This window comes from Canis lupus, chromosome 25 (genome assembly GCF_048164855.1).
Source record: "Canis lupus baileyi chromosome 25, mCanLup2.hap1, whole genome shotgun sequence".
NCBI classification, from domain to species: domain Eukaryota; kingdom Metazoa; phylum Chordata; class Mammalia; order Carnivora; family Canidae; genus Canis; species Canis lupus.
The window spans coordinates 42,342,040-42,628,513 of record NC_132862.1 but is presented as its reverse complement, the minus strand read 5'-3'; the positions used below and the strand labels follow the sequence as shown (position 1 = coordinate 42,628,513).

Here is a 286,474-nt window from a genome sequence, read left to right as displayed (position 1 = left end):
CCTCAAGTCTCCTTTATTTAAGACAGGGCTTTCTAACCATGTCCCACGGTAGCACAGAGGTACCTCATCCTGGCGTCAGGAGTGACAACTCTATGGCCACGAGAGAGCAACCAGGCTGTCCAGCTGCCCCTCAAAGACTTCGGGGCTGAGGGCCTCACAACATCCTCTGGCTGCAGACTCTGGCCTCACAGACACTCTGATTCAAAGCAGGATCTCCCTCAGGGAGAATGAAAGAAATGGAACCGACACAATTTGCTCAAGTGACATATTTCAATATAATCTCTAAAACTCTATGAATTGAACAGATAAAATACCTCTGGGCTATTTTGTTACAAAATATTTGCCATTTGGATTAGTTGCTGGGTGTAGCCACCCTGCCTTTCCCTAGAGAGGTTTCTCTCCAATGGGGTGAAGGGGCATATACGGGGGGTGGGGACGGCACAGCAAGAAAGTCCGTACAGCAGAACACAGGGACAGATGGACAGATGGTTATCGGGGAAGCCTATTGGACACAAAGAGACATTCTGGCAGGCTATGGGGGAACAGTGCGGTGCGACGTCAAGGATTTCAGGGGTCGAGGGCCCAGGGCTGATCAATACATGTGCCTTGGGAGGCAGGCTTCCAGCTCAAGCTGTCAGGCCAGGGTCTTGCTCCAGGTCTGGTGTGGGACTTGCCCAAAACTGGGTGGGAAAGCTAGTTATAGTTCCCACTCCTGGTTCTGGGGTTGGGACCAGAGGGATAAAATTGAGATAGGGACCTAGGTCCCCTAAATAAGGCCTAGAGAGTTGATCCAGTGGGGCCACTCCGGGTGGTGTAACTGGGCACGTACCCAGGATGCTGTGCCTGGGGGCCCAGTTGGCACTCCGCTGGCCCCACTGCCTTGGCGAGGAGAGCCCAAGTGTGTCTCTAGCCAGGCCCCCTGGGAGGGCTGGGCCTTGGTGTGGCTGCTGGAGTGGGAGGCTCATCCTAAGCCTTTGGGGATGAGGCTCTGGGGACAGGGACAGTGGTGGGTCCCAACCTTAGTCTGTTGGCTGATCAGGGAAGGGCAGTTATAGATAGTGGGAACTCTTGCATCCCCAACAGTGAGGGGAGCCATCAGGGATTAGAAGCCCCTCACAGCTCAGACCAGGCCTCCCAGTGCTGCCAGTGGGGCTCAGGGAAGCCACCACAATGACGGGGTGAGCTCCTCCCTGGAGTAGGGACCCTGAGATGCCTGAGCATCTGGGTCCTCAGCCTCTGCTGATCCTGACCTGGAAAGCCAAGGCTACAGCAGATGTGGGAGGGAGGGGCCAGCTTGGCCTGCCTGTCAACAGGGGGAGGGCACTTTTCAATGAGAAGCGCTGTGGAGCAGGTGACAGGGACCAGATGGTTGCGACTGTCCCCCTTCTCGGTGGCCCCTGGCACTCATGGTCCCCACCCTGTGGGGGTGGCCACACGTGGCCATCTCATAGCTCCTGTTCCTTCCTAAGGCAGCCTCTCTGACGCCCAGCATAACGACTGCCCTCTTCCAGCATCGCCCTTCGTTTGAGGATTGGCCCCTCCCTCCTGGGTCCCTGACTCCTGCTGCCCAGGCCTGCACTTTTTAAGGGTGATCCCTGCCTTAGCCAAGGGCATCAGAGGTGACTGAATCTGTGCGTCCCATCTGTCAGCCACTCTGTCCCAAAAGGCTGTGACTGGAGCCACCTGTTACAGGGAAGACATGAGAAAGGTGCCAGGCCCACGAGGATGGGGCGGTCAGCTGGGCAGCCACCATGGGAGGAGGTGGCAAATTGGCCACAAGTTATGGAAACCAGACTGACAAAGACAGAGCCAGAAATAAACTCACTGGGTGACATCATATGACGTCTGGGTGACTGCACACACACATACGAAACTAGGTCATCTGGAACCTCTGAGACTGGGGGAGGACTCTGTGCCTCCTAGCTGGCTCAGGGCGCTCCCTTTGGGGCATGGAGTAGGCGTCAGGGAGAAGCAGATTCACTTTAGACCCGGGCAGCACTCACCTCCATCTCCTGGCATGCTTTATTAACGGGCTCCAAGGGAGGGGATTTTAGCGCAGGACAGCAATGAGCTCTTGGCACAGGACTGGAGAGACCAGCCTGGTCTGGGGCAGGCGCTTCCTGAAACGGCTGGGGTTGGGTTTGGGGCAGGCCACCGTCCTGCCTGAGGGCTTCGAGGCTTGGCTGCCTGGGCTCTATGAGGAGCCTCTTAAAAGCTTGACTCTCTGATTCTGGTTGGCCCTGGGAAGGTCAGTGAGCCCTGCTTGGCTCTCCTTTGCAATTTTGAGGGTGTAGGGGCTCTTTCAGCCACTCCTACTGAAAGCAGGCCTGGCGCCTTCCTGGAGGAGGCATGGGGAGGAGGATTTAAAGGCTGATGGGCTAGTTTGGGACAGCAGCAAGAGGAATCCAAGTGCCTCTGGAGCACCTGCTTCTCTTGCCTGCTTCTGCCTCCAAATCTTTCATGGAGGCTGTGGAAGTCATTCAAAAAGGAGCCCTGACTTGGATCCAAATCCTACCTGTCCTGGGCAGATCACCGCTTCTCCCTGTTTCTGCTTCCACATTGGAAGAACCTGGTTTTTCTGAGTGTGTTTCCATCTAGACTCTGCACACTCTGCATTGGCTGGGGCTAGAAAACTAAGAAACCCTTTTGAAAGTTGCGTACGTGACCTCACAATTCCACAGCTCTGCTGACTTAATCTCGAGAGAGCTGAGAGTGGTCCCCCTTACCCTCTTAACTTCCTCAGAACTTTCCTGAAGTCTGAGAAGCCCTGGATAGGCAGGGCCCAGCTCCTGAGAAGGCGGGAGAAGGCCCTGGGAGGAGGGTAAGGATGTGGTCAGGACAGCTGATATCCCTGGGGGGTGGAGGATCAGTTGCCTGAGACTCCTGGCCCTGAGGGTGCAGCAGAGAAAACCTCCCACCCCTCGTGCCTCCCCACCTGGTCTGAGGCCCAGGGCCTGACAGTCTCAGGGCCAGGAAGCTGGTTAGGCTCTTGGCTCCTGCCTTCTGCAGTACATGGTCTAGGTGGCCAGAGTGGTAGTAGGGAAGAGGAGGCCTGGATGCACCTTGCTGTGGAGGGCCCCAGGAGAGTGAGGTGGTGTCTCCAGATTAGGGGCAAGGGGTGCTTGGCAGACTAAGGGAAGCATGGTTGGGTGAGGCAAACCCAGGTGCCAGGGATTGAGATTCTCTTTCCAAAACGATCACCAGTGACCAGAAGTGCATCGTGCCAGGGCGTGGGAAGCAGCGAGCAAAGGGGCAGTTGGGGCTGCTGGGTGCAGCTGAGGGTGCTCCCAGGCTCCGGCAGCCGGCCTTCCCGGGACAGCAGCATGGGGAGGACAGAGTCTACACCAGGCTCCTGGAGCCGCTGGAGTAGCGGCGTCGGTGCAGCAGGGACCCGGGTGGGCAGTACTGGTGGGGGTGGTTGTAGGGGGGAGGGGGCGGGGGCAGTGGAGGCTGGTGGATGACCTTGACCGGGGAGCCTGGGCCACCCAAGGGCGTGGAGCCACAGGAGTCAGAGGAGGACGAGGCGTAGCAGGAGAGGGCCTGGCTCAGCAGGGGCTCCATGCGGGCCAAGCAGGGCTTGTCCAGGACAATGACCTTGACAATCTGCTGGCACTGCACCAGGGTCCCGGGGGGTGTGGGTGGCGGTGGCAGCGGCGGGGGCTGCTCCCTCAAGGGGCTAGGCTGCGGGTCTTGTGGTGGCGCCGGCGCTCCCCTCTCGGCCCCCAGCGCAGGGTTGTGCTGAGATGATTGAAGCCTGTTGTGAATTGACACCTAGTTTAGAAACAGCCAGAGAAGCGTGAAATGTTACAAGACTAATTCCCAGCTGCTGGGACTGGCTACCCTGAGCCTCCCGTCCCCCCTTACTCGCCTCCTGGGCCCTTCGGCTGCTCCCAGCGCTCACTTCGACCCGCCAGCCCTCTCCACCCGCCTAGAGGAAACCTGGCTGCCAAACGGGAGGGCCGCCCCTGGGTGTGATGGGGGGGCCGTGGCTCTCCAGGCCCGACTCCTCTCCCGTGAGATGGGAACCCAAGCCACGGGAGCCCAGGGTTTTTAGGGCACGGCTGTCACCTCTCCCGAGTGAACCTCTCTCCACCTCCCTATCAACCTCTAAGCTTGGAAAACGGGGTAATGGTCTCTGCCCTCTCTCCCTGCCTCCCTCTGGTTCCTGAGACCAGACACAGGGACAGTCCATCATCTTTGAGCCTTTTTTTTTTTTTTAAGATTTTATTCATTTATTCATGAGAGACACAGAGAGAGGCAGAGACACAGGCAGACAGAGAAGCAGGCTCCCCGCAGGGAAACTGATGTGGGACTCGATCCCAGGACCCCGGAATCATGACCTGAGCCAATGGCAGATGCTCAATCACTGAGCCACCCAGGTGTCCCCATCCTTGAGCCTTTCAAGCCCTATCCTCTCTTTGTTAAAGGAGAGGCTTCACTGGCTCTGTGGAATCACAAAGGTGCCCAAACCCAGAATGCCAGGGACCCCTGAAAGGGTGATCTGACCCTACCCTGTCCTCCTAGATTCCCCAAGGCAAAAGCCATGAATCTGAAAGCAGCCCAGATGGCCAAGGCCAGAACTCAGTCCCCAGCAGCCTTGCTGGGACAGCCTGTGTCCTGGTTGAATCTGCCCCACCGTAGGAGGGGGTACCCAGAAAGGACTGTAATCTTAAGGACCCCCCTCAGCCTGTGGAGGTCACTGTGAGCCAGCCTGGCCTCCTCTCCCTAGCAGAGGGAGGTTGAGGAGAACTAGAACCTTCCAGGAGTGGTGCTTAGTTTCTCACCCTCCAGCTCCCCAGCCTATAGGTATGACATGCCCCAATCCCCTTCTAACGCCTGGCTCGGTGGTCGGTGGTCGCTGAGACCCTTCACTCGGAGGGTACTTCCTATTGTCCTTGGGCACTACCACCCAGGACAAGCTGTTCAGAGCACAGAGGCGGTAATTGAGGCCACAGAGAGGGGCCCTGATTGCCAGGCCTAGACCAACATGCCCCGCTCAAAACCATCTTGGAGCCCTATATTAGTGGATCCTAACCCTATTCACTGGCAGGAGATGCAATTTCTACGACCCACCCCCCCTTCTGGCCCTGTGCACTCCCCATGGGCTGCTTCCATCTCCACAGTCCCCCAAGCCCCGGCTCCATCTGGTACTTCAATGTCCACAGGCCCTGCTCTGCTCAGCACATTGGAGGCTTTCCTTCACTCTCAACCTCCAGCCTTGACAGCTTTTTCTAGGCTGAGATCCAAACCCCCCTCCCCAATCAAATGAAGGAGCACTTGAGTCCCTCCGTGCCCTGTGGAGACACAGGGCAGGCAGAGGGCATAGCCGGGGCCCACATTCCCCTGGGGGCCCTCTGGGGTCCTCACTCTGACAGAAGGCCTCTGCCCACCGCTGCTGGAGGGGACAGGCTCCTTTCCCCACCTGCCTGTGTTCAGAGTTATTCCCCAGGAGAAACGTGGCCTAGATAGTGGGGGCAGGTCTTGTGCTCTCTTACCCCCACCCCAGATTTTACAGCTAACATCTAGCAGCCCTAGTCCAGACCCACTGAGCCTTCCTTGTACTCTGCACCGGCACACCTCCCCCATGTAGCCCACAGCTCTTGGCTCCTCCTCACCTCCTCCTCACCTCTGGCTCTCTGATCCCCCTCCATTGTCTGCACCTCCCTTCTCCCCCCTGGATCCCTTATCTTTAATGGTCAGTAAGTGAGAAGCAGGAAGTGACAGCAAAACATTCATTTTGACCCCGTTCTTACCTCCCTGCTAATGAAAGAACGGAGAGAGGGAAAGAGGAGCATCACAGAGAGAGAGAGAGAGAGACAGAGACAGAGACAGAGACAGAGAGAGAGAGAGACAGAGGATGGATCATGAGTAGCAGGTCAGAATAGCTCAGAGAAGATGGAGAAGCGCCTGCCAGAGGGGCTCGGCCAGGCAGTGACAGAGAGAGGGCAGAGGACGAGAGAGCTTGGGTCCAGCTGAGAGGCTGGAGGCAGCGAGGCTGTCCTCTGTGCAAGGGAGCAGAGGCTGGCAGGGCCCTGGGGGCTAGCTGGGGGTGGCAGCCTTGCAGATAGCCACATGGCCCTCTGGCAGGGTGGGAGGGGAGGACGGGCCTCAGATCGCTTGGCCTCCCCAGGTAGGTCAGCCTAAGGCAGGGCAGAGCAGGAGAACCAACCGGAGGGCTGGGAGCTTTGTGTGTTTATCTGCAAGGCTAGAAAATGGGCAGCTGCAGGAAGATGGGGAGAAGAGGGGGCGGGGGATGGAATACCCACCCTGGGGGCTTGTCAGCTGCTGGGGCAGGAAGCTCCTCCGTGTAAAGGTGCCTCCTCCAGACACAGGTGTGTGGGGGATGGGGGGCCAACAAGGGAAGACGGTGGGGGGGGTGTCCCCTGGGGTATCCTGGTGGGGGTAGACTCCTCCCTCAGACCTCTAAGTGGGGGCTCCTCCGGCTGGGAGTGGGGCTGGGAAGGGAGGTGTCTGTGTGAGAAGCTAGTTGTCCCTTGGAGGCCTGGCAGAGGAGTGAGGGGGTTCACTGGGGTGCGAGGGGAGCAGTGAGGGAGGACTGGAGCCCAGTGAAGCTTATGGGGGCCACTGAATGCCCCCCCTTCCAGGTGACACTTGGGGGGCCTGGCAAGAACTAGCTGTTGTGGCTACCTCCCTAGTCTCTCCCCATGTGGCTTTGGAGGGCGGGATCCCCCTCCCACAAGGACGGTCTTTGGCTATACCTGTTCTCCCCCCAGGGAAATCCCTAAGGTGACCCAACCCTGCTCTGCCTCCTGGGGTCCGGCACACACCCCTAGCAAATGGACCAGCTGGTCCAGGGAGGGGCTCTACCCTCCCAGCTGCCCTTTCTCTGAGTTCTCCAACCATCCCAAGGGCCAACTGGGAGGGCAGGGTCCACTGGAAGCGGCCACTGGGGCTGAATTGGAGGGGTGAGTCTCTGGAGGGGCCCAGGCTCCCTCCTGAGGAGGACAGAGGCACCAGGGGACGGGAACGGTGGCTTCCCCGATAGAGCAAGTGTTAGGGGGTCAGTGAGCAGTCGGCCGGGAAAGTGGGCTGGGCGGGACGGGCGGGCGGCTATGGAGGCATCATGGGCATCATCTGCAGGTGTCAGTTGGGAGCTTGGCCTCGGAGGGCACTCGGCTGGGGAATGGGCAGAAAGTGCGGTGGCTTAATTAGACGCTGGAACAGTGGCGTTACCCATGCTAGCAGTAACTTTTAATTGTATCTCTTGAAATTGGTAAAATGGTGAGTCGGGCTGGGGAGGCATTGATTAATACCTGAGAAGAGAAACAACAGAGACAGTGAGAAGGAGGACAAGCGGGGGCTCGGAACCACTCACCTGGGCAACCAGGCCTCCACTTACCTCCACCGTGCTCTCCACCGGCTTCTCCCCCAGCGCGGCTTCCCTTTTGGCTTTGAATGCAAAGAGCACAGGGCTCACTCTCTACCCAGCCCAATATACAGATTCCTGCCTCTCGCCTCCACCCCTCACCCTGCTCCGCCCCCAATACCAGGCGTCCTTGCAGTCAGACGGTGTGGACAGAAGATTCTAGGTACCAGGCCACTCCTGAATGAGATGCGGCCCTGGGGTGGGAGACCAGAAGTCGGAGCCCAGTTCTGCCACTAGGTAGCTGTGTGAGCTTGGGCATACAGGCTAGAAGACTCTGACGGTTTTTAAGTGAGCACTGCTGAGTCTTGTTTACCCCTAGTCGAAGCCTCCCTGATAGGGACAGTGAAAGTTGGTTTCGAGATGGCATTGGTTCTTGGTTCTCAAGAAACACAAGGAGGGTCTGCTGTGTGTTTGTGGGCACCACGTTAATCTGGCCCTTTCAACCACAGGCCCCGTGAGGGAGGGGCCCGGTTCCTTTTGTGTCCTATCCCTGCCACTTAGCTGAGTGGTGAGGATTCAATGCACTGAGGCCCATACAGGACTCAGCACGGGACCTGGCATGGCAAGCTTGGCTGATGATGGCTGTGTGATCGCTATGGAACATTCTGACTGGCTCCGCACAGCACCTGGGACGCTGCGGACCTCCAGGGACAGCGTGGTGGCTTTTCTCAGCTCAGTCACTCCTAGCTCCCACCCCTACCCTCACCAGGCCTCCCAGAGCCCCTCTGCTGGAGCCCTCTGACTGTTCACACGTTGTGTGCCTATGTGCACATGTGCATGTTAGCAGATCCCCTCGTTGTGCTCATCCCTCTGCTCTCTGTAGCACAAGAGGGAGCTATGCCATTGTTTGGGATCGAGAAGAATCCCACTGGGGAGGTGATGGATGGACCAGGCCCTGGACACATGCATCTTGGCCTGACCAGGGGGTGCAGCTTCCAAAAGAGGCAGCCTGGGATGCAGAGTGGGGTGGGAAGTCGAGTAATTAATCACAGCTGAGGTTTGGCTTCGGGGTTTACACAGCTGTGCAAACAAGCAGTGACCCACGTACTGTGACCTTAGAGAAACAGAGGGGCCAGCTGAAAAATCAGGCAGGGTGGAGAATTATGAATGCATGATGGCAAGTCAAAACCACATGCAGAAGATGACATCACAGTAAGGATCTCCCTGCAGCTAAAAGGGCCCCAAGTCTTGCCTGGAAAAGGAATTGCATCTTCTAGCTGAGTGACCAAGTGCTGTGATGCCGTCTGTCCCAGCATCATGGTGTCATGGCTGTAAGGGAGGGCGGGGGCGGGGGTGGGGAGGCTAGCATGAAACCCACTGCAGCCTCTTGGCTCCAGATGGTGTCTTGCTGGAACCCTGGTCTTCTAGTGCTTAGCAGGGAGCACACAGCAGGCACTCAATAAGTGCTTGTTAAATATAAGAATAAGTGGCTAAATTAATTAATTAGTGGACAATTCTGGATGGTTTACTGTGTGTGGGGGGGGCGTTGTTGGGATGGGAGTGAATTCTCACACCATCTCTCCCTCTGATTTTTATTTGGGTTTGTAGAGCAGGGGTGGAGGTAACTCTTCCCAGGCTCCCTGCAGGTGGTGCAGGGGAAGGGGAAGAGTACGATGAGGGCCAAGAGATAGAAAGTAGGAAGGTGTCGGTGGGAGAAAGGAAGCAGGTCTAGAGAACATGGCCAAAGGTGATAGAAAATTTGAAGCTGGCTTGATTTGTTTGGAGTAAGTCAATTTGAAGAAACCATTTGAAAAATTGGGTTTGAAGGCTTGTCTGGATTTTGGGGTGGACTGACTCTGGCCTGGAGCACTTGTGGCTCATTAGGGAAAAGACTTGATGGACAGATCAAGATTTCCAGACCCCTCTGGCCACCCTCCTTACCGGGCTCCCATCTGTAGGCAGATTTTTCTCATGCTGCTTCTCTTTACTACACCTCTCACACCCCAGTGAACCCATAGTCCCCGAGGAGCCTGCATGCGGGGAGGGTGGGTAGGAGGCTCCCCCCCTGGGGCCAGGGTGTCTGGGCTCTTGGCCTGACTCCTCCAGGGAGGACAGTGACATTCCACAGGGACCCGTGGCCTTAGGGCAACGTGTAAATGGACACGTCCCTCTCTCCCCGTCCTCTTCACTCCCACTACTAAGGCCCGTGAGACGAGCCTGGAGCTCAGAGCAGAAAGAAGGGTCCATGAGCACTTCCCTCACCCCAATTCCCCAGGAACCCAAGGCCGGGGGGCGGAGCGTGGCCTCTGTGTGGGCCCAGGGCCGGCCAGGGCCTGGGGTCTGGGACTCCGGAGCAGAACCAGGGCTCACCTGTAGGCGATCCTTGCTTCAACTGCGGGTCCACCTGCGCCCCGCTGGACTTGAAGGAGAGTGTCTTTGCTCCCTGCTGCTTCTCCAGCTCCCCTAGAGAATGGAGAGGAACCCAGCCTCAACTGTGGTGAGGTAGAGATGGAAGGAAGGGGAGGGGGCTCCCTGACACGTGACCTGCGTCTGACACCCCACTTCACAGCAAATTAGAGACCCTCTAGAACCTCTGTTTCTTTCTCTGTCTGTGGGGTTGCTAACAGCTGCTTGAATGTCAGAGACACAGCAAAAGAGACAAAGGACAGGGCGGCGGGCTGCCTGGGTTTGAATCCTGCTTCTGGGACTTCTTAGCTGTGTGACTTTGGGCAAGTTACTTAACCTCTCTGTGCCTCACATGAAGGGACTGCAGTGCCCACTTCTGAGTGTTGTTAAGAGGATTACATGAGGAAATGCATCAAAGCCCTTTGGAACAAGGTCTGGCTTGCGGCAAGTGCTCAGTAAATATTAGCTTTTATTACAACTTGGACGAATCACACACACACACACGCACGCTGAGGCACAGCAGACCTCTGTGATGGCTGGTGAAAGCAGGTGACAGCCAGTGACGGCCAGCCTGTCCACCCTGCACCCAGCTGGCCGAGCCCCCCCAGGGAGGAGATGCGCTGCCTGAGGACGGCAGTGCTGACAGCCAGGGCATCCGTCTTGTCCTCCACTTTGATTCCTCTCGCTAGACTTTACACCTGTTCCAATCATTATTAAATCACTCCTTCAGCGTCTGTTTTTCAAGAGACATAACTTAAAAGTTCCCTTTATTAAAGCTGCTCTCCTGGGTCCCATCTTCTGTCTCTAGTTATCTACAATCCAGGGACACTGGGCTGCAAGCCTCCAAACCAGAACAGCTTGTCCTGACTGCCTGAATCACACCATCAGTCAATACTTCACACTTTTCCGGAACGGAGGGTCGTCCCTCCCTGGGGAGGGGCTGTCTTGGCTCTGGAAAAACGAGCTTCGTAATTATGTGCAAGGAGTCCGAGGACCTTGGCGCAAACCTCGCTTTGTCACTGACAGTGTGATCCCAGATAACTTCCTTCAGCTCTGTGAGACTCACTTCCCTTATTTGTAAACTGAGGACAATCCTATCTGCCTGATGGAGAGTCACAGCAAGGGTTAGATGATAAAAGAGGCTCGGCATGCAGCCCGGTGCCGGGCATGGGAAAAATGTAGCTCTGCTGTTACCATTTTCCTTTTTCTACTTCCTTCCCACCTTGCTTTCCTGCCCAGTGCTTCAGCTTTTCTTAGCTGAACAGGAAGAGCCAGACGTGAGCCTCTCTCCCTGCTCCCCCGCCCTCTAGACAGCAGGAGAGGACATGTACTCTTGACAGGCTGATTCTGGCAATGCCTGCTCTTTTGTACTTGGGGCGGGATGGGCATGCTGCTCCAGGGCTGATGGGGGCGGGGGACGAAGGGGGGCCTCTTCCTGCAACGCTGGTGCCCATTGGCCCGCGGTGCCTCCCCAGGGCGAGGCAGAGCCACTGGTAGCACTTTAACATCCACAGAAGTGACATATCAGGGTGCGTCCTTGAGAACAGTCAAGATCAACAGCCAAGGCGGCATCTCTGAGCACCCAGGCCCACCGCTGAAGTGTCTGTGATCCCGCTGACACCAACAGAGCTCTGCAGGGGAACGCATGCCCCCTGCGCCCCAGCAGGTACCGAGTCGTACAGTTGGGTCTGGTGCGCTTTTGTTTCCTTATGCTACCAGAAACTTCTTCTGTCATCCTCAAGAGTAGAAAGTACACGAACCTCAAAATCAGACTTAAACGCAACTGCCAAGCGCCAACTCGTCCGCTTCTAAGATGCACAGCCTTAAACACGCCCCTTAACTTCCCTGAGGCTCGTCTGTGCACCCAGGACAAGCACCATGTCGCAGCATCACTGTGAACGCTGAGGACAAACTGCCTGGCACGGAGTAGGTGCTCCAAAAATGCTGATTAAAAAGCATCACCCCGTCATACTGGTCCCCTGACCCTCAGATCCCCCTGCCTTCCCTGTCGCCTAATGGGTTTAAATCAATTTAGAGGCACTTGTCAACTAAGTGACCATCTAAGGCAGACCTGAAATCTATTTGCTCTTTTACTTTCTGAATCCATTGTGATTTAATTTCCCATTAAAGGCAATCCAAAGCCACTGCGATGCTAAAGCATCATGCTTGCGAGTGGGCATATCACGGCTCTTTTCCTAAACCACAAAGTAATTGGCAAACTACCTGCACCTACAGAGAGGCCCACAGAATTTTTAAAATGACTGAGTTGGAATAATCAAGAATCCAGGTATTCCTCAGTGGAACAAAAAGACAACTCTTAGATGAGGGATGGTCAGAAAAGCGGACTGGACTCCTCAGAAAGACCATATTATGAAAAAAATAAAAGAGGGGGATCATTCTGGGGGAAACAAGATGAAAGAAATGAAGCCACCAGATGTAATGTGTGACTCTGATTGGATCTAGCGGGAGGGGCTGAACGGAGGCTGTCTGGTGGGATGAGAAGCACCCGGGCCCACAGACTTTTAGGTGTGTACGCCTGCCTTGGTCGGCTGGGCTTGGCTGTGTCAGTCAGACACAGCGGAGTCCTGGGTTCCAGGGGGCTTGGCTGGGTGTGCACACAAGGTGTGCATGTTCTAGCACACCCGCCTGGGCTGTGACAGTGCAGCAGGGCTGGGGAAGGGCTCGGGATGGCAGGAGGGTCCTTGGCTCTCCCACACTCACTCCAGACCGGAGCAAGCAGCCGCCCCTCCTTGCTGGACTGGGAGTCCCCCTGCCCACCCTGCCACGAGGCGCACAGCAGCCTTACACTCTATCCGGATTTGCTCTAGCTCTGTCACCTCCGCGACGGACTCCTTCAGATCCTCCACAAACTTCTGCATCTCATCCGAGCCCAGCGCACAGAAATGCAGCACTTGCTTCTTCTCGGAGCCCGAAAGTGGGGTCACCAGGGTGATGCCATGAGAGTAATCTGGAAAGCATACCCCAGGCCCCCATGGCCGTGAATGGCAGCAGGTGAGGCTGGAGGTGGAGTGGTGCACGGAGCGGCGATAGGACCTTTGGGTGTTTGCCCCCCCGCCCCCACCACACACACCGTCCCTACCACTTCCACCATGTCTCTGGATCCCAGGAAGACTCACATTCATTCTCAAAGAGGTGGAACTGCATGCCCAGCAGGCCAACTGACTTGCAGAATGTGTACGTGGAGGAGCTCTTCTTCTTAGGGCAAAGTTTGAGAATCTGTTCAAGAGAGGGAGAGAGACAAGCACTGACGGTGTACACGTGTGTGCGTGCATTCAGATGCATGGACACACAGGGACACCAGTGAACACGCAAATAAATACGAACATGAACACACTTGCACACTTCTACACAGGATACATTCACACACATACACGTTGATATATGTGGATGCACACGTATACACACACACACATATAAATACGCACTATAACAAACCATGGGGGGGTTTTACTGTATAAACCCCTCAGTGGCTATTCCCACTGCACTTTGCAGAAGAGAGTCCACACTTCCTGTCTCTCCCCATCTGATCCGTGCCTCACTCTGGCTTTATGCTCCAGCCCTGCTGTCCTCCTTTCTGTGGTCTGAATAGGGGGAGTGCAGACCCCTATTTGCACATGCTACCCCTGTTCCACAATTCTCCCTGCAGCTTTCTACGGGGCTGGATTAGTCTTATGACTTAGATCTCAACTCAGATGCTGCCTCCTCAGAGACCCCCTCCCTGAGCAGCCCACGTGACAAAAAACAAACAAACAAACCAAATCCACCCTAACCCCAGCCCCTCCCTATCTTGTCACTCGCTTTCCTGGTCTTCATGCCACCTTTCCCCTAATTTGGTATTAACTTATTTGTTTTCTTAATTATTTTCTATATCCTTCCCCATGTAGAATGGAAACTTAGCACCTTTCCTAAGCTGGGCCCTAGGGGCACAGGATCTGCCAGCCCAGAGAGAGCCCTGCCCTCAGGGAAATGCTGTTCCAGAGGAAGACCTTGGGGTATAAAGCAATGGATCAATCTATAAAGCATAATAAGCAGAAAAAAAAACCAAAGTGAAGGAACAGATAAATAATGTAATTTCAGAAACTGGAAAGTGTTGCAAAGAAAATGAAATAGGGTAAAGAAGAGAAGGTGACTGGGCAGGCTATCTTCTGAGGCGCACGGGAAGGGCCTCTGGGAGGAGGTGATATTTGAACTGAGACCCGAGTGAAGAGAGGGAGGTGGCTGGGTAAAGTCTTGGGGGAGCGGCAAGAACAGAGGACTGAGATGGAAGGAGCCTGGCCCATGGCAGGCAGCTTGTGGGGCCAGGGGGCCAGCGCAGCCAAGCAGTGGAGCAGAGGAAAGGGAGATGGGGTCAGAGATCTGGGAGGCCCTAGGTCTGGGAACGTGGACTTCCTTTGCCTGGCATGGGAAGTGTGGCAGTCATGCGGCCTGATTTGTACTCTAGAAGGATCACTCTGCTGCTCTGTGGAAAGTGGACTTAAGAGGTGGATTGTTAGATGTGGGGTAATTTTAGAGGTAGTGCCAGTGTGACTATGGATAGAGAGGATGGGGGGAGGTACGAGGAAAAGACACAAGCCCAATCTTGTTCTCCACTGTTTCCCAGCACTTACAAATCTTGTTCCCAGCCTGGTACATAGGTGACACTCATTAAATATTGTGGAATGGATACATATTTCAAAGAACAAGTGCCCCCCACCCCCTGTCACCCCCCTATCCCCATCCCCACATACACATGCACACTCATGCGCACACACACACATACACGTACACACATCCCCCAAGCTCACTGTCCTCTCGGGCTATGTGATGTGAAGCACACCCTGTACCGTTCCTGCCTTAGGTTTTCCATAATGTAGGAGAGGCACATGCTCTGGAATCTGGTTCATTTCCATCATGACCGCGGACAAATTATTTGGTCCCTCTGAGTCTCAGCTTCATAACTTAGGAAGTAGGAATGATCATATCTGCTTGAGCGACCTCACCGCCCCCCCCGCCCCATGATGTGAAAGTGCCACGGGAAAAGGTAAATGAGTATGGCATTGGCATTCGGAATGAGGTTGCTGGCCCTCCCCAGCCCTCTCCGGGCTCGGGGCGAAGGTCCACTCACCACCAGCAGGTCATTGAAGAGGAACACCTCCCTCTGATGCGCAGCCTGCTTCTGCAGCTTGTTCACATCTGTCACCTCGAAGAGCCGGCTGCAGCAGACCAGGCGGCGGTGAGGCATGGACAGCACCTGGGGAGGAGGCACACATTGATGGGGGAGGCTTCGGGGCTCTGCCCTCCGCACCCCACAGCACCCACCTTCCAGAAGAGCAGATGGAGGCCGGGGTTCCGCCTGCAAACCCTGAACTTGACCCTAAATGTCCCCTCTCCTCACCCTAAACGTCTTCCTTCCTTGTGTGGCTTGGGGAGAAAGGCTTGGGGAGAAGTGTTCATCGTGCTGGAGTAGATGAGGAGATACAGACATGGGGAGAGGAAGTTGAAAAGAGCTTCCAGATTGTTCAAATATGGCCACTGCCAACTCTTTTTCCCCCAAGATCTTCTTGAGGGCCCCCCACGACCCAGGCTGCAGCCTGCAGGGTGGCACTCTGGCACTTTCTCGCCTGCACAACCAAATGCAAGTGTGCAAGAGGGAGGGGATGGTGGGGATGCCTCAAATCTGCTGTCTGCAGAACAATCTACTGCAGTGGCAACGATGAGATCTCCAGCTGTTTCTTGGGTCAGCACTTTAGGGAGGAGAAAACAGACACGAATAGCAGAACCCACTCTACGTCCTTTATACTTATGGCCTAAAGAGCCTCTGCTGATGTCTGAGTAGTAAACCATAGAGCATCACTGCCAACTTGGACCATATTGCCTGAGACACAGATCATGACCAAGGGGCACCCCAATGGTTGGGACACCACAGTCTAGAGCTTCCTTCAGCCTCTTTCTTGCTTTCTGTTCAATAGGACCATCCAGGAAAGCCCAGTATCTAGCCCATCTTTCGTCTCCCCATCTGGTCATCCAGATGCTTCAACCCTAGACGACTGGACAGTCCTTCCTGATACCTCACCACAGGCTCTCCTGATGTGGTGGCTGGTAGCCATGAGGAAATGTCATTAAGGGGAGACAGAGGGTATGGTGGATGGCACATAGTGGGGACTCAATCATTATGAAGTGAGCAAAGAATGGGAAGGGGTTTCTGAAAGGGAAGGAGGAGAATGAGAGGAGATGTCACACAGGAGACAAAAGGAGGTATGAGGTAGGGGGCTTGGCATCCATGGGAGAGGAAGCTACCCCTGTGGGGTGAGAGCTGTTCTGTGGTGGGCACTTACTGTCTTCATGCCCATGATGGACTTCTCCACTTTGGTGACATACGTGACATGGTCCTCATTGGACTTGAGCTCCTTCTGCTGTATCCTTTCGTAGATCCCTACCACCAGCTCCCTTGGGATGTCTGCACCGTCATCTACGCCTACCAGGGTGGAGTAGAAAGGGAAGGTGAAGGAGGGAAGAAGGGAAGGAGTGTCAGAGGTGAGGAGCCAGAGAGTGGAAGACCTCACCAGACTGAGGCTCCTGAAGGCTGGCTTTGACGTTGCCCTGTCCCTGTTCCAAAGCCTTCAATGACTGGCTCCCCATACCTATTGAATTAAGGACAAACTCCTTAGCCAGACACTAGCACTATTATAATATGGCCCCAGCACACATTTGCAGCCTCATCTCCTGCTGTTCCAGAACCAGAACCTCCACTCCCCCTTCCCACCTCTTTCTCATCCCCAGGACAGCTTCCATGTTCCTGTTCAGCGCCTTTAGTAGTTCTCTTGTCCTCCGTGTATTTATCTACCCCCCACACAGCTCCCTGCCTCCCATGAGAGTCTCTTGAAAGCTGATGTTCTGTCTTGTTCTCTCTCGATCTCCTCCCTCTTGGATCATCCCTCTTTCTCCCCCAGGGAGCACGGTGCTCAATGATTAGTTGCTGAATATATGACAAGATTCTTCCTTCACTGGGAGCCTGGGAGGTGGTGGTGATTAGATATTAGGTGAAGAGGAGTTGGACATCCCCCTGTGGCAATGCAGGTAAGAAGACCTTACTCCCATCTCCTACTTCATAGTCACAACACTCTGGTAACAAAAAATACTGGCAGGAAATTTACCAATATTGAAATAAATTTCTTTGTGAGCTAGAAAGAGAGGCAATAAAATTTTTCTTCTTTCTACTTTTCCTAAATCTTTTAAAACTATATGCTTCTCTTGTAAGAAAGAAAAACAGAAAATAAAACAACTTTGGCAAGTGTCCTCAAAGGAGATTTCCTGACTAGTGAGAGGACATTACACCTTCTATGAGCAACTCTTTGTGTCAACCCTGTTTCATCCACATTCTTTTCTTGGTTCTTCAAGTCAGGCACATTAGCTGTGTGGCGCCCCTGGGGACCTAAAAGACATGAGGCTGGGGACAAGAAAGAGCAGGGAGCAAGACTCCATACAAGACTCCATCCGAACCAACACAGAGGCATCCATCCCACTGAAGAAGCACCTCTGCTCCTTCTGAATATTCTGGTCAAAGGGAGTTTTTTATTTTTATTTTTTAATTTTTAAAAAAGACTTTATTCATTTATGTAAGAGAGTGTGTGTGTGTGAGAGAGAGAGCACGAGCAGGGGGAATGAGAGAGAGAGAAGCAGGCTCCTCATGAGCAGGGAGCCTGATGCAGGGCTCAATCCCAAGACCCTGAAATCATGACTTGAGCCAAAATCAGATGCTTAACTGACTGAACCATCCAGGTGCCCTGAACCATCCAGGTGCCTTATTTTTTAAAAAGAGAGATATGTCTACAAAGAGTAAGAGAGTAGGGAAGAAAAAATGGCACCACGTGACCTGGGAAGTGGACAAATGAGCAGATGGATTGGCAAGCCTGAGAGAGTGGAACCTGAAGCCAGCAGAGAGGTTACAAGCCACTTAACACACCAAAGAATCACCAAAGGGCTCTGGGATGGGTGGCAATGGGAATCCTTGAACGTGGAGGTAAAGTTGGGCTGGAAACAGGAAAATAGATTGATCATCAGCCTAAAAAGCATTTAGATCTCCCTGTCCCTTCCTCCACTCCAACAGCAGACTGAGGGTTAGTCCTCTGGAAGAGGTAAACTGGGAACTCTGGGATGGGAGGACCCCAAGGCCAGCCAAAGATGAGAGTCTATGCTGAAAACTGAGGCATGGAGTAGATGTCTATGTATTAAGAGACCCTCTCAGTCCTATTGACCCAGAAGATCTTAGATCGCTGGCATCCAGATTCATACCCTCTGGACAACAGACTGGACATTTCTGGGGAATCAACAGGCACAAGAGAAAAATGTAAAGATACTACAGTAAGGATTCCTCAGTGAAACAGTTCAACTCAATCACCCTATGAGAAAGCCCATTGGTCAGCACCCTTCCCCTGCCCATACTCACAGAGTCTTAAAAATTCTGCTTTAAAACATAGTTAAAACTGTTTAAAATCAGCCTTTTAACTCACTCTTAGATATGAGAGAACAACTACGTTTCATCATGTATATATGGAAAGCCTATAACACAAAAGAAAAAGAAGTATGGGGAAACAGAGAAAGGAAGCCAGAAGAATTAGAGGCAAGCAGGGAGCAACTGAAATAAACCAAATGTCATCAGAGATATGTAAGAAGATACCACATATACAAAACAAGACTAAAATGCTATAAAAAAGGAACATTTCGGGATCCCTGGGTGGCACAGCGGTTTGGCGCCTGCCTTTGGCCCAGGGCGCGATCCTGGAGACCCGGGATCGAATCCCACGTCGGGCTCCCGGTGCATGGAGCCTGCTTCTCCCTCTGCCTATGTCTCTGCCTCTCTCTCTCTCTCTCTCTCTCTGTGACTATCATGAATAAATAAATAAAATCTTTAAAAAAAAAAAAGGAACATTTCAAGAATGGGTTCTTGAAAATGAAACACGTGACAGCAGAAATGAAGACCTTAAGAGGTGACTTGTAAGACATCTTCACGAAAGTCCAACAAGAAGACAAGGATGGCAGGCAGAAAGCTGTAAAAACTAAAAGGTCCAACTAGGAGATCTAATATCTGAATAATAGAAGTTCCAGAAAGTACAGAGAAAACAAAGGAGGGAGATGATTAAATACAGTATTTAAGAAAACTTCCCACAATCGGAGAACATGTTTCTAGACTGAAGGATCAACCCAGCACTAGCACAATAGATGAGGAAAAGCCCATAAAGAAACCCACCAGTTTGAAGAGATATCTGCACCCCCATGTTCACTGAACATTGCCTAACAACAGCAAGATGTGGAAGAAACCTATGTGTCAACTGAAAGATGAATGGATAAAAAAGATGTGGTATATATATATATACATATATATATATATATCGGCCATAACCAAGAATGCAATCTTGCCATTTACAGCCACATGGATGGGCCTAGAGCTTACTATGCTAAGTGAAACAAGTCAGAAAGATAAGGAAAAACACCATATGATTTCATGTACATGTGGAATCTAAATATGAAACACATAAACAGACAAAACAAAAATATAAACAGACTCATATATACAAAGAACAAATTATTGGTTGCCAGAAGGGGAGGGGGGTTGAGGGTAGGCAAAATGAGTGAAGGGGATTAAGAGGTACAAACTTCCAGTTACAAAATAAATTAAGTCATGGGGAGGTAATGTACAGCATAGGAAACAGAGTCCATAATATTGCCGTAACTTTGTATGGTGACAGACGGTGACTAGACTTATAATGGGGATCATTTCCCAGTGTATAAAAGTCACTATGTTGTACACCTGAAACTAACAAGATGTCAATTATACTTCAATTAAAAAAAAAGAACCTGAACGAGGTGGAGTATCAGGAAAGTTTAGAACGCAAAGGACAAAGAGAAGAGCCTGTAAACTTTTAGAGACAGAAAGAGAGAAAATACTATGCAAAAGGTGAGGAATTGGAATGTCAGAGCAGCACCGTCCATTAAAAGACAATGGAGCAATGCTTTCAAAATTCTGAGCTCAGTGTTGCCAGTCCAGAATTCTCTTCCCAGCCAAACTCTCAATCAAGAGTGAAGGTAGAAAATGATATTTTCAGACACACAGGTTGTCAGAAAGTTTGCCACCAGGGTACCTTTTCTGTGGAAGTGAACCATAAACGAGCAAGCTACGAAATCTAGGACACAGGAACGGATCACAAGAACAAGGCAAAGGACGCCTGTCAATGATGTGAAGGGTGTCCCATGCTGACAGCCGGGTGCTGGTGCAAGCAATCTCTGTCCAGATTGGAGCAGAGCTAGAGGCTCGGGGAGAGAGGCTCCAAGAAAAAAACCTCCCAGGCTGCATGTGTGGAGAAGAACTTGACAGGGTGGGGAGTTTGGAAATTAGTGGGTGGCAGGTGCCTAGAGAGCTAAGCAAATGGAAAAAGAATACAAGTATTCACTCCAAGGAAAGCAGAAACAGGAAGGGTCTGTAATCATGATATACTTCAAGACTCAGCTTTGGACTATGTTTACATCTTAGTAACATAAACACCGATGTCACCAAAATAATGCTGCAGCTAGACAAAGAGTGTGGGGCTGCAGTGTAATTTTAGTGGGGGCGGGCTAGGGTAGGTGGATGAAAGAGAGCTAATCCTCATTTTCCACGATGGGAAATTGCAGTGGTCTGAATGCTTGTGTCTCCCTCCCCCATTTGTATGTTGAAACCCTAGTCCCCAAAATGGATGGTATGAGGAGGCGGGGCCTTCAGAAAGTGCCCAAGTCATTAAGATAGAGTTCTCATGAGTGTGAGGATTAGTATCATATACCAAAAAGACCCCACAGAGCTCCCCACCCCTTCCACCATGTGAGCACACAGCCAGAAGGCTCTCAAGCCAGAACCAGGAAGTGGGCTCTCACCAGACACACCCCTCTGCCAGTACCTTGACCTTGGGCTGCCTGGCTGGCAGAACTGTGCCAAATAAATGTCTCTTGTTTATAAGCTACCCAGTCTGTGGTATTTTGTTAAGGCAGCCTGAACGGATTAAGACAGAAATTAATGATACTTAAAATTTTTAAAAATGAATAAGTAGTAGTGTATGAAAGAAACCAAAGTCCACATACTATTTAAACCCATCTATATGAAGTTCAAGAACTGGCACAATTGGTCAGCATGGATGGAAGGTCAGACGGTTGGCACTGAGGCAGGGGTACTGAATGGGACAGGATGTCCTGGGGTCAGGGGATCGATCTCCATTGAGAGCTGGCTGTGATCACACGTGTATGTGGACATAAACATACACCAAGTGCTCGGATCTATAAACCTTACAATGGGCTTTAATCTAATATAAAAAAAGGAATAAGAAAAGAAGCAGAAGCACATTGTTCAGCGCTATAAAAGAAACACAAGAAATGGCAAAAAAACCCCAAAAAGTTGAGAGCGGTTTGCCTCTGTGGAAGGAGAGTGGTAACAGGAGCAGGGACGAATATTTTTTTTTGTAGCAGGCCTTGTAGAACGATTTGACTTTATTAAATCATGTGCACATATAGCTTAAATTTCTTAAATGCTAAAAAAGAAAAGAAAAAACCAACTGAGCACTTATCCCATCCTGCCAGTTTTGTCCTGGTCCCTGCCAGCGGGTGCATTATCTCACTGGGGAAAGGATGTGGCCAGTGGGTGCCATGAAGTTATCTGCAAGGCTGACATAAATGGACCCAAGACTTAAAGGCCCTCATATGTTGTGCAGTGGGGAGGTCTGGTACACTTTGGTGCCAGCGGTGCCGCCGGTGCCTACAGGTCACCCACTGGAGGACGTTCTGTGGAGGGCAAGGTCCGGAGCTGTGGCAGTGACTCTTGGAAACTCTCCAAAGTTGCCTGGCATGCAAGCAACTTTCCCAGATGGCTGTGTGTGCCCGGGACTGGACACAGCAGTGTCCAGTCTCTTGGCTGCGGGGGTGACAATCTACAATCGGCTCAGCCTCACAGAATGAATGCTGAACGGAATGGGGCCTGGGCAGTGGCCTTGCCCTCTGCCCCTTCCTCCCTCTCTTCCTCCCCCTCCTCCCCCTTGTTGTCCCCCTCAATCCCCTTCATCTCCCTCTTCCCCCTCCTCCCCCCCCCTCACCTCGCAGGTTTCGGATAAAGTCCTCCAGCATCATCTTCCGGTCAGGCTTGATGTTGGGGCTGTACATGTCGGTGTTGAGGAGGATGATGGCAAAGGCGAGGATGAAGATGGTGTCGGGGTTGTGGAACTGCTGCACCACCTCAGGGTTGCACATGCAGTAGCGCTGGCTATGGTGGGGACATGGAGTGGGGTGCCAAGTGAGGCCCTCTCCAGCCCTCTCCTCCCCTCCCCAAGCCCCAGAAATGAGAGGGTGCATGGCTATCGGGGCACATACACCGATTCTCAGAGGGCCTCAGGTCCCTAAAGATCACTGTCTGCCCCGTAGCCTGGTCTTCTTCCCCGCTGAGGCGATAGGGCAGGTGTCCCACACCCAGGGGGCCCATCACCTTGCACAGAGGCTCGCCAAGAATTGCTGGTCACTGGGGATGAGTGAGATGCACGCAGACCCCTTGGAGGGCCTGGGGCTGCTCTGGCCTCACCAGCTCCAGGGCTCATGTACCTTTACTCACCTTCCCTCCTTTCCACCCAGCCCACCACCCCTGGGCCCTGCCAGGAGGGCTTCTCCCCAGTCCTGGACTGACCCCTGGGCCCCCAGCATCTGGTGCCCCAGGCATGTGTTCCAGGGCTGCAGGAGGCAAGGGGGGCTCGGGAAGGGGGTCTTACCTGAAGGCCTCTATGAGCCGCTCCACCTTCTGGGCCTCCCCCTGCACGCGGATGTGTGCCTGGAACTTGCGCAGGGCCTCGTCCAGCTCCATGTTGGAGAAGTCCATCTCGTCCACCACGCAGCTGAGGGCAGGCGGGGCAGGGGCTCTTGAGGAGAGGTCGGCCCCCTAGACCTCCCTGGACCCCAGGCAACTCGAGGATAAGGGTGCCTGGCACAGCGCCCCCTCCCCCATCGGCCTACCCACCCTGGGGCCTGGGGGAGGGACTGGGGTCCCTGTGACCAGCAAGGAGGGGACTGACTTGGGCCCTCCTGAGTCAAATCACGCCCAGGGCTCTCCCTTCAATAACCCCAAGGACCCTCCCTCACAGGGCCCTTCCTCTAACGCCGTAGCCCCTGAGGCAGATGGCTGACTGCTGCCCCCACCACGCAGCTAAGGATTGGAGGCCCAGAGAGGCCAGGGTGCTGCCCAGGGCTGCACAGCCAGAAGGCAGCTGATCTTCCTCCTTCTGATCCCAGGTCCTTTCCTGTCTCAACCTCAGAGGATCTGAGTCAGACCAAGGTTTGAAACAGGACTAGAACAATCTACTCTTTTGGTCTTGCTAGGAGCCTGTGCACCTCCCTAGTTGCTCGTTCCCACATGGGCTTCCCCATGACGGAGCCCTGGTCCAGCACCAGCCCTTGGATCTGCCTTTGGGCAGGATTTGCAAGGAGCGAGTTCATCCCAGCCTCCCCCGCATCCAAGGAGCCCTGAGCTCTCAGGGAAGTGGTGGCCTCTGAAGAGTAAATGACAAATCAGCTTCATGTAGGAGGGGACGGTGTGACAAAGTCACAAAAAATGCGGTGACTCAGAATTTGACTTCTGGTCAAAACTCATCTTTCAGAGCCTCAGTTTCTTGCTCTGAGAAGGAAGGAGGCCAGAATCCTGGCACCTCCCCCCCCCCGCACCCCACCCCGGGGCTCTTCTATATCTGAAATGTCCCCTCTAGCCCTGGAGAGTTGGCCTCTGAATGTCCCCTTTCAGTGCATGGGGGGAGGGAGAGGGGGGACACAGCCCAGTCACCCCCAGGAGGCAGTGTCATTCCTCAGGCCTGGCCTGCTCCTGGGGCCCCTCCTTTCCATGGGATCACACTGCCTTACCCTCTCCTGGGGTGCCCTGTTCCTCGGGCTGTGAGCAGTGGGCAGGAACCCAGGCCTGGTGGAGCAGCAGACCTCATATGCCTGAGAACTGCAGGAGCTCACACGTGCCAACTCAGGGTTGATTTCTCCCCTTTCTGCTGTAGTCCAGTCCTCTCTCTCCTGGTTGCTTTTTTTTTTTTTTTTTAACTTTTATTTATTCATGAGAGATGCAGAGAGAGAGAGGCAGAGACACAGGCAGAGGGAGAAGCAGGCTCCCCTCAGGGAGCCCGATGTGGGACTTGGTCCCGGGACCCCAGGATCAGGCCCTGAGCTGAAGGCAGACGCTCAACCACTGAGCCACCCAGATGTCCCTCTCCTGGTTGTTTTATACCCAGCCTCACAGCGCCCGCTGGGGTGAGCAGCTCCTCCGCTTTACAGCCCCGGCTGAGGCCACCGCAGGGGCACCACCCCAGGCAGCAGAGGCCTGGTCACTGCCTGCTTCCCTGCCCACAAAGGTGAGGCGAACTCCAGGCCTAAGCCCAGCATATGGCTCAGTCCCCAGCCCACTGGGGGACTCAGGGAACATTCACCCAGGGACCACGTAAGCAGAGGGACAAGCCCTGAACAGGACCCACTTCCTACACGATGCTGGCTCCATGCAGAGCTCACCATCTAGGAGACTCAGAGGTCCAGACCCAACCCTGGCTCTGGTGTCAATTTTTAGGAGAAGGCAAGAGGAGACACCCATACAGCAGTGGTCAGGGGCCTGGTGGCCCATGGGCTCTCCCTCCCCCACTCCTTTCACGGGGAACAGGGAGGAGAGGGCAAAATTGAAACTTCTAAGAAGGGGAGACTGGGAGCCCCCTCAGCTCCCAAGGACAGAGAGATGGCCATCTTTGGGCTGGGAGCCCATCCTCGGCTTCGTCAAATGCAGCCTTCTCTCAGGCTTCTCTGCCTGGATAGTGAGTAAGAGAGTGGTGCTGGGGGGTCGAGGCGAGAATGTGGCCCAACTGTGACAACTGGCGATGTCAGTGTCTGGCGTTTGAGAAGGCAATTGGTGGTAGCAGCCTCCGGATCTGATTTCTCAGCAGCTCTTGTCACCTCTTCCCTAAGCCCTCCCCAGCTGGCAGGTGAGCCCTGAGAGCAGCATCAGGCTCACATCCACGTGTCCCCTGGTTCATCCCCATCCGGAGTTATGAATCCTGCATGATTGACCCAGACAGCGAGGCCAGTTGGAGGAAGTGAACCTGTGCGGTCTTGCAGCAAAGGGACAGGGAGCTAGAGCCAGGGAGGCAAGGACAAGGAGGGGACAGACACGGAAACAGCAAGAGACACAGAGGATATGGAGTCAGGTGAGAAAGAGAGAAGGAGAAGGCAAGAGAGGCAAGGAGACGAAGAGGGGAAGAAAGACCAACAAAACAGGAGAGATGGAGACTGAGAACAAGAGACAAACAGAGATGAGGGAGAGTCCGAAAGAAAGACACAGGGAGACAGACAGAGAGGAGGAGAGAGAGGTGGAAAAGCATAGGACATGGAGGTGGAGGAAAACACCACAGACCGGACCGGGGCAGCCTGGGCGTGGAGCAGAGGGGCTGCACCTGCTCATCCCAGCCCCCACCTGACGTGCCAAGGCCGCGGGGGACGGCAGTGGGCCCAGGGCTGGCCCGACCTGGAGGACCTCAGCTGGCCCCTGGTGCCCCCGCCTGGCGTCCACCTGCTGTCCAGGACTCGCTCCATCTGTTTGTCCTCCCCACCCCTACCTGGCCTGTCAATGTCGCTCCCAGAGCCTCTGTACTGTGCCCTCTGCCCCGAGGCCCCAGGGTGCCATGGGGGGGGGGGGAGGGCCGCTGAAGGAGGCAGTGGAGCAGCTGGAAGAAAGTGGGATCTGCTCCGCCAAGCACGATGGCCTAGTTTCCAGGCCTTCACTCAGGTGACCCACAGCCTGCTCACTGGCCCGCTCGGGGCTGCGGTGGAAAGCTCCAGTAATGAGCCCAGAGCCTGAGACTCAGCCATGTGGAAATGCCAGCCCGCAGACTGGGGAGTGCTGAGTAAGTCGGCCACGGGCCATGGGGGCGGGGGGGGGGGGGGACAACTTTGTGGGAGGTCGCTGTGGGGTGGGGATTCTACACCCCACATCCTCAAGAGCCCCTTGTTAGAGCTGTGAGGTGGCTTGGTAAAACACAGATCCCTGAGCGCCAACCCAGATCTACTGACTGAACTATGTGGAGGCGGACCCTGGCAATCAGCATCCTTCGCTGGCTTTCCAGGCCCGATTCTTAAAAGCTGAAAACCGATCACTGAACTGATGCAAGGAGCATCAGCTGGAGAGGGATCCAGCCCATGTGGAGGCTTTCAAAAACAAGTGAGTCCAGCAAGTCACGAGCCACCAGGCCAGCAGCTCCGGGGAGCAAACATGTCCCCTTCAGGCTCTCAGGGGCTGCTTTGGCAGTGCGAGTGGTGAGGGAGGGATGGGAGGTAGAGACGGATGTGTGCCCCCTCTGCACACATGCCTGCACGTGTGAGCTGACTTCCCGCCTCACTCCTTGTTGAGGCCACCACAGGGCTTCAATGTTCAACGGGCTGATGGTGTCCTCGGGCTCTCAGATCCCAGGGAGACAAAAATCTCAATGTGTTCTGCAAAACCCCCAGATGGAAGGGAGGAAGCTGTGTTGAATGGTGGTGGGGCACGACTGACCCTAAGGAGACAAATGCCTTCCTCTCTGGATATTTGGGGTTCGGACCAGGTGACGTCTCAGGACTGCCCCCACTCTGAGAAGGACCAGAAGTGGAGGGCGCACAGTCAGCAGAGGCTCCCAGACAGCAGGAGATCACACAACATCCTTCCTGGCTGGCTTTGGAATACAGCTGGCCGCTTCTCTCCCTCCTCCGGTGAAGCACAGTGTGCCCCCTGGGGCAGCTGGCCAGGTTGAGGCTGTGCCCTCTCTGCCAACAAGCCTGCCCCAGCGACCCTCACCTCAGGGGCCTTGGCCATCCTGCAATCACCCAAATCCTTGCCCCTCCACTCAGCATGATGCTTTTTTCTCTCCCGAAGTACCAGCTCAGCCTACCCTCTCACCTCCTCCCCCCTCCACTTCAACAGGGGTCCAGCACCAGAGCGGGAGGCACCTTCTACCCTCGCATTTACTAAGCACTGTTCTTAGAGCTTCCCTAAGTGCACCTTGACTTCATTTTCTTTCTCTATCCTGTGCAATAGTAACCATCATCCTGTTATTTTTTTAATTACATAGGAAGAAATAAGCTCATAAAAGAGCTGGTCCTGGGGGGACACTGCACACATCACATTCCCTGCTGACATCTCCTGGGCCAGGCCAGCCTGTCTCCTTCCCTTCTCTGTGGACTGTGCTAATGTGTCTCTCCCTGGGGGCTGCTGTCTTACCCAGATGTCCTTGGGGGGCTGTGGTGGGGAAACAACTGGGCACAGTCAGTCACATGCCAGGAGCCACTCCACCATCGGCAGTCAACACAGAAACTGTGTGGCCATCCCTCAGTTCCAGAGTTGGCCTGGGCACACAGACCCCACAGTGGGGACCAATGCCCCACCTGCCTTCCCCCTTCTCTCCTCTGGTGCTTTCTCTGACCTCTGACCTCTGGTAGTGACATTTCTTTTGTTTTTTTTTTTTTTTTTTTTTTTTTTAAATTTTTATTTATTTATGATAGTCACACGGAGAGGGAGAGAGAGAGGCAGAGACATAGGCAGAGGGAGAAGCAGGCTCCATGCACCGGGAGCCCGACGTGGGATTCGATCCTGGGTCTCCAGGATCGCGCCCTGGGCCAAAGACAGGCGCCAAACCGCTGCGCCACCCAGGGATCCCGACATTTCTTTTGTTTGTTCGTTCCTTCCTTCCTTCCACCCTTCCTTCCCACCTTCTTTCCTTCTTTCCCTCCTTCTTTCCTTCCTTTCTTCCTTCCTTCCTTTCTTCAACAAACATGCATTGACTGCCTCCTATGTGCAAAACGTTGTGCTTGGGACCTGGTATCAGTGGCAAACAACACATACACAGACTCTGTCTCGGTGAGAGACAAACATTATACTCCAAGTCAAAAAAATAATGATTTCATTGTAATTGTTTCGAATCCTTTTAGGCAAAGGACAGGCTTCCATGAGAGGACAAAGGATATATTTCATCTTGGGATGTTTGGAAAGGCCCCTTTGGGGACACGACAGTGAACTGAGACCTGAAAGATGAGTGGGAGCTGACCAAGGCAAGGGGAGGGATGGGGGAGAGCTTTCAGGCAGTGGAGAGAAAGCATATGCCAAGGCTCTGTGGTAGGAAAGAACACCCAAGGATCTAGAAAGGGTCAATGAGGTTGTAATGTAGAGAGGAAGGGGGAGAATGGTGAATGGCAGGTTGTGGGGTTGGGAAGAGGACAGGGGCTTGACCAGCCCGAGCTCTGTGAGTCACCAGAGGTTTTCAAAGTTTCTCCTTCATGTAGCAAGAGAATACAGAAGGACATGATCAGAGGAGCAATATGAGCCAGCTGGTTTTACGAAGATTTCTCTGTTTTTTGGGGTAGAGTGAGTGGAACAGGGAGGGCGGGGAACAAGAACGAAGTGGGGCCCTATGAGAATGCTGCTGCTGAGGACCAAGTTAGGGCTGATGGAGCCTGGGCCAAGGAGGAGACCAAGTGAATGGACAATCTGAGATGCATCCTAGAGGAGAACTGATGGCAGCGTGTGATGGAGGGAAGGTGGGAAGTGAGCAAAAAAGGAGTCAACGGTGAGTCTCAGAGCTCTGGCTTGAGCACCTGAGGCCCAATGGTGCTGATTTTTTAGTAGACGCCATGATGGGGTAGACACATATGCTGCAGGAGAGATTGAGACCACAGGTTGGGACACACTCTGAGATGTTCCTTCCTGTTCTACCAGGAATTTAGCATCTTAGTAGAGTGGAGTAAATCATCCTCCTTAGCACCCAGCGTCTTGTCTCCTATTTCACAAATCATGACCCTGCCTTGACCTTTTCTGCCTCTAGTCACTATCCCTTTTCTATACTCTTCTTTAGAGCCAAAATTCTAGAAGGTGTCCCTATCCATGCTGTCTCCACCTCCTCAATCTCACCCACCTTTCAACCCGCTCCAGCCAAGCATCTACTCCCAGCATTCCACTAAAACTTCTCTTGCCAAGGTCACTCTGGCTGCTCCATTGCCAAGTCCAATGGCACCAACTTATTATCCCACCAGCCTCTTGGCAGCACTGACATGGCTAATCATTCCCTTCTCAAAACTCTTCTCTTTCCTGCTTTCCTCACACCACCCTCTTCTGGGTTGGCTCTTTGAACCTCTGAGGGTGCCCCTCCTTCCCAGAACGCCCACTTCCCCTGAGCCTCCAACTTAGGGCTGGCCACTAGGCTACATTCCCTCCTCCTAACAACCTCTCTCTAGGTGGCCTTACCCATTGCCATGCTCTGAATGCCCCTCCGTGACTGCTCTGAAGTGTTTATCTCTTGTGATGAATTCACAATTTTAATTTTATTATTCATCACTAATGAGTTGAATTTCTTCTTGGTTAATCTATATTGCTTATAAAAGACAATGTGCTCAGTCCAGAGGGTGCAGGTAAACCATCAACTCTGCATTTGACTGGAAGCTGACCAACACACCTTTGGCTGTTGAATTCCTCCAGGTGCTCTGGTCTGAATGGCAGGCAGAGCTGACCAGGGCACACTCACAAGACCACGGGTTGTGCTAGCATCTCTTGCAGGGAAGTCAGCCTGCACACATTTGTTTCAGCTGGTATTTAATATTTCAACTGTTCTCAGTAAATATTTGGCAATATCTGGTTTGAGGGATTCTTCAGAAGAAATGTCCTCGACCCTGGCACTCCCCTCCCAAACTGAAAATATACGCATGTTTATTTGGTATAATTTCACAAATTACTCTAGAGAGCTTGAAGCACAAACATATTCATATGCAAAGACTGAGTGTTCTGAATTCTCAGCAGCTCTGGAGGATGTTTCCTGGGATCTGCAACCCCCCCCCCCCCGCCCCCGCCTCACTTCAGTGGTCTGGCTAGCCATGCCTCTGGGCCCTGCCTACCTCTCCACTCCTTGGTCACTGGCCAGACTCAGGGTCTTACCATTTCTCACATTTCTTGCCAGGACTGTGACTGCAATGGCCTTCTACCCGACTGCCTGCCTCCAAGTCATGTTCCAGAACAATCCTTCTAGGATACCTATTTGGTCCTGTCATTCACTCCTCTGCTTATATTTTTTCCAGGGCTTCCCACATCCCTAGCCCAAAGCCCAAGTTTCTGGGCCAAGCAAGCAAGGCCCTGCGAGTGGCTCAGCTTCTCCTGCCTCTTCCCCATACTGGCTCCCCTCCTGCAGCCTGGCTCTCAAGCCTGATGCTTTTGCACATGCTGTTGTTTCTTCCCACTGCCCAACCCCAACCTCAAGGTCCCTGGTGAGCTATCCATCTCTCCTGGACCGCCGCAGTCTCCTGGACACACCTCTGCCTACCACTGCCGTTGTCCCTTGTATCATAGCATTTACCTGCCTGTCCTCCACCCAGCTCTGCGATCCTTCTGGCAGAGGCAGTTCTGTTACTCTCTGCATGCCTGGCGTGTGAATCCAATAACTGTTTCTGGGATGAATGAATGTGTGAGTGAGAGACCAGTTGGGTGAGTGAATGGGACCCTGAGCACAGGCTCAGCTAGGGAGGGAGCCCATGGGTTGCTGGGCCTGCTCTGCCAAGATCATCTGGAGCTGCCCCCGAGACTGGACAGAGCTGCCCAGGAAACAGCTCCCTGGAAGCCAAACCAGAGGCAGCGAGGCAGTGTGGCGTATACACGCTTCCCACTTCCTTCAGTGGCGCATGCAAGCGAGTGATGAGAACCCGGGCAAGCTGGTGCCCATTAAACTGCTTCCAGCCGAGCATGTCTGCACCTGCCCAGGGAGGTGTCGCTGATGCTGATCAGGGAGCGGGTGAATTGCAAGCGCTGTAGCTTCTGCTAGGGCGTCCCCCCCTCTTTCCTGTGGCAAGTACTTCACAGGGGCTGGGGAAGCATAAGCACAGATGTTCCCTGTATCTGTATAAACAGGTACAACCTTGCATGAAATTGTTTCTTAATACCGATCTGTGCGTGGAATCAGTTTGTGTTGCAGGGAAATGAAGCGTCACATGACTGTAATCAAAATGAATTTCGTCATCTCAACTTTTTTTTTTTTTTTTTTTTTACATGATAGCAAGACAGTGTCTGTCAGACAAAGGAACTGGCTTGGAACTGAAAATAGGTAATGATAGCAGCAGTGATTTTTAATTGGCCAGAAGAGACAGCAAAGATCTGGAAGGTGAGGCATAGGCTGAGGCTCAGAGGAGGTGTGAGGGAGCACTGCAGACAGCAGAGGGGGCACTGGCGCTCCAGGCAGGGACGAAGCCCAGGCTCCAGGATTAGGCTGGAAAATGAAACCGCCCACTGCCACGGGATGTAGGAACCTTGGTTTTATTTCTGCAATTCTTGGCTCATACAATTCAATTAAAAATATCCCCATCCGCCAGAGAGTTATTTTTGTTAGGCAGAACTCATAACATGCCCAACAAAGGTCAAGGCTTTTTGGAAAAGTGCAGTGTGGCTCAGAAAATAGAGCAGAGGGAAACTGACGCAAGAGGACCTGCCAGTGTTCCTGGTGACGACATGAGGACAAAGATAATCTCGCCTGGGAGGGCCTCAGAAGGGATGGCTGCCGGTCACACCTTGAGGACCCAGGAACCAAAATAACTAAGTTTAAGCTACCCAAAGAATGAATCTGAAGTTATTGCGGATGCCTGGGGTGATTCTCCCTCTGCTGGGTCTGGCAGCATCGCTGCTTGCCAGGGGTCCTTGAGCTTGAGAACCGAACCAACCGGCAGGCTTGTCAACCCACCAATGCCCCCAGAGTTCGGAATCAGTGGGTCTGAGGTGGAGCCTGAGAATTGGTATCGCTAACAGCTTTCCAGGTGACGCTGCTGCTACCATCCTGGGGACCACACTTTGAGAACCACTGAATTAAGAGTCAGCAGAATGAGAAGTCAGGCCTTCGGTGTCAGACACCCTCAGGGTTGAATCTTGTTTCCATCACTGAGCTTTTCAGTTCAGGTCACCTAGACTCTCCATGCCTCAGTTTTTCTACCTGTAGTATAGACCTGACACCTGTACCATCTAGTGGGCAGGTGGCTCTGAGTTTTAAAAGAGACAATGTATGGAAAATGCCAGCCATATAACAGAGCTTCATAGGTGATAGTTTTCATTGTGTACCTGGAGACCAAATCTAAGTTGACATACCAAGTGAGTAAGTGAATTTGAAGTTCCTCCTAGTATAGGTATTAAGAGCCCTTCCTTCATCGACAGTGAACTCTGCCTGAAATTACAGCTCTAGACCTTCATCCACTGACTCTTTAAAATATCTGTCTATCAGGAAGAAAGGAAACTGGATCCAGCTCAGACCTCTTGAGATTTGTGATTCCATTTCTCAGTTCTGCTTTCTTCTCAGATAAGCAGAGCAAACAAAGGGGAATCAAAGGGTGGAATAGTACCTGATTTCATTCAATTTGCCACAGGCCAGGGGACTCGTCATTTCTTCTCTCTGGTCCTCACATTCTGCCTGGGTGAAATGAGAGGGGTGGACAAGCAGACCATGTAAGGGGTCTTCCAGCACCACATTTCACAACTGGGCTCTGACTACAGCTACAAGACATCTGGACCACACTTGCCTTGAGATGAGGTACAGAGGTGGGATGGCATCGGGTTATGGGCTCAGGTTGTAGAACCATTCTGCCTGCCTTCAGATCTCAGCCATTGGTTAGCTCTGTGACTGTGTGTAAGCTACCTAAACTCTCTGTTCCTCAGTTCCTTCATGTGGCACAGATTGATAGCACTCACCTCATAGAGCTGTTGTGAAGATGGAATGAGATTATGCATGTATGGGTCTTGGCACAGTGCCTGCTGGCACACAGCGAATGCTTGATATATGTGAGCTGTCACTGTTATGTCTCACAGCCTGCTCACTCACAGCTGGCCCTCCTACAAACCCCAGGGGAGTGTAATTCCCAGGAAGCCCCTTCCCTAGAATCCTACTCCTTAGAAATCCCACTTCAAAGAGTGGCCAGTTGAAGCCACACTTGAGTATCACATAGGGATTGAGAGAGCCCCCCAGACCTAGGGCCTGAGTTATCAGAAAGGCAGGGTAGTAGGTCTTTGTGTGAAAGCTCAATTTATATGCTAATATGACCAAGCCAAAGGGAGACTCAACTCTGGACTTGTTCACCCCACACTTAGGGTCCAAGGATTTCCACACATAGGAGTAAGTGGGTCTGAAACATTCATGACTCTTTATTGTTAAGGAAAATCTCTTGTCTGTTGGTGTGTGTGTACATGTGTGATGGTGAGGGGGTGGTCAGGGGAAAGGGCACTGGAGAGGCAAGGGGTCAAGGCCATAAACTGAAAAATTTCAGGTTTAGAAGAGACCCCCCCTTTCCAGAGCTGGAACAAATAATCTTAAATTTTGTATGGAGCCAGAGAAGACTCTGAATAGCCAAAGGGACCTTGAAAAAGAAAACCAAAGATGAAGGTATCACAATGACAGATTTCAAGCTCTATCACAAAGCTGTGATCATCAAGACAGTACTGTACTGGCACAAATACAGACACATAGATCACTGGAACAGAAAAGAGAACCCAGAAATGGACCCTCAACTCTATGGCCAACTAATCTTTGACAAAGCAGAAAAGAATATCCAATTCAACAAACGCTGTTGGGAAAATTGGACAGCCACATGCAGAATAATGAAACTGGACCATTTTCTTGCACCATACACAAAAATAGACTCAAAATGGATGAAAGACCTAAAGGTGAGACAGGAATCCATCAAAATCCTAGAGGAGAACACAAGCAGCAACCTCTGTGACCTGGGCTGCAGCAACTTCTTGCTAGACACATCTCCAAAGGCAAGGGAAACAAAGGCAAAAATGAACTATTGGGACTTCATCAAGATAAAAAGCTTTTGCACAGTAAAGGAAACAGTTGATAAAACCAAAAGACAACCTACAGAATGGGAGAGGATATTTGCAAATGACATATCAGATAAAGGGCTAGTATCCAAAATCTATAAAGCACTTCCCAGTCAAGGAATGGGAAGAAGACATGAGTAGACATTTCTCCAAAGAAGACATACAAATGGCCAACAGACACATGAAAAAATGCTCAACATCACTGGGCACCAGGGAAATACAAATAAAAACCACAATGAGATACCACCTCATACCAGTCAGAATGGCTAAAATTAACAAGTCAGGAAACGACAGATATTGACAAGGATGCAGAGAAAGGGGCACGATTGTACTACTAGGTATTTACTCCAAAGATACACTTCGGATCACTACACTTGATCCGAAGGGGCATCTACACCCTAATATTTATAGCAGCAATGTCCACAATAGCCAAACTATGGAAAGAGCCCTGATGCCGTCAACAGAAGAATGGATAAAGGAGATGTAGTGTGTGTGTGTGTGTATATATATATATGGTGTGTGTATGTATATATATATATATATAAAATAATGGAATATGACTCAACCATCAAAAATATGAAATCTTTTATATATATATATATAAAATAATGGAATATGACTCAACCATCAAAAATATGAAATCTTGCCATTTGCAATGACAAAGATGGAACTAGACAGTATTATGCTAAGCAAAATAAGTCAATCAGAGAAAGACAATTATCATATGATCTCACTCATATGTAAAATTTAAGAAACAAAACAGAGGAGCAGGGACACCTGGGTGGCTCAGAGGTTGAGCACCCGCCTTGGGCCCAGGGTGTGACCCCGGGGACCCAGGATCGAGTCCCTCATTGGGCTCCCTGCCTGGAGCCTGCTTCTCCCTCTGCCTGTGTCTCTGCCTCTCTCTCTCTCTCTGTGTCTCTCATGAATAAATAAATAAAATCTTTTTAAAAATTCTTAAAAGAAAAAAAAAAAACAAAACAAAACAGAGGAGCATAGGGGAAGGGAAGGAAAAATCAAACAAGATGAAATTAGAAGGGAGACAAACCATAAGAGACTCTTAATCATAGGAAACAAACAGGGTTGAGGGGGGCAGGGGGTGTGTGGGGGGGATGGGATAACTGGGTGATGGGCATTAAGGAGGGCACGTGATGTGATGAGCACTGGGTGTTAAAAAGGCAACTGATGAATCACTGACTCTACCTCTGAAACTAATAATATACTATATGTTAATTGATTGAAATAAAATAAACTTTAATTAAAAAAAAAAAAAGACCCCCTCCTTCTATCCTGTAGGGTGGTGGCAGTGTCAAATTTTCAAAGCAGTGGAAATAAGCCTATTTAAGTGGGAAATAAGCAGTCTATTACTGCCTGCCCAGGCCTCTTTCCATCCTCCTCCAGACCTATAAGGGTCTGCGTGGGCCCCAGACTGCTCTCTCCCTCCTGGTGGAATTCCCCAGAAATATAGTAACATTTCTAAGGTTACACATGGCACAAAGGGCAGGATATTCTCAAATAATTTCTTCCAAGCCATGAAAGACTAGCGCCTCCCAGCCTGTTGAGTTGGACAGGCAATCTGTCTTCATTTCTGAATGTCCCCTAAGAAGAACAAATCTGTTACACTCTGGCCAACATATTTCTAAGGAAATGAAATAATGCAATCTGACTAAAATGTCAAACTCTTAATATTGAACAAAAAACGGAGTTGACACAGTGAGAGAAGGAACACCCAGGAAACTCTTCTGGCAACTCAACCCAAAAGCTGCCCTTCGCGCCCTTCCACGGAAATGACAGACACCAATGGCCTCCCCGTCTATGTGATTCACATCAGAAAAGATCACCCAGGCCAGAAATGAGCCTGCCCACAGCCCACATGGAATGTTCCCCCATCCTCTGGCCTTCCAGGCTGCTGAAGCCAACATTTCAGAAGGGAAATAGAGCAAAGCCAAATTTCCCGGCTATGTGAAAGAGGGAGAAGCTTCCAGCGCCGGAGCCTCCTAACCGCAGCTGGTGGCTGGCTCCTCCTGCCAGGCCACCAGGGCCCTTCTCTCCTCAGCGCCACAGAGGACCTCCTCAGGGTGTAGGATGGTCCCCAAATGAGCTCCCCTCCCCTCCCCAGCAAGTTCTAGCATGTTCTTATTGTCTGGGGAGTGAACCTGATCTCAGACCAGAGCTGAGGCGCCTGAGGGATCCCCCGCCAGGGCTGGGGCCGAGGCGGGGAGGCATCTACTGTCCTGTGCTTTCAAATGTGAAAGATAATAGCAGAAATAGCTAACATTTGTAAAGAACTTACTAAAGTATCAGTCACTGATGCACTTGACGTGCATTTTAAAATTGTAATTTGTATGAGGTGGGTACTACTGTCCCCACTGGACAAGTAAGGAAGCAGGCTGGTTTCTCCTTTAAAAAACCAAACCTTTCCCAAGAAAACAGTGGAACGGACAGGGCCCTTTGAGTTCAGGATGCCGTCTATTAGTATTTGATACACCCTAGTTAAATACATTCCTTCTTGGAATGCACCTTCTATGGAAACAGGGCACTAAGCGGACGAAGAGGTCAGCGTCTGAGAGCACCAGGGTCCAGATTTCAGGAGGCAGGGCCGCAGCATTTGTGATGCTCAGATGCAGGCCAGCAGCTGAGGTGGATTCTGCTCAGCCCCTCTCTCTTCCATTTCTCCACAGGCCCCCAGGCTGGGCGGTAGTGGTGGGGGTCCCGCCCTGTCCCCTCCTAGAGGCTTCCACCCTCTCCCCCTCCTGCCTGGCTGCATCTTGGAGAGTACTGTGGCTGGGGCTGTCTCAGTCTCCAAGGGGATGGGTGATTTATATCCTTTTATTCAGCAAGCAGCTTTGTACAGAACGGACGCGACATGCTGAATGTCACCAGGCGGGGGCAGGGAAGCTGTGCAGAATCCCAGTGAAGCCTTTCGGCCTGGCAACATGGCACCAGTGACTTTGTTATTGTGTGTTTTCTCTCATGGGTGTAGGGAAGAGGCAGCAGATCCTGAGAGGTTGCAGGATAGCTGGCTTGTGTGGCAGGGAACCCCCCTCGCAAAAACCCCAGCATCTAGCTCCCGGGTGAGTGCCTGCCCCATCTCCTGCCGGCACCCAGCAGGAGACAAGCCAGGCAAGCAGGAAAACAGACTTGGGTGCAGAGGGCTCCTTTCTGTGGAGCTGTTCCATGTAGAGGCTGGGTGTGTCAGGGCCTCCGGGGCCCGGGGACTCACGGCTGCAGAATAAACCCGGAGGGACAGAGGCACCTGCTGGGGCAAACAGGCTCGGCTCGGCTCTCAACTCTCCTGACACCACAAGGCCTGCTGGAGGTTCCTTGGTCCCTTGTCTCCCTTTCCATGCTCCTTCTCTCATCTGTCCCATTGACACCTGGGTCTGTAAGCTCCCTCAGGCCACAGCGACACCTGCCCCTCACTGCCCCCATCTCCCCTTCACACGGATGCCCGAATGCCCGGCTCAGCTCCATCACCGGAGCAGGTACACAGCCCCACCCTCTCTCCTGGCAGGTGAGAAAACCGAGGCCCAGGCCCAGGGGAGGCCTCCCAGCACGCGAGTTGCAGAGCCAGGGGTCAGAGCAGGCCCTCCTAGGCACAGCTCTTTGTTGCCGCCACGCTGCCACCTCATCCCTAGCCTGATCCCTGCCTCAGCTGCCAGCCCAGTCCCCAGTCGGCACCCTCCCTGCGAGGGCAGCAGCGCTGGCCTGTCTCCAGCCTACACACTCCCTCTCACTGGGAGGATGCAATTAGTGTGTGTTATGCTGCTTGGAAAACCACGCGTTCCCATCACTCCAGGTCACCATGGGCCTGGAGGGTTGGAATTTCAGGGCCAAGCCACGAGGGGACCAGGCACGGCAGAAGAGACGTCAGTTGGGGCCTATGAGCGAAGCAGGCACCTCTGCCCCCAGAGCAGAGAGACAGGGCTCGGTCCCCCAGGGGCGCAGGGAGCCAGGGAGAACCCAGGGGTGCGGCACAGCACACCTGCTCACCCCCCTCTGCAACGGAGGAGGGGAACAGGGACAAGAGCAAATGGAAAGGCCAGAGCCATGAGCCAGATGGAGGGAAATCAGGTGAGGAGAAGACAGAGAAGACTTGATCTCTCTCCTTCTATGTGTCTCCTCAGGGCATCCCCTCAGGGCACCCTACACACGGCAGGGGTAGGGGTGAGCTGAGGAGAAAGGGGAGCCTGGGGGAGGGAGAAAAAAAGACAGGGGAAGGAGGCCCATTTATCAGTTCACTTTCCTCTGCCAGCGAAGGCAGGCCCCTCATCCCACTCAGCATCTTCCACAGTCGTGGGGTGGAGGGTGGGGTCTGATTGGCCAAAGCTGCCAAGAGTCCAAGGGGGGCACTGGGTTCTGTCAACTAATAGGCCTCTGGGCATTTCAAGGTCCCTCAGGGGCTCCCAAGCTCCTGCTTTTCAGACTGTCCTCAGACAGCTGCCAGTGAATTTAGGATGTGGCAAGGATTCCAGAGGGCCACTGGTCTACCCCTCATAATCCAGGGCATGGAAAGGCAGGCTCCCGGGAGCAGGGGCTCGTCCAGAGACAAGGCAGCTGATGGCTGTATCAAAGAAGCCAGGTGTCCGAGGTCCCACCCCAGGCACCCTGACAACCCTGCCAGTCAGGCTGCGCCACTCCATGCTGCCCAGCCATTGGCCCACCGCCCCCATCCCTCAACCTCGCTCCGTCCCGGCACAGCAGGCCCTGGCTGCTCCAAGAGCTTCTCCCAGAACCTCTGAGAGACACTTCTGTTTCCTTCCCAAGGAGAACATTGGGAGAATGGCAGGGTGACTCTTCAAGAAGGAGGCCTGAGCCCACCTCATGGGGCCTCACCCTCTTTTTGCCAGGGGAGAGGTGGCTCCAAGCCCCAAGGATGCCACCCTGGGCCTGACAGCTCAAAGGAGGGTGGTGAGTGTGAACAGATTCTCACCTGCTCCACCTCAAGGGCGAACAAGAGCTGAGTGCCAGCGAAGGCGGGCCCCTCATCCCGCCCCCCATCTGTTGATCTTGGTGGTAAACTTATCTTGATGGAGTCACAGTATTTTATTGCTCTAAAGACTCAATCTAACTCCTTTTTTTCTGATTCACGTTTGCTTCCACCAATATGAAACTGAGCCCATGTGGGGACAAGCCAGCCCATGGGGATGGTGCGGGGGTCCTGGGCAGGTGGCAGCTAGAGGGTGGGCTGAGGGCCTGTTTGCCCCACCAAGTTGGCCTCAGTGCACACCACAGTCCTCTCCTTTTCCAGGCCCATTCTTTTGCCCCAGAGGGGAGCCAGGAGGGAGGGCTTTTTTGTTTCCTTTGACCATTTCTGTACACCCCTCACCACCGCCTAGTGCCTTCCAAGGTATCCCGCCCAGAGCACGCGTGGTAAATGTCTGCAGGGCTTTGGAGGGGGAAACAGAGGCTGGTCAAGACACAATGATAGGCCAAGGCTTCAGGGCCCTCCCCTGTGTCCCATGGGGCCTGTGGAGCACGGGGGTGGGGGGGGGAGGAGAGGGGCACTCACTCCAGCACATCACGGTTGAATTGCTTCTTGCTGTTGCCCAGGAACTCCCCGATCATCTGACGGCTGAGGCCCTTGCGTTGGAGAAGGAAGTGGGCCACTCCAATGGGGGTGTCAGGGATGAAGCCTCGAGAAATCAGGAACTGGATGCCCTTGTCTGGGTTGCTAAGGGTGGGAGTGGAGGTGGGGAGAAGGAGTAGAGAGTGAGCCGAGGCTATCCATGACTCCTTCCAGCCCATGAAACCCATAAGAGTGCGCCTGGAGTATTTCTGGGAAGAATGCCTCTGAAATGCCAGGATTCCTTCCACCGCAGAGGGGCTCCTGATCCCAAGTGCTTCTTCCTGGAGCCTCATCCTCTTGGACACCCGACAACCCCAACACACACACAGGAGTGAAGATAGCATGGAGAAGGAAGAAGGGGATTGTGGCCAAACCAAGCGAATTCTAGAGCAGGTGGAGAGGTTTCCTTCTGTCTTCCCTGAGGGGCCTGCCAGGAAGGCCCTTCCTCCCTGTCTGTATTCCGTTGTCTGTACACAGTGCCCACCCTGGAATCAGGAGGCAGGGTGAGGCTGGGGGACAGAGGTGAGCTCTCCTACTACACTGTCCATAGTGTGGGTGTGGGTGCTGTGTCTTTAGGCAAATGTGTTCACAAGTGTGGTCTGTAAATCCATGCTGTTCCCTGAACGGTGTCTTCCTGGTTCAGGAGAAGGTACGTACAAAAATAGAGGGTAATAAGCATTTAGAACATTCATAGCATTTTGACATTTTCAGGATAACCAAGCATGTGATTGTTTTTCTAGCAATTCATTTTTATTACATTTTACAAAACTATCAGCTCACAACTTACCAGGGTAAAAATTCTAACTGGTCCTTCGCTACAGATAGTTTGAGAACCACTGCCTTGAGGGATCCTGGTATCTGTGTGAGTGTGAGTGAGCATGCAGAGGGGGTGCTGCAGGTGTGTGGAGATGGTTGCTGGGCTCACCAGGGTGGCAGTCTGGCGCAGAAGAAAGAGCAGTGGACTAGGAGAGAGACAGACCTGCAACTCACCACCTATGTCACCGTGTGCAACTCACCTTACTTGTGGGAGCCTGCTTCTTTTCTGAAAATGGCATAATAAGGCCATCTCTAGATATTATTAGGAAGTTTGCAGATGTTTTATGTACGGTGAGCCATGAATAGTAGCTATTCTCCACCCCACTGCACCCCTGCCCCGGAATATAAGCTTCTTGAGACCAGGGTCATCTTGTGGTCAATGCACCTGGCACTCAATAAATAACAGTTGAGTGAGTAAATGAACATACATGTGGGTGGGAGAGATGTTAGATCTCCTGGCTTAGAGCTCTGAAAGAAGAGGCGAACGGAGGGTGGAGATGAGTGCCTCCCACACTTGCGATTTCCACGGGGCATGTGTATACTGCTTTCCCCCAGATCTCTACTTTCGAGCGAGCGCAAGGACCGCAAGGACTGTTGTGGCTGGGGCTCTGGCTGCAGACTCTGATCTACAGCACTTGTTTGTTTCTCTGCTTCCGCTTCCTGCTCCACCTCTGCTTCTTTGTCTCCCCTTTTATCCCTGCCCCTCTCCTGCCTTTTACCTGTATTCCTCATGCTAGGTCTCTTCTCTCTCCCCTACCCAGGCCCTCTCTTGCCTTTCCTTATTTTCTCCTTGCTCTCATTCCTTGACATCATCCCCTGGAGATAATGGTGTTTTCCTAACTTCACACCCTACCTGAATGATTTCTGCTCAGTACTCATACAACCTGTACTGTTACTTACTTAATATTGTATTTTCTTTTAAACTCTCCCTTTTTCAAGCCCTAGCTTCATCTTAAGCAGTAATAGTGGTGAAAGCATGGGCTTGATGTGTTGTTTTGTCCCCGATCCTGAAAATAAATTTGTAACAATTAAAAATAAAACGTGCAGCCCTACACAGTATCTCAAGGAGCAGGCGTGGCACAAATGCCATCTGGAAGGGCGCTGGGATGATGTGGGCAATTATCTGGCACCCTGCTCACCTGTAAACGCAGCACACGCACCCCCCCCCCTTCCCCCGCCTCCCGAGATCTTCCCAGGACTCTCTGGTGCTCCAGAACCAGTGCTCACTTACATGTTGAAAAGGTTGAGGCCGATGCGATAGAGCCGTTTGCGCAGGGTGTCGGTGGAGAGCGTGGGCGACTTGCAACTGGCGGGGTTCTCGCAGTGGTAGCGGGGCAGGCTCAGGATCATGGCCTGCAGAGCCTCCTTGGAGGCCGAGGCCGACACTTCCGAGCCCGACTTGGCCGACTTGGTGGACGTGCTGCTGCTGCTCAGCCGCTCCGAGTTGTCGCCGGCCTCGGCCTCAGTCCCCTTCCCCACGTCCCGGGTCTCCTCCTCCTCGGCCTCGGCGGCCTCGGCCTCCGTCAGGGCAGCCTCCTGCACCGCAGCCTCCGCGGGTGGGTGCGCGCGCGGGCTCCCGCGGGCTCCGGCCTCTGCGCACGTGTTCTCGGCGCGCGCGGCTCCCGGGTCGGCGCTGGCGGCCGCGGCAGAGGCCTCCCGCCCCGGGGCTTCGCCTTGCTCGGCTCTGCCCGCCGCAGGCTCCGCCGGGGCCGGGGCGGCCTGCGCGCCCAGACAGTTGGCCACCGACAGAGCCGTGGCGGAGGAGACAGAGATGTTCTGGTTGGCGATCTGCACGGTGACGTCCCGGAAGGCCATCATGAGGGTGCTGCTGTGGCCCGGCGGCAGGCCTGCGGGCTCGGCGGCCTCCTCCCCGGGCGCGGGGCGAGCACCGTCCAGCTCCCGCATCTCGGTCTCCAGGCCGGCCGGCGCCGCACCCGCGTGCAGGGCCTGGTGCAGCTGGTAAGCGCCGCTCTCCTGCAGGGAGCACATGGTCTTGAGGCTCCAGGTGCTGAGGGCATCGTCGATGGACTTGGCCAGGGACTGCACCTGCTCGGTGAAGGAGTCCTCCAGCTCGGTGAGCGTGCCCGCGAGGGTGGGCGGCAGCGAGGGCGAGCGCACGAGCGGCAGCCCCACGAGCCCGTAGCCCTCCACGAGCGCCTTCTCGGCCGCCAGGCCCTCGACCGCGGGCGCGCGGACTTTGCGCAGGGAGATCCGCCGCGGCAGGCGGCTCTCCAGGAGCGAGTTGCGGATCTTCTCGAAGTTCTTACTGAGCTGGTACTGGCGGAAGGCGGTTTGGATGGTGCAAGCGGCGCGGCGGGACACGAGGTGGCCCCCGTACTTGTGTTCTAGCATTTCAATCTGCGACAAGAACAGAGGGGAGGAGAAACAGTAAGGACCCGGGGTCGCCGGCTACGCTTTGGCTGGGGCGCAGGGATGCACACCCAGAAGGGTGGGGAGGGTTGGGGGGGTACGAGAGACCAAATCTGAAACTCCAGCATGTCACAGCCTGAGATACCAGATCCTTGCCGAGACTCCCAGAGGTGTCGGGACTGGTGTAGGGTGCAGGGACTCGCTTCCAGGGGGCGGCGGTGTCCGGGGGGCAGGGGACATAGTATTGCTCTGGTAGTCAACTGCTGCTGCTGAGGTGGTAATTTTAAAACGTTCATATTGGAGGTCCGTATGGAAGTACTTATGGGTGAAATACACAGTATCTTGAATGTATATTAAAATACTCCACCAAAAAAAGCGGAACTGTTAGATGAAACAATATTAACAAAAATTGTTGGAACTGGGTGGTGGTTATATGAAAGTTTACTACACTATTCTTTCTACTTGTGTGTACATTTAAAATAACACATTAAAAAATAAAATAAAATAACACATTAAAAATGAAACAGAAATGCTAAAAAAAAATTGTTGCTACTCCTGTTCACCTGCTTTCTTCCTCTGCACGCACATCACTGCGTTGTGGAAATTCCTGACCCTGATCATCATAAGGGTTGAGATTGAGGTTTGATCAACTCGGTGTTCCCAGTACTCAGCCCAAGGGCTGGCACGTTGTAGATGCTCAGTCACCATGAATTTAATAAAAAGATGGATGGAGGACAGATGAACGAGTGGACAGATGTTTCAAGAGTGGGAGTCCTAGGGTGCTGGGGGCTCAGTCCTTTGAGTGTCTGCCTTTGGCTGGGGTCATAATCCTGGGGGTCCTGGGATCAAGCGCTATGTCAGGCTCCCTGTTCTGTTGGGAGGCTGCTTCTCCCTCTCCCTCTGCTGCTCCTCCTGCTTGATCTCTCACTCTCTTTGTCAAATAAATAAATAAAACCTTAAAAAAAAAAAAGAGTGAGAGTCCCTTCTGTCTCACTCTCAATCTGCTCTCTCTTTCTCAAATAAACAAAATCTTTTTTTAAAAAAATGGGCTTGTGGGTGTTTCAGTAGGCTAAGTATCTGCCTTTGGCTTGGGTCATGATCTCAGGGTCCTGGGATGGAGCCCCATGTCAGGCTCCCTGCTTGGCAGGGATTTAACTTCTTCTGCCTTTGCCCCTCACCCCTGCTTGTTCTCTCTCTCTCTCTTTCTCTTAAATAAATAAACAAACAAACAAACAAACAAATAAATAAATAAATAAAATCTTTAAAAATTTTTTTTAATTTAAATAAGAGTAGGAGTCCCTCCACGCTACCATGCTCCATAAGTTGGACCACCTCTGTTCTGAACAATGGGAGTTGTTGGGATCCCTAGGTGGCTCAGCGGTTTAGGGCCAGCCTTCAGCCTAGGGTGTGATCCTGGAGTCCTGGGATCGGGTCCCACATCGGGTTCCCTACATGGAGCCTGCTTCTCCCTCTGCCTGTGTCTCTGCCTCTCTTTGTGTGTGTGTCTCTCATGAATAAATAAATAAAATCTTAAAACAACAACAACAACAACAACAATGGGAATTGTACAACAGGCAGGGCTTGGTTGGGCTGGTGGGGGCATGCTACCTCATGTAGACCGTGCTAACTCAGGAAAATCTCTGATGAGGGGCTGGTGGTGTGTCTCCAAAGCCCTTACTCACCTCCTCCCACCTCCTGCTATAGTCTTTTCTCCCTCTCAGATGGCTATGTTCTCTCTCTTTCTCCCTTACCAAAACCTCTTAGGAAAAGACCAGAGAGACTTTCCCTTTGAAATGGCATTTGCCCAAGGTAGGCTCACCAGGGCTGCAGCTGGACTGCCTCTCACGACCCCAGTGATCCCTTCACTTCCCTCCCTGTGGGTTCCCCCCCCACCCTGCCCCACCAGACCAGAAGAGATATCTTTCTAGCCCAGGATATCTCACAGACACAGTTGGGACACTCCTGGGTAAAATGGGATGATCTCAGTGTTGCCTTCAGCCCTTCCATCTCACCATTCAGGGCCCTTCCCATCCCCAAACCTAGTGGCATTATTCTGTCTTCCCACAAGCTCTCTGAAGATAGTTGGGAAACTCAATCCTATTAAGGTTTAAGTGGCCAATAAGGCCTCCTGCCTGGCACCCCTCAGAAGTGTGTTCATGTCACGAAGTACAAGGCCTCAAGCAGAAGGGCCTTCTGGTCCTCATATCATAGGACCTTCAAGATGCTCTTACAAACCATACCAAGTGGGTAGGTGGGTGGGGGGATGGGGTAACTGGGTGATGGGCATTAAGGAGAGCAGCGATGTGATGAGCACTGAGTGTTTTATGCAACTGATGATTCACTAAATTCTACCCCTGAAACTAATAATGCACTATACATTGGCTAATTGAAATTAAGTTAAAAAACCAAAAAAACCCATACCAACTGTATCAGTTATCTACTGCTGCATAACAAATTGCCCCAAACTTAGTAGCTTAAAACAACACCCTCTTATCTTCTCTATAGCTCTGTCAGTCAGTGGTCTGGGCACTGCTCAACTGGCATCTCTAGGTGGGACCTCACCTAGAAGAAGTCAAGGCATCAGCTGGGACTGCAATCTCACACAAAGCTCAGGGTCTTCCTTCACACTTATTGTCAGCAGAGTTCGGTGAGATTCTAAGGCCAAGGCCCTCAGTTATAGATACCTGCTATTCTCTGCTATGGGGTAGTTCAGCCCTTAGAGGCCAACAGAAGAGTGACTCTGATGATTCAACTTCTTATAAAGGGTTCACCTGATTAGATCAAGCCACCCAGGGTGATTTTCTTTTGGATTCACGCAAGGGCAACTGAGTGGTAACGTAATCACAGGAGTGATAGCCTATTATGCCTTCTAGTCCCCTGGCACTCAAGGGAAAGGGATTATATAGGATGTGCACATTCGGGGTCAGGAATCTCAGGCTGTCAGATTTCTGCCTACCATACCTATTAGACAATTGCCAATGGGGTTTTATCGTGTACCCAAGATCTCCAGAGAAACGTAGAAATTTCTGATATCTCAGAGGCATTTTGTTGCTGCTTTTGCAGAAATCACATCAGAGGGGAGAGACCACTGTAGCTTGGCTCACTGTCCCTGCAGAACTCTGGCAGGCTCCCTGAGGTCTGGAATGAAGATTGGCCTTGAAGAGACTGGAGCACCCTCCAAGGGGAAGTGTACAGAGTGAGGGGAGCTGACTTAATTACCTCCTTCTGGCAATTTCTGTCTCCCTCTTACCTTCCTTGAGTACCAGGAGAAACTGTCACCAGGCAGAAATTCATATTTCTTTCCTACCTGGCCTACTCACACTTCAAGGGAAATACTAGGCCCATGAGCATTCTTTTCAGGTTATGAGATGCTATTGGCAAAAGAGTGAAGCTATAAAATCCATTGCCTGAAATGTTTCCAGAATAGGAAAGATGTTCATCCCCCTGGCACCGTATTGTCCTACCTAGAGGCAGAAGGCTGACTGAGCTAAGCCTAGGAGACTTCTGTGAGCCAATGTCCCCAGGTCACCCAAGCAGAGAAGAAAACCTGACTTTATTTTTTTTTTAAAGATTTTATGTATTTATTCATGAGAGACACACACACACACACAGAGGCAGAGACATAAGCAGAGAGAGAAGCAGGCTCCATGTAGGGAGCTCAACATGGGACTCAATCCTGGGACTCCAGGATTACATCCTGGTCCGAAAGCATGCACTCACTCTTTAGCCACCCAGGTGTCCCAAAACTTGACTTTAAAGATCTTGAATCTGTTCCATCCAGTTCTCCACTAGACTATAGGCCCCATGAAGGCAGACTTTGCATGTTCACTGCTTTATCCCCAATGCTTAGAGTGCCCAGCACACAGTAGGCCTTCACTGAATATTTACTGAATACATTAAAGAATTAATCACAAAGTTATTTTTGTGACTCTCAAAAACCAAAAACCTCCCTAATCTTTTTTTTAAAAGATTTTATTTATTTATTCATGAGAGACACACAGAGAGAGGCAGAGACATAGGAAGAGGGAGAAGCAGGCTCCATGCAGGGAGACCGACATGGGACCCCATCCCAGGTCTCTAGGATCAGGCCCTGGGCTGAAGGTGGCACTAAACCTCTGAGCCACCCGGGCTGCCCAGAGACCTTTAATCATGAAATCTGATGGTCCATCCTCAACCTACCTTCCTCCTCCCTGTTTTCTGCAGCTCCTGGTATTTTTATCACTCTGAAACCCTGTCCTCAGCTCTTGTGACCCAGTCTACCTTGGTCATCTGTTTCCATACAACTTTTTAATCCAATACTCTGACCACAAAACCCCTAAGCATGCCAGTTACAAGTCATATGTGAGCCACCATCCACTCTGCAGACACATTGGAATTATTTTCCTATGCACTTCTGTGTTGGAAATCATCAGAGCAGTCTCTTGTAGCTGATAATTAACAACTGATTAAGAGGGAAGCTATCTCAGGCAGAGCCCTTGTGGCAACTCTACGGTTGTCCTGAAGGCTAGTGTCTTCTTACTTCTTGTGTGAGAACCTTGTCCACTATCATAACTTCATCCTACTTTAATGGACTGATGAACAAGCCTTAGGGGAGATCCTCAGTCCCAGCCTTGCTTCTTCCCTGCTGGTTGACCTTGGACAAGTTTCCTAACATCTCTGACTCTCTGCTTTCTTATCTGTTAAATGAAGCTAATCCTGCTGACTCTGTAGCTTGTTATAATTGAATTGTTTCATATAGCACTGGCCACATACTCGGTGTACAGTAAGCGGTAGCTATATGAAGACAATGATGATTATGTGAATGTCTCTCAAATTTCCATTCTTAGGCTTGATCCTAGAATCGCATTTCCAACAGTCCATAGATCCCTCTGTTCATTATGCAAAGCCACTGCCTTTCCCCCACTCCTTGAACCAGCTCTCAATGATTTCTTTATTTGCCTACAGCACCTTGGCTGCTCTGCTCTCGACAGCCTGGGAAACTTGCATTTGTCCGTGGGTTCTCCTAGCCCCAGCCTCTGCATCTGTCAGCCTCAAAGCCTTTATTCCACACGCCTCTACCCTCAATACCTTTTGCATCATCCTGACCTTTCCACCAGACTGTTGCCACATGGGGCTATCTTTGGCTCCCAACCTGGACCACTCTGGCTGGCAGCCTCCCCACTGCCTCCCTGCTCCTTTCTTAAATCTACCATCCACCCTAGTCTGCATAACCCTAATCCAAGCTCTCGGAGAGCAGATTTGAACACAGGCCTTCAGTGGCTTGAGAGCATTGCCCAAAATAAATATAAACGCTTCCTGCTGGCTTTCTGACCCTGAACAATCTGACCTTAGCCTACGTCCCATCCTCTACTACTACACCAAGCCTATGTCTACACTGGATGGACTCCTGCTCCTCCCCCAGCCCACACTAGGCTTTCCTGCTCTGAGTGTTTGCTCAGCCTTGTTCCTCAGCCTGCACTATCCTCCCCTTTCTTCAAGATCTGCCTCAATTGTGTTTTCTCCAGGAAGCCTTCTAGGTCTCCCAACCAGACAGGGAGCTCCCCGCTTCAGATGCCCATGGAGAATGTTGTTTCTTACATCTCTCTGACACCCAGTTTTCTCTATTCATCTTTGTGATATTCATCTAACCCATCCTTCCCTCTCTCCACCCCACCAATCCCGACTCCAGCAGAGCATAAGTGATTCGAGGCCTCCGATCCATGCACAGCACCTAGCACAGAGCCTGCAAGGAGCATCTGCTTACTAGGGCATTTGAATTCAGTTGTTGGATATTCTCCATTTGTTCCAATGCATTTAACACAACCATCTCCCATTTATTTCAGCCTCATGCCTGCCGCAACTCCAGCCTGCATTGTCCCCCAATGTTTCTTTCCCATGCTTTGCAGCCCACCCTTAATGCTCTCTGGATTCCCACGGACTGTACCTCACAGGCAGGATGGTGTTATCTGTCTCTACATTCCTGGTGCCCAGCCTCGAGACAGAGTTGTCTGGGGCTTAATAAATGTTTGCAGACATGAACTAAACTGAGCTCTGCCCTGTACCCCAGGGGAAATAAAAATCTAGGCTCTCTTCTGGATCTGGGCTTGGAGTCAAAAGCTGCATCTTCCTCTTGCCCCCCTCTGCCCCCACCCCCCCACCCCAGGGCTCAGGAACTTGGCAGTGTCCCAGGTCAGCTCTGTACACCCAGCCAGGCCCTCCTGATCACCCTAACTCTTTTCTCTTCTTAACCAGGGCCAGGTCAGAGAGCTAAGAGAGATGGATATGGGAGTGGGGGTGGGGGGTGGCCCCAGGGAGGGAAGGGTCTCTGGGCCCATGGGCCTAAGGACAACTCAGCTCACTTCTCTCTAAACCCCATGAATCATGGGTAATGGTAGCCTTGCCTCCTCCCAAGAGAGCAATCTCTCAGCTTCTGCCAGAAGAAGCAGTAGAGGGGAGCTGGAGCGGGGGGGGGGGGGGGGGGGGGCTTTGTCTATCTAATGAGCCTCTCAGTGTTAATTAGAACGTACTCCCTTTTTTCAGGTTGCTGTGGCAGCTGAACTGGAGGAGGGCCTCAGAGAGGTGGCCGCCAAGTCCAAGTCCGGGGGAGGGGAAGAGAGCAACTAGCTGGGGGACTGCAGGGTTGAGGAAGGAGGGAGCTGAGGGGGCGGTGGCTTTCACATGTGAGCAAGGATTTCCTCTGATCCAAGATTTCCCAGCTGAGAATGTTGAAGCATTACGTGGAATGAGCCTGTAGAACTTGGCAAGGGAAGGTTTACGTGAGGCTTAGGAGCAGACAGTCTAGGGCAGGAAGGAGGGGGGGGGTGCTCAAGCTCAGAGATGCTAAGCATCCCTGGAGGAGGCTGGCCTGCATGGGGCAGGCTGTGACCTCTGCGTCTTCTCCGTGTGCCCACCTCCCTGTCCACTGTCCAAAGTACAGAAAGTGCTGGACACAGCTGGACACGGAGTCCTGCCTTGGGAGCAGGGCTGCACTTGGGAACCTCTCTTGACTCTAGCCAGCTGGAGGTGAGAGGGGTGCTATGAATCAGCTGCTCCTAGGTCACAGAGACTGTCTCAGGTAGAGCTGCTGCTGTGGGGAGCCTTCTCTGAACCCTGGATCAGGCTCCATGCTGTCACCAGCACTCCCGCAGTGCCCTGTGCATCACTTCCTCGGAACCTCTCGCTCCTCTGTGATGAACAGACTGTGGAAGACTCTGGGTAAAACCAAGGACTGTGGAGTCCCAGTATTGGCTGCACCAGGGATGTACATCTAGGGATGTGTCCTTGGCTGAGTGACTCGATGATATCACTAAGCCTCAGTCTCCTCCTTCCTAGAACGGGAATAGCTCACCGAGATATGGTGCAGATCTGGTGAGATAATGCATGGGAAATGCTTAGCACCTTGTCCCGCACATAGTTGGAGCTGTTCATGCCAACTAGTGCTGATGACATGTCAGCACCCACCACTGGAGTGAGCTCCTTGAGGTCCGGGACTGCATCTTCTGTATTGTGGTGGCCCAGGCCTTGCACAGGGCAGCTGTGCAGTATCGTTCCCTGAACTGGATGCAAGTGGACAGAAGGACTCTCCCTGATGAGTGTCCCTTTCACCATCATCCTCTGTGGGCTGGCCCTCTGGTGCGCTCCATATCCTTGGTAGGACTCTCAGCTTCAGAGGAGCCTTAGATCCTCTGGGACAACCCCTCGTTTCACAAATGAGGACACTGAGACCCAGAGAGTGGGAAACATAACCACCACTTCTCCCCTTGACAGGTACCCCCTGGTGAGGCGAACCCTGAGGCTGGCGTCTGGGAGATCTGCTGTAGAAGGGGCTGCTGTCCAAATAGAGAACGTGACTGAGGCGGATGCTACTGACCACAGCTGCATGGCCCCCTGGCTTGGACAGCACAGAGCGCAATGCCATTTGGACACCCCATGTGAGCTCCAATCAGTGGGGGCACAGAACAGGATACAAACCCCCTCGAGGGCCTGAATGAATCTGGAAATCACTCGGGTGCCCTGTGTATCCTTGTCACACAACTTTCTTGGAGGACCCCCTCCCTCCCAAAGGGACCTGCATGCTCCCTCTTGGTCCACCTAGGTTGTAGCCCCAAGGGCTGCTGTGAGATGAAGTGACAGAACTGAGGGCAGAGGGAGCAGAGGACCTCCCCACTGTGTGAAGCTGGGAAGAGGCCCTGGTGGCTAGGGTAACTGGAAGTCCAGGGGCCAGCTCCTGTATTCACTTGTTCGTTCGTTCATTCGTTCATGTGTCTGTTCTTTCATTCATGTGTTGCTCCAACATGGAGCATGTCCCCAGTGCCAGGGACTGTTCTGGGTGCAGGGAAACAAAAGTGCAGCGAGAACAGCGTAACATCTAATACATAGGGAGCGCTTACACCTACACAGACTATGGCAGTAACCCCCGGCCCTGGAGATGTCCTGTGCACAGCCTGCTCACCTCCATGACAGCCCTGATAATGACATAGTTCTTGCCCTTAGGAGTGGGACGGTTTTCGGGTGGCACAGGGTCAGCGGTGGGGCACTCAGGGAGAGCACACACCCAAGCTTAGGGATGCTGAGCTGAGATGCTGAAGTATGAGTAGAGACCTCCCAGGTGAAGTGTGATGGAGGGACAGGTGGGGAGTGTTCCCAGCAGAGAAAATAAGATACATCAAGGCCCAGAGGCAAATGACAGCACTGAAATCTGGAGAAAGGCAAATGGGACCAGCTGGAATCCCGTGTGGGGGCGGGGCAGGATGTGGGGTTGCATCTGGTGGTGGAAGAACCTGGAGAAGTCTTTGTCCTATACACGGTGGTGGTTTCCCCAGGGGCTCAGGCAAGAGTTGATTGTGGCCTACCCTGGGGGGGTGCAGTGGGCTGGGCAGGAGAGGGAGGAATTCGGGAAATAGTTAAGTACAGTAGCATCAGTGGGGTTTGGGGTGGAGCAGATGCCAGGGAAGAGAGAGAAGAGTCAGAAAATGCCTGGGATTCTGGAATGGCTGGAAGGTTGGTGGACTAGGAAGATAATGATTGTCCAAGGATTCATGCAACTGGGGACACTGACAGAATCAGAATATTAAATCTTAGATCTCGAAGACTCCTAACTCTGGGAAACAAAGGGTTGCTGATAGGGAGGTAGATGGGGGATAGGGTAACTGGGTGACGGGCATTAAGAGGGTATGTGATGAGATGAGCACTGAGTGTTATACTATGTATTGGCAAATTGAATTTAAACAACAACAACAAAAAGAATAAAGAAACCTAAAGCAAGGTCAGGTCCTGGTCCCAGGCTTCATGCACCTCTCCCTCTTCAACTCACTTAGTATTTTCCCCTTTTCATCCTCAAGCATCTTCTTTATGCCAGGCACTGTGTCAGGCACTGAGGATATAATGATGATTAATAAGTCATGTATCCTGCCTTCAAAGAGGAGTTAAGTGAATGGAGAATGAGGATATAGAACTGAAGGGCTACGACAGGGAACAGCTGGATGCTAGGGGATCATCAAGAAGGGACATTCATTGCAGCCTTGCAAGGGCAAGGAAAGCTGCCAGAAGGAGGAAGGAGGATTCTGTCCACAATTCTGTCCCAAAATAAAAGAAAGAGTAACTGAGGCCAAGTGCTAGATGAGGAGCAGCAATGTTAGCAGTAAAGGCAGAAGGAACAGCATTTACAAAGCCCCAAAGAGATAGGAGGCAACAGAGGCCCAGAGAAGTTAATCTTGGGCAGCTTGCCCAAGATCACACAGTTCATTTGCAGAAGATATAGGAGCTGAACTCAGTCTCTTATAAACGTGTGCTGTATTTTTAATCACTTTTCTCTAGCCCCTCACCAGCCTGTCTTCCTCCCACCCCTAGCCTAAGCTTGGCTTAGAGAGATACCCCAGCCAGGGGAGGTGGGCTGTTCCCTGAGGCTGGTGCACTCAGCATGAACGCCCCTGGCACGTCCTCTACCAACTCTCACCTTTCCCATCCCACTCCTGCTGGCCCGACATGCAGACCTGTCTATCAGAATGATGTCCACCACAAAAAGGTCCATGACACCAATGAAAAAACCCTGTACAACTCTCCATATGCCACCTAGTCACTCAGAATTAAACTAATTCTCCTGTCCAAGTTGAAGCACAGCTTTCCCTTGGTTTTATTGACTAGATGCTCCTTAAGTTGACCTGCACTCTCTTTGCAGGAGCAAGTAGAGACCATTTTTTTTTCTTTTTAAAAGATTTTATTTATTTATTTATTTATTTATTTATTTATTTATTTATTTAAGAGAACAAGTGGGGGGAGGGGCAGAGAGGGAGGGAGAGAAAGAAGCAGACTCCCCCGCTGAGTGGGCTCGATCCCAGGATGCCGGGATCATGACCTGAGTCAAAGGCAGATTCTTAACCAACTGAGCCACCCAGGTGCCCCCGGACTATTTTTTTCTCCCTGTTACTTCACTCTCTTGTTCTTTTGCGCATCATAGTTATTCAAAAATTAATCATTCAGTGAGCTCTTAGTATGTCCAAGACACTCTGCTAGATGCTGGGGAAAGGGTACACGGATGGTTAAGAGATGGTCTCTGTCCTCAAGAAGCACAGTCATGCAGAATTGAGAAGACTTCTTATCTGGGCCAACTGACCACCCACATCATACTGTTGTGTTCCAGATGGACTGTCTGCCAGCCCCTGCCTGGGCATTCCCGGTAACACAAACTCCCTACCTCCCAAGCAGGGCACTCTATATTTTTAACAGCTCTAATTGTTAATTGAGCTAAAAGCTTCCTTTCTTGTAGACTTCATACATTAGTACCACTATTTTTGCCTAGAATGATAGAAAATATATCTAATCCCTTTTTTACATGCCAGCTCTTCCATATTTAAAACTTGTTTTTATGTCTACAATTTCTCCATATGACTCTAGCCAATCCTATTTTCCTTCTTAGGAGCACCTTGGAATCCTTGGGATTCTTACATCCCTCTTAAATGAAGCCCCAAGAATCAAGTACAGGCTCCAAATGAGCCCTGACCGGAACTAGTGTAGGGCTCCAGCCAGCTGCTCCCTTATCGGTGGGGGGACTTTATCCACCCCTCGGTGAAAGCAGCTGTACTCACTTCTTTGGCAGCTGTTTTACTGGTTATTGACTCCTCTTGAGCTTACAATCAACTAAAGCCCTACGGTCTTTCTCCCAGGACCAAGCCTGCCCATCTTATGCTAATGCTATGAGCTTTTCAAAGCTAAGAGAACTTTAGATGTTTTTCTCTATTTCATTTAGACTTTTTCATTTAAATCTTTAGGTCTCAATGAGATTTTTACAAAATCTTGGATTCTATCACCACGATATTAGCTGTCCTCTTTCAGCTTGGTGTCAGCAGAAATTAGTGCCTTGTCAAAAATGATTGAACTGAACAGGACCAACGACAGCACACCACTTAACTCCCCAGGAATTGGCATTGATGGAAAAATCAACATTTTATTTTTGTTTTGAGAATTCTATTTGAAAACAACCCACTTGACTATATTGTCATCTAGTCTACTTCCTATCTTGTCCACATACATATCATGGGAGATTTTGTTAAATACTCTACTGACAGCCAGATGTTCCACCAATAGCTGGCCTTGATGCTGAAGGGAAGAAATGAGGTTGGTATGGCCTGACTCAGTCTTAGTGACCTTTCCAAGAGCTTTCCTTCCAAAGATTCACTTTGGCCATTGAGTTAAACGATGGTTCTTTAGAACCTATACATTATAGGGCTAGAAGGGACCTTGGAGATGATTCAGGGTCTAATTCTCAATTTTGCTGATGAAGAAACCAGTGTCCAGAATGCTTAATTGGCATTCTCAAAGTCACAGAGTTAACTAGAGCAAGACTAAGGACTGTATCTTATGTCTGTGGATCCAAGTTCAGTCTTCTTTTTTAAAAAAAATTATTTATTTATTTAAGAGAAACACAAAGAGAGAGGTAGAGACATAGGCAGAGGGAGAAGCAGGCTTCCTGTGGAGAGCCTAATGCAGGACTCGATCCCAGGACCCCTGATCACGACCTGAGCTGAAGGCAGATGCTCAACCACTGAGCCACCCAGGTGTCCCTCAGTCCTCCTTCTTAACAGTATCTAGTCATGATATCTTTCTCTAAGCATATGCACATGAGTATACACACACACACACACACACACACACATACACGAATGGAATTTGTTCTACAATAGGGGAGCTCTGGTTAATATTGGGAATCCTCAATCTCCCTGGAGGAGACCACTGTCTTTGCATCTCATTTGAACCTATGTGTGCCTATACCTGGGGCATGAAAATGAGGCTATATCTTCTAAGCAGCAGGTGGAGGTAGGGGCTTCCCCAGGGAACAGTGGGCCACCTGCGGTGAGGTTTGGGGGGTGGCTATTTAGGCCTCCTGAACATGGCAAGAGGAACAGAGCCCTGAATACACTGCCTAAGGGCCTGGCATTGCAAAGGTGTGCCCCCTGCCATGTAAAGGCTGGTTCCTGACAAACTGGGCTACAGGGCACCGCAGAATACTTAGCTCAATTTAGTGGGAAAGGAGTGCACCTGCAGCAGAAGTGTGCCCAAGTGGGGAGATCCCTGGTACCCTGGATAGCCCCCGGAGGCAGGGCCCCTTCACCACCCTCCCCGCCCCCCTTGGAGGCCCTGGGTACCTGTTTATTCTTTAGGTCAAGGGAGAGCTCGTAATCGGAGGCGTTAGGGGCGTGGGAGCAGAGCGCCGTCGCCAGGGCAGGCTGCTGCCGGCCGGGGGAGGCCGTGCGGTGGGGGCCAGCCCTCGGGGAGGCACCCCCCGCCCCCGGCCGCTCCTCCTCCTCCTGCAGCTCCTGGGCTTGAGCCTTCGGGGCATGGGCACTGGGTCTGCCGGCTGCCACCGCCGCCGCTGCCACCACGGAGTCCTCCATGCCCCCACCGGCCTGGGCGCAGGAGCCATCACTGTGAACAAAAGGCAACGGTGCTCGGTTGGGGGAGAGCGGGACTGGGTGCATGTGGGTGCGGGGGGTGAGGAGAGCACTCTGGCCTGGCCTTTGGGGCAACAGCGAGCCTTTCTAGTGTGGGGGCTGGTGGAGGGGCCCCCTGCCATCACCTCTAGGGAGGGGCTACCTTGGCAGGGGGAGAGCTTCAGGCAAAGAGCAGAACCTGAGTTGGCAAGGGTATCCCAAGCAGAGGGAAGAGGCAGCTATACTTAGAAGCAGTATGGCCCATAAGGGAAGAGTAGACCACCTGGGTTGGAATCTGGACTCTGACTTACTAGCTGTGCGAACCTGAACAGGCTATGTAAGAAAGTTCATTGTACCTCTGTTTCCTCATCTAGAAAATGGGCACAATACTAGTACCTACCCCAGTACCAACCTCCAGTTGGAAGGTCTGAGTTAGCTAAAGCTCTTAAAACAGTGCCTGGCTCATGGTCGTGGCTATATTTAAGTGTTAACTGTCATCATTATCAGTGATCTAGTTCCCTGGCCAGTGGCTTAGGCAGCTGGAAAGAAGCTGACCTACACTGGACCTGCTCCATTTTTACACCACCCCAATGACTGTTGGAGGGGAGAGGGGTGATACAGGCTTAGCCGGGACACAAAGCCCCTCCAGGCTGGGTAGATGTCCGCTCTTTGGGGCTGGGGCTGTGAAAAGGACGGTGCTTGCCCTTCCCTGCTGGGTCTAGGGAAGCATCAGTTTTTGGCTTCTGGCTGCTCCTCCCCTTCCATGGAGCCAGCAGCACCTGACCATAGGTGCTGCCCACCTCTCTACTCTAAGAGGACACCCGCCAGCTGAAGCCACACACCCAGCCTGTGCTGGAGAATTAGTACTCTCAGGTTGTTCCCCTCCCTGGCCAGTCACCAAGTTCTGCCCCTGCTCAAGGCCAAGGGCTAAGCCATCTGTCCATGAAGCCTTTCTAAGTGACTCCAGCTTTAACTGCTTCTTCTGCTTCTAAGCCCACTAAGAGCTGTGCTTAGAGAGTCCCTTTTTCTTTCATAGGAGGAGAAGTATTGTGGCTAAACTCCCAGCTCTACCACCGTGTGGCTTCCGTTAAGTCGCTTTTTCTCTGAGCCCCCTTCTGGTTTCCTCATCCAGGTAGTGGGTGTACTAGTACCTATTTTATGAGGCTGTGGTGAGAGGGAAAGGAGTCAGCATGTGTAAGGTGTCTGGCACACTGTCTGGCACAGAGCAAGTGCTCAATAAGTGTTAACTCTGATTTCCCCCATCTATCCCACCCTAAAGGCCAGGGTCTATATTCTATTTTATCCCTGCCCCTCACTTAATGCTGGACATATGATGAGAGCTCAGTTAATACTTGTTGACGGATAAATTACAAGGAGTGCAGAGGCTGTAGGGATGGCCCCTACAGTGGACAGAGATAGAAGATCAAGACTAGAAGGGACCCTAAGATCATCTAGTCCAGCCCTCTAGTTCCCCCTCCCCTTTTTTTACAGGTAAGGAGCAGGGGCTCAAGAGTTAGGGTGGCCCTGGTTGGAGAGCCAGGCAATCTTCAGGCTTTCTTCTTCTAAGGCTTTGCCTTCATGTAAGGTGCCCCAAATCACACCAGAGATTGTTTCCTGTTGCTTCTACCCAACCTTGGAGCCTCCTGGTACTGGAATAACCAAGGATGGTGAAGAATCCTTTCACTCAATCTCCATCTATCCTCCCAGCACTCCTTGGCCTCATCGCCTCCAGAAGGGAGAGCTCTTTAGCTGGCCCTACCAATAAGGAGACTCAAATTCCTGAAGGAAACCCTCCTTGGGCATGTTTCTTTGCTCCATCATTACTTGTATGGCCATTAATCAAGTCGTATAGTTGAATGAGCTCTAGATATCTGATAAGTTTTTTTTTCCACTGATATCATCAAGAAGTTCTTTTCAAGACCTGACTTCAACTCCTATTCTTTCCACAGGGCACACAGAAATAGCTCTTCCCTCTCCTATCACAATCTGCCTCCAGGGGGCACCATTCAGTCTCACCCATCTTTTCCACAGACTGTCTTTGGTATTAATAATGCCCAAGCCTCTTCACCCCAAAAGGTTTTCCAGATTCTTTAAAAACCTGGCCACCACTCAGGGCTACAGACACCTTTAAAAACAGCCCTTTGCTTTCTTTTATTGCTGGAGTGTGCTTGATGAGAGGTTCTGGGGAGTTGATGTCCTCGAATAGTAGTACTCAGCTGATGGTGAGGAAGGTAGATGGATAAATACCCTAGCTTCCTTGTCCCTTGAGTGGAATAATCCAAAGCACATTCTGCATCATCTCCCAAAGACACCCAACAGCCAAAGCAGTGACTTGATCATTAGTGAACATGTACTGGCTTCCTTCTCTTCTGTGTCTCATCTCCCACTCCTACATTGGCACTTCTTGGAGTTGCCTTGTCCCAGATAAACTACTTGTATTAAGCTAAAACAAATTTTAAAAATAGCCTTCTTTGTGGTCCAACCCCTCTGGATATAGACAGACTCCAAGGCCTTCTCCTGAGCTCATTTACAGGACCTGGGAGTTAGGAGATTCCTTATTGTCATCTCCAACATATATACATATGCACACACACATACACACACTCTCACACCAACACACGCTAATGCTTCTAACTAGCTCTGTGGTCTTGGGTAATTCTTTTCTTCCTTCTGGGTCAGTTTCCTTACTTCTTCCCAGAGCTTGGATTCCGGTGCCAAGGCCAATCCAGCAAGGCCCACCAGCTCCAAGGTTTTAGGCTCTCCAGCTGGTATAACCAACCCTGCCTTTGCCTACCTCTATGCAAAGTGACCTGAGAGACTGTGGCCCTCCCAAGCATATGATGAAAAGTATTAGAAAGGAGACCTTGTCCTAGCCTTCCCTCCTACAATTTCTTCACAGATTTGTGTGGTACAAGGTGGCTATTGGAGAACTGCTGTCATCAATAAGGCAAAGTTTAAGGTTATACAGCGGCTGGCAAAGACCATGGGCTTTGGTTTCAGGAAGACCTGGATTAGAATCCTGGTTCTGCTACTTACTATGTGACCTTGGACAGGTTACCTAACCTCTTTGTGGTTCTATTTCCACAAAACGGACATCCTAATAACTCCTTTGCATATCTGCCGTGAGGAATAAATATAGCTTGCAGAGAACTTAGTATAAGTGCCTGGAGCAGAGTAGTCCTTGGTAAATAGTGACAGCAGTGGTGGCTGTATTCTGAGCTGGAAACCTACAGCATGGCTCCCAAATGAATCCCCAGAAAAACAGCGTGGAGAATTCCTATGCGGAAGAGGTTCTCAACATTTAGCCTACCTCAACCTTCACAAAGCCCAAACAGTACGGTTTTTCCATCATACCTCATGATCTTTCCCAGACCTCCAGACTAACTCCCCTACTCTTTAGGGAGACAAGTGAAGGTGAGCTGGCTTCCTGAGTCTTCCTCCCACCCTTGTTCTCCACCCACTGGAGAAACAACACAGGGAAGGGCCTTGGTCTTGGGGGTCACCAAGTCATGGAATCCGTGACCTCTGAGGAATGTACATGTATTTACCACCTACAGGCAGGCCCCTTGACTGTACCAGCCACAAGATGGAGCATGCCCTAGGCAGACATTTGTCCAGTGCTCCTTGTGTGGTTTGTGTTTTAGTCACTTTGTCAGGGAGCAATGCAGGCCTGAGTACTTAAAAGTTCTATGTGATGGCTGAGCATCAAAAGAATGTTCCCAGCCTCTGTTTCCCTCTTTGTACCCCATCTATAAAAATGGTCCAAGGAAAGAGGTTAGAATGTTCATCCTAGCTGTCATAGCTTGGGAGGACCATCTACTTCAACCGAGACCATTTACTTCAATCCTGGTCTCATATGGAACCGAAAGTCTATTGCTCCAGTGTCCAGAATATCACTCTTCTCAAAACACTGGCTGTGACCCTTAAATGTCTAGAGTTTGCTGGGCTGACCTTACATCATGGAGCTCCTGTCCCTAGTGGGTCAGATTTCCAGCAGCCTGGCACTTGGACAGGAATCACATGAATGGGATTCACTCTGTGACCTGCATACCTTCTTGTAAGAAGGGAGGAGGAGAAAGAAGAGGGATCCTGGTTATCTTAGCTACCTTGGGCTCATTATCCAGCTGTGGAAACAGGTTCCTTGAATGGCAGCCCACTAGCGTGGAGAAAGTTAGGGTCACTGACGACATAAATGAGATGCTAGTCACAAAAATCTTTCCAAGGTTGGGATGCCCACTTGAGAAGGTAAAAAGAATGTGGGTGGCACCAAAACAAGAGAGTTCTGAGAAGGCTTTGGTTGTGCCCACGTGACATAAGGCCAATATCCATATAGGGACCCATGGCATCCACAGAGGTTATTCCACACATGAGACCACAGGATGTGAGCATGGCAAATGAAAGTCTTTAGGAAATTGGGGGAATAAGTAGTTGCCCAGAGAAATATTACATGTGCCCCAGACTAGAATGTCCTATGTGTTGGAACTCAATGTCACATCAGAGAGGGTCGCTTATGTCAGAAGCTGATTTGTGCTTTGGGGGATGATAGGGGCCTGTGGAACAAGGCGTATATATGACTCCCTTGGGGCTCCAGTGACCACTCCATCCTATCACCCCTGCTATCAGAATTGACTTCCTAAAATGCAGATACTTTAATATCAATCCTTTGCTCAAAATGCATCAGTGATTTTCCAAAACTTGTGAGATAAAGTCTACAGGCATGGACTCAGGAGCACTCATGATCCCCAACCTTCCCTTCCAGCCACATTTCTACCAAGTGACCACCCACTCCATGCACACTGAAACTCTCCCCAAATCTACCATGCGCTCTCAAGCCACCATGCTTTTCATGTGATCTCCTTCTGCCTTGAAATGCCTTCTCCTCTCCATGCTCCTACTCTCTCACCCCTCCTTTCTCTGCCTTGTCAACTCTTTCATTGCCCCTGGGAAAAGTCAATCCCACCCTCCAATATGCTCTAATAATTCCTGGCACTTGCCTCTATTTCAGTAATGACCATTTTGTGGTCTTATTAGTCTTATTTTCATTGATGTGTCTCTCTCCACTAGACTATGCCATGTACACCTTTTTATCACCGGTGCTTATCACAGTGGGCTGGCTCATAAGACGTGTTTAATAAATGTTAAATGAAAAGATAGATGGCTGGACAGGTGGGTGGATGGATGGATAGATGGACATCATTTAATCTCTCCTACTTTCCCAAAGGCAGAAGTACTGAGGGGAGCTCCCAGACCCTCCTTCAAGGAATGACTTTTTGCCCAGCTCTGGCCATGCTTTTGGAGACTGCCCTTGCCATCAGCCCCATCAGCTCCATCAGGGACAGGCTCAACTGCAGAGAGCTCGTTGGCCCAAAGTCAACATCATTCCCAGGGCTGTCCAAATCCAGTTATTGATTGAGGTAGGGATATAAAGATTCAGCCACTTTTACCCTATGTGGGGCAAGTTTGATAGGTCATTCTGACTCCAGAGCTTGCCTGGGATTGGCTGAGACTTCTGTTGGGCCTCCATCACTTGGACTTCTCCCTTTGCCCCTTACTGTGTTCCTGCCTTTCCTCCCATGGGTGTTGATCCCAAGCACATCCTCTAATAAACTTTCAGCACCCTCAACTCAGACTCTGCTTCCCAGAGAACCCAATCAGTGACAGATGCCTCGCCTTTCTTTTTTTCTTCCTTTTTCTCTCAACAGCCTGAGTTACCTGGGTCTGCCTGCCTGCAGTCCTGTAGAATCTTTCCCAGTTCCCAACGCCTTTGAAGAACTCTCTTCCCAGGAAAATGCACGTGATTTCATACAGGCCAAAATTTACCTCCACATTCAGAAACTTTATAGGCCCATAGACACTTTCTGGAGAGATTATCATGGCTTATCTCCCATATTCTGGGGACCGTGCCAAGGGGTATAGACAGCTCCCGTCATACGGAGAAAGTGTTGGGGTATCAGCCACCACAGAGCTTTCCGACATTGGTTACTGTTATCCTAACACGGATGGCATCCTCGTTCACAAGTGAGAGAGCTGGAGCGGAATGAGGCCCCTGGTTCTGCAATTTACTAGTTGGCTGACTTGGGCAAGACACCTAATGTTTCTGTACCTCAGTTTGCTCATTTGCAAAATGGGAAGGTGAGTACCTCCTTTCAGAGGGAGTGAGAAAGGTAAAATGAGCTCATAGACGGGTATGCTGGCCACAGAAGGAAATACAGCCTTTCTATTAGGACAGAGTAAAAAGAAGGGCACCCGGCAGGATACCGGCATCTGTATTCACACAGCCCCTGTCAAGGGAGCTGACTCCAATTGGCGAGTGACCTCCCGGGGTGCTCAGGCGAGGCCACGTTGCCCACCGCCAGGAGCTGGACAGGACAGGGGTAACTGAAGAGCTGCGTGAGGACTGGGAGAGGGCACCTAGGTGCATGCTGCCCTACCAGAGGCTGGCTTGGGCGGTGGCCCTTGGCAAGAAGGTGGAGAAAGGAACGAGGAGGAGGTGCAGGGAGAGGAGCATGGGTGGGGGCGGGGGGAGGCTGTTTTCCTTTCTTGCACAGGCTAGAGCACAGAAAGGAATTAGAGCAGTGACTGCTAGAGGCCCTGCTAGGAGGTTTGGAAGGCTGAAGGGCTCCTCAGGCGGGAAGCAACCCCGGGAAGGCCTGACCAACTGCATTACATTAGCCCGAACTCTGCCAGCCTTTCTTAAAGTGCTTCTGAGACAAAGAAGCAAGGCATTTTACAGACAAAAGCTAACAACATGCCTCACATCTGAAGATTTTTCAGCCCTTATTAAAACAGTTCTTTTTCTCCCGTGTTTGAATCAATAAGGTGGCGGTAGATGGTCAGAATAAAGGCACTGAGCCAGGGGAGCCAAGTGTCCTCCCTCCCAGGTGGCACCCGCGAAAGCTGAGTGTGCAGAGGGCCAGTCCTGGAAACACAGTTGCTCTGTGCTGATTCTCCAGGCAGGCTAGAAAATGCTACTCAAGGCGGTGGGAAGAGCACTAGTCTGGGAGTCAAGGTCCCATCTCGCCTCGGCCTGCACCGTTTGGTATAAGCTTAGGCACGCTTCTCTCCAGACCTCTGTGTCCTCTCATGACATGGACAGTTTGAGCAAGATGCTTTGGCAGCTAGAAGAAAGGAGAGGCTCAGCTTTCTCCACTTTCCCTTCCCTCTCCGTGGGCCTCGGGCGCAGTATGGACTGCACCATCCCTGCTCGGTGGCTGGACTCTGGTTTCCCTGCCCTCAACACTCAAGGACACAGCAGAAGCCTCACCTTGCTTCCCTTACATCATCGAATCCATGCCAGCACCTGTCCCAGCCCACGGCTCCTTGACCTCCATTGTCCAAGCTGGAAGCCATGTCTCAGAATAGAAACCCCTGGAGGAAGGCAGCTGTGACTTTCCAGGCTCATCCCCTTGCAGAAGCAGCCCTGACTTCATTGGCTGTGACAGATGCTTCTCCCTCCCCTCTCCCAAGGGCCCAGAGAGAGTAAGTTATTCTGTCTCCTGTTGGCTCCTCAGAGATTTCAGGTTTTGGTCTCAGAGCTGTTCCAAAAAGGTGTTGGCTGGTTTGACTTGCCAGGGGAGGTTTCCTGTCAAAGGAACCACAGTGCCCCTCTGGATGCGCGCCTGCCCCATCTCCAGGCCCACAATAGCATGGCGCTCACTCAAGGTTGGTCACAGAACAGCTTCAGCAGACTGTCCCCAGACGGCCCATGTGGAAACCTCCCCTTCCCAGCCCACCCCACAATAGAACTTCAGCACCTGGGCACATCAGAGCCTGCAGTCCTCCAGGGAAGCCTTATCTAGAAGTTTCCTTAGGACACCTCCCTCACAGCCTCCCAAGCTGGCCACACTGACTAATGACATCTTCTTGCCACTGGAATCCTAACATTCTTGAGCATTGTGTTTTCTCACAAATAGAGGTAGACCTCATAGCAAAATCAAAGGTCAAGGATATTCTCCCTGCTCCCTGTCACTTCCCCAACATGCAGCACACAATTTCACAAATGCATATTTTTTCTAGCCCAGGCACAGAGAACTCACTGTGTACTTAAATGCTCCTTGGATTTCCTCACCTTTTATGTGTGCTTGTGTAATCATGCCTAAGAGAAGATGTTTCCCACACCTGATGCCCTCATGGCACCCAACCCTGCGATGAAGCTCCAGAAATACTGCCCAAAGTCATCACAAGCCTAGTACAGACAACACTTGGTATTTACAGCCTAGTAAAATCTGGTTTTATTTACTTTTTTCTTTTATAGAGCCATTTTATATATGCAACTATGAGTGACATATGTAAGGTATAAAGAAAAATATTCACTTGTACTTGTACCCAGCTCAAGAAATGGCCCATTAGAAGCCTTCATGCCCTGCATATTCCTCTTTATCTCCTCAAAGGAATCTTTGTCCCGAATTTGTGTTTAGCATTCCCTAGCTTTTCCTTAGGGGGAAATTTCTTCCTCATCTTTACGTAAGTAGCGATGGCTGCTTGGCAGGAGCCCTGCGTTTGCAGAGCGCTCTCACAGGGGAGGCTCAAGAACATTCAAGACCTTGCAGACTCCGAACAGGTCAGGAAGGCCCTGCAAGGGCAATAGCCCAAAGCTCCACACTGGCAGGACAGAAACAGTGGCAGGGATCTGGCCACCGCTGGGGTGTACCCATTATCCCGGCAGGGGAGACTTTCAGGAAAGAAAATGGATTTGTTCTTTAAGGAACCATGCTGCCCCCGTCTTTTTGTGGTCTGGATATGTAACCATCCCCAAATGTACAGTGGTGACTGTCAGGAGCCACACAGCCACACATGCTGGAGAGGTGTACTCAAGAAAGACATCAGCCCATGAGCCAGGTGGGAGCCAGGTCTGGGGTATGAGTGCCTTTGGGGTCTCTGAGAGGACAGAGCATAGGAGGCTGCAGGCATTGTTGGCCAACACATAATTTGGGGCCGCACCGCAGCAGGTATAGGTGTAGACTCAGCGCCAGACTGCCTGGGTTTGAACTTGGGTTCTGCCATTGACTTGCTGTATGGCCTTGGGCAAGTTGCTTTCCTCTGTATGAGAGAATTAAGGTAGGAATGTGTGTACAATGCTCAGCAAGCTCTATATAAGAAGCAACTGTCTTTTTCTTTTTTTAGGATTTCCAATGTGCTATTTTGTTCAAATAAGAAAATAAAAAAAAGCAAAAGTATCATTTGGCTTCCTTACAATGTTACAAAAAAAATACAAAAAAGTAGCAAGGATATGACTTCAGAATAAAGAACCATCCTTGAACTTGACCTATCATTCCTTTATGTTCTTGTGCTAGAGTTCTTAAAATGCAGAAGTATTGTTCTTTTCTGTATGGCATAGTTTCTGAAGCTCTGAGTTCAAGATGATGCTGAGAGAAGCATACCAGAGGTATAAGGGCTGGGAGGCAGCAGAATGTAACAAGTATGAGATTAAGAACCAGACAGAATGACCACCGTTTAAAACCCACCAAGTCACTTGCGGTGTGGCATTGGCTAGTTCTCTGACTTCTCCACGCCTGTTTCTTCATGTGCAAGGTGGGGATACCTACCACATGATTCTGCCGGGGAGGTTAATAGAGCAATGTCCAGAAAGCCTCTGGCACCGACTGATGTTCAGTCAGTGTAGGTTTCCTTCTGTAATCTGGGCATGTCGTGCTTCTTTAGCTCCTAGCTCAAGAGCAATTGCTCCCTGGAGAGCAAAGACCTCATCTAGTTCCTCTTGGGTCCCTCAGAGAGCCACAGGATGGTGACCTACACAAACTGGGTGTGCACACCGTGCATCCCCGAAGCTGGACAAGAGACCGTGTCTGGCTATTTTGTATCCTAGTGACTAGAAAGTCCCTTTATTCTATCCTCCTCCTGTCCCAGCCAGATCAGCCCTGCCTCATCCCAGTCGAGCAGGTGTTTCTTTGGTTGGAGCTATCTCCAGGGAAAGATATTCTCCCAGCGACTCACAGGCTCAGTTTCACCACATACCAGGGGAAAGGTCTCTGATGGCCAACCGGTGCCTGTGGCAGTCAGGCCTATGCTTGCCAAAAACAGGACACAATTGTCCTATTTTGTCCTTACAACACAAGTGATGGAAATGGCAAAATGGCCAGTAGTGTAGGACGCTGCTCTGGACATCTATCAAGTTGCTATGGAACAAGATTATTTACCTGTGTCCCTACAGTCACCTTATCTTTTGCTTTCCTACTTGAAGTTCTGCCTAATGTCTAGCTTCAATCTTTCTTGCTGCAGTAGAAACCATTCACAAACATACGGGATTAGAGTGGCCGTGCCATTTTCCACATTTCTGTGGGTTTCGCACATCATTTCCAAAACTGTTTAGGATGAAGGGACAACGAAGGGCACACTGGCTTTGGGAGAAGCCTCGGAGGTCCCAGCTTGGGGGACCACCCACCCTTCCAGGCAGGGCAGGGCTTAGTGCCAGGCCATAATCCTTTCTCTGTAAGGGTTCAACTGTTTCCTCCTCTTAGGAGAACACGCAGTCAAACTGTCAGCTGGCAAGAATTTTCTGATAAAATGCCTTTGCTTTTAATCTCATCTTAGCCTGCACTGTGACAGCCTGGTGCCAGGTTAAATCATCTCCTCTCCTACCCTGATATCTAGAAAATCTCCTCCCTGGGCCTGGTGGCCCTGCTGGATTGGCATTCATCTGGACCTCTAGCTTCTTTGATCTTTTCCCCAAATCGGTCCCTTGGTTTTCAGAGTCTTTCTCTCTCTCAGATATTGGGCTCTTCCTAGCCAACACTCCATATGTCCCAGGCTAGGCTTGAATAGAAACATCTGAAAGACTGCCTCCTTCTCCATGCACATCACCTGCCATCCAAAGGAGGGACTAGACCCTCTCTCTGACAAGCATGGCTCAATGACCTTGAACAACATGCAGGGTAGTGTGTCTCCTCCTACTTGCCATCCCAAGAGCTCTGCCATTAGACCCTCATCCCCTGAAGTAGTCAGCACACTCTTTCTACACATTTCCTAGTCATACCTGAGTTTCTAGGCCCCTTCTCTGGGACTCCTGGATCTTGATTGATTTCTCCCTCCCTGCTCTTGAAAAATCCAGCTTTAAAAGAGTTACCATTTAGGGACGCCTGGGTGGCTCAGCAGTTGAGCACCTGCCCCTGGCTCAGGGCGTGATCCTCAGTCTCAGGATGGAGTCCCACATCGGGCCCTCTGCCTGGAGCCTGCTTCTCCTTCTGCCTATGTCTCTGCCTTTCTCTCTGTGTGTCTTTCATGAATAAATAAATAAAATCCTTAAAAAAAAAAAAAAGAGTTAGCATTTACCAAGGGCTTCCTCTATGCGGAGCACCCTTGCATGCAGCATCTCATTTAATCCCCTCAGCCTCATAAGAGGTAAGTACTATTCCTATCCTCATTTTACAGATAAGCAATAATAATTGAGGATTAGAAAGTATAAGTCATTTAACCAAGGCCACAGAGTTTGTAAGTAGCCAAGCCAGGATCTGAACCTGGATTTGAGCTGCTCTATGCATGCTCTAAACTGCTCCACATTCTAGAACTTCCTTGAAGTCTTCCTGCATTCATCTTAGAGCCCAGGATACTAGTTTACTACCTCCCCAATTCTTTCTTCCTTTCCAGACTAGAAGAGAATCCACAAAAATCATCTGCTGCTCATCTCTCTGTCCTTGGAAAAGAAAAGAGACACTCATATTTTTAAGTTCCTTATTAATCGATAATTATGAGTAGTATCCTGTTCACCATTATCATTTCTCATTATGAATTAATAAATTTATACTGATATATCAGTCTCATAAATTTGTTTCTGGTGAGTTGGTTCCCCTGAAATCCGAGGACCTCAGGGTAACCTAATTGCTCCTCCAAACCTGCCAACCTGCAGCCTAAATTAGAAGGTAGGAACCACACTGAGATGCTGCCAGCCCATGTATGTGGTGGCACCTGGGGCATGGCCCAGCCATCAGGTTCAAACAGTGACAGGCTCCTGCCAGGCTTAACGTCACTGCTGGCTGCATCCCCTCTCTTCATACGGGCTTGTCTTCATCCCTGCCAGCTTCTACCTTTGGAACCTGAACAAGTCCTTTCTTTTCCCTGAGTATTTCCTCAGCCATAACATCGACACAACAAGTCTTGCCCCTATGACCTGTAACAGGTTTGTGGTGAGGACCAGATTCATGAAAGGACCAGAACGTGGGTTATGACTGATTTACCACTTAGCCTTTCTTCATTTTCTATCATTTCTGTCCTTGGAGTGAAGGCAAGTGCATCTATGGTGGAAGAGAAGTGGGCAACAGGCTCTTTCCTGGAGCATGCAGGGGTGCAGGGGTGGAGGCACAGCCCAGCATCCACGCCACCCTGTCCCCAACGCCAGGAGGTGCTGTGAGAATGCTAGAGGATTATGAGTGAGGCCAGGCTTTGCTTCTTTCGAAAATTTCCTTTTGTGCTTTAACAATGAGTAGAACGGGGGGGGGGGGGGGGGGGGCCGCCTGGGTGGCTCAGTGGTTGAGCATCTGCCTTCGGCTCAGGGCGTGATCCCCATCCCAGCATCAAGTCCTGCCTCGGGCTCCCAGCATGGAGCCTGCTTCTCCCTCCTCTGCCTGTGTCTCTGCTTCTCTGTCTCTCTGTTTCTCATTAATAAATAAATAAAATCTTAAAAAAAAATGATAAGTAGAACGGAGAAAGACAGAACCCAGGCGCCGGCCCACCCAACGCTTCTCATGTGTTACATATGCTCGCGCTAGTCCGGATGTTGCTGTTCCCATTTGCTTCTTGGTCTGCTGTCCCCACTGTGCCACTTGTCCTTTGTTTGGATTTGTCAAAACCCTCCCCCCCCACCACCACCTGCCAGGTGCTCCGCAGGTATGCCGGCCCTCCAACCACCGCACTGTCTTCTTATGGGATCACTGTTGCCTGGGCCTTATTGGGGATAACATTCACCCTCTCATGAGGTAGCTAAGGAAATTGAGGCATAGAGAAGTCTGGGGGTGGAAAGCACCAGCTCTTCAGGAAGACTGAGCCCTGTAGACCCTGTAGTGTAGACCCTGTTCTACACTTCACCAGCTGGGAGACCTTGGGCAAAGCACCCTCCCGCATCTCCTATCTGTGTGATAATGGGTGATGCATCCCCGAGGCCTCCCCCAGCCGGACATCCTGTGGTTCAAAAGCAACACTGCCTTTCATTTTGATCCTTCTGGCACTTCTCTGTGTTGAAGACAGCAACATATGCCAGTCTTCCTTCACAGACAGCTGTCCTTCCTGTTTTTTGTTTTTTGTTTTTTTTTCATCATCACAAAAGAAATCTCTAAATTCTCCTTTCTCAAGCCATTCCAAGGCCTCTGTCAAAGGCATTAATGTCGTCAAGAATGTCAGATCTGATCAAATAACTCTTGCTGCAGAGTAAGATGATTGCCTGTCTTTTGGTTTGATGAAACAGACTTAAAACCCTTCTTGTCATAGAAGCAGAAACACTTATTGAAATTATAAATTATTTTTATGGTCATGTTATTGGTTGAAAGATAAATGAATGGGTAAATATTACTTTCAGAGGAGAAAACCAAACCAAACCAAAAGCATCCATGTAACCACCATCTCTTAGATGGTGACGTTAGAAAAATCGCTTAGGGCTGCAAGGAGAGGGCATTCTTTCTGGGAATGAAAAAAGAATATCCAAAAGACTCAAACAAGAAGTTTCTGGTAAATGAAAAAAGAATCTGTTTCCCCAAGTTGGACAAAATTCTGCATTAATGAATACCCACTAAACAGAGATAGTTAAGCATTTCTTAATGGTAGCTTTCATTTTGTTGTTCTGGGAGTATTATCTTTAGTTATGTTTATTTCTTTAGATAATAAAGCCTAAAGCTCTTCTGCACCCCCCCCCAAATACTCTTTGGGTCCTTTCCTTTTTCAGTTTGGTGGCTCTGATGTGTTTACCTGCTGCTGCCTGGAATGCTCAAACAGCCTCATCTGTAGGGTGGAGGGGCACGAGATCAAGGTCCTTGATCTGCAAACCAGGCTACACCCTCCATCCCATGGAGAGACTGGCCTTACAGAGTGACTGAGAGGGGAAGGTACATAAGGAAATTGGCCCCGAGAAATACTTGACGCCAAACCCAAGCTTCACGCGGCTGCTGAGGCAAACCCTCTGAACAGAAAGCTGAAAATTATGACAAGACCAAGCTTTTCTAATAGTCTCTGGATGCTTGGGAATTAGGGGTGGGGGAGGACATTCCTGACCCAGCTGTCAAAGGATTCTGACATCTGTTTTATCTTTTGTGCCTCTGGTGGGGAAGATGGGGCAAAAGCATGGACAGGAGAGGAGACCGGCCGTAGGGTTCATCAGAGGACACATTTCCCTAGCTCCAGGACTGAATTATCCTTCTGCCATTTTCCCTGTGGTTATCCTCAGGTACAGAGCCCAGCCAAGGTGGATCCTGCTGGAACTACACAGAAATCCTCAGGGCGCTGGGGAGCGAAGCCCAGGTAAGAAGGGGCAGCCCCTCGGCTCCGGCCCCTCCGCCTCCCCTCGGCACTTCCGCGGGGCGGGCTGTGTGGCCCCCAGGCCGAGGGCCACCACCGCCGGGAATCCCACCGGGCCCGCAGCCGGCAGATGCATCGGGGAACCTGTCACACCGCATCTGGTCGCATGATCCCGATCCTCGCCAAGGTCTTTGGGAACTAACCAGGGGCCGCGGGAGAGACCAGACAACTTTCCCTCGGCCTCGCCTGCCTCCGGCTGCCGTCCCGGGGCGCGCAGGGGAGGCCGAGACCGCGGCGACCCCGCCGCCCCACCCCCGGGCCTTGGAGGGGGTCTTCCCGGCGCTGCCCGGCGGGGGCGGCCCAGGACCAGCCCCGCCCCTCCCTGGCACGTGACGCCCAGGCTCCCCAGCCCAGCTGTTCCAAGACTGAACAGCATCGACTGAGAATTTAATTGCTCCGTAATCGCTGAGTAAACACTGGCTGGTCCATTGATCTCGCCCCGGGCCCGACCGCGGCGCCGGCGGTGCTGACGCAGGGCGCTCCCGCCCGCAGCCTCCGAAGGAAGTCCCTTCCTCCAGGGCAGCTCCCAGGGCCGGGGGCCGGGGGGCGGGGGGCGGGGGGCCTGCTGCAGGTGCAGGTGCAGGCGCAGGTGCAGGCGCAGGTGCAGGCGCAGGCGCAGGCGCAGGTGCAGGCGGCGCCCAGAGGGGTGGGGGCACGGGAGGGGCTGCTGTGGGCCGGAGGCTCTCCTAGACCGCGCAGCTTACTGAGTGCGAAGTGCAGGCTACAAAATCTTTTCTCTTTTTGTTTTTAATGGGGGAAAATGCAAAATCCAGGGCCTGGAAAAATAACACCCTGGAAGGTTGCACCCTAATATATTGACAGTGGTTAATTGTATATAACTGGATTGAATTATTTTCTGCTTTATATTTCTGCATTTTCCGTATTTCCAACAACTAGCAAGTATAACTTACAATCACAGAAAATAGATGTTATTTAAGATCAAAAGAAATGCCTACAAGGATTTCTCCTGTGCTCTTTAAGAAAGAAAAGGAAAGAAAAAAAAATCCTAGCAGCAGCTCAGTGGAAAGAGGTTGCATTTTGGAATTAGAACTGAGCTCACCTTCCACCTCCAGAACTGATTAGCGCCATCTCTCTATCAAGAAACAGGACTTCTGGGCAGCCCAGGTGGCTCAGCGGTTTAGCGCCGCCTTCAGCCCAGGACCTGATCCTGGAGACTCGGGATCGAGTCCCATGTTGGGCTCCCTTCATGGAGCCTGCTTCTCCCTCTGCCTGTGTCTGTGCCTCTCTCTCTCTCTCTCTCTCATAAATAAATAAAATCTTAAAAAAAAAAAAAAGAGAGACTTCTCTCCATCCCAGATTCCTTACTATCTCGCAGAATTGAGATAAAATATTGAGAGTGCTTAGTGCAACATCGCTGGCATGTTCAATAAATATTATGTTCAAGAAATATTAGTGTATCTTCCATCCTGGAGTAAGGGTGGGGTAGGTGAGGAGGAAGGACCAAATACGAGCCTCCTCTCATTACTCTAATAGAAGCCAATCTTCCTCAACTTGGCCCCATTGCCACCCACAGAGACAAATGGGCTGCCATTCTGCTGGATGCTGGGAGGTGGCTGGCCAGCTCCAGGGTCATTGTTCCGAGTGTCACTGAGAGCCTGAGAGGGAGGGAGAGCCACGGAATTGAAAGTAGGACTGCAATTACTAGCCTATTCAGTTCCCTAGAATAAAGCCCTGTCATTATCTAGCAGCAGGAGGAGGTAGGGAAGGGGGAAGAAAGAGCCTGGCACGCACTTGCTGCCCCTGGCTGGCTGCTCTGGGCTCCACCCGCCCCCCCCCCCCCCCCCCCCGCCCAGCTCTCACCTGAGGGCTTAATTACCCTGGTAAGCCTAGGCACTTTGCCTAGGGGCTTGAAAGCCTAGGCACCATTCTTGGGTGGTCCAGCCCTTGGCCTCCTTTCTTACAGATACCCAGCTTGCTTCACTTGGGTCTTCCCACTTTCAGGACCATCACTCCCTGGCAGGCTCCAGGTCCCAAGATAGAGTTTCTCCCAACCCCATTCCCCAAACGCTGCTCTATTGGTGGCTGGGCAGGTTGTCCCAGCAACCCCCACCCCCTCCTCCAGGGCTGGAGCTTGGCTGCCTCTTCCGGAGGGTTAAGGATTTCTCCTGCCCCGTCCCCAATCTCTCTCCTGGGCTGAAGGTTTGCCCCAGGCTGTGGCAGCTCCTCTCCACATCACTGACTGATGGGGCTGTGGTTGATCCACTCACAGAGACCAGTTACCATGCCGCCCCTAGGGGAAGAGTCCAGCAGCTCAAGGAAGGGATTCTTACTCAGCCCCACAGCCTGAGGTCGGACACCTCAAACTCAGGCTGACCTTGGTCACCCCTGGCTTCAGCCTGGGTGCACAGGAAGGATGTAAGACAGCCAGCTCTGAGTTCACACACCAAAGTTCCCAGGGACCCTGAGACCTCATTGAGTGGGTTAGACCTTCTTGTTAGGGGCTCTCATAGAGACCAATGGGCTTATCCTCAGAGAACTCCAAGGCGGCCGAGTGGGAAGTGGACTGACCGGAGCCTGGCTTGTCTCAGAGCCCTGCAGCCCAGCCCCAGATCTTGCACCGTGGCCCACTCACCCTGCACTAGCCCGCAGCCCAGTCTCTGACCTTGGCACATTCTCACAGAGCAATTTACAGGGAGGTCTGGGCTACACTCGGGAGGCAGGAGATCTGGTTAAAGAAGAGGGATAAGGGGCTATGAAGGGGTCAGGAAAGGCCTGGTAGTGGGGATGTTGGGGTCTAATGGAAGAAAACTTTCTCAGGATGGAATGTCCCCCACGAAGCCGAGAACAGATAGACTGACAGACACACACAGTTAGACTCTCAGAAGACATCCAGAAGGCTTCCTCCCAGAGAAGCCGAGAAACTGACATCAGAGACACAGACAGACACATGAACAGATAGAAATATGCTCTAGGAAACTACAAACCAAACAGGACAATTTGGAATAACTGGGAGCAGAGGCGGACAGCAGCTGAAGGTCTGGACCAACTGGGGACAAGTCCCCCTGCCCTGCGCAGAGGGGAGGGCGGCGGTTGGTAGTGCTCACGGGCCCTCCACCACCGAATGGTCTCCCACCCTCCCTTCCAGAGTGCCTCCACCCCGTCCTCGGCCTCCCCTCTCCCACAGGGCACACCAGCTCCTCCCACCCCTTCCCACCAGAATCCAGGGCTGCAGGGTGGACCCAGCAGGCAGAGGAGTGTGGGCAGGTGGAGGAATGGGAAGGATGAGAGCAAGAGACAGGATGGCCATGGGAAACGCTAGGGAGGACTCCTGTTGCTGGCACTCTGCCAGGACTGAGCTTGAGGACACCCTGGTATCTGTCCTCACCTATGCCTGGTGCTTGGGTGGTAGTAATTAAACATTCACTGAATTGAGCTGGATGGATGGGTGGGAGGTCACCTAGGCAGGCAGCTTTTTTCTCTTTTTCCTGCCTCACCAGGGAGGACATTTTTAAGAAGACTCCACTGTGTGTCTGAACAGTGACAGTTCATGGGAAGGAGTCAAGGCCCTTGGTCCCTTTCCTCAGAGATCACCTGGATGTCACTCCACTCTCTGTCCTCTTTCTTTTCCTCTCCTCCTATCTCATTCTCCCATTTCTTTCTCCTTCCAGTTTTCCAGGCGAGCCATTTTCAATTCGGGGGCATTACAGTGCCCCACTAGATGGGGATTTCCCCCAGAATCCAAGTGGCCTTACCCAAGCTTCTGTCCCCAAACACAGAACATGGTCCCCAGACCACCTGGGGGATCAGCACAGTGCTTGATCCTTCCCTTTGCCTTCCATCCTCCATCCTGGTCAGCCCCCCTCAGCCCTGGACTGAAGAATCCCTATGGCATGTCACTGGTTTTAGCCTCTGGCCTAGTTCCCTTCTGAGTCCTGCCTGCCTCCCCGCTGACCCTGACTTCCCTTTAAGGGAAAAAGAGTACTAACGACTTTAGGGGTGGTTTTATATCAAAAGCCACCATCTCCAATTACCACCTAGTTACTTTCCAAGGAACAAAGGAAAAAAGATAATGGAATCATTGAGTCCTGATGACTGAGCAGTAGCAGTCTACCTGCCCTCAGGGCAAGTCTGGGCACCAGTACTTACTTTCTGGCTGTGTGATTGCGGGCAAGGTCGTTGAGCTCTGAATCTCCGTCTGCTCTCATGTGAGACAGGGATAAGAAAACCTCCCTGGTCCAACCTCACTGAACAACTGAAAGACTCAATGAGATTATATGTCAACGTTACTTTCCAGATAGACTCCCCACCCTTGATCCTACAGATGGGGAAACAGGCCCAGAGGGAGCTAAGCAACTTGCCCAAATTTGTCCCAACAACCAGAGACAAACTGGGGCAAATTTCTGGCCAGAATCTGAGTATCTTGACTCCCAGTCAAGTCAGAAACAAGTAAAGAAAAGAAGAGACACGCAGAAGTGAGACAGAAAAAGTGGTAAAAAGAGAAGAAAGTGTAATAAAGGACCGGGGCTGACAGTGCAGGGATCTGGGATCAAAACTAGCGAGAGGAGTGGAATTGGGTGTGGGAGAGGAAGAGAAGAGCTGGAAGGACAGAAGAAAGAGGAGAGCCTGAGAAGAAGAATGATTAAAATAGGTGGGCGGACAGAGGGACAGTGACTTCAGCTGTTCAGACTGGCTCTCTTTTCTCCTGCTCTCACTGAGGAAGTGACTGGCCCTGAACAGAAGTATTAAACACTCACATCCCAGGAAAGTCTTGAGTTTAAGGAATATAAAGAAAGAGTAAAGGGGCAAGGCACCCTCTGAGCACCTGCTCAGGTTGCTGTCAGGTGTCAGTCCCAAGATGTAACCCATCCAGAGCAAATAGCTGGGAGCTGACAAGGGGAGAAGAAAGGTCAGAGCATAGGAAGCTGGCCGCGCAGAGCTGCCCTGCTATGCTCATGCGTCTGTCCGCACAGCGCTTGATGACTCACTGCCCTTTCCGCGCAGGCTTTGCAAATGTGATGACAATGATGCACATAAACTTAGATGAATGTGGATGTACTCCACGGTAAAATGAAAAATTTATAGTACATTTAGAGGCTAAGCAAATAGATTTTTTGATGACTATGACTATTTCCCACTGAAGGCTGCTATATTATTGACAATATTGGAAAGACCCCAAATATATACTGTAAAACTCATATTTTCTGTCTCATTACATTGCCATGCTATGCCTGTTCAATCACAAAAATATATATATGTACATAATACATATACATATATATATTTAATTTTATTACTTAAGATGTCATCAATGACTATTAGATGATCTGATATTTCCCTAGTAAAAAATTAATTAATTAATTTTTTTAATTAATTAAAGAGGGACCATGACTAACACAAACAAGATGAAGAAAACCCGGGACAGTGACACTGACTCTTGACCCAACACTCCCCCTTACTTCCCAGGTTGACAGCTATCTCAGTCAAGTTTCGAAATCCTGAAAACTAAACCCAGTCATCTTGGCTCCTTTATGGAAGGAGAAAGAAAGAAAACTGTAAATCTTTGCTATAATAGAAAGAATAGGCACTACCATTGGTTGAGCACCTCTTGAGTTCCAGACTATATATATATATATAACCTAGGACTGTATATATATACACATATATATAATTTATAAATATATAAATATTTATGTAAAATACAAATTAATAATTATTTTCTCTTGATGATGTTTAAAAAGACGACATTTGGGGATCCCTGGGTGGCTCAGCGGTTTGGCGCCTGCCTTCGGCCCAGGGTGTAATCCTGAGTCCTGGGATCGAGTCCCATGTCAGGCTCCTTGCCTGGAGCCTGCTTCTCCCTCTGCCTGTGTCTCTGCCTCTCTCTCTCTCTCTATCTCTCTCATGAATAAATAAAATCTTTAAAAAATAAATAAATAAAAATAAAAAGACGACATTTTATGTAGGTCGTTTAGGGGGAAGGAGCCTAGTTTGAAATTTAAACAAAAGGGTATAATGACCTCAAGAGTTGGGAATGGTTCATCTGGGGTCCAGAGGAAGGAAAGAGAAATGGAAGCAGGAGGAAGGAGGTAAAAACAGAGAAACAGGAGCACAGAACTCAGAGGAAGAGGTGCTGTGTAATGTGCTTTGCTCTGGGGGAAGGACAGTGGGGGTAGGGAAGGGAGGACAGCCACCAGTTCATCCCCACCTTTGTGAGACCGAGTCAGAGCAGGCGGGCTTCTGTTCAGCGTCGGCGGCTGGGCAGCAGAACTGGTGCAGCACGGTCTCATTCCTGAGGGCAGAGCAGAGGGAGAAGGTCAGAGGTGGCCTCGACAGACTGGACCCAGCTGGTACCAAGGCTTTCCTCCTCCAGACCCCTTGACCCTGTGTTACCACAGAGTAAGCACGCACTGCTCTTGGGAAGGCAATGCAGCACCGAGTTTCTGTCATCAAGGGTTTTCTCAACCAGACAGTAGACAGTGCCTATTCAAACGGCGCCTCCTGCTTGCAGCCCCTGGACCTCCCACCAGCAGCTCTTCCTCCTTCTCAGCCTCCAGCCCTGCAGCAGGTTCCTCTGCATAGGATGTCCCATTAATTCGGCTCTATCTTTCATCATTATAGTTGTTTTCAACCCTGTTCCCCACTATGGTCCAGCAAGGCTAAACTAGGTCTATTCATCTATGATGCACAGAACTGTATGCAGTGAATGTGTTTAAGCTGATCATATGCAAAGATACAAAGCACTCATACAGAGATTTTAGTGTTGCCAGGTGAAGATCCAAGGCACGTGCTTGATGAGGGATTTGTTTGATGCAAATGAAAAAGCCACCCCAGAGGTGGAGATATAGGTTCTAGTGCCAACTCTAGAGCTACCCAGCTGTGTGATACCTCAGTTCATCTTTCCTGGGTCTCAATTTATTTGCTAATGAAATAAGGGAGTTGAACTAGAGAAGTGGTCTTCAACCCTAGTTGCTCATTAGAATCACCAGGAGACTTTTTAAACCATCAGTGCCTCGGCCCTACCTCCACCCAGGGACTGATTCACTTGGTCTGGCCCCAGTCAGGGACACCAGGAATTTTATAAGCTCCCAGGTGATTTGAATGGTAGCAATAATTGAGAGTCATTAGACTAGATGATTTCCAAGGTGCCTTCTATCTCCAAAACTCTGCAATTCTAATATCTACTTTGAGCCATCTTGCGATTTAATATTAAAATTACTTTTATATAAAGTTATGCTGACATGTTGTCTTCTCTCTCTTAGCAAGCACTCACCATCATGGAGTCAGAAGATGTTAGACCTGGAAGGGCTCCCAAAGATTGCATGAAAGAGGTTTTTTAGACCTCCTTTGGCCTCAGAACTGTGTCCAAACCCAGTCTTTACTGGGAGCTCATTGTATAAAACAACCAAAGTGGGATAGCTCTATGGTCAGGAAGTGGGAAGTCTCTGCCACCTCCCTGACCTGCCAGCCTCAATTTTGGTAGCCACCTCCTGGCGTCTCTTGAGCGCCCCAGGATTATAAGAACATAGATTAGAAGCTGCTGAGTTTGGTTCTTCTCATGGAAGAAAATAACGATGGAGCCTACCTTAATTTGACAAAAATAATTCCAGAAAAATTTCATGTTTCAGTAGGAAAAAGTAAAAGAAGGGAAAACTTACAAGGAAACCTAGGAAGACAGCTTAGGTGTTGGGGAGACTTTGAAGACAAAACAGAAAATTGTAAGGCCATTAGGAAAAAGAAATATATCTGACTACATAAAATGAAAACATCTTGTATGGAAAAAGATACTCTAATAAGTCAAACGACAAATGATTGAGTGGGAAAATATATTTGCAATGCATATGACAGAAGGCAAGTTCATATCCTACATTGAGATCCCACAAATGTATAACGTGAAGACAGACCCAGTAGAAAAAAATGAGCAAAGGAAATGAAATCCGATTGACCGAAGAGGAAATCCAAAGGGCTAACAAATAAATGGAAAGATGCTCTACCTTCCTAGTAAATAGGGAAGTGCAAATTGAAGCAACACAAAGATGCCTTTTCTCATCCATTAGAAAGACAATTAACTACAAGTGCTGGTGAGAATGTGGGCAAAGAAGTGCCTTGATCTACTACCTGTGTGGCTGTGAATTTTTACAGCTGTTTTAGGAGATTAAAAAGAACACATGTCTTCTGACCTGGCAGTCCCACCTCTGGAATTCTATACCTTAGGGATGCAAGTAACCTATTCATAAAGGTATTTGTACAAAATGTCATGGCAACATCGTTTTTAGTGAGGGAAACAAAACAGCTGGAAATAACCATGGTCTCCATCAATCAGGGACTGATTGAATACATTGGGATAGCTTCATCCACACCATAGAGTTATGCGCTATATCTCCAAGTGGAATTATGTGTGATATCTCTTGGCTAAACGAGAAAAGCAAGCAGCAGAGAAATGTATATAGATTTGTAAAATAATGACTCCTCTCCCCTAAATACACATTCTGTACAATGTACTGTATTTTTACATGAGTGCATATATAAGTAAGTGGTTCATATTAGCTACCTCAGCAAGAAAAGAGTAGAGACAAAGGAGGAAAAAAAAAAAGAAAAGGAAAAAATATGCTCGGTATAATGTTAGCTGAAGTTGTTCAATATAAATTCCTACTTATGATATTATTGTAAATATATTAAAATTGAATATGTACCTGAACAAGGACTAAGAAGTATCAGGAACCAACACAAATATTAATATGATTTCAGGGTAGATTACAGACAATTTTTATCTTGGGTTTTTGTTAATTTAGTAAGTTATGATTATGGATTATATATAGATTATAGACTGACAATGCAACTAATATAGTTTTGCAAAAGGGCAGTAAGGAAAATAATTGAATCTAATCCCTCATTTCACACATTAGAAAACTGGGCTCAGAGTGGGGAAGTAATTTGTCTACAGTAGTTCCCTGACCAAAGTCCGAAGTTCACTTTTCCAGCTCCCCTCACCTCCCTTATTCCAGCCCTGGGGTTCCTGGGGCAAATCAGAGCCTTTAGAGAATTGCCTGGATCCCAAATGTCTCGTTATAGGACTGCCCAGCCTAAGGAGAAGGGGAAGGAGGAAGACAGGACAGGAACCAGATTGGCTCAGAGCCCGAACAGTGGAGGGACAGGTAGACCCAGGTATGCAGGAGACAGAAAATCTACCCCCCCCCCCAGTTCCTGCCACCAGAAGTACCTATGTCCCAGAATAGGCTCAGAATTCAAACAAAAGCTCCCCAAGATCCTAGGCAAAGAGGCAGAGCTTGTTCACTACCCATGGCTCTAGCATTTCAGGAAGGAGAGCTCACTGGGATACAGCCACAAGCCAGGTGCCTGGGGGCTCTGTTCTGATTCTGCCTCCATTTCTCAGAGGCCTCCTCTCAGAACTGGGAGCTGCTTCTCTGGTCAGGCACTCGGGTGGCTCCAGACGGTCCTCCCAATCCCCCAGATTCAGCTTCGTTGGCATGTGCACTGGGTGATATAATCCTGGATGTCCCCAGGTCCTTCCCTACCTTGGGCTTGGGATGGCAGTGCTTTTGGGGCTTGCTGTCTCTTTTAGGGTTCCTGCTGAGGAGGTCCCTCAGAACAGTCCAGCTGAGAGGGGAAGTTTGCCTTTAGCCCTTCTCCTATTTCTCCTCTATCCACCTCCTATCCCATGGGCCTCCTAAACCTGGGCCAGGGGCTCCCCATTAGAAACTCCCTTCCTGCCTTCTCTTGGGATTTAGTTCATGCTGAATTATAAGTTCTGCTCTATCCACCTCTGACCAGCCTGGCCACCCTCCCTGCCTAAGGTCATGGTCCAAGACCCCACGGTCTTAGCTTAAGTTGGCTGAACATTGCTTTGACCCTCCTAGACTTCCTTCCCTTCAATCCAAAGGAGAACCCAAACAAAGGGATCCAAAGAATTCATTTCCATTAAAAATAAAATTGGGGGTGTGACAAGAAGAGCACTTCACCTCTGTGGTATTCTTCCCCCAAAGCTATAACCCCAGGCTAACCATAAGAAAAACAACAGACACACGCAAATTGAGGACATTCTACAAACTATCTGACCAGTACTCCTCAAAACTGTCAAGGTCCTGAGAACCAAAAAGAGACAGAAACTGTCACGACCAGAGAAAACTAAGAAGACACAACAAATTGTCATGTGGTACCCTGGATGGAATCCTAGAGCAGAAAGAAGATAGTTGTGGAAAAACTAGTAATACACAAATAAGGACTAGCGTTTAGTAGATGGTAGATAGATAGATAGATAGATAGATAGATAGATAGATAGATAATAAAATTGGGGCAGCAAAATACTAATCATTGATTTTAGTACTTTATAATGTTTACTATGTGGCAAGACTATGCTAACACTTCCCATGTGTTATTAATTCTCACAAAACACCATTGAACAAAACTTCCTCATCAATTCTACAGATGAGGAAACTGAGGCATAGTCAGTTTATGGAACACTGATGAAGTGTCATGCATTTGACATATGCCTCATACCTTCCAACAACTCTTTATGGGATGTGTCATCACCTTCTCTTTTACAATTGAGAAAACCAAGACTCAGAGCAGATAAATGACTTGCCCATGGTCATACAGCTGGTTAGTAGGAGAGCCTAAACCCCAGGCAGGCTAGTTTCAAGGATCATGCCCATTACTCTACTTCATAAGATTTTTGGCCAGTGGGCATTCATGTGTCCAGCCACCAAGCCCTGGACTGGGAGTACCCAGCACATAACCCAGTGTCTGGTACACTGCTGGTGCTCAATGCATGAGTGTGCAAAGAAGCATCACATGTAGTCCCTGCCTCAGGGAGCCCACCAGCTAAGAGAACATCCAAATTGGCAAAGGAGAGGTTCCTGTTTGATTGAAGCTGAAAAAGGAAGCTGTAATGAGAATGTGGGCAGAGGGATCATCGCCAAGTTCATTCTTCCCTGTCCAAGTCCAAGGCTTGTACTGACACTGCCTTGAACTGCTTCCTGAATCCCTAGCCCACAGGTCATAGTCCTTTCTCTCTCTCTCTGCTTTCTTCTCTTCCCTCTTTCTCTTGGAGCTCTGCCACCACAGCAGATGGGCCAGTGGGCACCGGAGGCTGCAAAGGGGAGTGGGAGCCTGGGAGGGACAAGACAGGGTCCCTGGGATAGCACCAACCCAAGGCTGTTGCCAGCATGTCCCATCATAGCTTGTCCAGGTGTGAGGCGGAGGCGTAGGCACCACTGGCTTCTGTCCACGGAACCCAGAATAAGGCTTTCTCCCCTCAGGATGCCTGATTGAGGCCTTGCCCCCACACCACTCCACATAAGGTTTTGGGGTCTATGCCAGTGTTGTCAGCTCTCCACAAATGGGCTGTGGCCCTCATGTGAGTTCATTCCAGTCCAAAACCTCTTGAAGCCTGTTTTCTCACCAGTAGAACTAGGACAGTAGCAATGCCTGCATCTGCTTTTAGGGAATCAAATACAACATCGAATACCTGTAAAGGCTTACAACTGAACATTCATTCATTCACTCATCTGACCTAGCCCTTTCATTTCATCAGCTCAAATGACAGAAGAAAAGGAAGAATTTTCTTCTGCTGCCACCATTTCCTGTTCCCTGAAGTCAACCAGTGCTACATTTTATGAGAATCAGAAGGCAGAGAATGTCCTCTTGATACAGCAAGAATCAGCTATCATATCCATGCCAAAAGCTTATTTCTTATATTTTTAATTCCATGGCCCATCACTTTAGGCAGAATTCAGCCCTTCCTGGCTTTAGTGATACCAAGCACCCCAAGCTGATAAATATCAGGGAGTAGCTGAATTGTGTGAGGATGTGGCAATATGGGGTGGTCCAGACCCAGAATGAGAATTTTGGTGTGTGTCTCATCCCTGGTCATGCCATGAGACTGGGCTGGGAAGGAGCTTGGAAGTCTCAGGAATGAGAGTTGTAGAGTGAGGAGCAGCTGGCTTAAGGAACTTCAGGCCATCATCCAAGCAAGACAAGGGGTTCAGGGTCTTCAAAGAAGGCATCATGGATCTGAAGGAAGAGGAGAGCCTCAGGAAGAGCCAGAAAAGGACCCTGTTCCTGGAAGAACTAGGAAGGAAGCTGGGAGAGAGTGGTGGTGCTATCAGGGGAGAACAGGGACCAAGGGGCCAGGGGGCTGGGAGGGGAAGGAAATGGCAAGTGCTGGCAGGAGCTAACTAAAGCTTTAGCCAGGGCCAGGCTCTCAAAATTCTGGGAGGCTATGCACCTATAACTCCCCACATCTGTATTTGGTTTGAGACTCAGGATTTCACTGTATGGCCATAAAAATAGTCAAGTAGTTTGGAGGAACTGATGGTGTATACAGCAAATGAAACTGGCAGAAGGAAGAAGGGGGACTCCCAACAGGAGAATCAAAGAGGCAAAACCAGGATCCCAAGGGGCAGCTTTGAATGAGGAACCCCCTTCTCTCCTTTCAAGTTGAAGACAGAAGATTTAACCACCAGTCCTTGGAAGAAAACAGCCAGGGGACCTCCATAAAGGAGCTTCTTTGAGCTCCAAAAAAAGGGAGAAATCATAGAATCGTTTCCTGTTACCTCCCTGATCCCCACCCCTCCTAGGACCACCATCACTAGGGCTGGTAGAGTCTGAAGACCAGGCTCCATTATTATTAGTTTTTTCATATTTCTCTTAATTTTCTTACCTCTTCCAGGAAGACTTCTCTATCTAAAATAAACATGATGAATAGGAGGAAAATGTCACTCCTTTTCTCAGAGGTCACTCCTATTCCTGGGAGAGTGGGAGAGGCTGAATAGCCAAAACAACTTTGAAAAACTAGAACAAGAGGCACCTGAGTGGCTCAGTGGTTGAGCGTCTGCCTTTGGCTCAGGTTGTGATCCTGGGGTCCTGGGATTGAGTCCCACACTGGGCTCTCTGTGGGAAGCCTGCTTCTCCCTCTGCCTATGTTTCTGCTTCCCTCTGTGTGTCTCTCATGAATAAATAAATAAAATCTTGGGAAAAAAAAAAAAAGAAACAAGAACTAGTTGTGCTTTCAAGACTTAAAATAAAGCTACCAAAATTAAGACAATTTGGTATTGGCAGAAGCACAGACATATGGATGGATTGAACGAAATAAAGAGGCTAGAAATAGACTCAAACATGTATTAATTCATATTAATTGATTCATGGTAAAAATACCAAGGTAATTCAATGGGGAATGATAATTTTTTTAACAAATGGTGCTGAAACACTGGAATATCCATATGCAAAAATAAAATAGACTTCATACCCTGGGCCATATTTATATATAAATTAATACAAAATGGAATATAGACTTAAAATAGCAGGTACAATTAAAAACTTCTCAAAGAAAACATAGGAGAAAATGTGTGACTTAGAGGATGCAGAGATTTTCTAGGTAGGACACAAAAAGCATGGATAATCGAAAAAAATTAATAAATTAGACTTCATCAAAATAAATATTCTCTTTGAAAGATACTATTTAAAAATGAATAATCCTTACAACTTAATAATAAAAAGACAAACAACTTCATGGAAAAATATACAAAAGATTTGAAACAGATATTTCACCAGAGAAAATCTACTAATGATGTGATAAGTTATTAGGGAAAAACACATTAAAACCACAATGAGATACCATTAGACACCCACTAGAATTAGTAAAATTTAAAAGTCTGACAATACTAAGGGTTGAAAAGGGTGTGGAGCACCTTGAACTCTTACATACTTCTGGAAGAAATGTAAAATTGTACAACACTTCAGAAAGCAATCTGGCAGTTTCTTATAAAGTTAAACAGACACTCATTGTCATTGCATTCCTAGGTATTTACCCAACATGAATAAAAACATAAATTGACAAAAAACTATTCAGAGCAGCAAATGTTCACAGCAGTAAAAAACAGGGAATTCTACACATATACATTCAATTAATCTTTGACAAAGGTGCCCAGAATGCACAGTGGGGAAATGATAGTCTCAACAAATGGTATTGTGAAGTGGATATCCACGTGCAAAATTATGAATTTGGATTTATATCTAACTGTATACAGAAGCAGCTCAAAATGGATGATAGACTAAACACAGACCCGAGACTATAAAACTAGAAGAGAAAAACACAGGGAGAAAGCTTCATGACATTGGTCTCAGCAATGATTTCATGGATATGACATGGAAACTACAGGAAACAGGGATGCCTGAGTGGCTCAGCGGTTGAGCGTCTGGTTGGTTCAGGGTGTGATCCCAGGATCCTGGGATTGAGTCCCACATCAGGCTCCCTGCATGGAGCCTGCTTCTCCCTCTGCCTGTGTCTCTGCCTCTCTCTCTCTCTGTGTGTCTCTCATGAATAAATAAAATCTAAAAAAAGAAAAGAAAGAAAAGAAAAGAAAAGAAAGAAAGAAAGAAAGAAAGAAAGAAAGAAAGAAAGAAAGAAAGAAAGAAAGAAAGATGGATCCCTGGGTGGCGCAGCGGTTTAGCGCCTGCCTTTGGCCCAGGGCATGATCCTGGAGACCCGGGATCGAATCCCACGTCAGGCTCCCGGTGCATGGAGCCTGCTTCTCCCTCTGCTTGTGTCTCTGCCTCTCTCTCTCTCTCTCTCTCTCTCTCTCTGTGACTATCATAAATAAAAATTTAAAAAAAAAAAAGAAAGAAAGAAATAACAGGCAACAAAAACAAAAATAGACAAGTGGGACTACATTAAACCAGAAAGTTCCTACAGAGCAAAGAAAACCACAGAGTGAAAATGCAACATATAGAATGGGAGAAATTATCTGCAAACCATATATCAAATAAGCAATTAATTTCCAAAATGTATAAGAAACTCCTACAACTCAAGAGCAAAAAAGCTAATAACTCCATTAAAAATGAGCTAGAGACTTAAATAAAATATTCCTCCAAAGAAGACAAATGAAGGGCCAATAGGTATATGAAGAAATATTCAATGTCACTCATCATCAGGGAAATACAAATCAAAACCACAACGAGATATCACCTCACACCCGTTATGATGGCTGTTATCAAAACATATGTATATATGTATGTGACAAGTGATGAAGAGGATGTGGAGAAGTTGGAATCTTTGTACACCGTTGGTGGGAATGCAAAATGTTGCTATGGAAAACTGTATGGAGATTTCTCAAAAAATTAAAAATAGAACTACCATATGATCCCAAAATCCCACTTCTGGTTATTTATCCACAAGAACTGAAATTAGGATCTTGAAGAGATATTAGCACCCCAACATTCAGTGCAATGCTATTCACAATAGTCAAAATTCATAAACAATCTGAATGTCCATCAATGGATAAGTGGATAAAGAAAATGTGGTATATACATACAATGAAATACTATTCAGGCTTTTAAAAGAAGGAAATCGGGCAGCCCAGGTGGCTCAGCGGTTTAGCGCTGCCTTCAGCCCAGGGCGTGATCCTGGAGACCTGGGATCGAGTCCCACATCGGGCTCCCTGCATGGAGCCTGCTTCTCCCTCTGCCTGTGTCTTTGCCTCTCTCTCTCTGTGTGTCTGTCATGAATAAATAAATAAAATCTTTTAAAAAATAAAAGAAAATAAAAAATAAAAGAAGGAAATCCTGTGATAGGTGACCACACTGATGAACCTTGAAGACATTACCTTCAGTAAAATAAGCTAGTCATGGAAGGACACATACTACATGATCCGACTTACATGAAGTATCTTAAAATAGTCAAACTCATAAAATCAAAGAGGAAAATGGTGGTTACCAGAGGCTGAGGGAGGAAGGGGAAATGGCAGATTTCTAAATAATGGGCACAAAGTTTCAATTATCATTATGAATAAATTCTAGAGAACTGCTGTACAACACTGTGCCTGCCTGTAGTTAACAAGCCTATATTATACACTTAAAAATTGAAGAGAGTAGATATCATCTTAAGTGTTCTTACCACAATAAAACACAATAAATAAAGTTAAATACAACATTTTGCTTTGAATATCATTTCATGAGTTTATATGACTAAACTTTGTGAGCATCTGCACCCTGGACAGAGGAGTAGCAATGAGGTGGAGCTGGCCCACAGTTAAAACAAGGAGGGGCACAAGTACATATGCTCACCAAGCATAGTCTGTAAATTAAGTAAATGATATATCCTGCACATATATCACATATGATCCACGTGTTCTAAATGTATGTAGAGACAGTTACTATCAATAAAACAAAGATCCATATAAAAAAAAAACCAGCAACAACCTAAATGTCCATGAACTGGTAAATGGATAAACAAATGTGGTATGTCTATGTAATGGAGTACTATTCAGCAATGAAAAGGAACAGGCTTTCCTTCAAAACTTGTTTCAAAAGAGCACCACACTAAACGAAGGAGGCTAGACACAAAAGTCTACACACTAGTATGATTCCATTTGTATGACTTTCTAGAAAAGGTAAAACAATAGTGACACCAGATCAGTCTCAGTGATACGGGAGGGGAGATATTGAACTGCAAAAAGGAACAAGGGGTCCTCTGGGGTGATGGAAATGTTCTATAACTTGATTGAGATAATGGTTTCAGAACTGTAGACATTTCTTTAAACTCCCATTTAAAATGGGTGAACTTCATTGATGCAATTGTACCTTATTACGGCTGATTTTTTAAATACCAAAGTATTTTTCTCTCCCTTCTCATTTCTCATCAAGAGGCTTTAGAATAATTTCTTTTCTAACTTCCCTGCTCCCATTGGTTCCAGATCACCTAATTATTAACCCCCCTCCAAGCAGTGGATAAAAATACCAGATTCTTCCTTCCCTTCAACGGCTAGATTGGATTTTCAGAGACCAGATGGCTCATGACTGAGCCAAAGGAGTCCAGGGGCCAGAAATTAGGACAATGAGAAAATTGGGGGTGGGGATGGCTGAATGGGGGAAATTTTGGAGCTGGGCCTAGGGCTGAGAGCCCCTGGAAAGTGCAGTGGGAATGGCGCTGAGCTGGAGATGGAGACCCAACTCCTCCTCCACTATCACTGGCCCTCAGGAAGGTCAAGTCATGGTAAATGAGGTTCTTATTCCTCCCCTGTTTACATCACTGAATTGTAGGGGTTCAATAAGACTTTGAATGTGAAACTGCCTTGGGAGAAACATAATAAACCCTGCACAGATGCAAAATCTTATAATGACTATTATTGGTATTATTAGTCCTTGACTGGGGCACTCAGCAACTGCAGCGCTATTGCAAGCAGGGACCAGCTAGATTGCCATTGTGACTTCCTCTTGCCCAAGCCCCCACCCCCTCCTCCAGGCATGGGGGCAGTGGAGGAAGGGGGTAGATATTCTTTGCTCATTGATGCAATCTGCCACTGCAGTCTTCCATGGGAAGCTTTGGAAAGATCTTAATAAAGCAAGTGCTTGCAGATGTTCCAGCAGCCAGGGGCAGAGAAAGGAAGCGGCTTGTACTTAGTTATATGCAGATTTTGCAAGTTTCCCCCTCAATTCAGACTAGAAACAGTGGATCCCATCTCCTTTCTCATGTTTCCTCAAAAAGGCATCAAAGCATACTCTTCCTCACAGAAAGGGTCATCTCTCCTCCTCACCACCCTCCACAGAACTCAGAAGTCAGTAACATTCCCTAACTGCTTGCTTGTTCATTTACTTTTTGAGCACTTATTGCCTACTAGGAACTTGATGTACAATAACCATAAAACGATAGATTGGAGAGGGGGCGCCGGGTGGCTCAGTCAGTTAAGCGTCTGTCTTCAGCTCAGGTCATAATCCCAGGGTCCTGGCATCAAGCCCCGCATCAGGCTCCCTGCTCAGCCAGGAGCCTGCTTCTCCCTCTCCCTCTGCCTGCTGTTCCCCTGCTGTGCTCTCTCTCTGTCAAAGGAATAAATAAAATCCTTAAAAAAAGAAATAAGAAGGGTTAGATTTTCTTTAAAACACACACACACACACACACAACAGACTGAAGCAGTAGATATTACTATTTCATTTTACAGATGAGTAGAGAAATTTAGTAACATGGTCAAAGTCACGCTACTAGGAAGAGGCTGAGGTAGAACGTGAATCCAGGCCCGATCCCAGCCTCCTAGTGATTTTACTGCCATGGAGAGCCTGAGGTGTACAGTTGACCAAACAGGAGGCCTGGGTGCAAAGTCTAGAGAGGCATCTGGTTGTGTGGTTGGGGCAAGTCACTCGAGAGCTCTCTAAGCCCGTTCCCTCATCTGTGAAATCCACTATGTCATGGCGCTGCTTTGAGTGTTGTAAGAGGTAACTGGTAATGAAGGTTCTCAGGAGACAAAGCAGAGCACAGGCAGCCCTGGGGTGCTAGTTGTTACTGTAGTGGCCTCCCGACTGCAGCTCCACCTCCAGCCCATACCCCTGACCACCACTGTGCCCTTCCGACCACCACTGTGCCCTTCTGAAAACGTGATTTCATTTCACGGAAGTGGCAGGCCCAGGGGAAAGACCTTGACTTAGAATCAGGATGACTTGGATGTACATGACGCCTTTTCCATTCACTAGCTTTGTGACTTTGGGGAAGTTTCTTAACCACTCTGAACATCTTCCTTTATCACTCAAATGGGCATGATAATAGCAGTACCTCATTGCATAGTGGAAAGAATTCAACGAGAAAAAGTACTTTAGGAATTTAGCCCAGAGCCCACGGCAGTATATAATAAGTGGTAGGCACTCCATTCTTGAATCAGTTGTTATATATCCCAATCAAATGGCAAACTCCAGGTCCTGTGTGTGTCTGTCTCCCTAGGCACATGCACAGGGCCTTACCTTGGGCTGGCCTGTCGTCGTTCCCTAAACTGAGGGCAGAGTCCGCCTGGGTCTGGCACATGCCTTTTTGGCTGTTATTCAATTATACAATTCAGCATTATCAACTAGAGTCATCATGTTTTACATTAGGTCCCCAGGCTTTCTTTCATCTTGCAGCTGAAAGCATGTGCCCTTTTGCCAAACTCTCCCTGTTTCCCCCAGCCCCTAGTCCTTGGCAACCACTTTGCTACTCTGAATTTGACTTTGTGTGTGTATGTGTTTTTAAGATCCCATGTGTAAGTGAGATCATGCAAGATTTGTCTTTCTCTCTCTGGCTTACTACACTCAGCATAATGCCCTCAAGATCCATCATAAATAGCAAGATTCCCTTCTTTCTCACGGCTGAAGAATATTCCCGTGGATGCATATAGCACACTTCCTTTACTCATTCACTTGTTGGTGGACACTTAAACGTTGTTTCCATGTCTTGGTCACTATAAATAATGCTGCAGTGAACATGGGGGTGTGGATACTTCTTTCAGATTCTGTTTTCATTTCCTTCCAATAAATACCCAGAAGTGAGATTGCTGGATCATATGGTAGTTGTATCTCTACTGTTTTGAGGAAATGCTGTTTTCCAGAGTGGCTGCACCATTTTACATCCCCACCATGAGTACACATAAGTTTCCTTTCTGTCCTCATCCTTACTAACACTTGTTATTTCTTGTCTCTTTGATGATAGCTGTCCTAAAAGGTGTGAGGTGACAACCCACTGGAAGTTTGATAGCCATTTCTCTGATGATTAGTGATGTCAAGCACCTTTTTAATGTACCTGTTGGCTATTCATATCTTGTTTGGAAAATGTTCATTCAAATCCTTTGCTCATTTAAAAAAAATTTTTTTAAGATATATTTATTCATTTGGGAGAGAGAATGAGTACATACACACAGGGAAGGGGCAGAGGGAGAGAGAGAACCTCAAGCAGACTCCCTGCTAAGCATGGAGCCAGACACGGGGCTCGATCTCACAACCCTGAAATCCTAACCTGAGCTGAAATCAAGAGTCAGACACTTAACCGACTGAGCCCCCAGGCACCCCTGCTCATTTTTAAACCAGATGTTTGGGGGTTTTTTTGCTATTGAGTTCTACGAATTCCTTATAAATTTTGGATATTAAACCCTCATCAGACATGATTGGCAAGTGTTTTCCTCCATTCCTTAGGCTGCCTTTTCACTCTGTTGGTGTTTCCTTTGCTCTGCAGAAGCTTTTCAGTCTGATGTGATTCCACTTGTTTATTTTTGCTTGTGTTGCTTAGTGCATTCCTTATCACATTTGCCACAGTGGTTGGCACACAGTGCTGCTTTCTCTTCCTTTCACTACAGCACTTCATATTTATACAGCATTTTCTTACACATCTTTTAACCTTTGTACCACCTTGTGAGTTAGATCTAGTTATCATCCCCCTTTGCAGATGAGGAACAGAGACATGACCCAGTTTCTCCGAGGCCACATAGCTGGTAAGGAGTGGAAGCAACATTGACCCGAGGTCCTCCGGTCCTTGGAGTATACCTGCATGGGGCAGTGAAGAAGCCACATACTCTAGGGAGGAATTTATCAAGGCCGCTTAAACCACAGGAGTGATTCCATGGACAGCAAGCAGATCTGGGGATTGGGGAGATGTGCACTCAGCCCTACCTTCCCACCAGGATGGCTGGGGGATCTCGGGCAGATTATCTGAACTTCTTCAGCCCCAGATTTCTCAGCTGTGAGCGGGGAGGGTCATAAAGGAAACTACGTCATAGGGTTAGCATGGAGATCAAACAAAATAACCCACGTCACGCTAGTGCGATGCTTAGCACACAGCAGGGGCAGAATCAATATCTGTACCAGGCGCCGACACAGGGAACGGGAAGTCCAGAATCCAAAGTCTGGTTTTGCCACCTTCCAGTTAACAGTCTGGCCTGCCTGAGCCTCAGTTTCCTTACCTGTAAATTAGGATACTAATGGGATCTACCTTAAGGGTTATGGTGAAGGCTCCATGAGCCGATATATCTAAAGTGCTGGGAATTGTGCCTGGCCTGGGTGGTATGCCCCTGCTGCTCCCAGAGCCCAGCCCTGGGGTGGCATGCCCCAGAGCCTTGGAGTCACACTGTGGGAATGGCACAGGCCCTATGCATCTCTGAATTATACCATTAGGAAATAGAGTGAAGTGGAGGGAACCTCAGCCTCAGACCCCAGGCTGCTTCCGTCTCCAGTCTCCAGTTTCTTCCCATCCTCCAGAGCCCAGCACCAAGGCGTGTCCCCTGCAAAGCTTTCCCCCGTTGCTCTTGTGCCTCCCCGCCAGCCCTGCTGGCCTCAGCCCCTGCCCCTGCCTGGGCAGGATCCGCTGTCCTCTGGATTCCCACACCAGCCTCCCGTCAATTTTTTCACACCGGATCACCAATGTTTACATACGTGCCATGTCTCCCTAAACTAGAGCGAACTCTTCACGGCAGAGCAGCGTCTACGAAAATTTGCCTCTACATCCAGGACAGAATGCAGCCTGGCTCATGGCATATAGTAGATTCCATTTGTTGACTTGATGCATGAATTAAGTCTCTATTACTGAGGGTACTGGAGAAAAGTGGGGAATGAAGCATGCACATTTGTGAAACTCGTATGTGAATGGGAACAAAAGCCCAAGTACCTGCCACAGAGACCTGTCCACCTGCTATTGATGTATGCGCAGGTGGACAGAGCCCTTTCCAGACACTGCCTCATTTTATTTTTATTTTTTTTAAAGATTGTACTTATTTGAGAGACAAAGAGTGGGCAAGAGTTGGGGGGCAGAGGGAGAGGAAGAGGGAGAAGCAGACTCCTGGATAAGCAGTAAGCCTGACGTGAGGCTCCATCCTAGGACCTCAAAATCATGACTTGGCCTAAGGCAGACACTTAACCAACTGAGCCACCCTGGCTCCCTCCATTTTAATCCTCATTTTACAGATAAGGAGGCTCAGAGAGACAAGGTATTTGCTTAATAAAACAAACGCTTGGCATCAAACTGGCAGCTTTTGGGAAGCCTAACTCAGGCTCGGAAACTCGGTCTATAACTTGAGTGTGCCAGGAGGCCCCAACCTCCTCCTCCCCCCACACTCACTGCCCCAGCCCAGCCCTACGGCTGTCAGGGCTTCCTCTCAGTCCCCGGCCTTCCTGTTGCCCTCTCTCCTTCGTGCCCAGCAGGGTGGCACTGCCCACAACCCCAGAGTCATTCAGTTGCCTATCTTGAAGCCTACTTGTTTGAAGTCCAGCTACCTTTGTGGAAAGCCAGGAGAGATCCAAGTGCCAGGCTGGGTGGCTCAGCGGGAATTACAGAGCCGGGCGCTCAGTTGCATCTTGCCAGCTTCCCTCATAGAGATCTCTTTATTACCTGGCAGACCAGTACCTGGCTACTAGGCAAAGCCAGCCTCAGAGGACTAATCAGGGCCATCCAGTCCATGCCAGCCTCAGAGGCTGCCTCACGCTACATCCTGCCTCACACCAGAGAAGCACGCCTACACAGCGTTAGTCACCTACCCTTAGTCTATTGTGGGCATGCACCAGTTTTTGCAGGAATGATGAAGGCAGATCCTGGTCGATAATAATGACTGCATTTATCAGTGTTTCTGATTTGCAAACATTTTTGAATGCCCTGTGAATAAGCCGAGTGGATAAGAGTAGTAATAGTAATAATATTATATATCATAATTATAATAATAACTAATGTTAATTAGTGCCATGTACCTGACAAGGTTAAGGATAAGGGAGGTTTGATGACCTCCTGAGAACCCACAGCTAAGATGCTCGCCCCATGACCTTCCATAGCAGCTCACTGCTTTTGGCACCCACCCCTGCTGTACCCCATGACCCCATGGCAGCATCTGCAGGGAAGATGGCCTCTGGGCTGTGAATGGAAGAACCTCGATCTTGCCCTCCATAGCACAGACTCAGAGCTAGACAGAAACACAAACCTCAGGCAGTCTCCCATCTCATACCTCAACTACCTTCTAGCCACACCCTCTGCTCATGTGCACCAACCCAATTCACATACCCCCAGAAACACCCACTGCTTCTGGTGAACCAGATACATGCTAACACTCAATGTGCTTATAGACATTTGTTTGGGAGTGCAAAGATTCATACACAGAAATACACATGCCTGCGCCTTGTCACACACACACACACACACACACACACACACACACACGTGCACACACTCCTTAAAGGCACATCTCATTTCGAGAACAAATCCAGAGCTCTCATAAAAATGCACATTGGTCCTAAATATACCCCAACTCTCACACTCAGTAGAAATCCCCCAAACCTTTGCACACGTGAACTCATGAATGCACACACACTCACCCGTGGATATGCAGACATACATATACACATATACACATAATACATATTTTCACGCACAACCCTCCATGTGCATACACACACATGCAACTGGGACCAAGGATTTGTCTCCCCTACATAAACCCCCCTGACCATTGGGCCCTGGAAGGATATGATGTTCCATAGGGACCTACAAATCATCCATCTGTGGTTCCATGTGGGTGGCATTCTGCCAGTCCTCTAGCCTAGTCCTGTGTGGCGTGACAGAGACGAGCGGGCCAAAGGCCAAGTTTAGAGCTGCAGCAACATGAGCAACTGTCATACGGGCATGGCGCCACCAACCTTTTTGTCCCTGAGCACCGAGCCAGGTTCCTGAGCTGGCCTGGCCCAGGGCAGCTCTTCCCACCCTGCAGAGGACTCCTCTAGAGTGGGGATAGCTGCGTCAGGGTATAAGAGGCTGAAGCTCACACTGGATCACACTTTACCGTGTGACCTTGGGTGGGACACCTCAACCTCTCGGAGCCTGTTACCACATCTGTGAAAGAGGGATAATCATACCCCCCCCCCATCAGGAGTGTGGCAATAAAATGAGATGTACATAAATGCCTAGCACACAGCAGAAATTAGTACATGCTGTTGAAAGAAAGAGTAAACAAGCGAATAGCAGATGATCGTGAATGACACTCTGGGGTTCTCTGCTGAACTACTCTCGCTCTTCTGCCCTTTGAGCCCTCGACTCAGTTTTCCATAGGAGAGCATCATCACATCGCTGCCCTGCTCAAAGTTCCACCCGCATGACTTCCCATTAGCTTCCCACCCCACACAGTCCTCTGGAAGGCCCATTTACCCTCCAACCCCATCTCCCCACTTCTCTGCCTTCTGGCCACCCTTCCCTTCTATTCTTTGAGCCCATCCATTTCTTCCAGCCCCAGGGCCTTTGCACAGAATATTTCCCCTTCAGGTTTTCACATGGCTCTGTCCCTAGCTCTATTTAATCTTTCTGTTTAAATGTCACCTCCTAGGTGAAGTCTTTCCTATCAAAACTACCTCCCCCCTTCATCCTATTTTCCATTTGAGCCCTTATTAATTTATATGCACATATGCTCATTTTCTTGTTTAATATCTATCTTCTCTTGAATGTGAACTCCATGATGGCAGAGTCTTTGTCTGGTTGTGAATCCCCAGCACCTACAGCAGAGCCTGACATGCAGTAGGTGCTCAATAACTACTTGCTAAATGAACATACAGATAGAACTCCAGCCCTTGGGGAACCTAAATAAAAATTTCCATCCCTAAATAACAGTAATGTGCTTAGCTCCCCTCTCTCCACATTCCTTTTTCCTGTATAGCATAGCTCATTAATTTTAATTTTTTCCCAGCCCCAGCTAGCCTAATTATTCACAGCACTCATGTGAATATTTGTGTATGCGTGTTGATAAATGAGTGAGCTTGGGCTGATCTATTCTAATGGTTCTTAAGCAGGGAAATGCGTTGAAATCCTGAGCCCGCCATTTAAAATACCCTTGGCCGCCCTCCTTCCACTAGCCTCCTACTGAACAACAGTCTCCAGGGCAAGTGTCTCCTGAGAAACTTCTCTTGGCCACCTGGATGTGTGTTACTGCATCATCTGCAGGAAGGCAGTGGAGAGCAGAGGTGAAGACACTGAGGCCAGAATCACCCTGCCAGGGTTTGAATGTGGCACTACCTCATCATGGTTGCTTGAGCTAGTGCAGGTCACCTAACCTCTTCGTGACTCACCCCCCAACTGTAGCAGCTATCAGGAGGTATATTGAGATGAGTTTGTTAAGCCCTTAATGCAGTGCCTCACCCATAGTACACTCATGGTAAAATATTTGCTTTCATTAAGTTAATAGGATTTTCCTCTAGGTTGTGATGCAGGCTTCCTCAGTTTTCCTACAGAGCTTAGTTCAGGGCCATTCTGTGGCAGACGGTCAGCAAGTGGAGTCACCTGTCGTGCTGATGGAAATAAACATGCTATTTCTCCCACCTTCCAGAGCTACCCTCTGTCTTGAACCCACATCCCCATCCAGTTATCAACGCATTTCTTTACGCTTCTTTATAGGAAAATTCATCAAAGGGCTTTCTGCACTCACAGTCTGCAGTTCCTCTCCTCTGCCATCCTTTAAACTTATTAGGGAAATTTCAAACATGTATTTTACCAATCTTCCACCCCAATATTTTGTGCTGGAGTATTTTAAAGCATACCCCAGAAATAATAGCATTTTAGCCAGGCTGTATTCTAACAGGGAAAATTTTAAAAAGATATAATAACAGGACCATTATTATGCCTGGCTAAATTAACAATAATTCTCCAATATCGGTGCTCAAATTTCCCTGATTGCCTTAAAAATGTCTTTTTATAGTTGATTGGTCTGTATTAGGACCTACTCAAGGTCCACACATCATATTTGGTTGATTTGTCTCTTTTCCCTTCTCTCTCACACCCACACTAATCAAGCTTCTGCCCCAATGGCTTTAGCAAAGCTCTGCCTTTCAAGGTCACTGACTAGCTCAATGTTGCTAAGGCTGCTGGGCAGTTCTTGATCCCCGCCCTACTGCAGGGCTCCTCTCTACGTTCCTGCCCTCCTGGTTGAAACTCCTCTCTGCAAGGACACCACAGGCTTCTCCAGCTTTTCTCTTGACACTGGTGGGTACCAAGACTCCACTCCTGGTCCTCTTCAGTCTTACTTTCTTGCTCCTTAGTGATGTCATCCAGGCTTACAGCTTTCAAAGCCACCCCTAATTTATATCTCCAGTCCAATCCAAATGCCGACCGTCTCCACCAGAGTGTCTAACAGGCATCCCAAACTTAACACATCTGAAACTCCACCTGAAATCTCCCCCAACCTGGACCTCCTCATCACCCCCTTCCAATAACTTTGGCCCAAACTCTTACACTCATCTCCAATTCCTCTTTCTCTCGCATTAATCCTTCTGGAAGTACTGTGGTTTGCCCGCTCATTGCCACCTTCACTGCTACTACCCCACGTTCACACTACTTCCATGTCTCGCCTGGACTTTGCAACAATGTCCTTCCTTATCTCCTTGCTTCTAGCTTTCTTCCTCTTCAGGCCGTTCTCAACAGAAACTCAACCAGCAGCCGAGGTTCCTTTTAACCCATTTTTTTCTTTTTCCTACTTTCTTTTTTTGTGTTTGTTTAAAGATTCTATTTATTTATTTGAGAGAGGGAGGGAGAGGGAGAGCGCGTGAGTGGGGGGAGGGGCAGGGGGAGAGGGAGATGCAGGTTCCCCACTGGGCAGGGAGCTTAATGTGGGACTTTATCCCAGGACCCCAGGATCGTGACCTGAGCCAAAGGCAGCCTCTTAACCACTTAACCAACTGAGCCATCCAGGCACCCCTTAACCCAGTTTTTCTTAAAGTAAAAGCCAAACTCATCATAATGGATGTCAAGACCCTATCACTGTTTCTCAACAAGAAACACTGGTATTGGGCACCTGGGTGGCTCAGTGGTTGAGCATCTGCCATTGGCTCAGGTCGTGATCCTGGGGTCCTGGGATCGAGTCCCCGCAGGGAGACTGCTTTTCCCTCTGCCTATGTCTCTGCCTCTCTCGGGTGTCTCTCATGATTGAATGAATAAAATCTTAAAAAAAAAAAAAAGAAGAAAGAAAGAAAGAAAGAAAGAAAGAAAGAAAGAAAGAAAGAAGAAAGGAAGAAAGAAAGAAAGAAAGAAAGAAAGAAAGAAAGAAAGAAAGAAAGAAAGAAAGAAAGAAAGAAAGAAAGAAAGAAAGAAAGAAAGAAACAAACAAACAAACAAACAAACACTGGTATTTTGGGCAGGAACATTCTTCACTGTGGGAGCTGTCCTGTGCATTACAGGATGTTTGGCATAGCCCTTGCCCCTAAATGCTGGACGAGCAACACCTCCCCCTCAACCCTGCCACCCATTATGACAACTAGAATATCCCCACACATTTCCAAACACAGCCTGGTGGATCCCATTTCAGCATCTCTTACCAGATTTGCTGCACCCCTGCACTCTCTCACTTTTGCTACACCCCAATACTTCTGATTGGCCTCAGACTATTCTCCCTGTATTCCCTCTGCTCCTGGTGGGGAGTTCCCTCACCTGAGTGGGGGGAGGGTTGCCTCTGCCAGCAGTGCTTCTGCCCCAGACTGCACCAAGCCCCTTCCTCCACGTCTTTGCCTGGGTGTTACCTTCTCAGTAAGGCCTTCCCTGGGCCCCCTGTTTGAAACTGTGAACCCCTTTACTCCCAGGTCCCCTTTCTCTGTTTTATTTTTCTCTAGAACACCCGACCCATCAGATGTACTATATGTTTTCTTTTCTCTCTCTCTCTCTCTCTTTTTTTTTTTTTTTTTTTTGTCTATCAGCTTCATGAAGGGAGTTGAGGATTTTTTGTTCACTACTGTACCCCAGTGCCTGGAATAGTAGTAGTAATGGGCACACAGTAGACAATCAAATATTTGTTAAGTGAAAGAATACACATGCCATGAATATGTACTTGTGTAGAGAAGAAAACAAGCACTTTTAAACCAAGGAATAAAGAATTGGTTTCATCCTTAGCCGGGACTGGAGTATGCTGAGCCTGGGGTGGGAAATAGGGGGAGAGGTGATGAGAAGGTTAGTTTCTTCCTCAGATCAGTTCAGGAAGACTTCCTGAAAGGTGAGATTTTCAGACTCATCTGCAGCTCATGGGAAGGAGACTATAACACCCTGGCAGCTCCCTCAACCTTGATGACTATAGGCAACAAAGGGAGCCAAGCTAAAAGAGTGGCGAAGACATTTCAGGTAAGGAAGCACACTTCCCGAGTCTTATTTCTACCGCAATTTACCAATGTCTGGAGGAGACTATAGCAGGACACCTCAGCAGCTGGAGGGCCAAGTTCAAATGGAGCTCCTAGGTAATGTCGGCCTACCCATCCACCCCTCAGAAAAACACACCCCAAATGATCACACAGAGGCAGGCTACCCAGAGCTTGCCTTCCAAACTCTCAGCAGACAAGAAGGAACCCAGATTCACAGTCAATGGCATACTTTTGATTGAATGATGCAATTCTATTTATACTACATATGGAAGGACAGATATCACCATATCACCAAGATTGATTATTAGGGGTGAAAAAGCAAGGTGCAGAACAGTATATAGCTTGCTGCCATTTGTGTAAAAAGAAACACACACACATAAACACAAATATGCACATATGTTTATGTGTGCACAAATATATATGTATGCGTGTGTGTATTTGCTTGAATGGACATGGTACATCCCTGGAAGGGTGCATGAGAAGTTGCTAACAGTAGTTTCTCGGAGGTGGCAATGGTGATGAGTGGGTTGGAAACAAGGGTGGGGAGACACTTTTCACTATCAACTCCCGTATCTTTTAATTTTGTGCTATGGCAATGTGTTCCTTGAAAAAGACAATTTAAATTTGAAAAAGAACACAAATAGATTAACAAACTGAAAACCAACAGGGCCAGGTGAAATGTTCAGCATTTTAAGTGTTAAAATGGAAGCCACTTGCATAAGAGGACGTGGCCAGAAGTCTGGGGACAGTCCTTCAGGAGCCTTCAGTGACCTTGTTTGATAGGTCTCATTTGTGGCTGCAGGTTGAGAAAGCCAGTGGGTTCCTAGGTGCCATCTAAGGATGGGCAGAGTTCAGAACCGTGTGGCTGTGCCAGGGTGAGGGTGGGACTCCCGTACCAAGGCTGGTCTGGCCAAAGGAAGTGTTCCTGGCTCCTGTTTTTTAGAGAGCAGTGAGGAGGTGACCACACAGAGCACCCCACAAAGCCATGAGGAGAGGAAGTGGTAGGCTTAGGTGCGTTCTTCCGAGAGAGAGAGAGAGAGAGAGAGAGAGAGAGAGAGAGAGAGACGGGCAGGGTGTGTGGGTCAGGGACAGGAAGGCCAGGGATGGGAGAGATGACAGTCTTCAAATATTTGAGGGGTTATCAAAGAGAAGTTGTCCTGTTCTGAGCCCTCTGGAAGACACAGGGGGATAACGAAGAGTGCTCTACCTTCGAAAAAACACTTTCTGGCCCCAAGGGTCCCAAAAGAACACCAACTACCATACTTTTTTGAGTCATCACTGCGAGTAGGCACTTGCCTTGCTCGGCGCTTTAGTGGAATTGCCTTTCATTGCACAGCAATCCTGCGACGCAGGGACTATGCCTATCCCTATTTTACAGAAAAGAAAACCAAGACTGTCACTGCTGAGTATCACAGCGAGCACTGGACAGAGTCAGGATGCAAACCTAGTGCCACATTCTGAACTATTATCCTTCATCACAGGTTGGGCCCCATGTGAAGACTCTGGATGAAACACAAATATAAACCGCGGGAAGGCTGACACGCAGCTGGGATTCTCCTGCCCACGCGTCTTGGGTACCAGGGAGGCTGGGGGCGGGGTGGTGGGGGTGCGGGTGGCTGCTGTGTAGAGGTCGGACCTAGGTGACAGCATCCTGATCCCTCAAGTCGCCCACGCCTATCTCCCCCCTTCTCCCCGGCGGACGGCGCGCACCGGCGCAGGCCGCGGCCGACAGAGGCCCGGGAGGGGTGCGCAGCCTCGGGGAGCGGCCGCGGCGCAGGGCGGGGGAGGCCGCGGGGCCAGGGGCGGCGGCCGCCGGGGGTGACGCGGCTCCGAGGCCCCCGCCCTCCGGCTCAGCTCCGGGAAGGCGCGCGCGGCGGCGGCGCGGGGGCGGCTCCCAGACGCCGGGGGGGGGGGGGGGGGGCGCCCGGCTGAGTCCGAGGGGGCCGCGGGAACCGCCACGCGCAGGACTCCCGGCCCGCGCGGGGCGAAGGGCAGAGGGAGGGGGTGGGGGGCCCGGCGGGGTCCCGGAAGGCGGGCGGGGGAGGAGGTGGGGGCGCGGCGGCGCGGCCGAGCCCGAGCGCACAGGTGCCGGGGCTGCGCCTCGGGAGCCGGTGACTCAGCAGCGCGGCGCCGGGCGGGGGCGGGGGCGGGGCGGGGCGCGTGCGCGCGGGGGCGGGGGCGGGGGCCGAGGCCGCGCGGGGGGCGGGGGGCGCGGGGGCCGGAGGCTCGGTCCCGCCGTCAGCCGCTCGCCGGGCCGCCCACGCAGCCGAGAGCCCCGCGGCGCGCGCCCGCCGGCGGAGAAGCCCCCGGGGAAGCGGCCAGAGGAGGGAGGGCTTTCCCCAGGCTTGCCGAGCGAGTTCGGGGCCAGGGGTTCCCGGTCCCTGAGCTCCCCTCTCCAGCTAGCTCCCGGTTTTCACGCAAAGTCCGGGGGGAGCCCGGGGTGAATTCCTGGGGTGCTTAGAGCTGGAAGCCCCTGCAGAATTCACCGCGCCCCTCCTGGACCTGCAGGGGGCCACCCTACACTGCAGAGGTCTCCCGGTTTTTTCCTGCAAGGGACAGGGAATTCAGCGTCTCCCTCTGTCCGCCCTCCTGAGCTCCCTTCTTAAGGCTCTTACCATTTGGAAGTCACTTTTCAGGTCTAAGCTGGGTCCTCCTGCTGCCGCAACCTCTTAACAGCCTTGCTTTTCATGAACTTGGTGAGTCCAGGAGAGAGAGAGAGAGAGAGAGTCGGAGAGTGGGGCAGAGTGATTGTCCCCATTGACCAGAGGGGACGTCAAGGCCCAGAAGGAGGGTTTGCACCAAGCTTCCAGATCAGGTCTGTGAGGGTGGCACGGTCATCAGGACTGAGGAGCCTGAGTTCTGGGTCAGGGGCCTGCCTACTTCTGGAATTCACTCCGGCCTTCCACGACTGGCCCTTAGGAATTAAGTCAGATGCCAAATGAACCAGTTTGGAAGCATCCAGGGCATCTCTGTAAAGACCGGACTGTGCACAGGAAATACTGAAGCTAGACACAAGCAAGAGATTGCCAACTGCTTTGTGGAGTTTTTGTTGCTGTTGCTGTTTTAAAATAATCATTGTGTTCAACTCATGTGTTGAATGAAAATTGTGGTGCATTGGAATCACTTATCAAGGAAGAAATTGTGGAATTCCCTTGCCTCTCTGCTCGGGATGGGGAGTGCATTCCTGATTGGAGGCAGGGAGACAGCAGGTTTGACCTGACAGCTCCGAAGCCCTGAGAGGTCACAAAGCCCTGAGAGGTCATGTGGTGCCCTCCCTGGCCAAAGCCAGGCCAAGTCAGGATGGGATCAGGGAAAATCACAGCTCAGCTTTCCATGCATCACACGGCTGCTAGGTACCTGAGCTTCCAAACAATACCTCAAGAGAGAATCTCTGGTCCCTGACCCCTGCACTTGCCCATGGGGCAGGCTTCCTCTCCGGAGCTGGCAGCCTCCAGAGGCCTGGTCTCCTTCACGCTGCAATAGGGTGAGGGATCAGAAGCCAGGATGGAGGCATTATAGACTTGCCCCATTTTACAGAGGGGGGACCCAGAAGGACCTGGCTAGCCAAGAGAGTGAAACAAGTCATGCAGAGAAAGGAGATAGAACCCAGAGTCCAGACTGTGTAACCAGACCAGGGGGCCATGGGGAAGCAGGAAGAAGGCTGAGTTTCACCATGAGGCCCACACATCTTTTTATGGTGTGCATTGTGATCCATCTCCCCCAGCCCTAGTAACACACTCATCCTTGCACAGCATACCCACTCAATCCCACAAACACATCCACAATGTATACACACCCACTCACCCCCCTTCAGTGTCCTGACATCTCCCTGCACAGAGCTGACACTGCCTGGTCAAGAGATAAGAGTAAAGAGGCCTGGAGCCTGAGACTGGTTCCGGTTTCATCCCCCAGGCTAGAATCCAACTCTCTCTTCTCTCTTTGCACCTGGCAACATGGCCACAGTTGGGCTTCCTCTCCGTCCCATCATCATAGACCTTTTGCCTATTCCTAGTTCAACCTTCTGGCGAGGCTATGGGCCTTTAGAGGGCTTTCTCAAGCTTAATTCTTAACACTGCTTCCCCACACTGAGAACTGGACTGGTCTGGGATCAGAAGGTGGTGGCAGAGGGAGGGGAGGCCCTTCCATACTCATAGATAGGATTGGGGGGATCTATTAGCTGGGAGGAGCATTCATGTGCCCCTCACTCCCCAACTGACCTTATGAGCTGAGCCTCTGATTCAGCTTCTCACACATGCTCAGCTACAGAGCCTGGGCTATTAGGCCTAACTAAGCACAACCTACTTCCCCAGTGGGGCCTCCCTCCAGCTGAGGTCTTCTTCAGCCTTGACATCATACCCTTACCTCCCTCCGCTCAGTGATTACTGAGCCTGCCAGGGACCTACATATTAGGAATTTTTTTATTCAAGCAGTATTTATCAAGCACCTACTAGATGTTGAGTTAGCTCCTCATCCCCTGTTCTCTCCAGGCCCATGTAACACCAACCTCTACTGCCTCTTTTTTTTTTTTAATTTTTATTTATTTATGATAGTCAGAGGGGGGGGGCAGAGACACAGGCAGAGGGAGAAGCAGGCTCCATGCATCCGATGTGGGATTCGAGCCCGATGTGGGATTCGATCCCGGGTCTCCAGGATCGCGCCCTGGGCCAAAGGCAGGTGCTAAACCACTGCGCCACCCAGGGATCCCCCTCTACTGCCTCTTAACCCTCTTGCCCACATCCTGCCACCTCACAGCAAACCCCAATAGAGTTGTATGAAATTTTTGCCATCTAGAAAATTATTTTAAGATCCTAGAAAGGATCAAGAGAGATTACCAAGTGTCAGGATGCTCCTTAAATTCCTGCCTACTGATTTTTACACATGAAGCTCATTGGGCAAGTATCCCTTCTACAGCCAAGATAATTACTTTTCCAAAGCAAGCCAGTGTGGGAGTGCCCAGGGTGCCCCCACCACATTGCTTGCCAGGTCCACGCAAGGCAATTCCAATTCCATGCAAAATATGGCAGAGATAAAAATCACTTGGGCTTTCAACAGCCTTCCTCATGAGCCCTTCAGCTTCTTCTGAGCCTCCTGCTCTGTCCCTTAGTCAACCAGTACCACCATGGCCGCCTCCTCCCTTATCCAATCTGCTCTTGGGCACTGCTGAAATAAGAATTCTTTCATACTGAAGTGTCAAGTCTGATATAGCTAAATGTGTTGTTTTTCTCCTGTCCTAGGAGATTTTGCATTTTAACAAGGGGGATAACCTTGAAGTATTGAAAGGAATCTCTAATTGTGGAATAGCTGGCACAGGCAAGCTATTCTGCAAGGCAGAGACCCCCGTGGGTCCCTTGAATTCCTGTAACTAGCTATAGGTCTGGCCCCAGACACCCAGGCAACAGTCCGGCTGCTTCTTATGGCCCATCACTGGGTTATGTCAGCAGCGCCAGATGAAGAATGCTAAGTCTAGTTCTGCTCCAGTCACTTCTCTCTCCAGCCATAGTTTTCTCATTTGCCAGATGAGAAGTTTGGACCAAAGGACCTTTCCGTACCTTTCCAGCTCTGATGTTTGCTTGACTCCCCAACGGAGCTGGAGGACCCTGGTCCAGTACCTAAAGCCCTCCGGTCCCTACTGCAGTGGCCTAGAGGGAATGGCCGGATGCCAGCACAGAACGTGGGCAGGGACTTGGACTGGCCTGCATGGCCTCTGTCCCCAGTAGCCTGCCTGCCTGCTGAGGACAAAAGATACCACTCAGCACACACACTGGTCCTGCAGAGTTACATAACCCTCCCAGATGGGCTATTCCAAACAAAGAGCAATAGCAGAACAGCCCATTCCCCCACCGTGCCCAATGCCACAAGTAGCAGCCTTTGCCTGTGGTGGCCTCACAGCTACAGCCACCCTGGGAAGGAATTTCAGATGCCCACTATCTTTTCTTTCCTGGTTTTTCTCCCCCTAAGTGGTATTTCATCTAAGAAAGTCTTAGAAGAAGAAATTCTTATCTCTAGGCTTGACCAGAGAAAATGGAGCCTTCTCCTAATCTCCCTGCTTTTCCCCTCAACCCACCACCCCAAATCCCGCAACACATCAGGCTCTCCTTTTCTCTGGCAATCCTTGCTAGTTGTTTGTTTGTTTGTTTGTTTTGTTTTGTTTTGTTTTGTTTTTTTACAACCCCAGAAGCCTGCAAAGAGCAGGGCTACCCTTCCATTCCCAGGGTGGAAGAATTGGGTTAAATGGATATAGCTTTCATTCCAGACAAGTGGGAAGCATGCCCCTGGCTCAGACTCAATTCCCCTCACCCTTTCTTTTTATCTTTAACAAGTTCATTTACTAGATGAGACTGTGGTTTCCCCACTTAGAAAATGGGTAAGGTCATTCTTACCACCATGGGGCATCAGGTGATAACTCGGATCCCTTGGATGTCTTTAGGAGAACTGCACATTGTCTTAAAATGCAACAGAAGACATTTAAGTTGAGCTTAAGGAAGCATTTCCCAACTATAAAGTTGTGAGACCCCATCACAGATTGCTCAGGGATGGTGAATTTGTCCTGCCTGGCTACATTTCATGGTGAGCTACACGGTCATGTATCTGGGATAGCCTGCATGCATATTGTCCAAAGGTAGAGGAATAGATGAGAAAAGGGCACAGGTTAGAAAGCAGGTTTGGAAGCACGGAAGGAATTCTGAACTTGGATTCTAGTCTTTCACTGTGGTCTGACTGTGGATGAACCCTGGGCCCTGGTTTCTTTATCTGTAGAAATACTGCAACTTACTGAGCACTTACTGTGTCCAGAATAGACAAAAAAATGATACCTTTTAAGTTTTAAACTTTACAACAATCCTTCAAAGTTTATATTACTATGAACTATATTACTTTTCGTTTTATAAATGAAAAAAAGGGACACCTGGGTGGCTCAGCAGTTGAGTGTCTGCCTTTGACTCAGGTTGTGATCCCGGGGTCCTGGGATTGAGTCCCTCATTGGGCTCCCTGCAAGGAGCCTTCTTCTCCCTCTGCCTGTGTCTCTGCTTCTCTCTGTGTGTCTCTCATGAATAAATAAATAAAATCTTAAAACAAAACAAAACAAAGCAAAACCTCAGAGACTTAAGGAAGGTAAATAATGAACATAAGATCTCTGTAGCTGGTCATGAGCAGGGTTTGTACCTAGATATGCCTGACCTCAAAGCCCATGTTCTTAAGCACTTCAATCTTGAAAATTCTGTGATTCTATGGTTTCCTTAAGTTCCCCTCAGCCTGAAAAATCTAATTTCTCCCTCACTCTACTCCTCATCCTCTTTGTTTGTTAATGCCCCCACTCCTTGAAATGGAGATGACCACCAGTTTCCTGGCTGGAAACCAGAAATTCTTTGCAGCCTGTGTGAGAACCTGTACTTTGTGCTTTTCCAGAAGCAGAGAAGGAAGGTGCTGCAGTGGCCCAAGCCTTGGAAACCCTGCCAGATGGCCTTCCCTTTGGGGATTTGCCAGGTACAATGATTGTCCCTGGGACCTACTAAGAAACCCCATACTAAGCTGCTACGTAGTTAGTGTCCAGGGCCACTGAGAATATTTTCGGGCCCCAGTGAAAAATGTTGAGGCTTCCCCAGCAAAGCTGCCTAAAAACCTTAAAGGGGGATTTAAATTCAGGATCCAAGTCCCTTTCTAGACCACAGATCCGGTGGTTGGTCCCAGCTCTCCCCTCTTTTTCCCTATCCCTATTTTTCCCTAAGCTGTTTTCTTTGGCTCTCCACCCAGATCTGACCCCATCTGCCTTTTCTCATAAGTGACCTTTGAAATGCAGGTGGTACAGCTATTTGCTGAATCAGCAGAACCAACTGCTGCTCCTCTTGTTTGGTTTCAGGCCAGCAGGAAAATGTTCCAGGATGCCATCATGGGGCCCTTATAGCTTTGATGTGTGGGCCTGGGAAGGACTTGGGAGGAAGGAAGGAGAGAGTGATTGGAGCAAGGCAGAGGGAGCCGGAGAGGAGGATGGAGGCCATTGGGTTTTCCCAGAGGCAGGGGTAACTTGTTTCTCTTGAACTGTGTCTTTTTTGGATGAAAAGGAGGAAGGAGCAATGCTCTGGGCTCTTGGACAAGCAGAGGAACAAAATATCTTTATAAGTGCCCACTTTGTGCCCGCTTCTAGGTGAGCAAAAAGAGGCACACTGCCTCCTCTCAGTGAGCCTTCTCTGGCCCCATTTTCCAGCTTACCAGCTAGAAGTCCTCTCTCTTGCTAGAAGCTGGAGGCAGAGGAAGAAAAGGAGCATAGGCAGTTTGGTGAGCACTGGCCTTCCTGTTGCATCATCACAATCAGGCCTTCCAGCCACAGGTAGACAAGGGCCCCAAGTGCCAAGGCTCTTACTCTATTGATAGTTTAGCCTCATGGGAGGTCATTAGAGTTGGGGGGACTGTACTGTCAGGGAATGGGAAGATACGCACCTGCCATTCGGATATCTCCATGAATTGAATCTTCAGGGCTCCATCCTCCTTTCAGCTATCCTTGGCTCTTACTGTTCCTGACATATACCCTTGACTTCAACAGGGAAAACCTTCTCTCTGGTCTCTCAATATGCTCCCCGTTTTCACCCTGTTCTCTTCTGATGGAGGGTAGCTCGAGGCAGCAGTAATTTGCTTACTCTTGTTTAGATGTTTTTAGATATATGCCTCGAGTATGTTGAACAAGGACTGCTTGCTTCTTTCCTGGTTTTCTACAGCACAGGGTATATGGTTTCGAATGGACTGGACACTAGATAGAATAGAGTTGATTGACTGACAGACCTTCACACTCTCTCAGTAGCTCTCAGAATGGGCCATACAGGACCTGCCATCTCCAGGCAGACAACCTTGACTCAGTAGGTGCGGAAACACCTGCTCCAATCAGCATTCTAGACAGCAGGCTAAAAAGCACATCTAATGATTGTCTAGCTATCCTTCAGCCTCTAGTCAGTGTGATACCATGGAGCTCAAAGAATGGCCCAAGATTTATTTTATGCTCAAAGGATGGGAGAAGAGAATGGGAGACTTCCCTGAGCAACTTAGTTGGAGCCAAAAGATAGATAGAAAGAAGAAAATACAGGAGAGAGAAAGAGTTTGAGGGGAGGGAAGAAAAGGGAAAGAGAGAAGGAAGGACAAAGAGGAAGGAAAAAGTAGTGAGGAAGAGAAAGTAGAAAAGGAAGACAAGGGATGAAGGAAGAGAAGAGAAGACAGGAGCTACTGAGCCATTCAGACTTCATGGCTACTTGGAGTTGGGGGGTTTGGGGTAGAAGCTGAATTTGGATTATAATTCAAGAATCTCATGCAGCCTCCAGTAATCCTCTGCCTAGAGGCTGCAGAACACAGGCAAGCCCCAGGCTCTAAAGGCATGGCTGGCTGCATGGGAAAAAGTGTTCAGACAGAGAAGCTGTGGTCACATGGAAGCCAGTAGCCTCTGGGAGGGTCATGTGCTTCCATGGCAAGAAGTAGACTTTGCCAGATCAGGCTGAGGCTCTGACTCCAGCCAGGAAAGGGATAATCAATTCTGTAGATGCTGTGAGCCTTGATTGAAAAAATAAAGAGGAGGAAGCTAGATCTCTGCTTTCATTAAGAGTCAAAAGCAGTGGGGGCTGGAGCTTAGCAAGAGCCAGGAAGCATGCAGAGAAGAATGTTAACCCCTCCAGCGTCTTTCTTCCATGATATCTCTGCACTAACCCACCCCTTCATCGTAGCTTCCTTGTCCTGACTTCCAAGGCCACCACCTTCCTATCTTTGTCAGCTGAAGAGCAAGAGAGCCTATGTCAGGCTGCATATTAATGCAGATCTGATGACAATTAAATGATCCATTATTTCCTGGTCCCAGGTTCCCTGGGGCTCTTGCCTCTCCTGGATTTGAGCAAGGAAGAAGAGTTCTGGTGATAAGAGACAAACTGTGTGGGGGAGATAATGCATCTGACACAGTGCCTGGCCCCATGTAACCTTCACCCAACCCTTAGCAACCAACCTCACCAGGACCACGATTTTACTATAATGAGGCCAGAGAAGGGCAAGTGAAAAATGAGAAAAGATTTCAGTAAAATTATAATCCAGAGCCCTCATCTGCCGTATCTTCTTCCTACTTCAGCATGCCCAGGAGAGAACTCATTCAGCAGGGAGCTCCTCAGGAGAAACACCAGGGAGAGGGTTGCTGGCTCTGCTCTTCTCCTCACCTCCCCCTATCCATAAAGATCTGTCTGCCTGCTGGCTGCATCTAGCCCTGCACCACTGAGAGGTATGGGCAGAGGAGGATAGCCATACAAAATGGGGGTCAAGGTAGAGAGCAGGGTGGGGCCAAATGTAATCAGCAACAGTGATTTCATTACTGAGGTTCTGTAGGGAAAACTCAGGCTGAAGTTAGGCAAAACAGTGGGGAGAAATGAGCGGCACAAAAGGCACAGAGAATACATCCACACAGCCAAGATATCCATGATTTCACATCCAAGGAGAGAGAGAGTTGCGGGGAGGAGGTAGAGTGCTCTCTCTGGTCTCTTGGTGTCTAGGCTGGGGAGCAAGGGCAAAAACTGGAGGATCTGGAGGAAGGAAGGAGCTACTTGGGGCATTAACTCATTAGTGTCTGGCACAACTTCCTAAGCGAAAGATTTTTAACAACTTCCACTCTCCTGCACCATTCTAATTATTTCTTATTTTTGTTCTTCTTCTATGAAGCAAAAGCAGGACAAAGGAGAAGGAAAGATGGAGATGCTATGGTTTGTCTCTGGTTTTGACTTGGGATACTGGATAGGAATCCAGGTAATTCCTAAATCCCTGGCTTCCCAGCAAAGGCACCTGGGCAGGAGAGTTTGGTCTCTTTAAGCTACATTGGGGGCCACCACAAAGTCTTTCTCCAAGAAAAATTATCTTTCCTCAACCATTCTTGCTCACAGTTCCCTAAAGAGATGCAAAAAAAAAAAAAAATGAGAAGAGAGAGGGAGATACCAAAGGGCATGAGGAGAGGAATCAGGTGAAGAACCATAATTACCTGCCCCCAGGGAAATAAATGGAATAGTTCTCTCCACCCTCACCCCATTTAGGGAAAAAGCCACATAATACCTTGTAAGAACGTTGTCTTTTGTTGAACCATGGGCACTAAGGGAAAACTGACTTTCTGCTTATAAGCCAGATAAGGAAAGAAAACTGTGAAACTGAAGGAAGGACAAATGGGGAAGAAATGCACATCTTCTTGGGGCTTGAATCAATTGCTATAGGTCTGCCAAGTCAGATCATCCTGGACCTTCACCCCTAAGAGCCTGTGGTTCTGGACAAATCTATGCTGTGAGCTCTCATATCCTGACCCAACTTCTCGAACTACATAGATATGAGGAGAAAATGAGTTTTTAAGGAACGCATCAAATCTTCACAAGTATCTGCAGACCTGAAACATGCTGAAGGTGAGGTTCTTGGCTCTCCTCCCTCCTCCCCCCACCCAGCTCCTCCTTTAGCATCATCACCATTGTCAGGGTAAGGTGCTGATTAGGTGCTGATTTCCCCTGAGCTGCTCTTCCATGCAGTTCTCCCATCACCTGTATACTCAGAGGAAGGAAGCTAATATGTCACAGCCTGCCCAATACAGAGGAGAGAATATTCCAGTCCTCTTTCCTCTCTTCTTCCCACGTCCTTAGTTAATAGACATTGAAAGTAAAAAAAGATTTTGAGGTCCTAAAGACCCTCCCTGAAGTTAATGAGTATATTTCTCTCAGGACCCAACACGAGATTCTCCATATCATCAAATAACCAAGTGGAAGCAAGATTTGCAGTCACCAGCCATAACAGAGAGATTTAAACATCCAAATACCAACACCTCTGTTTGCCAACTCTCTCATCATTGTTCCACAATTGTCAACCATCCCGCACAGAAATCCTCCTGAGTCAGAGGGAAAGGCGATAGCCAGATTGAGTCCTCATGCTATAAATGAGTCCTCCATTGGCTTGGTGGGTTGTGTCTTTGTGCCCCTTTGGTTCTGTGGAGATTCGGAAGAAAGATGCCCACTCAGGTCAGAGCAGAGTAGGCTTCCCCAAAGAGCCACTCCTGGCTTTGATCCCACTGCATCAGTTAAAGAGCCAGACTCATTCCTCTGGGAAATGCTTTCTCCCACCATTTATCTTCCTCTACCTCTAGCACTTATGCCTTCTCACATCTTTCTTGCTTCTCAGCCTTATCCCCTGCCTCCTAAATTTTCTCAGACCCCAATTCTACTCTCCAACTAGGGTCCTTTAAAAGGACCCTAGCCCTTTTAAAGCTCTTAACATGCCTCTTTGCCAAGCCTCTGCGTTTTTCATATCTCGCTCTCCATTCAAATAATTGTACTACCCAAACTCCCTTCCAAATTTTTCCTAACTTAAAAAAAATTCAACTGTTCTTTTTTCTTCAGTGTAATCTTCACCACAACTTCCTCCCCAATCTTGTCCCTTTTAAAATCTCCCAGGTTCTGATATCCCCAACCACTTACCACCTATTTCTTTCTTCCTTTGCCCCCCAAGAATGGTCTGGATTTTCTCTTTTGCTCCAACATATCCCCTAAGTCCCCTAAAACACTGATGCCAATCCCTCTATTCCCCCAAATCTCCTTGACACACTTCTACCTCCAAGCACCTCCTCATCTCTTCACTTCAGGTTGCCCTAGTCCCTCAGACTCTTAGGGGAACCCGATTTGCCCCTTATCTCTTCCTTCTACACATTTACTTCCCTTTCTGTTACCACAGTGCCCCTCCCTTCGTCCCCACTCACTCGGGTCTTCTGGTCAGGACGCCCTTGCCGAGGGCGGCGGGGGATTTGTGCTGAAGGAGGGTTCCGGCGGCAGCGCAACAACTCGGGGGACGCTCCTTCTCCTTGTCGGCGACGGCCCCGGGCGCCACGGGGTGCTGGTGGGGCGACTGGGGCGCGTGAGCCCTGCTGCTGGGGCCCGGCTGGGGCTGCACCAGGAGCTGCCCGTGGTGCTGAAGCGGGGGCTGCTCCGGCGCGGGCTGCGGCGCGGCGGGCGGGAGCTGTCCGTGGTTCTGGAGCGGCTCCTGGGCCGCGGCGGCGGCGGCGGCGGCGGCGGTGGCCGGGGCGGCCGGGGCGGCAGGCAGCGGGGCCGGCGACGGAGGGACCAGCCCAGGCGGAGGCTGGGCTTGCAGCAGCTGCTGATGCTCCCACAGGCTGCGGTTCTCGGCGCTTAGCTCGTCCAGACGCCGCTCCAGCTCGTCGATGCGCTGGCGCTGGGTGTGGATGAGGCTCTGCTGGTTCTGCACGATGGCCGTGAGCTCCTTGAGGTAGAGCACGGCACGCACCGGGTTCTCCAGCAGGCTCTCCATGCCGCCCGCCGCCGCCTGCGCCCTGGCTGCGCCTCGGCGGGCGGCGGGGAGCGCGAGGGCGCGCAGGAGCCGAGCAGCCCCGGCGATCCGCTCGCCTCCCTCTCCGGCGGGCCCAGCCTCCCTCCCAGCCGCCGGTGCCGCGTCACCGCCACCCGGACCTTCACACACGCAGCGAGGGGCGGGACCGCGGCGCCAGGGCCCTCCCACCCACCCTCCCACCTCCGGGCTTCGTGAGGAGTCTCGGCTTCCTGCAGGGCTGACCGGAGAAAAGGGAGACAAACGAGGGAGTGGGTAGGGGAGCAGGAGACAGATAAATCTGGCGAGAAAAGGAAAGCGGTGGGGTGGACACTGCTGCACTGGGGGAGTGCGATGGGACGGGTAGGAGAAGAGAAGCAGGTACGGGAAGAGGGAGAGAAGAGAAAGGGGCTGGGACAAGGAGGGAGGGCGCGCGGGGTGGGCGGGGGTGAGAGACAGAAGGTGGCAAAAGGAGAGAGAAATGGAACTCTGAAAGGTCACAGAACCTTTTTCCTATGTCCAGCTATCCCAGAGGTTATGGGTCATCCTAAAGACCTTCTGAGGAGGGGCCCCCCTTGCCTCTTTCGTACTCAACCATCTATTCTGCTGGGGAATTCCCTGGGACACAAGGATCGTAGAACTATGAGGGACCCTAGAGAGCATCAGTCCTTTATTCAGCCAAGAGGAAACTTAGGGTGAGAAGTCTGTTTATGCAGGGTTTTCTCTGGGAAAGAGACCTCAGGACAGTTTTGGCCACTCTAATATGATTATGAACTAAATAAACCAGGCCCTGTGTGTCATGGGTTCACGCTTCCAGAAACTTCTGAAGAGATCGTTCTGTTTGAAAAACATTTATGCACCGCATTCTCCTACCAAACTCTGGGCTAGGTGGTGGTAAGATCAAGATGACTAGGATGGAATCTTTAGCTTCTTGAACCTTACAGTTAAATAGGTGAAACAAGTAGTAAATATTTAATTTTGATATATGGTGGTGGTTGTACATTGTAAGATAGAAATACGCTCAGAGTGCTAAAGGAAACCAACATCTTGGGGATCTGGGAGGGCTTCTTGGAGAAAGTAACACTTGATGTGGAAAGGATTTTCCAGAAAGGAAAAAGCATGAGCAAAAGATCAGAGACATGAATCAACATGGACTGAATCGTTAATTAATTACTACAAAATGTACATTAAACACCCACTGATTGTTAAATACTGTACTAGGAACTGTGCAGGCTATATCCAGCATAGATAATAAATTACGATTTCCATAATCAAGGAGATTATAATTTAGTACAATAGATATGGTGTGCACCTAAATAACTAAAATACAAATAAAAATTTCTGTCAGAGCTCTTCAAGTCAAGTTTCATAGGAGTTCAGGGGAAGGAGAGGTTGTGCTTGACACGGTGACCTGATCAGGAGGAGATGTTATTCAAGCTAGGCTATGAAGGATGAGAAATTTCAACAGGTAGACACAACAGGGGAGCAGAAGATGAAGAAGATATGTGAGACAGCAGGAAAAGACTAAGGAATGGAAATAGAGCACTTTAGTTTAATCTAATTTGACAGAACGACCCTTTCCTCTGGACTGTGAGTGCTCTTAGCATATCTGTTATTGTGCTATGCTATCCTCCACACAGATTTTTGTTCCCCTCAGGGTAGGCAGATCCGTGGATACCACGTGTCCAGTGAGCCGGGCCAGCAAAGCCCGTCTGGTGCCAAACTTGAATGACCTTATGGGAAAGGATATGTGCTCTGCAAATATATTGGCTTCTCTGCACCTGCAGTGTGTTTTTATTTTGTTTTTCTCTCATTTATTTCCTTAGGAAACTTCTTTCTATAAAAGAATGAGTGAAAGAACTTTTTAAAAATATGTATTTTTTTATTGGAGTTCAATTTGGCAACATATAGTATAACACCCAGTGCTCATCCCTTCAAGTGTCCCCCTCAGTACCCAGTCACCCCATTCCCCCGCCCACCTCCCCTTCCAGTACCCCTTGTTCATTTCCCAGAATTAGGAGTCTTTCATGTTTTGTCACCCTCTCTGATTTTTCCCTGAGTGAAAGAACTTATCCGTAACTGAGCCAACAGTTGGGAGAACAAAGCACCAGGGAGGACCCTTTGGTAGTGATCAGTATTCCAACTAAAGAGTAGAAGTTGGGGGATAGAATGAGGGCACACAAAAACTCAAACACTTCTGAATTTTCTTTGCTCGCCTAGTCAGTTTGTTTTCCATGAGTTGGGTGCCCATAGAGACAATAGTATTTCTATAAGTAAAATAGCTTACAGCATAATTATCCATAGGGCTTGTTTGAAAAGCAGATTTCTGGGCCCCAAGTTGTCCTGCTGTGTTGGAATCACTAGGAATGGTGCCCAAGTATATTAATCTTTTTGGCTTTTTTTTCTTTTATTAAAAAATCAACTTTATTGAGTTATAACTTACATATATTAATATGTACCCACTTTGAGTGCATGGTTTAATGAGGTTTTTATTTTTAAGATTTTATTTATTTATTCACGAAAGACACAGAGAGAGAAGCAGAGACATAGGCAGAGGGAGAAGCAGGCTTCTCATGGGGAGCCCGATGCAGGATTCAATCCCAGGACCCCGGGGATCACAACCTGAGCCAAAGGCAGCCGCTCAACCTCTGAGCCACCCAGGTGCCCCAGGTTTAATGAGTTTTGACAAACACATACACCCATATAATCAAAAATTTCCATCACTATAAAAACTAACCTCATGTCCCTTTGCAATCAACTGCTCTTATCCTCAGCTCCAGTCCACCACTGATCTATTTTTTGTCAAGATAGTTTCATCTTGTAAATGGCAATCATAAAATATATGTTCTTTTGTGTATTTTTTTTTGCTCAGCATAATGCTTTTGAGGTTCAACTGTTCTGTTATGATATCAATAATATGTTCCTTTTTTTTTTACTTCTGATTAGTTTTATATGGTATGGATAAAAAACATGATTTATTTATTCACCTGAAAATGGACATTTTTGTTGTTTCCAGGTATTGGTTATTTTGAATAAAGCTGCTATGGACAAGCTTAATGGGCAAGTCTTTGTGTGGGCATATGTTTTCATATATTTTATTGGGAGGAAAAATCTGAAATTGGAATTGCTGAGTCGTATACTAAATACATATTTAACTTATAAGAAACTCTCAAATTGTTTTCCAAAATGGTTGTACTATTTTTTATTCTCATCAGCAGTGCATGAGAGGTTCAGTTGTTTTACATCCTCACTAATACTTGATATTTTTAGCCTTTTTACATTTTATCACTTTGAGTGAGTAGTAGCATATTAATATGGCTTTAATAAATATTTTTGTGTAGACATGCTGTTGAGCATCTTCTCATGTGCTATTGGACATCTTTCTGTCTTCTCTGCCCACTATTTCTATTGAATTGTTTCTCTTATATATTGAGCTTTAAGAATTCTTTATATATTCTGGAAAGCAGTCTTTGTCAGATATATATTACAAATATTTTCTCTAGTCAGTGGCTTGCTTTTTTATTTTCTTAACATTGTCCTTTGAACAGCAATGTCTTTTTATTTTGATGAAGAAAAACTTACGATTTTTTTCTTTTTATAGTTCATGCTTTTTTTGTCCTGTCTAAAAATTCTTTGCCTGAGTATCTCAAAGCCAAAAACATGTTCTCCTGTGTTTTTTTCTAGAAGTTTTCTAATTTTTGCTTTTATGTTTAGGCTTGTGATCTATTTCAGGTTAATTTTTGTATTTGGTATGAAGAGTCAAAGTTCATTTCTTCCTTAAATGTTTGACGGAATTCATCACTGAAGCCATTCCAACCTGGAGGTTTCTTTGTGAGAAGATTTTTAACTACAAAGTCAAGTTCTTTAGTAGATATGAGGCTTTTCAACCATTCTATTTCTTTGTGCATCCATTTTGGTAATTTGTGTCTCTGGTAGGCAGAATGACCAGCCAAAGATGTTCATGTCCTAGTCCCCAAAACTTGTGAATGTGTTTCTTTACATAGCAAAAGCAACTTTAAATATGTGATTAAATTAAGGATCTTAAAATAGAAAGATTATCCTGGATTATCTGTATGGGCCCAATGTAATCACAGGAGTCTTTGTAATGGGGATGTGAGAGTGTCAGAAAGGAGATACGGCAACAGAAGCAGAGATCAGAATGAGGCGATTGTTATCTGGGAAGCAGAATTCAGAAAATGTAGATGTCATATAGAAACTAGAAAAGAGAGGGAAACACTTCTCCTCCAGAGCCTCCAGAAGGAATGCAGTCCCACCGATATCTTGATTTCAGCCAGATGAGATGCATTTTGGACTTCAGGCTTCTGGAACTGTAAGATAATAAACTGTATTGCTTCAAGTCACTATGTTTGTTGTACTCTAACAGCAGCAATAGGAAATGAACACAAGTGTCTTTCAAGAATGTATCATTTTCATCTGAGTTGCCAAACTTGTGGCATGAAGTTGTTTATAATATGTGCCTTTTAATGTCTGTAGGCTGTGTAGTGATGTCTCCTCTTTCATGCCTGATATTGGTAATTTGAGTATTTTTAAAAGTCAGTCTTCCATTTTTTTATTTTCATATACCTAGTTTTTGGTGTCATTGATTTTTCTCTGTTGCTTGTCCATTTGCTATTTCATTGATTTGCTCTCTTTCTTTTTTTTTTTTCTTAAGATTTTGTTTGTTTATTTGAGAGAGAGCAAGCAAGCATGTATACAAGCAGGGGGTGAGGGGCAGAGAAGTAGAGTCCCCACTAAAGGGAGCCTGATGTGGGACTCAATCTCAGGACCTTGGGATCATGACCGGAGCCAAAAGCAGACATTTAACTTAAGCCACCCATGCGCCCTCGTTGGTTTGCTCTCTTATCTTTCTTTTTTCTTTTTTCTACCTACTTTTGTTTCCATTTGCTTTTTTAAAACTAGCTTCTTAAGATAGAAGCTTAGATTATTTTTTAAGATTAATTATTTATGTATTCATGAGAGACACAGAGAGAGAGGCAGAGACATAGGCAGAGGGAGACACAGGCTCTCTGTAGGGAGCCCGATGCGGAACTCAATCCCAGGAACCCAGGATTAAGATAATAAATTTGAATGGTTTACGCCATTACATTTGTGACAGCCACAGAAAACCAATACAGCATGTGACATTTCCTCTCATTCTTTAACTTTTAACCTATGTAAGTCCTCCACCCTTCCCCACTCCTGCAAAAATCCAGCCTGACATCGTCTTTTAATTGGAGTGCTTTTTTTTTTTTAAAAGATTCTATTTATTTATTCATGAGAGACACAGAGAGAGAGAGAGGCAGAGATACAGGCAGAGGGAGAAGCAGGCTCCATGCAGGGAGCCTGATGTGGGACTTGATGCCAGGACTCCAGGATCATGCCCTGGGCCAAAGGCAGGTGCTAAACCGCTGAGCCACCCAGGGATTCCCTTAATTGGAGTGCTTAAATCATTTACACTTAATTTAATTTATTTATCAATATGTTTGGGTTTCAATCTACCATCTTGCTATTTTATTGTTTCTTTGTTCTTTGTTCTTTTTCACTTGTTCCTGCCTTCTTTTAGCTTGAATATTTTCTAGTACTCCATTACCTCCACTAGTGGCTTATTAACACCACCTGTTCATTTATTTATTTAGTGATTGTTCTAGGTTTTACAATATTTGTTGTTAAGTTCTCATTGTCTATGTCCAAATATTGTATTTCACATATAATGTAAAAACATTACGGCAGCTTATTTCCCTTCCTCCCATCCTCTGTGCTATTATTGTCATAGATTTACTTCTGTATTTATTATTTTCACAATACATTGTTATCATTTTTGCCTTTAAGAGTTAATTCTTTTTTAATTTTTAAAAAATGTTAATATCTTTTTATTTACATATATGTGTAAATTTTATTATATATATGTACATTTTATTACACACACATACATATATATATACATACACCATTTTGGCCACTTTAATTTCTATATGGATCCAGATTTCCATTTGGTATCATTATCCTTCCACCTGAAGAATTTTCTTTAACATCTCTATAGTCAGGTCTCTTGGTAACACATTCTGTCAGATTCTTTTCCTTTTGTCTGACAAAGTATTTATGTCTCATCAATTTTTTTCAAGATTTTATTCATATAAGAGAGAGCACAAGCAGGGGGAGAAGCAGAGGGAGAAACAGGCTCCCCACTGAGCAGAGACCAATGTGAGGCTCAATCCCAGGACCCTGGAATCCTAACTTGAGCTAAAGGCAGACGCTTAACTAACTGAGTCACCCAAGCACTCCCATGTCTCAATTGTTAAAATTTCTTTGTCATGGTATAGAATTTTTTACTTTGTTGTTTGTTTGTTTTTCCCAGCACTTAAAGATATTGTTCCAGTGTCTTCTGGCTTGCATTTTCTGGCGAGAACTCTGTGATCAATCTTATCATTGTTGTAATCCAAAATGAGGAGAAAAAAATCAATAGAAACAAGATGTGAAATGAAAGGTGAAATTAGCAAAGATTTTAAAACAGCTGTCATAAAATATGTGTAAGTATTTAAAGAAATATAAGAACACAATGAAGAGTGAAATGGGAAATTTAAAAAAATGAAATGGAACTTCTAGAGGTAAAAATATAATATCTGAAATGAAAGTTTTACTGGGTGGGATTAACAGCATATATACATTGTAGAATTAAAAATCAGTAAACTTAAAGATATAGCAACAGACGGATGTCTGAGTGGCTCAGTGGTTGAGCAGACCTGCCTTTGGCTCAAGTCGTGATCCCAGGGTCCTGGGATCAAGTCCCACATCGGGTTCCCCAAGGGGAGCCTGCTTCTCCCTCTGCCTGTATCTCGGCCTCTCTCTCTCTCTCTGTGTGTGTCTCTCATGAATAAATAAATAAATAATTTTTTAAAAAAGATATAGCATCAGAAACTATCTAACCTGATTGATACTGATCCACAGGTCACTGAGCCTCAATTTTTTTCAGTCTTTTTTCTTCCTGTGCTTCAGTTTAGATAGCTTTATTTCTAGAAGTTCCATTTAGCTCCTTTTTATATATCTTATTTCTCACCTCATTACTCTTATGTTTTCTTCTAGTTTGGGGTCTTTCCTGCTTCTTCACATGTCTAGTAATTTTTTTCTTTCTATGCTGGATAGTTTGAATGTGACTGTTGAGTGCTGAATTTTTTTATTTTCCTTTAAACAGTGTTGGACTGTGTTTTTGCAGGTAGTTAAGTTACTTGCGGATCTACTTGATACCTTCAAGATTTGTTTTAAGCTTTTTATAGGACAAGCCTAGAGTAATTAATACTCTTGTCTAATTTATCCTTACTCCCATGGTCTGATCATTCTGTTATCTCATGAATGTCATCAAGATCTTTGTGCTCGGGCTGGTCAGAACTCTGATCTTTTCCAGCCCATGTGAGCATTGAAATTTTTCATCTTAAACCACCATAGTCATTATTTACTCAGGCACGTAGAATTTCACATATATGTATGGCTTAGTGTTCAGCAACAGACTCAAGGAAGGCTATCTGCAGATTCCTGGAGCTCTTTCTTTACATAATTCTCTTTTCTCTGGTACTCTGTCCTGTAAATTCCAGCCACCTTGGCCTCCTCCAATCTCTGTGTCCTGAACTCAGAGAGGCAATCATGTTCTGCCTTGGCTTCCTCTCCCTGCCCTGCAATCGTGAAAGTTTCTTTAGGCGGTGAGCCAAGGTGATTATAGGGCTCACCATGTTTTCCTTGTCTCAAGAGTCATAATCCTGTGCTGATAGTTTTCCAATGTGTAAAAATTGTTTTTTTTTAAAGATTGTATTTATTTATTTATTTATTTATTTATTTATTTATTTATTTAGCAGAGAGAGAGAAAGAGAGAGAGAATACACAAGCAGGGGAAGCAACAGGCAGAGGAAGAGAGAGAAGTAGATAACCCGCCAAGCAGGGACTCTGATGCAGGGCTTAATCCCAGGACCCTGGGATCATGACCCAAACTGAAGGCAGACACTTAATTGACTGAGCCACCTAGGCACCCCTGGAAATTGTTTTTTAAATATATATTTATATTGGAATATAATAATTTTCTAGTTGTTGATAGTCGGAGGGCAAGTACAGTCCCAATTTTTGGCTTCTGGCCTTAAAATATTGGCCAGAAGACAAAAAACCCCCTACATTTTTAATAAGTACCCAGGTGATTCTTTTTTTTTTTTTTTTTAGATTTTATCCATTCATTCATGAGAGACAGAGAGAGAGGCAGAGACATAGGCAGAAGGAGAAACAGGCCAATGCAGGACTCAATCCCAGGACCCCGGGATCACGCCCTGAGCCAAAGGCAGATTCTCCACCATTGAACCACCCAGGCCCCCCAGCACCCAAGTGATTCTGATGACCCTAAATGTGGAGACCTCCTGGGCTAGAGGGAAATAAAAGTAATGCCTTACTTTTGTGTGGCACTTTCCAGTTTACAAGACTCCTTCATATGCATTATCATTTAATCCTCATATCCACTCTCTGAAGAAAGCAGGGACAGGATTATGGTTCCCCTCTTAGGACACAAAATTTGAGGCCCTGGGACATTGTGACTTTCCTGAAGCCAGAATGTTGATGGATGAGACAGCTGGAGCTGGACCTCTAGTCTTCAGACCTTAATGCACAGACTCATCTCCCATACACTGTAAGAAGTGAGGAGCCCTGAAAGAGACAAGCTTGGGATTACCCTTCCCTGAGCCATGCCATGTGTTTGCTCCCCAGTGTTCAGGCTGCCTTTCTCTGCCACCACATTCTAGCCTGTCTTCTCCTAATAAAGTAAATTAGGTTCCAGCCAAATTGGACCATTAACTCCTCCTCAAATCCAACAACACTCTTCTGTCTTCCTTGTACTTAATAATATGTGTTTAATGAAAGAAGAAGTGTGGTGGTGGGGAGAGAGGATAATGAGCGATTATGTTTAGTTGTAGGGGAGAATTCAGCCATGGAAAATGACAGTTTACTCCTTTGAGCCTCAGATATCTCTCTTTTAAACTGACATGGTTTACCTAGGTTAAAGTGTGTGTGTGTGTGTGTACTTTTCTACATGTATATATAATCAACATTAAAATGTTTAAAAACAGATTGTAAAACAAAGTCGTTTCTAGATTTCCTCTTAACTATGGCATATACATATGTAAAGTCATAATTCTAGGGCAGTTTTATGGAAGCAGAAAGGATATTACTGAGGCCTTTCATGACCAATGACTAGCTGTAGGAATAACAAGACATTTGGCTTTTCTGGTCCAGGGTATGGATTCAGTACCGCTGCCCATGAGCTACACCACCCTGGTGAGAAATTCTCCCCTGTCAGCACAGAAGCCCACAGATTCCACACCTCACTGAGTGGACAGTTCCCCAGAAGGCAGGTGGGGGTAGGGGGGGAAAGTAGCAGTATTTCTCTTGTCCAGAAGATTTGATGGATTCTAAACAACTGGACAGGGCATTCAGGATCATTTCATCCAGCTCTCTGCCTCTGGGCCGAACAGCAGCTAAGCCCCACAGACAACGAGAAGTTCTCACACATACTTCTTATGTATTCTGTTGCCAGAACTGGAAATATACGAGGCTATCAGCCTATATGTAAAGCAAATATGGCCTCTCCTTTGCTTAATTATTGTATGATAATAGTGGTGATAATCCTAGCCAGCATTTGTATTTCTCTTCATGCTTTTAAATATCTCTGGGTCTAGATTTCCTCAACTATAAAGTGGAGATAATAACCGAATCCATATCATAGGTTATTTTAAGGGTGAATAAATAATACATGTGATGTGCAATCACATGTATTCATTTTATTTGATTCTCAGTGAGTGGTAAGCAAGAAATGTATGTTTTTCAGATGTGGCAAATGAGGCTCAGAGAGGATGAGTAGCCTTCTTGATGTTACACAGCCAATCAAGGCAGAACCAGGCCTGGAACCCAAGTCTCCTATTCAACCCTCACCCTTTTTCCTTAGTACCACATATTAGGACATCTAGCATGGAGAGAATACTAGGGGCGAGTGTTGATCAGCAATGACCTTGTACTTGTGTTTGTGATTAAATGAGATAAAGGATGTAAAGCACTTAGAACAATGTCTGGCACAGAGCCTGTGTCCAGGAAAAATCATCTTTATTATTATGTATAAAGTATTTCACAGATACACAATCTCATTTAGTCATCACAAAATGCCTATGGAGTATTTTCATTAGCTTCATTTTATAGGAAAGGGAACAGGGGCACAAAGAAATAATGACTTGCAGTGTGCCTGGGTGGCTCAGTCGGTTAAGCGTCTGATTCTTGAATTGGGCTCAGATCATGATCTCATGACATGTGAGACTTGTGAGATCGAGTCCCACATCAGTCTCTTCTCTGGGCATGGGATCCGCTTAAGATTCTCTCTCTCCCTCTGCTCCTCCCACTCCCCCCTAAAAAGTAGTGACTTGCCCAAGGCTAGCAGATATCCCCCAGCAGCCTGTGGGTCTGACCTTGGCTGAGCTCTTCTCCTCCCCACCCGCTCCAGGATGGGTCCCTGGATGGGTGCTAATGAAGTAGCACCTTTTGCTCTCTCTTGAAGCCGGGGTGGAGGCTGAAAGGCAGGGAGGAGGTGGATGAAGGCAGTGAGCTGTGAAGCTTAATTCACACTTCGGCCATGTCTTAAGAGTGCAGGCTACAAGATATTACATGCTGTATGTGCAAAGTGCAGTGATTAATTGACAGGCAAGACTAGTCAGGCTTTCTCTGCCCCCTCACTCCCTTCTCTCTTATTCCACTTGAAATATTAGAGGATGTGTCTCTCCCGAAAACGGGGAATTCCAGGCAGTAGTGCCCATCTGAAGTTTATGTTGCATCTCTAAGGTGATAGAAGAGGGAGGTTTTTAGCTTTTATCAAAACCAGATGAGCTATGTCTGATATCAAGTGACAACCTTCCATTCACTCATGTAATGCGTATTTATTGAGCACTATTAATGTTTGGACGGATCACCTTCATGAGTGTGTGACCTGCGCAGCCACACAGGGTCCTGTGCATAGAAGAGCCTTGCACTTGGTTTAATGCTTTGCTATCACCATCTTGAAATCATTAATAGTTTTTTAAAAGATTTTATTTATTTATTATTCATGAGACAGAGAGAGAGAGAGAGAGAGAGAGAGAGAGAGAGAGGCAGAGACAGCCAGAGGGAGAAACAGGCTCCATGCAGGGAGCCTGATGTGGGACTCGATCCCGGGTCTCCAAGATCACACCCTGGGCTGAAGTCAGCGCTAAACCGCTGAGCCATCCGGGCTGCCCAAAAAATCCTTAATAGTTTTAACTTGAAATGTGTATTTTCTAACTAAAGTCTAGTGGGACAAGGGAGCATACACCCAGACAGAGGAGATATATGGCATATGAGTACCTGCCATTCCTTGGCACCTATTCCCATGCAGCCTTTCCAATGACTTAGGAGCACAGAATTCTGGTGGACCCATGCTATGGAGGGAGCACAAGGAAAGGGTGTTAGGTCATGACTGATGAGTAGGGACACCCAAAGACCTGAGACTTTCCATTCAAACCAGAACATACACTGTACATAAAAAAAAGGCAATGACATTTGAGGACACACAAATGACCAACGGAGCCTATCCTATCCTTTTCATCTATTGTTACATCTCTATATTAACCAATACTAGAGGCACCTGGGTGGCTTAGTCGATTAAACATCTGCCTTCAGCTCAGGGTCCTGGAATTGAGCCCCGCATTGGGATCCCTAAGCAGGGAGCCTGCTTCTCCCGCTGCCGCTCCCCCTGCTCATGCTTGCATGCTCTCTCACTCTCCTTCTCTCTCTGAAATAAACAAATAAATAAATAATTAAAATCTTCAAAAATATTCAATTCTTTAAGAAAACAAAACAAAACCAAAAACTAATACTTAGGCTGAAAACTGACACAGAAGGAGAGTAAGAAACAGAATGACCTACAGTTCTTTTTCCTTTCAGTGCTGCCTTATTCATCAGTAACCCAAAGGTACAGTGTGTGGGTAGAATGTGTGTGTGTCAAGAAGTGGAATAAAAACATTTGAGTTTGTTTTGTGCAGTATTTCCACTGTACTGTAAGAACAAAATACATAAACATGTACAAGGTATGAAATGTTAATTGTGTAATTTTGGTGATTTCACCTATAAGTTAAATGTTCATATTTCCGTTTAAAATTTGCATCATATAAAGATAAATGGTAATATTCTGATAATGACTTAAATAATTTTTAAACTTAAAATAACATTAAGTAGCAAATAAAAATACCATGTATAAGTATAAGGTGATAAGTGCTAAGTAAGAAAATTATAGAGTTCCCAGAGAGCATATTGTAGTACGATCTAATCTAGCCTCAGAATCAGGGGGGACTTCTCTGAGGCAATGATGTTTGAACTGAGTTGTGAAGAATAAGCATGTGTTAGTGAGGTGAAGAAAAGGTAAAGAGTGTTCCAGACAGAGGGAAGAGCATGTGCAAAGGCCCCGAGACAGGAGAAAACCTGGCATAGTAGCTAAAAGAAAACTTAAAAATTATATTAAAAATTTATCTTTATCCTTAAAATTATGGGAAGCCTTAGCAATCTAAACATGAAAGTAATGTGATGTGATCAAATCTGTATTTTAAAAAGGTCTGACACTCGTTGTTACATGTTAGAACATCCTGAAAGGAGGAAGAGTCCTTAGAAAGGAGGCTATTGCAGTAACCCAGGTGAGAGATGGTGGTGTAGGCTGTGGTGGGGTTGGAGAGATAGAATGGGTTAAGGGATAGGCAGGAAAAAAAGAGATGGAGCTGATGGGGTGGGGAGAATAAAGGAGAAAAGATATCAGGAATGACCCATAAGCTTCTAGTCTGTCCATTATGTGGATAGCAAGGCCATTTCTAAAACATGTTCCAGGGGTGGAGGCCAAGTTTGGAGAGTGGAGGAAGAGTGAGGGAGAAGGTTATGAGTTGACCTTTCTTCAGTAGAGGTCCCTTTGATATATCTAAGCAAAAGCATCAAAAATGCCATTGGCATATTTATCCAGAGCCCAGAAGTGAGTTTGCATAGAAGCAAACTGGCTAATAAAATTTGTAGCCATGTAAAAGTCTAGAACAGGCACTTCACAAAACAGGTTATCCAGACAGCCAAGAAGTACATAAAACGTGCTCAATATCATCTGCCATTAAAGAAATGCAAATTGAACACCACAGTGAGATATCATTTCACTGGAAGGGCTAAAATTTTAAGAGACCAACAAAACAAAATGTAGGCCAGGATGTAGAATGACCAGAACTCTGGTATATTATCGGCAGACATGTAAAATTGTACAACTATTCTGAAAAACAGCAAGGCTGTTTCTTTAAAAGTTAAACATATACTTACCGTACAACCCAGCAATTGCACTCCTTGCTATTTACCCAAGAGAAATAAAACATTTGTCCTCACAAAGACTTGAAAAATAATGTTCATGGCAGTTTTATTCATAAGAACCCAAAATGAAATAACTCAAATATACATCAGTTGTGAGTGGATGAACAAGTGGTGCTATATCCATACAATGAAATACTGCTTTTTAACAAAAAGAAACTATAGGTCCATGTAACAAATATGGATGAATCTCAAAATTATTATGCTTCATCAAGGAAGTCAGATATAACAAAATACATATATATAAATCAGCCTATGTGACATTCTAGAACAGACAAAACTAATCTTCAGTGATGGACATTAGATCAGTGATGTGGGGAGCAGAGAGGGGGTGGATTGACTTCAAAGGGGTGGGAAGGCACAGATTTCAGAGCAGTTGAAACTATTCTATATCTTAATTGTGGTAGTGGTTATTGATCACATACATGTTTCAAAACTCAGAACTGTACCCCCCAAATGGGAGAGTTTTATATGAATTTTACCTTAATAAACATTTTTAAATTTTGTTATTTATTTATTAGAGGCACACAGAGAGAGAGACAGAGAGAGAGAGGCAGAGACACAGGCAGAGGGAGAAGCAGGCTCCATGCAGGGAGCCCGACGTGGGACTCGATCCCGGGTCTCCAGGATCATGCCCTGGGCCGAAGGTGGTGCTAAACCGCTAAGCCACCAGGACTGCCCTTTGGTAAACATTTTTTTACATTGAAGCCATGAAATATTGATAAGATTCACTAAGTGAAGAGGATAGAGAGAGAAGAGAGGAGAACCAGAGGCTGCTAATCTTATCAATGGGTAAGAGGTGCAGTTATCCCCATCTGACATGTGAGGAAAACAGGGCTCAGGGGCAGCCCGGGTGGCTCAGCGGTTCAGCGCCGCCTTCAGCCCAGGGCCTGATCCTGGAGACCTGGGATCGAGTCCCACGTCGGGCTCCCTGCATGGAGCCTGCTTCTACTCTCTGCCACCCTCTCCCTCTCTCTCTGTGTTTCTCGTGAATAAATAAATAAAATCTTAAAAAAAAAAAAAAAAAAAAGGAAAGGAAAACAGGGCTCAGAGAAGTGAAGTGACTTTCCCAAGATTACACAGCTACTAAGTAGTAAAACTGAGGCTGGAAGCCAGAACCATCTGGTATTAAGGTATACCTTCTTTTCAGTCTGCCCCATCCAGGGGCCAGGGCCTGGGGCTAAGCATAATGACAGCACAGAGAGTTAAGACCCAAACTCCTATTCTTTGAGGAAGACAGGCAGCAGCCTGAGGGCTGAGCCTGAGCCTGAAAACCATGTGCTTTGCAGAGAAGAGTGTATACTTAGAATGGAGGGTATGGGCATCACTGTGAAGATGGCCTTTTGCCATGTTCTCTCCACCAATCCTCACTGTACCCAATGGAAGCCCTAGCAAGATGACAGGCCAGGGTAGAGGGTTCTATCTTGGGCCCACCAGACACCCAGGGAGCCACCATGAGATCTTCCCCAGGGGAGAAACCATCCCCTGCCCTGATCCTCCAGAGATCTCAACATTGCCACAGACAGCACTTTCCACTTTTCCACCTCCAGAAGCATTTGCTGAGGACAACTACCTTCAAAGCTCTTCCTGGGGCTCATTGACCAATCTTAGCTCTGGTGATGAATGAGCTCTCTCCTGGACAGTGACCATAGCTGAGTGATGGCTCACTCTTTCTCTCATTCCACCCCTTCCCACTACTCCCCACACTTCCACAAAAGAAAGCCCTGCCATTACCTTCTTCAAAAGATCTTCAATGGTTTCCCATTGCCTAGGCAGCACTTTGCAAAATGCAAGCAGTAGTAGACCATGAAATCAATGTAATGGGTCATTTAAAAATATGAAATCAAGTAGAAAAGGAAGTAGAGTGTATCACATGTGCTAAGGTTAAATTCTATCTCTTAAAGTGTCTGATTCAGTCAGGTCCATCTATACATATGTGTGTGTATACTGACCAGAGTATACATACAACAAAGAGTTCTTGCAGTGGATCACAATCAAAAAGGTTTAAAAGCCTCAAAAGAATAAATAAATAAATAAATAAATAAATAAATAAATAAATAATAAATAAATAAATAAATAAAAGCCTCAAAAGTCTTGCTACAATTGCCTTTCTTGTCTCTCACTATATGTATGTGTCCCCACATTCTACATCCCATCCAAACCAAGACATTCCTCCAAACACCATCCCTCTTCATGCTTACAAAGCTTGACTCAACTTCCTTCCTCCATATTTGTCTTTCCCTCGCCCTCTTGTCTGTTGCGATTCTGTTTGACAACACAACCCCCAAAAATCTCAACCTTGTCCCCAATCAAAGCTCAACACATATCCCTCTTTGTTCCTATTGCACTTTTTCCTACACCTCTCTTTAGCATTCTTCATTCTGCTAGAATAAAGGTTAAGACAAATGTCAGTTTCTCCCAGTTGCCTTGAGTTTTGAGCACATATATAATCCATCCTCCTTTCCTCTCCAACTAACACAGTGCCTGGGACATCAAAATTGCTAGGGAAATGCTTATTCGTTCGAGCTGAATCCTCAAAAACCCAATGAAGTGGGTATTATTATTTCCATTTTGCACATAACAAAAGTGGGGCTCAGAGAAGTTAGGTGACTTTCCTGAAGTCATACAGCTTGGTTAGGAGAGGAGCAGCAGAACAGAACAGGTGGGTCGGCGTTTCCTCACTGCAATCCTCACTTCTGGCTGTACCTAGTCTCTGGAGTGTGGGCCTCAGGGCAGATGCCTCAGTCACTGACCTTGCTGCCGGAGAGAAGTCTGAGCCAAGCATTCCCTGGTACACCACAACCAGCTCTGGGGTGTGGGGAGGGAGGGGAGTGCTGCCCCCAAGAGATTGGGCTTAGAGGAGGCTGAGAAAGTCAGGAAGACAGGCCAGGGTGGGCCGGAAGGGGCAGGAGGGAGGCAGAGACAAGCCAGGCAGATGGAGATAAAGAGAAGAGGAAACAAGAGGGAAGGAGGGACAGAGAACAGAGGAGGAAGGAAGGGGAGAGAAGGAAGTGCACAGGAAGTGTACAAGAGGCCCCTGTGGTTTCCCCCTGTGGTTGCCCCCTGTGGTTGCCTAGCTGGCTCTGGGGCCAGCTCCCACAACACCCTGCTCCTCCGTGCGTCAGGGCTTCTTGTCCTTCTGTGTGTCCACCAGGGGCCTCTAGCATCTGGCAGATGGCAGCTCCCTCATCTTCTCCATCTGGTCAGAAAGTGACCCGTCTTCAGCTCAGTGGGTAACACCAGCTTCTCCTCCAGGTGGACATAGCTTGCTTAGGATATGTGGTACTTTGGTGGCAGAGCTGGATTTGAACCCATGGCTGCTGCCTCCCACTCTGAGGAGCTTTCCTGCTCCCCAGACTGCTCCTAGAGAAGCTTTCCTGGTAGTCACTTCTCCAACTGTGGACTATGAGTCAGGAGACCTCCTTTCTGATTCCTAGATCCAGAATGAAATAAATGAGTGACCTTGGTCAACTTTACTGACTTCTCTGGATGTGGATATTCTCAGGTGTCCAATGGATCAAATGAGAAGGAGATCCAGCACTGCTGACCACATAGTGATTAACACTAGGTGTCATCCCTTTACATGCTTCCTTTAATTCAATGTATATAGTCATTGCTATTTTATAGAACATAGGGATAGACCCACTACTGATTCCAAATTGTAGGATCAGATTTTCTATAATAAGGAGTATGTCCAGGAAAAGTATCTTTGAAGTTAGACTCAACAGAAATCTACCAGCCAGAAAATGTCCTCCAGCATTACAGGCTCTTCATTATCCTAATCAACCCCAACATTCATGAATCCCCATGGTTCATTTATTTTCTCTGCTGGTATTTAATGAACACATCCCATGATCTGGGAGTGCAACAGTAAAAACTAAAACAAGCAAGAATGATGATATAAACATTGGAGAAAAATAAAGAAGAGGGGCTTCTGGGTGGCTCAACGGTTGAGCATCTGCCTTTGGTTCAGGGCATGGTCCTGCAGTCCCGGGATTGAGTCCCACATTGGACTCCCCTCAAGGAGCCTGCTTCTCCCTCTGCCTGTGTCTCTGTGTCTCTCTCTGTGTCTCTCATGAATAAATAAATAAAATCTGGGGGATCCCTGGATGGTTCAGTGGGTAAGCGCCTGCCTTTGGCCCAGGGCATGATCCTGGAGTCCCGGGATCAAGTCCCATGTCGGGCTCCCTGCATGGAACCTGCTTCTGTCTCTGCCCACCCCTCCCCCATGTCTCTCATGAGTAAATAAATAAAATCTTTAAATATAAATAAATAAATAAATAAATAAATAAATAAATAAATAAATAAAATCTTGAAAAAGAAAAATAAGGAAGAAAGAGAGGTAGGGAGTGTTGGAGATGCATTGCAATTTAAAGAGATGACAAAGGAAGACCTCACTGCAACGGCAAGATTTAGGCAATAATCCAAAGGAAGCAAAGAGTGAGTCATGCACTTATGTGCAGGAAGAGCACTGAAGGAAAAAGGAACAGCAAGTGCCATGACCAGGATACAGATGCTTCCTTGGTGGTTTCGAAGACCAACAAGGGGCCGTATGGCTATAGTACGAAGAACCAGGGGCAGGGTGGCAGGAGACAAGCAGGTGTGGGAGTTGGGAAAGGCCTATCAGCTGTATCTGATCTCTTGTTGGGTCGCGAATTACTACAAACTTAGCAGCCTCAGGTAGCACGTAGTTATCTCACAGGCTGGAAGTCTGGGCATAGCTTCACTGGATTCCGTGTGAGGCCACAGTCAAAGTTTAGCTAGCGCTGTGTTCTTATCTAAAGTTCGGGGTGGGGCGGGGCGGGGGGAGGATCTGCTTCTAAGCTCATGTGGCAGCAGCATTCAGTTGCTTGCAGGCTGCTGGATAGAAGCCCTCAGTCAACTGGATGTCAACTGGAGGCATCTCTTAGCTCCTTACTGCATGGTCCTCTCCATATGGCAGCTCACAACATTCTGCTTCTTCAAAGCCAGCGGGCAAGACAGTGCCCTGGCAAGACAGGTGTTGGAATCTTACATAATATAATCATGGATGCATAGTCACAAATAAACTGTCACCTTTACTGAACTTTATTGATTAGAAGCAAGGCATTGGACCTGCCCATACTCAAGGGGAGGGGATTATGCATTGGTGTGAATACAAAGAAGTGGGGGATCCTCAGGTTCACCTCAGAGTCTGTCTGCTTTGCCCTCTCTCCCCTAGTGACTCATGTCCATTGCACTTGTAAAATAAATTTGCCACCAGCCTCCGAAGATCAAAGTCCCGAGAGTCATCTAAATCAGGTTTAGATATAGAGGAGGTTCCTTTAGGTGTTCCTCTTACTTGATTTATAAAAATAAAGATACAAGTAATCTGTCTCCATAGACATAACATACAACAGTAGGATAACAACAATGGACATTCCTGTAAAAAAGGGTAACATGGGAGGTACAGAGGAATCACTGGTCCACAGCAATTCTGAAATGCAGCTGGGTGAGTGTTGGGTGCTCCCTGATTAGGTTTTAAGACTTGAGGATTCTTCCATGTCTCTTGGCTCTGCTTTCTGGGCTTCTGCCCTCTGAGTCATCCTTCCTTATCCATGAAAGATAGCATGTGTTTTTTTGTTTGTTTTTTGTTTTAAAGATTTTATTTATTTATTCATGAGAGAGAGAGAGAAAGGCAGAGAGCCAGAGACACAGGCAGAGGGAGAAGCAAGCTCCATGCATGGAGCCCGATGTGGGACTCGATCCTGGATCTCCAGGATCACGCCCTGGGCCTTAATCTCTTGAAACAGTCCTTTGTGTGACTCAATACATACCCTGATCCTTTGATCTTCATGATGTTTTAACAAAAGATTATATTGTCACACTTTCTGCTTTTTTTCTAAACCGGGGTTTACCTCTCTTCCATGTGCTTGGAGGCCATTTCTTAATTTTAGCATCTTTTGCTCGGCAGTGAGGCTGAGAATTTTCAAAATTATCAAGTCTTCATTCCTGTTGGACAGTTTTTAAACCATTTCCCCCCCTTAGCTTCTCTCTCTCCTCTCACATTTGGCTGGAAGCAGCAAGAAGCAACCCACCAGCACCTCGGTGCTTTGCTTGTTAATCTCAACTATATTAGCCAACATATCACTTACATGTTCTACTTTCCACATCACTGTAAGACCCAATGTGGCTAAATTTTCTACCGCTTACTTGACAAGGACCCCTTCCTCCAGTGCTATTAATAAAACACTCACTTTCTTTCAATCTTTGCTTGCAAGCCCTCCCCAAGTCCATCCCGCTGCTAACAGTCCAGTCCAGGCCATCCAGGCTTTCCCTGTTACCTCCTCAAAACTCCCCCAGCTCTACCCACCACATCATTCCAAAGCATCCCTTGAGTATTTCTTAACAGAAAAGCCCCATTTCCAGCACCAAAATCCATATTAGGTATTTATTGCTGTGCAATAGCTTTACCCCAAACTCAGAGGCTTAAAACACCACACATTTATTATTTCACAGTTTCTGGAGGGCAGGAGTCCAGGCATGAGGGAACTGGAGCCTTGGTAAGGCTGCGGTAAAGATTTCTCCAGAGACAGGAAGGAAATTAGTGGTCTCCAGTGGCTGGGGGAGGGGAGGTCATGACCTCTAATCGGTATGGAATTTCTTTCTAGTGTGATGAGAATATTTTGGAATTAGATAGAGTCCCGGGATCAAGTCCCATGTCGGGCTCCCTGCAGGGAGCCTGCTTCTCCCTCTGCCTGTGTCTCTGCCTCTCTCTCTCTCTGTGTCTCTCACGAATAAATAAATAAAAACTTTTTTTTTTAAAAGATCATGATGAAGGTAGCTCAACTTCATGAATATACTAAAAACCACTGGGTAATATTTTTAAAAATGGCAAAAGTTGGGGCAACTGGGCGGCTCAATGGTTGAGCATCTGCCTTCGGCTCAGGGCATGATCCCAGGGTCATGGGATGGAGTCCTGCATTGGAGTCCCCGCAGGGAGCCTGCTTCTCCCTCTGCCTGTGTCTCTGCCTCTCTCTTTCTTTCTCTGTGTCTCCCATGAACAAATAAATAAAATCTTTATATATATATATATATATATATATATATATATATATGTAAAAAGGGCAAACATTTTAAAGGGGGGGCAAATCTTATGGTATGTGAATTATATATTAATTAAAAACAAAAACTGTTGTCCAGGGCTGGGTTCTCATCTGGGGCCTGACTGGGGAAGAATCTGCTTCTAAGCTCACGTGGAAGCTTTCAGTTCCTTGCAGGCTACTGGGTGGATGGCCTCAGCTCTTTGCTTCATGGCCCTGTCCACATGGTAGCTTGCAACACAGCAGTCTGCTTCTTCAAAGGCAGTAAGGGCTTGCCCTTGGCAACATGTTATTACAATTTTTAAAAAGATTTTATTTATTTGAGAGAGAGAGAGAGAGAGCATGAGGGAGGTAAGGACAGAGGGAGAGGGAGAAGCAGACTCCCTGCTGAGCAAGGAGCCTGACTCAGGGCTCGATCCCAGGACCCCAGGATCATGATCTGAGCCAAAGGCAGACACTCAACTGCCTGAACGTCCCAGGCGCCCACAACTTTGCATTTTTATATAATATAATCATATGTAGTGATTACATGTAGTCACATCTGTCCTGTCACCTTTGCTGTATTTTCTTGGTTAGAAGTGAGTCACAGGTTCTGTCCGTGCTCAAGGAGCAGGAGTTAAGCAGGATATGAACACAAGGCATTGGGGATCATGGGGGTCACCTTAGAGTCTGTTGTCACGTAGGCAATTTAAGGGACTAGGGCTTTACTCTGACATGAGGGTTTTAAGCTGAGGAATCACATGATCTGACATGTTTTCAAAGGACACCTCTGGTTGCCATGTTGAGAATAGACTGAGGTGTCTAGAGTGGAAACAGGAGACCAGTTAGGAAGCTACTGAAAAAAAAATCCAGATGAAAGATGGGGGGGGGGTTCTGCTATTAGATTGACACCAACACAGTCCCCTTCTACTTCCTAGGGGTCCCTGGAACTTCCCCAGGGGACGAGGACAGTCCTCCCCCAGTGCCAGCCCCTCTCCCTCCTTCTCTCAGGGCCTGTAAGACCCAATGTGGCTAAATTTTCTACCGCTTACTTGACAAGGACCCCTTCCTTAAGGTCTCTTAAGCCCAGCACACACTGGTTAGTCCACTGAAGTGAAGAGCAATCGGACTGCCATTCCATCTGTCAACAGAATGTTTGCTAAGTGTCTTTTGTCACTATGGCATGATGTTAATACTGTGAATACAAGGAGGAAGAAGACATGATGCGTGTGCTGGAGAAGCTTATGGCCTGGTGACAGTTATGCCACCACAGGTGAGATACACTCTGCCAGCACATGAACAAGGATGGGGGCGGGGGAGGAGGCCATGGGGGCACTGAGGGGTGCAGATCTAGGGGATACCTAAGTCTCAGGATATAAACTAACAGACATGGCCTGCCCCTGAAACACATTTTTGACACTGCCAGGTCAAGTTGTCTCTATTCTCCCATCCCCTAACCCCACTCCTACTGCCAGGCTACTTTTGGCCCTGTCCTAGAGAACCTTCCGCCTGCCTTGCTAATTCTTCCACCTAAAGCCAGAGTTAGGTTCCTCCTTAGCAGCTTTATTTACAGCTGGAGAGGGGCTGTTCAAGAGAAATATAATGTGAGCAACATACATGATTTTTAAGTTTCTAATGGCCATATTTTTTAAAGTTTTTTAAAAGTGAAATTAATTTTCGGGTACCTGGCTGGCTCAGTTGGTACAGCATGTAACTCTTGATCCTGGGATTAGAGTTCAACCACATTGGGCTTAAAGATTACTTTTAAAAGACGGGGGGTGGAAGGACGCCTGGGTGGCTCAGTGATTAAGTGTGTCTGTCTTTTTTTTTTTTTTTTATTGGAGTTCAATTTGCCAACATATAGCATAACACCCAGTGCTCATCCTGCCAAGTGCCCCCCTCAGTGCCCGTCACCCAGTCACCCCAACCCCCCACCCACTTCCCCTTCCATTACCCCTTGTTCATTTTCCAGAGTTAGGAGTCTCTCATGTTCTGTCACCCTCACTGATGTTTTCGCTCATTTTCTCTCCTTTGCCTTTACTCCCTTTCACTAATTTTTATATTCCCCAAATGAATGAGACCATATAATGTTCGTCCTTTTCCGATAAGTGTGTCTGTCTTTGGCCCGAGGTGTGATCCTGGAGACCCGGGATCCAGTCCCTCATCGGGCTCCCTGCGTGGAGCCTGCTTCTCCCTCTGCCTGTGTCTCTGCCTCTCTCTCTCTGTGTCTATGAATACATAAATAAAATCTTAAAAAAAAAAAAAAAAACAGGGGGTGGGGCACCTGGGTGGTTCAGTCAGTTAAACATCTGCCTTCAGCTCAGAACATGATCCTGGGGCCCTGGGCTGGAGCCCCGAGTCAGGCTCCCTGCTCAGTGAGGAGTTTGCTTCTCCCTGTGTCCCTCTCTGTGCTCATGCATTCTCTTTCTCTGTCTCTGTCTCTGTCTCTAGAAAATAAAATCGTAAAAAAAAAAAAAACTTTAATTGGGGAAGAAAAAGGAAAATTAATTGAAATAATATATTTATTTAACCCGTATATCCAAAGTGTTATGACTTCAACATGGAATCATATAAGAAATTATAAGTGATACTTGAAAAAATTCTTTTTTCATTTTAAGTCCCAAAAGTTTATTGTGTATTCTACACTTACAGCACATCTCAGTGTGGATGCTAAATTTTTATTGGAAATACATGGTCTGCGTTTAGATTTCACAAAATTTATGTTGAAAAAGCAAATTCACACACCCAAGTTGTCTCCCACATACTTAAAGCTTTCCAATAACTGAATCAATTCTAAAACTGTATTTTGATATGTGTTAAAATTAAGTAACAGTTCAGTTCCTCAGTGGCACACGCAAGTCACAGTTGGAGCGCCCAGTGCCCGCCAATGACTAGTGGCTCCCAGGACATAGGAGGGGGGCCCGCATCCGCCACTCAGCTTCTGCCTTCTCCAGACACCCAGCCCCTACCGTCCCCAGATGTCCGCCCAGCCTTTAAACAACAGCCTCCCTTGCTCCCTGCACCCCCATCTCCAACCGCCAGGAGCCGCCCCTGACGCACACCCTTCCCCGGCTCCCCTGGCCCACTTTTCACCTGGTCCTTCTATTTGGATTCTCATTTCTATGCATACACATTAGCATAGCGGAAGACCAATTTGCGTACTGATTAGGCAGATTCACAGGCTTTCAGGTTCAGGAGGTGGTCTCCCCTCATTGAATGGGGCCCCAGAAAAGCCAGATCTTGCTTTCTTGTCACCCACTGGAGGAAACAGGATTTCAGTGTTTGCTTGGTCTCTGAGATGGGAAGGAGGACAGAGAGGGGGCCTGGGCATGGACCATAGTGCTTTGGGGGGATGGTGTGTGCCTGGGGTTTGTCGGGGCGGGGTGGGGTTGGGCACAGAGAGGACGTTTCACATATGGTTCATTGTGTCAGCAGGGATTAGTTCACATTTGATACTTTAACATTTTTGTAATTTAAATTCTTTTCCCCAGGCTGAATTTTTTTCAAGCTCCAGATCTCTACCTGCAATTGTCTTGATTTGCATAATCCCACCTCTGAGATTTAGTCTCGCCCCCCAGGACCCCCTCCTTGCCAGGCCCTGCTCCAGACCTCTGCTGGATATTCACCTCACCTTCTCCTAATCTTCCCACTTTGGGCAGCCGTCCTGCCCTGGCCTCCTCCTCCCCGGGAATGAGCCCCGCTGTGCTCCCGCTGAGAAGCTGGGATAATCCTCCCTGAGCTATTTCAAGGATTAGTCCTGTTGCTCTGTGCCCAGCTCCCATACATGTGGGATTTCAGAGCTGTGGACACTGGACCACGAGGGGAGGGGTACCGCGCCTGTAATGCAGATCCATGCAGGGCAGGGGCACCCGGGGCCAGGTTCCAGGTTTCTTAGGTACATGGAGTTTGGTGAGACGGACACTGGCAGCCTGCAACCCTAAGTATGGCCATAAGTCTCAGAGCTGGAGACATGAGAGCCCAGAGTCCTGGAGCCTCAATCTGTGCCTTGAAACAGACATGTGTGCCCCTCCTCTCCTCCCCATCACTTCACTTTCACGTACCAGCCTCATGATTACTTTCTTTTTTTTTTTTTTCATGATTACTTTCATAGACTGAGCACTTTTGCCTTCCTGAGGACCTTATGCCATAAAAAAATATTAAAAATTAGATTTTATGACTATGATGGCATACAGATGAATATATTAATATGTATTAAAATATCTTCCTGGATCTATGGTTCATTTTTCTCTTTTTATTTTAATTAAAATATTTTTTGTGGTCCTTTGAAAGTATTGTGATACTGTGCCTAATGGCTAAGTTGGCCTTGCCTGTGGCTCTGCTTCCCCTCCCCCTCTTTCTTTTCACAGGTAAGGAAGGCCTCCATTTTTAGAGGGAGGGAATGGAGAACTTCAGTGCTCCTCTCTGAGCCCAAAATGACTCGCTTGAGGACCTTATAGCTCTCCTACCACCCCTAGTCCTGGCCTCCTCTACAGTCTTGGTTGGTAGGAGAGCTGCTTCTCTGGGCTTCCTCACCTGGGAGAGCCTGGTGCTGAAAAAAAAAAAAAAAAAAAAAAGAATGCATTTGTGGTTTCATGAAGTCCTTCCTTGTCCTGCTGCCACTGATTCCAGGTAAGTCTGAGCAAATCTGAGGGAGCCCAATTTTGGCATCAGAAAGGGATGGCTTCTTCCAAACCCACTGGCTATAATCCCAAGGTTTCAACACATGCTGGCTCAAGTCCAGACTCCTTACTAGGATACATGAGACCCTCTTTGAGAGCTAATATTATATAGTGGATGAGGGTGCTTATTAAGAGGCGCACCTGCTGACCTTGGACAAGTTCTTAAACCTGTCAAAACTTCATTTTTCTCCAACTCTACATGAGAATGATGGGAATATTTTCCTCACCAGATTCTTGTAAGTACCCAGTCTTGTACGTGTACTTTTGTTTTTGCATACAATAAGGCTCTATACCCTTGCCAGGAAACGGGATTGTTATACGAGACACATAAACATAGGCGATCCCCCACCCCTTCTCCATGACTTAGATACCCAACATAATTGAGATCATAGATATAAAGTGCCACGTGCATTGCCCAGCACAGAGTAGGAGCTCCAAAAATAGTACCTAGTATTGTGGTCTGGCTCCCACCTATTTCTCAGTCTCCTACACCTCTCCTTTCTGTCTTGAACTTTGGCAACATCAAACTGCTTTTGGTCTCATCTCCTCTTTCCCATTCCACTCCCAAGTGTGCATTTTGGCACCTCCTGATCATTGCTGCACAAAACAACTAGCTCTTTCTTCTGGGAGTAGACTCTTTCCTAGCCTCCCCTGCAGTTACATGTGGCCACTCCAACAAGCTCTAGCCAATGGAGTATGAACAAGTGAGGTATGCCACTTCTGGACCTGTTCCTTCAAACCTCTTTCCCCTTCCATGGAGAACGGCTAACCTGAAAGCACCATGGCAAAGACGGTAGAACCACAGGTAGAAAACACCAATATCCCTGAGTTAAAACATGGAGGAGCACCACCCAACGGATTTGAATGTTCTATTCATTAGTGAGACATAAACTTCCAGCATGCTTAAGCTACTATATAAGTTTTGATTTGATGCGGCAGCTCGTATTACCTAAATGAGTACCCTCCTGCAGCCTCATGTCCCTGGATTGCCTGTAACTCCACCCTGCTTCACTGGGGGTAATTCCTGCTTATCCTTTGAACTTCGTCTTTGGCATCACATCCTCCAGAAAGCCTTCCCGGAGCAACCTTCCAACTCCTAGACCCATGGTGAGGTATCTCTAGCAGACACAGCACAGTGGACCACCCTTTGTTCATTCTCTCTTTCTTCCTAGTAGAATCTCAATGTTGTTCAGGGCAGTAACATACCCAGTTAAAAATACCCATTTGTTAAAACTCCCTGGAAACTAACAGAGTCATGTGATCCAGTCCTGGCCAATAAAATGTAAGAGGAAGTTGCTGGCTAGAGATTCTTGAGGAAGTTTTTTTTTTTTTTTTTTTTTTTTTTCTTAAGTAGGCATGGAGCCTCATGTGGGAGATGAGTCCCCCGGAGAGTGCGATCCAAGCTGAAATAAAGAGTCACTTAACTGAGCCACCCAAGCGCCCCCTTAGGGAAGCTTTCTTCTTTTCTTTTTTCTTTTTTTAAGAATAGGTTGGGTTCATATCTGCCTTTTCCTTTGTGCTTCCTGCCTTTCCACCTAGAGCTCAGCTGCAATGCCCAGGGAACAGAGCACACACTTTACAACCATAAAAATGACAGCCATGTGCTAAGGCAGAGTAGAAAGAAGATTCCAGGTTCCTCAAGGAACCCTGAAGCCATCATACCAACCCTGTGCTGCCTCCATCTGGTTCTCCTATAATGTGGAAATAGAAACTCCTAACGCTTAAACCTTGGAGCGAGGTTTCTATTTGGCACTACTGAAAGCGCCCCTGAATGCTCCGAGCTCCTGAGTGCCCTGTGCTCCCCTCCACTGCGTAGATGGAAACACAATCACACTCGCAATCATGCATTCCCTGTGTGCTGAGAGGATGGGGACCAGGGATGCGGTCATGTCCTCCTCAGCCACACAGAAAAGGTCAGCAGCCTGTGGCCTTATTGCCCCTCTTCTCATCCATCAGCGGAGCATTGGCTCTATGATCTCTGAGGTATTTTCAAGCTCTCGAGTTTTCTGACTCCATCCCACATCCAGTACACACTCCACACGGAGGAGGCTACAAAAGCAAAAGACCACAGGCTGGGCCCTCCATCAGAGAAGTCAGGAAATGCATTAGGAAAATAATTGGAGCTTACACAGCACTTCCCAGACCCTACCATCATTTATTTTTAAACGAGGAGAAAGTCGTATAAAATGGGCCATTTTCAAGGGAAAAATTCAGTAGTGTTTAGTACCTTCACAGTGCTGCGCAATCACCACTTCTATGTAACTCCCAAACGTTTCCATCACCCCCAAAATAAAACTTTGCACCTGTCAGCAGCCACTTTCAATCCTCCCCCCGCCCCAGCTCCTGCCAACCACCAACCTGCATTCTGTCCCTCTGGTTTCCCTATCCTGGATATCTCCTATAAATGGAGTCACACAACAGGCCAGCAAGGGCAGGGAGGGCCTCAGTGTTCACACAATAGGATGACACTTAGCTTTTCTTTGCCCTGATGACTGAGGTCAAGGATTCCCACCACAGCTTCAGTGGCTGAGGTTAAATGTCTTTGCAATCCAGCTCCTAGGAAATCTTTAAAATCAGGTGTGGGATGAGCCTCTCCGTAGATTAGGTAAAGAACTTTAATGAACTGGATGGTCTGGGTTGGGGGTGCCATCTAGCAGCACTTTTGTGAGAAAACACAGCCAGTTTTGATATAGGGCAGTGGCGGTGTATGTGTGTGTGTGTGTGTGTGTATGTATGTATAGACAAACATTCTGGAGCACATACAAATTTCCTTTTGCATATGAATAATCTTTACAGATCACAAATCTTTACATATTCTTCCTCTGCAGCTTTCAGAAGGGGGCAGGGCAAGCAGTCTTAAGCCCGATTTATAAATGACTTGCCCGAAGTTGCACAAAGAATGAGTGGCAGAGCCCCAAGCCTGTATGCTCTCCTTCCCTAATGGCACACTTCCCCTGCTTTGATGTGGTTTGAATACCTTAAAAAAAAAACTTTAAAAACCTGTTCAGTCATTGCTCAGGTGGAGTGAGGAGAAAATGTGTTTGCAGGTTGTATTCGTCAAAAACAAAATACCATAGGCTGAGTGGCGGAAACAGCATACATTTATTTCTTACCCTCCTGGAGGCTGGAAATCCAAAATCAAGGTGTCAAGCAGATTTGGTTCCTGGCGAGAACTCTCTCCCTGGCTTGCAGATGGCCATCTTCTTGCTGTGTCCTTATGTGGTGGAGAGAGCAAGTTCTCTGGTGTCTTGTCTTTTCAGGGCTCTAATCTCACCATGATGGTCCCACCCTCATGACCTCATCTAACCTTAATTACCTCCCAAAGGCCTCATCTCCAAACACCATCAAACTGGGGGTTAGTGCTTCAATATATTAGTTTGGGGGGGGGACACAAATATTCAGTCTACAATACAGGTGGAAACCCATCTCTTCCTCACCGATAGGGATCATATGCTGCAGCCAGCAAGAATTGGAATGTTCTTGTCAAAAAAGACTATTTAACCTAACTCTGCAAAGGGGGTGGGCAGCAGGGAAAGAGGACAACATTCAGAGAGTTCTAAGAAGAGAGTAATTTTGTAAGATTTAGCCAACAAAAATATCACGTACTTAATTTTGAATTTCAAATAAACAATAATTTTTTAAGCGTAACTATGTCTCATGCTTAGTTTGGGTCATATCTATCTATATATTCATTTTTGTTGTTATCTGAAATTCAAGTTAATTTGGTGTTCTGCATTTTTATCAGCAACCCTAAAAGACAGAGGCCAAGAACTTTGAGAGGAGGAAATGGATTTCAGGAGGGAGGGCTGCAGGATCTGTGAACGGATGGTTCCTTTCGCACCTTTAACTTTTTTTTTTTTCTTTTAAGATTTCATTTATTTATTCATGAGAGACACAGAGAGAGAGAGGCAGAGACACAGGAGGAGGGAGAAGCAGGCTCCACGCAGGGAGCCCGACGTGGGACTCGATCCCGGGGCTCCAGGATCGCGCCCTGGGCTGAAGGCGGACGCTACACCGCTGAGCCACGCAGGGATTCCCCCCCCCCCTTTTTTTTTCATCTTTAACTTTTTGTTTAGTCTTGTCAAAATACTGCTGGCTTTTATTTATTTTTTTATTGTTGTGACACGTGCATAACAGAAACGTACCATCTCGGTTATCTTTAAGTGGCACCAAGTACCTTCACGCTGTTGCACAACCCATCACAACTTGCTCCAGGACTTTCCTGCCATCCCAAACTGACGCGTCAAAGAACACCGGGGCTGCGCAGCGCTCGGGGCAGCGGCAGGGCACAGGCATTTTGCTGAGGCCGTGCGAGGGGAGCCAAGCGGCGCGGGCACAGGAGCGGCCGAGGGGCGGGCGGCGGCGGGGCGCTGGGGGCGCGCCCCACGAGGTAGGCGTCCGCGCGAGGCAGCCGGGGCGCGGGGCGAGCGGCGGGCCCGGGACCGAGGCCGGTGGCCGGCCGCGCCAGCAGCCCCGCGGGGCCGACCAGACCCGGAGGCCGCGGGATCCCGCCACGGCGGCGGCGGCGGCGGCGGCTGCCCCGGGCGAGGCTGCGGCGGGCGGAGCGTGCACGCGCCCCGCTCGGCTTCCGTCCGCGCGTCCGTCCGCCCCGGAGGCAAAGCCCAGGCCGCGGGGAGCGCGGTTCCGGGGCCGCGAGCGGAAGGCGGCGAGCGGGCGGGGCCTCGGGCGGCCGGGCGGCCCCGGGAGGCGGGGAGGCGAGAGGCCGAGGGGCGGCGGCGCCAGGACCCCGCGGAGCGGGCGCGGCGGAAGCGCGGAGGCCGGGGCGGCGGGCGGCGCGCAGGTGAGGAGCGGGCGGGCGGCGGGCGGGCGGCGCAGGAGGGGCGGGCTCCGGGCCAGGCGCGCCCCGGCTCGGGGCCCAGGCTCCAGCCCTCTTCCCGTCGGGGCCGCGGGGTCCCGTGACCCTCGGTGCCCCCGCGCCCCCCGGGCCGCTCGGACCCCTCTGTCGCAGGCCTCCCCGCTCCGCGGCCTCCGCGGGGACCTCGCCCCGCCCGCGCCGCGCTCGCCTCCTGCCGGCCCGGGGCGCTGCGGTCAGCCCGGGGTGCAGGCCCTGGGAGCCGCGCGTCCGGGGCTGGTTCGCGGAGGGCCCTGCACTTCCCGCTTTGTACGCAGCACCGAGACGCGGGCGTGGTGTGTGCTCCTGGTCTGCGAGCCTCCCCGGTTTTCCCCAGATTCTGTAAGGCAGTGCCACCCAGTAGACGTGTGATGTGAGCCACACACTGCGATCTGGCAAGTAAAAAGAAACGGGTGAAATCAGTTTAGTAATAGGTTTTCTTTAACCCAGAGTATCTGAAATCTGGGGAGAGGGAGGAGCAGGCTCCGCGCCGGGAGCCCGACGCAGGGCTCGACCTTGGCATCCTGGGATCATGCCCCTAGCTGAAGGCAGACGCTCAGCTGCGGAGCCACCCAGGCGTCCCTAATATAAAAATTTTAATGGGATATTTTACATTTTTTCTCCCTAGTCAGTCTTTGAAATTCGGTGTGTGTTTTACACTTAAACTCTTGCTGTGGTATGCAGCGTTTATCACCGTCTGGCCTCGATTTCTCCCTGCTGACGGCCCAAGGATAGTTATACCCCGATCACTCGAGACCACCTGCCGTTCTTTATACACCTTGGTTCGAGTTGTTCTGCCTGGCGTGCTGTCCCTGCACTGGGATGCCATTTCTGCCAAGAGGCTTTTTCTGACTCCCCTAACCTCTGGAGGGACGGGCAGCTCCGTCCTCAGAGCTTCTTCCCTAGCAGTGTGTTGTGCCTGACTTAGAGCACTCATCACATGGTGTTTGTTTTTGAGGCTGTCTCTATGGCTAGCACAGCGTCCTATTCATCTTTGTTTTCATCATGGCTGGCATCTAATAGTTGATTAGTAGATGTTTGGAGACGGAATGAGTAAACCACTAAGCAGCTGTTCTCAGTCTCTTAATTCTCGAAGGGACCTGCTACTTCCTTGTTGAGATTTGTCCCTGTATTCCCCCCTCACAGGCACGTACACATGCACACAGTTGGGGTAACTCACAAAGAATGCATCTCAAGATGAGCACAGAAAGTATCTTCTACCTTTTACCCTCTCCCGATGTTACAGATGGGAAAACTAAGGTACAGAATTAAGTTAGAGTGCCAGCAAATTTGCATCAATATGAATATAAGTGGGGAGTCTTCTTGACTGCGGTGGGTGGTCTCAGAGGGTTGGGTTTCTGGGTTAGGCATCAGCTGGCCCCACTTTGGTCATTTGCTAGGAGGAAAGAGAAGTGGGGACGTGGGGAATAACTCCCTCGCCCCGAGGAGGACCTGGCCTGAAGGCAGCTTTGGGAATGGGAAGCCTGAGGATGTCACTGCTGAAGAAAAATAGTGGAGGAGCAGACGGGTCTTTTCAGACAGTGAAGGGTCCTGGTGTGGGCAGGCAGGAGAGAACCAGCAGGGGTAGAAGGAAGGGCTGGGGAGGCCAGCAGAGGGAGCAAGGGAGTAAGCTCCAGCTTGGAGAAGATTGTGCGCTGCTTTGGGAATAACCACTTCTCTGCAGAGCGAGAAACGGCAAGAATCAGAGATTCAGAGAAGGCAGCTTGCCCACGGTCACGTCACACAGTGCTTTAGGCCCAAATGAAGCCTCCCAGGCCCTCCCTGTCGCACTTTACCCTGCTCTACCTCCACCTCTGTTGCAGTCGGGGCCCCAACATGGTGCCTCAGAGAACAGGCCTGTAGCTCAGTGCCAGGCCTGATTAATATCTTCCTTGCCCTCTTCTATGGAGGGGCTCTGATTAGGCCTATTTATAGGGGCCCGGTGCCTTAATATTCTGTCTGCGATGTGTCTTGCCAATCAAATCAGTGCCGTCTGCAGTGTGATTGCTGCTTTAGTGGCACCAGGGAGCAGAGTTAATTAAACCCAGTATAAATAGACTCTGCCCTCATCTTGCAATTGGAAGGAGTGTTTTTCCTTCTTGTCCCTCACCCCCACGTGCCCCTCCTTCCTCCTGGCCCCCCCTTAGTTGGAGCCTGGGGGAGCAGAGCCCAAACACTCAAGTATGCAGAGTCACCAGCCGTTACCTCTCCTGTCTCAGGAGATCTTGAGTTCCTCGGGGTCAAAGTGAAAAAAACCCACGAGTCCACATTTCCTGTGCTTTTCCAGACCTGGGTATCATTTGGCACTTGACGCAGCCATTCCCTCCACATCCCACCACCACCCCCAATCTATCCCTCTTTTTAACTCTGGAGCCAGGGTTTCTTTTTTGTTCCTCCAGGCTTGGAAGGTTGAACTGAGAGAATGTATGGAAAGGGTGCCTAGCAGAGCAGCAAGCACCACCTTCTCTGACTGCTTCTCTTCAGTCTCTGGTGTCGCTACCATTTTCCTGCCCTCATTTACTCAACAAGCATCAGCAGAGTACCAGCTCCTCAGAGCTCCTGGCCTCCCAGCTGGTTTTCTGCCTTCCACTCCCTGCCTGCACCGGCAGGACCTGTGGCAGACAGTTGGGGTGGGGGGCTGGGCTCTCTTCTCCCAGCACTTTACCCTGTGATGGATGCGTATGGGCAGTCCTCATGCTCTGGTTTCCACCCATAGGCACCATGACTCCCATGAGGACCCAGCACTCGTTGGCAGGGCAGACCTATGCAGTGCCCCTCATCCAGCCGGACCTGCGGCGGGAGGAGGCCATCCAGCAGATGGCGGATGCCCTGCAGTACCTACAGAAGGTCTCTGGAGACATCTTTAGCAGGTGGGTGCTCCGCCCCTGCCCCACACCTGACTGGGGGCTGGGCTGTCAGAGTGCACCCTCTGGGAGCAGCCTTTTTGCTGATTCTTGGTGATTTCAGTGGCTTCCCTGTGTCCCAGGGGCCCAACTTGGAAGTTCTTTCTTTCTTTTTTTAAATTTTATCTATTTATGAGAGAGAGAGAGGCAGAGACACAGGCAGAGGGAGAAGCAGGTTCCATGCAGAGAGCCTGATGTGGGACTTAATCCCAGGTCTCCAGGATATGGCCCTGGCCTGAAGGCGGCGCTAAACCACTGAGCCACCGGGCTGCCCTAGAAGTTCTAAGTGTTCATAGCAGCTCACTGCCTAGTGTCCCACTTACCCCCCCAGTTCCCTGTGGATCCACGGGCTCCAAGGGTGGTATTCCTTTCCCAACTTCTGCTCCTTCTCCCACGGGGGCGGGGGGTGGGTGCCTGTGCCCTCACTCCTTCCTGCGTATCACTTATACCCTCAACACTTCCAGGCACCATGCTGCTCTCCTTAGTTGCTTACAGCAGCAGTGAATAGGGCAGCGTCCCTGCTCCAGCTAGAGTATACAGGATTCCCCAACTATCCAAGTTTGCCTTCTGCCACTTTGCTTTTATGAAAACTCGTACCTGGGTTTAGTAACCAAAAGATATCTGAAGTGGACTCTCATTTTGATGAGATGATGATTGCTTTTTCGCTTCATGCCATTTCCGCTTATAAGAGGTTTCATGGGAACGCTGTGCTGTGGAGAGTGGGGAAGCCTGCACTCCATTGGGACAGACGGACTCTAACCAATGGCAGGATTGGGTCTTTGCTGTTGTGGTTGAGACCTGTTTATGAAGTAGTTTTGTGAAAACTGATGTTCATATAGCAGGAACCATATGCTACTGCCGATCTGAGTATATTAACTCATTTACCCCTCAGAACAACTTTGTGAGGAGGTGCTGGTTTGTCCATTCTATAGAGGAGGAAACAGAAATGGCTAAGAGACTTGCCCACGTGGCAGAGCCAGGGCTCACACCCGGGTACTGTGGCTCTAGACTCTGGAATTATGACTGTGTGTCTGTGAAGGAAGAGAAGGTACTATAGGAACTGGTAACAGGAGGCTTGATGTGGTCCAGGGGAAAGGCGTATATGAGGAAAACACATATGGGAAACTCTGAAGGGTGAATAGGAGTTATTTTAAGGTGGTAGATTGAGAAGAACATTCCAGAAAGAAAGAAAGGCATGAGCTGAAGCCCTGAGGTGAATAGGACCTGAATGGAAGCCTGAATGTGACTGGAGCAAGGAGAGTTGAGGGCTGAGGGGGACCAGAAACCAGTGAGTTATGCAGAGCCTTAGGGGTGATTGATGATTTTGAGTGGGAGTATGGTTATCTGGCACAATCCTTGTTGGGCTAGAATGATTTTCACTCAGTGTTATTTAACATGAATTAATGATGTTTGCTGTTCCTTGCAAAGGTCCCAGGTTTTGGCCTGCATATGGGTCCCTGTCTTTCTCTGGCTGGAAGAAGCTGAGATAGGGCTTACTTAGATTTTCTTCCTGGTGCCAATGCCTTCACATTGGGACCTTTTACCTACCCAGTGTGAAGTATTTGTCTGATTAAGGTCCCTCCCATAGTCTGAGTCCCCCTCACACATCCCTGTGTGTACCCCAGACCAGGAAACCCCTGCTGCTTCACCATGCAACCTCCCCTTCACCACCGGAAGCTGGCCTCCTCTGGGAAGCCTTCCCCAGCGGGGGCAGAAAATGGGTTCACTGTGTCTAGTTGGACTTGGTATAAACACCAGACCCTCTTATTCTCCAGCCTTTGACCTGCCCACCAACTCACCTACCTGCCCCGAGCCAATCCAGAATATAAATGTATCCAGGGGGCAGTGCCCTAAAGTGCTTAAGGGAGTTGGCTCTGGAGCAGCCCAAGCAGGGCTCCAGTCTGGCTTCCTCATTTGCTTGTCCTGTAAACTTGAGCAAGTTACTTAATCTCTCTAAGCTTCAGTGTTCCCATCTACAAAATGGCAGTAATGATGCTACCTTCCTCATAGAATTGCACTGAAGATTAAATAAACTAAAACTTACAAAAGAATTAAAGCACTTGGCTTCTAGTAAGCATTCGGTAAACATCCCTCCCCCCTTTTAAAGATTTTATTTATTTATTCATGAGAGAGGCAGAGACACAGGCAGAGGAAGAAGCAGGCTCCCTGTGGGGAGCACAATGCAGGACTCGATCCGAGGACCCGTGATCTCGACCTGAGCCGAAGGCAGACGCTCAACCGCTAGGCCACCCAGGTGCCCCAACATTCCCTCTTTTTATCTGCTGTCAGCTCTGCTCCTCTGCTGCCTGTGCTGGCCCTCCATTAACTTGCTACCAATAGTAATGGAAAGTGTTACCTGCCCTTTTTGTGCTTATATTTGTGCTTTCTAGGCCCAAGGATCACATCAGCGAGAGAACACAGGCCTTTAAGAGCCATTAGTCCCAGATTATAGACAGCCCGTGCCCAGTGACTGAAATGGAGGCAAAAAGCAATCTGTCAGAAACGTGTTTTCTCACCAGGATTGTAGTTATTGCTTGCCTTTCTCTAAGGGGAGCCCTGGACTTTTAGTGTACATTCTTTTCCCTTCCTGGTATTCGGCACCTGTAGACACTTTCGTGTCCCTGTGCCCGTCCATGGAATGAGGAGGGGGCAGGGGATCTATCTCCTGGGAGAAGACAATGTGTTATGGGCCCTCCGAGCGGGTAGGCATGGTCCAGGGAGGTTAGGGCGCCTCTCAGGAGCCCCGTAGCTGAGCCCAGTTTCCCCAGTCACTCCGCTGACCTTCCACCGTGTGCCAAACCTGCTGGACCCACCGGGTCCTGACGACGCGTACAACCTGGTTCCTGCCCTCCAGGATCTTGTGGTCTGGAATGGGAAAACAGTAAGTCTAGATGGATTCTTAATTGTGTAACGTGAACTGTGTAAGCTTCTAGGGATCTAGAGAAGAGAACAAATTAAGTAAGAATTGGTGGCACATTCATCAATCACAACTCCCCGAACCAGTTTAAGCAAGTAGTAACCAATCAGTGGAGCGGGATTTGGAGTTGCAGGGCTTCATTGATGTCATCAGTACCTGACTTTTCTTTCATTCTGTCCCAGCTTGCTGCTTCTGGTTGGCCCCATTCCCAGAAGGGCCTTGCTCTCCAGCAGGGCCAGAGCTCATGCACTTACATTTGGGCCCAGGAGGAAAGAGGGACACCCTCTGTGTGAGCGTCCCTTCTGAAGGCCTGCTGGCCTGGCCGAGTTCTTTTTTTTTTTTTTTTTTTTCCTGGCCGAGTTCTTATGTCTTATCCCAGAGTCCATTGCAGGGCAGAGGGCATGACACACTGATTGGCTTAGACCCTGTTACATGCAGTACTCATGAGGCCTGGATTGAGCCCCACCCCTCAGTCCAGGGACTGAGACTATGGGAGCAGTGGGTTCCCCGAGGTGAAATGAGGGCCCTTAGTTGAGGAAGGAAGGAGTGGATGGTAGAGAGGAAACCTGCTTGCCTACCACATGGGTCAGGGAAGGCCTCCAGAAGGAGGGGGGCATGGACTGGGCCCTAGGAGGGGCAGGTGGTAGGTAGGCAGGGGTAAGAATGTTGAGTGTACAGGTCATCTGGTGGGGTCTAGAAATGGAAGCCAAAGGCTCAGAGGCTTGAATGGGGTACATGGTGTTACCCATGCTCCACAGGGGAGGCTGGCCTGAACGGGGATGTTTTGTCCTAGGAGTATAGACATTGCAGCTTACCCCCATATATTAAGCTCCTTCGCTGCAGAACAGGGTGTGAAGTCAGCTTTCTGCACGTCTGCAGGCCTTGCTTCCCCTCTGACTGTGCACCTTTGGGAGCTGGCCTCTTCCCTCCTTTCTGTGCTCTGTGGGGATGCACCATGGCAGAGGGAGTGGGGTGGAGGATGGTGGTGTGTGAACAGTTGGGATAAGGAAGGAAGGGCCCCTGGGGCTTCCCCAATGGGCCAGGGCTTTGCACTTGATTCAGGCCTTGTAGGGAGCCACGAGAGGTTCTGGAGCATGGAAAGGTGCAGCAGAAGAGCTTAGGGAAAGCTGAGCGGGCAGCTGGCACAGAGTGGCCAGTCGGGAGAGGGCGGCTCCCAGGGACGCACTGGGGGCTCTTGCTGCACTCCAGGCCTGGAGGGGTGATGCTGTAGTCCCAGGGAGCTGCAGGCAGGGAGGGCTGTATAAGAGACATTCCAAAGGAAATAATGAGGACAGATTGGGAACAAGATGAATAAAGGGAGGGGCCAGGGATAGTGGGAGTGGGGCGTGCCCAGGCCCAGCCTCATTCACCTGCCGGGCCGCCCCCCCTCCCCTGTCCTGCAGCAGTCAACACACTCCTCACAGGGTATTCATCTTCCGTGGACTTTTGCAATGGGGAAGTGACCCTGGCTTGGAATCTTCCCCCTCAAACTTACTCCACCTGCTTGGATACCTCGTGCAAAAGAAGAGGCAGCTGGCTTTCAGTCTGTCCCCCCCTCCCCCGCCCCACCCCCGCCTGCCCGTTCCCCCATTTTGGTCCAGCCGCTCAGCCCCAGGTGGCTGTGCCCAGTTCCGCAGGTAGGTGAGCTCTTGGAAAATCAGCATTCCCAGCTGGCCTCCTTCCTCCTCCTCTGCCACAGCAGGAGCCACGGGGAGCCTGAAGAGAATGACAAGTGCCTCTCTGGTGCTCCTGGACCCACGGCTCTCCCTGCCTGGATCAGATCGTTCCCTCACCTGCCCCCATCTTCACCTGGGAGAAGCCAGGCCCCAAAATAGCTGCCCGGAGATGTCACCTGCTTCACATGACTGAGATGACGAGGCAGAGGAGGGCTAGGGTGGCAAAGAGGAGCTGGACAGCTTCCATGTGTTGTGGAAGTTGGGGTGCTGTCCCAGTTGCCACTTCACCTGGGGAGCCACTGCCTGGGGAAGGATTCCCTTTCTCTGCAGAGCTTTTCCTCCTCCTCTCCTTTGTCTTTCCAACCCCTCCCTCCCTTCTTTGGCTCTTTCCCACCCCCTCCTTCCCTGCCTTCTCTCCCCTCCTCCCTCTGTCCTGATTGGCACCTGGTGGCTCCCAAGGTTAGGAAGGCTCAGTCAGCTGCCTGCATAATTAGCAGATTATTCCTAATCTCAGCGGTGAGAGTGGTGAGTGGGGGAGGTAACACTAGGGCAGGTCCTGGGTCACAAGGCCAAGGGACAGGACAGGCCAGGGGAAGAGAAGCAGCAGCTCTGGGCAGGAATGGTGCTTCCCTCCCCAGCAGCCGCTATGGGAAGGTTGGAAGGCAGGAGGGCCTGCTGATCACCCAGGGGCCGTGACAGGAAATCGGCTGTGAGGGAATGGGGGTCCTCGTTGGAGGTGGGGACTGGGAGTCCAGGCAAGGTCCTGGCCACCCTGTCCCCTCCCTCCTCCCATGCTAGGAGGGCATCGGTCCCTATGGTGCTTGGGTGAGTGCCGCCCACCCCAGCCAAAGGGGCTGCACTGTTGCCGTGCACACTGCCTCCATGGGGGTCACTGCCTCCATTGGGGTCCTGTGTGAAGGGCTTGTTTCCTGGGCCTGGAACATCCCCCTCCTCCTCTGCTCAGCACTGCCTCTTCTTGCTTTCTTCCAAGTTCCTGGAGCCCCTCATCCTTCCTAATCTTGTGGGTAGGAATAGCAGATGTTACTGGAGTACCCCTAGTATGGGACAATAGGCACACAGTTGCTCATTTTAACCTTTATAGTAATTCTGTGGATAGATGTCACCGACCCTGTTTTGCAGCCGAAGAAGCCTGAGGCACAGGCCAGTTACATGACTTGCTCCAGGTCATGCTGCTGCTAAGCAGATGTTAAACCCTTAGGTTTGTGGGGCCTAGTAGTCTCTTGTCCCTGGGAGACTGCAACCTTCCCGAGGGCAGATGTGTGTTCCTGAGTCCTCTCTGTCCTAGGCTCTGAGCAGACTGACTGAACCAGTTCTGTCCCTGACAATGACAGGGGCAGCCCCAAGGCAGACGTGTTTTGGGGACATGGCTTCAGTGATAAGGTTGGAAACTGAGCTGCCTTGAAGCAGACCACCAAGCCAGGGGGCGTAGGTTAGGAATGGCAAGCAAACCCCCTTCTTGCCACTATTCTTCCACCCTGGTGGGGGGCACTGCTAATGGGTCATGGCACTCCGTCCTGGCCTCATGTGGCCTCTGGTCCTTCGTAATGCCGCCTTCTGCACTGCCCCTGCCTGCCAGTGAGAGCCTTGGACCTGTGGTCTGCATTCTTGGCACCATGGCTCTGACCGTTAGAGATTAGACTCTGGGGGCTTTGAGCAGGCAGGCTGTAACTTAGACTTGTTGGCTCTTGCATAGGAAAAGAACCCTGGAAATCCTGTCTTCTTTCCTTTGCCCCACACAGCAGTCTCCCCTGGAGCATTCTTGACAGGTGGTCATCCCACTGGAATGTGGTTTGCAGAGCTGTGTAGCTATTTAATAGAAAGTTTTCTGTGTGCAGAACCGAGATCTTCCTTATGACTCCACCCACTGGTCCTCATGCCACCTTCCTGGGCAACAGAATAAGTCCAGTCATTTTTCCACCTGACAGCACTTGTGAGGGTTTTGATATCTGGAAGGAATTACCATACTCTCCACTTCACCGCACCTGTAGCCAGAATAGCCTTCAGTCGTCTTCGTAGGACATGAGTGTCTCACCCCCCCCACCGTCCTCATCACCCTCCTTTGAATGTTCTTTCACCTGTCACTTTTCATCCAGCCAGTATTTGTTACATGTCAGGCACAGTCCCAGGTGTTTGAGGCACAGCAGTGAGTAAGACAGACCCTACAGTCTAGTAGGAATTCAGCAGCATCTTAAAATGTGGACTGGATTGAAGGGAACACTGCTGTGGAGAGGCTGGGACCCAGCATTAGGTTAGTTTATTAATCTGGGGTCTGTTTTCTCTCTACTGCCTCCAGAGTGTTGAGGTCCCTTGTTTACTGAAGGAAGGGAGGAGGGACATGGAGCTATGTGCCCCAAGATCACACTTCCTTCTTAAGCTGCTGAACACACTTTTTAGCTCATACCAAGCTCTAGCTATCCAAAACCTCAAGCTAACCCTCCATCTTCTGTGTTTGCGCCCTGGACTTTTTACACCTGATTGCTGGACTTCATCCCTTGTCAACTTCATCTTGTTGACTGCAGTCCATCCTTCCGGCCTCTCAAGATTATCTGAGTCTAGATTTTTCCATGCAGACTGTTTGACCCTCCTCCTGTTTACTGACCTGGTGTTGCACCAGCTGGATGGGGCTCTGGCAGAGACCTTTGTGCGAGGCTTAAATCAGGCCATTCTTCAGCAGTGCCCTTTGAGTGCTGCTGCTCATCTGGCTCTGATTTTTTCCTAAATGTGCTCTCCTCCAACCCCCACAGCTCCATCTTGTCCACAGGATTGTGTGAGAAGCCGTCAGAAACCTTGCTGACTCAAGATGTGGTGTGCTTAAGGTTTTCCCCTGCTACACCAGTCTAATAACCCTGTCAAAAAAAGAAATGCTGTGAGTTTAGAACAATGCTGACCCCTGGGATCTGCCTCTTTCTCCTCGAAGACCCTTGATTTAATAATCCATTCTGGAACTTTGCCAGGGTTTGTTAGGCTTTCTGTTTGCAACTTAGATCAGCCCTTCTCTCCTTGATGGAAGAGCCGGAACGGAGTAGCCTGTGTCCCTCTCCAGACCTGCTGTCCCTCCCACGCTCCATGTTGATGTCAAGCCCAGCAGGCGTAGAACCAGTGAGGTGGCTTTGGCACCCAGGGGCAGAGAGTGGCTGGGCTGGGAGCTGGGGAAGTAGCTTGTGAGTGTGCATGCCTTTTCCTCAGTGGATGCAAACCTTTCTTCCTGCCAGAAAAGATGGAGCTCATGCAAGTCTGGAAGTTCTGCATTCTCTCACTGGGAGGAAACTCTGCCCTGTGTTTTTGATCTCCTTTGCCGCCTACTCAGACCAGTCTGTCAAGGATGACTGACCTGCTTGGAGTACCTATTTGTACCCCAGGCCCCCACCTCAGAGCCCCCTGCACTGCAAGGAGCCAGGATAATCAGGGAGACCGCAGGAACCAAGACCCCTGGGTTGTGAAACAGGCTGATCTCATGGGTTCTCAGGGAGGAGGGGTACAATCTTTTAGAATTGGTGGGGGTTGATATAGGAAGATTGGTCCAGAGCCTTGACTGTTCAACCTTTAAAGAAATCCTGGACTTCCCTGGCTGCATAGTTTCTGACCCCAGAGACAGGGGGCCCCTCTGCCATCTGCTGTGGCCTCCACCCTTTCCCTGTAGACTTGCGATGGCGGTTCTGCCTTTGTTTCTCATTTGTGGCTCACTCCTGCCAGGTGAGTGCCGACATGTGATCTCTCTGAATGTGAAGCATGATGGTCGTGGGCAGGGGCTGGTGTTCTTAGAGGTGGGGAAGCAATGGGGAGGAGGATACCCTGGCCCCTGTTTAGCCAGTCACCACTGCAGTGAGAACCTTGCCATTGCTCAGTAATGTGCAACAGCGTGGGGCTCATGTGCATTTACGTTTAGAGCATGTGGTTGTTAATCATTCAGGGAGCCTCTCCAGGTGCCAGCCCTGGGAAAATAGGGAACCAAGCCAAGCCCTTACCCCATTGGAGCACACCTAGGCAGTAGATGCACGTCAGGTGGCTCTGTGTAAAAAAGTTGGCAAGCGACAGGTGCATTTTTAGAGTCAGTGTTCAGGAAGGCTGCATTGAGGACGGAATGAAGCTCAGTGAAGCGAAGAAGCCAGCCACATGGGTGTCTGCAGGGAGGGCACTCCATTTGATGCAGAGGCCACGCACTAATACATCTGGCACATTCAGGGAATAGCAGGGCACTGGTGTCACAGGAGCCTGCTCATCCGAGAAGGGCGAGTGGAAACCTATGAGTACCCTGACCACAACCACAAGGACCATGGTGACCAGACTTTGGATTTGCCCACGTGAGCCATATATTGTGTGTCAGGGCAGTTCGCTGTGAATGGGTCTGGGACTTGAATCTAGGCCTGGCCTTGCCCATCACTCATCCTTGTGAGCTCTCTTCTCCTCTGGAAATAGGCGATTGTACAGGAGTCATGGCGATTTTTTCTCTGCTTGCCCTGCTTGAGGCTGTAAACTCCTAGAGGCAGGAGCCCTGTCCCTGACAGATGGCATGTCCCAACACCACCCTGGGGCCAGGGTGATTGCCCATTCCTATGCAGAACTGCAAGAACTCAAGAGTTCATGTCTAAATCCTTCAGGTTAGGGATTCGTGCAGAGGTCACCTGGGCAGTTCAAAGTCAGCCATGACAAGGAGGTAACACTGTATTCTAGGGCCCTTGCCTAAGCCCTCAGCTCTGCAAGTTTGCAGGTAGAAGCAGGGGTGCAGGAGGCTGCAGGGACTTGGGGAGCAGCCCTCAGCTCCTGTGATTTTTTTTTTCCCATGGCAGGATCTCCCAACGAGTAGAGCTCAGCCGGAAGCAGCTGCAGGCCATTGGGGAGAGGGTCTCCTTGGCCCAGGCCAAGATCGAGAAGATTAAGGGCAGCAAGAAGGCGATCAAGGTAGACCGTGTGGCCCCGGTCCCCACAGCCAGCAGGCACCCCCAGAAACCCCATCCCTACCACCTCCCCCTGCTTCTCACACTGCCACCTTGTCCAGCCATACCTCGAGCTTTCCTTCTGCTCAGGATCCACCCTCCCCAGACCCACCCTGGACTCTGGAGCATCTCGGGCGCCCCTAAAGAACTGATCTCTGTGTCCCTAGGTGTTCTCCAGTGCCAAATACCCAGCTCCAGAACGCCTACAGGAGTACGATTCCATCTTCACGGGTGCCCAGGACCCAGGACTGCAGAGACGCCCTCGCTATAGGATCCAGAGCAAGCACCGCCCCCTGGATGAGTGGGCCCTGCAGGTCTGAAGGATTCATATATTGAAGGGGGATGGGGGTGACCAGAGGTGGCCGGCCCTGGCTGTTGGGGAGGAACTGAGGGTTCTGTCCCCTAAAAGGATTTGGACTGGGATGGGTGGTTACTTTGTCATGGCACTGCAACCCACTATCCTTATTACCACCCCTGCCCCCACCAGGAGAAGCTGAAATACTTCCCTGTGTGTGTGAACACCAAGCCAGAGCCTGAGGATGAGGCCGAGGAGGGGCTTGGGGGTCTTCCCAGCAACATCAGCTCCGTCAGCTCGTTGCTGCTATTCAACACCACTGAGAACCTGTACGGCACATGGCGGGGCTCTGGAAGGGTGGCTGGGTGGCCTGGCATCGTGGGGGAGCCTGGGGGCATGACACTTCAGTACAGAAGACTATAGAGCCGAACAGTTTGATTTACCTTTTAAGGCCTCAGAGTCTACAGTACAAACTAACTGGCCCTGATGAAGTAAGAGATGGGGCAGGGCCATGGGCCTAGAGCAGACATGGCGACTGCTCGACATCCACCCCAACTCCGTAGGTACAAAAAGTATGTCTTCCTGGACCCCCTGGCTGGTGCTGTAACAAAGACCCATGTGATGCTGGGGGCAGAGACAGAGGAGAAGCTGTTCGATGCCCCTTTGTCCATCAGCAAGAGGGAGCAGCTGGAGCAACAGGTAGAGCTGGATGATACCTGTGGGCAGGGGGTATAGTGGACTAGAATGTGGCCCCGCCAGCACCCTCTTAGTGAGGGGCCTGTCGAGCCCCCTACTCACCCCCTGCCTTGTGTGGGGATGCACGAGACCCTGCTGACTGCCCCCTCAGGCCCCCACCTAATCCTGCAGGTTCCAGAAAACTACTTCTATGTGCCTGACCTGGGCCAAGTGCCTGAGATTGATGTGCCGTCCTACCTGCCCGACCTGCCGGGCATCGCCGATGACCTCATGTACAGTGCTGACCTGGGCCCCGGCATCGCCCCCTCCGCCCCTGGCACCATTCCAGAGCTGCCCACCTTCCACACAGAGGTGGCTGAGACTTTCAAGCCAGGTGAGCGGAGAACAGGAGTTGGGCAGGAACTCCCTTACTTAGCCACTTGCATCCCTCGGCACCTCACTTTCTCATAATTCTGTTTCAGACCTGGAAGATGGGGTACTAACAGCACCCCCGCCGCCGCCACCACCACCCCCACCTCCCCCAGCCCCAGCTGTGCTGGTCAGCGCTCCCCCACCCCCACCCCAGGCCATAGCCTCCCCTGGCCAAGGTGCCAGGGAGGACAGCAGTGGCAGTGTGTCTCCTTCAGGTAGGAGCAGCACCAGGGTGCATAGGGGGGGTCAGGGGCGAGGGGGCATGTGCTCTTTGAGGGGTCCTCCAATTTCTGGATCCCTGAAGGGTTTTCTGTAGGTTTAAGTGGCCATAGGCTTTCAGAATAGATCTGATGTCAAAATCTTGTCCCACTGGGTTCATGAAATAGTGGTTTTCAAACTGTGTCTGGAGCTCCCTGGAGATGGGGCTCATCTCCAGGGCAGAAGGAGTCTGGATGTGGATAGGTGGAGCTGTGGTACCCCCCCCCCCCACCCCGTTCTCACTTAAACCAATGGGAAAAGGGTGGCTACCAAAAAAAAAAAAAAAAAAAAATGGAAAGCTGCAGCAACAAAATATCCATATCTTTAAATTGCAGGATTTCAGTTTTAGCATGACATCTCTAGTTTCTCTCCAGCACCCAGAGGTGGCACAAAAAGCCCATGTTGGCTCATGTGTCAAGTTCAGACACTGTCCACACATCGAGGCTCCCACGGGGTACATCTGCAGTGGCCCTTAAACCAGGTGGCATCAGAGAGGGACGGGGGGGGGGGGGGCAAGGAGGGGGGTGCCTGGCCATAGGTCTGACTAAGCTCAGGCAGATGCAGGCAGCATTCAGGCTGCTTATGGTCTCCCAGGGCTCAGCTTCACCCACTGGCTTCCTTTTTCAAGAGGAAGAGCCCATTCTCACAGCCAGGCTTGAGCAGCCTTCTTTCTCACCATGCCTTTCCCAGCTACCATTCAAGGAGCTCCAAAGGAAGTGGTAGACCCCTCCAGTGGCCGGGCCACCCTGCTGGAGTCCATCCGCCAGGCTGGGGGCATAGGCAAGGCCAAGCTCCGTAGCGTAAAGGAGCGCAAGCTGGAGAAGAAGAAACAGAAGGAGCAGGAACAAGGTGAGGGGATCCTTGGCCCGCTTCAGTAGGAAGGCTCTAGGGAAAGGGCCACCTTCTCTTGGAGCTAACACCAGACTCCCTGACCACCCCAAATGTCAGAGGAGCAGCCCCTAGCCCACCTGCCCCATGCTTTCCCCAGGGTGTCTGCAGGAAGCCCTGGGTGGCCATCCCTAATATACCTACCTTTCCTGCCTGGGCTGTGGGTTCCTTCCTGGGTTTGTAGCCTGCTTAGAGCTTTCTGCTCTAAGTTAACAGGAGACAGAGCCTCCAGCTATGACAACAGAGAATCTTGAGATTCTGCTGGGAGCTGTCCTGGGACATGGCTGAGGCCCTAAGCTGCTATAGAGACTACGGACCTGGAGGGTCAGCTCAGTCCTGCTTCTCCAGGCCCCCTCAAGGCTGCAGGTTGCACGTGCCATGCACCCTAAATGCAGCCTGAACAGAGCACCTGGGCACAAAGCCACAATGATCTGGCCTCCTGAGGTTGAGTCCCAGCTCAATTTCTGAGCTTTGCACTCAACCTCAGGCAGATTGCCCAGCCTCTCTGGGCCAGGTTGCTCATTTGTACAGTGGGGCCATTCACACTTCCTGCTGTCACAGAGTAGCTAGGAGGGGCTGGCGTATGCTGACAGTGAGCAGAAAGAGGAGATAGGTCCAACCCTGAATGGGTCACCCCAGGGGCAGATTTTGTCCTTGGTCCCCTCATCCTTCCTCACCATGGCTTTTCTGTTACAGTGAGAGCCACAAGCCAAGGTGGGGACCTGATGTCGGATCTCTTTAACAAGCTGGTCATGAGGCGTAAAGGTAGGAAGCAGAGCCTGGCTGCCTTCCCTGGGCTGGGAGTCTCAGGATGTTTTCTATCTTGCAGATTCTGCCGTTCTTATCCTGTTCTTAAGTTTCTAGGGGCTGGGTGAACTGGTATCCCAAACCAATCACCCCCTCACTCTCCATCCACCTCTGCCCTCCCAGGGATCTCTGGGAAAGGACCTGTGACAGGAGCCAGTGAGGGGCCAGGAGGAGCCTTTGCCCGAATGTCAGACTCCATCCCACCTCTGCCTCCCCCACAGCAGCCACCTGGAGAGGAGGATGAGGATGACTGGGAATCCTAGGGGCTCGGCCACCCTTTCCCACCAAACTCAGGTTTAGTTACTGCCCTCACATGGACACAGCGGGGTGAGCTGCCTGCCCTGCAGGTCTCTCGGCCCCTGCTGCCTGTGGAGGACTGTCCCAGGCCTGTGCCTTAAGGAGCTAGGTGGCCAGCTTCTGAGGCTAGGTGGCCGAGAGCAGGGAGCCCTTGCTCTCTGCCTGTGGTCTCCTCCAGCTACAGACTGAAATAAATACATGAATCAATAAAGAAGTATCATGCAAGAACCGAGTGTAAACCAGCAGTGCACCTTTAATTAAAGAGCTATGGTTGTGCAGAATGAAAGCATCTCCTTCAAGCCAGCACCTGTCCTCCTGCTCCCACTGGGCTCAAGCAATGGGGGCAGAGCACAGAGTGGACCAAGGCCCCTTCTGGGTCAGGGAGAGCAGAGAGGTGGTCAACTGGACGGGCGGGGGTGGTGGGGGTGGTGGCTGCAGATGGGAGGATATCTTCACACAGGGAAAAACATCTCTGTGATAGACACGGGATCTCTAAAAATAGTCCTGCTGGGAGCCTAATGGCCCTTGGCATAATTGCTGAAGTCAGGGAGGAGGTGTCTGAAGTTTGCTCAAGTGGCTTAGTGGGAAGGAGGTGCCACCAACTTGGAGGAGGACCTGGAACCAGGCCAGCTATGGAACAGGTGCGGGACCAGCACTGTGGTTGGGGGAAAGAAAGACCAGGACACAGAGAGCCTAGCAGGTGGGGGAGCTGACACATGGCTCTCTTACCAGTTCCTAACACAGAGAAAGAAGATCGGGTTGAGGTAATCAGAGGCCCCTGGGCAGAAGGAGCCCTCTGGGCAGCTGGGGGCTGGAAACAGGGAACATTCTTAGGTTTGAAGAGAGGGTGAACATCTAGAACAGCAAACTGTAGCCAGAAAGGGAAAAGGCAGGAGGGCATGTTCCACCTCACCTCTGGGAGAGTGGACACTGAGAGACGGAAGGACAGAAATGTTGCAATGGGAGGCTGGCCAGGAAGTGGGGCAGGGAGCTGGACTCTGGGCCACACTGAATGGGCACACAGATTCAATCCAGGGAGGGAGAACTGCCCTGGGGTGGGCCCCAGGATGGCCAGGACCCGATTTCTTCAGAATCAACCTGATTTTCTCCTAGTGGCTTTTCCACCTATGCCTGGTCCTGGCAGCCCACTCACCCCAGAAAGGGGCTGGGCTGCTCCAGCTTCATGTTCTTAGGCTGAATCCCCTCAGAGCAAGCCCAAGACAAACATTTCAAGTGGGCAGGGAGAAGGAAAAGCCTGGCAGCAGGCAGCGGTGGGCCATCCCTCAGGAAGGGACTGACTTCTCACGATGAAACTGGGGAGATAAGGAAAAGCAGTGAGGCACAAGATCTTGGGGAGGGGCGGGGGGGAGTGCCTCCGAGGGCAGGGAAAGGCAGGACTGACCTTCCTCATAGTAGCAAAGGCAGGACCAAAGGTGGCTCTGACTTCCACACGGTCTCGGATCCAGGCTGGCAGCTTTTCCAGGATAGGTGGGCGCGCATACCGCTGATCCAGGAGCACTATGCTGGCAAAATCCTTCTGGTGCCTGATGGCCCTGCCTGGATGGGAACAGAGGTTGGGGCTCTTACTTACACTTGCCTCCCCCACAGTACATTTCTATCGTGTTCCCTCCTTCCTGTCACCTCATTCTCCCACCATGCATTCCAAGAGCCAGGAACCCACACCCACCTATAGATTGGTTGACAGCCTTCATACACAGATTCTCCACCAAAGCCTTCCCTGGGGGTGGTTGACCTGGAACTCTGGGCTGGGAAGGGCAGAGGAGAGCACCTGTCAGTATTTTCTTGCCTCTTGCTCAGTGTTCTGAGAAAATGATACCACTAGGCATGGGACCAAGAAGAACAGCAGGCTTCATGGGCACCATGTCAACACATGCTACAAGAGATCACAGAGCAGCTCCAGAGGGCAAGGGGGTGCGTCCCCTCCCCTGGAGCAGACAGGAAATGCTGGCATGTCAGGGGGCAGTGGGGAAGTCACAGTGATACAGCCCTTCGTGGCCCTAGAGGAGAGAGCACAGTCTCCCCAGCCATCTCCTCCCATCCTCTGGACACGAGATACTCACTAGGGTCTGATCCAGGTAAGCCATCTTCTCTTGTAGCTCCGGAGACTTGATGTTGGGGTAGGGCATGCCTACCATGACCACACACCTAGGGCGGAGGGAGCCCACACCATGTAAAGCAGTCAGGCCCCCAGCGCATCTTTAAGGCCAGGATGAAGGACCCAGGCCTCACCCACACGTCATCAACGTCATCAACAACTACATCCAGCACTCTTTCAGCCCCCTCAAGTTGTGCCTGCTGGCTCTACCTCTCCCTCCCCACCCTGTACCTGCACCTGGAACAGGTTTTCTCAGCTGAGACTGGGTGCAGGCTACATGAACTGAGTCCTGACAAAATCATGCTCTGCCTAATTTCCACCTGGAATCAAAGGCCAAAGCACCTCCCCACACAGCTGAATGACCAAAGCAGTCAGTCAGGGATAGCATCAGCTTGCAGGCAGGAACCCAGCTGTTTGGAGTGAGGTGTGGTCAGTGTCAGAGCCCAGGAGATGAGAGGACCCACGACTTACCGGCCAAGGTCATCAGAGAAGTTAATACCTTCACTCATCTTTCCTCCAACCACAGAGAGGAGCAGAGCACCTGTCACCGTGCCTCCCGCCTGGCCACAACACTGCAGGAAATACCAGCCCAAAACTCGGATGCCACCCAGAACATCTACAGCTGCCAGCTCCACATTTTCTCTGGACCCAAGGCCTCTGAGTTCCACTTCTCACCTTAATGCACCTGGAATACTCCATCAGCACCTGCTCCACCTGGTTTGCTCTCTTGGGTTCCTGAAATATCTGAAGGAAAACAGACATCTCCCAGGAAAGGGTTTCAGAATGCCTGAGTCCCTGTCTACTCTTGGCTTCATGTTTTTGAGACTGGGAACTGAAGACCCCCAGACAGTAAGGGGCTCTAGGGAAATCCTACAGAGGTGGTCAGGGGTTAGAAGTGGTGGAGGCAAGGCACTAGCAGAAGCCCATACATGAGGCCTCACCTGGTTTGACATGCAGAAGTCCTAGCAGGAACTCTGGGTCCTATCCTCACAAGTGGGAGTTCCAGCTGAGCGCTCACTCACCTTTTTCCTGACAGCCAGGCGGGCCAGCAGACCACTCTTATCCCAGTGGGCATAGACCTGGCGCTGGTACTCGTAGGAGGGGAAAAAACAGACCACCCCTCCAGGGACCACAGTGCACAGGTTACAGAGAATGCGACCGGTCTCATCCATCTAAGGAAGGAAGACAGCCCTCCCTGTAGCCATATCCAAAAAACATTTCCTAACTTTGGGACTCAAGACCACGTATAGAGACCCAAGGGTGGCTATAGCCATGGGGTAAGGGGCATGTCCCATTCCCCCACCAAATCCCATGCCTACCTGGAATAGGAATCAGAGGAGAAGGTACCACCCTCCCCACCACACACATCACAATCCTAGTGCTCCAGAGCTAAAACCTGCCGCTGGTATGCCACCGAAGCCTCCTTGCTCCAATTCCCAATGCACAGCGGGCCACTGGGGATTAAGCACCATCTACGACAAACTGGACACTGAAATCCCCAGGTGCCCCTCTAGCAGTGGGCCCTCAAGCCCAGGGCAGGGACCGATAAAACCAAATGGCCAGAGAACCAAAGGAAATGAGCAGCTTTCTCACCAGGTTCTCTCATCCCTCAAGGGATGCCTCGAGGTTCTAAAAAAAACTATTTAAGAGTCTAAGGGGTGAGTGGAAGAGGAAGCTCAGGCCTCCCCTGATAAGAATCCAGATGGACACTAACCATCCTGTGCCAGCTCCACAGTGAAAGACCCCAGGACTAATCTCCTCAACACCTGAACATTAAGCATTGGCCAGAGTGCCTGGCACCCCAGAAACTGCTCTCCTGCCCTGGTAAAGGCTGTGGTAAAGTGAGTAGGCTGGTACTAACCATCTGTGGTAGCTCTCGTTTCTGATACGTGAACTCCAGCTGCTGGCTGGAGGGCCCACTGCAGATGATGAGCGGTAAAATATTGTCCGGAGGGATCACGTGACCTGCAGAGACCCGGTGAGGGGCTGAAAATGAGGTGCTGACTATTCTGTAAGGCAGGGGTCCAGGAAGAGCATTTGCCAACCCTGTCTTCCACAATAGGAAAGGGAATTCCAACACTCAGCCTGCCTACCCTGCTTCCACAGCACAAAGGGGGAGGGAGCACGGAGATTAAGTGAGCTCACGTGAGAGCTGGCGAGTGCTGGAGCCTCATGGCCTCCTCAACCCCTTGGGCCTGATAAGAGCACAGAGTCAAACTGTGACAACAGGGGCTGGAGTATGACACATGGCCTACCCTGGACACGGATTCTCACCACAGGAAAACTCCACCACTCGCTCAGCTTCCACCCCGGCACAGGCCAGCAGCTGCTCCCGGAAGTCAGACACCTGGAGACAACAGCATGGCTCTGTGTTAGCCCAGGGGCCAGGGACAGCAGGCCTGAGCAGGCAGGGGGCCTTGGCAAGGAGAGGGGGAACGGAGGGAGAAGACCAAAGTCTGGACTAGGAGGCAGTAAGTCCATAGGAATAGAAAACAAATAGGCAAAAAGAGAAAAAAATTAACAATACTGGGTGTTGACAGTCTCAGTGAGATTGTGGGAAAAGCAAAGGAAATCTGGTAAATGAGGTAGAGAGGTTCTCACCCCCGTCGCCATGCAACGAAATCACCCATGAGAATTCTAAACAAAACCCACAAAAAATAAAAATATAAAAAATAAACAAAACCCACGTGCCCAGGCCCCAGCCTAGACCATTAAGGATAAAAGGGGGGTGGGGTGGGCAGGGAGACCCATGCGCTGTTTTAAAGCACTCCAGGATTTTCACCTATTAAATTGACAAAAATCTATACAAATGTGACCACTCTGTGGAAAAACAGGCACTCAAACTGCTGGGGGGCAGAGGGGACAGACCAGTCACCTCCAGCAGGAGGGGAATCTGACCATATTTAAGAAATTCGACAGATTTTTATTTTCTACCCTGGCAGTCTCCCTACACAGGAGGGCCTCCAGACCCAACACAGACACAGGGACGTTTCCTGCACAGTGACCTGTGAGTGCCCCACTGCCCTTCAGGAGGGGCCGGGTGAATGTGCTATGCTGAGGGCTCCGTGGCCAGCAGGAGGGACACATATCACCTCGGTCGCTGAGAAGCCTGAGGGCCACAACACACTGGTGACTAAACGCTGGCCACACTGCCTTTGACATAGGAGCAAGGAAAGGAAGAAAGTAAGTAGAAGTATTTGCTTAGTTCTGCAGAAAGATACAGTGGAACCGTGGAAGGAGAGACCAGTAATAATAAAAATGATTGCCTTCGGGTACAGGGAGCAGCTTGAAGCTGGACAGAAGTGGGACCTTCTGAATGCATCTTTTTTTTTTTTTTTAAGACTTTATTTATTCATTCATGAGAGACACAGAGAGAGAGGCAAAGACAGGCAGAGGGAGAAGCAGGCTCCCTGCAGCGAACCTGATGCAAGACTGGATCCCCAGACCTGGGATCATGACCTGAGCTGAAGGCAGACGCTCAACTGCCATCTAGACGCTCCAACACTTTATTTACTTGAGAGAGAGTATGCACGCACAAGCAGGGGGAGCAGCAGGCAGAGGGAGAGCGAGAAGCAGGCTCCCCACTGAGAGGGGCTCAAACCCACTGAGCTGAAGGCAGACGCTTAACCAACTGAGCCACCCAGGCACCCAGACTATAAAGGATTTTAATACATGAACAAAAATCTAAGTCTAGACAAGAAAAAAGCAAAGTGGAAAACTAATAAAGCTACAGGGATGACTAACAGCTGGGGTGAGGAGCCCCTGAGTGTGGGAGCACCAAGGAGCCTTTTCTACCAGCTAAGTCCACTGTGAAGAGGCATGCTTCTATGTGCCACTGTGTTGCTTAAAACAGACAAAAACTGGGCATCTAACAAAAGAAGAGTGGTTGTACAACGTACAATATATTCACATGATAGAGTTAAGTACAGCCAGAGCACGGTGGGATAAACGCATACTCCTGACAAGGCAGAATGTTTACGACATTTTGTTGCTGCATGAAAAAAAACAAATCATAGCACCAGCATGTAGAGATAGAGATCTTTGTTTTTAAAATATGTATGTATATTTTTAAGAATACATACAAAAACTAGTTAAATGATACACACTAAAATAAAAAAATCTCCTGGTGGAATTATCTATTTTTTTTCCTGCTTTTGCTTGTCCCCTGCTGCCTACAATGAAAACATAGTGAGTGTGTGTATATATGAATTTATAAGAGGTTGTAACTAGGGTGGGTATAAGAAAGGAATGGCACCAAGGCACCCAACGGGGTCCTCAAATTCCAGAACAGCTGCCTTTGGGAGAAGTGTGATCCTGTGTCTACACAGAAGCATCAGCAGCAATGCCCCTGGGGCTGAGGGCTCAGGCAGCAGACAGCACAGCAATGCCCTCTGGTGGACGCTGCTTGGCCTGCTCAGGCTGACCCCTCTGGCATGGGGACCCACTGGACAGAAGAGAAGAGGCCTGACAGTCCATCCTTCCCTTGTCCCAGTCCCATCCCAACATCCAGGGCACAAGAGGCTGGATCTGTTTCCCTTACCGGCTGCATGGTACCCCCTGCAATGACCACAGCCCGGCATTCCTTCACCACCTGGGCAAAGTGCACGGCTGGATTCAGGAGCAAGAATTTGAGGCTACTCTGACTAAGGCTTCCTGGAAAAAAAAAAAAAAAAAAAAAAAGATAGCTCTGGGGGGCAGGGGGTGGGTGGCAGGCCCAACAAAGACTTGCTTGAGTGTGAGGTAAAGGGGAGGTCAGTTATGTCTACATAGGAGCCACAGGAGATACCATTTTCCTTTTTGATTAGATCCCATTTAATCTCCAGGACAACCCCGAGGTAGTCATCTCCCTTGGCACATTCATCTTCAGGGAGATAAACACAGCTTGGAGATGATAGAATCAAGACTCAAACCAAGATCCATCTCACCGTCAATCGCTAGGCTACACAACTTCTCTCCTAGTCTGGCTCAACACATCCCGTCCTCCCAGCACCTCACACCCTTCCTCACCACACTTCCACCACCCTGCCCAGGCCACAGGACACCAGTCATCACCACCCTGCTTCCTGATCCTAACCCAGGGAGGTGCCAGGGTGAAATCTTTTCCTGCTCTGGCTTCCTGGGCTCCATGTGGGTTCCTCCTTGGGATTACCTTGGCGGCTCAGGATAACCCTGCCATCCTGGTTGGCAGTGGTGAGGGCTGCAAGGAAGGATTCAATGTGCATCAGTGGGGAAGCCGGCCGTGGCACTCTGGCCTCACCGTCCTCCACAGGGGTCACAGGAGCTGCACAGAGCAGAAGGAAGAGGGTCTGGGACCATGGATGAGGTGAGAGGGAACCCCTGAGGCTGGGCTAAAGCCATTCTCCCAGGGAGAGGAGTCCAGGCCTGAGAGACGGATGTTCTTGCCCTGTCCCCCCACAGCCCTGCAGCCCAGTCTCCCCACTCCAGACTCACTCTTGGTGACTGTGGGCTGCAGACTCTGCAGGAAGTGCTGTAACCCAGCCAGGTTGGGCTGCTCCCTGGAGGGCGCGAGGACTATGCCGTACCTCTCAGTGAAGCCAAAGAGCTAGAAAGGGGTAAGAGAGCACAGAGAGGGATGAGGGTGCAGCACTGGGAGCCCTGACTGCAGGGAGGTTATGCCATAGCCCAGACAGCCCGCTACTTGCCTCCTCACCCACGGGGCCTCTTGGTGGCCCACCCCACCCAGCAAACAGCACCCTGGGAAGGAGGGAGCAGAGGAGATCAAGGCATTGTGAGGGAAGCCTGGGGGTGCTGCAGACCCTGGCCAGACCCAGGAAGGGGAGGGCGCACCTTTCTGCTTATCATGCTCTTCTCACAGTAGTGGCGCACCTGCAAAAGCAAACACACTGAAGGCGCATGCAACAATTGGAGGGAAAAAGGAAACCGCCACCTTCCCAAACCCCTGCAAGCATGACTCACTGCCGCCACCTGGGGGGTCCACCGCCTCCCTGTGGCTAAGCCCGTCACCCTCGTCTCTTCAGTCACTCCTCTCCTGCCACCCCCACACACAACACAATACTTTCCCACAAGAGCCAGCTTCATGCACGCTGTCCCCTCACAAACGTGTCTGCACGGCTCTGACCCTCTCTAAAGGTACTTGGTGACAGTTACATCCCCTCTGTTCTCCTTCAATGTGACAGCACCTAAACTGAACCTTGAAAGATTCAGAGTTTAAAAAAATATGTATGAGCAAAAGCACAAAGGAGGTAAAGCTTGGGGCATGTTCGGGGATGTCTGATGTGCACAGTATGTGTAGCTTGGAGAAGGAAGACAAGGAGTTGAAGCCTTTGAAGATTTCTAAAAAGAGCACTATCTTTCAATAAAGCTCCACTAGACTGTAGTGTAGGAAAGACACCAGAAGGGAGAGAGAGTGAAATCGGAGAGCAGAAAGAAGGCAAGACAAAAAGAGCCTGCCCTGACATAGCAGCCGTGGGAATGGAAAGGCTGCGAGAAAGTTTAAGAGCTATTTCCAGCTTTGGGGCTAGGGTACTGTTTGGACGTGGGACCCAGAGGGAGAAGAGGAGAATCAGAAAGGCCTCAGACTGTCAGCCTGTTGGACGGGGCCATGGCAGTGACTGTGACCAAAACGGGTATGCTGCAGGTAAGCTGGTTTGAAGACAAATGGGAAGGGAGGAGGGAAAGCAAGCAAGGTCTTGAGTCCAGGCAGGGGAATTCACATACCAGCTCACACACCAAGCACCATCTGCTCACTTGTGTGCAGTCTGCGCCCATCCCTCCTGGGGTAACCTCTCCCCACCTCAGGTCCCTCTGCTCTCAAATGGTGATGGTACATCCTACCCTGGAGTCACAGCACCCAGTGCATGGCCTTGAACACACAGGAAATGCTCTGTATTTTCAGTAATTTGCAAGCTCTCAGTCATTGAGTCAAGCAATGGTGGCTGTACCCTGCACAGCAGGCCAGCCTGGAGCAAGCTACCACCAGAGGCTGAACTCATTCAAGCCCAAGGGTGGAGGTGGATCTCAGCTACCTCAGCCCAACAGCAGGATCACGTTCCCAAAGTTAACCTCCTGCTCTGACTAGAAGCACAGGGCAGAGACTGTGCCGAAGAAAGATTGAACACAGTAAAGGACTGGCAATTTCTATTTGTGGTTATTTGGGGTAATGAAAGGCACCTTTTCTCAGCATTCCCTAGGACCCTTCAACCCTGAGTGGAAGATTCTTTTTATTGCTGATGCAATGCTTTAAGGGATAAGTAATTATAAAAATCTACACTGTAGATCCCCAGGCTTCTAGACTGCTTGAGGACAGAAGACATTTACTTTTTATTCCTTCCAGTCTTCACACAGTGTTTTGCTCATAAGTGATAATAAAGATAAGAAAATTGGATATACAAACACAAAAAGGTGAAAACCTCTACCTTGAACAGGTTGATGTTGTCGATCTGGGTCTGAAAGAGGAAGTCATTGATGGTCTTCAGCTCTGTCCCTAGGTAAATAAAGAAGGGCCTTGGAATCCTTGCTCTGAAGTCCCAGAGGTGAGCTCAGACCAGCTCTGCGCCTCTGAAGGCAATCCTCTTACCTGTCTGAGAAAGACTCTGTGTGTTGGGATTCTGCTTAACGTTCCCTAAAACGGAGAATTCAAGCAGGTGGGATGGTGATTCTCTGACCCCCATCTTCTCACACTGAATACTGTACTCCTCAAATAAGAGCATTTATATCTGAACAGGTTTTTAGCCATTCATAAGCACCAAAAAACAAAAAACAAAACAAAACAAAAAGGACAAAAAAAACAAAACCCACTGGGAGAAAAAGAGGCTCCAGCGAGCCTCAAAATCTGACCCACATTTGCACATGGAGCCAAAAGCCTTGTGATTTCATTTTTTTCATGTCACCTCCAAGGAGGCCGGGACCAAGCACCACTTTATGCAGATTCAAGGAAATGCTCAAGACGGCATGGCAGCCCATGGCAAGGCAGAGATGGAAGGGAAGAACATCAACATCTGACAAAATCCCTCCAGGAAAATGCTCCCCTGGCTTCCTGGAACTTCAGCTCGTATGGAAGCCTTCAGCTATATAGCCACACAGTAAAGGAAATGGGAGGTTCACAAGGCAGAAGCAGGTCACATCCCTGCTCTGGGCTTTAGTTTACTCATTTGTTAGGAAGGTGAGCATGCCTGCACTGCTCTCCTCACACGAGCGCTCCACAGTGACTCCACAGTCCTATCATGCTATGCTGCTCTTACTACCTGGAGGGTAGGGTCTGGCAAAATAAAAAGGACTCCGAGGGGGGGAAATAAACTAGTAATCTAAAAAAGGAGCTGAGATCAGACAATTCAACTAAACTATAAAAAATAAAAATCTTCTACATCAATGGCCAATACAGTTCCTGAGGATATAGAAGAGCCAAGTGTCCTAACTAGCATCCAGGGTGCAGACTACAGCAAGCTTAGGCCAGGGTTTCGCACGGGCAGAGTGCTCCTTACCACCCAACACAGTCACAAACTTCTCCAACAGATACAGGATCTGTTTGATGTACATCAAGTTCTTGGCCTTCAGACGCTTTCTGAGGAGACATCAATGGACATCAAGTGGTAGTACCCCATGAGCAACTTCCCTTCCAAGTGCCTCAGGCTGAGGCCTTTGTGTCTTTCAAAGTAGGCCACGAGCGACAGATATGCCCCCAAAGAAAGCTCGCTGTGACTCAAGGCCTTCACAGCCAGCTGCTACATCCTGAGTATCCTCGGCCTACATGGGGTACACACCACCATGAACACTAGGTGAACAGCACACTGGCTTACTTGGTGCTGGGCCCAGGCCAGAGATGGAGACCCGAGTGCTTTCTCTCAGAGACTGAGCAGGACTTTCCCTTCCCCCTCAAGAGGCAGTGTCTTACCCATATCGTTCCATATACTGGAGCAACTGGGAATGGGCCTGGCAGAGCTGGAGAGAACAAAGAATGGGTGTGAAGGTAGCCCAGGTTCTGAGCAAGCAGCCAGTGGTATCTTAGGTTATACCTAGAAAATGGCAGCCAGGCCACATGGCAGCCAAGGCAAAGAAAGTAGTAGGCCTGGGTACAACAAAAAGTAGATTTATAAGGCCTGAAGCTGCTGGGAGCTGAGAGAGGAAGACAAGGAGGGTCAGCTACACCATCCACTTTGGGTCAGGGAAAAGAGCAAGAGGTTGAATCTCTCCGGTAATGAATCTCCCTGCTAGTTTTTACCAGGTTGGGCAAAGACGTGTTTTCCACTAAGCATATTGATGGTTCAAGGTAGCCATTACATCCTGGCTTAAGTTCAACCCAGGCACTGGTCAGTAGAAGTGGTGGTGGGGTGGGGGGAGGGACACCTGGGGGGGCTCAGTTGGTTAAGCATCTGCCTCTGGCTCAGGTCACGATTTCAGGGTCCTGGGAGTGAGCCCCACATCAGACACCCCACTCAGTGGGGAGTCTGCTTCTCCCTCTGCCCCTGCCCCTGCTCATGGTCTCTCTCTCAAATAAATAAAATCTTTAAAAGAAAAAAAAAGTGGTGGGATAGCACATGAACTTCAAAGGTCAGAAACCAGGGATCAAGTCCCAGTTCCACACTCATGAGCTGTGTGACCTTCAGTACACTGCTTAAACCCCCACTGAATCTCAGAGTTTTCTGTTACCTGGGAACACCAGCCCACATGGAGGCAGCATGAAAATTCATGATACTGCATGTGGTGCGGGGCACAGAATAGGTAATAAGTAGTGGCTCTTAGAAACCCAGAGCACCCCTCAAAGCAATGCCCAAGACATCAACTATGTGAGGACCCCTGCTTCCCTCACTCCATCATCCTGGGTTATAGAGAACTAGGTGGTAGCATCCTGGGCCGGAGGGACTCGGGATGACATATGCCAGTGAGGAGCAAGGAAATGAGCCATCTTGCCTGAGCTGGGTCCCCAGAGTTCTAAGATCTGCTGGGAAGCCAGTCAGCCTCCGACAAGGCCACTGCCTCGACTCAGTGCACCCTCTCCCAAGCCGTCGCCAGACGAATTCCAGGGCTGGGCACTCAGAAAAACGTTCCCCATCCCGGTGCCCCACAGCAGGCCCAGACCCAGGAAGGGGGAGGCCGACCCACCTGGGAACCGCTGACCTCCACACTGTGGATGCCCGTGATGGTGTCAATCAGGTTGTGCGCCTCATCGATGACCACCACCTGGCCCTGCAGCCGGATCCCTGCGGCCTGGCGGGTGGCCGCGTGCAGCAACATCTGGTAGGGCAGCACCACGAGCTGGGGGAGGGGGGGGGGCACCACCTGAGTGGCAGTAGACTCCCTGCTCTAGCAGCTGGGTTCCGCCTCATCTAAGCACTTGGTGGGAATGGCTTTCCCACCCAGAATATGTGCAGGGACGTTCAAGAGGGAAAGCTAGGGCAGGGTACTATGCTTTTAGCAACATACCCTTGCCTCAAGTTTCACGTGGAACATTAAGTACAAAAGCGACAAAACTGGAACCAATCTGATTCTAACTGAACCAAGAGCAGGGGTGGGAAGAGGGAAGCAGAGAGGAGTGCTCGGCCTGATGCATACCCCTGAGGTAGCCCCTGAGGCGCCCAAGGCTCCCCTGGTGTACTATAGGGTCACCCTGCATTCTGGTCCTGGAGCTGCTACTTCCCAGCTGTGTGACTCTGGGAAACTCACTTAGTTATTAACCTTTTCTGAGCCTTGGTTTCTTCATCTACAAAATGGACTTGCTAAACTCTATCTCAAATGAGGGCTAAGGGCTGGAGGTTAGGGCAACAAAAATAAAAGCATTCTGTAAATTTCTAAGTGCTACTTGTGAGGACGGTTTCCCAGTTAAAAGAACACTGATAAAGTGAAAATCCAGAAAACTGGGAAACTAAGGCCCAGCTTTAATCCTGGCTCCATTACTCACCTGATGTGAGAAAACAGATAAATCACTTAGCCCTTCTGGGCCTGTGTCCTCATGCATACGTATGGGTAATACCTGCCTTTGCTTTTTCATTGGGATACTACAAAGCAAAAACAAGGTTTGACAAGTGTCTCAAAAAGTCAAGATCATGAAAATTTCAGGACATCTTACTATATGTGCTCACAGGTATCTATGGCACTAACCTTGTGACCCCCCAGAAAGGACATGTGACAAAGATGGGGGCTGCGAAGTTTCTAGAATTTCCCTCTGAGCACTCATGCAACATAGTTCAGGGGTAGTATACTAACAATCATTTAACTGCCGTGTAAAGTCATCACTAACATTGTTCCCTAAATCTCTGAAAACCTACCTAATTTCTTCCTGCTCGTATGGAATTCTTCACAAATGAAGCCCAATTTCAAAAGTCGCTCGAATTACGCAGTGGCAAGAAGATCATAAAACTGTACCAAATAACAGTATTTTTGATCTGTCAAACTGACAGTTTTTCTGTGTGTAAAGATGAGACTCAACATGGCAAGTCTAAAGAAGACCGTCTCCTCCCACACTGGTAACTAGGTGCCTAGGTCAGGATGTTCATCCAAAAGGCCATGTGGAAACATATTTCTGTTCCATGCCACCCTGACTGCATCCTCTTAGCTCTGCCCCCAATTCTGATTTCACTAGAACTGTACACTTCCTGGCTCTTCTCATGCCCCCAGTAAGGCCAAATGTTCCTACAACCCAGAGCCAGAAGGGACCTGGGGCCACCTCCGTCCCTACACACCAGGACAGAGGGGGTGACAGGGCACCAGGGTGCAGTGTGGTCAGTCCAACCACAGCCAGGGACATCCTCCTGAATTAAGAGGAATGAGGAAATCCCTCATGGCTGAGGCCACAGTAGGAGTCAAGAGTTACTGCCCAACACCCCCAGGCTCTTTACCTGAGCTGCTGGAATGGCAAACCGGCTCCCATAATAGGGACAGGCTCGAGCCTCCTTCCCCAGGGCCACCAACTGCTCAATGTCCTTCACCCCCACCAGGACCTGGTCTCGGAGGAGCTGCAGCTGCTCATAGTTGTAGAAGGGGCAGGCGGCCTGGTGCTCCTGTCTTCTCCTCTTGGGCTTCTCTTCCTCAGCTCTGTTCTCTGAGGGGACAAAGGCAGAAGGAATGACAACTTCCACGGGGCCAGGAAGGGGTCTATGATGTCAAGACCTAACTCCGTAGAGCAGGGTCTAATAAAACCTTCCAAGTACTGCTTAGGATGGTCTCAGCACACCATTCTGGCATTTAACTTTGTGTTCTCTAGAAAAAGCCAATAAAATCATCTTAGAGCCAGGGTTCTGGACTAGCCACTATCCCAAAAAGCAAAACACCTTTTTCCAAGGAGACGATCTTTAGGAAGGACCCAGCTGTCTGCTCTGCCATCACAGCCACTGAGAAAACTGTCTCTCTACCATGTCACTGGCCTGCTTCCAGCACACCGCCTCCCTTCCCATCCCTTCTCAGTACTGCCCCAAGGCTAAATGAGAGTCCCAGAGGCTCTTTCCACAGCTCCACATACTGTGGCTACCGTGTTTGCTTCTCTGCATCTCCATGCAGCGGTCATTGATAAGCTGCACAGAACCCAGGGTTTTCACATCTTCATTTACACAAAGATTCTAGAAGACAGGAGAAAGAAAGAGGCACAGCAATGACTACATGATATACAACAACCCGCCGGGGCCTGCCCAGCCCTGCCGAGAACCAGAAGAGGCCAATCCTCCCCCCGTGCAGCCTGCCCTGGACCCACCACCTTTCCATGCCTAGAAACACCCAGGAAAGGAAGCAGGACAGCCCCCTGGCCTAAGACCCAATGCCTCTGTGTACCTGCCGAGAGCCGAGGGAGACAAGCCTGGTGTCCTTGCCAAAGGGGCTCCTCTGCACCTCATGCACAAACTGAGCCAGCTGGGAGTGCGTCCGACTGCAGTAGTAAATCTGCTCCGAGGAAAGGCAGGGGATTTCAAGGAGGAGACTACAACACTTCCAAATATTCTCTGTACATCAAGGAATGCATGGCCTCGTAGGATGAGGGAGTGGGGAGAGCAACCATAAATACACAAACCTAGAGCAACGGGACTATGTCCCATAGCAGATCTCTACTAACACTGGGCCCAGGCAGTCCCTCTCTCCCCATCTAGGCTCCAGAAGTGTATGGGAACACCCACAACATGGAGGTCCCCTCCCCTCAGTCCTGCTTTGGCCCCTAACCCAGCCCCTTTCAGGGCCTGGTCATCTGAGGACAGGCTGTCTTCCTGAGCTGTGGTTCCCAAGAGGGAAAGATTAGATTCTGGGGAGTGTGTGTGGGGTGGGATGCCCACATACACCTCCCAAAGGGTTTGGGGAACCGGCACTGAACAGGGTGAGGGGTGCTGAGCTGTGCTCTATGCTCCTCTGAGACTGAGAAGAGCGAGAAAAGAGGAAGAGAAGTAGGGGGGAAATATCTACCCTAAAGAGAGACAACAGAAGTCTTACACAAATGAAAACCACACGCTTTTAAACATGACAGGTGTCAGAACTCTACGTACCTCATAGCACTCCATGCTAACAAAACACAAATAAGGGAGCCATAGGGCAGGGTGCTCTTGCTCCAACCAGCCCTCACCCCCTGCCGCCCCACAGACACACCACTGGTCCAGGTGCCTGCCAAGTGAGCACCTCAAAAGCAAGGTCTGGGTCCGGTGAACCCCAGGGTCAGGAAGCTAGAGTCTCTTCGGCAATGAAAGAGTGAGAAACAGCTAGGAGGACACACAGAGCCCTGCTCTCAGGACCAGGCCCAGAATACCCAGGACACAATGTCTTACCTTAGTTACATGTTCTTCCTCTGGATCATCCTCATCCTCGTCCACTCTGAGAGAGAAAAATAACAGAAAAAAATAACAGAAAAAAACAGTCTTCTCAGGGAACTCAGGTCAAGTAAAAACACTTAACTGAGCAGCTACCATGTGCCAGCAACTAGCCCCGGGCCTAAGCTCATAAGAGGCAATTCCTGTCATTGGAGGCCAGCAGAGCTGAGGCTGGACCTCTGAGCCAGAGGGGGACAGACACATCCCAGCAACAAAGTTTCACCAAAGCAAGTGCCTGCTCGCTGTCAGGAAGACACAACAGGAAGACACGTCGGCCTGACGCCAAGCCCATCCTCCGTCACTCAGGAGGGATTGAGACAAGGCCACAGTATTCCCAAAGCCTAGGTTCGGTCTCTGACTCTGTCCTCACTGCCCACTCTCCAGCAAACTGGAGTTCTCTCAGCTCCCCACAGAACTTCACTCTTTACCACCTCAGAGCCCTGGATATGCTGTTCTCTTTACCTGGAATGCGCTCTCCCCTCATGTCCTCTTTCACCTAGCCAACTCTGTCAACCTTGAGATGGCCAATAAACACCGCAGCCTCTGGGCAGCCTTCCTTGACCTCCCCTAGAGGCTTGGCTGGCCCGCGACACAATGCTGTAGCCCCCTGCACCTGTTCTTTGTAATACCCATCTCATTCAAAAACCATTTACTCTTGGTCTGCCCACCCCTCCAGATTCATGTCCAAAGGCAGGACTCGGGGATGTCTTGCTTCTGAGTGCTGGGGTCCCACCCAGGCCTTGGTACACAGCAGGAACTCCATGCATACTTCCTAAGAAAAGTCACGACCAACTAACTGACCGAATAAAAGACGCTGTCCCCCAGAACCAGGTAGACCTCTTCTCTCCTCGGCACCTCAGGGCTGTCCTCCCCAATAACACATGAAGAGCCCACATGCACTGAGGGCTGGGAGGGATGTCAACCCTGCATTACAAGGCCGCACGGTTAGTCAACAGGATTAGTCCAGGCTCCTCAGAAAACACAAAACCTTTCACAGACACGATCCCCCGGCAGAGCCAGCACTGGGACTCTTTTCAATCACCTGGTAAATTAATTAAATAAAGGGGGGGGGGGCGGCGCAGAAATGCCAATTTCCTTGAGCAATCAGAAGAGGAGTTATTTATAGGGTTGCCTTCCGGGTCAATAAATAAACAATTGTTCAGTCAGCATTGTCTGAAAGGCCTGGATTTAAATTATTTACCACAAAGTAAGCAAACTCAATAGGATCTAGGTAAGAAGCTGGATGTGTAAAGAAATGAAGAGCAAAAATGTTCTATTCAGAATTGGCTGTGTTCTCAGAGAGGCCCAAGTCTCTTGAAATGTCAGGACACTAGAAGCTGTAGAAGTCAATCCACAGGAATAATGGCTCAGGCCCAGACCCTAAATAGCACTTTGTTTCTCTAATATTCACAAACCCCACTCAAGTGCTTTCTCTTGTCCCGAGGGGGGCTCTTGAGAAATACAAGAGTGAGCCAGCAATCTGGAAGGCAGGTGGCAAAGGGTTTATGGGGCACATGCTGCTCCTACCTCCCTGAGGTGGGATGCATCAAGAGGTCTGGCCATCTCAGCCCTGAACTGAAATTAGTTCTAATTAATCCAGGTCCTAAAATCTGTGGTTAAGGAGCAGGCCTCTAGCACCAGTGAAGAAAAGCCCAGGGCCAGATGATTTCCCTGTCAGATTCTATCAAATATTTAAAGAAATGATGCCAACCCTTCTCAAACTCTTCCAAAAAACTAAAGAGGGAACGCTCCCAAGCTCATTTTACAAGGCCAGCATTACCCTGATACCAAAGCCACCTAATGACACTACAAAGATGAGAAACTACAGGCTGGTATATATCTGATGAAAATACATGCAAAAACTCTCAACAAAATACTCACAAACCGAATTCATTAGCACATTAAAAGGGTCATGCCCCATGATCAAGTGGGATTCCTCCCTGAAATACAGGATGGCTCAACATACACAAATTATTAAATGTGATACATCAGTCAGTAGAATGATAAAAGTCACATGCTCAGCTCAATAGACATAGAAAAAACACATGACAAAATCAAACAACTGTTCATGATAAAAACACTTGACATAGTAGGTACAGAAAGAACATACCTCGACCTAACAAAGGCCATCTATGACAGGACTAACATACCCAACAGTGAAAGGATGAAAGCTTTTCCACTGAGACAAGGACTAAAAACAAGGTGCCCACTTTTACCTCTTCAACACTGTGGAAGTTCTAACCAGACCAATCAGGCAAAAAAAGAAATAAAAAGCATCCAAACTGGAAAGGAAGAAGCAAAACTATCTGTTAGTAAATAACACGATTATACATATGAAACCCTTGAAGATAGCTCCAAAAAACTGTTAGGACTAATTAACAAATTCAGTGAAGTTACAGGTACAAAATCAACACAAAGAAATCAATTTCATTTCTGCATACTAACAATTAACTGAGACAGAAATAAAGAAAACAGTCTAATTTACAGTGGCAGCAAAACCAAAAAAATACTTAGGAACTGGTTTAACCAAGGAGATAAAAACTTGTACACTCCAAACTACGAGACTCTGATGAAAGAAACTGAAGACGACACAAATAGCAGAATATCCCATGTTCACAGGTCAATTTAATGCTGCTAAAATGTCCATACTACTGAAAGCCATCTATAGATCAATGTAATCCCTTATCATGATTCCAATGATATTTTTTTAAATGTTTTATTTTTTTATTTTTTTAATTTTTATTTATTTATGATAGTCATAGAGAGAGAGAGAGAGAGAGAGAGAGAGAGAGAGGGGCAGAGACACAGGTAGAGGGAGAAGCAGGCTCCATGCACCAGGAGCCCGACGTGGGACTCGATCCCGGGTCTCCAGGATCGCGCCCTGGGCCAAAGGCAGGCGCTAAACCGCTGCGCCACCCAGGGATCCCTCCAATGATATTTTTTACAGATATAAAGAAAAATCCCCCAAATCATATGGAACACAAAAGACCCCAAATAGCCAAAGCAATCCTGAGAAAGAACAAAGCTGAAGGCACTCCCTGATTTCAGACAGTATGACAATCAAAACAATACAGTACTGCCATGAAAACAGTATGGTAATCACACCAGGATGGTACTACCATAAAAACAGACATGTAAGGCCAATGGAAAAGAACAGAGCCCAGAAATGAAGCCATGCAGGTACAGTAAAGTAGTATGTACCTTGACGAGGGAGCCAGGAATACTCAGGGAGGAAAAGATAGGCTCTTCAATTTGGTGCTGGGGACACTGCACAATCACATGCACAAGAATGAGACAGAACCCCTACGCTATACCGATAACAAAAACTAACTCAAAATGGTTTATAATCCTACATGTAAGACCTAAAATCATAAAACTCCTAGATAAGACATAAGGAAAAAGCTTCATGACATTGGTCTTCACAGTGATTTTTTTGGGCATGACATCAGAAGTACAAGCAACAAAAGCAAAAATAAACAAGCGGGATCATGTCAAACTGAAAAGCTTCTGCACTCGCAAAAGAAACAGTCAACAAAATGGAATAGCAACCAAGAAATGGGAGAAAACATTCGCAAACCACCTAATAAGGGGTTCATATCCAAAATGTAAAAGGAACTTCTACAGTTCAACACTAAAAAACAAATAATCTGATAAAATGGGCAGAGGAACTGAATAGATATTCTCCCAAAGACATACGAATGGCCAACAGGTACATGAAAAAAATGTTCAACGTCACTGATCCCCCATGGAAACCTATCCGTTACAATGGTTGCAATAAAAAAAAAAGATAAGGGTTGGCCAGGGGCACTTAGGTGGCTCAGTTGGTTGGCCATGATCTCAGGGTCCTGGGATCGAGCTCCATGTTGGGCTCCCTGGTTAGTGGGAAGCCTGCTTCTCTCTCTCCCGCCCCAACCCCGCTTGTGTGCTTGTGTGCAAATAGGCGTGTGTGGGCAGCTCTGGTGGCGCAGCGGTTTAGCGCCGCCTGCAGCCTGGGGTGTGATCCTGGAGACCCAGGGTCGAGTCCCACATCGGGCTTCCTGCATGGGGCCTGCCTCTCCCTCTTCCTCTCTCTCGCTCTCTCTGAATGAATAAATAAATAAATCTTATTAAAAAAAAAAAAAAACAGGCATGTGTGTGTGCACTCTCAAATAACAAATCTTAAAAAAACAAAAAGGATAAGTGTCGGTAAGAATGTGGAGAAAAGGGAACCCTGTACTCTATGGGCAGGAATGTAAACTGGTGCAGCCACTCTCTAGAAAAGAGCTGAAAAACAGCTTGGCCATTCCTCAAAATATTAAAAACAGTAAGTACTGTATGATCCAGTAATCCCACTTCCAGGTATATATCCGAAGGAAATGAAATCCATTATCTCAAGGAGATTCCTGTACCCTCATGTTCACTGCAGCACTAAAGAAAACAATGAAAACAACCCAAGTATCCACTGACAGATGAATGGATAAAAACATGTCACACACTCACACAGAGAGAAAATATTCAGCCATAAAAAGGAAGGAAATTCTGCCATTTGTGACAATACAGATGAACCCTAAGGGTATTACACTAAGTGATGTTAAGTCAGAGAAAGACAAGTCTTGTGTCATCTCACATGTGGGATCTAAAAAACCAAACTCCTAGAAACAGAGAGTAGACTGGTAAGGGCTGAGGAGTGGGGTGAAGGCAGTCAAAGGGTAGAGACCATTATAAGATAACTAAGTTCCAGGATCCCAGAATGAGGACTGCCGTTAACACTATACTGTGTACTCCTACACAGGCAGGTGCCAGGGGAGCACCTGTTTAAAGAAACATTACATACATGAGGGGATGGATTTGTTAACTGCCTTTATCATGACGGGCATTTTGCAGGTGTATCAAATCAAAGATATGCATCTTAAACTCACGCAACATTACATCCCAATTCTATCTCACTAAGGCTGAGGGAGCAGAAGTCCGGGCAGCCAGGACACTAAGCATCTGCGGGTGAAGTGAGAAGGTGGGTGAAGTGAGAAGGTGCGCTGCAGACAGGCTGTGAAGGTTTTCTCTGTTACCAGTCACAGAAAGTCTCAGACCCCGGAGCTATGCTCTAGGCAGACACAGTGGCCACAGCATCAATGACAACGTGGGACACATGGAAGTTGGAGTTCCCTTTAGAGGAGCAGGAAACGCCCCTCTAAGCTGGGAGCCTAAAAGGAATGACCCCTAGGGGCACCTATGCCTTGGGGAAAGAGCCACTGATATCAAAATGACCTTAATGCCCTTCCTAATGCCCAAACCCCATTACTCGGGCCACATGAGAAAAACACCCAGAATCCTCAGGGGAAGTACCAGGCCCAAACAGATGGCTGCCCCTTCTTTCCCCCTCTCCCTCCTTCACTCTTAGCTCAGCCCCAGAGTCTTCTGTGGGTCCCTCAAACCCACCAAACCTGGTCCCCTTTCCAGACCAGGGCACCAGCAGGCCTCTGACTGGGGTTCTCCTCCCAGGTCCTCCCACAGCTCTTTCTCACCCTTCTTCACCTCCCTGGAGGCCTCTCCTAGCTTCACCTAGAAGTGCAATCCCATGCTCTACCCACTGCAACCGGTTTTATTTTCCTCACAGGCAAACGTGCTCATTTCACACAGTTACGGTCTGTGTATCTATCCCAACACCCCCACCCCCCAACCACACACAGCTTTCCCAGGGCAGGGGTCATGTCCATCATACCTGGCATCTGGAACCACGCCCCACCTACACCAAACCCTCAAAGGTCACTTGTCTAACTGAAGCATGGATGAAAAAGGAGCCTCCCACGAGGGGCAGTGTGACCTCCTGACAGCCTTGCTGTCATCTTCAGCATCTTCTACTCCACCCAGCAGCTTACTACTCACAAATCAGATGCCCAGATGGAAGCCAGACGGTGGAAAAGACAACTCAGGAAACAATACGTTGATAGTTTACGTCATGTGGGAGCAAAGAGCTCTAGAACCAGTCTAGAGCCAGCCCATCTGAGTGCAAGTCCCTGCTCCTTTGCTTCCTAGCCCTTTGGCCTCAGCTAAGACACAGCCCCTTGCTGGGTGCGACTGGGAGACACACATGTCATGATGGTCACGGAGTTCCTACACAGGAAGCCAGTGCCAGCAGAGGAAAAAGACTGGGGGCCACATCCCCACCATTTATGCACACTCAGGAGGAGCCTGGCTGCAAGCAGGTCCTTCGGATGCCCTGTGAGGGACAAAGCAGCCTGTCTCTCTTTGGACATAGGAGGGGTGTCCCTGGGAGCCCCGGGGTAGACCGGGGAAGGGGCGGTGGGTGAAGGAGAAGCACAACCTTACCCGCTAGGCGCTCCCTTCTCCTCATCGCTCTCATACTCGGCAAGGACCAGCTCCTCCTCCCCAGATGCCAGCTGCTCTAGTGGCTTGGCCCCGGTTCCTGCCGCAAGCATCTCCCTGCTGAGGCGGAGGAGACGCTCCATTTCTTCTTCCTCCTGTCTCTGCGTAGGAGCATTGCAAGCAGGAGAGAAAGGAATCTCAATACCAGTGCCCCCTGGCTGCCCTGAGTCTGCCTCAGAGTGGTGACAACTGAGGACAACACAGGCTCACAGCATGCACGCTGCCATTCCCACAGGCCTCTCGCTTTCCTATCGGTGTCTACAGCCCAGGTATCAATACCTCAGCTCCAGCTGCAGCTAGGGTCAGTGAGAACTTAGCCAGCAGGAATCAGGGCCAGAAGATGAAGGCCCTGGCCACTCACCCAAGAGAGTGACACCATGAGGCCCCACGCGGCATGATGGTGCCTGCGCACCATCCCTGCCACCCCCGCAGAAGACACTTACCACACGCTTGGCTGCATACTTGAGCTGTGCGTTGTGACGCATCTGCTGCAGGCGTTCCTCCCGCTTCTTTCTCCTGACCTGCTCCTCCTAGGGGGTGAAGAAGCCAGAAAGGAAACTCCTGCAGAAGTCCAGAACCATGGCCTTCTTCTAGAGTCTGGAGCTCAGCCGAGGGCCTCTGCACATAGGCCATTTCTCTCTTCTGTGGCCAACACATTCCAGGGATGGCAGCACACACACAACCCCTACCCCCGGCCACTGCCCCACAACCTTGAGGTCTACACACTCAAATTCATTCCCTTAATGGAGTTTGAAGCCACTAAACAGCACTGCCAATGGCAATGGCGAGGCTCCTTTCCCAGGTGGGTAATGCATGGAACCATCAACACCTGTCTAAAGAAGGCCTATTGACATCAGCTTTAAAAAGACGGCTCAGGCACAGCACTGGCTCAGGAAGGCGCTGCAAAGGCACAGGACACACTAACTCCCGGCATCAACCCCAAATTACCACCCAGGCCTGGTTCCTGGATGGCACCCATCTTCTGTGCCCCCCCAGCTCACCTTCAGTCGGTCTACCAGGTCCCTTTCTTCTTTCTTCTGCACAAACTGAGTCACCCAGTCAGGCTCTCCCGCAGGGCTCAGGGTGTCTGGGGTCCTTTTGCAGGAGGCAGAGAGAGGTGGGGGCTGCTCCTTCCCATCGTTTAGGGGAGTAGTTCCAGCTTTAAGGAGACGTGCCTCTTCTTGATGTTTCTTCTGCTCAAAGTCACGGAGCCAGGAAAGGGCTCCACAAATGACACTTAAAGATTTTCCCTACAGGAGGAAAGAGGTCTTCAAAAAAGAGAATAAAAACCAAAGCTTTCCAAATGACATTTCCCATTTTAAGCAAGCCTTCCAGGAAGGTCTAACTTTGAATATTAGAAGGCACTCTAAAACCAACCTGGGACAGGACAGGAAGGGAATTAGCAAAAGGACAGCCAGGAAAAACAGGAGAAAGGAAGAAATAAAAATAAAGTTCCTGGTTTAATTATATAGCTCACTGCTCCTAAGATAAATTAATGTGGCTTCTCAGGTTACACATAAGTGCTACAAGTTAACATAATTAGAAGGTGAAGAATTAGATAAATGGCCCCCCAAAATAATTAAAGCCAAAATATACATAGCTTGCAATCCTATATACTCACTAAGGGAGAGCCACATTTGGCTCTATGCTTTAATACAGCCCACATGCAGACAGAACATGATCAGTCCCGTGAGTCTCAGTTTTCAAAAAAATTTTAAAGCAAACTAATTGCTCTGGAGAACACAATTCTTAATGTAAAGACCAGAATTTTCCCGTGGGTCCTTGTTGTGGGTTGAAGTGTGTGTGTCCCCTCAAATTCATACATTAAGTCCTAACCCTAAGGGTCTCAGAATGTGACCTTACCTGTACTCATTAGGAGGAAAGGGGGCCCTGATCCAGTGAGACTGGTTTCCTTTCACAAAGGGAAAACTGGGCCACCAAGGCATACGCCCAGAAGGAAGGCAACACGCTAAGACACAGGGGAGGATGGCCACCTACACACTAAGGAGAGGACAGAACAGTCTCCTATCATGTGCCTGAGAGGGAACTCAACCTGCTGACACCAAGATCCTACACTTCTGGCCTCTAGAACTGTGAAGAGTAAGTTTCTGTTGTCTAAGTCCCCAGCCTGTGGAACTCGGTTATGGTGGTGGGAGGACTGAGACAGTCCTTCTAGGAGGCTGCTGCTTCTGGGGTCCAAAGGACAGTTCAGTTGAGGCAAGCCTCTCCAGAGCCAACATGTTCTGGTCAGGCAGTCAGTTCTCCGAGCCTGTTTTAACCCAGGCAAATCTTGGGAGTATCCAAAAAGGTCCTGAACCTCATATGGGCTTGAACAAACTGTTGGTTAAAATGCACAGTGTTCAGAGATGGGGAAAGAACAGAGCATAGTGGCTAAGGCTTCACGCTCTCAGCTGCCTGGCCAAACACTGGCTCCTCTGCTCACCGGCTCTGTGACCTAAGGCTAACCTCTCTAGGCTTGTGTGTTCTACATATACAAAAATAGAAACAGTTTAAAAAATAAATTAAAAAAGTGTGTGTGTGTGTGCGCGTGCGCACACGCATGCGTGCGTGTAACAGTACCTTCCTCAAAGTGTTGCTGCAAGCATTAAGTTCATACCCATAAAGGTTAATACCTACAACAGGGTTAGAACAATACCTGTTACATAAGTGAGCAACTGGAGCTATTTTTTGCTATTAATAATAATAAATTACATTCTGGAATAAGACCCTATTCCATCAGATTCTCGTAAGGTCCTATGACAGAATGGCACTTCTGAAGAATGAATAGATGATGTATCTCTGGAAAAGCCCCATCTATATTGTTTCTTTCAGTTTTTGATAAATACAGAATGGCAAAGACTTCCAAACAGCACTCCCCAGCAGAGCCTGAAGAGCAGCCATTCTGTATGGCCAGTAAAATGGGGAGCCACTGACTTTAGCCACCACCAAGCTAGGGGCAGGGGAGACACCCCCCTCTGACAATGGCCCAGAGTCAGAAAGCCAGCACCCTCCCCTGGAAAGTGAGCTGAGGAAGTTCCTAAGGGAATGGTTGAGATATCTTCCAGGAACAACCATGAACCTGCATTAACACAAAGAGCAAGGAGAACAGAGGCCTGCAATTCTATAACCTCTAGTTAGACAACAAAAAGCTGGAAAACGTTAAAGGAATGTATGACCAAATGCTCATCTAGGTTAGAAAATAGATTTAATAAAGTACCCACAACATACCCAGCTTTGAACATCTCGCGGAGTGTCATCCAAGACAGCACAGCTATAAAACTTATGCCACAATACAGAAATTAATTCATTCTAAACACCCACACCAAAGCAAGCACTGGGCCTGATCCTGGCATACAGAGCTCTCCAGAAAATGCCCACAGGCACAAACTTCACATACGATCTGCAGGGCGTCACATCTCCCTGTGAAGCGTGGACTCCAGGTTTCAGAGCGCACAAAACTGCAGTGTTACACATGGCACAACGGGCACAAGGTCGAGAGGTCAGCACGATATGGTAGACTCATGGAAGACTAAAAAGGTGACACATACAAGGGAAGCAGGCATCATCAGGGGCTAAGCAGGCAGCCTGGCCACCGAGGTAGAGGTCTAGCAGGTAAGGCACAGCAAGTAACAGTATGGTATGGATATAAGGCCCGAGAACCAAGGACATCGACAAGAAGGGCTGAGCAGAGGAACAGGCTGCATGGAACGGACAGAGGGCTGAGATGGGGACCTGAGCCTTCAGGATAAACAGGGTAGAATGAATGTGTGCTCTTCTGTGTTTTTTCTGAAACACGCTAAAATTACACCAAAGGAAAAGAGGCTGTGGTTTTAAAACCCCAGAAACAAAGAAAGTGGAAGACGGCAAAGTAATAGGTTTTAGGAGAGGCGGAAAGCAGAGCACTGGTAAGCCTAAGTGCCTGCAGAGATCTCCAATTCCTCCTCAGAAACCCCACAACTGCCAGGGACATGCCCTCCCAACAGAAAACATGATACGCACTCTCTGGAAGCACTTAGCCAGGGGGGCTCTGGAGATGGCAGGTCCAGAGAAGGGTGGGGAAGAGGGCTGGACTCAAAGCAGGACAGTAAGTGAAAGACCACATACACCCGGACATCCTCAAGAATATTGGACAACAGGCTGGAACTAAAAAGCAAGAGTTTAAAGTAGCCTTCCCTAGAAAAACTGCTTGGCTTGAGAGAAATCACACAGACACTGGTCACTTGAGGCCCCAACAGAGAGGCCAGCCCATCAGTTCACAACCAGCCTGCACCATAGGCCTGTTGGTTAGCCCTGTGGTAGCTTTTTGTTGAATAACAACAGAAGACAGCCAAGGATCACCAGACATTTGAGGAAAGTCTCTCAACAAAACACAGAATCCAAACTGGGGGAGGGCTAAGGATGGACGAGACAATGCAATGCAGGGTGGAAAAAATTCAAAATGTTACTTAACTGATAACCTCAAAAAGATCATTTCCATGAAATAAGAACCGGATGCTATTTTCTTAAAAAAAAAAAAAAAAGAATAAGAACAAATTCTTAACTATTAAGGCTAGGATAACAGAAATAAACTGAATAGAAAGACTGGACAAAAAAAGTCAAAGGAATCTTGAGGAAGTAGAATTTAAAGCAAAGCAAAAGCAAAATAAACCATAATACCCAAAGGGATGGGCAATTAGAAAACCTAATTACAGAATTAGCAAGGAGATCCAAAATTCAAAGAATGAGAGTATCAGGAAGATTATCAAACGTGAGAAAACGTCTCAGATGGAAAAATAGAGACCTCTAGATGCAAAGTGCCCATCAAGCGGCCAATACAAAGAACTAAACACTCATCAAACCCACCAACACGAGATTTCACAATACAAAGGACAGAGGATAACCTGAAAACTCTGGAGGGTGGAGTAAATCAAGTCACCAAGGACTGCGGTACAGGTTACATTGGACCTCCCAACAGCAACAATGGAAACCAGGGGGTAGAGGGAGCCAACTGTGAGGGAAAAGCAATCTGCAGCTAGAATTATACACCCAACCGAGCTATCGCCATTAATTAAGTGAAAAGACACATTAATACATTTTCCCCAGCCAAGTCTCAAAATCTTATCTCCTATCCAACCCTTCAGGAATGTTCTCTACCCAAACAAGAAGTAAACCAAGAAGATACAAAATCTGGAAAACAGAGAATCCAACACAGAAAAGAATAAGAATACATAAAACAACATGGATGAATCCCCAAATTATTATGCTGGCTGAGCAAAAGAAGCTAGTCACAAAAGAGTACTTACTGTATGATTGCAGTTTCATGAAATTTTAGAAAGACAGAACTCGTCTTAAGAGATGGAAAGTGAGGGCAGCCCGGGTGGCTCAGCGGTTTAGCGCCGCCTTTGGCCCAGGGCATGATCCTGGAGTCCTGGGATAGAGTCCCGCGATAGAGTCCCGCATCGGGCTCCCTGCATGGAGCCTGCTTCTCCCTCTGCCTGTGTCTCTGCCTCTCTCTCTCTGTGTCTCTCATGAATAAATAAATAAAATCTTAAAAAAAAAAAAAAGAGAGAGAGATGGAAAGTGATCACTGGCTGGCTGTGGTGGGGTGGGGGTTAGAGGGAAGGGACAGCAGCCAAAAGTATAACAAACTTCCTGGGCTGATGGAAATGTTTTGCATCCTTATTGTGGTGGTGGTTACATAGGGGTTTACGTCTGTTAACACTCATTGAACTTGTGGATTTAAAAGGGGTATATTTTATTACATGTCAATTACACTCCATAAAGTTGTTTTTTTTTTTTTTTTTTTTTAAAGGAGAGAAGGGAAATCCCTAGTACAACAGTTGTGAAACAGATCTTAGGAGTAGACAGAGAACTTGAAGAAGGAAATCTCCAGGGTAAAATGGAGTTAGTAATTACTATAGACTGAATTATGTCCCCCTACAAATTCATTTGTTGAAGGCCTAACCCCCATGTTACTATATTGGAGAAAGGAGATTACAGTTAAATGACATCCTCAGGGTGGAGCCCTGATCTGATAAAACTGCTGTAGAGGACACAGCGAGAAGGGGGCCCTCTACAATCCAGAAGAGTCCCCACTAGAAGCCAGAGGCTGCCCAAACCTTGATCTTGTACTTCTCAGCCTCCCAAAGTATGAGAAAGAAATTTGTCATCTGAGCTACCCAGTCTGTAGTACTTTGTTATGGCAGCCGAGCAGCCAGACTAAGCAGTAATTTTGTATGGAATATCATACAGAGAGACTACTGGATGTGTGAGAGATAGTGGTGTAAGGTATATTAATAACTAGACACTCGCACTGCGCGCCGCCATCGCCGTCATGCTCGGCGCCGCTCTCCGCCGTGGCACCGTAGCCGCCGCCGCCGCCCGAGCCAGCCCCCAAGGCCTCCGGTACCCAGCCCCGGCCCCCAGCCCTGCCACCGCTGTCCAATCAGTTCGCTGCTACTCCCACGGGTCACACGAGACAGATGAGGAGTTTGATGCTCGCTGGGTGACATACTTCAACAAGCCAGATATTGATGCCTGGGAATTGCGTAAAGGGATGAACACACTTGTTGGCTATGATCTGGTTCCAGAACCCAAAATCATTGATGCTGCTTTACGGGCATGCAGACGGTTAAATGATTTTGCTAGTGCAGTTCGCATCCTAGAGGTTGTTAAGGACAAAGCAGGACCTCATAAGGAAATCTACCCCTATGTCATCCAGGAACTTAGACCAACTTTAAATGAACTGGGAATCTCCACTCCAGAGGAACTGGGCCTTGACAAAGTGTAAAACCCATGGATGGGCTTCTCAAGGATTTATTCATAATGCTACTTGATTGTAAACAATCACCTGGAAATACTGATGATAACATATTACCTTATTTGAACAAGTTTTCCTTTATTGAGTACCAAACCATGTAATGGTAACTTGGACTTTAATAAAAGGGAAATGAGTTTGAAAAAAAAAAATAATAATAATAACTAGACAAACTTTAAAAGGCAATTATCAACTCTGGGAAAACAAAAATTATTCAAGAAGAAAACTCATGATCAGGGCATACTGACTTAGCAGAGGCTAAAAACTTCCATCTAACTACACTGGGAGGATGGGGGCAAGGGAGGGAAAGGACTAAGATGGTAAGAGAGCTACATATTAGCTGTCACAAGAAGAAGGTACAATGACTAAAATGAAAAAAAAACTAGAAATAGCACCAAGCTTACCATTTCAGATATGCTATGCAAGTATATTTCTTAGGAACCAGTTAAAAGAATTAAAAGCACCTGCCGAAAGAACCAAGTTCGATAAATTTAATTTTTTAAACGTCATGCACCATTTTGATTAAATTTTTATGAGACTTTAAACAAAGGAGAGGGATATGTTCAACAACAGTGCTGCAGAGAGGTCAAATAAGGACTTGAAACACCCTAGTCTACTAATCAGCAAGTCAGTCACTGCTGATACTAAAAACTACCTCAGTGGACTGGTAGAGGAAGAAGTCCTGCTGCATCATTTAAGAGCCTCCAGGGAGCAGAACTTGCCAAGCTCCAGGGGATGTCAGGGACACAGAGGGGGGCCTCCAGGAGGTCTTGGCCTGGCTGGACCTTCACATCATCACACGCAGCTCACCATCACACAGCACTGAGCAAGAGGTGGGGACTGCTAACCACAGCCCTGATCCTCCTGCTGGCCACCCTCTAATAAATTCCTCCATCATTCCACTCCCAGAAGGAAAAACTCAGGAGACTTTGACTGGATCTCTCTAGCACTCAGTAACCTCATTCCTGAAGACTAAACCAATTTGTTAAATCTGTGAAAAAGGCATAGTAATTTGTTTCTCAATAGCAAAGCAGTTGTGTGCCCAGAACAATCTGGAAAGTTTCGGTGCTCTGGGTCTTGGTTTCTACAGGCATTCAAATTCTCCTTTGGCTTCAGCCCCTGGTTTAACATTTAACAGAGGATGTGACTGTTACTCAAATAAACCAAGGGAACAACTGTGCCCAACTTCAAACCACGAAAATCTCTGCCTAGGTTAACAATGCTAGGTGGCCTCTGTGGTGGTAATCAGGGTCTCTCAGGACCCTCTTGGCCCCTGACAATTCATACTTACAGTGCCAGTCGGACTCTCAAATATTCCGATTTTGCCAGCCTCCAACACCCGATATAGCTCAGCCATGAAGTCTTTCTGGATGGAATAGGGTGTGAAGGGAAAAGGGAAATGGATATCACCAATCTCCTGGGTTTTATTAGACATGGTCCTAGGGGAAAAGATAAATAAATAAATAAATCTGGAAGTACTGGCTTGAAATCTAGAACAGTTCTTAAGAGCACTCTCAATACTAGCTATGGAATTTTTCCAAGGGTTGTACACTTTTTTTGCAAGCAGAGACCACAGTCTCCCCAAGGTGCACACCCCAGATTGTGCAATCCATCTAAAGACACTTATCTGAACTGGCTATGCAAAATGCAGCCCAGCAGAGCTCCAACACAAAAACCATCCTGCCATTTTACCTGGGATTCCTCTGCTTCTTCAACACCCTTTAATGCCTCCAGGAAAAGTATGGCAACTTCCTCTCAAGGACCTGTGCCTCTGAGGTCAGAGATGTTGCTCCCACTACCTGTGCAGCACGGTTCTGCACACATCTGCAGCATAGCCTTTGCCTGGCAAAGCCACCTCACTTAATCCTGCTGCCAAGACCTGTAGAATCATGACACATAGGCAGAGAATCACTAGTACAGTTTTTCACATGGCATACACAGGTGCACACATACATTCATATTTCATGGGAACTTTCATTTCTTAGTTCGTCCTAGCCTCCAATTCCAGTATAAAGCAGAGTCTCCTCCTAAAACTTTCCCAGCCTCAAGAAATAAGAGCTTTTCTGTCTGGCTGCACACTGGGAGAGCTCTCCTCACAGGAACTAAGCCCTGGCTGGAAGAGCTCCCCAATCCTGAGACTGACGGGGGTCGGGGGGAGAAGAGGGCTAGCTGAGGACAAAATACACTGACAAGTCCTTGAAACAGGCAGAGGGACTTTCCTCTAGAGACTCAACTGCCTCATTGTTAATACTTTGCTAAGGGCAAAAAGCAATCTTAGCCTGACCCCTATGACCCTGAGAGTTTACTTAACATATAAAAAATTCCTTTAGAAATCTCTCTTTATCTTTAAACCCCCAAGAAACATGTTGGCAATCATCCTTGGCACATGGCCCACCGACATACATCTGAAGGGTCTCATGATTCAGGTTTTATTAGATGATAATAAGTGACCTTTTCCCAATGAAATCCAGCCGCCTCAAGATCTTGGAAACCTTGCTTCCAAAATTCCTTAGAAAGGAGGCTATCCTCAAACCTCTCCCAACTCTCCTGTATATAATCAGCCACCACTTACAGGCCCAGGGCAGCCACTCTTCCTGCCCACAGATCCTATCCCCCTGCTTTAATAAAACCATCATTTTGCACCAAAGACGTTTCACAAATTCTTTCTTGGTTATCAGCTCCAGGCCTCACCCTACCAAACTTTACCTATATCGCAAAACTTCAAGACCGCAGCATTTCTCTTATCAGACCAAGAGCTAAGAACTTCTCGGCTCCACATTTAATTCTTTTCCTCCCCCTCTTCTGAACCAAATTTCTCTGAGGCAGCTTCTCTATACCCTTTCTTCCTTTAGTTTTTTTTTTTTTTTTTTTTTTTTTTTAAATCTTTAAGTAGGCTCCATGTAAAACGTGGGGCTTGAACTCATGACCCTGAGATCAAGAGTCACATGCTCTATAGACTGAGCCAGCCAGGCACCCAACCCTTTCTTCCTTTCATCATTTGGTGGATTGACTCTTCTACGGGGGTTCCCACACTCTCTTTGGAAGTCACTGCCCCAAACTATTTGGCAGGCCCATCTCTTCCAAGAATAAGTACTAATCAGCTTTGCTCAGTGGCAGTATCGTAGCCAATGAGGTTTATCCAAGGTGCAATTATTGCTAAAAGAATAAGTACTAATCAATCTGAAATCCACTTCCCATCTTGCTACATGACTGGCCTCATTAACACCAGTGACAGTGTCAATACAATTATGAAGGGAAAGGGAGTCCCCATGATGGTCTTCCAGTTATAGTTTAGGGGCACCTAAGAGGACTGGAGATTAAAGAACTACAAGAAGGAGAACTCTTAAAAACCAGGACCATTAGGGGCACCTTCGTGGCTCAGTGGTTGAGTGTCTCTGCCTTTGGCTCAGGTCATGATCCTGGAGTCTTGGGATCAAGTCCCACCTCTGGTTCCCTGCAGGGAATCTACTTCTCTCTCTGCCTATGTCTCTGCCTCTCTTTCCATGAATAAATAAAATCTTAAAAAACAAAAACAAAAACAAAAAACAGACCATTCAATACTAAGAAGGAGGCACATAATCAAAAAACCATTCAAACAGGAAGAAAAGAAAAAGGTATCCAACAAATTTTGATCATAAAGTTGTGTGTTAAACACTCCACAGGCCTTTTCACTATTATTATCCCAGTTAACCTGTACAACACTATAGGAATACAGTTGTCGGGTATTCACATTTTCAGACATTAAATAATTTTCAGAGGCAGAGTTAACAGGAGGAAAAACAGGGATCCAAACCAAGGTCCATATGGTTCTCTTTGAGTCAGTCATCTGGCAAGAGATAATCACATAAGTAAAAAGCAGATCTAGTGAAAATATACATATTGAGAAATTTTGTGAAATCTGCGAAGCCACTGACAGAGTGGGATTTCTTGCAGACTAGAACTTACAAAGTAATCCGGCCTCTACGAGCGTGCCAAGAATTTCCCCAGCAAGTAAGTACCCACAGATCGCCCTTCTGCTGTTCAGTCACATGCCAGATGGAGCCATCCGCTGATCTTCTCTGCTTACCCATAGCTTCTGCTTACCCCAAACTTCAGCTTGCACAGGGCCTCTTCAGCACCCTCTACCTTTAAGCTTCAGCTCCCACTGCAAGGGGGAAATTCTTTCCACATTTCTTAGTTTTAAAATCCCAAGAGAAAAATCTAATCAACACTGCTTCGCCTTTTAAAATAGATCACTACTCAGCCTGACCTAATCAGCTGCAACCTCATACTTGTTGCCCATCACCCTCTTCCACCCCTGCCTGGGAATCGATGGACATCACAAAAAAGTGTTTCCATATATCCTTGAATAACAGATTCACTAAGTGCCATTATGGACATCTGGTGTAACTGTTCTGACCTCTTCAAGTTGGCTATGTGGTGGACAGCCGCGACCCCACACAAGTCCTCCCTAGAATTCCTCACCAGTGCTAAGGCAACCACCATATGCTTAACAAATGAGGTAAAATACACGAAAGCCCCTCAGGTACATGCTAGTCCTGAAAGTTTGTTTTTCCTCAGTTCTCAATCATCACTCATCATTTACTTGTGTATAAATTGCTGCTACCGACTGAACTGTGTCCCCCCTCAAAATTCATGTGTTAGGGAACCCTGGGTGGCGCAGCGGTTTAGTGCCTGCCTTTGGCCCAGGGCGCGATCCTGCAGTCCCGGGATCGAGTCCTACGTCGGGCTCCCGGCATGGAGCCTGTTTCTCCCTCCTTCTCTGTCTCTGCCTCTCTCTCTATGTCTATCATAAGTAAATAAATCTTTAAAAAAAAAATTCATGTGTTAAAGGCCTAACCTCCAGTATAGATTGTATTTGAAGACAAGGTTTTTTAGTAGGAAATAGAGATTAAATGAAGTCTTAAGAGTAGGGTCCTAATCCTTATAAGGACTGGTAGCCCTAGAAGAAGAGGAAAGAGGGAGCTCTCCTTCCACACAATGTGAGGATGAGGAAGGAGGGGCCCGCCTGCAAGTCAGGAATAGAGCTCTCACCAGGAACCAACTATGCCAGCACCTTCCACTTCCCAGACTCTGCAGCTGGGAGCAAATGAAGTTGTGAAGCCCCCAGTCTACGGTACTTGTCATGGTAGCCTGAGACAACTTCTTTCCGGGTACTATTGTGCTCTTACGGTCCTAAGATACTTCAACTTCACACACTTGGGAGACAACACAGCCCGAAAAGAAGAAGACCTTTCCCACCCCTGCTGCTAACCCAGAGCCACAGCTTGGTCTCGGTGTACAACTGCAACGCTCCAAAACCTGGAGGGAGCCTGGCCCCAGCCCGCACATTCTCACCTTCCTGGGGCCTCTGTCTCCCGGCCAGCTCCACCCTCGGAGCTCTCACGCTACGTAAGAACCTGCCATTAGGATTTATTCCCACCAACCTAGTGGACACCTCCTCCACCAACCTAGTCAATTCTATTCAACCCAGTCCTCTAGGCTGAACCCTACTCTACCTTGATTCCCTAATGGACAGCAGAGCAGAGTCATTCACAGTATGGGAACTGGACTCGGGTGCCCAACTCTGGAATCCCAGCTCACGTTAACAGCCCTAAGCCTCAGCCTCCGCAGCTGTAAAGACGACACAGATACCAGCACCAGAGCGTCGCAGAGACCACCACCTAACGTAATTTATGAAGAGCGCTTAGCACAGGCGGTCCCGCCCCAGCGCAGCTCCGGGGCGCGGCAGGTCCCACGGCACGGCCTGCCCTTCCCCCCACAGGTTCCCAGCGCGTCAGGAACACACGGGCCCCGCCGGGCCCCGCCCCCGCCCCCCCCCCCGGGCCAGGGCGCTTTCCCGCTCCCCGCTCGCCCTGCCCCCGCACAGCAGCCCGCCGCGCGCGCTCCCCCCGGCGTGCGCCCGCTGCCCTCGCTTCGCCTCGTCCTCACGCGGCACCGCGCTCACCTCCTCGCCGCCGGGACTGCGGTGCCGAGGCCAGGCCGACGAGGCGTCCGAGGAGCACAGCTCGCCCAGTTTGAAATCGGGGCGCGCCTCCGTAGACGTCGGCCCCGGGAGGAGCGTGCTGCGTCGCCACGCCCCGCGCCCCCGCGCCCCCGCGCCTGCGCACTCCGGAGCGCGGAGGGCCCGCCCCTGCGCGCCTGACCTCCCGCCGCGGGGTCGGGGCTGGGCGTTGCTTCTGCGGCCTAGAACCCTGGTGGTTGGCGGACCCTGAGAGCTGGGGTCAGGTTCTGCGCGTTCTCCGTCTGGCCTCCTGCCGGGTGCCCGGTGTTTCAGGGATCCTCCTGCGATTGGCGCCAGATGTACTGAGCGCAGCAGTTGCTCGACTTAATCAAATTGGCCAATATTGACCAAGCACCCAAAGGACGAGATGCTGTAGCCGAGAATCGGGAAGTCCGGATTCCGGTCCTGGCTCTTGTCCGTGTTGTGCCCAAGACTGCGAATCCGAGAAACCACCAAGGAGCCGACTCCGATGCAAGTACACGAGGGTTTATTTACAAGCTCGAGCTTGGGTCCAAGGGCACCCGACACAGCGGAGCAGGGGCTTGGACCCCGAGGTGGGTTACAGCTGGGTTTTTTATGGCCTGGTCTAGGGGATCTTCAGAAGGGGTGGAGGAATTTTTTCCATTCCTATATGGGGGAAAGGGTGGGGGAGTTTCTTAAGATCTGATATGGGATTCCCTGCCGAGGACATTCTGCAGTTTTTCCTGTGAAGTTCAGCTCTTATTCCCAGGGACCTAAAATGGCTGTACTTGTGCTAATGCTAAACTTGAGGTGGAATGGCCTTAATTTTTTTCGGCCTCCACGTCAGGCCTTCTGAATGAACCTCAGTTATTTTACTTCACCTCTAAATGGATGGCATGTGCCCTGCCCACCTCGACAGGTTTGTACAGGGTCTTGGATATCGTGAAATCGGGTAAATTAAAGCACTCTAGAAGAGGAGTTTAGATTGCTGTTCCTACTGAGTGCCAGGTACTACCCTGAGGGGATTAAGGAAGATACAGCACCAGCCCTGACAGCAGGGAGAACACCTTCTAGTTGGTAGAACAAACATGTCACCTTCACCTCTCTGGACTTGGGTTCTCCTTCATGAAGTGTGGGGAATAAGACTCTATATGATCCCTACCAACTTTCTGAAAGTATGTCCAGTGCGTGTTTTTCCAACCAAACTGAACTCACTCCTGACACTATGTGGAGATAGCATTAGATCCTACAGGTCAAGGGCTCAGTCCTACAACACTGCTCTTGCCCCCACTTCAGACACTGATTGCAGGCGTAGGTTGTTACCTGTGCTTCTGACCCACCAGGCAGTAGATGATGGGGCGGTCCCATGACCTGCCCCCCACCTGCCGTAGGACTAATTTGCTGCAGAGGCTCACAGAACTTGGGGAAACTTTTTGCTTACTAGATCGCTGGTTTATTATAAAAAGCTAAAACTCGGGGACAGAGGAGAAAGATGCATAGGGCAAGGTATGTGGAAAGCTTCCATACCTTCTCTAGCTGTGCCACTGTCCCAGGACCTACATGCATTCACCAACTTAGAAGATCTCTGAACCCACTGCTTTTGGGGTTGTATGGAGGTTTTATTATACAGACATGTTGAGTAAATCATTAGTTCCATTTCCAGGCCCTCAGGACTAAAGTTACAAACTTCTAATCTCCTGGTTGGTTACCCTGGCAACCAACCCACTTTGATTCCCTATTCCCATCCCTCTCTTACCTAGGGGCCTTTCAAAATCACTACATTAACATAAACACCTTCATGGGTCTTCTCGGGAAATTCCATGGATTTTAGGGTTTTGTGCTAGGAATGAGGACAATTATCAAATATATATTTATTGCCACAATATCACAGAATGATTCTAAGAAATGAGAAAGAAGGCATTTTATACTAAGTGCTCCCCCTGGAATGACATAGGTAATTGGTGTGATTTCCTGGGAGGATCAAAGGATGGGAGGGATAGTTTGCTGGAATTTGAAGGAAAGGCTTTCAGGGAGAGGAAGCCAGTGTTAAAAATTGCATAAAAACTTGGGGGTAGGAGTTTATAAAAGGTGATTCCAGGGTCAGTTTTTTACGAGTACAGCTTGGAGATGGTAAGAAAGTAACTACCCACCACTGCCTTGTAATGTGGCCCACCAAAATCCCAAAAAGGTCTCTGATGCCTTGGTTTTAACTTTAAAGTTGATGTAAATGTTGCATTCTACTCTACAGCACGTTTTAGGGGGGGGGAAATTTTAGAGTAACTGTCATCTGGTAAACTTGACATTTAGTGATAATGTTCACTAGGTTTTGGCCCTACTGTTTCAAAGGTCTCCTTCCTCCTCCACACAAACACTCCTAAGGTATGAAACTTCTAAGAAGCACCATTGAAGGAATAGAAGAGGATAAGACATGAAGGTAAGTCAGGGTCTGGTTGTAGAAGACTTTAAACAGCAAGATAATACGTTTAGATGTTACACTTGTTAAAAACAAAACAAAATAAAGTTCTACCTAGTAAGTTTGAAGATCTAATTGGCTTTTTTAAACAATTCCTGAATCCCGCAGCATCCCATCTAGGAAGCAGAGAGGAGCTCCACTGAGTTAAACAAAAGAAAGGTTTTTTTAAAAACAAAGAAGGCATTAAAAAAAGAAAAGGAATTGTTTAGGCAAGGTTGCCCCCTCCCCCAAAGGGATCAGAAGAGGTCTATCAGTAAATTTCCTAGTCATTGATTTGCAAATTCCCTGTTGACTGATTAAAGGTTAAATTCCTGGAGATTCAAACTGCAGTTAGGTTAGGTATTGATTATTGGTTTACCGATTCGGCCTTAAGTGACTGCACTTCGGTCTCGTGGTTTCCTTTTAACTTACTGTAAGCAATTTGCAAGTCACTGAAATGTTTTTGACCGGAGGGGTGAAATTGAAAAAGCAATGTCTTGGAAATACTCAGCTGAAAGCAATGCAATGTAATAGTGATGCCAGAAGGCCAGGTCCCAGGACTCAGGGGAGGCGGGGTGGGGGTGGGGGTGTCTTGCTGGACCAGCCAAGCAGGCCCCTGGCTGTGCGCAGGCTAGAAATCAAATGTGAACCAAGCAGGAGGTGAAAGCAGAGTTTCTTGGAGGCATTGAAAGAGTACAGGTACAGACAGTGTCTGGGAGACTCAGAAAGTAAAGGAGAAAGTCTTGTCTATGTTTGGGGTCTTGGGTTTTTATTGAGGAGGGTGGTTTAGGATACGTGTCCTCTCAGGCGTCCAGGAACCAGTCAGAACAAAGATGAGGGCCCAGGTGTTACTAAGTGGAGCCAGGGGGTCTTGGTGTCAAGACATCTAGCCTCTAAGGTCTGGAACACACATAGGGTGGCTTCTTCCAGTCATGCACACCTGGTCCTTCCTTAATTGTTAATTATTCTAAAGAAATCATTAACTCGGGCAGCCCCGGTGGCACAGCGGTTTAGTGCTGCCTGCAGCCCGGGGTGTGATCCTGGAGACCCAGGATCGAGTCCCACATGGGGCTCCCCGCATGGCGCCTGCTTCTCCCTCTGCCTGTGTCTCTCTCTGCCTCTCTGTCTCTCTCTCTGAATAAATAAATAAATAAATCTTAAAAAAAAAAAAGAAAGAAAAATCATTAACTCCTTGTCCCTTACAAAGGGAGGCTCTACATTATTTGCACTAGGAGGCATGTATAAAGTGGGGGTGCAGGTCCTAGCAAGGATAGAAGCAGAAGAAGTAAAAAGCAGATTTTTATGATGAAGTCCTTCAGTTTCTCTTTCTCAGAGTGTTTTAGAGAAGAGAGACCAGGGGCAGCCCCAGTGGCGCAGCGGTTTGGCGCTGCCTGCAGCCTGGGGTATGATCCTGGAGACCAGGGATCCATCAGGCTCCCTGCATGGAGCCTGCTTCTCCCTCTGTCTGTGTCTCTGTCTCTCTCTCTCTCTATGAATAAATTTTTAAAAAATCCTTAAAAATAAATAAATAGAGAAGAGAGACCAGAAGCAAGCAAACAAGCCAGGTTATGCAATCAACCTGACCATGCCCTAGGGATGTGGACTTCAAGAGTGGGAGCAATAGGAATTGGAGAGGATGAAACAGTTACTACTAGGCTATAAACCGGCAAGTGACCCTCTATCTATCCCCTCCCCCGCAATGGATCTTATGTAAGATTGACACTTCTAATAGTAGACCCTGGGCTTTGTCCCAAGGATAAAATCAGGACTGTTAGGCATGTGTGGACCACCCCTGCAAGTCTTATTAAAGAGACTCAGGCGATGCCATTCATTGAATTAACCCAAAAGACCTTAACAAACTCCTCATAAAGCTCAAGGCCAGGGAGAAAAAACTTTCTGGTCATGTACAAATGTGCTTTCTATAACTCAACAGTGAGAGCTAATGCGATTTGATGTCAGGGTCCAGGAGCAAACGGTCATGAAAGAACTCTTGAGACATTTTCGGCGCAAAAAAAAGGTTTTATTTAAGTACCGGGTCGGGACCTCTGTGCAGAAGGACCTGCACTGGGATTGTGAAGAGCAATGGATTTGATACTTCTAAATTGAGGGGTGGGTGGGTAGAGACCAAGGAAGTCTCCAAAAGAATTTTCATATGTTAAAGAAGACTTTAAAGGATCCTGGAAGCCTAGCTATTGTCAAGCTAAGGTGGTTTTTTTCCTCTAGCAAGGCTTTAACAGGTAAATTGGGAGTTCCTGGAGGAATGTATTATTCTGCCTGTCTCAAGGATTTATCAGTGGGATGCAGTTTAGAAAGAAATTTAATTTTACCCAAATTCCTTTTGCCTTTGTTCTCCACATCAAGAGCTACTTAGCCCCATTATATATTCTTCTTTGCCTCTGCTGCTAATAATCTCAAAACTAAATATATGTTGTTTTAGTTTTTCATTACCCAGGGTTTTTTTTTTTAAGATTTATTTATTTGAGAGAGTGCGCATGCTCACACGCACGTGTGGAGGAGCAACAGAGGAAGAGGGAGAGAGAATCTCAATCAGACTTCCTGCTGAGTGCCAAGCCTGCCAGCAGGCAGCCTCGATCTCATGACCCATCAGATCAAGACCCAAGCTGAAACCAAGAGTCAGATGCTTGACTGAGCCACCCACGTGCCCTTCATTGGCCAGTGTTTTTTGATATTTTTTTTTTAATTATTGTTTTCATTACTTCTTGATAATTTTAAGTACATGCTCTAGTAAAGTCAGACCATCTGGGTTCAGATCCCTACTCCACTATTAACAACCTTGGTGACCTTCCTTGGTCAACTGTTTAAAACCTCTGGGCCTCAGTTTTCTCAGTTATAAAATGGAGATAATCGCAGGACCAATCTTACAGGATTCTTGTGAGACAAATGAGATCATCTTGGTACATTGAGGTCTTAGCTCCTGGCATGCCATATTATGAAAGCTCAACAAAGGTTAGCAAGTACTATTATTAATTGAGTTTGGTTTTAGCATTCTTATGCTTTTATTATATAGTTTGGTTTTAGCATTCCTTTTTTTTTTTTTTAAGACTTTATTTATTCATGAGAGACGCAGAGAGAGAGAGAGGCAGAGACACAAGTAGAGAGAGAAGCAGGCTCCATGCAGGGAGCCCAATGTGGGACTCGATCCTGGGACTCCGGGATCACACCCTGGGCCGAAGGTAGGCACTTAACTGCTGAGCCACGCAGGCGTCCCTGGTTTTAGCATTACTATACTTTTATTATAAGTTTCCTTAGATCGCCTTTAGAAATAGCTGTGATATAAATTGAACAATAAATAAAATATAATAATAAATAAACCTGGGTCCTACCTGGGAATCAGATTTTGAGATTTAGGCCTTTGGCAATCAGAAGAACAGAAATAAGGTCAGGAAGTATAATGCATTTTGAAGGGAGATAGGAATATTCTATCTTTGAGATATTTGAAGTTATATGGTTTGACTGGATACACTTTGTTACTTGCTATAAGCAGGACTAGGGCCTCTCAAAAGCATCATTTTTCCAGGGTATAGACTGGCCATGACAGTCATCCATTCAATAAATACCAACTGAGCATCAGTAGAGAAGCTGAATTACCTTAGTAAACTCAATACCAGACTACAAATGCATGATCACTAAATTTGCAGCCCTGCCAATCAATTCATTTATAAAGGAGCCATTTCCAGTGAATAGAATAATTTATCTCTTGCTATTTGGAAAGCCAATGTGAATTGGAGGATTACTTGGTAAGCATAGAATCAGAACAAGGAAAACATAAGCATTTGAGTGAAATGTATTACCTAGGCACTGGGAAAGCTCCATGATATGTACCTATCATTTAAGAGAACCCCCAGAGGCACCTGGGTGGCTCAGTCCGTTAAGTGTTTAATTCTTGATTAGCTCAGGTCTTGATCTCAAGGTTGTGAGTTCAAGCCCTGTTTGGACTCCAGGCTAGGTGTGGAGGCAATTTTTAAAAAGATAGCCTCATAATACAGACTAAAGAGCACAAATCTCTAATTTATAGTTCAGTGATTTTTACATATGTATATATAGGGGAAGCTATCATAATAGAAATTATTACCACCACTCCAGAAGATTCTCTTGTGCTCTCTCCCAGGTCAAATAATAATATCTGACTTCTACTGCCATAGTTTAGTGTCACCTTTTCTTGACCATCATATAAAAGGCAGCATACCACATGTACACATTTTGTCTGGCTTCTTTGGTTGACCATTAAATCTGTGAAATTCAAAAAAATAAAAAAGATAGCCTCTTTCTCTGAAAGAGAGAAAGAATCTCCAGAAGGCAGATTGCCTCCATCCCCAAGACTACATTTGCCTCTAGAGCCCTGGAATGGTGCAAGATGCAAACTAGTAATATTTCTCTGAGCCCCAGTATCTTTGATAACTATGTCCAGTGTGTATCTCAGTATATAGCTTTTCCTCATTAAGCCACACTTTAGTGGGCATGGGATACATTCTGTTTCCTCATATAATAGGTCAATCTCAGGGCTGCCTGGTGGCTCAGTGGGTTAAGCGTCTGCCTTTGGTTTAGGGCATGATCTCAAGGTCCTGGGATGGAGCCCTGTGTGGGCTCCCTGCTCAGCAGGGAGTCTCCTTCTCCCTCTCCTTCTGCTCCTCCCCTCACTCATGCTCTCTTTCTCTATCAAATAAATAAAATCTTTAAAAAAAAAATAGGTCTATCTCATTTGTTAGACTGAATTTATAGTATGCCCCCCCATCCCCAGTGTTTCCATGAGGTATTCAGTGGTGTTTGAAAATGGAGGATTAGCATTCAGGAAAGAGGTAGAAGCTGGGTATATGGATTTGATCATCTCTTGGTAAAAGAACTAAAGCCACTGTAAGTGATAAACTTTCTGAAGGTGTGAGCAGTTTTTTTTTTTTTAATTTTTATTTATTTATGATAGTCACAGAGAGAGAGAGAGGCAGAGACATAGGTAGAGGGAGAAGCAGGCTCCATGCACCGGGAGCCGGACGTGGGATTCGATCCCGGGTCTCCAGGATCGCGCCCTGGGCCAAAGGCAGGCGCCAAACCGCTGCGCCACCCAGGGATCCCCGGTGTGAGCAGTTTAAAAGGAGGAGAGGGGAGGCAGTGAAATGCAAAAAATGAAGTTGGACCCTACCTTACACCATATATAAAAATTAACCTGGGGCACCTGGGTGGTTCAGTCAGTTGAGTGACCAACTCTTGATCTCAGCTCAGGTCTTGATCTCAGGGTCATGAGTTTAAGCCCCATGTTGGGCTCCATGATGGATGTGGAGCCTACTTAGAAAAAAAAAAATTAACCTAAAATGGATTTAAATGTAAAAACTAAAAGCATAAAACTATTAGAAGAATAGTTTTGGGGATTTGGTTTTGGCAATGATTTCTTGGATAGGATTCCAAAACCACAGGCAGCAAAAGTAAAGATGGATAAATTGGACAACAATAAACTTTAAAACTTCTGTATATCAAAAGACACGATCAACGGAGTAAAAAAGCCACCTATAGAATGGGAGAAAATACTGGCAAATCCTATATCTGATAAAGGGATAACATTTAGAATATGTACAGATCTCCTACAACCCAACAATAGTAACCACAAAAACAGCCCAATTAAAAAATGCATCTGAAGACATTTCTTCGAACAAAGATATTCATATGGCCCAAAGGGCCAACAAGCACATGGAAAGATGTTCAACATCACTTGCCTCACTATCACTAGAAAAATGCAAATGAAAACTGCAATGAGGGCCGCCTGGGTGGCTCAGCGGTTAAGCGGCTGCCTTCTCTGCCCATGGCGTGATCCTGGAGTCCTGGGATCGAGTCCCACATGGGGCTCCCTGTGTGGAGCCTGCTTCTCCCTCTGCCTGTGTCTCTGCCTCTCTCTCTCTGTATCTCTCATGAATAAGTAAATAAAATCTTTAAAAAAAAAATCTTCATAGGAACATCCAGAATAACGTTTAACCAAATATGTGGGTACTATTTACATTGCCGTGTAAAAGTAACCATCATACCCTGGTAATAATGACAGCCATTTATTAAACAATTATTTCTATACCAAGTACATGGCTATCTCACTTCACTCCATAAAGCCTGTAAAATAAGTTTAAATATTCTCATTTTTAAATATGAGGCAGACAGTTTTAGAAGGATTTTATCTCAAAGGTCAAAAAATTAGGAATAGTCAAAACCATTCTGATCGTGGTTAACTTCAACGAGGTCAAATTAATCAATTTGACCAAAGTGGGAACTAGTTCTTTGGTTTTTCCAAATTTTTTGTTTTGACCTAATGTTTTTTGTTTTTAAGTAGGGCCTGAACTCATGACTTTGAGATCTAAGACCTGGGCTAAGATCAAGTGTTGGGCATGCTTAATAGGCTGAGCCACTCAGGTGCCCCGCTTTCTACATCTTTCAAACTTCTCAGAACTGAGTTCCAATAACCTAAATGTCAAGGCCTTTGAAAAAAAAAATTATTGCCCTCAGAGTGCCTGAGTGGCTCTGTTAATTGAGCATCTGACTCTTGATTTCAGCTTGGGTCATGATGTCAGGTCATGTTGGGTCATAGGATGGAACCCTGAGTCTGACTCTGCAAGGGGAGTCTGCTTCAGGATTCTCTCTCCTTCTCCTCTGCCTCTCCTCCTGCACTCACTCTGTCACTTTCTCTATTAAATATATAAATAAATCTTTTTAAAAAATTAGAATAGACTCAAAGTTATCCCAACAAGAATGTCACTCCATCACAATCCAATGCACTTTAAGTGAGACAGATTGGGCTGGAGTTATTGCCACCCATTGTTTACACCCACCTTCTTCTGCTCCAGCCTGAAATCTGAATGTGCTGTAGTGTATCAGGCCTGAGAATTTCATCCAACATGTGTGGAAGTGAGAGAAAAAAAGGTTGGAAACTAGGTGCCATGCGGTTCTGCTACCCTCCCTCTTATCATTTGAAACTTTACCTGAAGGAGATACTTCAGAGCTGGCCCTGTCACTCAGGTTTATTCCCAATCCCCAAAAACTGAGATGAAAGTCATCTTGTCTTAGAATGAGAAAATAAGCTTTATTGACAATGAATATGCTGATAGCCAATAATCCTGTAGGGAGATAAAGGACAAGAAACATACTGAGTCTGATAAGATCAAAACCGCCTCCTTGAGTTTAATCCAAAGTAGCCCATCTGGTTGGACTAAGGTAGGAGAGCTACTGGGAAGCAAAGTACTGACATCTGGAAAAACAAATGGAAAAGGCTTTAGTTCCAGAGTAATTAGAAGCAACTTATTTGGCAGCAGGCCCAGCTTCTGTAGGTGGACTTTCAGATGTCGGGACCTGTGACCCTGTTGACTATTTATCTGAATTGCCTGATTTGTGTGGAATATCTTTCACCCTACCACTGTACCGGTTGCGCAATGAATTTAGAGGGCTTTGAAGCCACCTCCAGATTTTCTGATTATCATCATCTCTTTCTCGTTTGACACTCCTAAACAGTCGTTTCTTTCTTTCTGGGTTTTTTATGCCAGTGACTTTGAGGATGTTATTGCTTATCTGGCTCATCCTGGAAGTAGAGATAGACCTGAAGTTAATATATTCATCAATTTTTTTCAGAGTAGTATTGACCAAAGACTGGATAGACTCCACAGGATCATTCCTCAGATTTCCAATAGCTGAAACCAGAAAGGAGGTCAACTCAGACTCTTGATCTCCAAGGACCATCTACCCAAACCCCATTATTCTCTACCTCACATACCAGATTATTATTATATAACTTCATTTAGAATAATCGTTGTCACTATAAAATACTTGTTTTACTCTAGAAAAATGTTTACATGGAAATAATTCTTTTAACAGGAAACAAAGAAAAATAACTTATCCTCCTGAAATAATATTATTAATATTTTTATACCAATCGAAATTTCATACCAGTATATACATTTTTAAGTAATCTCTATGCCCAATGTGGGGCTCAGACTCACAACCCCGAGGATCAAAAGTCTCATGCTCTACTGACTGAGCCAGCCAGGCTCACCTGCAGTATTTTTTTAATACTGAATATGGACACTTTTTTTTTTTTTTTTTTTTTTTTACAAAAATAAGATTCAGTTTTTTCTTCCCATAAAATTTTCCTCTGTACAGTATAATATCTAATCATGTGACTCTATCATAATGTCTTTGATGAGCTCTTTATTAGTGAATAATTAGGTTGTTTGCGATTTTTCACTGTTATAAACAATAATCATTAATTCATTCAGCAGTGATTATCAGGCACTAACTGTCCCCAGCCACTATGCTAGGTGCTGGGATGCAGTGGTGAACAAGATATATTCCCCACCCTCAAGAACTTAACATTCTAGGAGAGGAAAGACAAAGCAAACAAGTAAACATAAAGTACAACAAAGGAAATTTAGCAGATTATGGTGGTGAGTAACTGGAAAGGATCTCTAGATAGGCCAGTCAGAGAATGCCTGTCGGAGAAGGTGACATGTGAGCTAACATGTAGGAAGCCACATAGCAGGGGCAGAAGCATTCCCAAAGGTCAGGGAGAGGGTACCTCTTCACAGTGTAGAAAGTAACCAGTGTGGCTACAGCTTCTAGTGAGGGGTGAGGTACTCTAAGCTTAGGGTAAAGAAATAGTCTGAAGCCAACTCAGTCAGGGCCTGTGTTCCTTTGTCCCAAGGGTAAGGGAACCGCAGAAAGCTAGTGAAGGGTTTTAAGCCAGGGGTGACATGATTCAGTGTACACATTTCAAAGAGAATCTGGCCTCTGTGTAGAGAGGTGTAGAGAAACAGCAGGTGTGGGGGTTGTTAAAACCATCCAGCTGGGGCTTAGATTCAGGTGGGAACAGAAGGATGGAGACAGAAAATTGCTTAGCATCCAAAAGATAAACAGGAAGAATCTTGCCTCAAAAGGGCCTTCAGGCCCACCAAAGTCTATAGCTTCGTGTTGATTTCATTTATACTTGCTTGGAACAGAACAAAGACATGGGCATCAGCCACACAACACGTGTAAATCCAGAGAAGAACCGTTTCTTGACCACAAGGCTTGTACGGCACTGGATATGGGTGTAAAATGTAACTAGAATGACTTTCTTTGAGAAAAATTTCCTCCTGTCTAGGCAATCCTAGGCAATCTTTCTTGGAGGGTGGATGGGATGAGGAAGGCAAGGTGAATTCTTTGGTATACTGAGGAGTCTATTTCATTCTAGAATACTTTCCCTAAAATACTCCAGTCGCCAGGAGGAGGGGTCTACTACCCAGTAGAGATTTCAGTTGTAAAAAACAAGAAGACAACAAAGGCACAAAATGTCAAGGTCAGAAGCCAGGGTTAGAGCCCTAAGAGGACAGATGCTGCCAGCTAGTCACTGGAGAGCAGGAGAGAGCCCGGCTACTCTCCACAGCAGCTAACAAATTCATTCTTCCTTGACCAGAGCACTAAGCACATTCCCTACCTGTCACTTTGGGCACCTTGCCCCATCTTCACCCAGAAGCCTGCATCAACTCAATGCAAAGCTTCTGTGGGACACCTCTGTGGCAAGCAGAGCACCCCACTTTACATGCATTTGTATCAGATACTTAAACAATATCCTCATGATACAGATGAAGAAACTGAAGCCCAGCAGCAGTGACTTGCCCAAGTTCACATGGCTCATTATGGAGACAGCTAGTATTGCAGACCTGGCCGGCTGACACTGGAGACCATGTTCATTACACACTGACTTGGAAGAAAGGACCCTTAAAAGTCATTTACTTCACCACTTTTTCTTCTCAAGACAAAAAGCTGTAATAAATCATAAAGGAAACAAAAATTTGTCTATCTCTAGTTGTCTGCTGGGCATTTCCTCTGAAATATGAAGCCACCATTCCTTCAAAGGCAGCATATCCAGCATATTAGCTTGTAGCAGGTGCCAGGAAAGGAAGGGGTCTCCAACCAGAAGGCAAGTCCCTGAGGACAAACATGTGAAGGTCCAGAACTTTAAAAGCAAAGCTGTGGCCCTCATGCCAGGTCTTTCTGACATAATGGCCACTCTTCTTCTTTATCTTTAAGATTTTATTTATTTATTCATGAGAGAGACACAGAGAAAGAAAGGCAGAGACACAGGAAGGAGAAGCAGGCTCCATGCAGGGAGCCCAACGCAGGACTCGATCCCAGGTCTCCAGGATCACGCCCTGGGCTGAAGTCGGCACTAAACTGCTGAACCACCCAGGCTGCCCACGTGGCCACTCTTATACACAAAAGGACCGGCATCCAGGGCAAGACTACAAAAACCAACATTCTCTCCATTTGGTCTCTGTATCAAAGGAAGCAAACTGTGGCATGGAAGATAGTGAAAAACAAATCATTCAAATGTCATTTCTATTCGGCACTGGAATGAATCACACACGCACCACCTATTGCAAGCCCACCTCCCCCTTAGAGGAGTTATGAACTGTGTTTCATGAAGTACCCCTACCACCCACAGCAACATCTTAAATCTTCACCATGGTGGAAAAGCCAAGCATGATTCTGGCTCCACTGTGATTCTCTGAACTTATCTCCTGCTCTTCCTTTTGCTTGCCCCATGCCAACCACATTGACTTCTTCCTTGAACGTGCCAAGTGCTCTTCCCTCAGTCAGATGGTTCACACCCTCACTGCCTCTGGGTCTCTGCTCCAGTTCCCCTTCTCAGAGAGGTGCCTCTCCTCTGCACTGTGATCCTCTGACCCCTGGCCTTGCCTCACTTTCTCCATGGTGCCTATTCACATATATGCACTTGCTAGTGCCCCTCCCCTTCCCCACTGGGAGGAGTGCTGCATGGGGTGGGGAAGACACATCAGTTTTGTTTGCTGCAGTATCCCAGTGCTTCTTAGAAGAATAGCTGGTATACAGTAGGTTTTCAATAATTAAGAAACTCATTTACTTGAGAGCAAGAGCAGAAGTACCTCCTATAGCAAACATAGATGTGGCTGTTTGGCTAGTTTAGGGACCAAAGGGTTTTGAGGATGAGGTAAAATTTATCTTCTGATATATATTGGCAATATCAGCTCTTCTTTTGCACACCCTTGATTCCCATTCCCTCTTTCTCATGACTTTGGTAAAATTAAAGGACCATGGAGTGAGCATGAGTTAGTGCAAAGTCCCTGAAGTGGAAAGTCTAGCTTTAGATCTAGTAATTCGCTTCTGTGATCTTGGACAAATGACTCAGCCTACGAAATTAGAGGATTATAGACCAGGATGAGAAAATGCTTCTCTAAAGTAACCCTAACTTCAGAGGCAGAAGAAAATAAATGGGCAACTTCAGGAATCTGGATGAGTTACCTCAAGTCCCATATAGTCTACAAATCCTTAGAATCTCTTTTATCTTAAAAATTCATGAATAATATGCATTCTACTTCAAAACACATCTATTATTGAGACATGTTTTAATAAATTAAAATGTATTTTTTTAAAGATTTATTTATTTATTTATTTATCTATTTATTTATTTATTTATTTATTTATTTATGAGAGAGAGAGAGGCAGAGACACAGGCAGAGGGAGAAGCAGGCTCCATGCCAGGAGCCCGATTCAGGACTCGATCCTGGGCCTCCAGGATTGCGCCCTGGGCCAAAGGCAGGTGCTAAACTGCTGAGCCACCCAGGGATCCCCTTAATAAATTAAAATTTAAATTTTTTTAAGTTTTATTTTTTTGAAAGTAATCTCGCCTCTAACGTGGGGCTCGAACTCACAATCCCGAGATTGTAGAAGGCATGCTCTACTGACTGAGCCAGTCAGGCACCCCTGAATGTTTTAATATTAAAAAGAATATCATGTAAAAAATATTTACAAATGAATCCTACAAAGTCGGAGGTTTCGTTCAGAATAATGTGGCAGGGAGGGGTACAGGGAGAGAAATAGAGAAAACAAAGTAACCATGCTGGAGGGTAGGAGGGCAGGGGGTTATTATACTATTTTCTAGCTTTTAAAGAATGCTAAAAAGGAAAAGAAAAATCTTAAAACTGCCAGAGAAAAGGGCTAGGTTACTGGCAAAGGAACAAAAATTAGAAGGACAGCAGGCTTTTTTTTTTTTTTTTTTTTTTTTAGCAACAAAGAAAACCAGAAGACAATAGTATGGTATCCAAAGTGCCGAGAAAGAGAATTTTGGTCTAGAATTGTATCACTAGTAGGAACCCCTGGCTGGCTCAGTTCGGAGAGCATGTGACTCTCGATCTCAGGGTTGTGAGTTTGAGTCCTAGGTTGGGTATTCAGATTACTCTAAAAATATATATATAATCTTAAAAAAGTAATAATAATTGTGTCACTAGTAAAGCTACTAGTAAGAAAAAGTCATTACAGACAAACAAAAACCAAGAGAACATAACATTAAGATACTAGCACTAAAGAAACTTCTAGAAAGTGTACTTCAGGATGAAGAAAAATGAAGGATGGTCAGAGATACAAAAAGCAATGCAGAGCGTATAACACTGCACATAATCTATAGTGTATAAAGCAACAATAATAGTATCTAAATGCTGGGTAAAAAAAAGAAGACTAAAATATTCGCCAACAAAAGCCTGTAAAGTGGGAGGGGTGGCGATTGGAATTCACATCAACACTGGAAGGAAGGTGAAAATACTGTTTTATTTTAAACCCTGTTAAGCTCAACATGCAGAGTAAAGTCTACTTTCTGGACAAATATATGATTTCACCACCTGTGGAATTTAAGAAATAAAACAAATGAATATAGGGGAAGGGAAGGAAAAATAAAAAGGAAAACAGAGAGGAAAGAAAATCATAAGAGATTCTTAACTCTAGGGAACAAACTGAGGGTCCTGGAGGGTCCTTCTGGTGGGAGGATGGGGTAACTGGGTGATGGGCATCAAGGAGGGCACAATGATGTCATGAGCAACTGATGAATCACTAAAGTCTACCTCTAAAAATAATAATACAATACACATTAATTAAATTTAATTTAATTTTATTTTTTTCTAAAAAGTCTACTTTCTGGTAACTAGCCTAAAGAAACACTTACACCTCTATACAAGGAGATGTATATAAGAATGTTCATGGTAGCATCATGGTAGCAAAAAATTGGAAGTGATTTAAATAATAATCTACCAAGTGTTATAAGCTTTCTGCAGATCTGTATGTACCAATATACTAAGTGGGGAAAAAAGCAAGTTGTAGAAACTGTATATATCTATATCTATATCTAAATATCTATGGTATATAATAATTTATCATATATAACATATATATTCTATGTGTACACAACAAAAGAATACATGACTACATAGCAAATAGGGGAAGTGAGGAGAGAAGCCAGACTTGGGGGTGAATAGAACTTTACCATAAAAACTAAAACTTTATCCTTATCAGTAATATTTCTATTTTTTTGCAAACAGAATATATTCATGTATTTCTTCTGTAAATACAAATTCATTTTAAAATATTTTACTACAATAAAAAAGAAGACAAAACTCCAAATTCTTCAGGGGACAGGGTGTGTCTCCCTTGAACACCATTAGTGCTAGCAGTTGACCACACATGATAAATGCTGACTTACTAGAACATTTCTAAAGTGATCTCTACACCCAAACTCATGACCCAAAGATCAAAAGGTCACACCTTCCTCCTACTGATCAAGGCAGGTGCTCTATTTTCTACTTTTATGTGTATTATATATATATATAATATTTTATATTATAACACTTATAATAGTAAAAATATGCTTTATTTGAAGTAACAAAACATGTTCTTAAGGAATCCCCTGCTCCTCCTTTCTCTCTTGCCCCATGCCCCATGCCCAGAACTCAGGTACAAGGCGCAGACTCACCATTCTGTAATAGCTCCACGTCATCCTCATGTATTTGACTCATGTTTAGCTTCTTAACTGTTAATGCTGAAGATAGGACAGATTCAAAGTCACTCTAGAATTCCTGAACTTTTGGGCCACCATTACCCCCTCTGTAGCAAACAAGGAAGCTTGTAAACCAGTTCTAGCAGTAAGTGTTTCCATGAGATGCCTTGTAGACTATGTGTCAGTGTTCTGGTGAAAGAACAACCCTTGGAGCAGCTGTGACCCAGAAAAATGTTGTTGGCAGGTGACAGGTAGGGCATGAACCCAGGGTGTCAAACTCCATGGGGTTCCCATACCAAGAGAAAAATGGACAAAGGGCTTGAGGCAATTAATTTGCAAAACTAAAATATGCATTGCCAATAAACATAGGAAAAAATATTTAATCTCACTTCTGATAAAAAAATATTAATCAGAACAACAAAAACTACTCTTTGTTATCAAATTGGTAATGATTTTTAAAATATTACACAGGGTTGGCAAATATCTGCAAAATGGATACTTGCATGTAGTACTAGTAACAATGGAAAACAATTCAAACTTTTTTTTTTTTTAAGATTTTATTTATTTATTCATGAGCGACATAGAGAGAGGCAGAGGGAGAAGTAGGCTCCCTGCAGGCAACCCAGTGCAGGACTCCATCCCAGAACCTGGGACCATGACCCGAGCCAAAGGCAGATGCTCAGCCACTGAGCCACCCAGGTGTCTCTCAAACCTTTTTTTAAGATTTATTTTATTTATTTCAGAAAGAGAGAGCATGCAAGGGAGAGGGGCAGAAGGAGAGAGAAACATAAGCAGACTTCATGCTGAGCGGGGAGCCCAATGTGGAGCTCAATCTCACAACCCTGAAATCAGACCTGAACCAAAATCAAGAGTTGGATGCTCATCTGACTCTGACACCCAGGTGACCCATGATTCAAACTTTTTTAGAGGGCAGTTTGAACACCAAAATCCTTTAAATTTTGCATACTCTTTGGGCCTAGCAATTCTACTTATTAAGAAATTTATCTTAAAATAATCATGATGGCATGTAGAGATTTAACGACTACATGCCTGCTAATAAAAGCAAAAGATGAAGTGGCTTACTTTTAAAAAAATAAATAACAGTCTCAATATTCAAAAGCAAGGGTTAAATAGTTCCATAAGTCTACCCATAAGTGGATTAAAAGCAATGCTGAAAGGCACATAATGGCATGTATTTGTGATACAGCAAGAGAAAACAACAGTATACCAAACTTCATGGTTTTTAAAATGACTGTGTGTGTATGTGTGTGTCGTAAATTCTCAGGGAAAAATTCTAGAATGTTAGCAGTGGTTAAAGCCAAATGGTAGAATTTCTGGCATTATTTCTTTTCCTCTTTTTGCCAATCAGAATTTTTTAGGTTTTCTAACATTAATATATACTGTGCTACTATTCTAGTTTAAAACAAAAATATTTTTGAAAATCCATAGCTTTCACCCTCTCAAATGTATATGGTTCTCTTTTCCACAAAGCAGAGTGCAGACAGTGTGGGTGGACCCACACTGAGTGCGGCAGAGGCACATAGCCTTCGCTTCCTCCTCTGGCCTTTCTAACACAGACTTTAAGGCTGGTCTCAGGACAACCTCTCTAAACAGGTTAGAGCTAGGGAAGGAGGTGACCCGCCTCATGGTACCATGGTTCTGGCTTAGCCCTTGCAGAAGGTCAAGGAGGGCTCCTCTGCTGAAGAGAAGGGCGGGGGGTTGCTAGAAGGAAGCATCTTACCTATGAAGTTGATGGCAGCTGCCCTTAGAAAGGACTGAGAGCTCTTCAGGAAGCCAAAGCTCTGGAACAGTAAATCGCCCACAAGCTGTGTTTTGCTTGTGTTCACCTGTGAAGCCAAAGAAGAGGGGTAGTGCTGATCAGAATCTGGGGTGAGGGGTCTTGGGAACACTACTAACCCTCTTACTGTGTCCACAAGCAGCACTGTTCTGTCTTCAGCCAGCTGAAAATGCTTGAACCTATAGCTGCAGACACCCCCACCCCAGCAACAGGGTAGACCTAGCCAGAAGTTCACAAAGAGAATTTTGCTCCTTCACACCAACATGGGGAAGAGATAATTCATGTGGAGCCAGGGTTGAATCCTGGTCCTAACACTGGCTTCAGTTTTCTCATCTGTAACAGCTGAAATGAAATCTGCTCAACCTCATTTATATAACTGTAAGGCCCCAATGAGATAATGGATGTGGAAGTGTTCTGTAAACTGTAAAAGGGTCCTATCTGTGAAAAGCAATAAGCATTAAAATCCATAATAATAAAATTACTAATGTCTGTTGGTTTCTAACCTACTTGTATAGCCCTTACTTACTTTTCAGCAAGGATTCCTGATCCTGCCCTGTTCTCAACTTCGTAGGGGCCACAGACTCTTAATACCATGACTACTGACTAAAGCCCTGATGACTCCTGCCTACATCTTTTCCTACCAACTGTAACCAGAAAATCTCTGTCCCTTTGCCATCTACTATGCTCACATGACCTTCCTAGCCTCTGAAAGCAGAGACTGGGACACATGAATGTGCATTCTCAGAGTTTGCTGATAACTGAGAATGCGAATCAAGGACTGGAAAGAACGTATCCTCTGTCAACCCTCCTCTCTTTAGTCTCTTAGCCTGCCTTTGAGTCCCTAACATAAGTATTGTGGCCTGACTTCTCAGAGACTCTCACTCACCAGGTACTTGCACGTTTCTTCCAATACCTGGATGTGATCACTGAGGGTGATATGCCGGAATGTCTGGGTGAGTGATGACCAGCCAATCACATTAGTCCACTCTGTCAGGGCCCTTCCACAGGCCTACAGGATGGAGAGAAGGAAATCCCCAAAGGCTCACTCCAATGGCTCTACAGAGCCAGGCCAGGAGGCTAAGTGGAAGACCACGAAGCTGGCTTCCTTCCAAGGGGCTTGGTTGAGGGTTCATAGCTGGGATTAGGCACAACATGGGACCCTGTTCATGACATGGGATGTAAATAGTTTCCAAGAGCAGAACCATATCAAGATAAAGTCAACGGCATCTGAGAGAAGGTAAAAGTGCTCAGAGCCAGTCTGGAGGATGACAACAAGGAAGTGGATGTAAAATGTACAGCCAAGGCTGGTCTCATGAAAAAGCGAAAGGCTATGCTCTAGCACAAAGAGGGATGGATGAATCAGGCTGAGGTTGGTAGCACAGAGGTCACCAGTACCTTGACTACTTCAGTGTTGTTATCCTGAATGCTAAGTAGCAGCGGGACTAGAAAAGTGTAGATCTCTCTTCGGGTGGTGAGTCTAGGCTTGAATTTGTCAATGTGACGCAACATGTGGCTCAGGGCAGAGGTGGCCGAGATCTTCACCTGGTCCCTCTCCTGCCATGAAGAGCAAAATGGAGCTGAGGCAGCTGTGGTTTCCCTCTGGCCCTGCCTGGCCTGGCTTCCATACTCCCACATCTCACTTCCATGTCCAAAGTACACTAACACCATTGTGTTTCATAATGTAAAGGCAACATGGTTTGTGTATCTGAGTGATTCTCTTTAGAGCCCCAGAGCTAACAAGTCCCTTCATTAAGGCACAGAGCTAGGGAAATCAAGACTATAGCTTCAGATCTGCTCTGGACCATACCTACAGCTTCTAACTTAATTCACTCCTAAGGATTTAGCTCAGGAATGCCAGATTTTAAAAAATACATCTAGTTATTTTATCCACATCCTCATTATGCTGTGAATAAAATTGCTTAATTTATATTAGTTTGTATTAATTAACAATGATCATAAAAAGTATATTATATATTAATTGAACAAATGTTTACTGAGTAGCTATCATGAGCTAGGCATAATAACAAATAACAGAGACATAGATAGTTGCTGAAATTTTAGGATTTGGGAAGCAATTTAACAAATTGGATGTATACATTCTTACTTTTTGCACAGTGAACATAATAACCAAATGGAGACATGATTCAATGTATTAGTACTTTTAACTAAAAATTATCACAGGCAGATTAGCTCAAGATCAATGATTGACTATTGCTTCAGTTATCCCTTCCTGCCCCAAATCCCTGAAAGAAATAGTAGAAATATATATTTTTTAAATCCAATGGGTCTGAAGTAGATGGTATCCCCCCACCAGAGAAAACTAGAGTATCCCTGAAAGACAAAGAGCATGCAGGATTAGAATTAAAGTTAGAACCACAGGGATGCCTGGGTGGCTCAGTTGGTTAAGCATCTGCCTTGGGCTCAGATCATGATCCCAGGGTCCTGGGATTGAGCCCAGCATTAGGCTCCCTGCTTAGCAGGGAACCTACTTCTCCTTCTCTTTCTGCCGCTCCCCACTGTTCTCTCTCTCTCTCAAATAAATAAATAAAATATATTTTTTTAAAAAGTTGAAACTACAGCCTAAAGTGTGGGCAAGAATAGACTGCTGGAGAAGGTGAACATGTTCTGGGAATGTTCCAAGCTTAACAGCTGTGAATACAAGGAGCTGAAGGGGATGCTGGGAAACCAACAGCAGGGCTGTAGTTCAACTCCTTCCACCTTCTCCTTGCACTCAGCCCTCCCAATATCCTCCTTACTAAATAACAAGCAGTAGGGGAACATATCACCCCAATAGAGCAGGGAGTGTGCTATCTAGACCAGTGAGATAAGATGGTGCCCTGGGTGTCTGGCAAGACCCAGGAAGAGCAAGGTGCCCTGTAGTTGAATGACAGGCTATTGGCACATCCAACTGTCCATCTATCTCTGGCTGTTTCCCCACAGTTACTGAAGTCAGGAATTACTTTCACAGAGGGCCAGTGAAGAGCTGGTATGCAAAATTTCCGGAACCCGCTGCCAAGACTCACTGAACATTTAGGAAAATCAGTGCCACAAGAGAAACAAACAAAATAACCCTGCAACCTCCAAGGGCACAATTAATATAATCAAAACAAAACTTTAGGGAAAGTATAATTGGATCCTCAGGAAGATCATGTAAAAAAAAGTTATTGAGGACATTTTTGAAAAGTGCTTGGAAATCTAAACTTTGAAATTATAAATAAATAAGTAAACAAATAAATAGAGGCAAAGGTAAAGCAGTGTCCTTATAGAATATTCTAATAGATATTCAGATATCATACTCTCAACCAGAAGAAAAAAATAAAGGGGACCTGCTTCATAAAATAAAAATAAAAATAAAAAAAAATTAGGGGCAGCCTGGGTGGCTCAGAGGTTTAGCACCGCCTTCAGCTCAGGGCGTGATCCTGGAGACCCAGGATCAAGTCCCACATCAGGCTCCCTACATGGATGGAGCCTGCTTCTCCCTCTGCCTGTGTCTCTGCCTCTCTCTCTCTCTCAGTGTTTCTCGTGAATAAATAAATAAAATCTTTAAAAAAAAAAGAATTAAATAAAAATTCAATAGGTGGACTGAATAAGAGAATAACCACATCTAAAGTAAGAGGAGATTCAGCCCAGAATTCTTCCAAGGTAGACAAAGAGATGGGAAATAGAAAAGAAAAATTAAGAAACACAGAGAATAAATCTAAAGAAGTTCCAGGGACGCCTGGGTGGCTCAGCGGTTGAGCATCCGCCTTTGGGCCAGGGCGTGATCCTGGAGTCCCTGGATCGAGTCCTACATCAGGCTCCCTGCGTGGAGCCTGCTTCACCCTCTGCCTATGTCTCTCTTCTTTCTCTACGTCTTTCATGAATGAATAAATAAAACCTTTAAAAAAAAAAAATCTAAAGAAGTTCCAAAGAATAGAACAGAAAGGAGAGAGAAAAAAAGATATACCAACAAAATAATACAAGAAAATTATACAAGAAATTATAAAATTATACAAAAAATAAAATTATACAAAAAATAATACAAGAAATACAAGTTCCCATGACTAAATGAGAGGTAAAGCAGTACCGGGAACCCAGATCCTATGGCCTTCATTTGGGTCAGTGTTCCTTTCATTCTGCCAGGTTGTCATTGTGTAGATGATGACAATTTCCTATTTCTTGATGAATCAACTTTACATTCTAGCAATATGGAAATATAGCAAGAAAAGATAGCCCGACAATCTTACCACTATAAATACCTTTAAATGCTAGATAAAATATACAAGATACTTTTTTTAATGCATAGCTGAGCTTTTAGAAAGTAAGAGATCCCCAGAGGCCGAAGATAAAGAGGCTGCTGACACTCCAGTTACTGTGCAGGAAGGCAAATGCCACTGGTCTCAATAACCTAGGGTCACATCTGTTCATAACTGCTGGTCTCCCTAGCCTGCCTACAAGGCAACCAGAAGCAGAGAAGCAAGCACAACAGACAGACAGCTCCAAGAGAAGACTTCTACTTTTTATTTTATTTATTCATGAGAGACACAGAGAGAGGCAGAGACACAGGCAGAGAGAGAATCAGGCTCCATGCAGGGAGCCCGACATGAGACTCGATGTGGGACTCGATCCCAGGACCCCAGGATCACACCCAAGGCGAAGGCAGATGCCTCAACCACTGAACCACCCAGGCGTCCTGAGAAGCCTTCTACTTAATGCTCAAAGAGCCAGAAAGAGAAATCAAAATGCTAAAAGAGAGTGAGGAAATCCCTCATCTCTTTTTCTTCCCTCTATTCTCTCATATCACAGTTCCAAAACAAGCCCATGGGAGTCTGTGGAAGCCAAAACTCTGAGGGAGGGGAACCTTACTCTCCATTTGATGGAGCTGAGGGCCCATGAGGATGGACAAATACCCACTGCTTCATTTCCTCTGCCCTCATGCCACTTGGCCCCATTGTGGGCACAGTTCACAGAAGTGCCTGACATTGCAGAGTAACTAAAATACCAGCTTTTTTTCCCAAGACAACTGGTAAAAGGGAGCCCAAAGAACTATAAAACCAAGGAAGTCACAGAGAGGGAGGAGCTAGGGGAAGTGACCCTGTAAAGTTGTTTATGAACTCCTGTGCTCACTCCACATACCATGGACTTTGAAAACTGAACTATAGAAGAGACAATGGTTCAGATCCTAGGCTTGGCCACTGGGTGGCACAAACTCAGAATAGCAAAGACTGTGAGTTCAAAACTGACAGTGAAATCACAGCCCACACAAGCAGAAGGCTAGTCAGAACTTGCAGCCTGAAGTTAAACAGGTCAATTGCCTGCTAACACAATAATATCAACATTCTCCATAGGATTTAAGTGATACCCAGAGTCATATAACTTAATATTCATAATGTCATGATACAGTCTAAAATTACTCAGCATGTAAAGACCCAAAGCTCAAAAAAGTAACAATGAATACTCTTGAAATAAATACAGAAATAAAAATTTCCATCAAGAAACAATATATCAAAAAGAAACATTAGAACTGGGATCCCTGGGTGGCGCAGCGGTTTAGCGCCTGCCTTTGGCCCAGGGCACGATCCTGGAGACCTGGGATCGAATCCCACGTCAGGCTCCCGGTGCATGGAACCTGCTTCTCCCTCTGCCTATGTCTCTGCCTCTCTCTCTCTCTCTCTCTCTCTCTCTCTGTGTGTGTGTGACTATCATAAATAAATAAAAATTTTAAAAAAAAGAAACATTAGAACTGAGAAATACAATACTGGGTACATTTGTTGGCAAAACAGATGTCAGAGGAAAGAGACAGTGAACTTGAAGGCATAGCTACAAAAAGTATCCAGTCTGAACAAAAAAAAAGAAAAAAGAAAAAAATGATTGAAAATGAACAAAATCTTGGGAGCTATGGGACAACAATAAATGCCTAAACATTTGTATCATAAGATTCCTAAAAGAAAAGGAGTAAAGTACAGTGCTGAAAAAACTTGGAAGAAATAATGATTAAAAACTTTCCAAGTTTGGTGAAAGACATAGACACAGAGATTTCAAGAAATTCAGTGAACCCCAACCAGGCTAAACCCAAGGTAATCCATGCCAACACCTCCTAAACTACTCAAAGCTAAAGACATATGTGAGACAAAATAAAGGCATTTCCAGACAAAGATTGAGAGTATTTCCTATTAACAAACCCTTGTAGAAGAAACCACAAAGGAAGAACAAAATAAAATGAATCTGAAATAGAGGAGTGAGCTGTGAGAAGAAAGGAAGGTAAAGACATTTGTACACATATGGGTAAATCAAAATAAGTATTGACTGTATAAAACAATAAAAAGGATGATGCTGATAATAATGACATAAAGACCAAATCTGGGGATTTTAAGAAACTGTGGAACTAAAATCCTAGACAATGTTAACCTATAATATGGGAGGGTGTCATTAGAGTTAAATCATTTTTTTTAAGATGTATTTATTTATTTATTTGAGAGAGAGAGCATAGGAGTAGGGGGAAGAGCAGAGAAAGAGAGAGAATCTCAAGCCGACTCCCCACTGAGCATGGAGTCAGACATAGGGCATGATCCCACAACCCTGAAATCATGACTGGAGCTAAAACCAAGAGTTAGATGCTCAATGGATTGAGCCACCCAGGTGCTCCAGAGTTAAAGCATTCTAAGGTCCTTATATTGTTTGGGTGGAGGATAAAGATATTTCTTTAGGCTTTGTTAAGTATACATGGTGAATTTTAAAACACGTAAAAATAGATGAATTAGGGAGCACCTGGGTGGCTCAGTCAGTTAAGCATCTGACTCTTGATTTTGGCTCAGGCCATGATCTCAATCAGGGTTGGGATCAGGACTCAGTTGAACCTGAGTCCAGCTGGGTGCTCAGAGAGGAGTCTGCTTAATATTCTCTTTCTTTTTCTCCCTCTGCCCCTCCCCCCCTCAAATAAATAAATAAATAAAATCTTTATTAAAAAAATAAAAAACATACATGAGTTAGACATTGACCCTGCCATCGTAGAGTGTCCAGGCTCACAGAATATGAGGCCAATACAAAACTAATTCAAATCCAAGATTCAAAAATTAAAGACTTATAGAAGCCAGAACAGGGGCATTGAAAGCATGCGTGTCTGCTGTCAAGTCTCTTTTAGCTCTAAAATTCTATGATCTGTAGGGAGGCTAAGACGTGGAGTGGATTGGTATTGCTCTAGGCAGTTGAGATTCCTGAGCCTTTTGACAAGGTTGCTAGCATGCTGGGGTCCCTATGTTGTCTGAGAGCAGGGTAGAGTTGTGAGTTGTCTCCCCACTCTTCTGCAGTGAAGACGTGCTGCTGTCATAGCAGTGTGTCATTTTTTTTCCTTCAGTGGCTCCTGGTGAGAGAGTAGGTAGATGAGTGTGTTCTAGATCTGTCTGTAATAGGGAATGCACTGGGGACAATCCTATACATGGCTTCAAGTAGCCAAGTCTCCTTTATGCTGCCCCTCCAGGACTCCAGCCTTCCACTGTAGTCCCAGAGCCCTGCCCCAGTACCCTCCACTCAGTTTCCAAGATTCCTCTTCAGCCTCAGCCCATACTGTTCCCAACTGATCCTAGGGAGTTAGGCCCATACATCATTGATGAGTGGACAAAGTTGCTTGGAGATGCTGCAAAAGACCACCTTGATGTCCTCTCCCTTCCCATGACAGATGATGTTCCGTAGGCTCTTTACTGCCTGCACTGTCACTCGTGCCTCATTCTTCAGCAAGTCTTTCAAGAATGGAACCTGGCCCTTCAGAGATTCTGCCTGTTTGGAAGAAGGCAGATATCACTCACCACCTGGAGATCATGCAACACTCTGGGGACAAGGCTTTGAGAAAACAGAGGGTGGCTAAGAAACAGAAATGTGCAATCCAGGGGCTGGATGTGCCCGGGGAGTAGAAGGCTGGTGCTCATGGGGTTTGGAAGGCCTGATGGCCAGTCTGTATAAGTCTACAAACTAGATGTTCTGCTGCTGTAGAATGAGAGGTTGGGGAACATGCTAAACCCAAGGTAACCAAGAGTCCCAAGGAAGGTAAATTAAATGCTTCAGGGACTAACATTTGATTCCCATTTGCTCCTCCCCACTCTTACTTGTCCCGGGTGCAGTGCCAGGTTACTGATTCCACGAAGCCCAACTTCCTTCATAATGAGGTTGGGCTCTTTGACCCACTTGATTAGATTGACCAACAAGTCTTGCCCCAGAGTCTGAGCCACTGATCGGTGCCAGAGGAGCTGTGGGTATAAGGAGACTACAGCTATGGATGGGGAAAACGTTATGAGTACCCAGTACCCTCCTCTGCCCTCCCTCAGGTCCCATACTCAGGTAAGGAGTATGTGCAGTTGAAAACAGTGGCAGATCTGTACACCTGGAGTGGAGACTAAGGTAAGAAGAGATGATATCCTAATAGAAGGATAGGGGATAATGCTGATAAGGTTAGAATTTTGAATCAGATGCTAGGATCCATGGATCATTCTGGAGGTTGAGTTACTGGCCCCCTTCTCAGGCTTTCCTGCCTCCTTTAACCAGGCACTTGAAGTGCCAGAGAAGGGAACCCCACTTTAAATGGCTTAGTCTTATTCTTTCCTCTTTTGGGGGCTAGTTAACATTTCTGTTAAATGTTCCTCAGCCCAGGAAATGAATGGTTCAGGCTGTGGACCTTTCCCCAGGCTTTACCTGTGCATAGAAGGCCCTGGCCAGGATTTTCCAATGATAGCTGGAGCTATAGAGGAGGCTTCTGACAAGGTTGAGGATTCGGTGCAGGATGGCAGGTTCACAGGTCTTCACAATGCCACTGGGGTGGAACACAGGAAGCCAAGAGTTGCTGGGGTGGAGGTGGCAAGGGCCAGTGTGCATGAAACAGGGAAGACACAAGGGCTGAGGAATCAGGAGACCAGGGGGCTGAGAGGTGGGGAAGGGACAGCTGAAGGCTGGGACTTGGGAAACTGGGGCAAGGGGACTAGAGTGGTGCCAAGGTTACTGGGGAAATAGCCTCACCTTGTCAGGTCCATGATCCCTATGTAGTAAAATCTGGGGCAGGACAGAAGGTCCCAGCAACAATGCTGATCTCCATAGACCACCACTCCATCATATGCAGCCGCTGAGAACACCAACTTCACTACCTCCAGGGCACAACTGAAGGTCACCACCATTGGGTTTGTGAAAAGAAAGGGACAAAAGGATGGACAATGCATTATGCCCTCATTTGCATCCTGCGCTGGGAAGCCAGGAGACAGTTACCTGCTCTGGTAACTGTGTTCTGCTTTCCTGCTGACAAAAATCCATGGATCTGTGAAGAAGCCCATTTCCAGTTACCCATCCAATCCTTCAACCCTGGCCCTCATCCAACCACAGAGTCCTATGAAAAAGACTATAGAGGGATCTCAGTGCTGCAGTTTTCCATATATGCTTTTGGGGGCACAGAATGGGGTTAGGATATCTCTTCACCTCTGCACCCATCTAATCAGAATGTCTCTGCTTATTAGTTTTCTTTTTGTTTTATGTAAGATTCCATTTATTTATTTGTTTGTTTGTTTGTTTGAAAAGATTATTTATTCATGAGAGACACAGAGAGAGAGAGAGAGAGAGAGAGGCAGAGACATAGGCAGAGGGAGAAGCAGGCTCCATGCAGGAAGCCTGATGTGGGACTTGATCCTGGGACTCTGGGATCACACCCTGAGTCAAAGGCAGACACTCAACCACCTAGCCACCAAGGCGTCCCCGTAAGATTCCATTTAAATAGAATGTCCTGAGGTTTAAAAAAAAAAAAAAAAAAGTACGATAACCACACATTTAGGAGTCCAATCCCTTTTCAAGAAAAGAAAATGGAATCCCAGCTGTGACATGTTCAAGAGCTAGTGACAAAGCCAAGCAAGAGGTCAATGAGACTCAAACGGCCACAACTGCATGGAAAGACTGATATAGATGTGGGCTTACCCTGCCACCTACAATCTACTTGAATCTCTTCATGTGCAGTTATGAACGTGAATCAGCCGAAGCATGCATGCAAGAAGAGAAATGAAAAGCTTGAAAATATGTGAGAATATTCTAGCACATGGGTCATCCAGGGGCCTCTGGAATTGGCTAGTCTCAGCTGTACATCATGAGGGGGTTAGGCTTACCTAGTGGGGTCAAAGGGCTTGCTCTTGCTACCTGGGCCCCCCTCCTTGCTGTAGACCACCATCTTCTGAGGGACATTTTGCTCAATCACCCAGTAGAGATGACACAGTATAGCCAGCAAAAGCCGAGGGTAGAGCTCCTGGACAGCTTCCTGGCACAGGGACCCTGACAGCATCTCATACAAAGCACATGTCACCTGGGAGACAGTGGGGGAAGACATAAGATAGTCCCATGGGCCATACACTGAGTCCTACCCTGCCTTCCCCATTACTGCCCAAAGGGCACAGCTCACTCTGACTCAGGCTTGTAAGAAGCACGCAAAGACTGAAAGCCCACCACTCTTCCTTAGGGAAATGAGATTGCACACATGCAATCTGCTTTCTCTTCACTCACCTGACATCAAAAACAGAATGGAAAGCAACTCTAACTTTTTAGCAGAAAATGATTTGGGGACTACTTTGTCCACTCCTAGCAACCAAACCTCTTCTGCCTCCAACCCTCATGCCATACCCCAGGTCCTGGAAAAAAGGAATGCAAGCCCTAGAATCAGGAGACAGAGAAAGTTGCTTAGCTCTAAACATCAGTTTCCTTGTCCATAAAATGGGATCAACCCCTGTTCTCTCTACATCATGTAGTTCTTAGGTATACAGGTGGAAAAAAGGGTTAAAGTGCAAATCAAAAGTATAGCATTTTTTAAAAAGATTTATCTATTTATTTGAGTGAGAGAGAGAGAGAGAGAATGAGCATGAGCAGGAGGAGGGGCTGAGGGGGAGGGAGAGAGAGAATCCCAAGCAGAGTCCCTGCAGAGTGCAGAGCCCAACGTGGGGCTCAATCTCATGACCCTGAGACCAGGACCTGAACTGAAATCAAGAGCCAGACGCTCAACTGACTGAGCCACCCAGGCACCCTTCGAATGTACAGTATCAGTGATTGCTCCTCTCTAAGACCTGCTCCCACTCTATAGCCCTTGACCTTCAACTCTACACCCAAGTCCCAGAAGAGTAAGTCCTACCCACCCACCCCCATCCCAGCTCATGCTGACCGCCACCGGCTGGAAGGCCATCTCCTTAGTTTCCTCTTTGGAGTGGAGTCTTTCTAGGATGCCAATGAGCAGCTGCAGGACACTGATTGTGGTCTCTCGCTGGTTGCCAAATGCCTTCCACAGGGCCAGATTGGTTCTGCAGGACCCAAGGACAGCTATGTCATGGGCTCTGATGACTAAGCTCCTAGGACTAGTCTGGTCTTGTGCCTATGAAGGGCCAGTTCTCAGGGTCTAGACTTGACCAGAGAACACAGAGGTGAAGTTTGATTGGTGTCCAAGAGAAAGCATCCCTGTGCAGTGATTTTTGTGTTGGGCTTGGGCTGAGAGAGGGAAGGGTTTACTGGGCTGGAAAAAGTGTTCCCAGGCCATAGGAGAGGTACCTATCCCAAGGCAGGGTCTTGTTGAGCAGCATAGGCACGACAGTGTGAGTGTTGTTGCCGGCCAGCAAGCACATGGCCCGCACAGTCTCCTCCTTTGTGTTGGGCTCCAGTTGTGAGTTGAGCCGTTCCAGAATCCCCTCCACAACTTCCTCAATCTACAGGGAAGAGCCACAAGAGTCCCAGTGATTATCCCCTTGCTTCCTTCCCTTCCCTTCCCTTCCCTTCCCTTCCCTTCCCTTCCCTTCCCTTCCCTATCTGCCAACCTCCCAGACTCAAGGGGCTACTTGTAATCCTGCCAGTGATTCTCTTAAGGCAGAATTCTAGGGTGCCAGAGGCCAGACCAGCAGAGGTCACAAAAGAAACCCCTGAAACTCACCAAGGCTCACTCTAACAAAGGCCTGCCCATAGCCCAAAGTTCAGAGTCATTCCGAGGTTACTTGAGAGACACAAGAGACTCTAGGAAGGAAGGCAAAAGCCCTGGAGACACTTCAGGGCTTCCTCTACCCACTGAGATCAACTTTCAACCCAAGAAAATGCAGAAACGGTTGGCATTGGATGTGAGGGTACCATAGGACTCTCATCTGGCCCTCAGATTACTGATATATGGGTCTCTGGGAAATCCATTTTGTTGTAATACCTCAAGGACACCCTCAGAAAAGGCCTTTCATTTCTGGTATCTAAACCAGGCAAGTCACATAAATGAGTGAAGGCAATGGGCATCAGGGGATTCAGAGAGAGGAAGGTCTGGAGAACCCATGCAACACATAAAAAGGGTGGTGGCCACCCCAAAGAATTACCCTATGTGGCCTCATTTAAAAGAATTTTTCAGTGAAGTGGGAAATGTGGATAACATCTATCTTGAAAGAAAATTTACTCAGAGGTTAGTCATTTCATGAGGTTGCTGGCTTGCAATCCATAGCCTTACCCTTCACAGAAATCTAAGTCCCTTGACACCCCCCGGGAATCAGGTTGAAGCCCCCCCTACAATGCTTCCTTGGGCTTTGGCTATGAGGTCCCACAGCTGCTTACACTTCTGCTTGTGGTGGTTGTTAACTGAGGAACCAGCCCCCCTCCCCCCATAGAAGGCACTGCTGTTCTGAGCTTAGGATTGATTACAAGTGTCAGAGATCATTGGGATCACAGAGAAAATCTAGCCCAAGCCTGCGTTTTAGAAATGAGTGAATGAAAGCCTTCATAGGAGAGGGACTTCCCAAGACTCTTCAGCTGGTTGTGAATAGAGCCAGGAGAGAGCCCAGGCTCCTGGTGTGCAGGGCAGAGCTCCCACTACAGCACCACATTACCTTTATCATGTCTCGGCCCCGCTCTTTCATGACAGCACTCATCAGCTGGGCTGCTGCCAGAGACACCTTGGCCCTGCTGTCAGTCAGGCCCTCCATGGCTGTCAGCACCAGGGTGGTGAGCTGCATCTTGGTGAAGTACTCTGCAAATGCCTACAATAGTGTGGTGTCAAGCTGCCTGCACATGGGGGCTTCTGCTTGAGATAGCCTGTGCCATCCTTCCTGGTTAGGGTATGTGGGGAGAGCCTCTCTTGGGAATGTGATGTCCTTTGGTCTTAGGCCTGTGCTGTCTGCCTAGCTCCAAAAGGACCCTTTCACTGGGAACAGAATCTTTGGGGTTGGGAGGGAGAAAATACTGACCTCAGATGCACTGAGGGGCTCGCAGGTCAGAGGCTGCAGAGGCAGAGTGCTGGGACAGAAGGGCTGAGACCAAGATCCTTAGTAACATATCTTTGAAGCATGGGCTGAATCTACACAAGGAGGCCTAGTCTCTTCCCACTTTGTCTCTGGCCCTGCCCTCTCACCTTGGCAATCTCAAAGGTGTTGTTATAGAACACGTTGGCGCTATAGACTTCATTCTTGCCTTCTTCTTCCCATAAGCCCTGTTTTTTCCTTCCCATCTCTGAAACAAAAACATCCGACGCCACCCCTCAGACACTCAGAAGAGGTCTTAGGTTGCCCACTTTCCCATATGCCCAACCCAAACCACCCACTGAACTAAGTCAGCTTGGGGAGATGTATATCCCATGGGGAAGCGAGTAGAAAAATGGGGAGTAAGATAAGGAATGGTGAGAGCTAATGCCAAAGGAACCCCACGTTGCCTGCCTTAGAGCAGAGACAGAGTGAGATCAGACTATAGGGCTCAGCCAGAGGAGGAGAAACTAATTTAAAAGAACTGTTTTCAGAGTAGCTGTTTTGTCCCAGGAACATACGCAGAGGTCTAGGGGCAGGTTCCTCATTGGAAGTTAGGTACTTAGATAACTTCTTAGCTCTCACTCTTCCAGGACAGCGTATGAGGGAATGACCAAACCTAGGTGGGAGGCTGGAGCAGAAGTGAAAATAAGAGATTCTCCCTACGTTTTTGCAGCAGGAGGATACAGTAGAGGCTGTAGACAGCCTGCGCAGACAGGAAGCAAATGTTGTCCACTGGGTCCTGGCAGCGTAGAGCCAACAGCCTTACTAAACGCCCCAACCGACTGAACTCGATATCCATCTGGGGAGGACAGCTGGAAGTCACAAGTTATCCCAGCCACTCCCTTAGGCTGAGATAAAACAAGAAGAGAGGAGGAGGGGATGCATGATAGATATGAGAGGTGAGACTAGGTGAGGTTAATGGGAATGGAATTAGACAGGTGAGTTGTAGCTATTAAAAAACTTGTGGAATCATAGTTTTGGAATGACTTTACACTGTCCCTCTTGTTTACCTCTCGGCACTGCACTCATTCTTCAAGCCTAGCTCAAATGTCCCCTCCTCTATGAAGCTTCCTCTCTACTTGTACTTCATTTCTGTTTTGATCTTTTATTCCTACTACATTTGGCTTGTACATTCATTATCACCTTCTACTTATGTTTGTTCTATGCATGCCTCTCTCCCCAGTGGACTGTAAAGATCCATGAAGACGGGAAACTGCCTTGGTCATATATCCACTGTAACACCTACCATGGTGCCTGACGCAAAGTGAGTGTTCAGTAACTGCTTGATGAGATGGGTGGAATCCAACTGAACCAAGCGAAATGGAATTGAATTGGTGAGTAGGGAAAAAGACCAAGGGAGAAAAGAGAGAATATGGGATTCACAAGAGAAAAATAGAGGATGGAGTGAGGAAATAGAGGAGAAGGATGAGTAATTGAGGCTAGGTAATATGTGAAGTTTGGGGTAAGGGTAGGGATGAGGGCCCAGGCTCCAGGGCAGGCTCCTACTCACTCCAAAGTTGTTCATTTTTGCAGTGAAGCCAAGAATACGGGCAGCACACCACATGGCCCGTTCCCTCTCATTGTCCTTCTGGGAATTCAGCCATGTGTCCAGAAGCTAAAGGAAGAACAGAATGAGGTAAGGGGTCTGCTCAGAAGTATTCCGGAGGATAGACATGTAACCCAAACCTGACTTCTGCAAAGGATCAAGACAAAACTTCTGAGGATAGGACTTCTTTTGTCTACAGACAGGTTATATATGGCTCTGACATCAGAAGCCTTCATTCCCCCAGCCTCCAATTTTGCCTTATCTAGGTGCTAGAAACATCCTCAATTAGTACCTCCTTCTTTCAAATTAAAGCAGTGGCTCTCAAATTATATTGACTATAATTCATTTCAAAGGGTCAACCCACCTCAGTGTTCCCCTACTAATGTTTTCCCATGCTTCAATAGAAAGAGAACTTGGTGATAACAAAAAAGAATCACTGTATTCACAGATTCCTGGCTCAATTATATACAAATATGCTTGAGAAATATAATTATGGATAATTCCTATTTGAAATGCAATGTGTAAGGGTCTCAACATTGGTAAATTATGGGCCCTAAATACCACTGATCCAAAGATGCATTGCTATATATCAATCTACAGTAATCAATCTGACAATGATGGGACTAAACAGCAATTTGTAATTGGAAACAAAGAAGAGCAGCAGATAAAAAAATCTACAACCCATGGAAAAGGATACTAATGCTGCATCGATAAGAAAACACATTCTTCCTGAAGATATGAGGTTTTCTAGTGGGAGGTCTGCAAGCCTTCCTTGCAGCCAGACTCCAATGATATCTCCCAGTGCCAAGACTATGGTCTCTAAAGACCATTTTTCACTAAGAGGAATCATTGCTCCTTGGACAGTTTGTTCAGGACTAAGACAAGAAATATACACAGTATTGTACTGGAGAGCAAGGAAGCTATGGAAGACTATGGGAGTCATGTTAGAGGGATTCAGGAGCCAACCTGAAGAGGCTCCCATTGACCAAAGATGAGACAATTTAAGCATCAATAAGAATAATAGTTGTAATTGAAAAAAAACCTACAAAGCATTTCAAAACTCATGTTAAATTCAAATGATACTAGAGAAATAATCCTCACTAGTTATCTTTTTCCCCCCAGATTTTATTTATTTATTTGACAGTGAGAGAGAGAGAAAGCACAGGCAGGGGGAGCAGCAGAGGAAGAGGGAGAAGCCTGATGTGGGGCTCAATCCCAGGACCCTGGGATCATGACCTGAGCCAAAGGCAGACACTTAACTGACTGAGCCACCCAGGCACTCCCCCTCACTAGTCATCTTTGAAGAATCCTGGGAAATACTTCATTACTTTGACAAATGATAAAAGGAGATGATCCAGCATTTAGTTTGTCCTTATGTGAGTTATACTTCAAAGTAACCAAATAGCTTATAAAGGAAACTTCTCTTTATAGAAGAATTCCAGGTAAAAATGAATAAGGAATGACAGAATTACAGTGTCACAATTTTGCAAAAATAAGTAGAGGTATATTCATTCAATGGAATACTATATAGCAATAAAAATGATCTGATGCTTCATGTAACTACATGGGTGAATCTCACAGATAAAATATTGAAGTGAAATAATACAGACACAGAAAAGTACATACTATAAAATTTCATGTATGTGAAGTTTAAGAACAAGCTAAACTAATCCATGGTGATAGAAGTCAGAATACTGGTTATCAGTGGTTATTCAGTGAAAGAGGAACTTTTGGAGTATTGAAAATGTTGTATATCCTGATTTAATGGTATTTATGTAGATGTACACATATGTAAAAATGTGTCTAAGTATACACCTAAGATTTGTATACTTTAGTTTAGCAAGTCATATCGCAATAACAAGGTCTTTTTAAAAAAGAATATCATTAGTTTTCAGCTACTAATGCATTAATGAATCTAAGCAGTGATCATCAAGAGCTCTGAACACCACAAGGAGACAACCAGACATCGTGTGTCTCTTGGTGGAAGAAGACATGGCTGCTTGTGAAGTAATCTTGCCAAAAATTGATTGGATTCATGATCTAGGTCTAATACTTAGAATTAAAATCTAACAGATTCTAGATCTAGCAATTTATAGAAAAGATTTGGACAGAGGAATTTGTTGAGTAGCCCCAAAAGTATGTAATCAGCACAATCCAGAATGTGGAAAATTTAAAGAACAAATAACTAAATTTCATCATCAAATACATTTCAAGGAAAAAAACTGTTGGAAAGGCAATCTATAGATCAAGAGAATTAAGAGACAAACCAATCAGTTGGAGTGTTGGAATGTTTAATGACATCAAGAAATGAAATTACTTTCTTTCATCAATGTTTTATAGTTTTTACTTCCTTGATTAAGTTGATTCCTAGGTATTTTATTATTTTTGCTACAATTGTAAATGAGATTGTTTCCTTAATTTCTCTTTCTCCTACTTCATTATTAGTCTATAAAAATGCAACAGATTTCTGCTTATTAATTTTGCATCCTGTACTTTACTGAATTCATTCATTCATTCATTCATTCTAGTAGGGGTTTGTTGGTAGGATCTTTAGAGTTTTCTATTTATAATATCATGTCATCTGCAAATAGTAAAAGCTTTACTTCTTTCTTACCAGTTTGGATGCCTTTTATTATTATTTTTTCCTTTCTGATTGCTATAGCTAGGACTTCCAATACTATGTTGAATAAATGTAGTGAGAATGGATATCCTTGTCTTGTTCCTGCCCTTAGGGAAAAAGCTCTCAGTTTTTCACCATTGAGTATTTTAGCTGTGGGTTTTCATATATGGCCTATTATATGGTGAGATATGTTCTCTCTAATCCTACTATGTTGAGAGTTTTTAACATGAATGGATGTTGTACTTTGTCATATGCTTTTTATGTGTCTATTGAGATGATCATATCCTTTTTATTCTTTCTATTATAAATGAAATCTTTCCATTTGCAACAACATGAATGGAGCTAGGGAGTATTAGGCTAAGTGAAATAAGTCAGTCAAAAAAGACAAATACCATATAATTTCACTCATATGTGGAATTTTTAAAATTTAATTTTTTTATGTGGAATTTATAAAACAAAACCAATGACAAAGAGGGGAAAAGAGAGAGGGAGACAAACCAAGAAACACACTGATGACTACTGGAGGGGAGGAAGGAAGGGAATGAGTAAAATAGGTGATGAGGATTTAGGAATGCACTTGCTGTGATGAGCAGTGGGTGTCACATGAAAGTGTTGAATCACTACATTGTACACCTGAAACTGATACTACACTGTATGTTAACTAACTGGAATTTAAATAAAAACTTCAAAAAAAAAACCCTGATATCAGCCTCCCAGAAATACTATGTTCTAATCAGAGGAGCACCATTTGGAAATTTCAAAGGAGACAGACACTGTGGGATATAATAAAAAGAATACTTCGCCTTTCAAACTTATTAAACAAATTGATATTTCTTAATATCTTTGAATTGCTAAATACTATAAAATTAGTCTATAGCTATGCTGCAGGATTGCAAACAAAAACTCTATGTGGTGGAATGGAGAGGGGAATTTACACTAAAATGAAGTAGACCTATTTTGATTTATGTGTAATGCACTAACAATACCAAAATGGAAGAAGCTAAGTGAATGCCAGGTATTCTTAAGCAATTTTATGGCTCCTAACAGGTGTTTCCATAATATACTTCTCCAGAGCTCCAACAGAATACATTCTAAAGAATACATCTTGCATGAATGACCTTATTACATAAATGTATAATTAGCAAGGTTTAACAGTGCATATGATTGAGCTCTGGGGCCTGATCTGTACTTCACAATATGTCAACTCAAATTACTGGTTCTTGTGGTATTAGTTAGGTAATAAATAAGCAAGATGTTTCTAGGGGGAAAAAAAGTTTCCTATCTAAAAAAAACCTGAAATCATAAAAAAGTATGTTCTTTGACCATCAAGGAATTCAACCAGAAATCAATGACTATAAGAGAATAGAAAATTTTCCAAACATCTGGAAATTATTTTTTTTAACATCTGGAAATTAAACAACACACTTGTAAATAATCCATTGGCCAAAGAGGAAGTCACAAGAAAAATTACCAAATATTCTGAACTGAATAATACTGAAACTACAACATCCTAAAATGTATAAGAGGCAGCTAAAGGAATGTGCTTAGAAGAAGATATGCTTCTTCCTAGAATGTATTTTAGAGGACTGCTGGGAATATGGCTCACCTCATCTCACAGATACAACTAGATAACACTCACATCAGTGTAAATAACCCAGAAAATGACTGAAAGCCTGGCAGAACAAACTCCACAACTAGATGTAGAGAAGAGGCCACATCAAAGAGAGTAGGAGGGGGAAAGAAGTAGGAACTAAATGACCTGGGGGACTGTCCTTGGGAAGGAGGGATTCATGGGCACAGAGAGGGGAGAGAAACAGACTATCACATTAGGGAGCCCACACAGGGAGGACAAATCCCTGTAACATTTGGCTTTGAAAACCAGAGGGGCCACATTTCCTCAGTTCTTACAATCAGTGGACTTAAAACCTGGAATTTAAACATTAGTAGGCTTGGCTTTGGTAGAGCTGAGAGGGTGCTCTTAAAAAGACAGCCCAATAAACAAGTGCAAATGCTTGGTTTGATTCAACCAAGCCCCAGGTGGCCTCAGACTGGTGTATTAACCACACAGGGACTAAACCCTGCCCACAACAGGCAAATGCCCATCTGCCATTACAGAGGACTGGATTGAAGGCAAAAGCAACTTAGCCAGAACAGCAGGGTGCACACATTACACACAGAAGATGCCTCTGAAGCACCAGGTTCTGGTGAATAGGTGATGCTGCACTGCAGGGCACTATAGGACCTCTTCTTCATAAGGCCATTATATTCAAGAGCAGAGGACATAGTTGACTTTCCTAACACACAGAAACAGACATAGCAAGTTATACAAAATGAGGAGACAGATATGTCCCAAATGAAAGAGCAGGAAATAATCACAGCAAGAGATCCAAGTGAAATGGAGATAAGTAATATGCCTGATAGAGAATTTCAAGTAATGTTCATAAAGATACTCACTAGACTTGAGAAAAGAGTGGAGATTATCAGTGAGACCCTTAACAAAAAATAATTATTTAGAGATGAAAACACAATAGATGAAATAAAAAAATACACTAGATGGAATAAATAGCAGGTAGAGGAAACAGAAGAACGAATCAGTGACCTGGAGGACAGAGTAATGAAAAGTAATCATGATAAGCTGGTGAAAGAAAAAAAATTATACACAATGAAAACAGACTAAGGGAACTCTGTGATAACATCCAGTGTAATAACATGTGCATTATAATGATCTCAGAAGGAGAAGAGAGAGAAAAAGAGGCAGAACATTTCTTTAACTAAATAATAGCTGAAATTTTACCAAATCTGAGGAAGGAAACAGAAATCCAGATTTAGGAGGCACAGAGATCCCTCAATTAAATCAACCCAAGGACATCTGCACCAAGATACATAGTAGTTAAAATGGCAAAAGTAGTGATAAAGAGAGAATTTTTAAAACAGCAACAGAAACATTACATATAAGGGAAATATCATAAGGCTATCAGCAGATTTTTTTAGCAGAAACTTTGCAGGCCAGAAGAGAGTGGTATGATAGATTCAAAATGCTGAAAGGAAAAAATCTGCAGCCAAGAATACTCTATACAGCAAGGCTAACATTCAGAAAGAGAAAAAGAGATAGACAAATAAAAGTTAAATGAATTCATGATCCCTAAACCAGCCCAACAAGAAATGTTAAAGGAGAGTCTTTAAGTAGAAAAGGAAAGACCACATAGAAGAGCAAGAAAAGTAGGAAACACAAAAGCAGTAAAAATAAATGTATCTGAGGGGGAAAAAGTATGTCTGTAAAAATCAGTCAAGGGACTCACAAAATAAAAGAATATAAAGTATGACATCATATACCTAAAATATGATGGAGGAGAGGAGTAAAGAATGGGTTCAAACTTTTGCAACCCTCAATATAGACTGCTATATGCAGAAGATGTTATATACAAACCTAATGGTAACCACAAATCAAAAACCAGTAATAGATATGCAAAAATAAGGAAAAATAAATCCAAGTATATCATGAAAAAAAGCCAACTTATTGTGAGAAGAAAGCAAAAGAAGAAAAGAACAGAGAAGAACCACAAAAACAACCATAAAACAAGTAACAAAATGACAATAAGTACATAATGATCAATAATTCCTTTGAATGTAAATGGACTAAATTCTACAATCAAAGCATAGGGTGATGGAATGGTTAAAAAACAAGACCCGCGCTACCTGGGTGGCTCAGCAGTTTAGCGCCGCCTTTGGCCCAGGGCATGATCCTGGAGACCCTGGATCGAGTCCCGCATCGGGCTCCCTGCATGGAGCCTGCTTCTCCCTCTGCCTGTGTCTCTGCCTCTCATGAATGAATGAATGAATGAATGAATGAATAAAATCTTAAAAAAACAAACAAACAAGATTCATCTATATGCTGCCTATAGGAGACTCATTTCAGACCTAAAGACACATACAGATTGAAAGTGAAAGAATGGAGAAACATTTATCATGCAAATTGGTGTGAAAAGAAAGCCAGAGTAGCAATACTTATATTGCACAAAATAGACTTTAAAACAAAGACTGTAACAAGAGGCCAAGGAAGGACACTACATAATCATAAAGAGGACAATCCAACAAGAGGATATAACAATTGTAACATTTATGCACCCGGCATGGGAGCACCAAAATATGTAAAACAGATAGAGGAAGTAATCACTAGAAATACAGTAATAGTAAGGGACTTTAACATCCCACTTACATCAATGAACACATCACCCAAACCCAAAATCAACAAGGAAACAGTGGCTTTGAATGACATATTGGACCAGATGGGTTTGACAGACATATTCAGAACATTTTATCCTAAAACACCAGAATACACATTCTTTTCAAGTGTACATGAAACCTTCCCCAGAATAGATAACATTAGGCCACAAAACAAGTCTCAACAAATTAAAAAAAGATTGCAGTCATACCATTCATCTTTTCTGACCACAATACTATGAAACTAGAAATCAAAATCAACCTCAAGATAAAATCTGGAAAGAGCACAAATACATGGTGGTTAAATAACATGCTACTAAACAATGAATGGGTCAACCAAGAAATCAAAGAAGAAATCAGAAAACAGAAATGAAAATGAAAACACAATGGTCCAGAATCTCTGAGATGCAGCAAAAGCTATTCTAAGAAGGAAATTTATAGCAATACAGACCTACCTCAAGAAGCAAGAAAAATCTAAAATAAATGACCTAAACCAGCTAGAAAAAGAATAACAAACAAAACCCCAAACCAGTATAGGGAAGGAAATGATAAAGATTAGAGCAGAAATAAATGAAATAGAAACAAAAGACAATAGAACAGATCAATGAAACTAGGGGTTAGCTTTTGACGAGATCAATAAAACTGATAAACTTTTAACCAGACTCATCAAAATAAAAACTTTTTTTTTTTTTTTGGTTAAAAAAGTTTTTAAAGAAAGGGGACTCAAACAAAATCAGAAATGAAAGAGGAGAAATAACAACCAACACCACAGAAATACAAAGGATTATAAAAAATACTATGAAACATTATATGCTAACAAATTGGACAACCTAGAAGAAATGGATAAATTCCTAGAAGTTATATTCCATATAACCTCCCAAAACTGAATCAGGAAGAAATAAAAAATTTGAACAGACCAATTACCAGGAATGATATTGAACCAGTAATAAAAAAAAAAAAACTCCCAAGAAATGAAAGTCCAGGACCAGATGGCTTCACAGGTGAATTCTACCAAACATTTAAAGAAACTATTCCAAAAAATAGAAGAGGGAGGAAAACTTTCAAACTGATTCCATGAAGCCAGCATTACCCTGATACCAAAACCAGATAAGGACACTACAGAGAGAGAGAGAGAGAGAGAGAGAGAGAACTACAGGCCAATATCTCTGAACATAGATGTAAAGATCTTCAACATATATTAGCAAACTGAATCAAACAATACATTTAAAAAATCATTCACCATGATCAAATGGGATTTATTTCTGGGATACAGGGGTGGTTCAATATTTGAAAATTAATCAACATGATACATCACATCAATAAGAAAAAGGATAAAAACCATATGATCATTTCAATAGATGCAGACAAAGCATTTGACAAAGTTCAACATCCATTCATCATAAAAAAAAAAAAAAACCTCCACAAAGGAGATTTAGAGAGAACGTATGTCAATATAATAAAGACCATATATGAAAAACCCACACCTAATATCATACTCAATGGTGAAAAATAATGAGAGCTTTTCCCTTAAGCTCAGGAACATACTTATGTTCACTCTCACTACTTTTACTCAACATATTACTGGAAGTCATAGTCACAGCTATCAGACAAGAAAAAGGAATAAAAGGTCAGTAAGGAAGAAGTAAAGCTTTCACTATTTGCAGATGACATGATACCATATATAGAAAACCCAAAAGACTTTGCCAAAAAAGAAAACTGCTAGAATTAATAAATGCATTCAGTGTGATTGCAGGATATAAAAATCAATGTACAGAAATCAGTTGCATTTCTATACACTAATAACAAAGCATCAGAAAGAGAAATTAATGGGCAGCCCGGGTGGCTCAGCAGTTTAGCGCCGCCTTCAGCCCAGGGTATGATCCTGGATACCTGGGATCAAGTCCCACATCAGGTTCCCAGAATGGAGCCTCCTTCTCCCTCTGTGTCTCTGACTCTCTCTCTCTTTCAAGAATAAATAAATAAAATCTTTTTTTAAAAAAGAAAGAGAAATTAAGAAAACAGTTTAATTTATAATTGCACCAAAAATAATAAAATACCTAGAAATAAACTTAACCAAAGAGATGAAAGAATTGAACTCTGAAAACTATAAAACACTGATGAAAGAAATTGGAATAACACAGACAAATGGAAAAATATTCCATGCTCATGGATCGGAAGAACCAATATTGTTAAAATGTCCATACTACCCAAAGTAATCTAAAGATTTAATGCAATCCCTATCAAAATGTCAGCAGCATTTGTCACAGGACTAAAACAAGAATCCTAAAATTTGTATCCATACAAATCCATACCACAAAAGACCCCAAGAAGCCAAAGCAAGCTTGAAAAAGAAAAAGACTGAAGTATTGTAATTCCAGATTTCAAAGCTGGAATTATACTGCAAAGCTGTAGTTATCAAAACAACATAGTACTGGCACACAAAAAAGCCATATAGATCAATAGAACAGAATAGAAAACCCAGAAATAAACCCATAATTATACAGCAATTAATCTTTGACAAAGGAGGCAAGAATATGCAATGGGGAAAAGATAGTCTTTTCGACAAATGGTGTTGGGAAAACTGACAGCTACATGCAAAAGAATGAAACTGGACCACTTTCTTACACCATATACAAAAATAAATTCAAATGGATTAAGGACCTAAATGTGAGACCTGAAACCATAAAAATCCTAAGAGAGAGCCACAAGCAGTAATCTCTCTGATATCAGCTGTACCAATATTTTTCTAGATATGTCTTCTGAGGCAAGGGAAACAAAAGCAGAATTAAACTATTGGGATTACATCAACAAAGCAAAACAAAAACCAAGCTTCTGCACAGCAAAAGAAACAATTAACAAAACTAAAAGGCAACTTGTGGAATGAGAAAAGATATATGCAAATGATATATCCCATAAAAGGTTAGTATCCAAGATTTATAAAGAACTTCTACAACTTCACACACACACACACAAACAACTAATCCAATTAAAAATGAGAAGACATATTTGAAATCATGCAGATGGCTAAAAGACACATGAAAAGATGCTCAACATCACTCGTCATCAGAGAAATGCAAATTAAAACTACAACGAGATATCACCTCACACCTGTCAGAATGACTAAAATAAAAAATACAGGACACAAGTGTTGGTGAGGATGTAGAGCAAAGGGAATTCTTGCGTACAGTTGGTGGGAATGCAAACTGGTGCAGCCACTATGGAAAACAGTATGATGTTTCCTCAGAAAATTAAAAATAGAACTATCCTATGATCCAGTAATCACACTACTGGGTATTTACCCCCAAAATACAAAAACACTAATTTGAAAGATTATATGCACCATATATTTATTGCAGCATTATTTACAATAGCCAAATTAAGGAAGCAGCATGAGTGTCTACCGTTAGATGAATGAATAAAGAAGATATGAGATACACACACACACATATACGCATACACACATGCACACAGTGAAGTATTATTCACCTGTAAAAAAAAAAAGAATGAAATCTTGCTATTATAACAACATGGATGGATCTAGAGCATATAATACTAAGCAAAATAAGTCAAAGACAAATGCCATATGATCTCACTCATACATGGAATGGGTACTATACATACTATAAATCAAGGGACACCATGGGCTGCCAGGAAGAGGCTAAGAGAGATGTATGGAACAGATTCTCCTTCAGAGCCACCAGTAGGAACCAACCCTGCTGATACCTTGATTTGGAACTAACAGACTTTACCACCGTATGAGAATATTATTTCTGTTGTTTGAAACCACTCAATTGTGGTACTTTATTATGGCAGCCTTAGGAAACCAATACACCAATTTCAGGGGCTCCTTCCCACTGACCTCTAAGCAGTGCTGGATCCGAGAGGGCATCTCAACAATAAGTGTCTCCATTAGCCTTAGTAGAGATTGCAGGGTCTCCCTGAACAAATCCTGAGGGGAGAAGAGAGAACTCAAAGAGTTGCTGAGATGTCAACCACATCTATGCTTCTAAACTTAGCTCAGTGCTCTAGCTCTCCTAGAAAGCTTCCTTGAGAAATTCTGCTCCGCAAGTCTCCCCCTAACATTTCAAGTGCTATTTTCTCCACTATTAACTTGAACATATTCCTCTGTTGCTTTCAGCAGAGCACAAATGTCTGCCTGATGTGCAGTTTGTGCTAGTGGACTGGTAGTTCCCAGCTTGCCCCAAACATGGGCAAATCCTGTCATAATACCTTCCTTCCTTAACCATACCTATACTGAGGAAGGCCTATACTGAGGAAGGCCTCATGGGAATACAAGCAGAGTAAATCCACCTCAGCTTTCTTTTTATGTACCAGTCCTACCTTCATAACATAAATAAATGTGAACTAACAAAGAAGGACCACCAGACAGCTGATGAAAAGGCCCGAATAACTAAACAGATCAACTGACCCTAAAGAAAACTAAATTAATTCAGTAAATATGAACTTCTATTTTTAAATATTCTTATTAATATCCTCAAAAAAAAAATCAAGAGTTGTGGCATCAATAAAACAAGACCAATCAAGGTAAAGGAGTAAACAGAGAACATGAAAGAATTCCTAGGAAGTAAACATGCAAGTGCAAATTAGAAAAGTGAATTCCTCTTCCATCTCTTAAGGAAACACTGCAGGCCCTCTGGAAAGTGGATTCACCTTTCTTGCACCTGGAATGCTCTGAACTTATTTACCCATGGACCTTTAGGAAAATCACGTTTGAACCTTCCAATCTGGTCTCAATTGTACAACAGTTAAAAATGAAAGAATTGAGTGTCCACCTCTGGGCCAGAATAGTAAAGTGGTGACAGTCGTAATCAGTGAGTACTCTCAAGAAGGAAGTACATCTCGTGAGTAGTGTTCAGACTTTAAAATCTAGTAACTTCTTTGAATGATTATGTTTTTAGCAAATAAGGTGGAAGAGCCTTACATGTAACCACCAAACCTATACTTCTCATCCTCTCAAAAATAAAAGCTGAATAAAATGAGACAAACATCAAAGAGTTAATTACCACAGTGGCCTGGGCCTCCTGCAAACTGGATGCCTCCTTCTGTAAAACTTCTGTGGATGGCAGGCAGAGCACACTCTTATAGCATGTTCGGAGTAGCTCTGTTCTTTCTTCCAACTCCATAAGGGGATGGAGCTTCCTAAGATCCAAGAAGAAGTAGCAAACATGTAACCAGACATCAATGGCCAGGAAAAACAGCTGAGGAAGGGCAGAGAGAGATGGTGGAGACAGAGGGACAGGTGATAATAAGAAATTACCAGAAGAAAAAGTAACAAAAGAAGAAAAGGAGTTAACAGTAAGAAAAGTTTTAAAATGCCAGGGAGGGGCAGCTGGATGGCTCAGTTGGTTAAGCATCTGCCTTCAGCTCAGGTCATGATCCCAGGGTCCTGAGATTGGCCATACATCGGGCTCCCTGCTCCATGGGGAGCTTGCTTCTCCCTCTCCCTCTGCTGCTCCCCCTACTTGTGCTCTCTCTCTTTCTTAAATATTTAAAAAATAAAAATACCAGGAAGATGGAAAGAAAGGGACAAAGGGAAAGAGGAACTACTACAAAAGGGTACTGATATTTTGGGATGATATATCACTTTTTGGTTCCCCAAATATTTTGAGGGAACGGGGAGATGCTCAGTGATAGATATGGAAGTGTTTAGTCAGGGACAGCCCTGAAAGCAGAAGAAAGCCTGGACCAGAAGCAAGAGTAAATGTCTGTGCAGATGGGAGAAGCAGTCTCTGCCAGGTGCTCCAAAAATCCCACCCAAAAAACCTCGGCTAAAAAAAGGGGCAGACACTGTCCAGTAGATGTCTACTACGACCTGGACTTACTAGAAGCAGAAGCAGAAAATAAGAGGTAGGGACAGATCAGGGAATAAATAACTGATATTTAGCCAGAGCGAGGAAGACAGAGTGGCTAACATTGTTACCTGAAGTCAATAATGATGTTCATTGCCTTCAGCCTAATGGAGCTAGAGATGGAATTCAACGGCTCCTCCCTGATTAACTCCTGTAACACACCCATCCAATCCCCACCCCAGAGACCAACAGGTGAACACGTTTTTTCTTGCCTTCCTCCCCCTCCTCCCAACCCAGGTTGTATTCACAAGAAACCGGAACCTAGAATTTTCAGGGACTTCCAAAGACTCTGAGGGACAGCACTTCTCTCCTATTCCCCACCATACCTTCCCCACAATACTCACAGCTACTTTGAGGATGGGAAAGGGAAAATTAGGTAGAAAAAGACACTGGTAAATCTGGACTTTTATTTTCCAGGCCAAGCCTAGGAGCATTGCCAATGGAAGTTCCATGAAGACCCATCCTCCCTCCTCTGTGCATTTCCACCTCCATCCTCCTAAGTTGTACTTACCATCATGAAGGTTACAATTTCTAGTTTCTGAGGGAACTTGAATTGAAAGGCCATGGGGTGGCTGCTCAGGATGTTTGTTAGCTTGGTCAGGGCATCCAGGTACTCCAGTTTCAGGTTCTTATCCTGAACCAACCAGTATGCTCAGAGATTTCCAAGGTAGGAATGATCCTGGGGCAAGGGAAAACTACCTACACAAAAAATCTGGGAGATGAGAAGCTAAGGCATCTATAGCCTCCCCTAGGCTGAGATCCTGCATCTTCCCTCTGTGGTGTCTTTATGGGGGAAGGGGCATCCCTCTTAATAACCTGTTTCTGGAGCTCCCATCTCATATTTACTCTTAAATTAGGATAGATATAGCTAGCTTCCTTATCTCTCAAGTTATTGTCTTTTTACTCAGTAAGTTCTCCTGAAAGATATCTAGTTGGATGATAAATGAACAGGGAATGGGAAAGACTTCTTATCCTACCCTCACGGCACATGCTCTGGACAAATGGCAAAGGCAGGAAAGATATTTAGGGGCTCCCTCTTACCTCCCCTGAAGTAATTGTAATAGCTCCACTCCCTAGTTCCATTCAAGGCCAGGCATCATTTTCTTGGAGGGGAAGGGTAAAGAAGGCAGGGATGGGACACTGGAGAAGTAAAGAAAGCATGAAATACCTTTTCCATAATGCAGTTGTGGTAGTGTTGCAGGACCATGGCCAGGATGCCATCTAAATGTGTGAAGATGTCTCCCTTGCTCTCTAAAATAATCTTGCTGTAGCTTAAGTAGATGATGTTACAGACCAGCCCCCATTCCCTTCGCTGATGTTCCTGTAGGAGGAATGGAAAACTTGCCTTCTCTTCATCTTATCCTCCTTGCCTGATGGGGAAATGGATTGGCTAGATGGCACAGAAGGGAAGACAAGGTTGTGGAATGGTGAACAGCTGGGAGAAAGGTGGTACAGCTGGTGATACAAGGGCCTGAAGCTTGGGCATAAGGGAGTGTGGAAAATGGAGAAGAGGATGCAATTTCCCCACAGTTGGTCAGAGGGTAATAGAAGCATCTATAGGTGAGTCACAGGCCTCAGAGAAGTGGGGAGTCTAGGGAAATGGGGATGCCTCAGAAGGTTTTGTGTGGGAGGCTGGCAGAGCTCCCAGGAATGCCATCACCTTCATTAGTTTGAGGATGAATGATGAGTCCTTGTCAGTGAGGACAGCACTATATACTTGCAGTTGGTCCAGGACTATCTTCAGATGTTTCATGGACACGATACTGAGCGCCACAGCAATGCCCTGTAATGGGGATAGCTTCAACCTCTTGCCACAGCTAAGGGTTAGACAGGCACTCTTTGTGCTCTCCCAGAACCAGGGATTTAGAGAGAGGAGGGGAGAGAAAAAAGAAAGAAAAGAAATGGAAGGAAAATTTGGTTCCCCTGACTTGAACTACATAAATCCAGATGGAGAACAAACCATCCTTGCAAGAAGTAATTCTAGAAGCAAATTACAAGAAACAGACCCTTAATTATAGAGAAAAAAAATTGATGGCTACCAGAGAGGAGGTAGGTAGGGGGATAGGGGAATTAGAGGATGGGGATTAAAGAGCACATTTATGATTAAAAAAAAAAAAAAAACAACCTCTAAAAGATAGATCAATAAAGACACACAGGGCTTGTCAAAATTCAAGAGTCTGATTCTTGTATTTTTCATACTAATTAACAACACCCAGAAAAGCCCTTCTAAGTATCATGGACCAGAGGAGAACCATCCCCCATAATGTTTGTGAACTGTGGGCCCTCATATGTATATGAATTAACCTATGAATTCAGTAGAGGTTTCTTTGGTGCCTAATGCATGGGGGAAAAGCAAATTATCCTAGAGTCACAGATTTGCAAAATTTTAGGATTATCATATGGAACACTGCAGGATAAAGAATACTTATAGGCACTAGTAATTCAGAGAAGGGTTGTGAGGAGGGAACAGAAGGGAAGAGCAAATCCAAGGCATATTATCAACAGAACTGGATGGATGATCAGAGGAAATGGAAGAGAGAAGACAATGCCAATATTTCTAACCCAGGAGAACAGGAAACAGCAGTAACCGACTAAAATGGGCAGGTGGAAAGGTGTCCTGTCTAGAGTTGGGGAGAGAGAAAGGAAGGAGTTCCTGCATGTGTCTTGTGGGACGTAGTGGAAGGACAACTAAATGAAAAATGCTGTCATGGGGACAGATGACTGAGTGGGTGCCAAGAGCAAGGGAAGCTTGGGGATTCTATAGCTCTCACTGGAAACAGTCTAATTAAGTTCTTGCTCCTGAGTCTTGTCTTGGGATATCATGTCATGTGGGAATGCCCACTTCCCTCCTTCTCCTAATCTAGATCCAACTAGCCCAAGTCCCTACCACCACACGCAGCCACTTTATGTGTCTGTGACCACTCATGTTGCCTTTAGTAAGGCTATTTTGTGTAGTCAGCTATTTTCTTCCTATACATGTCTGTCTCCTCAATGATTCTGTTTGCATCTTGGGCTTGGTAGTCATGATGGTGATGGATGCTCTGAGAATCTGGGAGGGAAGGGGTATTGAAGAGGTGATGCCTGAGAGCATGGGCACCAATTCTATCAGTAAGCAACACATAGAGAGTGCTTGTGTGCCAGGCATTGTTCTAGGAGCTTTTACATTTTTAATCCTGAAAGTCATCCTATAACACAGATTCCATGGTATTCCCACCAAAAATACATCATCTAAGCCTAATCATGAGGAAATATGAGACAAACCAAAAATGAGCTACATTCTACAAAATAAATGGTCCATACAGTTTTAAATGTCATGATCGTGAAAAATAAAAACTGAGGAACTGTTCCAGATTAAAAATATTAAAGATAGCCTGGGTGGCTCAGCTGTTGAGCGTCTGCCTTCAGCTCAGGTCGTGATCCTGGAGTTCCGGTATTGAGTCCTACATCCGGGTCCCTGCATGGAGCCTGCTTTTCCTCCCTCTGCCTGTGTCTCTGCCTCTCTCTGTGTCTCTCATGAATAAATAAATAAAACCTTTAAAGAATATATTAAAGATAAATGATAACTAAATGCATTATTTGATTCTAAATTAGATCCCACACCAGAGGGAAAAAAATGTTTTTCTTTTGCTGTAAAAAAACAATGGTAGGGCATTTGGCCATTTTCTGATTAGGTCTATAAATTAGATAATAGTACAATAGCAATATTCATGTCCTAATTTTGACCACTGTGTTCTGATTATGTAAGAGAATATCATTATTTTTAGGCAGTATACCCTAAAGTATTTAGGGGTAAATGTGCATCATGACTGCAACTTCCTAAAATGATTCAAAACATAAAATAATAATAATAAATAACTTGTCCAAGGGCACACTAAAAGTGGCAGAGCTGGAATTCCAACCCAGATTGTCTAGCTTGCCAGGTCTCAGCTTTTAACTACTTTGTCATCCTGTGTCTTAAAGGAAAAATGTTTCTCCTTTGCCAGTTCTTCCACTTCACCTCCCTCTCCTGCAGCTCTTCGTGGACAGTTTGTAGGATGGAAGAGATCATCATCTTTATCAGTTTCATATTCCTTGAGGTCCGCAGGGTGAATCCAAAGAATTTATATAGAAAAGCCTAGGAGAAGTGAAAGTGCAGGGTCATGCATAGCTTGGAATGGAGTTAAGGTAGCTTGGGGGATAGCCATTTCCCAAACTTGTTTGAAACTTCAGCCAGCACCTTCCTCACTGCCCCATCCTCCACACTGGACCTCCTATTCTCTGGGAAAATCCGGATAAGGCAGTAATCCTACAGAGCATGGGCTCAGTAGGCAAAGGAACCACCATTGCATCCCTGAAGCTAGAGGTAAGAGAAAGCTGTATTTCTAATTTCTCAGCCTTTTAGGATATGGATCATCCCTTTAGGAACTCACTCTGATCCCCATATTTCTCATTTCTAGCTAGGAAATAAGTTCCTTACATCAGTGTTTTATAGCTTTCAGAGAACAGATCTTTCACCTCCTTGGTTAAATTTATTCCTAGGTATTTTATTTTTCTTGCAATTGTAAGTGAGATTATTTTCTTTTTTTTTAATTTTCTTTATTTATTTATGATAGGCACACAGTGAGAGAGAGAGAGAGAGAGTCAGAGACACAGGCAGAGGGAGAAGCAGGCTCCATGCACCGGGAGCCCGACGTGGGATTTGATCCCGGGTCTCCAGGATCGCGCCCCGGGCCAAAGGCAGGCGCTAAACAGCTGCGCCACCCAGGGATCCCAAGATTATTTTCTTAATTTCTCTTTCTGATGTTTCATTAAGTGAAAAGAAATGCCACATATTTCTGTATATTAATTCTGTATCCTTTACTGAATTCATTTGTCAGTTCAAGTAAATGTTTTGGTGGAGTCTTTAGGATTTTCTATACATAAGATCATGTCATCTGCAAATAATGAAAGTTTTGCTTCTTCCTTGCCCACTTGGATGGCTTTCATTTCTTTTTCTTGTCTGATTGCTGTGGCTAGGACTTCCAGCACTACGTTGAATAAAAGCGGTGAGAGTGGATATCCTTGTTTTTGGTTTTAGGGGAAAAGCTCTCAGTTTTTCACCATTGAGTATGATGTTAGCCATCATATATCATATATGGTTTGTCTTATGTTGAAATATGTTCTTTCTAAATTTACTTTGAGAGTTTTTATCATGAATGGATGTTGTACTTTGTCAAATGCTTTGTCTGCATCTATTGAGATGATTGTATGGTTTTTATCCTTTCTCTTATTAATGTGAAACATCATGTTGATGGATTTGTGAATATTGAACCACCCTTGCATCCCTGGAATAAATATCACTTGATCATGGTGAATGATTTTGGATTCTGTTTGCTAACATTTTTCTAAGCATTTTTGCATCTGTGTTCATCAGAGATATTGGCCTGTGGTTTTCTTTTTCTATAATGCCCTTAGCTAATTTTGGTATCATGGTAATGGCACAAATATGCAAAGATATTCTATGCTCATGGATCCGAAGAACCAATATTGTTAAAATGTCCATATTAGCCAAAGTAGTCTACAAACTTAATACAACCCCCATCAAAATACTAACAGCATTTGTCACAGAACTAGAACAACCCTAAAATTTGTATAGAATCACACACAAAAAAAGCAGACAAACAAAAAAAAGAATTAGCCAAAGCAATTTTGAAAAAGAACAAAGTGGGAAGTATCACAATCCCAGATTTCAAACTTTACTATAAAGCTGTAGTGATCAAAACAGTATGGTACTGGCACAAAAATAGGCACATAAACCAATAAAACAGAATAGGGAGTCCAGAAACAAACCCACATTTTTATGGTCAATTAATCTATGACAAACGAGTCAAGAATATACAATGGGAAAAAGACAGTCTTTTCAACAAATGATGTTGGGAAAACTGGATAGCTAATGCACAAGAATGAAACTGAACCACTTTCTTTTTTTTTTAAATATTTTTATTTATTTATTCATGAGAGACACAGAGAGACAGAGAGAGAAGCAGGCTCCATGAAGGGAGCCTGATGTGGGACTAGATCCTGAGACTCCAGGACCATGCCCTGGGCTGAAGGCGGCGCTTAACCTCTGAGCCATCCAGGGAATCCCCTGAACCACTTTCTTATACCATACACAGAAATAAACTCAAAGTGGATTTAAGACATAAATGTAAGATTTGGAACCATAAAATTCCTGAAAGGAAACACAGGCAGTAATTTCTTTGACATCAGCCATAGAAACATTTCTCTAGATATGTCTCCTCAGGCAAGGTAAACAAAAGCAAAATTAAATTATTGGGACCACGCCAAAATAAAAATCTGCACAGTGAAGGAAACCATCAACAAAACAAAAATGTAACCTATTGAATGGGAGAAGATATTTACAAATGATATATTTGATAAGGAGTTAATATCCAAAGTATATTAAAAATTGATATAACTCAACACCAAAAAAGCAAATAATCCAATTAAAAATGGTCAAAGGACCTAAATAGATATCTTTTCAAAGAAGACATATATATGGTGGGTAAACACATGAAAATATGACCAACAGCCAAATTGAACTCCAATTAAAAAAAATTTTTAAAAGATGACCAACATCATTAATTATCAGGGAAATGCAAATCAAAACCACAATGAGACACATCTTACATGTGTCAGAATGCTAAAATCAAAAACACAAGAAATAACAAGAGTTTATAGGGATGGGGAGGAAAAGGAATCCTTGTGCACTGTTGGTCGGAATTCAAACTGGTGTAACCGCTGTGGAAAACAGTATGGACATTCGTCAAAAAATTAAAGATAGACTAACCCTATAATCCAGCAATCCCACTACTCACTTGTCTTTAAGCAGGATAGACTCTGTAATGTGGTATTTACCCAAAGAAAATGAATTCGCTAATTCAAAAAGATATATTCCCCCTAATGTTGATTGCAGAATTATTTATAATAGCCAAGATATGGGAGCAACCCAATCCATTGATAGATGAATGGATAAAGATGTGGAATGGGGTATTATGCAGCCTTGAAAAGAATGAAATTGGGAACCCCGGGGGGGCTCAGCGGTTTAGCACTGCCTTCAGCATAGGGCCTGATACTGGAGTTCCTGAATTGAGTCGCACATCAGGTTCCCTGCATGGAGACTGCTTCTCCTTCTGCCTGTGTCTCTGCCTCTCTCTCTCTCTCTCTCTCTCTCTGTCTCTCATGAATAAACAAATAAAAATCTTAAAAAAAAAAAAAGAAAGAAAGAAAGAAAAGAATGAAATCTTGCCATTTGCAACCACATGGATGGACCTAGAGGGTATAATGCCAAGTGAAATAGAGAAAAACAAATACCATATGATTTCACTCACATGCAGAATTTCAGAAATGAAACCCAAATGAACATAGAAAAAAGAGACCAACAAAATATAGACTCTTAAATACAGAGAACAAACTGATGGTTGCCAGAGGGGAGGTGGGTGGGGGGACTTAAGAGTGAACTTATCTTGATGAGCACTGAGAGATGCATAGAATTATAGAATCACTATATTGTACACCTGAAACTAAAATAACACTATATGTTGGTTATACTTGAAAAAAAAAGTAATTAAAAAAAATAAAAGGTAAATTTTAATAACACAGCTTCACTTGAAAAAATTAACATTAGAAACAGTTCCTTAAATTTGCATAATTTTAAAATTAAAATAGCATAATCAAAAAAGTATTTTTATGTAATCTTTATCTCTCCCTCTTCTGAATTTCAGTAACCTTTATCCTTGTTACTATGCCTTGCCCTGTCTACCTTGTAATATCCATATTTATGTACTCAAACACTTTCCTACCTCAGGGTTTCTGCATTTCCTGTTTCCCTTGTCTGGAATCTTCCTTGGGTTCTTCAAAATGCTGTCTCACTCTCATCTTTCTGACCCTAGTTCGTTGAGCCTTTTGTAACCAACTAAACTCCTCTCTAGTTCACCGTCCTGCCTCTCTTGTTCAAAGCTTTATCACAATCACTAGTCATCTTGTTTATGTGTTTGTTAGTTCTTAACTTGACCCAATCTCTTATCTACAATGAGAATAAAGCTCAGGAGCAATGTATGTGCTGTTCATTGCTCTGCTCCAGTGCTAACACAGTAGAAAACCAGGGTATACCAGATGTTCAATGAATGTGTCAACTCTCCCCCTAGAAGCCCCTGCTGGTTGGGCACCTTTTCTTCCCCTAGTAAATGCATTGTCCAGACCAGGGGTTTCTTTCCCTTCCCTGGCTGTAGGTACCCTTGTGAGCAGTGCCCACCTGGCAGCCTTTTCAGGCCTCCTTGCCTGGAGATACTTGAGAGTTACATTCTTCTCTCTCCTATCCCTGCCCCATACTAACCATGGGAGCCTGGAGCAGTGGCAGAGAGGTGGAGGGTGGGGAGGTACAAAAGCCCCCCCCCCTTACTTGTCTTTAAGCAGGATAGACTCTGCAGTGTAGTTTCCATCCAGGTCTCCCTACATCCTTGCTCAGCCTCTCCTCTTCCTATCATCCTTCCTTTACTTAATCACAGCATCTCCTGAGAGCACCTTCTTGCTAAATCACTTGGCAAGGAATCCCACCTTAGGCTCTGCTTCTATGAAACCTAACCTAAATCACCTGCTTCTCTGCTTAGCTAGCAAATTACTGCTTAGCTGGCAGATTACTCAGCTTCCCAGACTTATTAATTCTTCTCTAGAATGACTGATCTTCCCAGTTTGCCGAGGACTGAGACATTTCCTAGTATGCTGGACTTTCAGAGCTAAAACCGGGACAGTCTTGAGGAAACAGAGATGGTAGACCACTTTTGAGAAAGTGATCTGGCCAGCCCCCACTGGCTAAGTAAACAGCTCTTCTCTGTGCTCTTAAGCATACAGTGCACATTCCAATCCTGACACCACACTTACTATGATTGTCCACTCTCTCCTCTGTTCACTCAAGCAGACAGTGATTTCCTGAAGGCCGAGTCAGTGTCTTTTACATGAGTGCTCTGTGCCTACTCCATGCCTGCTGTGGTGTGGGCATTTAGTACATATTTTTAATAATTTAATTGATAAAATCAGAATTCCTGCTTGCTTCATTTTGCCATCTATAAAGCTTTGCACATAGCAGGTGCTTCATAAATACTTGTTAGTAATTAGAGAACTAATAATCAGTCTTCAAAATAAAGCCTCTTCCCTGGGAGATATCCCAAAGCCCAAATAAAGTGTTGCTCAGTGACAGGAAAACAAGATAAAAAATCAAGGAACCTGAATTCAGGTGCTAACTTTACCAATAATTTGCTAAAGACTCTGAATCCTCTAGATTGTGTTTCTCCATCTGTGAATAGGGACAATGAGCTTTCTTGGTTACTTGGTCTTTTGCACAGATATCTTTGTCTATCCTAACCCACTCTCCTGTGAAATAGAAGTTGTTTTTGCCACTGCACGAGTAAGGCAACTGAAATCTCACAAAGGCTAAGACACTCGACCCAGACTGCACCAGGAGCACAGGAAAAACCAGGATGTGAACAAAGCTTTCACCAGCACAGATCTTGAGCTCTGTGAGCAAAGGAGCCCCTCTTCCTCAGTCAACTCTGCAGCCCCAACATCACACACAGTCCCTAATCTGTGGTATTCCCTCAAATATTACTTTGGACTAACTTGTTTCAATCTTTTTGATCTGTCAATAATCTTTCCACTGCAACCAAGTACCAGCTCTATTATTTGACCTCTGAATTACTGGGAGGCTCAGTTAAAACAACAGATGACAAAGTTCTTGATAAAATCTAAAACTCTAAGCAAATGTAAGACATCAATATTTTTGCTGTTCCTGTGTGTCCACCAGCTCCTTGTCCTCCCCATCTCTCCATTCCCCAAGGCCCAGAAACATGTGTTGGCTTTTCTCACAAGACCTGTACTTCAAGTACATTTCTGTATTCCTTGCCCACCAAGCTCCTCGACACCACCCTTCACTCCCATTTTCCTCCTTGCAACAACCACCCCCGGCTGCATGGTATGCCCCACCTGCATACACACACACACACACACACACACACATACCTTCTCCTCATCATCGCTGAAATAATTTATCCTCTCCAAGACAACCTTGATGAGTTGCTCCAGCCAGCTGTCATCATCAATGGCCACTAATGACTGACTTGAAAACTGAGTAAGAGGAAGGGAGAAGAGGACCACAGAGAACAGTGGCCAGGCTTTTCTGCCTCGTGCAAGTGGGTCAGAAAGAAGCAAAAGACAAGGAGAAATGGTCTGTAAATATGAAAAAACAGCTCAAGAAATGGGGAAGACCTGAAGTACCTAAGGGGGTTAGTCAGGGCTGGAGAATGGCAGTATAGTGACAATGATGGTAATGCCAACCATATGTGTGAAACCCTTTACAGTTTACAAGGCTCTCCCTCTCCTATGTTATCCTATTTAATTCTGGGAGGAATTATTTCCATTTTTCCAGATGAAGGAACTGATGCCTGCAAAGGCTAAATGACTTGCCCAAGGACACAAAGCTATGGCCCCATTCCCTTCCTCTTTCTTGACAGTAGGATTTTGAGGGTGTGGAGGGTAAGTTAAGGCTTAGGATATAGTCAAAGATCCTGATGCAGAGGCCAGGAGTCAAGGGTACCCAGAAAGAAGTCTCTTGAGTAGGGGGGTCCCTCAATCATGTCTCAGTCTCAGGGGGGTCTGGGGCCTCTTCTCCCTCAGGGTCCTGAAGAGGGAAAAGAAAGCAAGTATGGAGAAAGGTATGTCTCTTAGAGTACACACCTGGAGCAGCCTGTCCTCCCACTCCTCCTGATTCAGGTTCTTCTCAGTGTGATCTAGGAAAGGAGAGAGTATGAGGATCTGCCCGACCAGAAACCCCGTTAGGGAGAAAGAACCAACATTTAAATGCTATTCCAGGGGCTTTATGCCCATAATCTCATTTATTTTTCATCATGACCCTACAAGATAACTGTTCTCCCACTTTACAGAGGCTCCAGGAAAAGTAGGACTTTTCAAAGGTCAGACACACCCAGCTGCCAGGTTTTAGAGTAATGATACAAATCTGGGTCTCTCTGGTTCCAAAGCCCACACTCTTTCCTGATCTTCTGCCCACAAGAAGGGGGTGTTCTGAGACCTCTGGAGTCACAGAACTCTGTATTTCATATCTGCTCAGTGCAGAACATGGTCCAAATAAGCAGACCTATCCAAATGGCATCTCAGAAAGACAGAGACTGATCCCAGTTCTCCTCACCCCAAGGAAGATCCATTCTGCACCTTGGGACTTCATCTTTTCTGGAGTGTGCCCCACTGCCCCAGCTCCATTCCTCCCACCTTTCAGCCAACACCTCACCATCCAGTATCTGCAACATCTGGGGGATCTTCTTCATCCACAGCTGGCCCACGCTCGAGTTGATAATGGGGTGCAAGGAAGTGATAGGATGCAGGGCATATAGTAGCCTTAGAGAGCTTACACCAAACTCCCCTTCTCTATAGGGCTTCACAGAAAGCACCTAAGAAACAAGAAAAGTAAACAGGAGGCAGAGAAAGGATTTAAGGAAAGAGAAGGAAGAAAATCAGAACAAATCCATAGAATGGTAGAGCTGAAGCTTAGACCCTTCCCATTCTTTTCCACCTGTGAGGTCCTACATGTTTTGCAAGATGCTCTCAAAACGTTGCCTCCTCTCTGACTCCTGAAGACCAAGTCAGACCCTTGCTCTTCCAAGATCCCATTGCAATCCGTGTATTCCTCTAACATCTATCACACTGCATTATGGATAGTTATGGCCAGGCTTGTCTTCCGCACTAAGACCATGAACACTTCAAGGGCAGTTCTACACCTTGTCTTTCCAAGTGTTCATAATGTCTAGAAAATAATTTCTGGGTAAACACAGAAACTCAGAACACACTTGCTGAGAAAATCAGAGATCCAGAAAGGCATGTGGACTTGTCCAAGATCAAGAGAGAACAGATCACAATAAGGCCACATAGGAGACAGGCCAGGCCTTCCCCCTTACCCTATCTTACCCTTGCCCTATCTTCAGGCCCCAGCACTATGCTCCCAGTTCCCTCCTCCAGGCTGTTTGGCTTTGATCACCTCTCCCCAAAGCCCCTTTGATCTTTGGCCCCACTCTTTATTCCATACCCAGCACAATGCCTGGAATAGAATAGTACTCAGTTATTCGTGGAATTAGGGGATGGATGGATAGATGGATAGATGGATGGATGGAAGGATGGATGGATGGGTAGTATTCATCCTGTACATTCATCACTTACCACAAGATGAGTCAGGAGTTTCTGTGGGGAGATGAATTGGGTAGCTGAGTCAAAGAGAGGATAAAAGAAGAGGACAGAGTCAATGCCAGCTCCAGAATGCCCAACCCCCAACCCACCCAGCAGCCCACCATCCATTCTTCAGGGGAGGAGAAAAAGCAAAATGGAGAGTGATTATTGGTGCCATTACCATAGGGATTGTGACATTATGACTTAGCCTAAAACCAAACCATTTTCAGTATAAAATACATGCACACACACACAACCCTTACACCTGTCAGAATGGCTACTATCAAAGACAAAAAAAAACAAGTATTGGCAAGAATATGGAGAAAAGGGAATGCTCATACACCATTGGTGGAAATGCAAACTGATGCGGCCACTGTGGAAAACAGTACGGAGTTTCCTCAAAAAAACTAAAAATAGGGAAGTCTAGTTGGCTCAGTGGTTGAGCGTCTGCCTTGGGCTCAGGTTGTGGTCCCAGGTCCGGGGATAAAGTCCTACATCAGGCTCCCTGCAGGGAGTCTACTTGTTCCTCTGTCTGTGTCTCTCTCTGTGTCTCTCATGAATAAATAAATAAAATCTTTTTTTAAAAAACCCCTAAGAATAGAAATCACATATGATCTAGTAATTCCACCAGTGGGTATTTACTCAAGGAAACAAAAACATTAATTTGAAAAGATAAATGTACCCTTATGTTTATTGCAGCACTATTTTTTAGCACTGTTTTTTTTTTGAAGATTTTATTTATTTATTCATGAGAAATACACAGACAGAGAGGCAGAGACATAGGCAGAGGGAGAAGCAGGCTCCTCGCAGAGAGCCTGATGTGGGACTAGATCCCAGGACTCCAGGATCACACCCTGAGCCAAAGGCAGACGCCCAACTGCTGAGCCACCCAGGCGTCCCTACAGCACTATTTATAATAGTTAACAGGTGGAAGCAGCCTGTGCGTCCATCAATAGATGAATGGATAAAGAAGATGTGGTGTGTGTATACACACACACACACACACACACACACACACACACACAGGCACTGGAATATTATTTGACTATAAAAAAGAATGATATCTTGCCGTTTATGACAACATGAATGGACCTAGAGGGTGTTATGCTAAGTAAAAGAAGCCTGACAAAGAAAGATAAATACCATATGATTTCAATTATATGTGTAACCTACAAAACAAAACAAATGAACAAACAAAAATAGAAATAGAATCATAAAAACAGAGAACAACAGGTGCTTGCTAGAGGTGAGGGATAAGCAAGATAGGTGAAGGGTCATAAGAGGTACAAACTTCCAATTATAAAATAAATAAGTCATGGGGATGAAAAGTATAGAATAGGGAATATAGTCAACAATACTGTAATGATACTTATGGTGACAGATGGTAACAACACTTATCATAGTGAGCATAGAGTGATGTATAGAATTGTCAAATCACTACACTGTACACCTGAAACTAATAAAATATTGTATGTTACCTATGCTGCAATAAAAAAATGTTTGTTTTTTTTTAAAGATTTTATTTATTTATTCATGAGAGACAGACAGGGAGAGAGAGAGAGAGAGAGAGGCAGAGACACAGGCAGGGGGAGAAGCAGGCTCCACACAGAAGCCCGACATGGGACTCCATCCCAGGACTCCAGGATCATGATGCTCTGGGCCAAAGGCAGGCACTAAGCCACTGAGCCACCCAGGGATTCCCAAAAAAAATGTTTTAAGTAAATTGAGAGACTAGGGAAGAAGGGCACTGTCCCGCCAAAGCATGGTAAATGGTCACTACTTGTGAGTGCATTCTATTATTAGTCTGTATTTTGAAAGAATTTCCCACTATTTTGAGAAATTGTAATCACATTTTATCGAATATAGCCTTTCATATTTGAAAATCCTAGGTGCATCTTTTAAATGTCTATTGTTCACATTGATTATAATCAGAACTCTCAACACCGGGAAAGTAATTGGCTACCTTTCCTCCTTTTAAACCCTAAGAAAGAATGCTTATTTTCCAAACACACAAGCACCACCCCCAGTAATGTGCCAGACAGATTTCTTCACCCCAACTCTGACTCCTACTAGAGCCGGAGGTCAGGGATGGGGTGAGCACAAAGTGAGGCTCAGAGCTGGGGTGAAGGAAGAGCTAAGGGTCAGGAATGCCTCTGTACACATTACTTTGTAATTAACAACCAAGCTCTTCTATCTCTACTCCAGTGTTTCAAGACGAGGAATAAAGGCAAGAAGGATTTGTGTCGGGGGTTGCTCCCTCCCAGAGGAATCCCCTTTTCATCCATGTGAAGGGCCAAATGGCATCAAGCATCTGCCCCAACCCTTTGCTTTCCTCTTCCACCCTGGCCCAGGCTCATAGCCATGGCCTCCCCCCCGCACCCCCACCCCACAGCAGATCTGTACCTTCTCCCCACACCCATTATCACTTTGAGTCTCAGCCTGCCTCCCACTCTACCCTCCTGCCTGTGGCAACTGGCCCCCTCCACAGTCTCCCCCACCTGTGTACTTACGGCTCAGGTGGAAGCTGCTGAGGTAGGGCACCTGGCCCCGGGACCGGGCCCTCAGAGCCATTTTTGTAGCTGTCTTACTCAGCAGCACAAAGGCCAAGGTGTTGCTGGGTTGGCACGCCAAGGTGATCAGTTTGGGCAAGGACACCTGGCAGATGTGGCAAGAGATTCAACGTCAAGCTCCAAATCAGCCCCCACCGTAAGTTCTCCAGCCCTGTGGCTTTGTCTTCCTTTCCCAGAGGGTCATTTGAGACCTATGAGCACAGCCTATATCCCATCCCATTCATAGTTCCCCTTCTCTCTCACCCTCTCTTCCTTTTTACTTCATGTTGGCAAAACATAACCAATGTCCTAATTAAAATTACAGCAGGAAGGATATGATCAAATAGAGGGGCTTCTTGAAATTTGGAATTGTGTGACTTGTAATCGCTTCCACTAGGGAACATTGCAGGGGCAGAAGACATGGTAGTGGTCAGGACACAGTTTGCCAGGAGGGAGAGGAAGTCTCTGGGAAGAAGAGTAAATCACAGCTGTCCTTTTCCTCCCACGGCCCCTGACTCAACTCTGACCCATACAACAACTCATAGGAGTCTCCAAGAATCCTTAGAGGTTGCCAAGAGGAGGCAGGGTGGATAATCACCTGCTGGTGTTTTGTTTTGTTTTGTTTTGTTTTGTTTTGTTTTGTTTTGTTTTGTTTTGTTTTGTTTTGTTTTACAGGAGAGCAAATTACTCAAGATTTTATAGCCAGAAACTGGCCAAGCAGGACCCAGGCTAAGGCTTCCAGGTCTACTATCCAGTGATCCTCTGCTCCACTGAGCCACTTTTCAGAGGAGCCCCAGGCAGTTGAGTGGGAACAGATGGAGGTGGGGAGCATGCAAAGGACAGTACGGGGGCTAGACGGAGTGGGGGATGAGGAGGGCCAGGCAGAAAGAATGCAATCTGGGGATCAAGGTAGTGATCTGGGCAGCCCGGGAAGGAGGAAATGGAGAGGCTTCTTTGACTCTAGCTGTTTGTACCATCTGTAGGATTTTGGAACACAAAATTTGGATGTCCTCTTCATTCTGGAATAAGAAAAGGAAAGATTTACTATATTTTTTAAAGATTTATTTATTTATTTATTTATTTATTTATTTATTTATTTATTTATTATAGAGAGAGGGAGAGAGAGAGAGGCAGAGACACAGGCAGAGGGAGAAGCAGGCTCCATGCAGGGACCCCGACGTGAGACTCGATCCCAGGTCTCCAGGATCACACCCTGGGCCAAAGGCAGGCGCCAAACTGCTGAGCCACCCAGGGATCCCCAAGAAAAGGAAAGATTTAAATCTGAAACCAGTGCTAGCTGAGTCTTCTGGTACAAGGCCTCCACTGACTCAGAGTTTTAGATGCCAAAGCTCCTTCCCACTGTGCCAACCATGTCCTTTTCTTCTTTCCCTTCTGCTCCCAAGCCTACCCTTCTCTTGCTCCCATCCTCTGATCACTCCCAGCCTGGCCCCTGCTCACTGAGCAGTCAGACTCGCTGAGCCTGATGACATAGTTGATGATGAAGTTCCCCTGGGGCAAGGCCAAGTAGTCATGCTGGCCCAGCATCTCAATGAAGTTCAGGAGGGCCTTCTGTACCTGTGGGGGTGAGATAGGAAGACACATCAATATGGCCCTTCATGTTCCAGGTGAGAATGCAGAGGACCAGAGCAGGTGAGGGGTATCTTCAAGGGACTCAGATCTCCCAACTTCAAGCCCAGTGTGACTCTTCACCAGCCACTGAACCTGACCACCCTACTCCAGTCTGAAGTTCTAGCCCATTTCAGTTCCTACCATCCTCCTGAAGAACTGTAAGCACTGATATTGCCCACACCATAACTAAGATAAGAAATTGGCAGAAGGATTGGGTAGGGAGAGATCAGAGTTCAGGAAAAGTTCTGGCCTTCATAGAAAAGCCAGGAATGAATCCCACAAGTTCTAAGGACCTGGCCTTCAAGATCTCAGTCTCTCTGCCAACCTGCTGAAGATTTAGGACTTTTTAGGGATGATGTCATTGTCCACTTGGCACCCTAAACCACTGCTCTTCTCCTCCCTGTCCTACATGATTCAGAGCTGGGAGCTGTCTCTGATGCCTCCAATGCTGGCAAAGCTTGTAAAAAATATGGCTTCTCAGACCCCATCCTAGATATGACATTTGAGGTCTTCCCTCTCCAAGTAAATTGAATTTTTAGGGAGCAGAATTAGTATTCTTTAGAGCTTTGGGTCCCCACTGACAAGCCTCAGCAAATAAGTTGGAACTACCTGTCCACTTCTTAAATCCTCCTCAGGCTCTGAAAAGCCCAAATGGAACTCATGGGGAGAGTGTGAGGCCAGGAGGGGGTTAGTCAGGGGATTCCTTACCTCTCTCCTCATCCACGAACCACTGTCCCCTCACCATTTTACCCAAGTTCAAGGTCTCAAGAAAGCAATTACCCTCCCAGCCCAAACATTCAGCCCTTCTGCTCACTGGTTTGAGATCCTCCTGGATCATGATTATCACTGAATGCATCACTTCACTCTGCAGTTGCTCTGTCTGGGGCACTAGAAAAAAGACACATGCAACTGGGGATCAGTTTCCTCCCACCTCCTCTGTTGTTTGAGGAGGCACAAGAAGACAGACAGGTGGGAGGAATTTCAGGTACTGTCCTGGTCTTCAAAGGCCAGGTAGAGACCCCAGAGATTATCTCCATCACCCCTCTGCTTCAAACCAGACTAAAGAGTGACCTAAAAACAGGATTTTCATCAAGCTGGCATAGGAGCCCCAGTCCTTTCTGGCATCCTGTGACTGCCTACCTCTCCAGTCAAGCTGTTCCCCCTCCCCGTAAATCTCGACCTTTAGAACTATGACCACTGCTCTTCTTTTTGTGAATTCCCTCTCCCAACTCACCATTATAATCTCTTTCCCTGCTCTGAGTACATGTCCTACACAGAGCCCATCCCATTTCCTGATTGACCCCCTCTATATTCCAATTACACATAACTATGGTCACATTTAAACAACTTTTCACATGTTTTCTTGCATTGTTTCACTGTCTGAACACCCTTATTTTCCCTACTCAGTAGCAAACTGCTTGAGAGCAAGGACTACATGTCATTTAAGTGTTAATGTGTAGTGCCTTGCATTGTGCTAAGCACACAGCGAAGGTTTGGCAAACACTTGATTGGAGTCGAAGCTTATTCCCCAAGATAATAATCATAGGCTAATCCATTATAAAACTGACTGCATAGTGGGAGCTGGTCTAAGCACCTCACGTATATCTTCTCATTTAATTTTCACTAAAAACCCTAAAGGTAGGTATTAATATTACCTCCATTTTCAGAGCTATTTTCAGGTGAGAAAATAGAGGTACCGACTAAAAGCAATCTTCCCCAGTTTGCACAGCTAATAAGAAGTGAAGCCAAGATTTATACCTATTGAGTTTACTATGAGTTTGCATTAACTTTAAAACTGTGCCTTTAACTTCCACATGGGACTGTCTCCTAGCAAAAAGAGCTCTCATAGGAAAGAAGATTCCCAGGACCAGGCCAATTCCCACTCACCTTCCTGGAACACATGCATGAAAACTTGAAGGGCTGATACTATCTTGGCTGGATCACTGGTTTGCATGTTCTTTCGTATTAAGGGTATCACCTGATCGTTGTATAACTGGACTATCAGAAGGGTGCAAATACAAGGGAATCAAGGGTATGTTTAAGTAGCAAGTGGTAAGTAGAAGTAAATCATGCTTATAGCAAATCATGATGCCATGAACTAGATAGATTAGGGTCCTTTAGGTTGGAGAAAAGAAGGAGGAAAAAAGAGAGTCAGCGTTTGTCTAGCATTTACCATGTCCCAAGCATGGGGCCAGATACTTTCCCTGAGCTGGGCCCTATCTCTCCTCGCCTGCTCCACCCTGGGCCCTCCCATAGGTCAGCACACCTCTCCTGATTATCAGTGTTGAAAAATTACAAGATCACCTTTCTAAGCTGGAGATCAGTGAAGGAGAAAGGGAAGCCAATTTAGGTGAAGGGACTGGAGCTATGTCTATACCCCTGGAGATTCACTGTGTTTCAAGCAAAGCTCACACAGATTACTTTGCATCTTGTCTAGAAAGATGGAAGCCCCTTATGGGAACCTAGGTCCCTGCTCCAGTCCAGGGACTGTGATCCTGAGTGCCCACCCACACAAATACCTGGATTTAGAGAACTGTTAACTTACTCAGGTTGTAGAAAGACCTCAGGGCAAGGCTGTGGTTCTGTACAGAGAGAGAATCTGAGTCCTTGACTGTTTCACTCAGCTGTGGGGAGACCAAGGCCATTAGATCTGGGAGGACTGAAACTAGGGGCCATGGGTGTGGATCAGGAAACAAACGCATGCATCCGTGGAAGGGATGGTGCTTAGCCATAAGGGAGGACAGGAAAACAGAACCAGGAATCCACATTCCCAGCCCCAAAGGGAAGAAGACAGTGGCAAACAAATTAAACATAAAGAAAGTAACACTTTTTTACAAAATGTTCAATTGTCCTCTTCCTACTCTAGGCTGCAATACAGAGGGCCTGACATTTCCCACAGGCATGATAGAGTAGTTTGAACGTTCTGCCCTTTAACCAGAGATTAGGGGGAGCAACAAAAGTCTGTGACCTTCAAGAAATACACAGAATGTACCCAATTTACCTCATGGAGAATATCCCAGTCTGTGCCCAGAATCTGGGTATTTACTTGTTCCAGAGAAACCTGAGATGTGTATGGTTAAGGTCACCATGTGAAAGATACCTGCATTTGTGGAGGTTGTGACCTGGGCTAGGGTAGCCATCACCTCCAAAGAAGAGAGAAAGAGCAAGCCCAGGATTCTTCTAGCCCCACAGCACTCACCTGTTCGAACAGCATGCCTATAATATTTTCCAGCTGGGATTCCAAGTTTATACCTCCATAGCCACTAAGAGCCAGAGCCTCCGTAAGTTGGCAGATACACTGTGTGCATAAGGACAGAGTAAGCAGAAGTTAGCCCAGACTTTCCACAGCCTCAAAAGAAATCCTCTGTCCTCACAGCTTCTCTTCAAGGATGGCCCCAAGTCATCAGAGTTTCACACTGTGCTCTTGGACCTCCCCCAAAAAAGCTCAGGGTCTAGTTCTTTCATAGCCAAATATAGCCATCAACCTGCCCTTCCACTTTGCCCGGTAAGCTACACTTATTTCCAAATAATCTCATTATTACACAGAAACCTTTAGGGCACTTCATTTCAAGTATTGGCTGACTTCAAAGGAGCAGGATAAATTAATCATCGCCAAAGCAAAAACTGGTTTTATGGTTCTGTGACTTTCAAAATTCTGAAAACCAAGTCTAAAAGTCTGTTTCTACTTTCTACCTAATGGATTCTCTTATTTTGTGGGTTCTTTTTATTGCTGGTATGAGAGTTCTACAAATAACCTTAGTTTTCACATGTGTAAACACTCCATTTGATTTTCTTAAAACAGGTTTATTGACAATTAATTGACACACAAAAAATTGTACATATATATAGTGTACAATTTAATAAGCTTTGATAAATGTATAAACTTATGAAGCCATCACCACAATTAACATAATGAACATATCCACCACACCTAAAGTTTCCTCTTATATCTTTGTAATTCCTCCTTCCCTCCCCTCCCAGGACCTTTCCTTTCCCCGGGTGAACACTGACTTGCTTTCTGCCATTACTGACCTATCATTTCCTTTATAAGAAACTGCAAAACTGTTTTCCAAAGTAGTTTGCCAATTTAATCCTAACAGATATGTAATAGCATCTCATGGTGATTTTGAATTCCCTAACGTCTATACAATGTTGAGCAACTTTTCCTGTGCTGACTTGACATCCTCATATCTTCTTTGGTGAAGTATATATTCAAGGTTTTTTTGCCCACTTTTAAAATTATTTGTATTGGGTTTTGAGGGTTCTTTATATATTCTGGATGTCTACGTGATTTGCAAATATTTTCTCCCAGTCTGAGGCCTGTTTTTTCGTTCTAATAGTACCTTTCTAAGAACAGAAGTTACTCACTTCAATGAAGTCCACTTTACTCATTTGTTCTTTTATGGATCATGTTGTGGCTAAGATATCTTTGCTTACCCCCAGTTCACACAAATTTCTCCTGTTTCCATCTAGAGCTTTGCTAGTTTTAGGGTTTACATTTAAATATGAGCCATTTTGAGTTAATTTTTGTACATGGTATGAGATGTGGAATGAAGTTTATCCTTTTGTGTATGGATAACCAAATGTTCCAGCACCATTTGTTGAAGAGACTATCCTTTTTCCAAAGAATTGCCTTTTCACCTTTGCCAAGAAAATCAATTGACAGTAAATATGTAGCTCTATTTCTGGAATCTCCACTCCACTTATCCATTCATCTGTCTTAATGCCAGTACTATAGTCTCCATTGTTGTAGTTTTATAAGTCGTTCTTCTTTCTGTAAACTTTTTTGGCTATATTGGGTCTTTTGAATTTCCATATGAATTTTAGAATTAGCTTGCTAGGATTTTGATTGGGATTGCAATGAATCTGGGGCACCTGGCTGGATTAGTTCCATCAGTGGAACGCATGAGACTCTTGATCTTAAGGTTAAGGGTATAAGCCTTATGTTTAATATAGAGTTTACATAAAAATGAGATTTAAAAAAAGTATTGCAATGAATCTGCAGATCAACTTGGGAAGAATTGATACCTAATCAATATTGGATCTTGGTACGTGAATACTGCATATGTTTCTATTTATTTAAGTCTTCTTTAATTTTCCTCAGCAATGATTAGCAGTTTCCAATGTACATGTATTACCTATCTTTTTTCAGATTTATTCCTAAGCATTTCATATTTTTATACAGATTATCATGTTACCTGTAAATAAAGACAATTATACTTCCTTTCCAATCTGTGTGCCAATTGGGTCAACTTGTTTGATAGTGCTCAGATCTTACATACACTTTCTGATCATCTCTCATTCTATCAATTGTTGAAGAGGGATGTTTAAATCTCATTAGCTATAACTCTTTGTTATTTTAGTGGTTGCTACAGGGTTTATAGCATATATTTTTAACTTATCCCAGTCAATTTTCAAGTGATATTACATGATTTTATGTACACTAAGTATAGGTATACTTACACTACACTTTGTGCTATTGTTGTCATATATATATATTTATATATTTTAAAGATTTTATTTATTTACTCATGAGAGACACAGAGAGAGAGGCAGAGACACAACAGAGGGAGAAGCATGCTCCCTGCAGGGAGCCAGATGTGGGACTCAATCCCTGTTGTCATCCCTGTTGACATCTCGATCCCTGTTGACATCCCTGTATGACAACTCGATCCCTGTTGTCATATATATATATATATATATATATATATATATATATATATATATATAAAGATTTTATTTATTTACTCATGAGAGACACACAGAGAGAGGCAGAGACACGACAGAGGGAGAAAGGGAGAAGCAGGCTCCCTGCAGGGAGCTAGATGTGGGACTCGATCCCTGGACCCCAGGATCATGCCCTGAGCCAAAGGCAGACGCTCAACCACTGAGCCACCCATGCATTCCTGTTGTCATATATTTTACTTCTATCTGAAATAAACTCCACACTACATTGTTATAACTTTTGCTTAAATAGTTACCTTTTAAAGAGATTTTTTAAATAAGGGAAAATATGTATTTACTCACACAGTTACCATTTCTGGTTCTCTTCATTCTTTTGTATAAATTCATAATTCCATCTGGTATCATTTTCCTTGTGCCTGAAGGACTTCTTTTAACATTTCTACTGAGTCTACTGGTGATGAATTATTTCAGTTTCTTTATATGTGAAAAAAATTTTTTTCATTCATTCTGAAATATATTACCACTAAGCACAGAATTCTAGGATATAGTGTTTTACTTTCAGTACCTTGAATTCTACTATGTTCTCGCTTCCATTATTTCCAATGAGAAATAGGCTATTGTTTGTTTTTGTTTTTGTTTTTACTTTCTGCATTTAAGATTTTCTCTTTTTCACTGGTCTTGAGAAATTTGATTATGGTATGGCTTGGTGTGGTTATTTTTATATTTCTTGTGTTTGGAGTCCACTTAGTGCCTTGGAAATGTGAATTTATCATTTTATTCAGATTTGGAAATTTTCAACCACTATTTCTTCAAATATTTTTTTCTGTCTTTCCCCTTTTTGGTGGGACTTTTACTAAACATAAATTAGGCTGCTTGAGGTTGTCCATATCTCACTGAAGCTTCTTCCTTCTCCTCCTTTTTATCACTGTTTCATTTTGTATAATTTTTATTGCTATGTCTTCAAGTTAATCAATCTTTTCTTTTCCAATCTAGCTTTCAAACCTACAGAGTTACAGTTATAATACCTTTTTTAATGTTCTTGTCTGCTATTTCTAACATCTGTGTGAGTTCTGGGTCAGTTTGGGTTGATTTTTCTCCCTATTATAAATCAGTTTCCCACACCTTTGCATGCCTGGTGATTTTTTATTTAAAGCCATTCATAGTGAATTTACCATATTGAGTGCTGGATATTTTGTATTCCTATACTCTTGAATTTCTTCCAGGATGCAGTTACTTGGAAATAATTTGATTTGGGGTGGGGGTCTTGCTTTTAAGATTAGTTAGACCATAACAGTAGTCAGCCTGTTCTTAATTTTGCCCTACCTTCTCAGTATTTGACCCAATGCCTGGAATTATAAAAGCTTCAGGCTGATTGGTGGGAACAGGCACTATTCCTGGTCCTGTGTAAGTGCCGGCTACTGTTCTCTCAATTCTTTGTTCTTTTCCTCATCTGAGACAGTTTCCTCACATGCATGTACTGTTTAATATTCTGCCCTGTAAACTCTAGGTGCCTTGGCCTCCTGGATTTTCATTGCCATCTTGTAAACTCAGGAAGTCCACCAGACTCTTTCTTGAGTTTTTTCCCCTATGCCACCACCTGGAAATTCTCCTAAGAAAATTAGGTGGGGCAATAGGGCTCACTTCATTTCTTTCCTGATCCTCAGGAATCACTGTTCTTTGTTACCTGATGTCCAATGTTTTAAAAACCATCATTTCATATATTTTATCCAACTTTTTAGTTGTTTCAAGCAAGAGGGTAAATTTGACCCCAGTTACTCCATCTTTACCAGAAGCAGAAATTCCTCCACTGGGTTTTGGATATTCAACATTTCCTTTCCTTTCGTATACCTGATGGATTCCCATCACGGCCAGCTCGTTAAAATAGAGTTGGTTAGTGCTGGTTGATGTCCGAACAAAATTATGCTATGGACTGACAACTATCTTGATTCTTAATCACCATCCCCTGGAGTGAGAGAGGAGGAGGAGGGAGAAGGGGAAAGGGGGTTGTCAAAAACATTTCCACCGTCAGCCAAGATGGAGGGTAGACTATCCACCTACACAATCTGCAGACTGATAGTTGGGATACAAATTTCATCCTCTAACTGGCTAATTGGCTACACAGAACAAACCTTTGTTATGAATTCATAGACCTTACTCTAGGCAACACACAGACATGTGCCAGGAGGGAGAGTAAACAAGAGATTGTGTGGTTGGTCCACTAATACGCAAAACTTAGAAAACCTATGTGAGAAAGGTCATCTCTTTCTCACGAGGAAAGTGCATTTGAGGTAGTGGTGCAATGGTAGACTGCAAACTGTAGTCCCTGGAAACTCGATGCTAAGGAGTGTTGCACTATTTAAAAAAAACATTCCTCATCTTGGAAATTCACAAATGCACATTAGCATATTTAGCAACCCTGAAAAATATGCCTCTCAGATGCCTATTCTGAGGTGCATAATTGACCATTATCTCCAGCTGTCATGCTCTAAAATCCATTACTGTGTTAAAACTGAAGCCAGCTCCCCACAGGTTTCTCCCAGCCAGTGACGGAGTATGGCAGCCCATTAAGGCAGGCCTACTCCTTCAAGACATGGGACTTTTCTGATGAGTGACTTTAGTTTAGTGACTCCCTGTTGGCCTTACTGAAACTTTCTTAGAATTACACTGTAGGGGTGCCTGGGTAGCTCAGTGGTTGAAGGTCTGCTTTTGATTCACGTCATGATCCTGGGGTCCTGGGATGAAGTCCTGCATGGGGATCCCTGGAAAGATTCAGCTTCTCCCTCTGCCTGTGTCTCTGCCTCTCTCTGTGTGTCTTTAATGAATAAATAAATAAAATCTTAAAAAAAAAAAAAAGAACTACACTGTAATCTAAGACCTGCCTCTCTTTTCCCCTACCCTTCCTTTCCTCTTTCCCTTTCTCCTTATCAAATGTCAGACATACATCACAATCTGATGGCTCCCAACTTCCTCTGGCTCCCTCGCAGTTTTCCCTATTTTCAATGTTCCTTCAATAAATCTCCTGCACCTAATCCGTGTTGGTATTTGCTTCTTGGAGGACAAGACTAGCCTACATATTGAAGGCTCTAAGAAATCCTACATTTAAGATATTTAAGACATTTAATTCTAATGCAGTATTTCCCACCCGTTTTACTAAATAACACAGCTTGTTTTTGTGGAATACCCATTAAAAGTTGGAGGGAATTTGGTTTAAGGAATGCCACTCAAATGGAAGAAGGACTGAAATAACGATCAGAAATTTTGGGTTCTAGTTCTGCTCCTAAAAATACGTAATATTAGTATAATAATTCTAAGGTAGGCAGAATTCTGTGATGGCCACCCAAATTCCAGGCCCCTTCTCCCAGTTATTCAATTAAGGTGTTGATATGAAGGGACTTTGCAAATGTAATTAAGGTCCCACACTAGCTGACCTTAAAACAGATTATCCAGGTGGGCTTGATCTACTCTTATGAGCCATTTAAATATGAATCTAGAGGTCAGAGACAAGAAAGAGAGATTATTCAAAAGGCTAGACAAATTCAACGAATATGCATAGTGAAATTCCAATAAAACCTTATTTTACAAAAACAAGCTTCAGGCTGGATTTGGCCTGTGGGCCATGCTTTGCAACCCCAGCATTAACTACTCAATAAATGTGGAAAACATAAATTAGTTAAATTATCTTCTCACCCCATTCCAATCACCTGAGAAATGTAGAAAGGTACCACTTTTGCAGATATCAAAGTCATTAACCATCGGGTTAACCGGTTTACTTGGTTCTTGAGTTTGGATGGTGGCATGAGGAAGAAGAGGTGGCCAGTTATCACCAGAGCTTGCTCTGTCACCTGTGCCCAAGGAGACATAACAAACTTGCCTCAGCTCTGGGATGAAGGCAAGACAGTTTCTTGGGGGCTTTTCCTTATTCATCTTTGTATTCCCAGAGCCTAGCATAATGCCTGCCTAAGAGTAATAATCAGTAAATGTAAATTGCTTAATTGCATACTTAACAAATATGTGACTGGACAGTAGCATTTTCTGACAGTATCCTTTTCTGGAGAATGGGAAGAGGAGCCTGAGGAAAATCACTCTTCTCTTTTGGAAGAGCCATTTAAGTTATCCTTCCACCAGTAAGTACACAGACATGGCCCTGCCCCATCTTTTGCTCAAGACTTACTCCTTCAGTGATCCATCCAACCCCACTATCTCCAACTCCCACCTTGTTGTTGCTCTTCAGGGACCAACGATTGAAGAGAAGCCGGAGGGTGAGGTAAGCCTTGAGGGATGCTGCCTCTTGTGTGATGTCCATTATTTCATCTTCTTTAGTACCCAGATCCAGATGTTTCCGGACACTGATAACCAATGCTTTGAGCACTGTGAGGGGTGCAGGGAGTTTGAGCTGCCCCTCCCCATTTTCCTCCCCACGAAGGGCAACATACACACATATGGGCATAGTCCTCTCATCCCCACCCTGAAAGGGTTTATGGTGCCCTATGGCGGGAAATGCCAACCCATTCACCACCTCCCCAACTATCTTTCCTATCTGACCACACATAGTCCACCCAGAAGGGGAAGGGAAAGTGGTTGAGGATATCAACACCCACAGCATCGCTATCAAGCCTGGTCCTTGCTCCACACCAGGCTAAGAAGTCAGATGGAGAAGAGCAGCTGCTAACACCTGGCCTGCTCTCAGCCTTTCCTGTCCCTTCCTAGCTTTCTGGGATCCTTATTCAGGGATTTTTGTTCTTCTTTCCTCCCTCCCTGATTCCAATGGACTCTTCCCCAGACCCTTCTGACTCTTACCATGACATATTGCCAACATGTCAGCCTCCGTTTGGGCCACCCTCAGAAGGCGTAGGATATATTCCCATGTGATACCAATATAGGGGGCTGCACCTAAGAGGGAGAGCATAGGAAAGGTACCTGTATGCCAGGGAGGGGAGCATCCTAGCCTTAGTGCAGGAAACTTTATAGATTGGGTCCAGGAGGCCTGGTTTCTGATCCTAGCTCTGCCTTCAGAGTCTGGGCAACCTGGAACAAGTTATTTAATTTAACTGAGTTTCAGCTTCTTAAACTGTTAAACAGGAGTACAGTTCCTGATGTGACTACTGCACAGGGCTGCTGGGAAGATTAAGCTCAATACTAGATGTTAGTAGAGCATACACATGCAAGGTATTGGTACACTCTCTTCTAGGGACCCTTAGGAAATAAAGAGCTATGCTGTCTGAAGTGGATGTGAAACTGTTTGCCTTGACTAGATGCAAACAGGAGACATGTTTCCAGCTTCTCTTGTTGTGTCCTCTGAGCTTGCTGTGCAGCCCAAACCACAAGCCTTGTCATTTTGAACCTAATTCCCAGAGGGCAAACTTACTCCCCTCTGGCTCTCTTTGGCCCCAGTTCCAAATGATAAAGAAAAGGTGGGTCACTGCCACTAGCGCACTGACTTGACTGTTTTTTTCACACTTTGTGACTGGGAGAGGGGAGCAGAATGGGTAAGAGAGCCACCACCATCACCAGTAGCCACCAGGACAGAGTTTGTATGGTGATTCTCTGCCTCATCCTGCTACTCTATTACCTTCCAAGCCTCTAATCAAATTCAATACTGCAGGTTCCCTTAAATAAAACACTCTTAGCTTCCTCCTTGCCTCTCCCCACCACTGTTGAATGGGGCTTTCTATTCTGCCTTCTATCTCCACCTGGAGTCTTCTTTTCCAGCTCCACAGTCGCTCATGCCCTTATATGTCCTACTATGCCATTCTTGGTCTCCAAAAACTCCCTCCTGAGTTCCCAGCAGTTCAACAAGGATCCTAGTTTGTCCCCCTCCCACCTACACATAGACACCCATGACTGAACTAAGTGGAAATGTCCAGTGAGAGAAATCAGGAGGATAAAGCTAATCTAGAGCACATACAATGCCCCCGCCCCCTACTGCCCCTGTCCTCTTCTCAGACTAACTCATACTATACCCTGGAAGAAGATGAGTCTCCCCACTGCAATCAGGAGGCAATTTGGGGGCAGGTTGTTGTGCCATCTGTCCCACAATTTGAAGATGACTATTCCTGGAGACTGGAACCCCAGAGCCGTTAGGATCCCAGTACATAACTCCTCCAGTTCTCCCTGTGGCTTCTGGAAAGAGAAAGACTAACTGTTCCAAAGCTAATCCAAGATGAGTGCCATATCTTCTGAGAATCAGCTTTGGTCAATAAGTGATTATTCTCCATTTGGAAAGCAAGAGCTCACCTACCACCCTATCCAATATATACCTTCCCAGTGATGGAGGGCTGGAGCTTCCTAGAGTGTGCAAAGGACGGGTGGACAAGAAATGTGCAGTCTCTGTGTTAGGGTAGAAGTGGGGATTGAAGTTCAGAGCACAAGATTCCTCTACAGCAACAAGTGAATCATCAGGAATGTGAATGGATAAATTATGGAAGCAACTTTGGAAGTCCTTGGCAGGTCAGGAGTTTTGATCAGAAGACAGGCATGCCAAGGAAGGCAGGTACACCAGAAAAAAGATACCTCATAGGTAGGTAGTTAACCAAGAAAATAAGAAACCAGATTAACCCAGTGTCAGGAAAGTAACTATAAAGTATAGGTAGGAATCATGAATGTTCAGTCTAAAGATGGGCTAACACACAGGTAGGTAGATTCAAATAGTTGACTAAATAGAGTGAGATGATTAGTTGAGTTGCAATAACAAAGGTTACTGCCTAAGGTATCCTAGGATACACTCTGAAAACCAGGTCAGACTTTGAGCCCAATAACCCAAATCCTTCCCCCCTTTCCATCTCACATCTCCTACCTCATCACTTTACTTCACCACTGTATCTTCTAATTCTGTCTAGGTCACAATTCTTGAGATATCCTCAGAGTGCTAGATATGGACTCTAGCAAACTGTTTAGAAACAAAACACTCATATCCCAGATACCACTTAGTTTTCAAGTGCCATCATCCACCAGAAAGAACTCCTAGGCTCAGACCTGGGATGCTTTTTTCCCCCAAAGCCCCCAGCCCAGAGGCACATGCTCCTCACCATTGTTCTCAGGTAGTCAACGATGGTATCTGTCACTTTCTGGCATAGTGAAGTTGCCATCTTGTTATTTAGGATTTTGACTTTCAGCAACTTGAGAGTTTGTAAGACATTATCTGTTGACAACTATAGGAGAGAGGAGACTCAAGAAGAAAGAAAGGTTGAAGGGTAAAGATAATAAAGAGAGCAATGATCCCTGGTAGAAAAAGGAAGGGAGTTGTGAATCTAGGAAGAGAATTAAAGCTGGATCAGGGATTAAGGGGATGGAAAAGGTATATGGATCAGAGTAGGGACACAGGAATTAGACCTGGAGCTATGAATGGATTGAACCAAGTAGTGCTCAGCTGACTGGTAATTTTTCCCACTCTCCTGGCACAATGAGTGTATACCCAACCAGCTACCTTGATGGAGCCAGTAAGATGTCTGAGATGTCCTCACCTGATCAGCAACTTGGAGTGCTTCCATGATGTCCTCAATGTTCTTTCCTGAGATACCCCATTCTCTGTCAGTGATATCTGAGGAACCTACCATAACTATAAATATCTCTGTAAGAAATAAAGAGGGTGAAGAGCGGGAGCTGTTTCTCTCTTGCTATAGGTATTTCATCAGAGGTGGGTATCATGGTACGACAAAAACATTCAAAAAATATTAAGAATGAGAAGATACAAGTCAAACTTGTATTGTTTGACTCCTGACTCAGAGTCTGCCACCCCCCCCCCCCATTAGCGATATATTCTTAGGCAATTTACTTAACTCCTGGAGACTCTTTTTCTTCATATGTAAAATAAATATATTAAAAATTAACATAAGAGGAACACCTAAGTGGCTTGGTCATGATCTCAGGATCCTGCAATTGAGCCCTAAGTCAGGTTCCATGCTCAGCAAGGATTCTCTCTCTCCCTCTACCCTCTCCCTGCTTGCTCACTCTTTCTCTAAAATAAATAAATACATCTTTAAAAAAAAATTTGCATGAGAGCCAAGAAAGATGAGCTATGTGCTATTAGGTATCAGTTCTCAAGATTTCAGCCTGTCCTTTGGATCACATCTTTCCCCTTGAGATCATAAACTGCCTTCTATGGGTAAAAGTTGGATAGAGATTTGGTGTAGGGGAGTGCTTGTCCATAACACTATGAAAAATTGATTACTATAAACTACAAACTTATACTCTAATGACATACTCATAGTCTTGGTTAATAGTTTTCAGAGCAGTCAGATAGAAAACCAAACCAAACCAAAACAAAACAAACCAAAACAAAACAGAAAACTGATTTAGTCTAAGTTCAGTCTATCTACTACCAGCAAGGATGGATGATTGTTTGATTGACTGATTTATATGTTCTGGTTTGTCTTTACTAAAGATATTATTTAACATGCTTTACTTACTTTACTAATTTATAAAATGGTCATCATTGTGGTAGTGATAGTAGCAGTAGTAGTTGTAGCAGTATCTAACTCATAAAGTTGTCAGGAACATTATACGAAATAATTTATGTAAAATAGTGCCTAGCATATAGTAATAACTCAGTAAATACTGATTATTATTCTCAATTAGAAACTGTTGGCACTCTACCTGAATCCACAGCATCCCCGTATGTCTATAGGAGAAGAGCTCTTTATTGTCATTTTAAGACCAGGTACTGGACATTAGATCAGGGTTGGAGGTAGCAAATGAGACAACCAAAAAAGCAACTGGGAAAGGAACTGTATTGTACAGAAGGGGAGAAAAAGGGGAAGGAAAAGAAATAGAGAGATGTTACTTAAAATGAACAAACCCAAATTCCCAAAGACATGTAGAAATCTAGTGCTGTGAAAGATAACATAACAAAATCAACAATTGGAACAGGAAATTACTTCAGAGGAGATTAATTTTGTAAAACAGTCTCTCAAAGATGTAAATAAAATAATAGTAATGATAATCATTGTTGCCAACCTCTTCCTCCTCCTCATCATCAAATGAATATGCATAGTATGTTTAAAAAAAGGGAAATATTGGGGGCACCTGTGTGACACAGTCAGTTGAGTTTCAGAACCTTGGTGTTGGCTCAGGTCATGATCTCAGGGTCATGAGATTGAGCCCCATGTTGGACTCCATGCTCAATGTGGAATCTGCTGGAGATTCTCTCTCCCTCCCCCCCTCCCACTCATTCTCTTTCTCTCACTCAAATAAATAAATAAATCTTTGAAACTGATTGTGTAGCTATGGAGAAAAGTTATTCAAGTAAGTTTTAAACACAATATTCTAAGCGTGTGCCCTTAATGGGATATATCCTAAAGGAAAAAAAAAACCTATAAAGAACTTGAACTTTACTTAATAAGTTTGTTATTGGTAGTGTCATTGGAGATGTAGTTCTGAAACTATTGTGTATATTGTAGTAAATATACTATTTTTCAGGAAACAGGATTGTTACCATGGAAGAAGGTAGATGCAAATATGGAATGGGAGACCATGATGCTCAAATTTTAATTAATTTTAAGTAAATTAAGTAAGAATTCATGATTTAAAGTATTCCGTCCACCGAAGAGGCCCAGAAGCAATGACACCCCAATAGCAATGAGCACACCTGCTACCCAGACCTACTTTCTACATAACATTAATACCCCATTTTGTTTTTAAGATTTTATTTATTTGAGAGAGAGAGAGCTCGAGCATAAGGTGGGGAGCAGGAGAGGGGCAGGGGTGAGAAAGAGGCAGAGGCAGACTCCCTGCAGGGCAGGAAGCCTGACTCAGGGCTCAATTTCATGACCCTGAGATCATGGTCTGAGCCAAAACCAAGAGTCTGATGCTCAACTGCCTGGGTCACTCAGGCATCTCTATACCCCACTCTTAAAAAAAAAAAAAAAAAAGGAAGAAACCTTCTTGGAGAAATGGCTGATTACTGATTGGGAGTAAGAAAAGTACAAGACTGGTCTCTATCTTTTTGTGCCAGAAATAGGGAAGTGCTCAAAAATCCAATGGGTGTACATTAAAAATGCAGAAGATCCAGATTAAAGAGTTCTCTCACTAGCCAAATGAGCAACAGTTTGAACATCAAAAAGAATGATGATAATAGATTTAAAACCCATTAAGTAAAAAAGAAAGAATAAAGAAAAAGAAAGGAACACATGGGCCCAAATTGGAACTAATAAATGCATGGTAATTATAGTGGTGGAGGAGGGATTCCATTTTTTTTAAATGCCAGCTAATAAATATAGAAGGAATGATAGAATTACAACTATAGATGAAATAATTGATATAGACAAGAAAGTTCAATGGAACAAGATATTAACATGGCCTCAAAGCATCACTATATATATTATGCATTAATTACAATAGGAAAAAAGCATTTTTACCAAGAGAGATCTGATGGATAACACCTTCACCAAGTGATCAAACTTAAAATCACCAGTAAAAGAACTGACTGATATCATGTGCTTCCTGACAGTGCAATGGGAAATATATATCACCATGCTTAGTATTTTTGCTCACTAAGTTTAATTTATTTTTTTTAATCTTTTTTTTTAATTTTATTTATTTATGATAGTCATAGAGAGAAAGAGAGAGAGAGAGGCAGAGACACAGGCAGAGGGAGAAGCAGGCTCCATGCACCGGGAGCCCGACGTGGGATTCGATCCCGGGTCTCCAGGATCGCGCCCTGGGCCAAAGGCAGCCGCTAAACCGCTGCGCCACCCAGGGATCCCACTAAGTTTAATTTAAATCTAAAATGAGGACACAATCAGTCAAATCCAGATTATAGGACAGTCTATAAGACAACTAAAGACAAAAATAGTTATAAAATAGGTATAAAATAAATAAGTCACAGAAATGGAAAGGCAGCAGCATAAGGAATATAGTAAAAAATGTAGTCAATAATGCTGTATGGAGACAGATAGTAACTATACTTACTGTAATGAACATTGTACAATGTATAGAATTGTCAAATCATTCTGCTGTGCACTTGAAACTAATATAACATTGTATTTCAACTATAATTCAACAATAAAATATTTTTAATTAATGGTTATCTTGGGAGGGAGTAATGAATAGGAAGGATCACAATAGGGAGAGCTGGCTGGTGGAGACACAGACATTTGCTTTACGATAAATCCTTGAGGTCTACATACTTGTTCCATGCACTTTTCTGTGTTTTAACAAAATAGATTTTTTTAAAGTTAAAATAGGTACTGTAAGACAAAAACAGGATTTTACATGAAGGAAACAAGAAGTTATACTTTTTAAAGATGATACAGAAAAGAAAAACAGAAACTGAACAACTCAGTAGACAAGTTTCATAGTAGACTAGACACTGCCAAGGAATAAGTTAGTGAATTGGAGGACACAGTAGCAAAAGTGACCCAGAATCTAGCACAGACACATAGGGAAGAAAATAAAAAAGAGATATTTAGAGAGATGGATGAAAAACTCCAATAAATGCTTAATGGGAACATCAGAATAGAGCAAATGGACAAGAGGTCATAGTTGAAGTGATCGTGGCTGTAAATCTTTCAGAATTAAAGCAAATATGAATCCTCCTATTGAAAAAGCGCACCAAGTCTTTCACAGGACAAAGAGAAATCCATATCTAGATACATTGGAATAAAATAAAAGACCAAAGAAAGCATGAGAATCCTAAATTATTCAGAGAAAGAAAGATTAACTGCAAAAGGAAGACTACCAGACCAAGAGCAGACTTCTCATCAGCAACACTAGTGGAGACAAAGCAATAATAGCTTCCAAGTTTTGAAGGAAAATATTAATCTAGAAATTTATACTCATCTCTATCATTCAAGAGTGAGAGCAAAATGAAGACATTTCAGAGAAGCTAAGAAATTTATTATTCATAAGCCCCCATTGAAAGAAATACTAATATACTTCCTTCTTTCAGCAAGGAATAAAATAAATCTGGAAAAGAGAAGGATACAAAAAATGTATTAAATATGTACTAAGAATAAGTAAAACAAAACAAAAGAATAAGTAAAACACTTGGTAAACTGAGTATCTTCTGTTGGCTCTCCAGATCTTCCCTACACTGTTCTTCACTCTGTTAAATGTTTTGGAGGCTACATCAAGTAAACCGCCTTGTCCTCTGGCTTGCAATTAAGTTTTGCCAATGGGGAGCCCTGATAGGACACTGCAGAAAGGATGGTCATGTCATAGCAGCATTCTCCTGGTTCCTCCTGACAGGGTGTATTGAGGTCATTGCTTCTCTCAAGATAGCCCTGTATGCACAATGCTTCTTTCAGCTTTCCAAGACTGCTCCCTCCCCAGATCCTTTCAGGCCTAGGGGTGATAAAACTCTGGCTGTTACTAGCTCCAGCATATTATACTATCTTGCAGGTTTCTGTATAAGTACCGCGCGCTAACCGATTGCGCCACTGGAGCTCCGCTTCTTGCAGGTTTCTTAATCTCTACTCACACATACTTGTTAGAGATAGTTGCTCTAATTTATTTGTTAAATTCTCTTTGAATTATCCTAATTTGAATGTATAATTTTTCTGTTAGGAGCCTGAGAAGGTGGTAAGTTTAAGTAGTATTGACTGAAATATAATAATCACAACTAACTTGAAGGGGTTAAAATCATGATGAAATTGAACCATTAGACAACACAGCACAAACGATGAGAAAGGTGAGGTTGTAGGGTGATTAGAGAGTCTAAGATCCTTATCTTCCTTAGAAGGAATATAGAGAATTGGTGAACTTTAGACTTTTGTTAGAAAAATATAGGGGCACAGGGCGCCTGGGTGGCTCAGTGGCTGAGTGTCTGCCTTTGGCTCAGGTTGTAATCCCAAGGTTCTGGGATTGAGTCCTGCATCAGGCTACCCAGAGTGAGCCTGCTTATCCTTTTGCCTATGTCTCTGCCTCTCTGTGTAGTTCTCATAAATAAATAAATAAATAAATAAATAAATAAATAAATAAATAAATAAATAAATAAATAAATAAAAATCTTAAAAAAAAAAAAAACTGAGACAGGATGCCAGGATGCCTGGGTGGCTCAGTGGTTAGGTATCTGCCTTTGGCTCAAGTTGTGATCCCAGGGTCCTGGGATCAAGTCCTGCATCAGGCTTCTCACAGGGGAGCCTGCTTCTTCCTCTGCCTATGTCTCTGCCTCCCTCTGTGTCTTTCATGAATAAATAAATAAAATCTTTTAAAATATATATAGAAAGAGAGGATAAATTCATATTATTTTTAGAGTAAAAAATATCTCTCTCCAGATGTTGAGTTGCAAAACCTTATTTTGGTATTTTATAATTCTTTATTTCTTGTAGTACTTAAAACTCAACACATCCAACATTGAACATATTATCTTCTCTCCATCCCAAAATTAATCCCTAACTCTGGGCAATACTTGAGTCTTCGTCATCTTTGACTTCTCTCCCACACCACCCACAAACCTGCCAGGACAGAGAATTTTACTTATTAAATGCCCCTTGAATCCGACCCTTTGCTACCCTTACATGACCACTGTTCTACTTCATTTCTCATGTTCAGACTCACCTCTTCTCTATGCCTGACCCCGCTCCAGTCCCTATTTCTGTCCTTCTCACCCACACCAGATAGACAACAGCACTACAAGGAAGCAGTTAAGATGACATAGAAGAAGTATCTCCTGGGAATACGACCCAATTGTTGAGAAATAATCACATCTTAGCAACCAAACCTGGAATGCTTACATTGGAACTAACCCACCAGCTCTATTCTAAAGAACCTAAGGTGGACTAGAGTTTCCCCTCCCCCAAATATGATTCCTGGAGAGAAATGGCTTTATTATAATTTATTTAAAATACCTGCTGCAGGGGCACCTGGGTGGCTTAGTGGGTTAAGCTTCTGGCTTTGGCTCAGGTTATGATCCTAGGCTCCTGGGATGGAGCCCTGTAGTTGGGCTCCCTGCTTGGTGGGGAACCTGCTTCTCCTCTCCCTCTGGCCCTCCTTCTCCACTCCTACTGTCCCTACCCCCCTTCTCAAATAAATAGAATCTTTAAAATAAATAAATTTTTTAAATGCCTACCGCATAGCAGCTATTCAATAAATGTGTTGACAAAATAGTGAATGAATTATATTTTTTAAACTTGTTATGTTGAATCAAAAGTGTGCACAGGGGATCCCTGGGTGGCGCAACAGTTTAGCGCCTGCCTTTGGCCCAGGGCGCGATCCTGGAGACCCGGGATCGAATCCCACATCGGGCTCCCGGCATGAAGCCTGCTTCTCCCTCTGCCTATGTCTCTGCCCCTCTCTCTCTCTCTGTGTGACTATCATAAATAAATAAATTTTTTTAAAAAAGTGTGCACAGGGTTAATATACAAATATGCTTACCATGGCATTATTTATAAGTAAAAAATTCAAAATTTTCTTGACACTCAAAAGTGCACAGATACAGGGACACCTGGGTGGCTCAGTGGTTGGGCATCTGCCTTTGGCTCAGGGCATGATCCCAGAATGCCAGGATCAAGCCCCACATCAGGTTCCCTGCATAGAGCCTTCTTTTCCCTCTGCCTATGTCTCTGCCTCTCTCTCTCTCTCTCTGTGTGTCTCTTATGAATAAATAAATAAAATCTTTAAAAAAAAACCCACAAAGATACTTTACATTACAGTTCATATATATGTGCAGTCATTAAAAATAATTTTGTAAAATAATATGTAGTGACATGACAAAATGTTCATATAACATTAAGTTAAAAAGAGACAAGTTACCAAAAGTGTGTATAACATTGTTTTATATATATATCCAACTATATATTATATATACATATATCCAGAATATACACATGTGTTTATATTATATAAATACACATATATACAAATGCACAGGAAAAAACTGGAAGAACATACATCATAGTGGTAACATATCCAGATGGTAGATTATAAGGAACTCTTATTTTCTTCCTAGGACTTTTCTATAAGTTCCATGCAGTTTAAAATAAACATATGTCACTTTTGTCATCCAAAAAATGTTATTATTAAGCATGTTCTTTTAAAAATGTAAACTGATGATTTAGAAACTGGTCTATTAAAAGCAAGGAGGTTTCTAGAAAAAAGTCTAATTTAAGTGACTTTAGAAAAACTTCTTTAGCATTGTCTATATGATGGGTGTTGTGAGGGTTTTCAAGATAAATCTAACATGATTGCTAACCTCAAAGAATCTCAGAGAGTAAGAGTAAATAACATGATAGTTATAATATAGGACAATACTGTAATATAGGCATGTACAATGTTCTTAAAAAATAGAGATGAGAGCACATAATTAATTCTGTATAAGTTAGAGAAGGTTTCGGAGAGAACGGGCTGGTGAATGTGGTCTTTCAGCATGAAAAGGAGTAGAGAGGATGATGTGGAGGGAGAAGGAACCTCTCAAACAAAGATAAAAGTGTATACAAAAACACTTAGGTGTGAGACAACATGATATGTAAAGGGGTATACATATAGAATCACTCAAATGATGTATAATGTCTCCAAATTATGCAAGTGTCACGTAGCTGTCATGATTGATATCTTTAAGTGCATTCATGAGTTCGATATTTGGTGGAAGTGTACAAAATGCGCTTGTATTTTGGAAGTAAATGGAAGAAAGGCCTTGTTTGCTATGCTGTAGCAACAGAGAGTCTTTGATAGGCTTACATATCAGAGGGTTTGTGATTTAGAGACATCACTCTTCATAATGTGGAAGGTGGACTTGAGGAAGACAAGACTGAGAGCCGGAGTGAAAAATAATCCTCACTTGATTTGAGGTAGCAACCCAGTAGCAATGGAGATGAAGAGAAAAGAACAGATTATAAAGATACTTTGGAGATTAAAACAGGGCAGAACTTGGCAATTGATTAGAAGAGTTGAGGGCAGCCCCGGTGGCGCAGCGGTTTAGCGCCGCCTGCAGCCCAGAGCGTGATCCTGGAGACCTGGGATCAAGTCCCACGTCAGGCTCTCTGCATGGAGCTGCTTCTCTCTCTGCCTCTCTCTCTCTCTCTGCATCTCTATGAATAAATAAAATCTTAAAAAAAAAAAAAAAAGGAGAAGAAAAAGAAGAGTTGAGAGAAGGACCAAGGAAAAGCAGGCATGTGTGATCACTCCCAGGTTCAGATTTGGATAAGGTAAATGGAAGAAGCATTCAATATTGAAAATATAGAAAGATATTGAAAATATAGAAAGAGGAACCCATGGGAGAGGACAGGGGGTAATAGGGAATTTTAGGAACATGATGGGTTTAAGATTTCTTTAGATATCCAAGTGAAGGGACGCTCGGGTGGCCCAGCGGTTGAGCATCCGCCTTTGGCCCAGGGCATGATCCTGGAGTCCCAGGATCAAGTCCCATGTCAGGCTCCCTGCGTGGAGCCTGCTTCTGCCTCTGCCTGTGTCTCTGCCTCTCTCTCTCTCTCTGTCTCTCATGAATAGATAAAATCTTAAAAAAAAAAAAAAGCCATCCAAGTGAATAAGATGTGGAAGCATTAGGATATACATGAGTTTAAGGAGATACCGCGATTTGTAGGTTAGAAGTGATGATCAAAGCCATTCTTTTGCCTCAGGAGAGAATAACTAGTGCAAAGACCAGGAGAGAATAACAAGTGCAAAGAATCCTGGAGAACATCAATATTAACAAAATAAGAAGAAAATAAGAATATAGAGGAGACTGTGTGAAAATAAGTGGAAGAGTACGCTATCGAGAGATAGCACAGTGATTAAGAGCTTGGTCTTTGGGTGCCTGGCTGGTTCAGTTGGTAGAGCTTATGACTCTTGATTTCAGGGTTGTGAGTTTGAGCCCTATATTGGGCATAGAACTTATTTTATTTTTATTTTTTAAGATTTTATTTATTTATTCATGAGAGACAGAGAGAGAGAGAGAGAGAGGAAGAGACACAGGCAAAGGGAGAAGCAGGCTCCATGCAGGGAACCTGATGTGGGACTCAGATACTGGGACTCCAGGATCATGCCCTGGGCCAAAGGCAGGCGCTAAACCACTGAGCCACCCTGGGATCCCCATAAAGCTTACTTTAAAAAAAAAAAAGAAAGAAAGAAAAGAAAGAGCTTGGTCTTTAGAGTCAGATCATCTGTAAATAGAGTGCTAGTTTCCCTATTTGTAAAATTGGATTAAAGATATTATCTACCCATTCATGAAAAAATCCTCAACAAACTAGGAATAGGAAGTTACTTCCTCTCAATATGATAAAAAGTATCTGTGAAAGCCTACAGCCTACATATTTAATAGTGAAAGACCAAGTGCTTTCCCCCTAAGAGTGAGAACAAAATAAAGATGTACATGCTCACCACTTCTATTCAACAATGTAATGAATATTCTAACCAGGGTAATTAGGTAACAAAGATATAAAAGACATCCAGTTTGGAAAGGAAGAAGTTAAACTGTCTTATCCACAAATGACACAATCTTATATACACAAGATCCTAAGAAATCCACTAAAAAAAAAAAAAGCTAGAATTAATAAACGAGTTCAGCAAGTTCACAAAATCAATATATAAAAATCAGCTGTCATTGCTATACACTACCAATGATCTGAAAATTAAATTAAGAAAATTGTCCCATTCACAATAAGATAAAAAAGAATAAAATACTTAGGAATAAACTGGAAAAAAAAAAGGAGTGTAAGACTTGTAGAATGAAAACTATAAAACATTGTTTTGGGTTTTTTTAAGATTTTATTTATTCATGAGAGACACACAGAGAGGCAGAGAGATAAGCAGGCTCCATGCAGAAAGCCCGATGTGGGACTCGATCCCAGAACTCCAGGATCACTCCCTGAGCCAAAGGCAGACACTCAACCACTGAGCCACTCAGGCATCCCAAAACAATTTGTTGAAAGAAATTAAAGAAGACTTAAACAAATAGAAAGATATCCCATGTCCATGGATCAGAAGACTAAACAAAATTAAGATGGATATTCTCCCCTAATTGGTCTACAGATTCAGCACAATTTCTATCAAAAGTCCCTGCTGCCTTTTTTGTGGAAATTGGCAAGCTAGTTGTAAAATTTATATGCAAATGCAAAGAATCCCAAAACAATCCAAAAAAGAAAGGTTGGAGAACTTACACTTCCTGATCTCAAAACTTACTACAAAGATAATCAAGACAGTGTAGTACTGGCATAAAGGTAGACATAGATTGATGGAATATAATCGAAAGTCCAAAAAGAAATCCTTACATTTATAGTCAATTGATTTTCTACAAAGCTACCAAGAAAATTCGATGAGAAAGAAATTGTCTTTTCAACAAGTGGTGCTAGGGCAATTGGATAACCTCGGTTAAAAAAAAAAAATCATTCGGGCCCCTACCAGACACTATACACACACAAAAAATAGCTCAAATGGATCACAGATCTGAATGTTAGAACAAAAACTTAGGAGAGGGGATCCCTGGGTGGCTCGGTGGCTTGGCACTGCCTTTGGCTCAGGGCGTGATCCTGGAGACCCGGGCATGAAGCCTGCTTCTCCCTCTGCCTGTGTCTCTGCCTCTCTCTCTCTCTCTGTGTGTGTGCCTATCATGAATAAATAAATAAATCTTAAAAAAAAAAAAACTTAGGAGAAAACATAAAGTAAATTTTTGTGGTCTTGTATTGGGCAAAAAGCAAAAGGGGAAGATAAAAACAAAACTGCTAATTTAAAACTGTGGCACTTCAAAAGACACAATCAAGGAAGTGAGGGGCTCCTAGGTGGCTCAGTTGGTTGAGCATCTGACTTTGGCTCAGGTTGTGATCCTGGGGTCCTGGGATCGAGTCCCACATCAGGCTCCCTGCCTGGAGCCTGCTTCTCCCTCTGTCTATGTCTCTGCCTTTCTGTGTCTCTTATGAATAAATAAATAAGATCTTTAAGCAACAACAACAACAACAAACAAACAAACAAATGTCCAGGATAGGTAGATACATAGAAACAAAAAGTAGATTAGTGGTTGCCTAGGTCTGGGAGTGAGAATGAGGAGGGACTCTAGTAAGCATGAAATTCTTTGGAGGTGATAGAAATGTTATAAAATTAGATTTTGGTGGGGGAAAAAAGATTTTGGTAATAGTTGCAAAATTCTGTAAATACAATAAAAAGGTCATTGAATTGTACACTTAAAATTGGTGAATTTTGTGGTATTTAAATTATATTTCAAGAAAGCTGTCAGTTTTTTAAAATATTTTTTCAAGATTTTATTTATTTATTTGAGAGAGAGAAAGAGAAAGCATGAGTCAGGGAAAGGGCAGAGGGAAAAGGACAAGCAGACTCCCCCCACCAGCGTGAGCCCATTGCCGGGCTTGATGTCAGGACCCTGAAATGATGACCTGAACTGAAGTCAGACACTTAACCAACTGAGCCACCCCGGTGCCCCAATTTTTAAAAATATTTAAAAAGAAATATCTACCACTAGCACCAAGATTGTGGCCTCCAATACCATTTTTCAATTTGGAGAAGTTGTTGATTCCAGGTCTGGGGCCAAAAATGTATAAGATGAGTGTGGAACCTATTGCCATCCTGATGAGTAAGGAATCTATCAAAGATTAGAATGAAAGGCGCCTGGATGGCTCAGCAGTTGGGCATCTGCCTTTGGCTCAGGGCATGATCCCGGAGTCCTGGAATTGAGTCCCACATTGGGGTTCCTGCATGGAGCCTGCTTCTCCCTCTGCCTGTGTCTCTACCTCTCCCTCTCTCTGTCATGAACAAATAAATAAAATCTTTTTTTTAAAAAGATTAAGATGATGTGAACAACTCTCAAGAGCCAATTTGAAGAACTTCTGGCCAAAGATGAGACATTCTGCACATTAATGAAGATAAAAACTACAATGTATTGAAATATATCAAATGCATTTACACCTCTGAGTTCATAATGATTCTTAAAGGGAAAAAAAAGTGGTCATCTTTGAAGTGTATTTCAAAAAACAGATTATTTTGAAAGGTGATAAAAAGAATAAATCAAGCAATTATTGAGACTTTTTTATATAAGTTGTATCATTGGGTAACAAAAAACAGTTTATAAGGGGCAACATCTCTTTACAGAAATATGCCACCTAATAAAAGAAAAGGCAACAATATAATAATACCATCATTTTGACAATTCATAGCTGACCAATGGGTGCCAACATCACACACACACACATACACACACACAAGACAACCAGAAATGACATACCTCCTGAGCAAAGAACCTAGCATAATCTCTGTTGCTCTCCTCATCTCTAACCTGAATCTAATCAAGCCTCCTGAACAAACTACTAATTTACAGGAAGTACAAAGAACAGAGGAATATGTTAAATAATTTCATGAGGCTATAGTTAGCAAAATCCAAAATATGAGAAAACAGCCTTGTTCCTTCAATAAATAAATTTCAGAAGAGGGGCACCTGGGTGGCTAAGTCAGTTAAGCATCTGGCTTCGGCTCAGGTCATGATCCCAGGGTCCTGGGATCAAGCCCCTAGACAAGATGGACTCTTGTCCCTACTCAGTGGAGACCTTACTTCTCCCTCTCCTTCTGTCTGTCACTCCCCCTGAATGTGTGCACTCTGTGTCAAATAAATAAATAAAATCTTTAAAAGATAAAAAAAAAATACATCACAAGAGAGAAAAAAAAGAGATGAAAGGGGAAATCAAAGTTCAAAAAAGCTAAGAGACAAATCAATCATAAAGTGGGACTTTATTTGGATCCTGATCCAAACAAACACACTGTAAAGAAAATATATGAAATAATTGTAAATTTGGAGATAGCAAGATATTTTATAATATTAAAGAATAATTGTGGGATGCCTGGGTAGTTCAGTGGTTGAGTATCTGCCTTCGGCTCAGGGCATGGTCCCAGAGTCCCAGGATCAAGTCCCACATTGGGCTCCTCTCAAGAAGCCGGCTTCTCCCTCTGCCTGTGTCTCTGACTCTCTCTTTGTCTCTCATGAATAAATAAATAAAAAATCTTTTTAAAAAAAAGAAGAATTGTGCGGGTGGTTGGTGTGATAATGGTGTTGTGCTTATGCTTTTTTTAAAGAGATCTTATCTTTTACAGATATATACTGAATATTTATGGATGAAATTATGTGTCTGGGGATTTGCTTCAAAATAAGATGGAAGAGGGAAAAATGGGTGAGGGTGTATGTGAAACAAGATTGGCTATGAGTTAATAAACTATATTTGGTGATGGATACAGGAAGGCTCATTATACTATTTTCCTGATTTCTGCATATGATTAAAATTTTCCACAACAGAAAATTTTTCTAAAAATCTACTTCATGACTCTGTAGTAATGCATAAGATAATTAGAGTGCTTTTAACCACTAACAGATAACCTTCAAACATTGTTTTTAACTTTTATACTCCCTTTCAATTAATCACACCTAAGAGTATATTACTTAGACCAAGAGCCATGGCCCACATGACTTTGTTCACCTGGTAGTAATTTACTGAAATTTCACATTTAGAATTAGGAAATGTCAACCTTCAGAGTTCCATATCTGCCCAGCAACAGCAGGGTAACAATTCCAAATGTTTCCCTACCACTACTAATAATTATGATTGCTTTCCTCTCACCCTTGGAGAAATACTTGCAATCATTAATTTATTCATTGTTTTTCATTCATTTATCATGTGTCAAGTATTAGGTGCAAGGATACAAATATTAATACAGTAGACCCTTGCGGTACCTGGCTGGATCAGTCAATAGTGCGTGTGATTCTTGATCTAGGGTTTGTGAGTTCAAGCCCTACGTGGGGTGGAGAGATTATTTAAAAAACAATACAGTAGGGCAGCCCCAGTGGCTTAGCGGTTTAGTGCCACTTTCAACCCAGGGCGTGATCCTGGAGACCCGGAATCGAGTCCCACATCAGCCTCCTTGCATGGAGCCTGCTTCTCCCTCTGCCTGTGTCTCTGCCTCTCTCTCCTTCTGTGTCTCTCATGAATAAATAAATAAAACCTTTAAAACAAACAAACAAAAAACAATACAGTAAACCCTTGACTGCTTGAATGCTAGATGAATATTTCTAAGTGCCCAATGCATTCAAGAAACAGTGCTAAGCATCTGTTACAAATACACAATCTAACTCTCTTCTAAAAGCCAGCTCTATTGATCATATAGAAATGAATGGAGATATGGTACTTACCCTTGTATAGTTTAAAAACTGATAGAGTCCATGAGACAAGAACCCCAGTAACCTAGAACAAAAAGCTGAATGTGGTAAGTGGTCCCAAAATGATTCAGTCACCAAAGTGAAGAAAGTATGTTTGGGGAGTGGTAAGTACTCAGGTTTGGCTGAAGCATTAAGGATTTGTTTGGGTAGAGGCTGGAATGGTACACTAGGCCATATGTGGAGTTAGGTTAAGGAATGTGAATTTTATTAGGCAGCAACAGAAAGTTGCTTAATGTTACCAAGCAGAGCATGACATGCATAGAGTTGTGACTTGGGACAACACCTCTTATAGCAAGTGGCAGAGTCCATAGACCACTCATGGAAGACCAATTCAAGCCCAGACTACATCTCCAAGCTCATACACTCCTACATACATGTAAACACGCTTAATGAATAATAGTTTACAGCACCTGAGATGGACTTGAAGACTTTGGAGACTCAGCTCCAGAGTACAGCCTTACCTTCTCCACACTTACAGACCAGCACATACAGACCAGCCCTGAACCACCTCCGAGAAAACTTCCTGTCACAGCTTACAGCAGAGCTTAGCAAACTGTGATTTTTTTTTCCATTTAAAAGGGTCAGATAGTAAATGTCACAGGCTTTGCGGCCTACATGGTCTCTGTTGCAATGACTCAACTCACTAACACAACCATTGACAACATGTAAATAAAAGAGCTGAGTTGTGTTCTAATAATATAGAACTTGGCCCATGCCATAGTTGGTCAACTCCTACCCTAGAGTTTGGAGCCTCTTCCAGAGCTCAAGTGACCATCCAGATATAGACTAGCTCCAGCTCCTTCCAGAAAACTAGCCTCATCTGACAGATTAAGAAAGCTCTTTCAGAAGTATAATCCCTCTAGGTCTGAGGGTCCATCTACCACCTGAAGGACTGGGGGAACTAATTCTCTGCCTAACCATGTGACAGCTAAACCCAATTGGGCCCACACAGCTGTTATCCTTGCTTGCCACCCAAGATGTAAGCCATTCCAAACATCTGCTTACTCTTCCACATCCTCTTTACCTTTGCTCTGTCTCCTCTCCCTAGAAGAGATGCTCACCTCCTACTCAGCTCACATGTCAGTGTCCCCTCCTCAGAGAGGGTTCTCCTGGTCCCCCAACCTAGAGAAGCTCCCCCAGGCACTCTCTATTACATCCCATTTCCCATTCTTCATAGCACTGCCTACAATCTGAAATTATTTATTTATTGTAGGTTTTCTCCCACAAAAATGTAAGTTCCATGAGATTGGGAAACTTGCTCATTACTGTATTTCTGGCCTAGAGTAGGTCCTCATTCCCTATTTATTAAATAAAAGGAATAAATGAATGAGTTGCCATATTTGCTCTGTGCTTCCTCCCCTGAGCTACCCCTCTGCCTCTGCCCCTTCCAACTTCTCCCCAGGGCCTTTGGAAAAACCTTTATACTACAAAAACTTTTCCCTATCCTCAACTCTCCATTGATTGTCCTTTTCTTCTTGCTTCCTTGGTACAGACCTGACAACATGATTTCTCCTGTGTACTCTCCAGTGGAGGCTGCTTGTCTTCTGTGCCACACAACTCACAGTCAGGGACCACACACCTTGTTTAAACACTTTCTCCCTGTCCCCAGCCCCACTACCACCCACTCCCACATTGGACAAGACTCAACCAGTTGAGCCTCAATGTCACTGCTCTAGGAAACCTCCTTTGGTCCTTTGGCCCATACAGCAATTGTCCAGGTTATATATCCTACCTCACTCAATGTCCTCACTCCTGAGAGCATTTTTCACACTGTATTGCAACTATCAGCTTAAGTTATCTGTCTCATCCTTCATCCCCAGCCCCCCTAGGCCATGAGCTCTGTGGGGGAAGAAATTTATCACAGTGCCTGCCCATAATGGGCTGTCCATAAATATGTATTAAATGAAAGAAGTCAAAAGCTATTCCAACAGCAAGAGAGACTAAACATGGTGAGACCCAACAGGAAGCCTCTGTCACAGAATCAGTGAGAGGTCATAAGAGTCTAGACTGGGGAGTATGGCAGAAACAAAATGCAGAGCTAGAGGTGATGCCCCATACTTATCAACAACATGTAATATTTCCCACCAAATTTTTCCTACTCTCTTCCGTTTACCTCATTAGCTGCCACCAGCAATCACCCCCACCCTTCAAGCCAGAACTGGGAGACCTCTGCTCTCATCACACTCCATCTGATCAGAGAACAAGCCTCATGTCCAACCCTCTTTCCCACCTCTACTGCTTCCATCTTTATTCAGATCACCATCATCTAGCACCCTGCCTGTTCCAAAAATCTTAATGAGGCATCCATTCTCAGGCCTGCCCTTCTTACATCCCTACAGTCTCTCTCCTCCACATAACTAGGAGAGCAAACTTCTTTAAAGTGCAAATCTGAGTGTGTTGCTCTCCAAATTAAACCCCTATGATGGCTTCCCATTTCCTTCATGGCTCTAGTCCAGGCTCTTCAGAATGGCAGCCAAGAATAGTACTCCATGATCCATCAGCTTCCCAAGGCTCTTGCCCTGCCCCCTCCCTAGCATCTTTTGCCTGTAGTGAGTGTTATGCTCATCCTGGTTTCCCTGCCTGGGATGTCTTTCCTGTCTGTGTGCACTGTGAAAAAAAAAAACAAAACAAAAAAACAAAAGACAAAAAACCATCATCTTTCATTTTGACAGGAAGTAGGATTTATTGGTGGGCATGAATAGGCAGGGGGCAGTGCCAAGGTTCTTACGAATGTGGAGCCTGCCATTTGTCCAAGGGACGGTGATTAGGGATGTATTTGACCCCACAGCCATCTGGGATGAGCCACTTTTTAACCACCATGTCTTCAAATTTGCCTGCATTAAACTTAGTAAAACTCCACTTCTTGGAAATGTGGATTTTCTATCAGCCCGGGAACTTGAACTTGGCCCTGCACAGGACCTCAATCACATGCTTCTTGTTCTGCAGCTTGGTATGGATGTACACAAAGACTTGGCCAATATGGACCCGATCCTGACCACTGTGCCCTGGGGCTTTCCAAAGGAACCCCACATGCCTGTCTGCAGCCTAGATTAGTGATAATCAGTGTCCACTGGAAAGGGCTGTCTGGAAGGTCTCTCAGGGCAACCCATACAATCAATAGGCTGCATACACTACCAAGCAGGCTACTGTTGGCAGCCATTGCACACTGGGCCCCCATGGGGAAAGAGCACAGTCGGCTTAATTGGCTGCAGACCCATCATCTTTCAAGACCCAGTTCAAGTCTCTCCCCTTATGGGGTGCCTTCTAATGCTCCTATTCTCCCCACCCCTCCTTGAGACACTGCCATCCGCAGAGGAGCCTTCCGCCTTAGCACCTTACCCCCTGTTTGGCATTGTATGTGTTTCCACAGCTGTCTCACTCATTTAAACCATGGGCTCCTCCAGAGCAGGGATCATATCTTTCTCAGCTTTGCATCCCCAGTGCCCAGCACTGAGCCTGGTACTAATGGGCACTCAGTAACCATGGAAAACAAGCTGGAATCCTAGGAAACTCTGAGGTTACATCTAGGTGGTGGGAGAATGATCTGCTGCCCTCTCCTGGCAATGTAAGGCATTGTCCTAACCACAGACACCAGCCCCACCTTGCAAAAAGAAAAAAAAAAGTGGACCCGGACGCTGCAAAAGAAGGGAATGGAGAAGGAATTGGATTGAGGTGTTGATGGGACACCTTTGTCAGCTCCCATAGTTCTCATGTCCATGAAAGCTAGGGTGCAGAAGCCAGCTCAGGCCTTTCAAAGGAAGGCATATCCTTAGAGTGGGTCTGTCCCCCACACTATAGTCTCTAAATTATACTGTATTTGTTTCCCATTCTGTCCTGTGGTCCTTGTTGTTGTTACTATTCCTGCTGCTTTCTTTTTTTTTTTAAGATTTTATTTGTTTATTCATAAGAGGCACACAGAGAGAGGCAGAGACACAGGCAGAGAGAGAAGCATGCTCCTTGTGGGCAGCCTGATGCAGGACTGAATCCCAGGCCCCCAATCACCACCTGAGATGAAGGCAGATGCTCAAACACTGAGCCACCCAGGCATCCCACTCCTGCTGTTTTCATTCATTTTAGTAGGTGATCACTAATTTTTATCTCCGTTGTTACAAAATGTGTATTGTTTTTCTTGTGCCCGGAAAGACTGAATTTGATCACTAGTTTCTCTTGATTTTAACTCCGCTTCCCACTGGTAGGAGGTTGTCTCTAGCATTCTGGGTGTCTCAGCTTTCTGCCAAAATCCAACTACCGGTTAGGGTCCCCCACACCTCACTCCTCCTCACAGCTTCAACAAACCATGTGACGTCGTAGCAGGGGAGGGTGGCTCTTGGCAAGGCGAATCACTACTTCGCTCCTCTTAGGGATGTAGTCTGATTGTCTGTATTTTGACATGTGGAAAATTGTCTAACACCTAATGTGAAAGATGGACTTGGGAAGGAGCTTGGGAATGGAGATAGAGGTTTGTGAGTGACATGTACCCAGCCAGATAGGTAAGGACTCAGAGCAGCTAAGATAGCCACCTGCAGAGAAACATCACCTATTACTCATGTTGGAGTCCTTAGTGTTTATCATACAACATACTCAGTAAACATCTATTGTCTGTTGAAATATTGAAAGGAGAGTACACACATACACACACACGAAAGAAAACAAAAAGGACTGGCGACTAGAAGCCCGACTTTTTGCAGTGTAAA

General features: G+C 46.6%; 5 protein-coding genes, 2 long non-coding RNA genes and 1 other non-coding gene across 20 annotated transcripts; 3 read left to right on the top strand and 5 right to left on the bottom strand.

Moving 5' to 3' along the window:
* Positions 1–251: 251 nt before the first annotated feature.
* IQSEC3 (IQ motif and Sec7 domain ArfGEF 3) lies at positions 252–111,057 on the bottom strand. Of its 6 annotated transcripts, none has more exons than XM_072799355.1 (14): positions 110,374–111,055; positions 75,970–76,053; positions 55,005–55,284; positions 41,246–42,372; positions 39,142–39,303; positions 22,507–22,629; positions 21,844–22,010; positions 16,069–16,208; positions 14,859–14,984; positions 12,871–12,970; positions 12,540–12,701; positions 9,698–9,790; positions 7,361–7,410; positions 252–3,771 (listed from the first exon to the last, which is right to left on the bottom strand). In XM_072799355.1, the coding sequence occupies exons 1-14, from the start codon at positions 110,937–110,939 to the stop codon at positions 3,340–3,342; spliced, it is 3,612 nt and encodes a 1,203-aa protein (XP_072655456.1). In that variant the 5' UTR covers positions 110,940–111,055; the 3' UTR covers positions 252–3,339. The 6 variants fall into 6 exon arrangements, 4 of the variants coding, with proteins under 4 accessions (XP_072655456.1, XP_072655457.1, XP_072655458.1 ...); XM_072799356.1 differs by having other exon boundaries at positions 3,543–3,754; XR_012017836.1 differs by lacking the exon at positions 7,361–7,410 and adding an exon at positions 6,267–7,137 and having other exon boundaries at positions 3,615–3,754; positions 110,374–111,057.
* Positions 111,058–139,163: 28,106 nt separating this feature from the next.
* Positions 139,164–140,490, bottom strand: LOC140617678 (uncharacterized). The gene is made up of 2 exons (XR_012017863.1): positions 140,226–140,490; positions 139,164–139,294 (listed from the first exon to the last, which is right to left on the bottom strand). It is a non-coding gene; the product is annotated as an uncharacterized lncRNA (long non-coding RNA).
* Positions 140,491–140,744: 254 nt separating this feature from the next.
* WASHC1 (WASH complex subunit 1) lies at positions 140,745–157,263 on the top strand. Its single transcript, XM_072799460.1, has 11 exons — positions 140,745–140,881; positions 143,649–143,802; positions 153,237–153,348; positions 153,551–153,697; positions 153,871–154,007; positions 154,242–154,377; positions 154,546–154,747; positions 154,836–155,000; positions 155,734–155,892; positions 156,628–156,696; positions 156,862–157,263. The coding sequence occupies exons 2-11, from the start codon at positions 143,654–143,656 to the stop codon at positions 156,999–157,001; spliced, it is 1,416 nt and encodes a 471-aa protein (XP_072655561.1). The 5' UTR covers positions 140,745–140,881; positions 143,649–143,653; the 3' UTR covers positions 157,002–157,263.
* Positions 157,264–157,268: 5 nt separating this feature from the next.
* On the bottom strand, positions 157,269–192,169 carry DDX11 (DEAD/H-box helicase 11). Of its 2 annotated transcripts, XM_072799458.1 has the most exons (28): positions 192,012–192,169; positions 187,757–187,943; positions 187,356–187,503; positions 180,270–180,518; positions 179,712–179,798; positions 179,212–179,369; positions 172,864–172,909; positions 171,890–171,997; positions 171,585–171,681; positions 170,965–171,167; positions 169,232–169,384; positions 168,024–168,070; positions 167,614–167,693; positions 166,710–166,754; positions 166,549–166,616; positions 164,960–164,998; positions 164,603–164,714; positions 164,301–164,432; positions 163,692–163,804; positions 161,426–161,498; positions 161,013–161,116; positions 160,174–160,323; positions 159,827–159,895; positions 159,623–159,723; positions 159,117–159,201; positions 158,723–158,801; positions 158,438–158,592; positions 157,269–158,348 (listed from the first exon to the last, which is right to left on the bottom strand). In XM_072799458.1, exons 3-28 carry the CDS (start codon positions 187,497–187,499, stop codon positions 158,319–158,321), a joined length of 2,727 nt encoding a protein of 908 aa, XP_072655559.1. In that variant the 5' UTR covers positions 187,500–187,503; positions 187,757–187,943; positions 192,012–192,169; the 3' UTR covers positions 157,269–158,318. The 2 variants fall into 2 exon arrangements, with proteins under 2 accessions (XP_072655559.1, XP_072655560.1); XM_072799459.1 differs by lacking the exon at positions 159,623–159,723.
* LOC140617676 (cytochrome c oxidase subunit 5A, mitochondrial-like) lies at positions 185,560–186,216 on the top strand. The gene has a single exon (XM_072799462.1). The coding sequence runs from the start codon at positions 185,582–185,584 to the stop codon at positions 186,035–186,037; it is 456 nt and encodes a 151-aa protein (XP_072655563.1). The 5' UTR covers positions 185,560–185,581; the 3' UTR covers positions 186,038–186,216.
* Positions 192,170–192,176: 7 nt separating the features above from the next.
* LOC140617677 (uncharacterized) lies at positions 192,177–242,929 on the top strand. 4 transcript variants are annotated; one of them, XR_012017862.1, is made up of 5 exons: positions 192,177–192,622; positions 224,523–224,673; positions 224,873–224,975; positions 238,014–238,117; positions 242,189–242,929. It is a non-coding gene; the product is annotated as an uncharacterized lncRNA (long non-coding RNA). The 4 variants fall into 4 exon arrangements; XR_012017860.1 differs by lacking the exon at positions 238,014–238,117 and having other exon boundaries at positions 192,178–192,622; XR_012017861.1 differs by lacking the exon at positions 242,189–242,929 and having other exon boundaries at positions 192,178–192,622; positions 238,014–239,498.
* LOC140617673 (maestro heat-like repeat-containing protein family member 1) lies at positions 201,211–273,344 on the bottom strand. Of its 4 annotated transcripts, none has more exons than XM_072799455.1 (42): positions 273,197–273,344; positions 268,295–268,425; positions 267,163–267,269; positions 266,728–266,850; positions 265,663–265,822; positions 264,620–264,727; positions 263,916–264,070; positions 263,404–263,544; positions 257,217–257,315; positions 256,563–256,641; positions 255,905–256,015; positions 254,832–254,905; positions 253,847–253,963; positions 253,363–253,407; positions 252,350–252,494; positions 249,834–249,877; positions 248,911–249,070; positions 248,343–248,395; positions 247,629–247,733; positions 241,594–241,710; positions 239,257–239,379; positions 238,765–238,917; positions 238,108–238,230; positions 237,668–237,747; positions 236,751–236,886; positions 235,586–235,675; positions 224,850–224,954; positions 224,003–224,138; positions 223,450–223,547; positions 222,929–223,078; positions 221,628–221,782; positions 221,248–221,383; positions 220,208–220,401; positions 219,084–219,221; positions 218,763–218,910; positions 218,180–218,320; positions 217,680–217,853; positions 211,497–211,655; positions 210,988–211,110; positions 210,045–210,150; positions 208,280–208,345; positions 201,211–201,587 (listed from the first exon to the last, which is right to left on the bottom strand). In XM_072799455.1, exons 3-42 carry the CDS (start codon positions 267,253–267,255, stop codon positions 201,226–201,228), a joined length of 5,025 nt encoding a protein of 1,674 aa, XP_072655556.1. In that variant the 5' UTR covers positions 267,256–267,269; positions 268,295–268,425; positions 273,197–273,344; the 3' UTR covers positions 201,211–201,225. The 4 variants fall into 4 exon arrangements, 3 of the variants coding, with proteins under 3 accessions (XP_072655556.1, XP_072655557.1, XP_072655558.1); XM_072799456.1 differs by lacking the exon at positions 201,211–201,587 and adding an exon at positions 201,627–202,154 and having other exon boundaries at positions 273,197–273,343; XM_072799457.1 differs by lacking the exon at positions 201,211–201,587 and adding an exon at positions 207,066–207,155 and having other exon boundaries at positions 273,197–273,343.
* An 11,514-nt stretch (positions 273,345–284,858) lies between these two features.
* LOC140617783 (small nucleolar RNA SNORA70) lies at positions 284,859–284,992 on the bottom strand. The gene has a single exon (XR_012017946.1). It is a non-coding gene; the product is annotated as a small nucleolar RNA SNORA70 (small nucleolar RNA).
* Between the last annotated feature and the right edge of the window lie 1,482 nt (positions 284,993–286,474).

Excerpts from the sequence above, each read along its gene's own strand:
- LOC140617673 (XM_072799455.1), bottom strand. The coding sequence starts at position 267,255 with ATGGTAGGTTCCTCAGATATCACTGACAGAGAATGGGGTATCTCAGGA. Across the intron at positions 239,380-241,593 it reads AAGAGCTGCAGGAGAGGGAG|GGCATTGCTGTGGCGCTCAG; the intron begins GTGAAGTGGAAG and ends TCCCCATTACAG. Across the intron at positions 218,911-219,083 it reads GGGATCATGGACCTGACAAG|CAACTCTTGGCTTCCTGTGT; the intron begins GTGAGGCTATTT and ends CCTCCACCCCAG.
- WASHC1 (XM_072799460.1), top strand. The coding sequence starts at position 143,654 with ATGACTCCCATGAGGACCCAGCACTCGTTGGCAGGGCAGACCTATGCA. Across the intron at positions 154,748-154,835 it reads GGCTGAGACTTTCAAGCCAG|ACCTGGAAGATGGGGTACTA; the intron begins GTGAGCGGAGAA and ends ATTCTGTTTCAG. Across the intron at positions 155,893-156,627 it reads ACAGAAGGAGCAGGAACAAG|TGAGAGCCACAAGCCAAGGT; the intron begins GTGAGGGGATCC and ends TTTCTGTTACAG.
- IQSEC3 (XM_072799355.1), bottom strand. The coding sequence starts at position 110,939 with ATGGAGAGCCTGCTGGAGAACCCGGTGCGTGCCGTGCTCTACCTCAAG. Across the intron at positions 76,054-110,373 it reads GTCCTGACCAGAAGACCCGA|GAATGAGACCGTGCTGCACC; the intron begins GTGAGTGGGGAC and ends CTCTGCCCTCAG. Across the intron at positions 42,373-55,004 it reads TTGACCTAAAGAATAAACAG|ATTGAAATGCTAGAACACAA; the intron begins GTACCCAGGGCC and ends TTCTTGTCGCAG.
- LOC140617676 (XM_072799462.1), top strand. The coding sequence starts at position 185,582 with ATGCTCGGCGCCGCTCTCCGCCGTGGCACCGTAGCCGCCGCCGCCGCC.
- DDX11 (XM_072799458.1), bottom strand. The coding sequence starts at position 187,499 with ATGTCTAATAAAACCCAGGAGATTGGTGATATCCATTTCCCTTTTCCC. Across the intron at positions 179,370-179,711 it reads AGTATGCAGCCAAGCGTGTG|AGACAGGAGGAAGAAGAAAT; the intron begins GTAAGTGTCTTC and ends GCTCCTACGCAG. Across the intron at positions 158,802-159,116 it reads CTTACCTGGATCAGACCCTA|CCCAGAGTTCCAGGTCAACC; the intron begins GTGAGTATCTCG and ends TGCCCTTCCCAG.